The sequence below is a fragment of the Meles meles genome, chromosome 7, assembly GCF_922984935.1.
Source record: "Meles meles chromosome 7, mMelMel3.1 paternal haplotype, whole genome shotgun sequence".
Taxonomy (NCBI): domain Eukaryota; kingdom Metazoa; phylum Chordata; class Mammalia; order Carnivora; family Mustelidae; genus Meles; species Meles meles.
The window spans coordinates 120,920,237-121,200,069 of record NC_060072.1 but is presented as its reverse complement, the minus strand read 5'-3'; the positions used below and the strand labels follow the sequence as shown (position 1 = coordinate 121,200,069).

The 279,833-nt window shown below is 40.7% G+C and overlaps 3 protein-coding genes and 1 non-coding gene across 5 annotated transcripts; 1 reads left to right on the top strand and 3 right to left on the bottom strand.

Annotated features, from left to right (window-relative positions):
- Nucleotides 1–3,104: 3,104 nt before the first annotated feature.
- On the bottom strand, nucleotides 3,105–57,348 carry DHTKD1 (dehydrogenase E1 and transketolase domain containing 1). Its single transcript, XM_046012908.1, has 17 exons — nucleotides 57,116–57,348; nucleotides 42,335–42,490; nucleotides 37,246–37,457; nucleotides 36,238–36,432; nucleotides 33,654–33,923; nucleotides 29,854–30,025; nucleotides 28,735–28,933; nucleotides 26,804–27,116; nucleotides 25,516–25,600; nucleotides 24,894–25,033; nucleotides 18,445–18,595; nucleotides 16,893–16,999; nucleotides 15,667–15,831; nucleotides 7,802–7,884; nucleotides 7,299–7,468; nucleotides 5,862–5,947; nucleotides 3,105–5,056 (listed from the first exon to the last, which is right to left on the bottom strand). Exons 1-17 carry the CDS (start codon nucleotides 57,270–57,272, stop codon nucleotides 4,955–4,957), a joined length of 2,763 nt encoding a protein of 920 aa, XP_045868864.1. The 5' UTR covers nucleotides 57,273–57,348; the 3' UTR covers nucleotides 3,105–4,954.
- Nucleotides 41,297–41,399, bottom strand: LOC123947783. Its single transcript, XR_006819822.1, has one exon. It is a non-coding gene; the product is annotated as a U6 spliceosomal RNA (small nuclear RNA).
- Nucleotides 57,349–83,673: 26,325 nt separating the features above from the next.
- Nucleotides 83,674–194,527, top strand: UPF2 (UPF2 regulator of nonsense mediated mRNA decay). Of its 2 annotated transcripts, XM_046012479.1 has the most exons (22): nucleotides 83,674–83,766; nucleotides 89,215–89,594; nucleotides 92,909–93,688; nucleotides 103,086–103,246; nucleotides 109,354–109,551; nucleotides 118,495–118,644; nucleotides 120,416–120,519; nucleotides 125,016–125,101; nucleotides 142,306–142,414; nucleotides 150,243–150,356; nucleotides 152,599–152,715; nucleotides 154,334–154,519; nucleotides 156,586–156,789; nucleotides 157,484–157,759; nucleotides 159,847–160,030; nucleotides 165,394–165,533; nucleotides 168,785–168,889; nucleotides 169,178–169,276; nucleotides 175,796–175,963; nucleotides 185,171–185,312; nucleotides 186,486–186,606; nucleotides 193,239–194,527. In XM_046012479.1, exons 2-22 carry the CDS (start codon nucleotides 89,233–89,235, stop codon nucleotides 193,246–193,248), a joined length of 3,816 nt encoding a protein of 1,271 aa, XP_045868435.1. In that variant the 5' UTR covers nucleotides 83,674–83,766; nucleotides 89,215–89,232; the 3' UTR covers nucleotides 193,249–194,527. The 2 variants fall into 2 exon arrangements, with proteins under 2 accessions (XP_045868435.1, XP_045868436.1); XM_046012480.1 differs by lacking the exon at nucleotides 193,239–194,527 and having other exon boundaries at nucleotides 186,486–186,610.
- A 37,245-nt stretch (nucleotides 194,528–231,772) lies between these two features.
- Nucleotides 231,773–275,363, bottom strand: PROSER2 (proline and serine rich 2). Its single transcript, XM_046010569.1, has 4 exons — nucleotides 275,228–275,363; nucleotides 255,278–255,482; nucleotides 236,669–236,909; nucleotides 231,773–234,998 (listed from the first exon to the last, which is right to left on the bottom strand). Exons 2-4 carry the CDS (start codon nucleotides 255,413–255,415, stop codon nucleotides 233,992–233,994), a joined length of 1,386 nt encoding a protein of 461 aa, XP_045866525.1. The 5' UTR covers nucleotides 255,416–255,482; nucleotides 275,228–275,363; the 3' UTR covers nucleotides 231,773–233,991.
- Nucleotides 275,364–279,833: the final 4,470 nt, after the last annotated feature.

Genomic DNA, 279,833 nt, shown 5'->3' with positions numbered 1-279,833 from the left:
CCTCGACCTCCTAGTCCCGTCCAGGCCTCCCGGGTCAGGACCCGGCCAAAGCGGCCGCCCGAGGGTCGCGGGCCAGGGTTGCATCCCTGAGTGTGACCCTAACAGCCCTTTTATTTTGCTCCCGCCTTATCGGAACTTCGTGGAAGTTTTCAAAAATCTTGTGATAGGGGCGCCTGGGTGGCTCAGTGGGTTAAAGCCTCTGCCTTCCGCTCAGGTCATGATCCCAGGGTCCTGGGATCGAGCCCCACATCGGGCTCTCTGCTCGGCAGGGAGCCTGCTTCCCTTCCTTTCTGTCTGCCTCTCTGCCTACTTGTGATCTCTGTCTGTCAAGTAAATAAAAAATTTGAAAAAAAAAATCTTGTGATAACCTGTCTATAGTTAATAGCTTATGAACTCCTCACTATTACGTGTGCTCCTTCTTCAGCTTCTCTGATAGACGAAGATGGGCATTTTGTCCCCCGTTATCCTTTCTTGGACAGCGTGGCATAAGGGAAATCAGTCTTAGAAATCAGCCTGCAACCTGTACCCCTGAAGCAAATAATACATTGTATGTTTATTTAAAAAAGAAAGAAAGAAAAAAGAAATCAGCCTGCATTTTAATCTCTTCTTCTGAATGGCTTTGGGCAATTAACCTTTCTGAGATACATCAGTAAATAAGGATAATAGCCACGTGCTACAGGTGTGAAAATTAGAGGACGAGACTGACACACAGAAGGCCCTCAAATGTATTCTCCTAAGTCAATTTTAAACCCCTACTGTAACTTCTGCTCTAATTTCTAATGAAATAAGCTATTTCAAAGTTCACTAATGACCCATAACCACCAAATCCAATGATCTGTTCTAAGACTGCCATCTGCACCCAAGAAGGAAACCAATGATTCATGGGTATGTGAGAGAGACAGAGAAAAGTTGATTTTTTCCTTGACCAAACTCTAGCCAGGCTCCTGTGAGCCCTTTCTCTACTAAGCTTTACCCAGTCCTATAAAGACTTAAACAGAGATTAACAGCTCCATCCCGAAAGTGACCCTAGCCCTCCCTTGAAGAATCTGCCTGTGAAAACTGAAAACTGCCGGAAGAATTTACCATTTGTTCCAACACCTGAAGATACTGTTTGTCTTCTAGCCTCTGTGGAAGGTAGGAGCCTAACTTTCATAAGCACCAATTAACAAACCCAGATTGGTGTCACATGGACCAATCCCTCTTCCTTCAAGTTTTTTGTCATTTTTTCACTTCCTGACTCTGAGCCCCACCCACCTGCTCCTTGTTCTGTCGTGTCCACTTTAGATTCCCAGTTCCCTCTGTACAAATCAAAGTTGAATTCAGTTCATGCTGGACTCTTTTCTACTGCAATAATATTCCGATGATTAAAATCTGTCCTTGACCACTTTACCTGGTGTGGGGCATTGTTTATCTTTGAAAACACACACACACACACACACACACACACAGGCTGGGCATGCACAGAACTCTGCTCCACTTGGGGTCATCTGGGACAGCTCCAAGACTGGAGACTTGAATGAGCAGAAGGCTCTCTCACTCACAGGCCCAGCATTTGCAGCTGCCTGTCGGCTTCAACATCTCCACAGGGCTCCTTCATTTTGCCTGGGCTTCCTCAAAACATGGCCGCTGGGTACCAAGGAAATGTTCTTGTTAATAACCCAGCATCACTTTCAGTGCATTATATTGGTAGAGGCAGCCACAAATGCCTGTTCAATCTCAAGAGAGAAGGAAAACAAACTCTGCCTCTAGGTGAAGTTGTGGCAAGGTTCTGGAAGGGCCGGTGAAGCAAAATACTGCTCTAGCCGCTTTGGGAAAACACAGTTTGCCAGAGTTATAACCTCCCATCCTATGACTTCATTCTTATCTCACTCTACTCTGTATTAGTCATTTTTATACTTCTCTAAGCTCCCCTACTATCCATAAACTTCTAAATGGCAGAAACATAATTTTTGTATCATCTATGGTGACTGGCTCTTGGCCCTACACTGTGAGCTAATTTCACACATATCATATCCTTTCAATAAAGATGCACTAAAATGAAAGCCTAATTGACAGAAGAAGAGTTGCCTCCATTTCTCTTTACTTCCTCTTTCTGGGACAGCTCCATGTTTCAAGTAAAAGAACCTGGGGAAAAGCTCTGACATGTTAGATAACTGCTGTGAATTATCCTTCCAACATTCTTCAGTCTTTCTGCTACTACATGCTATCCAGGACTTGTCCTTGTGTGACTACAATATGCCAATTAATCTACATCTATCAGCAGTATCACTCTCCCCTGACCTCCCACGCTGTTTTAGCACACCCAACAAGAACATATCTCTCTATGTGTAAAATGCGTTGTCATCTCAAATAGATAGTCCACTGAAGACAAATAGCAACCCATTTTCCATTTTCTTCTCATGTATTTCTAATGTCCCGAACAATACCATATATGCAGTAAGTGTCCAATAAACTACTGGGGAAATACTATCCTACTCTTAGAAGGTCATTTCTCACTTTTGTTCAATTGTAGTTGATTCTCCACATGACTCAGAGAAGACACAGGGAAGTAACACTAAAGGAACATACTTTTATTAAAAGTTTTCTAAGATTAACTGATTTTGCAAATGGCAATGGGGAAATTACAGTCTGCTTTAGACTGCTTTATCAGATTTAAATACAAGCATGACAAGGAGTTACTACTCCCACTGAGTAATTTAGGATTTGTTTATTTGAATTAATAGTAGGTTGTAAATATTGAGGATTTAAAAACATTTTGTCCAAATTTCCCCCAAATGTGAGGGTTTAACATGAACCTTAGAAGCTGAAGGTGAAAAGCAAATATCCAAGTATATCCAAGGGAAATGGAGGTGAAGCTTTTGGAACCTCAAGATTCAAGTCTTGATTCTCATCTCTAACCTCCTTCCTGTGGAACCCCTAATTTCTTTAAACTGCATTTCCTCGCTTTTGTAAAATGGACACTATTTCTATTGTCAGTCAAGGAATTTAAAAAAAAAACTTCAGAGGTAATACAGTCAGGCTAAAAGAAGTTACACTTTAGAATATTTTCTAAATAATATGCATATAGAAAAATGGAGCAAATGGTTCTTAAAGAAGAAAATTTTATTTTACTAAGAATATGTCACTTTAGACAAAATCAACATTTTTTTCATGGTTGTTAATCTTCTCTTCAATGAATACCCAATTTGAGCTCTATTCTTCATTGAATATGAAATCAACATAGATATAAATGGGATACAAATATCACATTATCAAATTTCCCAGAGGAATACAATAAAGGTTTTTTTAATTAATTTTGCTATGATATTTTTATCCGATACTTTATTATGGGAGTATTTGATTTGGTCCTTTCCTACAAGGTAATTAAAAATGCTGACCCGTGTTGCAACAGTGATTGAGAGTAAGAAGGTTAAGATACAGAAGACACATTTTTTTTTAGAAGACATTTCATGGCTCATGGTGGTGAAGACATAATAAGATACCAGAGAAATTAGGAGAAATCTAAACTTTTTAAAAAACAAACAAAAAACCCTAGTTTTCCATTTCATTTTGTGCTTCAACTTTGGAATTTTTAACTCAAGAAAGCAAGAGATCTGAAAAAAATGACAGGGCTTTCATGTTTTTCTAGTTTAGTATACAACACTGATAACCGTTTTCATTAGATAGACTTTGTAATTGTACCAATTTACATGCGTGGCACCGAGTTACACGATTTATAAGGCTTGGCACAGGAAGGAAGCATTAAGGTGCACAGGAATAAAAGGACTGTGAATATTACAGAAATATTAAATCAACACACTAATGCATACACTGAAGATATGAATTGCAAATCTACTCCTGTGGCCCAAACAACCTACATGTTGATTATGAAAGACTTTACCAGTCGCCAAAAAAGGGAGAGGCCGTTCCAGTGCCCCAGCACTTCCTCCATTATTTCAAAGAAAAACTGTCATAGCACCAGAATGGAAGATGGCAGAGCCCCTGCAGCACCAAGTGACATTAAGCTACACAGCTTGCTGCTCTGTAGTTAAGCTTCCATGAAGTTTCAGAGGTAATGCAATGGGCTGGTGATCTCCGTAAACCCCTAAGAACCTGGTGCTTGGAAGTTTTCAGTGTTGAAGTTAAAATGCTCCTTAAACACCACAAACGAACATCACTTCATCATACCCTTTTAGCAACAAGACTGACTAACCAGGAGCGGAAATCCCCATATCAGACACCGAAAGTCAATCAAAAATATTAAGATATCACTGCAATAAGAATTTAGGGGGAAAAAAGATATGATGACCAATCAATTTCATTGTAGCTAAAACTCCTTAATAATACTGTGCAAAAAGATGATACATCCCGAGTCCTTTGTAATGGGATGGATATTTAAGGTCAGTGGGTGAAAACAGCTCTTCTGAAGAACATCCATCAGGACTAGCATAGCTTTGCTCCAGCGTTGGGTGAAACATTTTTCACCGTGGCTGGAAAGCAGCCCCTGAGATCACATAAAATGAAAATACTGGTAGTCACAGGACTCTGAATAAAGAATGGCGAAATTAATGAAAATGACACGCACCAAGCAAATTGAGAAGACATGTCTAGGTGATCTGCATGTCAATTCTGTAAATTCAAATTAAAGAGCCTTTCCTGGGCACATACAGTTAATGAAAAAAACATGGTCTGAAAAAGTCTGGGTAATGCACTGGTTCTACAACTCACTCAGATCTAACAAAAACAGAACACTGCTGTACCTTCAAGGATTAAGGTGACTCATCAGGTTCATGGATTGATGGATAATTCCCTTGGTTACTCTGTGTATTCCGATTAAATGTTCCTCATCAATCCCAAGGTCTTAGAGGAACACAGATTTTTCATGTTGCCTAATGGAAGAAGAGAGCAAAGGAGCCGGCTTTTCTTTTCATGCTTGTTTTCTTAAAAGGAAGTAACACTGTTTCAAAGGACACCATCAAGCAAAGGTCTTGGTGAGGACATCTTCATGCTGCTGCAGGTGAAGGGTGCCAATTCCTACAGCAGGGGCTGGCAAAGGGGGTCGACTCACAAGACGGAGCTATGATGAGAGCAGAAAAGAAATAAAATGACCTGTTGACCTGATCAGAGCCCAGCTTTATTCTCCCGAGGCAGGGCATGCATTTCTCTTAGCTTGTTTAACCACAAATCACCTTTTTGGAAAAATAATGGGTCACCTAGAATAGACAGGAAAGAGATATAGGCCACAACTAAAAACTAAATCCCAGGCACCATCAGGGGAGATCAATTCTTGAATTTGTCTTATTCTTCAGTAACTATTAGTTGGTTTTAGCAGTAGAGTTTCCTAAATTAGAACAATGACAATGATTTGACCCCACAAACTAGTAACAAATGTGTGAAGTGAGTTCTAATTGAAGCAGAATAGGAAGAGAAACAGAAGCCCATTTGCTCTTCTCGTTGTTCTTCCCTCCCCACGGTCTAAGCAGTAAGAACTTGGCCTTTGATGGACCCCCAGCTATGTGGAAGAGCCTAGAACAAGCATTAGTGGGCATCTCTTCTCCATTACTGTAATACAAGCCCACTCATCACCCTGATCATCCAGGGCCTGGATTGTGACCTTAGGACAAGACTAGTGGGAAAGGTAGCTGACAGGTAAGGGCTTTTACTTTAAGTATAATCACTTTTTCTTACATCATACTAGCACGTAGGCATTTATATCTTGATAAACATTCAGCATTTCATTCCAAAAAAAAAATCTAAGTTAGGTTTTATAGTTTAGTTTCTCTTTAAAAGAACTGGACCCGTAATGGGGGATAAACCCATTTACTGGCACTCCAGAGAAGTAACACACATACACAAAACACTGTAAGAGAGAAAGCTATTACCTTGCAGGCCAGCTGCTTTTCAAACCTTGGAGAAACAAAGCACCATGGTCCCATGTTCTGAGGCTCCTCCTGACTCCAAATAAAATCTATAGCAGAAGAAAGTTCATTGCAATACTCCAGGAAAACCTACAGTACACACACACACACACACACACACTATATATATATATACACACACACACACACACACACACACACAGTGTATATGTACATACATAGACACCTTATAGCCATATACTTACACATATATACATATACAGTGTGTATGTATGTATAGCTAGTTCTCTTCAAGTAAATATATGCCTTTCCAATATGGTGTGGTATGGGTTTTTGTTTGTTTGTTTGTTTGTTTTTTGATAAATGATAGTCACGTATCAAGCACCTCACTCATGATACAGAACAATTCTATCAACCCCCAAAATTCCCTCATCCTGCCCTTTGAAGGCAACTCCTCCTATGGCCCCAGCCTCTGGCAACCACTGAGGTTCTCTCTCTCCCTATAGTTCTGCCTTTACCAGAACATCAGATAAATGGAATTATACCATATGGAAGCTTTGGTTCTGGCTCCCTTGAACTAGCAAAATCCCAAAGCCATAGTTCACTCTCTTTTATTGTTGAGTAGTATGATATTGCAAGGATGTACCTTACATCCTTGTTTATTCATCCACAGGTTCAAGGACATCCTGGTGGTTTCTAGTTTGGGGAAATTATGAATGAAGCTGTGGTAGACATTCTTCTGTGAACACACTGTCATTTCTCTTGGGCAAATACCTCGGAGTGGACTGGCAACTGTGTGTTGGAACTAACTGACTGTTTTCCAGAGTGGCTGTACCACTTTCCATTCCTCATCAGCTCTCGATATCGCCAACTTACTGTTTTGTTTTCATTTTAGCTATTCTGATAGGGGTGCAGGCGTATCTCGTTTGAGTTTCATTTGCATTTCCCTTATCACTAATTATGTCAAGCATCATTTTATGTAATTATTCGTCATCCCATTCTTTGGTTCACATCTTTTGCCTAACCAAAGGTCATGGAGATTTTCTCCTAGAAGTTTTAGAGTTTTATGTTTTACATTTAGATCTGTGATCCTGAGTTAATGTCCATACCCAATACATACAGATGTCTAATTACTGAAGCCCCACTTGTTGTAAAGGCTTGCCTTTTACAGCTACATCAATTTATCCTAAGCAATAGTATAGCACTGATTACCTCCACGCTGTCAAGAAACAACACATCTTAAAGTGAGAGAAGGTGGGGGGAGGGTTACTGAAAGGGACACCAGAAAAGACAAGGAAACATTGGCTCTAGCAGGGTTTTTTCCCCCATATTTCCAGATTCCAAAAGATTCAATCCTCTAAGGACTCTCACTGCCCCGGAATCCCTTTCCATATGAGACGTTGGAATAGGTTTCAGAACCCCACCAAGATAATGCTGTACCTTTAACATGTTTGTATTTGCTCATCTCTTGCTGTAATGAATCCAGTGGGAAAGGGCAGAGTTCCTCTAATCGGATGATGGCAAAGTCATGCTTCTTGGCCTCTAAGGATTCTCTTTGCTTCAGCAGGGCATAGAAATGTTTGCCACAGCAGAACACTAGCCTCTTGACCCTATTGGGTAGAATGGGGTAGAGGAGAAACAGCTGAAAGAATTGTATCTAAAGAAAGAGGAGACTGCGTTGATGAAAATGCTTCGTTATGGAAGCAGTAGGGGGCTCTGTAGTTGGGTTCAGTGACACACTGTGCCCTGTGGCCTTCCTCAGCAACACACGTCTCTGAAGCTCCATGTTCCATGCAAACTCTGACTCCCGCCCCATGGGGGCAGAGGACTTCTATCAGGATAGAGGAAATTTGGGTCACTCTGGGTTCCCTAAGGTGAACTAGTTTTCCCATTAATTAAAATTCTACTGCAGAGTATGAAAACAGAGATACACAGCAAATTACCTTTTGGGATCCACAGATGAATCGCCAATGACCGGCTTGAATGTTGTTCCTGGCGCCATTTCTTGAAGGGTTGACACAGCGGCCTAAGGAGGGTATAAAGCCACACAACTGTCAACCAAAGAAAGGAGCTGAAGATGCCTGCACTTTCAAGGGATCTTTACCAAGAGATAACATCAAACTTTCCTCCTAGGACTCATATATGTAAACATATGCCCTAGTAAACACAGTATCTTTCAAAAAAATACCAATTGTGTATATTTCAGAATAAAATCACTTTTTCAAGGTTACATAAGATTGCCTTTTGTGTGATACTGGAACAAGACTTTCAGAATCAAAATTTCAGTTTGATCCCACTTTTTGTCTCAGTAAAAATACACTTTGGTTTGTTGGAATCAGAAATGACATTTGTGAACAAAAACAACTAAACTAGGACAAGGATTTCTGTCTTTAGGATTTTGACTATAATTTATACGTGAAACCTAATGAGTCAGAACAAGCAGGAACAATACATGAATATTTCTGTGATGAAAAGAAATTTTATTAATGAGCTCAATTTAAATAAGTACCTGTTGCAAAGAACTTAGCACAGAGACAACTCTAGTTCACTGCCCTATAATCTATTCTCAAATGGGAATACATCTGATTGGTTCACCGATAGGCAGCCATGCTGATGGGGGATACTGTGGTATACTCTAAAAAATTAATATTAACTAAGAGAATGAAATAAATATATACTTTATATACAAATATATAAGTATATAAGTATATATAAGTATATAAATATATATTTATATTATATATTATATATAAGTATATAAATATATACTTTATATATTATACATTATCTGTGTCTACCTAATATATATTACCTATTATATATAGATATATATATATTTTTTAAATATTTTATTTATGTGACAGACAGAGATCACAAGTAGGCAGAGAAGCAGGCAGAGAGAGAGGAGGAAGCAGGCTCCCTGCGGAGCAGAGAGCCCGATTCGGGGCTCCATCCCAGGACCCTGGGATTATGACCTGAGCCGAAGGCAGAGGCTTTAACCCACTGAGCCACCCAGGCGCCCCTATATAGATATATATTTTATTATATATCACATATATTTATTTTATTCTTATTTTTTATTTATTCTTATTGCCAAATAATGTATGATAGAAGCCATCTTTCTCCACCCTGAACCCTTAGTCAGCTCCCACTTCCTAGGGTAGGAATCCAAAGGAGCTGGAGGGGCGCCTGGCTAGCTCAGTTAGTGGGGTAAGTGACTCTTGATCTTGATCTTGATCTTGGTGGCAGTTCAAGCCCCACATGGAGGTGTAGAACTCACTAAGGCAAAAAAAAAGGAACTGGAATTCAGAGCTGGGTGGGAAATTTGGGTAGAATTTAGGTACCACTTGTCAGGCAAACTTCTTAAAGCCCTGAGTCATATTTGTCATATGGCAGGTCATCTGTGAATACACCATGGAAAGAAAGGGTGGACTTCTGTTCTGCTAGATCACTTGTACCAATAATCTAATTTTCAGGAAGAAATCAGACTTCAGTAATGGTGGAACTCACTTTCAGTTAATAGAAGGACTTACATGTTTAATGAAGATATTTAGCAACTTAATAAGAGTAGTTTTTCACTTAAAAATCTATAGGATAGGGGCGCCTGGGTGGCTCAGTGGGTTAAAGCCTCTGCCTTTGGCTCAGGTCCTAATCCCAGGGTCCTGGGATCAAGCCCCACATCAGGATCTCTGCTCCGCGGGGAGCCTGCTTACCCTCTGCCTACTTGTGATCTCGTTCTCTCTGTCAAATAAGTAAATAAATAAATAAAATCTTTTAAAAAATCTATAGGATAGCTGTTGAAATTACATATATATATATATATATTTTTTTTTTTTTTTTTGAGAGAGAGAGAAAGAGTGTGTGAGCAGAGAGACAGAGCGAGAGAGAGAATCTTAAGCTCTCAGGGCTTCATCTCATGACCCTGAGATCTTGACCTAACCCAAAATTAAGAGTGGGACACCTACCCATCACAGCCACCCAGGTGCCCCTAGCTGTTGATATTTTCAAGGTACCAGAGCAAGGCCTCACTAATTTGGTAAGTTATATATTAGATGTGAGAGAGGAGTGGACGATTGGGGCCAGAATGTGAACTCTCTTTCTCATTAGAAACAGCAAAAAAAATTCTCAATAAAATTTCTAATTGTTCACTCAATACTTAGTAATATACATATATTGTATTTAATATGATTACATGCCATTATAGTAATGATTGAGGGAGCAGGTGACACCCTTAGGAGTATAATGAAAACTGGGTCAAGAATCCCAGACATACCTATTTCTTAGAAATAAATTATAGTAATCTGCATTATGACTCAGCCCCTTTAACACTGCTGCTTCAAAACATCTGTGTCGGGGCGCCTGGGTGGCTCAGTGGGTTAAAGCCTCTGCCTTTGGCTCAGGTCCTAATCCCAGAGTCCTGGGATCGAGCCCAGCATTGGGCTCTCTGCTCGGCAGGGAGCCTGCTTCCTCCTCTCTCTCTGGCTACTTGTGATCTGTGTCTGTCAAATAAATAAATAAAAATCTTAAAAAAAAAAAAATCTGTGTCCAAAGACCCCCATCAGAAACACGTGTTAAAGGGATTGCATTCATTATTCCTGAATGTCCTGTGATGCTGCGAGACTGAGGAAGCCATCTCACAATGTGCAAGGTTGTTCAAGGCACAGTCAGGGGAGCAAGTGAGAATGAGGGGATCAAACACACGAACCACGCCATCGGTGTAAGAACGGGAAGTACATTTCCACAGTACTGACCCTCAGGGTCAGCACCAGGGAGAGGCAGTGGAGGGGCACAGAGGGCGGAATTTGAGGCGGCACCCACTCTGGGCTCGTGTGGGTGCTGACCTCCACTAGAGGCAAATCACTCACTGCTTTCCTCAACACTCCTCAATTCCGAATATACATTCTCGAACCTTCGTGAGAAGCACAGGTAGTCTTGAAGAGCCAAATCCTAAATGACTTCCTTTACCTCCTTTGCCTAGCATCCGCATAAGTGCCAAGGTTTTTGAACGTTAATCCTAATTAAGACTCTCATATAAAACCAGAAAAAATGCTCGCAAATGGGATAAATAGATGCTTAGCAATATTTATTATCTTGAACTCTGCATATTTTTGTGATTTAAAAAATATATTATGGGGGGCGCCTGGGTGGCTCAGTCGGTTAAGCATCTGACTCTTGATTTCGGCTCAGGTCATGACCTCAGGGTGGTAAGTTCGAGCCCCTTGTCCCGCTCTGCGGTGAGCGTGGAGCCGGCTTAGGATTCTCTCCCTTTCCCTCTGCTCTTCCCCCTCCAGCTCACACGTGCAACCTCTTTCCCTCCCTCTCTCTCACACACAAAAAAATAAAAATAAAAATAAATTTAAAATAAAATACAAAACATATTGTGTGCTTAATACTCAGTTCAGGTGAACCCAGACAAAATGTACCTTTTCTTCTTTTTTAAAGATTTTCTTTCTTTATTTATTTGAAAGAGAAGAGGAGAGAGAGAGAATATATGTACCCTTTTAAATGTTATAGCAATAAGCTATATTGTTGTAATGTTTGAAACAGGAGTCTACCCACTGGTAAATCATTTAAAGAAAAAAAATCTCAGTAAAAGTCAATGAATATCACCACTGGTTTTCATCAAAATACTTGGCATTCCCAACTTGGTACTCTCAATATAGTACATTAGACCTGGTTTTCTCCGGTTTTGCTTTCAATGGTTTGTGTTCCATGCAGTCAACCTAGGTCTACAAGCAGATGATCTTCCTCCTGACATGTGGTCAGAAGGTCACAAGTGGCATCATGCTGTCACCATGCCTACGTCATTCACCTACTTCCTCTCATTACATATGCATTTTATCATCTCGCTCCATCACAAGAAGGGTGAGTACAGCACAACAAGGTAGTTTAAAAAAAGAAGGCCATATTCACATAACTTCTTTTATAATAAATAATCATGATTGTTATATTTTATTTAGTTCTTGTTAAGCTAATACTGTGTCTAATTTATAAATTAAAATTTATTATAGGTACGTGTGTATAGGAAAAGGCATAGTGAGTGCGGGGTTTAGTACTATCTGCAACCTCAGGCATCCAATGGGAGTCTTGGAATGTATACCCCACAGATAAAAGAAGAATACTGGTACTTAGAACTACTTGCACTTCAAATAAAACTTTTTCTAAAAAATTATTTTTGCTCACAGTGAGATGGAGTGCTCCCTAGAGTCCAAGTTATTCCAGAAAGATTTTTTTTTTTTTAAAGAGAGAAAGCAGGGCGCCTGGGTGGCTCAGTGGGTTAAGCTGCTGCCTACGGCCCAGGTCATGATCTCAGGGTCCTAGGATCGAGTCCCACATCGGGCTCTCTGCTCAGCAGGGAGCCTGCTTTCCCCTCTCTCTCTGCCTGCCTCTCTGTCTACTTGTGATCTCTCTGTCAAATAAATAAATAAAATCTTTAAAAAAAAAAAAAGAGAGAGAGAAAGCAGTTAGGCTAACTAAAACCAAAAAGATGTTTCTTTTTAAATATAATTAGACACAAGGGGATGTGTGGGTTTGCAGAGTGTAGGGGGCGGGGTGGGGGTGGGAAACAGGTGAAACAGGTAAAGGGGATTAAGGAGTGCTCTTGTTGTGATGAGAACCAAGTGATGTATGGAAGTGTTGAAGCACCATATTGTACACCTGAAACTCACATAACACTGCATGTTAACTGGAATTAAAATTTCAATTTAAAAAGCCAAAAAAGGGGTGCCTGGGTGGTTCAGAGGTTAAGCCTCTGCCTTCAGCTCGGGTCATGGTCTCATAAAATAAATAAATAAAGGCCCTAAATAAATAAATAAATAAGATACAGAAAATAGAAGAAAGTATGTACAAAAATGATAAAAGGACATTGCAGACCAATACCCTTGATGAACATGGATGCAAAAATTCTCAACAAGATACTAGCTAATTGGATCCAATATTAAAAGGATTATTTACCACACCCAGGTGTGATTTATTACTGGGATGCAGGGACAGTGGTTCAATATCTGCAAATACATCGATGTAATATTCTACATTAATGAAAGAAAGGTAAGAACTAGACAATCTTCTCAATAGATGCAGAGAAAGCATTGGGCAAAATACAGCACCCCTTTTTGATTAAAAACCCTCAACAAAGTAGGAATAGAGAGAACATACCTCAACATGATAAAGGCCATATAGGGAAGACCCGCAGCAAATATCATTCTCAACAGGGAAAACCTGAGAGCTTTTCCTCTAATGTCAGGAACGCAACAGGGATGCCCACTCTCACACCGTTATTCAACATAGTACTAGAAGCCCCTGCCTCAGCAATCAGACAACAAAAAGAAAGAAAAGGCATCTGAACTGGCAAAGAAGAATTCAAACTCTCCTCTTCACAGATGACATGATACTCTATGTAGAAAACCCAGAAGATTCCACAAAAAAATTGCTAGAATTGATACAGAAATTCAGCTAAGTCATAGTATATAAAATCAACACACAGAAGTCTGTTGCATTTCTATACAACAACAATGAAGCAGTAGAAAGAGAAATCAAGGAATCAGTCCCATTTACAATTGCACCAAAAACCACAAGATACCTAAGAATAAACCTAACCAAAAGTAGTTTTACTTTTACTTTTACTTTACTTTTACCAAAAGGTAAAAGATTTGTACTCTGAAAACCATAGAACACTTATGAAAGAAATTGAGAAAGACACAAAGAAATGGGAAAACATTCCATGCTCATGGATTAGAAGAACAAATATTGCTAAAATGTCTACACTACCTGGGGTAGTGTGGCTCAGTCAGTTAAGCATCTGCCTTTGGTTCAGGTCATGATCCCAGGGTCCTGGGATCAAGCCCCATGTTGGGCTACCTACTCAGCAGGGAGTCTGCTTCTCCTGCTCCTTCCCCCCCTACCCAAGCTGCCCAAGCTCTTGCTCTCTCTCTCTCACTCTCTCTGTGTCTCAAATAAATAAAATCTTTTTTTAAAAAATGTCTATACTACCCATAGCAATTTAGACATCCAATGCAATCCCTATCAAAATACCACCAGCATTTTTCACAGAGCTAGAACAAACAATTCTGAAATTTGTATGGAATCAGAAAAGACCCCCAAAATCCAAAGTAATGTTGAAAAAAAGCCAAAGCTGGGAGCTCACAATTCTGGACTTTAAGCTTTATTATGAAGCTATAATCAGCAAGACAGTATGGTACTGACACAAAAACAACAAACAGATCAATGGAACAGAATAGAGAACCAGAAATGGACCCTCAACTATATGGTCAACTCATCTTCAACAAAGCAGGAAAGAATATCCAATGGATGGGACGCCTGGGTGGCGGAGTCAGTTAAGTGTCTGCCTTTGGCTCAGATCATGATCCCAGTGTCCTGGGACCGAGTCCCACATGGGGCTCCTTGCTCATCAAGGAGCCTGCTTCTATCTCTGTCTACCACTCCCCCTGCATGTGCTTTCTCTGTCTCTGACAAATAAATCTTAAAAAAAAAAAAAAAAAAAAAAAAGAATATCCACCAGAAAAAATTCTCTTCAACAAATGGTGCTGGGAAAATTGGACAACAACATTCAGAAGAATGAAACTGGACCACTTTGTTACATCATACACAAAAATAAATTCAAAACAGATGAAAGACCTATATGTGAGGTAGAAATCCATCAAAATCCTTTGACCTCAGCAGCAGCAAATTCTTACTAGACATGTCTCCAGAGGCAAGGGAAATAAAATCAAAAATAATTATTGGGACTTCATCAAGATAAAAAGGAAAGGAAACAATCAACAAAACTAAAAGGCAACTTATGGAATGGAAGTAGATTATCAGACAAATGTCTAGTACCCAAAATCTATAAAGAGGTTATCAACACAATACCCAAAAAAACAAAAAATCCAGTCAAGAAATGGACAAAAGACAAGAACAGACATTTCCCCAAAGAAGACATACAAATGGCCAACAAACACATGAAAACACGCTCAACGTCACTTATCATAGGGAAGCACAAATCAAAACCACAATGAGATACTACCTCACACTCGCCAGAATGGCTAAAATTAACCACTCAAGAAACAAGACGTGTTGGTGACGATGTGGAAAAGGGGGAACCTTTTTCAACTGTTGGTGGGAATGCAAACTGTGGAAAACAGTTTCCTCAAAAAGTTAAAAATAGAACTGCCCTCAGATCCAGCACTATTAGGTATTCATCGAAAAGATACAAAAATAGTGATTCGAAGGGGCACATACACCCAAATGTTTAGAGCAGTAATGTCTACAATAGCCAAACTGTGCAAAGAGCCCAGATGTCCATCGACCAATGAATGGATAAAGATGCAGTATATTTATACACAATGGAATGTTACTCGGCCATCAAAAAGAAAGAAATCTTGCCATTTGCAACAATGTGGACAGAACTAGAGGGTATTGTGCTAAGTGAAATAAGTCAGTCAGAGAAAGACAAATACCATATGATTTCACTCATATGTGGAATTTAAGAATCAAAACAGATGGAACATAGGAGAAGGGAAGGAAAAATAAGATGAAAACAAGAGAGGGAGGCCAACCATAAGAAACTCTTAACTGTAGGAAACAAACTGAGGGTTGTCGGAGGAGAGATGGGTTGAGGGGCTGGGGTAACTGGGTGATAGGCATTAACGAGGGCACGTGATGTGATGAGCACTGGGTGTTAGACACAACTGATAAGTCACTGAATTCTACCCCTGAAACTAATAATACACTCTATGTTAACAAGCTTGACTTTAAAATTTTTTTTAATGACAAAAGGAAAAACGCTTCCTAACTAGTTTTTTCTACTTACAGGGAACCTGAGTAACATCTTCGGAGAAGCAACGATGAGGGGTTTTCGGAAGTTCCGAACCATCTGTCTCCTGAGCAGGTGGAAATACTGTGCAGGGGTGGTCGGGTGTGTCACGAACATGTTCACCGTGTCTCCATCTACCCCCTCTTCGACACTGTCACACATCTGAGGGAAAAAATGGAAAAAAGGAGCAAATGTTCAGATCATCTCATTCAATCACAAGGACCTCAGGCTGTCCTAAGGGAAACATGTCTATATCTGACAACTTCCAAACTGTATCTTCCACACAGGTGTGTACATATCCTGTAATTTCTTCCCCAAAATGTACTTTTCTCTTTGCGTCACGCACCATCTTTAATTTACCTGCCATTTATTTCTGTATCCTAATTTTTATAAAATCATTTTTCTGCATTTTCATCTACCAATATAACTATGCATCTATCTACTGTTCTGTCTACCTTCTACTGACCTGTCATCTAGTTGTGTATTTTATTGGCGCATATGCCAAAATGACTAATGATATTCCCATACTAAGTGGATGTATACAGGTGTCTCCATTTACTCTGAAATGCATAAGATAATAAAGGTTTAGAGACAGAAGGATGATAATGAGTAGTTGTGATAAACCAGTACTGTAGAATAAAATATTAATGGTACACTCTAAGGGGTCGGCCTATGAACGTTCACTGGAAAATCTTCTAACTTCTGTGTGTTCGAAAATTTTCCTGCCTATTCTGCCATATGCAGAAAAAGATGCAGGTAATGCTCCTTACCAATGAATAACAGTGGTTATTTCTGGGTGGTTATTTAAAATTTTTTTGGTGATCATGAATCATTTTATAAAAATACGATCATTACTTGAAAAAAAAAGTTTTTTAAGTAAAAATACAGATTCCTAGGCCTCACTCCGAAGAATCTGATGTGGTGTTGGTCCCTGTATCTCTATTTACAAAATGCTCCCTAGGTGATTCTGACAATCAGCCTGGTTTGGGAGACCCTGACCTCTGCCATACAAGAACCACTTTAATGGCTATACAACCATGATGCTGGTATACCCAGGCATCAGGCTGATAAGGAATACTGACATTGCATGAAATCTGTGTCATTCAAATCTTCCAAGTCCTCTCGTTTGAGGTGTGCGTGAAGTATCTACAGGAGGCAACTCTATTTCAAACCATCTAGGAAGCAGGAAGCATTTCTTGGAATCCAGAAGGCATGAGACGTACCTGCAGGAAACGCTCTATGCGGCAAGAGGAGTGGTCGGGTCCAGCACCGTCATACCCGTGGGGAAGGAGAATAACAATGCCACTCTGTAGGAGCCACTTGGCCTCCCCTGGAAAAGCACATGACAGGGAGTAAGACCTCTCTGAGGCAGGAACAGAACGGCCTGAGGTGACCTGGGTAGTGCCACAAATTTAGTTTGCTGTCTGACCCCCTAAAATCATTTCCATTCTACGCACTTTCCAGCAGTGTTCCAGGCTTCGGAGGAAGATATCCATCCTGCTGGCTGAAACCCTACAGGACATGTTCACTGAATAGGCTCTAGCAGATGGAACACAAATTAAAAGGGGAATGACCCAGGTTCAAGGACAGCATGTATCTCTGATTCCAGGTATATCTTGTGTTTCCTCACATACCACTTGCAACACGGGCCACTGTCCTCAGCCGAGGGAGCAGACACGCCAGGATGGCTTCTGTACATGTCAAAGTCCAGTGAGTTCCCTCAAGGCACTTTTCTTCCTTCCTTTTTTTTTTTTTTTAAAGAATTTATTTATCGGGGCGCCTGGGTGGCTCAGTGGGTTAAAGCCTCTGCCTTCAGCTCAGGTCATGATCTCAAGGTCCTGGGATGGAGTCCCGCATAGGGCTCTCTGCTCCGCAGGGAGCCTGCTTCCTCCTCTCTCTCTCTGCCTGCCTCTCTGCCTAGTTGTGATTTCTCTCTGTCAAATAAATAAAATATTAAAAAAAAAAAAAGTATTTATCTCTTGCAAGCGCGTGCGCACACGCGCGAGAGAGAGCACACAAGCAGGGGGAGCAGCAGGCAGAGGAAGAAGCAGGCTCCCCACTAAGCAAGGAGCCTGATGTGGGGCTGGATCCCGGGACCCTGGGATCATGACCTGAGCTGAAGGTAAATGCTTAACCGACTGAGACACCCAGGTGTCCCAGCACTTTTCTTCCTCACAACTATAAAGTTGCAGAGAAACACAGCAAAGGGAGGCCTGAAGTGTGCAAATTCCAAGAGTGGTTCCCCCCAGAAAATGGGGTAACAGGAACTCACACTTGTCCTTTACTATGTACCTTTGAATTTTGCAATAAGCAGGTTCTGCTTTTGTAAATGGTGATTAAATACAATAAAGATGCACAAGTACCAGCTTTCAGATACTTAAATATCCCTGGGTCAGGGAAGTGGGTTTTCAAGGCTGCCATTTGCTCTGAGCACAAATCCTCCCTGTGTCACCATTGCCTGCATGTCACAGCTCCTCAACACGTCCCAAGCACAGACCCAAAAGTCCATTGCCTAGGAGCTGGCAGGTACATGCCCTGTTCCCTACAGCTAAGCACCCTCCCCTGGAGAAGGTGCTGCCTATGGTCAGAGTGGCCCCCAGCCCTCTGGCGGCTTTCATTACCATCCAATAGCTGCCAGGCCCCAGCAGAGAGCAAGGTAGCCTCCCAACTCTCCTGAGGAGCTGTGCTACAGCACCTCATAGGCAGCTATGCCCCTTTCCATTCATTTGTCCCCAAAGGGCTGGGGCCATGCCACACGCATATGCCAACACCAACCTCCAGAGATGAACGTGTCAAAAATGATCTGAGCACCATTGAAGAAATCACCAAACTGAGCCTCCCAGAGGGGCAGTAACTTGGGGCTTTCAATGCTCATTCCATATTCAAATCCCAGGACAGCCTCTTCTGACAACGGGCTGTTGCTGACCTAATACAAAGGAAGAGAACAGAAACACCCTCATGCCAGGACAGGGGACACAAAGTCAGTCAAGCATCATAAACCTCTCAAAAGGGAGGAGGGGCCCAGAGGGGAACTTTCTTTCCAGTCATCTCCCATTTCTTTAAGAAAGGAGATCTATTGCTCTCTGTGAATGACGCATTTGGGGAAAGCTGGCATGAAGAGAGAAGGAGGAAAAGAATGGAATATGGGCATTAAAGATTTTCTTTATGGATAAGCAAAATAAGGGGCGCCTGGGTAGCTCAGTCAGTTAAGCATCCAACTCTTGATTTCAGCTCAGGTCTTTAGTTCAGGTTCATGATTTTGAGCCCCATGTTAAAAAATAATAATAATAATTTAAAAATCTTTAAAAAGGATAAGCAAAATTAACTTCTCAGATAACCTATTTTTATTACTGAGAGTAAAACAAACTTTTAAATAGACATCACAAAACAAAGGAGGGGAAGTTACCAAACGAAGGCCTACCTTTGGTTAGAATCCATTATTCTAACATCCTATCTGCACAACAAAGCAAAAGAACCATCATGACATGTTCAGATAAAAAAGAAAAACAGGGGGCGCCTGGGTGGCTCAATGGGTTAAGCCGCTGCCTTCGGCTCAGGTCATGATCTCAGCGTCCTGGGATCGAGTCCCGCATCTGGCTCTCTGCTCAGCAGAGAGCCTGCTTCCCTTCCTCTCTCTCTGCCTGCCTCTCTTGTGATTTCTCTCTGTCAAATAAATAAATAAAATCTTTAAAAAAAAAAAAAAAGAAAAACAGAATATAAAATTAGATCTCTAAGGCGGCAAAAAAGACAGGACAGTTAAAGGCAATATGATTCTACTCAGTCACGGGATAACAGGGGTAGATCTAGAGGGTACGATGCTAAGCGAAATAAGTCACACAGAGTAAGATAAATACTGAATGATTTCGCTTATATGTGGAATCTAAAAAACAGGAGAAACGAGAAAACAAACAAAAGCAGAGAGAGACCTATAAACACAAGAGAACTAATTGGTGATTGCTTGAGGGGAGTGGGGAATGGGGAATGGGCAAAATGGGTGGGAGAGAGTAGAAAGCCCAGGCTTCCAGGGATGGAATGAATAAGTCACAGGGTGAAAGGTAAAGCACAGGGAGTATTGTCAATGATATTGGAAGAGCATAAGGGGATAGATGGTAGCTACTCTTGTGAGCACCACGTAACATACAGACTTGTCACATCGGCATGTTGTACACCTATACTAATACAACATTGTGTGTCAATAGTATTTCAACTAAAAGAATTAAAAAATAAAAAATAAATAGAAATATGGGGGCGCCTGGGTGGCTCAGTGGGTTAAGCCTCTGCCTTCAACTCAGGTCATGATCTCAGGGTCCTGGGATCGAGCCCCACGTCGGGCTCTCTGCTCAGCGGGGAGCCTGCTTCCTCCTCTCTCTCTCTGCCTGCCTCTCTGCCTACTTGTGATCTCTGTCTGTCAAATAAATAAATAAAATATTAAAAAAATAAATAAATAAATAGAAATAAATGCAACATGATTCTCAACGGGGTTGGAGGATGAGATGGTAGTCATGTTTTGACATTCATTTCCCGACGTGGATGGTCGTACTGCCGTGGTGGCGGCTAAGGTCTTTGTTTGCAGGAAATATACATTCACGGCAGGAGGTGAGCAACCTGGTATTTCCAACTTGAGGTCTCAAATATTTCAGAAGGAGAAAAAGTTCCTTTTGTATTGTACATTAAACTCTTTTGTAATTTTGTCTTCGTTTGAAATTGTTTCTCAAAGGTATCTGTAAGAGTCATGTATTTATAGAATATTAGTTGGCAATAAAAAGGAATGAGGTAGTGACACAGACTACCGCATGGATGAACCCTGGAAACATGACGCTAAGAGACAGAAGCCAGTCACAAAAGGCCACTTCATTGTAGGATTCTATTTATATGAAAAGTCCAAAACGGGCAAATCAATAGAGACAGAAAGTAGATAAATGGTTGTCAGCGGCAAAGTGGAGGAAGGAATGGGGAGACTCTTACTGGGTGTATGGGTTTCTTCTGGGGGTGATGAAAGCATTATGAAACTAGATAGTGGTGATGTTTGCACCACTCTGTGAATATATTAAAAACCACTGAATTGTATACATTGAGAGACTAAATTCAAAAAGTTTTATCTCAATAAATCTTTTATTAAAAAAAAAACCACCTCTGGAGGGGCCTACGAGGCTCAGTCAGTTAAGTGTCCGACTCCTGGTTTCAGCTCAGGTCATGATCTCAGGGTTGTGAGATCAAGCCCTGTGTCAGGCTCCATGCTCAAAGGAAATCCGGTCTCAACCAGAAGTCTCTCTCCCTCTCCCTCTGCCCCTCACCCTGAGAGGGAACACTCTTTCTCTCAAAAACACAAAAACAAAACATACAAACAAAAACAACTCTGGGAAAAAAAATTGTGACTAAAAGTATAAAAATGGGTGATTTATATGTTTAAGCACTCAGTGACAACACAGAAAAATAAAAATAGATGATTTATAAGCATGGTAGGATTATATATAATAATATGTATAATAATCTTATCTTTTCTGATTTCTCTTTTGATTTCAGTTATAATCTATATGTTAACTTAATTTTTAAAAGACAACTACATTTCTCAGATTTATGAGTGCATTGTAAACAGGGTTTAGACTGACCACTTTACCCTTACCTTCTGTCTGTCCTCACCTTCTCATCTGTCTTCCTACTCAACGCTGACATACCCACCAATGTTCTAAATCCATTCTTCCTTTCTGCTTCTTCACTGGCTTCATCACCTAATGCCTGTTTTCTGAACCTCTCCTCAATGACTTTCCCTTCATAGCAGATAGAAATCAATACTCAAAAACGCAACAAGAAACAGTCCCCTGACCAGTGGTCTACAGCTGTAGCTTCCTTTCACCATTAAGCTTCTAGAAGAATTATCTAATCCACTTGCCTCCAGTTCTGTAACTCCTGTTTACTGCTCAGGCTAGTACAATCTAGCTTCTGTCTCACCGCTCCACAAAAACAGATCTATGTGAGGTCGACCCTTGACCTTCCAGTTGCTAAATCCAGCGGCCATGTTGTTCTTCCTCATATCTGACTTCTCCCTCCTTCAGTTCATGACACAGCGACTCCCAGTTGTCCTCCTATCTTTCTGGGTGCTCTCCTGGGAAAAACTTCTCCCTCTGCCAGCACCTTAAAAACTGTTTTTCCCAGGACCCTATCCCCCAGTCCTCTTCCTATTCTGCTCTCTCCCAGGGAGATAGTCCCACCCCTGTGGTTTCAAACATTTCTACACCCTGATGATGTCCGAATGTGTACCTCAAGACTAAATTCCTTTATTAACTCCAGACATACACATCTAATTGCCTTTCTGTAATGGACAGCAACTTCTACGTTCTTCAGCCACCTTGAAGGCAAATGTCCAAAACTAAATCCATCATCTTTCCTTACCAAACCCGTTCCCTCTCTTTACTCTATAGCTGGGTGAATGCCACCATCATATAGCAAATGTCTGAGTTAGGAAGCAAGAAGATAAGCAAGATTAGTTTTTCTTCTCCACTCCCTACATCTACAACTAAGTCCTATCGCTGTTCTCAAATCTGGCCCCATATTCCATCTGCACCACTTCTGCCCTAATTCAGGTCCCCACGATTTCCTGCCTAGAGCAACTGAGAACCCTCCTTAGAAACTGCCCTTACCTCAATAAAGCTGGGACAGGAAAAACTGCCCAAAATTCTCATCCACCTTCAGCTTCCAAAGTACCATCAGGAGGGCTCTGTCTGATATTAAGACCTGATCACCTGTTCAAAATTCCTCCAAGGTTTCCAGCTTCTATAACATTCCAAGTCTTTCACAATGTGCAGAGTCAGGCCAGGCTCCTCTTCCTTGCCCCTGTACCCACTTTGCAACTGAACCTCCAGTCACATGACGCTATTTGGAGTCCCTGTCCTCTCACCTCACAAGGTTTTGTGTGTACAGTTGTGCCCACCTGGAATGTTCTCCCTATGTGCTTCAGATTAGGCAACTCCTTGTGTCCTTCCAGCCCCAGCTCAAATCTGGCTTCCTCCCCCACGCTCTCCTGACTTCCCAAGTAGACTGGCTACACCTTCACCTCTGCATTCGGCATACTTTATACACTTGTATTCACACATCTACCTTCCTGTCTTGGATTTATTAATGGTTTTATTTATTCCCAAAAGCATCTGAGATGGATACATAATATACAGTGTGATAGTGTAAATGTAAGTAGAGAGAAGAAAGGTAAAAATTGAGATGCAGCACAGAGGGGACAGACAGCCTTGGTGGTCTACGGTCACCCAGGGTCCCATGGCCTCCACCCCTTCCTGGGAGCCCTTGCGGACTGGGAAAGGCCGAGCGGTCAAAGCACTTACAATGCATACACAGTAAAGACAAACCACTACTCAGTGAGCTGCAACCCCTCTCAGTACCACAAGCGAGCAGCAGGTCCTCCAGGGCCTTCATACAAAGGCACGGTATTAGATAACTAATGAAATCTTTGGATGGCGTCCTCATGAGAGATGCAAGGCATTAACTTGGGGCTTTCTAGATAGTAATATTCAAAATGAACTGATACTATATATCAAGGCACAATTCAAAGAAGGGCACTGGGGTGAGGGGCTACTTTACGTTTCAGTGTCTGGATCCCCAATCTGACTTGATCCAGGGGTAGATTTCAGACTCATGTATAGAAAAGATGAGCTTTGTGTCCTTTTAAGTAATGGTTCTGGCATCTTGCTTTTGACAAGTGAATTTTTTTAAATATTGAGTATCAGTAAGCTCGAGATTATACCCAAACAAATGTTAGAATAGGAAAAAAGATGACATGCCACTAAGCGTACCTTAAAGGATAATTTATTTTAATAAATATCATGTGGCCAGCACTATGCCAGCTGTTGGAGAGAGAAAAATAAAAAGACCCAGCCCCTGCCTTTAACTCTATTGTGACCACCACACAGAAATATATGGTAACAGATATATTTGTCAAGCCCACTAAGCCTTAGAAAATAAGGTAGCCTTGAGAATCTGGGCACTTTTTTTTTTTTTTTTAAGTAAGTTCTGTGCCTACTGTGGTGCTTGAACTCATAACCTGAAAATCAAGAGTTTCATGCTGTATGTACTAAGCCCACCATGTGCCCCATGGCTTTTTTGTTGTTGACTTGTTATCCACATCTTTGGCTTACTTTAATGAATTCAGCAACACCCAGATTATGATGTCAATTTTGTTTCATGTGTGTGTGTTTTTTTAAAGATTTTATTTATTTATTTATTTTTAAAGATTTTATTTATTTATTAGAGAGAGAGAGAGCACAGGCAGACAGAGTGGCAGGCAGAGGCAGAGGGTGAAGCAGGCTCCCTGCCGAGCAAGGAGCCCGAAGTGGGACTCGATCCCAGGATGCTAGGATCATGACCTGAGCCGAAGGCAGCCGCTTAACCAACTGAGCCAAGAGACAGTGAGAGAGGGAACACAAGCAGGGGGAGTGGGAGAGGCAGAAGCAGGCTTCCCGCTGAACAGAGAGCCCAATGCAGGGCTCAATCCCAGGACCCTGGGATCACGACCCAAGCCGAAGGTAGCTGCTTAACAACTGAGCCATCCAGGTGCCCCACAACATCAATTTTGGATTAACAAAATGAACAACCATTTGACATTTATAAGACTACAGATACGTAGCTGGAGTGAAACAGCTCTAGTCTGCTTGCTAGTATGCTCCTTCCATCCCAAGTGTATAGACCTCCATTCTCTACCCATTCAGAACCCTTTATTTCAAAAAGGATTAAACCCATGTTGTTGCAAATGGCAAGAATTCATTCTTTTTTATGGTTGAGTAGTCTCTAGAGGGTATAAAGCTTGGTGAAATAAGTCAGTCAGAGAAAGACAAATACCATATGACTTCACTCATGTGCAGAATCTAAGATCCGAATGAAATGAATGAAAAAAGAAGAAGAGACAAAAAACCAGACTCTTAGAGAACGAACTGGTCATTACCAGAAGGGAGATGGATAGGTGGATGAGGAGATGGGGGAATGGAGGAATGGGGGAAATAAATGAAGGGATTAGGAGTACATTTATCTAGATGAGCACTGGGCGATGTAGGAAGTATATCCAAAACTAATATAACAGCATGGTAATGATACTGGAATTTTTAAATAATTTTAAAAAAAGATTAAACTCAAAACAGCTAACATCTGTTTCTAATTGCTTTAAGAATCTTGTAACTATAATTATCGGCACCTGGGTTTTACAGCGGATTAATAAGACATCCTACCTCTAGAAACCCCTTTTGATTAGGATCCATATGGTTCAGAGGGATATAGGCATCATCGGTCTTCTGGCAAACAACCATTGCATGCCGCTGACTAAAAGTTCCACGACCAACATCTTGCCCACTCAGACGGACATTGAAACCTTAAGAAAACAGGCAGGGAAAAAAAAAAAATCCAGACTCTCATGAATAACCTAAGTATTGACAAGGACGGTGACCCTGAATTCTTAACACATCAGCTCATCCTGAGAATTTTCTGTAGCAAAGAGATTATCATGATTAAAATATACCTGTGCTATATTCAAAAGTCTGGGTAATGTGAGAATATACAAGAATGGAGAGTTATCATTTGCTCTATAATCTTTAGAGGAAAATACCTTTCCAATTCATCCAGCACAGAGCCTTGTTTCCCAGCAAGAAATGCTCTGTCATTTATTCCCTGATGAAGATTACCAACATGAGTTATACTAAGATTAAATATTGCCAAAGTAAGAAAAGTTTAGAGCCTCTCTAGTCAATGATAACGATGGGAGATAGCTCTAATTCAAAACCTCAGGGGTCACATATAACAAATGTCATACAAAGCACTCCCTACCAGCTGTGCAGCTAATCAGAAACTTCTTACCCTGAGCAAGTAATGAGCCCAAGGCAAGAGCTTCTGCTGTGGCCCAGTCTAACTTTGTTCCATCCATCACTTTCTCCAGCCTGGACTGCAAAAAATGGAAGGGCGGGAAAAAAAACAAAAAAGACACTTTTAAGAGTCTACCCCCTTTTTCACACTGAGTCTAAAAACTGTAATGCAACAACAGTAAATATCAAAATCATAATATTAAGTAAAAGAGAAATTGCAGAAGGAAACAGAACAGGATAGCAGTTCTAGGTTTTCAAACAGGCAAAACAAGCAGGCACTCAAGTTAGTGGCTAACCTCTGCATGGAAGACAGGAGATGGAGCCAGGGAGGGCGTGAGGGGGACCATCCTTCTAATATTCTAGTTCTTCAGCTGGATGGCAAGTACATAGACTGTTTTAAGAGTCTCAGCGCCTGGGGTGCCTGGGTGACTCAGTTAGTTAAGCATCTGACGCTTGGATTTGGCTCAGGTCACGATCTCATGGGTTGTAAGATCAAGGAGCTCCCCAATCAGTGGGAGTCTACTAAGACATTCTCTCCCTCTGCCCCTTCTGCCTCCACACCTCGAATTAGTAAGTCTTAAAAAAATAAAGTCTCTTTACGTATAATAAAAAACCTAAAGATGAAGTTAGCGTTGTAACAGTCATCCAGAGGACAGTGTCTCTGTTCAAGTTTAAGTAAAGGCAAAGGCCTTTAGCTCCTTGATTCCCCCATCTCCGCACAGAGAGTCCCACATTCTAGGACTCCTGAGGCGCAGGACAACTAAAACTTCAATCTATATTTAACTTGAGACAATACATAAAACTGCGATGTGCATTAGCCTCTAAATGGTTGCCCTTGGGGTATACATGTTGAATTTCTTCATTTTTATTTCAGCTACCCCCTAAAATGAAAGTGTTTTTCTGTTCACTGGTCAGAAAAATCAAAGCAGGCATTCCTGTGCCACTGTACTTGAGCTAATGGGCACGCTGCCCATGTGCATGTGATATATTAACCATTTAATACATAAATAAACAGAGGGAAATGAGTAGTATTGACTCTCAGTACCAAACTGCATTGACTCTCAGTACTAAACCACATATGTGCACTGGAAGGGAAGAAGAAAGAAAAAAGAAGTGGACACATCAAAGCTCAGTGACTATCAGTACCAAAACATCACTAGGCGCAGCTCCTAGAACCTAGTGACCCACCATCAGTAACACTAATTCAAAAAGACCAGATCCACACTGATTTCTCTGTGACTCGAGACAAACAAACAGTAACCGGAAACTGTCAGGCTCCCTACCTGCACGTAGGTCTTCAGCAGATGATTATGCATCTGGAGTTCCTCCGGCACCTCCACCGACTTCACACCAATAAACCGTAGGAGGTCGAGGGCCACACCCGTGTTCCAGGAGCTAATGCAGGCTGGTGGCTGGACCAGACCCTTCCAGTGCGCCTGCAGGTTGGTGGCTGGGGGGCTGTAGTGCGCCATATTGGTTAAATGGTCATTTAACTTCGAGTAGTAGGAGGATTTGATTTCTGACACCTCTTCCCTGGTCATGAGTCCATTGGCAATCAGGTGCTCTGCATAGGTGTCTGGGATGCTCTTTCGGGCTCTGTGCAGCAAACAAGGGAGAAAAGTCAATCTGATTTGCAGCAGTGGAAGAGTGACAGACACAGTCATTGTCAAAGGTATCACAGAGCAACATCACTGTAAGAAGGCATGCAGGACATGTTCAGGAACTAGAGAGTGTGGGTGGTGGGACGACACGGTGAACATACTAGATGCCTCTGAATTGCTCACTTTGAAGTGATCCATTTTATGTTATGTAACCTTCACTCCAATATCTTATTTTTTCTAAAGGCAATGGGGAGTAAACAACCTCTTCCAAGTAAGCAAGAAAAAACAAATCCATCTTTATAAGTCTTTGTCTATATTAAGGTAGAAATAATTAGTAGAGTTTTTCTATGAACATTCCGGACAGTTATTTACAAGACTGACCTACATTGTCTACACCCTTATTTCAAAAAGTATTGAACTCAAAGTCACCAACATCCATTTTTGGTGGCTTTAATAATCCAGTAACCATAATAACCAGTACCTTGGTTTTACAATAATAATAATGATACTCTATGTTCACATAATACTTTAAACTACAAGTTTGTTCACATACTTTATTGTATCCAGTCCTGACAAAAGAGGTAGACCAGACAGATCTTTTTTTTTTTTTTTAAATGAGGCCCTGAGCCACTTCATGCCATACAGGAGCTAAATTCCAGATTTGTTCTTCCAAGAGCAATCTGCTCCATATGACCAGAATGACCTATAAAATGTCACTCAATTGGGGTGCCTGGGTGGCTCAGTGGATTAAGCCACTGCCTTTGGCTCAGGTCATGATCTCAGGGTCCTGGGATCAAGTCCCACATCAGCCTCTCTGCTCAGCAGGGAGCCTGCTTCCCCCTCTCTCTCTGCCTGCCTCTCTGCCTGCCTGTGATCTCTCTCTCTCTGTGAAATAAATAAATAAAATCTTTTAAAAAAAATGTAGCATGAGCCAATGTGTAATTAAAAATTTCTTACCAGTCACATTAGAAAGGGTTAAAAAAAAAGGTAGAATTAATTTTCATAACAAATTTATTTAACTCAATATGTGCAAAATATGGTCACTTCAACACTTCATCAACATAAAAATAAGTACTGAGATAGTTCACATTTTTCTTGACAGATGAAGTCTTTGGAACCTGGTGTGTATATCACACTTACAGCCCCTCTCCAGCAGGACCAGCCATATTTCAAGTGTTCAAGAGCCACATACGATAGTGGCCTCCATATTGGACAGCACAGTTCCCAAGATACCTTACAACTGTCATGTTACCTCTTGCTGAGGCACCAAGTGAATCACAGTGGACCAGTTTCTGGTCCTGTCGATGGCATACTATGGGCTCTGCCCAAGTCCTCCTACTTGTTTCCCATCTGCCAAGTGATGTTGGTAAATTGCCTTTGTTTATTCATCAAGCAAATGAGTAGAGTTTGAAGAATATGGGGACCTTTCCTGGGACCCACAGAATGACCACCCCAGTTTGCTCAGGACTGTCCCAGTTTTAGCACCGAAAGTTGTGTGCATCAGGCAACCCATGGAGCTGGTCACCCTACTTCAGAGCATCTAATAAAAATAGTAAAAATAATGTGAGCCCTATGGGGGCAAGGGGATCTTCAACAAAGGTTTATAATTGTACCTGATGATCTTGTACATGACCGGGTTGGTGAAGAAGGGCTCATCCAGCTCGTTGTGGCCCCACTGCCTGTAGCATAACAAATCAACAATCACATCCTTCCGGAAATGGCGCTGGTATTCAAAAGCCAGTTGTGCGGCACGGACCACTTCCTCTGGACTATCTCCATTGATGTGGATGATGGCGCAGCCCACAAGCTTTCCTGAGGCAGAGAAGACAGATGAAACCAGCCAGCTATCCCCATATGACATTAGCCCACCTCCAACTCCTGTTGCCTGTGTGGGGAGGCAGCCCACATACTCAGAGGTAGCTTGGCTGGGTGGTTAAGAACCCATACTTTGGAGCCTAGCTGAGAGGAAAGAGATCATGTCCCAGCTCTGTGACTTACTCTGTGAGTAAAATTCACATAGAAAAAATTCACGTAGATAGGGATCTCTGGCTGGCTCAGTCACAGCAGCAAGAGACTCGATCTTGGGGTCGTGAGTTCAAGCTTCACATCAGGTTTAGAGATTACTTAAAAATAAATGATCTTTAAAAGAAAATTCACACAGATAGCCCCAAAAGGCATCCAGGCCAGGACCTAGGTGCAAAAACGGAAGAGTTCCTACCACCTAACAGTTTATTACTCTGTGAACTGGGTGATGGGTTTAAAAAAACAAACAAAACAAACAACAACAACAAAAAACGCCCTTTCTCTTCATACTGCCCGATTTCTGGGATAAAATGAGTCAACTTGGCTTCCTCACATCTGACTTCTAACCAAGACCACTTAGCCAAATTCACTGGTTGAACCTATTTTTCTTGACAAGGGCTTTGGGTACCCCAGGTCTGAATCCCCTAAAGACAAGTACCCTGGTGTTGTGCCAAATGCACTGATCCCTGGTTTTCACCACATCATTCAACTGGATTCTTGGACAATTTGAGATGGCAGCCTCTCAGTTCCGCTCTTGTCTTACTTCCCTGGATTCAAAGATCACACTCAGACTTTTCAAGGAATGTTAGTAGCACTGTTGGTGACTACTGAGCCCATCTGATCCAAAATTTAAAATGGGATAACCAGAAAGGCTCACTCTTCTAAGTGAACTAGATGTTTCTCTAGGGCTGCCTCCCTGTGTCACATACCGATGTCACTGCAGTATAAGGAAGATCTTCCTCTTTCTGCAGGAGTGGTGTAACCCAGCTGGTTATTGACAATCAGATGGACACTCCCACCTATTCTGAAATGTGGGAGACTAGACAACGTAAATGTTTCAGGAACAATCCCCTGACCACAGAAAGATGCATCACCGTGAACCTAAATCATGGAGAAAATGAGAAAATGAATATAAGGGGTGTAGAAATTTGTGTTTCCAATTTGGAATAAATTGTTTTCAAATAATAAGAGGAATAAAAACAACAATGCTCTCTCTCACTGCTCCCCTGCCTTCCCAAAACTCTGCTGGTTCTGTACAGGATTTTCTAGAAGGGTTGCCTGATCTCAAGCAGGTTTCAAAGCCCTTTTCTTCTTGTGACCACAACCGGTGAACCCATTCTACCCACCACCACATTACACTCACACTCATCATTTCTAATATAACCATCAACATTCTAGAACAAACAACAGCACCACAGAAGGAAGGGCTATTGGAGGTATGGAAGGAAAATCAGCTCAGCACAGTTTTCAGGAAAAAAGACTGCAAGACATGAGGAACAGTGCATAGTTTTGAACCCTCTCTCCTCCTCAATCATCCACATCTAAAGAGAGTCTGTGTGCACCTTGCATCTCCTGGTCCCCAATGGGTGTACTGGCCACCCCTGGGAACATAAAGAAGAGTGATGTGACTGCAAAGACAGGAGGCAGCGGGGGACAGTCTCTCACAGGTGAGTGAAAGGATGCTTTAAGGAACCAACAAAATACTACCACACAACATCTGAAATGTGCTATTCTTCCAAACCATTTGAAGTCTGTTAGATCACAACATCACCACAAAACCTGATGGATGGAAAGCGGTAGAGGAAAAGAGAAATCTCTTTTAGAGAAAGTTGAATGCAAATAATAAGGGAACTGTAGATCTTAGAAGATCTTAGAAGATATGAATTCTACTGACTTCAGGCTAAAAGGAGATTACCTGTCAAATCAACATGTTATACCCCTTAAATTTATGTAATGTTATTATCAAATATATTGCAGTAAAAAATAAACAAAAGGCTAATACTGAAATGATGGACTAACGAATAAAATGATCTCAGATGCCCTAAGAACATGACCATTGCAATTCTAACAATAACAGAAGTAAAAGACCTAAAAATGTGTGAAGGAAGAATACTTGGAAGTAGATTTTTTTTTAAAGGACATTGAAAATGTCCTTAAAATAGTCATTTTTTAAAAATGTAAATAGAATATTCTGGCTAAGAAAGGAAGTACTGCTTTGCAGAAGTGACATTTCCAGGCTACACCTTCCCTTGACTAGGGACTATATGGATGACCTCCATTTTGGAGCATCTATACCTAGTAATAACAAACCCTTACATTATCTCCACAGCATTAACCCATTCGAGTTGGGGGGGAGGGTTGCAGATAAGAAAGTCACTACTGTCCTTTTTATACATGAATAAACCAAGGTTCACCAAGAGTGTATATTTCACATTGGAGTAGACACTGGGCCTTCTATGGTACCTCTGGGTTTTTTTCTATGTATTTCTCCACCCTTCCAAGCCTTTCTCCTGGATCAAGGAACTTAACTATGTACATGGTCTCATTTAATTCTCAGAACACTATGAAGAATGTAGTATACTCCCATTTAGCTATCAGATTCAAAGACCCTAAGTAACAGAATCAAGCACACCAAGCCAGAAAGCAGAAAAGGCAGGATCTGAACTTGTCTTCTTGATTCCACATTCTTTGTCTTTTCTGTACCACATTACACTGTAAAGTCCGACTCTTAGCCACCAGATCCAAGGGCTCTGGGCATCTGAACACTCTTCCTTGATGATGGAATTTCTGGGGGATATCAGTGTAAGTGGAGTTCAGTAAAGCAAGGAAAAGGGAGGGATGTGTGCTTCTTCTGCTCCTTTACAAAAATGTTACAGGAGAGGCATTGTTAAGAACATACCATCTGGGGGGTGGCCCAGTAGGTTAAGCATCTAACTCTTGATTTCAGCTCAGGTCATGATCTCAGGGTTGTGGAACGAAGCCCTGCATCAGGCTCCATGCCCAGTGCTGAGGGTGGGGCCTGCTTCCGATCTTCTCTCTCGCCTCCCTTTCTGTTCCTTCCTGCCCCCCACCTCTCTCTCCCTCTCTAAAAGAACATAACATCTGGTGTCAACCATTCTCAAACAAAAATTTCTCAGAAAAAGAACATAACATCTGCTCATAACTTGCATCGTTTTTATCATGGTCTTTGGATTCTTGGTACTAAAGCACACATGTGCCATTTGCTAATTTTATTTTCTTCTTAAATCAGAAGAGAACCCACTCCACTATGCCCCATAAAGCTTTTTGGGAGTAAGGGTCCATAAGTACAAACAAATGCTGGGTGAGGCGGGAGCTGCCCAGGCCAGGGGGTTAGACTCACAGCCAGGGGGTTAGACACACGGCTGAGGGTTAGACACATGGCCAAGGGGTTAGAAACATGGTCAGGGGTTAGACACACAGCCATCATAAAGGACAATCTACCTTCACCAGGTTCAGGACCCAGATAAAAAGAAGACAGGCAGAAAAAGTAGCATCCAGAATCTCACCTACCAGGATTTTATAGGATCCAAATTTAGAGTTCTCAGAAGAAGTTAGAATTGTGTCCTTGAACAAGGCAAGACAAGTACAGACACAGCAGGGCAAAATAATTTTGGAACACAAAATAGACAAAAGAGGGCAGTCAGTTGCTCAGCACTTTAAAGAATATGCCACTTTCACCTCTTACTTTGGAAGTCCATGCGAAGACCTGCTTCACGCACTGGGTAAACATGAATGACAGAAATACTTTAGAGTATTGTGAATTAAGTCAAGTGACAGGTAAAGAGAATGATTAACAATGTAACATTTCCATTTCAAAATACCATACTGTAGTCAAATGCAATGCTGCCTACCCCCAATTTACTTACTACAAGTTTCTGGCTCATGAAAAATAATATGAGATAATAAGATACAGTTGGTATTCATTTATGTAGCCAAATATTCTCCTGCCTTATAGATTTACCTATACCTTTATTTTATTTTATTAGTATTTTTTTAAGCAGGCTCCACACCCAGCATGTAGCCCAATGTAGGGCTTGAACTTAACAACTCTGAGATCAAGACCTGATAGGGTGCTTCATTGACTGAGCCACCTAGGTGCCCCAAGACCTTTATTGTGAAACAAGCAAGCCTTGTTAGATATATGGAGACCACGTAGTTTCCTAAAAGTAATAAAATCTGTCCTCCAAAAAGCATCAGGGATACCACTGAATACTCCCTTAAATAACACACACAACTCAAGAAAGGAAAACACAAGACATACCATAAGAGACTCTTAAGCATAGGAAAGAAACTGAGGGTTGCTGGGGGGATGCGGGAACTGGGTGATGGACATTCAGGAGGGCATGAGATGTGATGAGCACTGGGTATTATATGAGACTGATGAATCACAGACCTATACCTCTGAAACCAATAATACATCATATATTAATTAAATGAATTTAACTTTTAAAAATGTTTAAAGTGGTTCTTCAAAAACAAACAAACAAACAACAACAACAAAACAAAACCCACAGAGTGAAACCTGAGTCTAAAGTCAGTTGCCTTGAGACTGGACCTCATATCTGCTATTAATTTTAAAAACAAGCCCCCCAATCTTCTTTTCCCAAAATTTCATCTTTTCTCAATTTCATCTTGAATATCTACCATCTCCCTTTCCTTCCTCCTGGTCTCCCCAGCCTCCTGCCTCACTTCCTGAAGCTACAAGTACCTGTAAGCAAATGACTTTGTCCCCTGGCTGAGCAGAACTATCTGGAGAGTAGTCCCCATCCTGTCTAGACTGCTGCCTTCCACGAGTCTTCCCCACCGCCACGGGGTTGACGGCTTCCAGGTGCGAGGGGTTAGGCAGCATGGTCACGTGGAGGGGATGGTGCGCGCCGAAATCCAGATCAACCGAGGAGGTCAAGTGAGACAGGACATCTCCAGTGGCTGAAACATTTTCCGGAAATTCACTTAAGCCTCTCATTTTACGGAACATCAGCTGTTATGAAAAAATACACAAGAAAAAAATGTCTTTTATCACAATGGAGACCAGAGAAGAAGTGGTTAGTTTAAATCATACAATTGAAAAAACTTTATACCTATGTTTGTATAACTATGATCACCATGCATTCTTTTTTTTTTAATTTTTTAAAGATTTTATTTATTTGACAGACAGAGATCACAAGTAGGCAGAGAGAGGGGAAGGGAAGCAGGCTCCCTGCCAAGCAGAGAGCCCAATGCGGGACTCGATCCCAGGACCCTGACATCATGACCTGAGCGGAAGGCAGAGGCTTTAACCCACTGAGCCACCCAGGCACCCCAGATCACCATGCATTGTTAAAAAAGAAAGGCACAAACTCCTAACTGCTCAAATGCCCAGAATTATTTGGAGATCTTCACCATCACGTGAAATACCAACACTTTGAGAGGAGTCTAACATGACTATTTAGACATGTAGATAGTAAAGTAGTAAACTGTTAGTTATCTCTGCCTTGCAATATGCAAAATAATTTTTCTTAAATACACCTGTTAGAATATATTCTCTGAAAGAACTTTTTATGACTTGTTAAAGGTAGACAGGAAAGGGTACCTGGGTGACTCAGTCAGTTAAGCATCTGCCTTCGGCTTAGGTCACGATCCCAGAGTCCTGGGATGGAGCCCCATGTCAGGCTCCCTGCTCAAATGGAGAGCCTGCTTCTCCCTATCCCTCTGCCTCCGCTCCTCCCCACCATTCATGCTCTCTTTCTCTCTCTCTCTCAATTAAATACATAAAATCTTTTTAAAAAGGGGGGGTAGATGGGAAAATGATAGGACAGAACTTAATCCCATTTAGACACAAGATGACATCCATGATTAGCTCAAGTCGTGCCTAAAAAGTTCTACTGTCCAATTCTCAAAGGACTTCACTTCATTTTCCCAGTCTACCTCGAAATAAACATTACTACCCACTTGAAAAATGCACAAGAGAAACTTACTAATTTAAAGGTCTTTAGCTAGTAAGTAAGAAAAATCAGGTCTCAAACCACGGTAGTTACCAAAGACAGCATGTTGTCCTCATTTACCCAAATGGTTTGAATGACCCCAAAGCTTCTTACTGACCTATGGACAAACAGGAGCACACACCCTTACACAGTATGGGTACATCCATGTTTCTCACAAATATGATCACATATAATTCAGCACTTTTCAGTTGTGTTTTTTTCTGTGATACTTTAAGAACATAATTTCTCATTTAGGGATTTCTGCCTGTGTTTCAGCACATGCCTCCATCTGTCAATCACTTTATTTTTTTTTAATATTTTATTTATTTATTTGACAGATCACAAGTAGGCAGGGAGGCAGGCAGGGAGAGAGAGAGAGGGGGAAGCAGGCTCCCTGCTGAGCAGAGAGCCCAATTCGGGGCTTGATCCCAGGACCCTGAGATCATGACCTGAGCTGAAGGCAGAGGCTTTAACCCTCTGAGCCACCCAGGTGCCCCTGTCAATCACTTTATTCTGTTTAGTCTGCCTTTCAAAAGTATTTGTCTTTTAAGAGCTGACTATCAATCTCTTGGCATCAGAAAACCTGAGGTACGAGTAGTAGTGGTAAAGCTTAGCCCCAGACATACCGTCACGTGTACCTTCTAGTGGTTTAAGGGTAACGTATCCTTCCATAGGCTCTATTCACTCCATTAACTCTCACAGTTAATGGTAACACAATTACTTTTAATCTCCTGGCCAAGATCAGTAGTGAGGTTTACCCACACACAGCAGCCATGATCTGGTTAAATTCCAAGTCACCCTGATGTTCTTGGACCTAAAATCTACAGCCCTAACTCTCCAGTCTTTTGAGAGATGAACAGAGCCGCTGAGTCGGACAGAACGGGAACACCAAGATCCAATTACCTATAAAACCTCTCAGGTGGTGGTCTCTGAGGATAACAATGTATTATTAGTTTTATAGAGGATGTTCAGTATAAACTCTGCACATCAATGGAAAGTAAAACGGACTTCTTGGAAGGTAAAATTATAAGCAATCACAAGATCTTAATGTTTGTTTGAACGATTTCTATTACATTAGGAGAGCATGCTTCCAAGAACAGAAATTATCTATTCATGTCATCCTTGAGAAAACAAACTAACCTTTACCTTCCCTGAGAGAGAAAGAATCCATATAAGAAGACACAGAAAATCAACTCAAATACCAGATCTATCCATCAACTCATTAAGCTATCCCCCGGGCCAACGGCGCAGAGCTTTACTGGGTTTCTAAGGAATGATTATTGTCGGCTCTATTCTGTTACAATCAGTTGTATACCATAGAAAGTATCTTACCTCTGGAGGAAACTGCAGAAGGCCTGTTAATAAGTTAAGCCTCCCTCTGTGGGGCATGCCAATAATCACATCCGTGATCCCACTGTAGGCTGCCATTTTCAGCAACTCATGGAAAAAGCCCATCATGCTTTCGGCTCCTTCGCCCCCATACCGCTTCACTGTGGCAAACTTGGTGGCCAAAAAGTGGTCAAACTCCTGTGGAACATCACATCAAACACATTTGTTGTTGGAAGAGAGCCAGCTACTCAGGTCCAAGTCAGACACCTTTCAGTGTGTTGTGAGGAGACCCTACGCTAGTTTAACAAGGTGCAGCAATGCCCCTTCATGATGTACTCCAGAGACAGACGTGACTAGTTCAGGGCATGGCAAGAACGCCTCGCCAAGGACACCAGGCAGCAGTGGGAAGGCAGAGAAAATAACATGAGTGGTAGAATAACTTAGCCCCAGAGGAAGCCTCTTAGAATGTATTCTTCTGGGGGAAAAAAAAAGAATGTTCTTCTGAAGCAAGGGCTGGGCCTTTCATTCTGCCCCTCCCAGCCCCTGAGCTTTACTAGAGGCCTCTACAGTACTCTTTCCTCAAGGCTGCAAACCATCCAACTATCCAAATTACTGTGAACAGTTTTCTTGTCGTCTTGATATACCAGAGCCTGATCCAAGCCCTGACAGATTCAATTTCATTAATTTGTACCAAGAGCTTTCGTGCATAGCTTTCTTTGATTGCTTGAGGTAATAAGAAGAGAAGAGCTTAAGGATTTTGCAGTCTTTTCGAGAGTGAACAGGCAAATATATAAAAAGCATTTTGACTCTGAAGAGAACCAACAGCTCTGGTGTTCGGCGATCTAGCTTTTTCTACTTAGAATTAAGTAGCACATGTTATACTGTCTGTTGTGTCGAGGCAATGGGATTAGTGGGGTAAATACATGCTTTAATTCCCTTTCTTCAATATTTATGCATCTTTGTAGAAAATGAGCCACCCTATTCCATTGATATTCACAGGCACTTTTATACCTGGGATTCTAGCATTAGTTTTGACAGATGTTTTCGCTCTTCTGTGCTAAAGGTCTCTTTCTTCAGTTCCTCAAATCGCTTGGCAAACCAGTCTTTCTCCTCCTGGCTCTGAAGTTGGGAGGTTTCAATAGAAATTTGCCCACAGTAGATTTGGTTGAGATAGGCCAGTACTTCCTCAAGAGAGGCCTCCTCCTTCCCCATGTTCAATAATCCTACAAAATGGAATCAAAGGGATCATTTTAAAAAGCAATCAACCGTGTAATTACAGAATATACAAAATATTTCAGTTCAGAGTATTTTGTTCAGATAACTCAGCTCATCATCAATGGCTATCTAGATTTTTCTAAAGGCAAAACTAAAACTATGACCAAAGGCCATGAAGTAGTCATACTAGGAGAGGGAATATAAAACTTTGCTTTATGCTAAATTTTGATTGTATGATAACTTCAAACTAAAAATTGAAACCTGACATTCATCTGCTTTATAGCTACAAATCAATGTCCTACCTTTATCTAAAATATCTTCCCAAATGTTCAAGTCTTATTAATACCTATAAAGTAGTGTCTACCATTGAGCAGCTGGCCTTAATGTGAATTAATATTGATAGCAAAGCAGTATTTTAAGGTCAAGGGAAATCTAGCCAACTCTCAGTCCAAAAAAGGGAAGGTCTGTGATATATTAATACTCAGCACAAATCAATTATCCATCATTTGCCTGAACCTACAACTTGAGTTTAACAAACCAACACTTACTTTATTATTGCTTATGGTTTCTTACAATAAACTTTGATACCGACTGATCATTCAACTTACAGAAATTGCTTTGTGTTGCTTAGCTTCTCTGCCTCACATTTTAACCTATAAAATGGGAGCAGTCAAAGCACGTCAGGGAGGAGTTGTTAAGATTAAATGAGATAGGAAATAACACAATGTCCACTGATGGGAAAAACCAAATGTGATGTAGCCATTCGATGGAGTATTATTCAGCCACATAAAGGAATGAAGTACTACGTTACAACATGGATGAAACTTGGAAACATTGTGCTACAGGGGGGAAAAGCCAGACACAAAAGGCCACATAGTGTGACTTTATTTATACAGAATGTCAAGAATAGGCAAATCTATAGAAACAGAAAGTAGAGTAGTGGTTGCTAGGGACTGGGGGGAGGGCAAAATGGGGAGTAACTGCTAACTAGGCACAAGATTTCTTTTTGGGTTGATAAAAATGTTCTGGAACTATCTTGATGGTTGCGCAACATTGTGGATGTACCAAGTGTTGTTGAATTGTATACTTTAAAATGGCTCAAGTGGTGGGGCACTTGGCTTGCTCAGTGGGTAGAGCATGACTCTTGATCTTGGGGTTGTAAATTTGAGTCCCTGTAGAAATTGACTTAAAATAAGTCAATAATAAGAAAGTTGACTGTAGAAATTACTTAAAATAAAATTTTTCAAAATGGTTAAAGTGGCAAGGGTTATGTGTACCTTACCCCAATAAAAATTTTAAAAAACTAGAATCATTAGGGGCGCCTGGGTGGCTCAGTGGGTTAAAGCCTCTGCCTTTGGCTCAGGTCATGATCCCAGGGTCCTGGGATGAGCCCTGCATCGGGCTCTCTGCTCAGCAGGGACCCTGCTTCCCCCTCTCTCTCTGCCTACTTGTGATCTCTGTCAAATAAATAAATAAAATCTATTTTAGAATCATAAAATGTGATAATGCAGAAAAGCATGCAGCTTAAAAAATTGCTTTGGGTTTCTCACATCTTCTGCTCTTCTTATTAACTACGTGTATTTCAAATATGCAGACCCATATCTCTAAAAGAAGAGATATAAAAATATGTGGCTATAGATAAACATAGATTCATCCATCCGATGAGCGAGTTTGGAGAACCTACTATATACCAGAAGCCATACTGGCACTGAGTGTTCAAATATGGCTGAGAAATGGTCTTTTTCAGGGAGCCTGGCTAGCTTGGGCAGGAGAACATGGAACTCTTGATCTCAAGAGGGTGGGTTCAAGCCCCACAATGGGCCTGGAGCTTACTTAGGAAGGGGAAAAAGGGTTTTTTCCTAAATGAAATTTAAGTCTTATAGAGTAAAATTTATAAATAAGTAATGATAATACTATGTTATATCAACAAGTGGTTTTTCCTAGTAACAAGACTGTACTTTCTCTTAAGTAACTTCATATTTCTGGTTACTGCTGAATGGAGGGCTCGAGAATATTTCTTAGGGGCTTTGTTCTAAAGTCAGATAAAGTTTTTTTTACCAGTTTTGGTAATTGTGCTATTGTTGAGAGTTGCCCACAGTACTATGAGAGCACAGGTGAGGGAATACTGAACACTACCTTGGCAAGTTCTGGGCAGCTCTGCCTCACAGAGCAGGCAGTGCTTGCTGAATGCTTAAAAATTAACAGGAATGTCCTAGGTTGATGAGGTAGAGACCTATGGGAACTCCATGCAAAGTCATGGACATATGAGTGGACACAGTATCGGGCACCCGTAAGAAGACTCAGCAAGAATAAGATACTAAAACAGTTAGCTTTTCCACTCCTGAAGGGCCATTTACATTATGATAGGAGCATGGATATTGTCTCAGAGACCCCCCAACTGAGAATTACCTAGCTGAGTCTAGTCAAATTCTAGAACTACATGATAATGAAATTGTTGTGCCCTAAAAGTCACTACATTTTGGAGGGGTTTATTACCAGAACATTACTAACTGAAGCATATGCCAGAATTTGACATTGGCCAAGATTAACTTTAAAAAATGAGAGGGCACCTGGGTGGCTCAGTGGTTTAAGCCGCTGCCTTCGGCTCAGGTCATGATCTCAGGGTCCTGGGATTGAGTCCCACATCGGGCTCTCTGCTCGGCAGGGAGCCTGCTTCCCTCTCACTCTCTCTGCCTGCCTTTCTGCCTACTTATGATCTCTCTCTGTCAAATAAATAGATAAAATCTTAAAAAAAAATGACATGAGAGTGTGTGACTCTCATTCTTGGGGTTGGGAGTTCGAGCCCCACATTGGGTGTAGAGATAACTTAAAAATAAAATCTTTAAATATAACAGATAAAGCAACGACATGGATGGAACTAGAGGGTATTATACTAAGCGAAATAAGTCCATCAGAGAAAGACAATTATCATATGATCTCCTTGACATGTGGAATTTGAAAAACAAGGCAGAGGATCATGGGGGAAGAGAGGAAAAACTGAAATGGGACAAAACCAGAGAGGGAGACAAACCGTAAGAAACTTTTAATCTCGGGAAACAGACTGAGGGTTGCTGGAGTGGAGGCGGGTGGGAGGGATGGGGTGGCTGGGTGATGGACACTGGGGAGGGTATGTGCTACGGTAAGTGCTATATATTGTGTAAGACTGATGAATCACAGACCTGCGCCCTGAAACAAACAATATATTATATGTTAATAAATATATATCTAATAATAATAAAAATATAAATATAAAATATAAAATAAAATAAAAATATGACATGAGATGTGCCCAGGATCCTGACGGGTTATCCATTCCCAACTGGACAAGAAAAAAGGCAGAAAAAGTTCAGGCTACAGAAATGGCAGGTGACGTGGGTTGTCACCTTACCTCCACCATTTTTTCACTGCTAGCTACTTAAGTTCTCTGAGTGTCTCTTTTCCTAACCATAAAGTAAAGATGGCAGTAACTTCTTTAGAGAGCAAGTATGGGAATTAATTGACATAATGGATATAAAGTGTCTGGCACATAATGCCAAAAAAACTTTTTTTTTTTTTTTTTTAATTTCAGGGCTTGCAATTTTTTATTCATTTTTAAAGTAATCTGTTTTCTTTTCTGGAAAGAGCACTGACCATAAGATCTGTTTTCTTACCAAAGTTTTAAGTATACAATACAGTATTGTTAACTATAGGCCCTGTGTTGTATAGAAGATCTCCAGAACTTATTTATTTTTCATAACTGAAACTTTGTACCTTCTAACCCACACCTTCCCTTTTCCACCTCTCCCCAGACCCTGGGAACCATCATTCTAACTGGTTCTAGGAGTCTATTTTATTTCGTTATTTTCCTTAAATATTGGAAGGCTTCATTAATTTGCATGCTCTCCTTGTGCAGGGACCCAGTTAATCCTCTCTGTTTCATTCCAATTTAAATATCTGCTGCTGAAGCTAGCACGAGTTTGGCTATTTTAGATTCCGCATACAGTGGGATCGTGTAGTATCTGTCCTTCGGCGACTTGTTTTATTCCACTTAGTATAATGCCCTCAAGGTTCATCCATGTTGTCATAAATGGCAGGATTTCCTTCTTTTTTAAGGCTGAATAATCCTCCATTTTGTACATATACTGCACTTTTTTTTTCTTTTTAAAGTTGGCTCTACACCCAACGTGGGGCTCAAACTCACATCTCCAAGAGAAGAGTTGTATGCTCTGCCAACTGAGCCAGCCAGGTGCTCCTCCGCTGCATTTCTTTATTCATTCATCCACTGATGGACATTTCAGTGGTTTCCATATTTTGGCTGTTCTAATAATGCCGCAATAAACATGAGAATACAGATAACTCTTCAAGATCCTGATTTCAAGTCCTCTGGATAAATACTCAGAAGTGGGATTATCAAATCATAGAGTAACTCTATTTTTGGTTTTTCAAGGCACCTTTACATTGTTTTCCACAGTAGCTGTACCTACCTGCATTCCCACCAACAGTACCCAAGAGTTCCCTTTTCTCCACATCCTTACGAACACTTATTATTGTGTGTCTTTTTAAAAATTCATTCTAATAGTTGTGAGCTGATACCATCTCATTGTGGTTTTGATTTGCATTTCCCCGATGATGACTGATGCTGAATACCTTTCCATCTACCTGTTGGCTATTTATATGTCTTCTTTGGTGAGTATGTTTTTAAACTCAGAGGAAATGGGCCCTATGGAAGACTATTCTAGAACCTCAAGAGAGGTTCTCATGGACAGTGCTTGAACGTGCCCCTCACTGTCATCTTGGAAGCCGCAGCTCCAGGGGGCATGTGAATTCTTCAAGAACCGAGAAAGGAGCCCTCCCACCTGTTGGCAGTGAGCTGTCACATGGACAGTCTAGTGTCAGTGGGCTTTACCTGTGGTATTAAAGGGTCCCTGAAGGGTCTGTATAAGAGCTTGGATTTCAGGCACATTCTCCTGCAAGGCTTGTCCACTGAAGAGGGGGTTGATTTTGGCAGCTTTATGACCATGTTCACAGTATACTGTCACCAATCTGGCAAGACCATGATCAACTGATTCAAGGGGGAAAGAAAACAGTACAAACAATTTACAAAATGCCCACAAACCAAAAAAAAAAAAAAAAAAAAAAAAAAAAAATCAGTTTTTTTTCAAAGAAGTCCTTGCTGGCTTAGACTTTTTAAATGCATTGCTCCTACCACTACATCTCAGGATTAAAGACTACAGAATCCAGGAAAACACACTTATTTCCTTAAATTTATCTCGTGAGCACTAAAGCTACTAGTGGAAAAAAAGGAGACAGAACTGAGAGCACATATGTACAAACAACTATGCCTGTTGACAGATCATAAAAGGAAATACCCCCCAAATTGAAAAGAATTGTTAAAATGCTGAGATTCTGGATAATTATAATTCTCTTACTTATTATTTGAGATTTTTAAATATTTGGCATACGGCGCCTGGGTGGCTCAGTTATTAAGTATCTGCCTTCAGCTCAGGTCATGATTCTGGGGGGTCCTGGGATTGAGTCCCACATCAGGCTCCCTGCTCAGCAGGAAGCCTACTTCTCCCTCTTCCACTCCCCCTGCTTGTATTCCCTCTTGCTGTGTCTCTGTCAAATAAATAAATAAAAATCTTAAAAAAATTCTTTTGACATAAAAAGGGACACCTGGGTGGCTCAGTCAGTTAAGCATCTGCCTTCAGCTCAGACAGTGATCTCAGGGTCCTGGGATGAGTCCAGCATCAGGCTCTCTGCTCAGCGGGGAACCTGCTTCTCCCTCTCCCTCCACCTGCCACCTCCCTCCACCTGTGCACTCAGGCTCTCTCACTCTCTCTCTCTTGTTCTCTCTCTGGCAAATAAATGAACAAAATCTTTAAAACTATGTATTTTACATTAAAAAAAAGAAATGGAACTACAAAATCAATGTTACATTTCCTTCTCTATTTCTTAAAGGCTCCTGGTACAGTTATTTCATAGACGCATGAAATCTTACACTAGAAAAAGATCTTAAAAATTATCCTGTCACTCACATAATTAAAAAAAAAAGAAAGAAAGAAAGAAGGAAAGAAAAAATCCCTTTTATAAAGCCCTAAATGAGTGGTTCTTTAGTCTCTGCTTGGAGGAGAGGCATTATCTCTCAATGAATCCAATTGGTGATTTTCTATTGAGCCAGAAACTGCTTTTCTCCCCTTTTCCACATGAAAGTTCTTCCCAAATTTGAAGTAAAAAAAATATCCTACATGCCCACACTCAGTTCACCTTCAGTTCATCAAGGCAGCCTTATAAACTGAGCGCAAATCCCTAAAGACAAGCAGATCTCTCTTAAGGGCACACATTTTCTGAACATTTTTTTCAGTTTGTGTTTTTCTTCTTAGAACCCAGAGAAAGTTGTTAGCATATTTTGAAACATCACATGAACCTTTATGGCCATGCAGTGAGCTACACATGTGCTTGGGTTTGTAGTCAGAGAACTGCAAAATGTACCTCTTGCTGTAGGCTCACAGTAAAGAACAGAGATGAAATGAACATGTAAAAGACATGTTTGCACTAATACAACAGTCAGGAGGTTCCATACTACGTCTAATAAACTAGTAAACGAATCAAACAATCCCAGAAATGAATTGATTTCAGTCTGGAGGGTAGTCACATGAATTGCTGTAAGGCTCTACTCTGAACCCTACTGAAGTTCTCAATTGCTGTTATGAAGTAGGAAACCTTCAGATCTGTGGCTAAAATCCAGATAGACCATGTATAAAACATTGTCCCCATTGGCCACTCCTTAAAAACACATTCTTGGGGCACCTGGGTGGCTCAGTGGGTTAAGCCTCTGCCTTCAGGTCAGGTCATGATGTCAAGGTCCTAGGATCGAGGCCCACCTCGGGCTCTCTGCTCAGCAGGGAGCCTGCTTCCCCCTCTCTCTCTGCCTGCTTCTCTGCCTACTTGTGATCTGTCAAATAAACAAATAAAATCTTAAAAAAAAAAAAAAGAAAAATTCTTCCTCCTTGTCCAAAAATACAAAGCAAAAAAGCCCACATTCTTCCCTGGGCTTCTGTGGCATTGCAAGATCCCAGCTTTCCTCCTAGCTCACTGACTACTCAACCTCATTCATTTTGGGGGAGCTCCTTCTTTGCCCATCTCTAAAATATTAGTACTCTGCAAGTCTGCTCAGAGCCTTTTTCTCAATCTGTTTTCTCCTGCAGGGTGATCTCCTGCACTTTCTGTAGCTTCTAGTAACGTGCAAAAAACTGTATCTCTATCGGGACAAGTCCAGTAGTAAATATGTGGAGGTATCATCACCAGTCTCAAATTAGTAGCCGCGTTGAAAACATTCTCTTAGTGAACCTGTGTCACCTGACAGAGGTCAATGCTCCAATTTCTAACAGCTTGCCAGGCTTTTCATGCTACTCTACACCTGGGGCATGGTGTTGGCACAAAAACATGCAGCCACTATGTTTCTGGCAGAGCCAAAGAGATGCCCTTCCCTCCACACCTCTATGCATATCCTACATCTCTCAGACCTTCCTCCCATTGTTCTGTTTCGTCTGGGGACCCAATCCCTTATCCCTTCCCTCTGCCTCCCAGATCTTTCCATTGTGACCTCCGGAATTCTGCTCCAGGATTAACAAAACTCTCTGCATTCTTACCCTCTTCTTTAAACATTCCTTATATCCCTGTCCTAACTGGAACCTGCTTCCCCCCACCAGAGGACAGGGGGAGGTGAAGCTACTCATCCCACACCCACCCCTCAGGTATTGAAAGTGGGAGTCAGAGCCTCCTTGTGCCTCAAGGACTATCCCTTATCCTTATTCACATTCCCAAATTGTTAGGGTTCTAACTCTGCAAACCCCCAGTCCTTTGAGGGACACACCATAGCCATAGTACTGTCAACTAATCTCCATTTGCTAATAGCCATTACAAAACAATGTTACAGGAGAAGCTTAAGGGGAAAGTGTCAGTACATGTAGATAAAAAAGACTATAAACAGTATATATAGCATGAGCCTGCTCTTCGTTAAAATGTATGTGTATAGTACATAATGCATATTTTAGCACGTAGTCTATAGTCTATATAGCATAATATTAGTATCATATACTTCACATATATGTATGTGTGTCTATATATTTCATATATGTCAAGGAAATAGACCAAAAACTTAGGGACTATCCTATATTAAAATTCCTGATTTTTGGTTTTTCCTTATCATATTTACTGAGTTTTCCACAATGAACATGTATAGAGCTCTTTGAATTGTATCCATTTAACTGACTTGTTGCCTCTTGTACTCTGAAAGCTTTTTTTTTTTTTAAGGCTTTATTTCTTTATTTTGACAGAGAGAGAGCGAGCGAGCACAAACAGGGGAAAGCAGCAGGCAGAGAGAGGAGAAGCAGGCTCTCCACTGAGCAGGGAGCTGGATGTGGGACTCGACCCAGGACCCTGAGACCATAACCAGAGCCAAAGGCAGACGCTTAACTGACCTAGCCAGCCAGGTGCCCTGAAAGCTTTTGATTAGCAGGTTTTCTCCAGTGCACCTGGCACACCTGTCCCCACCAGTGGACTTGATAAGCTTGTAAGAATAGGTTGTATTTGTTCCAATGGCTGTTGCTTTGGGAAAAAGTAAAATATTAGGGGGAAAATCATAAAAATCTAGACAGACGTTGTATTCAGATTACTTCCATAAGTGCTCTTAATTTTAAAGATTTGCAAATATAAAAACAAATATAAACATACTTGTTAAAATACTTAAAACATCTCTCCTTTATCATACTCCTTGCATTAATAACCTTTTTTGAAATTAACTCACATGAAATTAACAGGTTCTAGCTTCAAATGCACTGGATAAAAGTGTTTCACCTGTATTATTTTTGTAGCAAATGAGAGCATGGCAACTGAATACATATATTTCTCATAAAAATAACTTCCTAGCACTGTATAAATAAACCAAAAGACTACTGTAAAGAAATAAATATATTTATGTTAGGCATAATACCACCCAAACAACTTAGTCCTCAGGATATCTATAGAAGTTCAGAAGAATGTAATTTGATGTTTAAATCCTCAAAAAGCCAGAGAGAAGAGGGGAAACAAGAGCACAAATACACAACTCCTCTTCAAAACAAAAGAGAGATATTGAAGGCAGGTTTCTGGCTCAAGAGACTGGCACACAATAGATATTCAAAAAACATTTGTTATGAACTGAATGAAGTCCTGAGAGTCAGCATATCGTAAAAGTCACAGAACCCTCGTAATGGAAGTTTTCCAGAGCCCTCAACCTTGCAGTGCTAAATCTGCTGTGGATCCTTACTTCAAGCCCCTCTTTTCTGAGAACTGGATCCCCCCATTCCAGGGAGTGGGTTCCTGAGGCCAAGTCTACCTCATGCCCTTCTGCTTCCCTCCCAATTAACAGATTCCCAAGACACCAGAGTTGGGTGGGTCTGATTTAATCTTTCCAGGATTTATGCTTTGGGATTGGGAGATAAGGGTGGTTCACTACGCCTGTTTGTGCAAACAACATGGTTTATGCTGAATATTTGCTTTCCTTCTGGAAGTCTGGAATTTGGGCACATGCAGAGGATGCTTACATGAACATCTGCCAATAAAAACCCTGGATGCCGAGTTTCTGATGGACTTCCAGGTTAGCTACATCACACGTCTATTACTGTGTGGTGCTGCTCAAAGAGGAGTGCATTCTGCATCACCCCTCATGGGGGAGAGAGCATCAGAAAGCCTACACAAAGTTGCCTCCAGAAATGTCTTTACCTGTGTTTTTTCCCATTATGATCCCACTGTGTATCCTTATTACATCACTGTGATAAATCTGAGCCGAGAGTAGAACTATTAGGCTGAATGCAATAAGTCTTTCTGGTGAATCTCTAAATGTGGGGGTGGTCTCAGATGTGCCTTGTAGGCCCACCCACAGCCTTTGCCAATATTCCCAGAGTTAGTTCTGGTCTTCTTCCCTGCCTCCCCCAACAGTTTTGGTTGCCACACATACCCTTTGGTTCTGGGAGATACCCTTGTATCTTTCAAACAAAGTCCCCTCTTTGAGATAGATAGCCACAACTGGTTTCTGTTGATTGGGACCAAAAGAACCTAACAGGGGTTAGGAAACAGGGGAGTGAAAAAAAGAATAATGACAGGGATATCTACATCAATGACTTTATTCTCTCCATAAGCAAGCACAGTGGGGGCGCTAAAGAGTTTGATTTTCAGGAAGAAAGGGTTCATACTAACCATCATGAAGTACACAGGCAGATAAAGTAAACTTAGTCCTTAACCTTAAAGTCAGTAGAGTTCTTTCTCATCATCTGGTCATAAATAGCCTCCCCCAAAATATCTAGATCAGATCCAATAATCTTCCACTCAAGGCAGCATAAGCTTATAGCAAGTGGGAATGTTGGATAAAATGACTAAAGACTCCAAGAAAGAGAATTTCGTAATTGGAGTCCCTCTGAGCCCCAGGAAAATGTGACGGCTGCCTCCCAGCTTCAGCTCAGGAATGTTGTAAATAGCCACATTAAAACCGTAAGTACCAGAATTCTGTACAGCAAACTGCATTCTGTACAGCAAACTCAGACCTAGGCTGTGCAACTGAGTTCATTTTATACCATACTCTCTCATTCCATTTCAAACACAATCTGTTTATTAGATAAATTTATTTTGCCATATATTTCTTTCTTTAAAAAAAAAAAAAAGACAAAACAGATTAAACAAAAAACCCTTTTTCTGGTCCTTTCTGTTTTTCTCCCAATCCTTTCCTAAAGTAAGTGTCACTGATTGATAGTAAATGGTAGTAAAAACTAACTTTAAAAAAAAAGATTTTATTTATTTATTTCATAGCGCACGCACATGTACATACAGGGGTGTTCACATGTGTGCACAGGTGGGGGGAGGGGCAGAAGAGGAAGAGAAGGAGATTCCTTGCCTACCAGGGAAGTCTGATGTGGGGCTTAATCCCAGGACCCTGGGTTCATGACCTGAGCTGAAGGCAGAGGCTTAACCCATTGAGCCACATAGGCACCCCAAGAACTAACTTTTGCTACACATCATGCTCAGTGTTTCACACACAGCATCTTACCTAACTCTTACAACCCTGAAATAGGTATCCTTAGCTGCAGAAGAGTAAACTGAGGCTCAAAGAGGTTAAGTGACTTGCAAAATGTCACACAAAAAGTAGAATTTGAACTCAAGCATATTTGACTTCCACACAGTCTTTTATCCATTATACTACAACAAAAAGTGAAAAGGGAAGTCCAAAACCTACAGCAAGAGGGATGAGAGAACTGGACATCAATGAGACATTAAAAAAAAAAAAAGTACAAGAGCTAATGTCATTAGCTTTTATTGGTCTGCATTTGTACTCCAGAATTATGGAGAATTTTAAAACTCTCTAATGCAATAAGATTTTCTTCAACTGCTTTTCCCATAACTCCAGTAAAGCCTCCCATTATTTCTAATATGCAACATACTCACAACCTCACTCCAACTATTAAAGCTCAATGCCAAAGTCAGTAACCACTCAATGCTGTTTGGAATCCTAGGGCTCCCATCTTCTGCTGGTTCCTAAATTCCACCATTTTTTGTAATCCAAACCCTCCATCATTAAATTTATACTCATGAATCAGCACTCTTCCATTTTCGACTGAGACTGTTGATAAATAAATTCAAGCTTACCCAAACTGAGGTTTACAGAGGTTAAAGTACAAGCTGTTACTAATAGCCAGCTACAAAGAACACTCACCACAGGTCAAATTTTAACTGGTGAAACCACTGCCATCTAAGAGGTTACTAGAAGCAAATTCAATACCTCCTTAAAGCCTCCATGTAATAGAAGTCTTAGCAAAAGATGCAGTCATCCTACGCAGGCACGGATTTTCAGCCAGGATAAATATTTGAAGAAAGAAGGCTGATGACGGAAAGGCAAAGAGGAAAAAGGAGGCGCCCTAACTTTGATCATACCTCCTCCCATTTCACGACGTCACCTTTGACTTCAGGAGGGCCTGTCCCTTTGATTAAGTCTGTCAACACCAAAAAGTTGTGTACATGATCCACAACACCAACTCAATCCTTCCTCTCAACCAAGATGGTACCTTTTAAGACAACTGGCAGGCATTAATTAAACTATGCACTCCTGTTCTAATTCATAGAACTGACCATGAGCACACACTTAAATGGAACTTAAGAAAAAAACACAGCAAGTCTTCATTGTGTTGATCAGTAAAAAAGAAATTATTACTTTTTCTAAAACATAGTAATACAGACTATTACCCAATGTATACAGTGCTTCCTTTCTTGATACTTGGTGTGATGGGGGTAAGTGCAAAATTCAGATGCACTAAATGTTATAAATAAATTGCACATACAGAATCATATTTCCATTTCTTCATAGGATTGTATCATTTAATAAGTATTCAGTGAACTGTGGAGCTGAGACAAGGTAAGATAAGGTCTTCACCAGGCAGGATCTTACAATGTGAGAAGATGGTCCCTACACAAATACATACGGTCATAAAACATTCTGTAGAGTTCAAGAGGTCCCATACTGAGAGTTGAAGGAGCTCAGATTAGGACAGGCTGGAGTTGTCTGGACAGATGTCACAGAGGAGATGGGAATGGAGATGGTAAGAAGTGGAAAGGCAAACAGGATAAGGGCTAGAACACGGGGCAATTCATGTTGGAGAAAGGTAAGAAAGAAGGGAGAATGGGTCACAAAACATGAAGGGCACTGAGTATCTAGTAAAAGAATCTGTATTTTACTCTGAGAGGCAAAGCAGAGCCTTTGGACATCTGAGTTAAGAAAATGACTTGGGTGCCTGCGTGGCTCAGTCATGGGGTGTCTACCTTCGGCTCAGATCATGATCCCAGGGTCCTGGGATGGAGCCCTGCATGGGGCTCCCTGGTCAGTGGGAAGCCTCACCCTCTCCCACTCCCCTCTGCTTGTGTTCCCTCTCTCACTGTGTCTCTCTCTAACAAATAAATAAATAAAACCTTTTTTAAAAAAGAAAAGAAAATGTCTCAATGAAACCAACGTTTCAGAAAGATTGGACTAAGCCAGACAGGAACTAGGCTATACATTTTAATACCAGTGAGACTTACCAGTTTTATCTATTTGAAGTCATGTATCTCTTTGAGAATTCAATGAAAGCTACAGGCTCTTTGCCTAAAAATAGACACACACAGAGCTGTGCAAAGTCTACAGACCCTCTGAAACTCACGGACCTTGGATAAGATGACCTGAATTAACTACTTTTGCGCAGCAGATGTGAATTAAAGGCCTGGACTAGGATCCCAATCGTAAAAATAGAAAGAAGGCAAGGTTTTAAGAAACACAGTGCTCAAAATCTGATATTAAGTATGAGTTGCAAAAGTTGAAGGTGGGTTGCTTGCCCTGGATTTTTACAATTCGTCTGTAGCAGAGACTCCCACAATTCCCAATATCCATTTTCCCTTCTCTTTCATAGTAATACATAATTGAACATATGGCTTGCCAGAGCAAAGATGTATGTCCCGGCCTCCAAGGCAGCCAGCTGGCCACGTAACTAAGTTCTAACGAGCGAGAAGGTAGGAGCAGCGATGGTTGCACCTTCTGGGTCTTGTCCTTAAAGGGAGAGGTGTTCTCTTCCCCTTCTCCCGTTCCTCCACCCTGCTGGCCAGATTGTGGATGCAATGGTGACCCATCCTGGATCAGAGTAGAGAGCAGTATCCATGGGATGATGAAGAAACAACACAGAAGGAGCCTAAACCCCCTAGGGCTTTACAGACCCAAACTGTCATACCAGCTCGGACCTCTACTCATCTTAAGTCACTGTTATTCCAGGTCTCTGACATAGCCCCTGAACTTACCTTATCTAATGCACAATCTGGTACCCAAGGAGAGTTGCCACCATAATAGAGCCTAAAATACATATGGCATTGGCTTAGTGGTCTGGCAGTGGGTGCTAAGGACTAGATCTTTCAGAGTAGAAAGCTAATGGGCACTGTGTTATGCTGCCTGAAAAAACACGTGGTAAAACTGTCACCTGTGATATCCTGCAGGCAGACTTTATGTCCACAGGGCTGAGCTTAGTAGTGTGTAATCACTGTTTCTTTTCACTTTCAGGAAAGCCCTGGGAGAAAGATGAGGTCAGGCGGGATCAAACAAGAAGAGATGGGAGGGCTGGGCGCCTGGGTGGCTCAGTGGGTTAAAGCCTCTGCCTTTGGCTCAGGTCACGGTCTCAGGGTCTTGGGATCGAGCCCCGCATCGGGCTCTCTGCTTGTCAGGGAGCCTGCTTCCTCTCTCTCTGCCTGTGTCTCTGCCTACTTGTGATCTCTGTCCGTCAAATAAATAAATAAATAAATAAATAAAATATTAAAAAAAAAAAAAATAAAGAAGAGATGGGGGGAAATTCAGCTCTGCTAACCAGAGGACTCTATACCTGGAGGGCAGATCCTGGCAAGTTTGGAGAATTAGAAGCACTTAGAAAAGGTGGTTCAGGGTGGGGCACCTGAGTGGCTCAGTCAGTTAACCAAGGGTCTGCCTTTGGTTCAGGTCATGATCCTGGGGTCTTTGGATGGAGCCCCAGGTGGGGCTCCCTGCTAAGCGGGAAGTCTGCCTTTCCCTCTGCTCCTCCTCCCACCCCTCCACCCCTTGTTCTCTCTCTCTCAAATAAACAAATAAGAATCTTAAAAAAAAAAAAAAAAAAAAAAAAAAAAAAACCAGAAAGAAAGAAAAGGAAAGGGAAGAAAAGGTGCTTTAGAAGAGGCTGCCTTAGCAGGAGGTAAGAAAACAGACAAACCCTCCATCAAGTACCTTCTAGAAAGCATTCATTGTTAGACAATGGAAGTCAGCTAAGTCTACAAGGTCCAATAAAGGGTGTTGCCTTCTGCTATTATTTTTACATGGTCTCAAGGTAAGCACCATTAAGTTTAGGGGCTAAGTGGGTAGGGCTCAGAAGCAGTAAATAAAAAACCATAGGTTTCAGGCTTTAAAAAATAGGTCTAGATAAGATCTTTAACTGAAGGCAATTTGCTCATGGAATGACCACAGGCGAAAAGACTGCAGACCTATGACTCTTCTAAGAAAACTGTACTGCTGGGTGCCTGGGTGGCTCATGAGCAACTGGCTCTTGATCTCAGCTCAGGTCACGATCTCAGGGTCCTGGGAGGGAATCCTGCAAAGGCTCCTCCTCTCCCTCTGACCCTCTCCCCTCACATAAACAAATGAACTTGAAAAAAAGAAAAAGAAAACCGTACTGCCAATAAATCCTGGTTCTGGTCATAAAAAACACCTGTAATTGATGACCCGCTAAAGTAATTCTCAGGCTCCTAACCTTACCAAAATAAAGTAGGCTGTGGAAGGTATGCAGCCCCCAAGGAGGGCACACTCCCCACGCCCATGTCAGAGACTTCCACAGAAGACAATGGGTGAAAAAGACAGAGAAGGCGAAGCCAGGGGAATGTAGTGAACTTACTACACAGCCACATCCCGGAGCTTTTATCATTCCTCTCCGACAGGGTTTGATAACTGGTTTGAATAGGGCCCTCTTTTGTGCCTCATTCTTTCCTTTTCCAGATGAGAGTTTTCTTTGTATACTGGATGTGTCAGTATGGGGTGTGTGGCAGTTCATAAAACTCCAGAGCAGAAGACACCGTCAGCCCTTACAGGGAGGGCTGTACATTCTCCGGAGATAAGGGACTTTGAGATGGATTCAAGGACAAAATGGAGGAGAAAGGAGGTGGATACATTCTTTGTATGGGAAGAAAAGCTTAGGTTATTTGAGTAGCCAGAGGGGTGGAGTGCAGTGATTACTAAGTATTTTTCAATATTTTCCCCACAGAATTTTTAGCTGGTACTTGGCCACCCTGAATAAAAATTATGCTTTCCAGGAATGCCTGGGTGGCTCAGCCGGTTGAGTGTCTGTGTTCTCTCAGGTCATGATCCCATGGTTCTGGGACTGAGTCCTGCACGTGTAATCTTGCTCAGCAGGGAGCCTTCTTTTCCCTCTACCTGCTGCTCCCTTGCTTGCCTGCTTGTGTTTTCTCTCTCTCTCTCTCTCTGACAAATAAATAAATAAAATCTAAAAACAACAACAAAATCGGGGCGGGGGGGAACAGGATGCCTCAGACGCTCAGTCGGTTAAGCATCTGCCTTTGGCTCAGGTCATGATCCTAGGGTCCTGGGATCAAGTCCCACTTCAGACTCCTTGTTCAGCGGAGAGCCTGTTTCTCCCTCTGCCTGTTCTGCCTGCTGCTCCCCCTGGTTGTGCTCACTCTCGCTCTTTCTCTCTCTGACAAATAATTTTTTTTAATTATGCTTTCCAAAAAAAATGATGTTTTCCAGTCTCCTTTGCAGATATATGCGGACCAAGTTCTGGCCAGAGAGATGCTACTCCAAGTGACAGACCCAAACTCTCCCCCCCCTTTCTCCTACCCAGCCTAGTAGGAGACAGTGATCTATAAACCGAGTCACTGCAAAATAATAGAGTAAGTTCTGAAACACAGAGAAGAAAAGCCTGTCAAAGATCTGAGTGCAATGGCAAGTTTGAAGAAAGGTACAGGATGGCCTATTTGCCTTTCAATTTTATTCAGAGTAGTTAAAACATAAGAAGAATGAAATTATTGCCCTTAGCAACAAAATTCCTTAAGCTAGATCTTGTAACTGTGCAACAATTGTTTCCAGGCACTGATTTCACTCTTGCCTCCCAGTACCACAAGAGGCACCCTTGGCCTGCAGTTCTAACTCAATACCGACCTTTCAAAGGTCACCAAGCACCTCAAAGCACAACAAATTCACGGGGGCGGTTGGCAATTTGGTTATGAGGGGGGAGGAAAGGGATTGTATATAAAAATCAACCCCAGAGGGCGCCTGGGTGGCTCAGTGGATTAAAGCCTCTGCCTTCTGCTCAGGTCAAGATCCTAGGGTTCTGGGCCGGCTCTCTGCTCAGCAGGGAGCCTGCTTCCCTTCCTCTCTCTCTGCCTGCCTCTCTGCCTACTTGTGATCTCTGTCTGTCAAATAAATAAATAAAATCTTAAAAAAAAAAAAAATCAACCCCAGAGATATTTTTCAAACACCAGCCCAAAGCTCCCAAGAAAATTTGGGTAGTCTTCTAGTTAAAAACCACTGGCCCATGGGGCACCTGGGTGGCTCAGTCGGTTAAGCATTTGCCTTCCGCTCGGGTCATAATCCCAGGGTTCTGGGACTGAGCTCCACATTGGGCTCCCTGCTCAGCAGGAGCCTGCTTCTCCCTCTCCTCCCTGCTTGTGCTCTCTCTTGCTATCTCGGTCACTATCTGCCTGTCTCTCTCAAATAAGTAAATAAAAATAAAATCTTAAAACAAAACAAAACAAACAAAAAAAAACACTGGCCCAGGTTTTTCCAAGGCAAGTTTTCAGTTGTCAGGCTGTTATTAAGAATTGAACAGAGGGGTGCCTGGCTGGCTCAGTCCATGAGGCATGCAACTCTTGATCATGGGGTTTTAGGTTCGAACCCCACGTTGCATGTGGAGATTACTTAAAAGTAAAATGCTAAAACAAACAAAAAACAAATAGAGACCATTGTGAGAGAAAATCTTAAACAAGATCACAATAATTGTGCATGGAGCACACACTAATATGATTTTAAATGAAGAAGAGATTGTCAAACATGTCCTACACATACATCCTTTGAGACTATAACAGTATTTGGCCATAGTTGGTTGTGGACCTTCTGCTAGAGAATCACCTGGAATGCCTGATTAAAAAATCTATATTTTTGAACCAGATCTCAGACCACTGAGTTAGAACCCTGGGGCAGGAGGATACTTGGGAACTGGCTTTTTTTTTTTTTTTTTTTTTTTTAGCATTTATTAATTTATTTGAGAGAGAGAGCGCGCGCGTGCGCGCATGCCAGGGTAAGGGTAGAGGAAGTGGGACAGAAACTGACTCCTTGCTGAACTTGGAGTTCCATGCTGGACTCCATCTCGTGACCCTGAGTTCCCGACCTAAGCCAAAATCAAGAGTCAGATGCTCAACTGACTGACCCACCCAGGCTCCGCAGGAACTGGCCTTTTAAAAATCAATTCAAAGTGATTTGAATACACATACACGTTTGAGAATAACTGACATATAAACTTCTTGACATTTGGGCACCTGGGTGGCTCAGTCTGTTGGGCGTCTGCCTTCCGCTCAGGTCATGATCCCAGGTTCCCCGGATCAAGTCCTGCATGGGGGGCTCTCCTCCACCGAGAGCCTGCTTCTCCCTCTCCCCCTGCCTGCTGCTCTACCTGCTTGTGCTCTCTCTCTGTCAAATAAATAAATAAAATCTTTTTTAAAAATTAAAAAAAATAAAATTCTTGACTTTTTTTTTTTAATTTATTTATTTGACAGAGAGAGATCACAAGTAGGCAGAGAGGCAGGCAGAAAGAGCGGGGAAGCAGGCTTGTGGGGCTGATCCCAGGACTCTGAGATCATGACCTGAGCTGAAGGCAGAGGCTTAACCCACTGAGCCATCCAGGTGCCCCTAAAATTCTTGACATTTGATTTGCAAAGTGAAATAAGACAACAGTCTTACCCTCAAGGGATTAACAATCTCGTTGGCCAAATGCTTTCCCTAAAGAAATCTCATTGCATCCAAGAGACAGAAATCAGGTTCACTCTGAGGTCAAGAGCAAAATATCAAGGTTCCAATGTAAACGTAAGAGTCAAAGTATGGGTACTTATATGATGAAGAGGATCCTCATTGTTAACCTGATAAGTGGACTGAAGATGCCAAATGATCTTCCTCTAATAATCAGTCTGTATTCATCTTCTACTCAGTGAGGATTAAATGTAGACAACTTTGGGACACCTGGGTGGCTCACTCATGATCTCATGGGTCATGGAGCCCCGGGAGGCGGGCTCACACTCTGGAGGAGATTGCTAGAAGATTCTCTCCCTCAGCTCCTCCCCTCACTCACCGCGGCCAGTGGTGTTTTCTCTCTCTCTCTCAGATAAATCAATATATTTTAAAAAATAAAACAGACAATTTTTCAGCATAAACTAAACACTCAAAATAGTCTCTTGCACATGAGCATGCAAAGAGAGATCCAAAGAACTGATATTCATGTCTCCTAACCCACTAAAAGCACGAGTAACATACTTCTAAATTCAGAAAGGAGTTTAAAACTGCAATTAAGGTAAGAGGCTAGTTAGGTCAGGGAGACAGATAATTAATACCATGCTGTGATCCAGACCACCAACTAACTGCCCTCTTCAACCCTCGCTATACAGTTGTGATCCCCACACATTCTGCTCACCCGAGCCTTAGAGATGGCTCTGGAAATGTATCCTTGAGTAAACTCAAGCAGCTGGGAGATCTCAGAACTCTTCTATTCCTGCAACCCCGCCTTCGAAAAGAGCTAAGTTTTCAGAAGTTTACATCTAAGGAATAGAAAGGCCAAGACCTCACAAAACCAGTCAGAACACGAACTCTGGTAAGATCACCCAAGCGTGGATCCAATTACGAGACCTCGACCTCAAGATTCCCCAGCTACCAGGCTGGACAATGATCCTGACAACACCCACGCCTGCCTTCCTTGGCCTCCTCACCTCCCCTTACTCCCCACCCGCCCGAGCACACTTTGCAGACCCCAGAAGCCCGACCTCCCCCCCAACAGTACCCCACTTCAGGCCTGTCGGGGAGGCCCTTTTTTCCCCCTGCATCTACGATCCCGGCCCTATTCCAGACCTGGAGGGCGCGCCAGGCCGCCCCGGGGCTCCCGGCTCTGGGGCTTCCTCGGCCGGTAGCCATAGACGCCCTTCTCCGTCTGGTAACCGCGCCGGAGGAGGAGCGGAGGGGCTCGGCAGAAGCCTCGTGTTGCTGCTGCCACAGTGGCCGTGGCCATGTCCCGCCCGGACCCCTGAGTCGCAAGATGAGGGGCAGCAGCCGCGGGGAGAACGAACGGTCGCTCCTGGGCCGCCTGGAACCGGTGCAGTGGCCCAGCGGGGAGCGGGAGGCTGGAGCCCCACCCCGGGACAACGCCCCCGCACCTGATTGGCCAGAGGCCGGCCCCTGGCAGCCAATCCAGGTCAGCGGTCGGCGGGGCGGAGCCTCGCCCGGGGATCCGGCGGGACTCGTGAGGTCCTGGAGGCTGAGCGAAGCTGGCAGTGCGGAGCCGAGCGTCGTCTGCTTTCCCGTACAAAACTCGTTCTCTTTGTATGTTCTAAGGACTCCCGCCGGGAGTATTCACCCACCGCCCCTCTGCTGGAAGCCCCAGACCACAACCGCACAGATGCGAAATAGGTTTTCATACCGAAGGGGAAAAACAGCTACAGGATGCAAAAAAAAAAAAAAAAAAAAAAGTAGTGGGACGGGGACCAAGGGACGCAAGAAGGAAAGGTCATATGAAGAAGCCAGAAAATCAATATTGTTCCTTTTTTTCTTAAGGAACATTTTGGAAGAAAGTGGAAAATAGGAGAGAAGGAGCCTGTAAGAAGGGGATAAAATAAAAGTGAAAAGAAATTGGACACGGGAGATTCCAGGCATCGTGGAGATACTGAGATTCTCCGTTGGTTTATCTCTGACAGAATTTCCCAAACTAGGGGCGCCTGGGTGGCTCAGTGGGTTAAAGCCTCTGCCTTTGGCTCAGGTCATGATCTCAGGGTCCTGGGATCAAGCCCCGCATCGGGCTCTCTGCTCAGCAGGGAGCCTGCTTCCTCTGCTCTCTCTCTCTGCCTACTTGTGATCTCTGTCTGTCAAATAAATAAATAAAATCTTAAAAAAAAAAAAAGAATTTCCCAAACTACTTTATTCTACGACTCACCCTTAACTTTGCCAATGGGGTGAGAGATGGGAAGGGTCTGAATCCCTCCCTCGTCAGTCATCCCATCGTTCCAGTCTGCCATGCAGCTGTACCCCATACTCCTAAGAGCGTTACACGTATGGGCCCAAGAGATAGCTCTCCACCTCACTCCCTCAAGCCCCGCGCCCACAGAGCACTTTGCTAGGTTCCAAGGATTAGTAAGATACAGTGTCTGCCCTTAATCAGTTCCCAGTCCAGTTGCAGACTGAACTTAACACACAGTATGAGACATGCTTGGACAGAGGCGTCTGCCCTGCAAACATAGGTGATGGGGGTAGAGTACGAAAAGGTGTGTCAGGGGAACCTCCAAGTGGAAAGGACGCTAGAACAGAATCTTCAGGGATGAAGTGGGTTATGGTGATTATGATTTTTTTTCTTTGTAATTTTAACACAAAAGAGTCCAGAACACGTTTGAAAGATGTTCCAAAGTACTAAATCAAGAGTACGGAAGGGAGGAATAAGCCAAGAGTATGAAGTCCCTGCAGAGATGGGAAGCCATGGGCTCTAAGCACAGATGATGCTAGAAAGAAGAGATGTGTCTTCCATTGTTTTAGGTGAAAATAAGAGAAGATTGTTGCCAAAGCAATCAGAGTTGTAGATTCAATGGTAGAATTTTGAGGGAATTTCTTCTGTGTGAAGTATGAGGCTATAATTTGCCCCCAAAAGAATTATCTGAGAAGGTGCTGGGGAGTGGGGAGGTGAGTCAGAGTTCAAAAGGTGGGGCAGTAGGAAACTGTCACTGAGGAAAGTAGTAAAATGTAAAAGATTGTCCTAAAGTTTTGCGTGCCACCCAGTTGAGGTTGGTGACCATGAATAGAGAGAGATACCAATTTCTGCTCTTTTGTGATTTTCTTCGTAGTGCTCAGCTGGCTTGGCACAGAGAAGGTGGGAAGGATGATGACTGGATCCATTCATGGCTGTAATTTTTCCAGGCAGATGTGATATAATGGCCAAGACACAAAGCCATTCGAGATACTAGTTGGCAAACAATTGAAATTAAAAACAAACAAACAAAAAAACATGGACTCCATGCTGGGGAAAAAAGGCTAAAGATATAAGAATGAACTCATAAAAGAAGGGAAGTGCCAGTGGGTTGTCAGTTCCAATGAGGCTGAAGAATGGGTAAACTCGGGGTGCCTGAGAAGATGAGCTAAAAAAAAGATCCTGGAAAGACAATGGGGTATTCGAAGCAGCTCTTTCTGCCACTGGTCCTGTCCCTGTGCTTTAATAAAAACACCTTTTCGTGCTGGAAAAAAAAGAAAGAAGGAAAGACAATGGGGTGTTTGATGTGATGATTGCAGAAGTGATGCAAGTTTTGATAATGATAAGGAAAGTTGGTTGGCTAAAGTGAAGTGATGAAGAATGTTATCAGGTAATGTCTCAGGTAAGAACTGAGAGGTCAGATTTTTAGATGAGGTGCCATAGAAACACTCATATCACCTTGGCAGTGCCAGGAATTAAAGTAGAGGAAGACTCTTAGCTACATGTTGAACCCTCTGGTGAAGGAAGAGGAACAGCTAGAAGTTGGCCGATGATGCTGTGGAAGGGGAAAAGGTGCGGCATATCCTTAATGCATGGCTTCACATCGGCAGGGAAATGGGAAAAAATGTAGTCAGCAACTGGGAATAAAGATGATACAGGTCCCATCCCTGGACCAGGTACAGTCTATCCAAAATAGCTCTCAAATCTGTCCGTTGTCCACCATTACCGCCTAGTCCGGGCCATCAGCATTTCTCCCCAGGAGGACCACAGTAGCTTCCTAAATGGTCTTCTGGTCTTGGGTCATTCCTTGCCTTGCCATACTTCTTCCACATTGAGTCAGACTTATTTCCTAAAATTAATATCTGATTCACAGGGCTGTTGCCTGAATTAGAATAGGAGCGTTCAATCAAAACTATACATAGCAGACTGTGGGGAAAGAACTATTATAATCATTACAATATTATTGACGCTGTTTTAAAACTACTGTTTATATAGTTTAATCGTTTTATTATTCCTGGAAAACTTAAATGTTTTGTTCTCTTTTCTACTATTATCTTATTTCTGCATAGAACATGGAAGTAGATAGAGATGGTTCTATATATAGTTCTATATAGATTTCTAGAATTGAAATGTAATGCTGTGGTAATTTCATGAGTGCTGTGCTGAATATCAGGCTACAGATTTTAGTATATGTGCTGCCGAAGCGAGCACAGGCTACAGATTTTAATTCCACTTTTTCCATTGATTGGCTATGTGTCCTTGGGAGGACACAACCTCTCTATTTCCTCATGGTCTACATGTTCTTTAAAGTTCATTCAAGTTCTAAATGGTTTTGATTCAAAAGCTTAATGTAAAAAATAAGAGGATATGTATTGGACCACTAGAGGAGAAAGGGAGAGTGTAGGCCTTACTTATTTATACAATGGAATGTTTTACAGAAATTAAAAAGGAATGAACTAGGTGTACGTGTAGAACATAAATAGTTTCCCAGTATATAAAGTGGAGAAGAGAAAATGACAGAAATGATATTCACATAAATTTTTAAAATACACCAAGTTAGTCTATGTGTTTTTAATGAATCTGTACATATATAATAAAAATGTAAATATATACTTAGGTAAGATGCATATCAATTTCAGTAAATTGTTTGGGGGGCATGGAGAGGAAAAGAATGGGTGGGGCAGGAGCTTTTATGAGTTCTACAGTGCTATAGTTCTTCTGAAAATTCTGATACACATATTTCAAAATGTTAGTCTCTGTTAGTATTTCAAAAATATTTGAAAGTATTTGTCAAATTGTGGGTGATGAGAATATGGTTATTTGGTTTATGTGACATGTGACTCTTGATTTCAAGGTCATGACCTTGAACCCCACACTGGGTGTCGAGAGTACTCAAAAATAAAATCTTTGGGCACCTGGATGGCTCATTTGGATAAGCCTCTGCCTTCAGCTCAGGTCATGATCCCAGAGTCCTGGGATCAAGTCCCATATCGAGCTTCCCCTGCTCTGCAAGGAGACTGCTTCTCCCTCTCCCTCTGTCTGCCACACCCCCTGCTTGTGCTGAATCTCTCTGTCAAATAAATAAATAAAGTCTTTAAAAACAAAGTAAAATAAAATAAAACCTTTAAAATAAAAAAATAAACTTTATATAAGTATTACCTGCTTTGGGAAAAAATAAAATATTTTAAATTTTAAACATTTATAAAATATTTTTAAATTATAACCGAAAATTAGAAAGGTCTTCCCTGATGTCCTTCTTAAAATTGCAACTAACCTCATCACCTCTCATACTTCTGCTCCCCCTTACTCTACTCTTCTTATTTTTTATCATTACATATATCATTTCCTAATGTACCGTAAAATCTGCTTATCATTTTTTCTCTATCTTCTTTAACTAACATGTAAGCTCCACAAGGACAAAGATCTATATAGGTTTTCCTCACAGATAAGAAGAGTGCCTAACACCAAATAGGTATCCCAGAAATATTTGCTCAGTGATTGCATGGATTTTAGAGGCTGACAGCCTGTGTTGAAATTCTTTTATATATTTATTTATTTGACAGAGAGAGAGAGGGATCATAAGTAGGCAGAGAGGCAGGCAGTGGGGGAGGAGGTGAAGCAGGTTCCCCCATGAGCAGAGAGCTGGATCCAATGTGGGGCTCAATCCCAGGACCCTGAGATCATGACCTGAGCCAAAGGCAGAGGCTTAACCCACTGAGCCACCCAGGTGCCCACGGTGTTGAAATAATAGTGCTACCACTTTCCAGCTGTGGGATTGTGACCAAGTTATTAACATGATCTTATTTACATTCCCTATCTGTAAAATGGTACTTGTAATAGTACTTACCTAATAGGGTTGGTGTAACTACCTATCAAACACTTTAGAACAATGAGTGGCATAATGTAAATACTCAATACATATTAGAAATAATAATGATAATAATAATAATTATTATTATTATGTTGTTATTGTTATTACAAGGTCTTAATCATGGTAAGTAACCCTCAACATGATTCCTGGGATGTGATGGTCTTGAGCCTGCAGGAGGCCTGATAAGTAAGTCTGTGTGTCAGGGTTCAAGACAATTAGCAATGACTCAGTATGAGAATAGGAATATTCTAGGTATCAACTGAAGGAGCTTAGAGTATGCCACCCCCAAATATGCCACTCTGGCACAAGGATCATTTTTTTTTTTTAATATTCTCTCCATTTTATTTATTTTTTCAGCGTAACAGTATTCATTCTTTTTGCACAACACCCAGTGCTCCATGCAAAACGTGCCCTCCCCATTACCCACCACCTGTTCCCCCAACCTCCCACCCCTGACCCTTCAAAACCCTCAGGTTGTTTTTCAGAGTCCATAGTCTCTTATGGTTCGCCTCCCCTCCCCAATGTCCATAGCCCGCTCCCCCTCTCCCAATCCCACCTCCCCCCAGCAACCCCCAGTTTGTTTTGTGAGATTAAGAGTCATTTATGGTTTGTCTCCCTCCCAATCCCATCTTGTTTCATTTATTCTTCTCCTATCCCCCTACCCCCCCATGTTGCTTCTCCATGTCCTCATATCAGGGAGATCATATGATAGTTGTCTTTCTCCGATTGACTTATTTCACTAAGCATGATACGCTCTAGTTCCATCCACATCGTCGCAAATGGCAAGATTTCATTTCTTTTGATGGCTGCATAGTATTCCATTGTGTATATATACCACATCTTCTTGATCCATTCATCTGTTGATGGACATCTAGGTTCTTTCCATAGTCTGGCTATTGTAGACATTGCTGCTATAAACATTCGGGTACACGTGCCCCTTCGGATCACTATGTTTGTATCTTTAGGGTAAATACCCAGTAGTGCAATTGCTGGGTCATAGGGTAGTTCTATTTTCAACATTTTGAGGAACCTCCATGCTGTTTTCCAGAGTGGTTGCACCAGCTTGCATTCCCACCAACAGTGGAGGAGGGTTCCCCTTTCTCCACATCCTCTCCAGCATCTGTCATTTCCTGACTTGTTAATTTTAGCCATTCTGACTGGTGTGAGGTGATATCTCATTGTGGTTTTGATTTGTATTTCCCTGATGCCGAGTGACGTGGAGCACTTTTTCATGTGTCTGTTGGCCATCTGGATGTCTTCTTTGCAGAAATGTCTGTTCATGTCCTCTGCCCATTTCTTGATTGGATTGTTTGTTCTTTGGGTGTTGAGTTTGCTAAGTTCCTTATAGATTTTGGATACTAGCCCTTTATCTGATATGTCGTTTGCAAATATCTTCTCCCATTCTGTCAGCTGTCTTTTGGTTTTGTTAACTGTTTCCTTTGCTGTGCAAAAGCTTTTGATCTTGATGAAATCCCAATAGTTCATTTTTGCCCTTGCTTCCCTTGCCTTTGCCGTTGTTCCTAGGAAGATGTTGCTACGGCTGAGGTCGAAGAGGTTGCTGCCTGCATTCTCCTCAAGGATTTTGATGGATTCCTTTCTCACATTGAGGTCCTTCATCCATTTGGAGTCTATTTTCGTGTGTGGTGTAAGGAAGTGGTCCAATTTCATTTTTCTGCATGTGGCTGTCCAATTTTCCCAGCACCATTTATTGAAGAGGCTGTCTTTTTTCCATTGGACATTCTTTCCTGCTTTGTCGAAGATGAGTTGGCCATAGAGTTGAGGGTCGATTTCTGGGCTCTCTATTCTGTTCCACTGATCTATGTGTCTGTTTTGTGCCAGTACCATGCTGTCTTGATGATGACAGCTTTGTAATAGAGCTTGAAGTCCGGAATTGTGATGCCACCAACTTTGGCTTTGTTCTTCAATATTCCTTTAGCTATTCGAGGTCTTTTCTGGTTCCATATAAATTTTAGGATTATTTGTTCCATTTCTTTGAAAAAAATGGATGGTATTTTGATAGGGATTGCATTAAATGTGTAGATTGCTTTAGGTGGCATAGACATTTTCACAATATTTATTCTTCCAATCCAGGAGCATGGAACATTTTTCCATTTTTTTGTGTCTTCCTCAATTTCTTTCATGAGTACTTTATAATTTTCTGTGTATAGATTCTTAGTCTCTTTGGTTAGGTTTATTCCTAGGTATCTTATAGTTTTGGGTACAATTGTGAATGGGATTGACTCCTTAATTTCTCTTTCTTCAGTCTTGTTGTTAGTGTACAGAAATGCAACTGATTTCTGTGCATTGATTTTATATCCTGACACTTTACTGAATTCCTGTACAAGTTCTAGCAGTTTTGGAGTGGAGTCTTTTGGGTTTTCCACATATAGTATCATATCATCTGCGAAGAGTGATAGTTTGACTTCTTCTTTACCGATTTGGATGACTTTAATTTCTTTTTGTTGTCTGATTGCTGAGGCTAGGACTTCTAATACTATGTTGAATAGCAGTGGTGATAATGGACATCCCTGCCGTGTTCCTGACCTTAATGGAAAAGCTTTCAGTTTTTCTCCATTGAGAATGATATTTGCGGTGGGTTTTTCATAGATGGCTTTGATAATATTGAGGTATGTGCCCTCTATCCCTACACTTTGAAGAGTTTTGATCAGGAAGGGATGCTGTACTTTGTCAAATGCTTTTTCAGCATCTATTGAGAGTATCATATGGTTCTTGTTCTTTCTTTTATTAATGTGTTCTATCACATTGATTGATTTGCGGATGTTGAACCAACCCTGCAGCCCTGGAATAAATCCCACTTGATCGTGGTGAATAATCCTTTTAATGTACTGTTGAATCCTATTGGCTAGTATTTTGGCGAGAATTTTTGCGTCTGTGTTCATCAAGGATATTGGTCTGTAGTTCTCTTTTTTGGTGGGATCCTTGTCTGGTTTTGGGATCAAGGTGATGCTGGCCTCATAGAATGAGTTTGGAAGTTTTCCTTCCATTCCTATTTTTTGGAACAGTTTCAGGAGAATAGGAATGAGTTCTTCTTTAAATGTTTGGTAGAATTCCCCTGGGAAGCCGTCTGGCCCTGGGCTTTTGTTTGTTTGGAGATTTTTGATGACTGTTTCAATCTCCTTACTGGTTATGGGCCTGTTCAGGTTTTCTATTTCTTCCTGGTTCAGTTGTGGTAGTTTATATGTCTCTAGGAATGCATCCATTTCTTCCAGATTGTCCAATTTGTTGGCGTAGAGTTGCTCATAGTATGTTCTTATAATTGTCTGTATTTCTTTGGTGTTAGTTGTGATCTCTCCTCTTTCATTCATGATTTTATTGATTTGGGTCCTTTCTCTTTTCTTTTTGATGAGTCTGGCCAGGGGTTTATCAATCCTATTGATTCTTTCAAAGAACCAGCTCCTAGTTTCATTGATTTTTTCTATTTTTTTTTGGTTTCTATTTCATTGATTTCTGCTCTGATCTTTATGATTTCTCTTCTCCTGCTGGGTTTAGGGTTTCTTTCTTGTTCTTTCTCCAGCTCCTTTACGCGTAGGGTTAGGTTGTGGGTTGTGTACTTGAGACCTTTCTTGTTTCTTGAGAAAGGCTTGTACCGCTATATATTTTCCTCTCAGGACTGCCTTTGCTGTGTCCCACAGATTTTGAACTGTTGTGTTTTCATTATCATTTGTTTCCATGAATTTTTTCAATTCTTCTTTAATTTCCTGGTTAGCCCATTCATTCTTTAGAAGGATGCTGTTTAGTCTCCATGTATTTGGGTTCTTTCCAGCTTTCGTCTTGTGATTGAGTTCTAGCATCAGAGCATTGTGGTCTGAAAATATGCAGGGAATAATCCTAATCTTTTGATACCGGTTGAGACCTGATTTGTGACCCAGGATGTGATCTATTCTGGAGAAGGTTCCATGTGCACTAGAGAAGAATGTGTATTCTGTTGCTTTGGGATGAAATGTTCTGAATATATCTGTGATGTCCATCTGGTCCAGTGTGTCATTTAAGGCCTTTATTTCCTTGTTGATCTTTTGCTTGGATGATCTGTCCATTTCAGTGAGGGGAGTGTTCAAGTCCCCTACTATTATTGTATTATTATTGATGTGTTTCTTTGATTTTGTTATTAATTGGTTGATATAGTTGGCTGCTCCCACGTTAGGGGCATAGATATTTAAAATTGTTAGATCTTCTTGTTGGACAGACCCTTTGAGTAGGATATAGTGGCACAAGGATCATTTTGAACTGAAAGCAATTGAAAAGAAACAAATATAAGAAGGGCAAGATTTTTTTTTAATTTTTAAATTTTTTATAAACATATAATGTATTATTAGCCCCAGGATCATTTTGAACTGAAAGCAATTGAAAAGAAACAAATATAAGAAGGGCAAGATTTTTTTTTAATTTTTAAATTTTTTTATAAACATATAATGTATTATTAGCCCCAGGATCATTTTGAACTGAAAGCAATTGAAAAGAAACAAATATAAGAAGGGCAAGATTTTTTTTTAATTTTTAAATTTTTTATAAACATATAATGTATTATTAGCCCCAGGATCATTTTGAACTGAAAGCAATTGAAAAGAAACAAATATAAGAAGGGCAAGATTTTTTTTTAATTTTTAAATTTTTTTATAAACATATAATGTATTATTAGCCCCAGGATCACTTTGAACTGAAAGCAATTGAAAAGAAACAAATATAAGAAGGGCAAGATTTTTTTTTTAATTTTTAAATTTTTTTTTAAATTTTTTTTTCTTTTTTTACAGATTGAGAGAGAGAGAGATTACAAGTAGGCAGAGCAGCAGCCAGAGAGGGGAGGAAGCAGGCTCCCTGCCAAGCAGAGAGCCCGATACGGGGCTCGATCCCAGGACCCTGAGATCATGACCTGAGCTGAAGGCAGAGGCTTAACCCACTGAGCCACCCAGGTGCCCCTAATTTTTAAATTTTTTATAAACATATAATGTATTATTAGCCCCAGGATCATTTTGAACTGAAAGCAATTGAAAAGAAACAAATATAAGAAGGGCAAGATTTTTTTTTTAATTTTTAAATTTTTTAATAAACATATAATGTATTATTAGTACCAGGGGTACAGGTCTGTGAATCGCCAGGTTTACACACTTCACAGCATTCACCATATCACATACCGTCCCCAATGTCCATAACTTCACCACCCTCTCCCTGTCCCCCTCCCCGCCGCCACCCTCAGTTTGTTTTGTGACATTAAGAGTCGCTTACAGTTTGTCCCCCTCCCAATCCCATCTTGTTTCTTTTATTCTTTTCCTACCCCCAAACCCCCCATGTTGCATCTCTACTTCCTCATATCAGGGAGGTCATATGATAGTTGTCTTTCTCCAATTGACTTATTTCACTAAGCATAATACCCTGTAGTTCCACCCATGTCATCGCAAATGGCAAGATTTCATTTCTTTTGATGGCTGCATAGTATTCCTTGTAGATATATACCACATCTTCTTTATCCATTCATCTGTTGATGGACACCTAGGTTCTTTCCATAGTTTGGCTATTGTGGACATTGCTGCTATAAACATTCGGGTGCATGTGCCCCTTCGGAACATTACATTTGTATCTTTAGGGTAAATGCCCAGTAGTGCAATTGCTGGGTCATAAGGTAGCTCTATTTTCAACTTTTTGAGGAAACTCCATGCTGTTTCCCAGAGTGGTTGCACCAGCTTGCATTCCCACCAACAGTGGAGGAGGATTCCCCTTTCTCCGCATCCTCGCCAGCATCTGTCATTTCCTGACTTGTTAATTTTAGTCATTCTGACTGGTGTTAGGTGATATCTCATTGTGGTTTCAATTTGTATTTCCCTGATGCCGAGTGATGTGGAGCACTTTTTCATGTGTCTGTTGGCCATCTGGATGTCTTCTTTGCAGAAATGTCGTTCATGTCCTTTGCCCATTTCTTGATCAGATTATTTGTTTCTTTGGGTGTTGAGTTTACTAAGCTCTTTATAGATTTTGGATACTAGCCCTTTATCTGATATGTCATTTGCAAATATCTTCTCCCATTCTGTCAGCTGTCTTTTGGTTTTGTTAACTGTTTCCTTTGCTGTGCAAAAGCTTTTGATCTTGATGAAGTCCCAATAGTTCATTTTTGCCCTTGCTTCCCTGGCCTTTGGCGATGTTCCTAGGAAGAGGTTGCTGCGGCTGAGGTCGAAGAGGTTACTGCCTGCGTTCTCCTCAAGGATTTTGATGGATTCCTTTCTCACATTGAGTTCCTTCATCCATTTTGAGTCTATTTTTGTGTGTGGTATAAGGAAATGGTCCAATTTCATTTTTCTGCATGTGGCTGTCCAATTGTCCCAACACCATTTGTTGAAGAGACTGTCTTTTTTCCATTGAACATTCTTTCCTGCTTTGTTGAAGATTAGTTGACCATAGCGTTGAGGGTTTATATCTGGGCTCTCTATTCTGTTCCATTGATCTATGTGTCTGTTTTGTGCCAGTATCATACTGTCTTGATGATGACAACTTTGTAATAGAGCTTGAAGTCCGGAATTGTGATGCCACCAAGTTTGACTTTCTTTTTCGATATTCTTTTGGCTATTTGAGGTCTTTTCTGGTTCCATATAAATTTTAGGATTATTGTTCCATTTCTTCAGAAAAAAATGGATGGGATTTTGATAGGGATTGCATTAAATGTGTAGATTGCTTTAGGTAGCATAGACATTTTCACAATATTTGTTCTTCCAATCCATGAGCATGGAACATTTTTCCATTTCTTTGTGTCTTCCTCAATTTCTTTCTTGAGTACTTTATAGTTTTCTGAGTATAGATTCTTTGCCTCGTTGGTTAGGTTTATTCCTAGGTATTTTATGGTTTGGGGTGCAATTGTAAATGGGATGGACTCCTTAATTTCTCTTTCTTCTGTCGTTGTTGTGTGTAAGAATTGTTGTTGGTGTAAAGAAATGCAACTGATTTCTGTGCATTGATTTTATATCCTGACACTTTCCTGAATTCCTGTACAAGTTCTAGCCGACTTGGAGTGGAGTCTTCTGGGTTTTCCACATACAGTATCATATCATTGGGCAGGATGATTCTTAACCACTGGAGACAACTATAGACTCTAATCAGCCCAGAGAAGGCACCAGAGGAATCTACATAACAAACTCATTAAAACAAACCTTATCTTCCATTGATGCCTCTGTATATCTACCTTCTCACAATCTGCAACCCCTAAAAACTTAAACCTTGTTTCCTTTCTCTCATCTTTTCTGCAAATTCATTTTTCTTTTGTTAAGATGCTATATAAGCCCAAGTTCTAACCACTGCCTTTGTGTAATTCATCACTGAATTTCTCCCCTGTGTGCATACAGGTAGTGCATGTGTTGATAAACTCTGGTTTTCTCTTGTTAATCTGTCTTTTGTCCATCTAATTAGCAGGACCCCAGGCAGAGAGTCTAGAAGAGTAGAGTGATAAAGTTTTTCTTTCTTTGTATAGCTAATTCTGTCTCATTAATACAATGTTCAAATACGGGTATGGTCAATTCACCAGGCTAGAAACAGAACAATTTTATTTTATTTTATTTTTGAGAGAAAGAGTAAGTGTGGGGGAGGGGGCAAGCGGGCTCCACACCTAGCCCAGTGGCAATGAGACCACACTCTGAGACCATGAGCTGAGCTAAAATCAAGAGTCAGATGCTTAGGGGCGCCTGGGTGGCTCAGTGGGTTAAAGCCTCTGCCTTTGGCTCAGGTCATGATCCCAGGGTCCTGGGATTGAGCCCCACATCGGGCTCTCTGCTCCGCGGGGAGTCTGCTTCCTCCTCTCTCTCTGCCTGAGTCTCTGCCTAGTTGTGATTTCTCTCTGTCAAATAAAAAATAAATAAATAAATAAATAAATAATAAAATGGGTTGTTTAAAAAAAAAAAGAGTCAGATGCTTAACCAACTAAGTCACTCAGGGCCCCAGGCCTATTTTATTTTTGAAGAAAGGTCTTTCCTTGAGTTCTTTGCCCTATTATTTTGAAGCACTGTGCATGCTCGAATTTATACTTTTGAAAGTAGACTAATTTCTTGCAGCAGCAATTTTCTGTTGAAAGAAATTCTCAAATTATCTTGATAATAGGGCACATAAACACATTGTTCCTTTTTATATATACCCCAAAATGTATTTATTGCCAAAAGTAACAAATTTCATTTTCTTTCTTTACCCTGCCCACTTTATTAGAGATGTTAAGAGTAAGGTACACATAACCAACTATTCTGACCCTGGAAAGTCAGGAGCAAAAAGTGAAATTAAAAAAGAAAGGTAAAATTTACTCGAATGAATCCTTTAGACTAAAAAATAACTCTTTTTTCTCTATTGCTGTTACTTAATCTCATTTCTTCCCTGATTAATAGAAATTCCTTAAAAAATGACTACTTCTTAATATCTTTTTTTCCCTCTGGCTAATAGCAAAGATCATTTCTTTGTTCTCATGAGTTTCCCCCTACATCGTGAAATATATGTAACTTATAAAATATATTTATAAAGTATATGTACATAACATATAACATTAAAAATAATTTCAGTAATTATCGCACCTGCCTGGCTCAGTTGGTGGAGCATGTGACTCTTGGTCTTGGGGTTGTGAGTTCGAGCCCGATGTTGAGTGTAGAGATCCCTTAAAAATAAAATCTTAAAAAATAATAATAACAATAATTTTTATTACCATCATATTAGTTGTCTGTTGCTGTACAAATAATTACCCCATAATGTAGTAGCTTGAAACAACAAGCATATTATCTCACAGTTTTTGTAGGTCAGTAATCCAGACAAAGCTTAGCTCAGTACCTGGGGCTCAACACCTCTCACAAAGTTGTGTTTGTACTTCAGGTTGGGATTGTGATTTCATCTGAAAGCTCACCTGGGCAAGAATCAACTTAACATTTCACCCATGGTGGTTGTTGGCAGGATTGAATTCCTCATTGGCTATTTGCCGGAAGCCTCTCTCAGTTCTTTGCTGTGTGGACCTTTACAAAGAGTAGGTCAAAACATGGCAGCTGGCTGCACTCAGGGAGAGAGGAAGAGAGAGAAAGTTCCAAGATTTTGTAAACTAGCATTAATACCAACACACCATCACTTCTGTATTATACTCGCTAGAAATTAGTCGCTAAACCCAGCCTATGCTCAAGGGAAGGGGATTACATGAGGGTGTGAAGATCAGGAAGTGGCCATCCTTGAGTGCTGTCATAGAGGCCATCTACCACATCCTGTGACCACATGACCATTTCTAGAAGTGTATGACTGAAGGGTGCACCGCACTCAACTTTTTGGCCTGTCACCCATGCATTCTCTCATGTAATTCTTTCACTGGCTACAACACTCTGCCTTGTTAGTCCTCTATCTTTTCTGTTTCTATTCTGAATCCTTTTTTAGTCATTTTCCTTTTCCAACTTCTTTTGTTTTGTTTTGTTTTGTTTTTAAAGATTTATTTGTTTATTTGAGAGAAATAGCTCACATGAATGAGGGTAGGGGCAGAAGGAGAGGGAGAGAGATTCTCAAGCAGACTCCGTACTGAGCATGGTGCCAGACATGGGGTTTGATCTCACAACCTAAGCCAAAACCAAGAGTCAGATGCTTAACTGACTGAGCCACCCAAGCACTCCCTTTTCCAACTTCTGACTTTCATCTCTACACTCTTGCAGAAAGTCCATCTGTCACCATTGAGACTTCCAACCCAGCTCTCCACATGATGTTCTGCAAAACTACTAACTGATATGCCAATTCCTCTCCTGAATTCCTGTAACACACAGAGGCAGTGTCTTCAGTTGAACATTTTTTTTCTCTGCTTATCTTATCTCCCAAAATAAAATATTTGAGTGGGGATAATGATTTTTTTTAACTGTTTGCTTGTATATCTTGAGTGCTCTGTGAGAGTACTTCCAATTCTAACCTTCTATAACTCAAGGACTCCCTTCTTCTACCTAACACAGTAGAAGAATGACATTGTTTTACTTTATTGGAAATCAATCTGGCGTATATTCATCCAATGGAAAGTAGTAGGCATTTACTTACTGAATTAATACTTATCAATTGTGCCTACTATATGCATTGTGCTAGGTGTTTTGTGCTAGGTGCTTTGGAATATAAAAGTGAAGAAGTCAGACATGGTTCCTACATTCAGGAGCTTACAATGTCAGATAGAAGTACAGTAATCACACAAATAATTACTTATAAGTATAAAAGAACCATGAAGGATGGGTATAAGATGCTATGAAACTAAATAACTGAGGGGAATATTATCTAGTCTGGAAGATTATATAAACTGAAACCTTGAAAATGAAACAGGAGTTAGGCAAAAAGAAGTGTCAAGGATGGATAACTCAAGGTCAACGTCAAGTTCTAATAAGCTCCTTATACTCTCCTACTGCTTAGTGAAGTGTATTTTTAAAGTACCCTTTTTAAAAAATCATATTCTCTACTTGTGTCATGGTGTTACTTTCACTTTCCTTCCTTTTCCATCATTTCATCAGAGTTGTACCAACTGTCATATCAATATACTGTCTTTAAAAAGTATTTGTGAACGTGGCTCCTTCAGAAAATGTCTACAAGGTAAGCGACCCATCCACTGCCCCCTTCTTTGTTTTGCTTCTGGAGTAACTGAGTTGATGTTGATGCCATTGACTGAGATAAGGAAGAGTGGAAAGGGAACAAACTTGTCAAAGTTCACTTGGGACATTTGAGTTTTACCGGGGATACTAAGTAGCTCTGTCAACTGGGCAGATGGATGCACCTATCAGAATTCAGAAGAAAAGCAGGGACTAAAAAAAACACATTAGACAGTTTTCAATGTACGGATGGTATTGAGAACCTGGATATGATGAGAAAGCTTAGGTTTAGAATTCTGAAGAACTCAAAAGTTTAAAGTTGGGATGAGAAGGAGGAGTTGCCACAAAGAAAACAAGATATAGCAAGAGAATTGTGAGGAAACAGGGCTTTTGAAGGGACACATGTAGGTTCAAATTCTAGCTTTGCCCGTTATTAACTGTGTGACTGCATAGCTAATATTGGTCACATCTCGTGGTGGAACACATCTCACTTTCCCCCTGGAAATAGAGATAATTATGCCTATCTTAGAGTAAGCTAGTCTAGGCTCATGGCTAAATAACTTCATCTAAACTGCCTGACTCCTAATCCTGGCTCTATCACTGACCAGCTGGGAGCGTGGGCAGGTTCCCTAATTTCTCTATCCCTCATTTTTCCCATTAGTAAAATGAGCTTAATAGTACTTATCACATTGGATTATTGTGAGGATTAAATAATTAGAGCATGTAAAATGTTTAGAACAATGCCTGACACATAGTAAGTAAGGTCAGCTGTATTATGATTGCACTGTTTAAAAATTTAAAAGAGAATAGTTGTAGAGAACTTGCAAAATAGAAAGTACAAAAAGATGATAGCTGTTATTATTAGTTTATCATCATGATCATTATTTTGAGAGAGAGAGTGCATGCATGCAAGGGTAGAGGAAGAGGCAGAGGGAGAGAAAGAGAGAATCCTAAACAGGCTCCACACTGGGTATGGAGATGCAGAGCTCGATCCCACAACCCTGAGATCATGACCTGAGCCAAAAATCAGTATTTGGACCCCTAAATGACTGAGATACCCAGGCACCCCTTGCTTATTATTGTTATTATTAAACTGATATTGAGGGTGCCTGGGTGGCTCAGTGGGTTAAGCCGCTGCCTTCGGCTCAGGTCGTGATCTCAGGGTCCTGGGATCGAGTCCCGCATCGGGCTCTCTGCTCAGCAGAAGCCTGCTTCCCTCTCTTTCTCTCTGCCTGTCTCTCTATCTACTTGTGATCTCTCTCTGTCAAATAAATAAATAAATAAAATCTAAAAAAAAAGATAATGATTTAAACTGATACTGAATGTTGCATATGAAAAATTTAATCCAAAGTGTTTAGATGAGTCTTTCATGAAGATAGAAGAAAGAAGGCAAAACACAATGGAATGGCTATTTATACAGCTTTTTGGGGGAAAACTTAGGGAAATATAATGTATATGCAGTATGTCTGCAGTATAGAATCTTCCCAAAGAAAAATAAGTTGGAAACTACACCCATTCTTTTACCCTTAGCAACTGACACAAGAAATGAAGTAATGTCAGACTCTTTGGGCAATAATTTTTTCCCCCAGTTCTATTTCTCATTGTGACAATATCATCTGGGTTATGAAGGCAACCACTTCTCATTTGGATTCTTAAACACTTGGAAGCAGTGACAAGAGGTGTTGCCAAAATTAAATTAAAATAATGAAGTTAGGGATCATAAAACCTAATCTACTGATTTTTAAAGTAAAGCATCTGAGTCACAGGTTACAAGTGACTTGCCCTAGTTTCATTGTGTTACACGTACAGTAGCCAGGCTCCAAGACCAGACACCCGGTGATTGATTTCCAGCCCTTCCTCTTACCTTTGTGTCATTGTGGGTATAGATTTAGCCATACACTGGTCTGACCCAGGCAGACATTCTTGTTTTATTATATGTACTGGTCGGCCTTGTTAGAACTAGATTATAAAATCATGTCTGTTCTTATTCTATATTCTGTGTAACTGTGTAAAAACAGATATCGATATTATTACATGTGTGGAACTCAGGTATATAAAGTGGGGAAATCCAATAAAAATGGAATTCTAGGAATGGAAAGAAATACTGCATAAGAGCATGAGCATCCAGACAAGAATGGAGATTCTATTTAGCAGCTATGTCATCCTGTGTATGTTATCTAACTACATTACACCCTAATTTTTCCATCTCTAAAAACAAGGAAAATAACCAAATAGAATCATTGGGTGGATTAATGTGTAAGACACACTAAGAAAGAGGCATCTGTTTATTTCTCTCCATTTATCCACTGAATCACTCAGTATTAAAAACTTGAATTAGTTTTAATGCAAATCATGAAGAGGAGTATAGGGGCCTATATTTGGGCTGCTAAGCATTGGTATGTTGCTTGGTAAATAAAAATGAAACTGCAGTCTATGACTGGTTAATCTAAAATAATGCGTTCTTTTCACTCTAGTTTAATCCTACATTCCTACCTCAGTATACAGATTTTTCTCCCTCTTCCATGAGAGCATTTGTAGAAGAGGAAAGTTTTTCCTCTACTCTCTTAGGTGTTGTAGCTGAGGAATGTGAATTAAACTGACAGAAGACAGATTAAAGGGGGGAAATAGCATACAACTTCAATGGATATTTTTTATTTTTTCAAAGATTTTCTTTATTTATTTGATAGACAGAGATCACAAGCAGGCAGAGAGGCAAGCAGGGAGAGAGGAGGAAGCAGGCTCCCTGCTGAGCAGAGAGCCAGATGTGGGGCTTGACCCCAGGACCCTGAGACCATGACCTGAGCCAAAGGCAGAGGCCTTAACCCACTGAGCCACCCAGGCGCCCCTCAATGGATGTTTTTAATTTTACATGCAAGGAAGCTACACAGAAAAGAATTGAAAACCTAAAGAAGTAGATTTAGATGCTTACATTCCACTTAAAGGGTGATAAATTATGGAAAAGTGACTGGACAAGGGGAGTTTGGACTTATAGGGGTGGTAAGTTGTGGAAAGGTAGATATATGTGGAAACTAACGGGACATAAGACTTGTTTTTGTAAGGTTTGTTTGTCCAGACTCATCTTGGTGTCAACTTTCCATCTTCTTCATAGTTACAAATCTCTGAGAGAGAGGATCAGTGGAAGTCCTCATTTCATAGAAGTTTATACTTTCAATCAGATAATGGAAAGTCTGAGAAGCCTTCTTTGTGTATCCGTTAATTCTGCCTTAATAACTGCCTTCAGCTCAAAATAATCCATATGCTGGTGTTGTGCAAAAACAATGAATACTGTTATGCTGAAAAAATAAATAAAATGGAAAAAAAAATACTGAGGCCATAGACATCCCTGAGAGGTTTTTTTTTTCCTTCAAGTCTTTATTTAAATTCCAGTTGGTTAACACACAGTATAATATTAGTTTTAGGTGTAGAAGTCAATGATTCATCACTTAACAACACCCAGTGCTCATCACAAGTGCCCTCCTTGATCCCCATCACCCATTTCACCCATCCCGTGCCCACCTCCCCTCCAGGAACCCTCAATATGTCCTCAGTAGATAAGAGTCAACATGGATGGGACTGGAAGAGATTATGCTGAGCGAAATAAGTCAAGCAGAGAGAGTCAAGTATCATATGGTCTCACTTATTTGTGGAGCATAACAAAGAACACGAAGGACATGGGGAGATGGAGAGGAGAGGGAGTTGAGGGAAACTGGAAGGGGAGATGAACCATGAGAGACTACGGACTCTGAAAAACAACCAGAGGGTTTTGAAGGGGCAGGGGGGTGGGAGGTTGAGGAACCAGGTGGTGGGTAATAGGGAGGGCATGTACTGCATGGAGCACTGGGTGTCGTGCAAAAACAATGAACACTGTTAGGCTGAAAATAAACAAATTAAAAAAAAATAATCCATATGCCAAAGTGGCATATTTTGGAGTAGAATATTCTAATCCCTTCATATTCATTCACTTAATAATTCCTTCTATCAAAATATTATTAAGTGTCTTCTATGGCTCCAGGACACAAAGATTAATAATCTACAAATCATATCTTCAAGGAGCTCACAGTTTTAATGAGAAAACAAATATAAACAAATCATTTCAATATAACATAATGAATGTTATAATAGAGATGTTCAGAAGCTGCTATGGGAAGCCAGAGAGGGGCAGGGACCTAATCGGATAGATATGGAGTGGTGGTGATAAAGAATGGGTTCCTTAGGGAAATAATCCTTGAGCTCCTAGCTAGGAAACATTCATGGGAGAAAGGGCATTCTAGACGGAAGTGTAGTATGTGCACTAAGGAAAGAGGAAGTCCAGTCTATGCAGGTCACTGTTGTAACTAGAACTTAGACTTGTGGCAGAAGTAGCATGAAGTGAGACTAGACATATAAATAAGAGCTATGCATTATTAAGGTCGCCTGCTAAAGAGTCAGAAGTTTACCCTGTAAGTCAGTGACTTCCAAAGTGGATTGGTATAAAGGGGTATGTAAAATTATTTCCTTAGACACAAATACTGGAACTTCTATTTTTTCAGTGTTTTTTTTTTTTGTTGTTGTTGTTGTTGTTTGTTTTTTTAATTCTTACCTTTTCTATTTGGGGGAAGGTACTCTTATGTATATATTTGTGTAGTACACAGTTTGTATCTTAGTAAATATACATGGGTTGGGAGGATGACCTCCACCCCTCCCCATATGATTGTATGATCAAGGAGGTTTGGGGACAATTACCACTGAAGGGGGTTAAATGATCTAATACTCTCCCAGGTCTGTAGAGGGCAAGAGTAGAAGTAATTAGGAAGGAGAACTAGGAGATGGTTGTCTGCAGTGTGGGTTTGAGTTATGTTATGGACTAAGACTGTGGGAGTGGGGATATTGATGAGGACCAGGGCAAGATCTTTCTGAGATATATCAGTTGCATTTGGACAAGGGATGAGGAGTGAGGACTACCTAAGTACTGGAGAGGAAATACCTTTCCTTGCCACTCTTATATTCTTCATTTGGAAGCATGTGAATTACACTAACAAAGGGCAGATCAACAGGAGAGAAGGCACCCTGTTTTTATTAATATTTACATGCATAAGAGTTCACTAAAAAGAAGCGAAACACAAAGAAGCAGTTAGACTCAGTGTTTACACACCATTTTAACAAAGGAGAAGGGACAGTGGTCTTTAATGACAACTAAATATGGGAGTGACTTGGAAATACATGGGGAAGTGAAGGAAGATAAGTCCGATCTGTGTATGCAAACCTTCCTGGGTGTTGACTGTCTATCACCAGGGATTTCTTCCTCCTGACACTGGGGTTGGGGTGGGGGGGGGGTAGACACCTTCACAAAGGGAGATTCAGGCACTGCTTTTAGGCAGATAAGGAGAGATTTAGAGAATTCTTCCTGCATCTGTTGATTCTCCATTGTCTTCAGCCCAAAATAATCATTGTGCCGAAGTGCCATATTTTGGGGTGACATATCCTCATCCCCTTTAGCACCATTAACTGAAAGAAGAAAAATAAAAGAAGTAGGTGGATTTGGAGACCAACATGAAGTTCCATTTTGGACATTTTAGGTTTGAGGTGTATGTGGAATATTTCATCACAGTTGTTCCACTGCAAAGACTTAGAAATATGGGTTGGGAATTAAATTAAGACAATAAGACATAGGGTTACCTTTCTCACACCCCCCCCCCAATATTGAGATTGGTGATTCTCCAGGACAGACTGACATGAAACCAGAATTAGAAATGTGATTTATAAACCTCTGCCTTTATTGGTTACAATAGCTGAGAAATCCCATCATTTCCCCCCTCCCCCTGCCAGTTTTATTGGGGTATAATTAAAAAATAAAATTGTAAAATATTTAAAGTATACATTGTGGTGATTTGATTTTTTTCCCCCTTTTTAAGTTTCATTTTCAAATCATGTTCTCAGCACAGATTTCCAGTGCTTGGAGTAAAGGTTTCAAGCACACTGGTATCATACCAGAGTTAAGGACTACTGAAGCACTATTTACTTGGACTGCAAAGCCATTTAGATGACTGTATTTCCTATTTCTGAGATGGCTTAGTACCAGCTAACACAGAGCATACACTGTGAGCGCTGTGCTAAGTGCTTTTTTTGGAATCACCTCATTTACTGTTCACAAAGCCCTATGAAAAAGTACTGTTACTATCAAATTTTTAAAATACTTTATGTATGTATGTATGCATGTATGTATGTATTTAAGGGATGGGTGGCATGTGAGCAGGAGTTGGGGCAGAGGGAGAGGGAGAGAGAGAATCCCAAGCTGACTCCATGCCCAGCATTGTGTCAACATGGGCCTCAATCTCACGACCATGAGATCACAACCTGAGCCGAAATAGTTGGTTGCTTAACCAACTGAGTCACCCAGATGCCCCTATTATCAAGATTTTTTAAGAATGAAGAGCTGTGATCTAAATTGGTTAAAGAATTAGCCCACACTCAAATAGCTGGCATATTTTGGAACGAGAATTTGAATTCATGTAGTCTGACTTCAGAGATGCATGCATCTTGCTTTCCATGGACCAGTTCTCTTTCATCCTCTTTCAAAAGCCTCAGCTCCTCTGGATTTGTTCATTCTGTCTATAGTCCCAGTTACTGCAGCTCTCCAGAACAACATTCTGATGTCCTCACTTGCCCCCTTTAATTCACTAAAGTTCTTGGCTTTGTTAAGAAAAAAAAGCAAGGCCCCAAATGGAGTTGCTTAGGTTAAAGGCCTCCTTTCAGCAAACCAAGACTTAATACTAAACCTAATTGCAGTTTCAATCCCCACAGGAACATAACCTTTAACCAGTCAACATGGAATTTCCTGGTCAGTACTAGAAAATATACTGATGGACCACTTCTTCCCCTCAGGAGGGTTAACTTGTCTAAAGCAATGAATTCTTTGCTAATAATTTCCTTTATTCCCCTCTTTGCTTTAAAAACTGTCCCTTTTCTACAGCTTGATGGAGCTTTTTTCTGTTTGCTAGATGGGATGCTTCCCGATTCATGAATCATTTAACAAGGCCAATTAGATGTTCAAATTGACTCAGTTAAATTTTTGTTATTAAACAGCTCTTTCATCACCATTTTCTTGGCAATTTCCACTCCTGTTAATCCATTAACTCCAACCACACATATACCTCATTCTCCTTAACTTCCCTCCAAACCCAGCTAAGATTCCATGATCCTTCATGACTATCATCTTCTTGCATACACACAATCCCCCTACTTTTCATTTTCTTTGTCATCACTCTCGGGGGGTGGGGGGAAGCCACAGACTTGACTAAAACTAACTGTTCATCTCTTCTGGAGAAATTGGCATATGTAGGCTGCATGGTTTTAAAATTCATGATCAGAAACACCAAGTAGTGTCAGCAGCAATCCTTAATATGTATCTCCATTGCTTTCATGCTCTTCAAGCTGTCTCTTTTCTATTTTCCCCCCTCTTTTCAAACCTCCCCCAATCTCTCCCTTACCCCACTCTTAGCTGATGACCTTGCTTCCAATTTCATGATCTAGGAGGAAGTCCTTTACAATCCCCCTTCCAAGTCTATAAGCCTATCTGTCCATGAATTCATCTTTGTTTTCTCTCTTGTCTTGTGGAAATGCCATTGCTTCTATCAAAAGCACTCTTTCTTCTCCTTACCCTTCTTTTTTTCCCTTAAGATTTATATATTTAGGGTGCCTGGATGGCTCAGTCAGTTAAGCATCAGCCTTCAGCTCGTGCTGCTTGTGCTCTTTCTCAAATAATTAAATCTTTTAAAAAAAGATTTTATTGGGGCGCCTGGGTGGCTCAGTGGATTAAGCCGCTGCCTTCGGCTCAGGTCATGATCTCAGGGTCCTGGAATTGAGCCCCGCATCAGGCTCTCTGCTCCGCAGGGAGCCTGCTTCCTCCTCCCTCTCTGCCTACTTGTGATCTCTCTCTCTGTCAAATAAATAAAATCTTTAAAAAAAAAAAGATTTTATTATCTTTAAATCTTAAAAAAGATTTTATTATCTTTAAATCTTTAAAAAAAGATTTTATTATCTTTAATAAAATTTAAGAGAGAGAGAGAGAGGGAGAGTGGAGGCAGGTGGGGGACAGGGACAGCAGGAGATGAAGAGAATCTCAAGTAGACTCCAAGCTCCCCATGGAGCCCAACACATGGGCTCCATCTCACAATCCTGAGATCAGGACCTGAGCCGAAACCAAGAGCTGGATGCTTCACCGACTAAGCCACCCAGGTGCCCCTCAAAGGCACTCTTTCTGCTTGTACTTCAGATTATATTCCTTCTCACCACCGCAAGGATTTTGCTCATTGATACCTTTTTTTTCTCCCTGCATCATTAATATTTACCCCCTACTGGATTATGCCCAGGAGTATACTTCCTCTATATCTCTCATTAAAAATACAAAAAGATACAAACATAAAAGACACAAATCTAGCTTAAATTAGTCAAACTAGACATCAGCTTCTAAAAGATAGAGGTAGATTTATTTAAGATACAGTGCACATTCAGCAGGGCACCAGGCAGTTCATATCACATGAGCCGTTTTTTTTTTTTTAATTTAGGATTTATCCTGCCCTGAAATTGTAATTGCTTTCTCTTGCCTTTGCTTTCTAATGTGAAGCAGCATTGTAACTGGGTTTTAAATAGAAAATAGTATCATGTAAATTATATGTATATCTATATACATATCTATATACATATAAATTATATGTATATGTATATACATATAAATTATATGTATATGTATATACATAAATTATATGTATATCTGTTTTTTCAGACGGTGTAGTTCTGTCAACTGAAGCAGGCAAAGAGGAAAAGGCATTTTTTAGAATTTTCTCAAATAATGAAATATCTACATAGACACTTAAAAACTAAATATAATGTAGTTACAGAAAATAGTGAAGTTTGAATTATCAGAATGCAAAAATGATGACTTCTTCAGAGAAGTGTATTTCTTTCAGTTAGACATTGCAAATGGTATCCTCACATCAGAAAGCGTTGGTGGCTTTTGACATTTTTCTTTGGAAGGAAGACAACGGGGAACGTTTTCAGTCTATGAAAAAGTCTAGGCATTAAGGCAGTGGGATACATCAGAAAAAGCTTGGGTTTTTGGAGTTAGACTTGTGTGTAATAGTATGTTTACTAGTTTTGTGATATTGAATTAATCTTTCTGTGACTCAGTTTCTATAAAATGGGGATTGTAATACCTATAGGATTATTGATTATTAATAACAAATTTAAAATAAGCAGAAGGTCAATAAAAATGTTCTCCTTTTGATCCCTGTATTCACATGACTCCTTTTAATACCTCATGAAAGGTAAAGACCGACTTGGATAGGCATATTTATTCATTAACAGCATAGAGGTAAATTTTCTTAAGGTAGGCAGAGAAAATGAGAAAAACTTTTCAAAAGAACAGCAATGGTCATTTCCAGTATGGTGGTTTGGGACAGTTCTCTTCTAACTGTTTTGAAGTAGGCTCCACGCCTAGCATGGAGCTTTAATGCAGGACTTGAATTCACAATAGTGAAATCCAGACCCGAGTTGATATCAAGAAAGAAATGCTTAACGGACTGGGCCACCCAGGTGCCTCCTTCCTACTCGGTAATCAGTGGCATAGAATAGCAGCATATCTTTCTCTTTCACTACCCTTTAAATGATTGCCCTATTAGCAATGCTTTGGAAAAAAAAAATCTAAGTACAGTAAACATCAACATTCAATTTGCGAAGGCGATTTGCCTGCTACTAATAACTGTAAAGCGAACCAGTGAATAGAGGCAAATGGGCAAAAGCTGAATGCAAATGAATCTAGACCCGGCTCATGTATTTGAGGTTGGTAGCAGCTTATTTTGCCGGCTTGTGTATCAGGTGAGGCGCCACATGTCAAGCAAGAATCAAGACCAGTTTTGCACCCTTGTTCTTTGGCTCCCGACCAGTCAAAACCAACCAGTATGAACACCCTGTGAGATCATGTTAGCAGATTCAAGCACTGTTTTGATAAAAATCGGAGGCCAGATACACAGAGGAGATACACAATTTAAGAGCAGTTAAGTTGTGTGGATAAACGAACACCCATTTTAAAAAGTTGACTTGGTTTCGCACTTGGAAGAAATGACAAGACCAGCCAATTTTTTAGACGAGTGATTACATTCAGTAACTCAGATCATTCCATTTGAATTTTTAAAAATTTGCTTGCTAGGACAGGGTACTTTCTAAAACAGGTTGAGAAAAACCTCTGTTCTTCACTCTGGGTTGTTTTTATGTCGAACACCCCAAAAAGTGCTTCTGGAAATTCCCCCACGGGACTGTCGTAGTCTCTCTAGGGCACTCTTAAATCTAGACCTATTCCTAACCAACTTTTACTTTTCCCACCAGCCACACTCTTTAGCTTCTCCGGTTTCCAACTTCCTAAATCTTCAACCTCACCCCTCAAATTAGTCCAATCAAACTTTCCCTTCTTAGACCTCTTCCTTACGTTCGCTCCAGGAAACTCCCCTGATAATCACGTGGCCAAATTTGTCCTTAATGGCGCTCCGTAATTCTCTTACTGTTCCACCGCCCTTCCTTACCTCCTGTTAGCTCCGCCCCATCCCATTCTAGCCCCCCCGCCAAGTGCCTGCGCCTGCGCATCTACAATTCAGGCGCTTTCCCTTTCCTGGCGACCAATCCACTTCCTGCCTCCGGTCCTTGGAACACTCCTCCCCTCCGCTGGGGACCTGACTTGATATGCTGGTTGTGGCTGCCCTGTTCATTGCCTGTCTGAAAAACTGGCTCCTCTTCTCCGGTGGACAATTTGAACAAGTCTCTATCTGTATCGCACCTGTCTGAGCCTTTGCTCGCGATCCGCCACTTCGGGGTTAAACTAAGGGCATCGATATGCCGGGGGCAGAGAGACCCGGACAGTTTTCGATCAGGCAAGCGCCTGAACATCTTCCTTCTTTCCTCCTCCCTCCGCCCCGCCCCCACTCGCAGCCCGGCCGCGCTGGTGAGTGGCGGGCGGGAGGGCCGGCGGGCGGAGGGAGGAGGGGGAGCTGAGGGAAGGCGGGCCCTCGGCTGCGAGATAGGTGGGGGGAGGGGAGGGGAGAGCCCAAGCGCTGGAGTTGGTGCTGGGAAACCCGGGGCTAATGTTGACAACAGGCTCGAGGTGAGTCCCGGGGAACCTCCTTCCTCTCCGCTCCAACGATCGGGAGGAAGCGGGGCTGGGGGGCACTGGCCTGGACTCTTACTCCCTGAGGGACCCAAGAGGCGACTCCGCACCCCAGCGCTCCGGGGGCGGCGAGCAGTAGACGGACCGCAGCTCCGGCGTCGTCCTCCTCAGACCCCTCTCCCGGAGACTCCCATCAACGGGGGCGCCCACGGCCCGGGGCAGACATGAGGGGCGGTCGAGGGGGTGTCTGCCCCACATGCCCGGGCTGGGCCTCGGAGCTGAAGGCGGGCAGCCTGCTGTGGCGGGGTGAAGGTGTTTGGGGGTGTGGAGTTGAGCGAAGGGAGGTTGGGGAAAGCTCTTCTGGAGCCGGGAGGGAAGCGAGGGCGAGGAAGTGGGGAGGGTGCGTTGAGTGGGAGGATGTGGAGTAGGGAGACCAGCCGGAGAATCTCGGTCTCGGGTGGTGAGGGAGTGTGGGGTGAGAAGTTAGGGTTGGGGCGAGGATGGTCAACGAAGGTGACCGTAGGTACCCGTAAGAAGGGGAGTTGTGGCGGGGAAGCGTGTGGGGTATGGGAATGTGCAGCAGGAGCAGGGGTTTGTGGGAGATACGTGTGGAGGGGAAAGGGTTTCGGTGTTGGGGAAGGGTGGGCATGGGTTATTTGGTTTACTTCTTTTTAGTCCCATAGGCTGAGGGTTCTTTGCTTTGCCTTCGCCTTCATCCCAGAGCTCCTAGTATTTACTCTCGTTGGTACTTTTGAACTGAGGAGATCATCGCAGGGTATTTGGTTGTCAGGTTGACCAGACAGAGCCAGCTTACGAGTTTGGGGTACACACTGAGCCGGGCCATCAGCTCTCCTGCTCTTTTAGGACTTGCATGTTGTAATGCATCAGACCAAAGTAAAATGATCACTCACCCTTATCGTTTATCGTAGTTTTTAGGTGTTTATAAAAATTGTACAACTCATCAAGAAAACCAGTTTTGAACTCTGGTGAAATTTATGAAAACTTTGAACGAGTCCTTGATAATAAGTACTTTTTATAAAGCCAGACACTGGGAGATAAAGCCCTCGTGCAGTTAGGGCTTAGGACATTTTGAATAACACAGAATTAAAAGGTGAAACAGCATTGTCTTTCTCTGGACTATTTTCAGAGCAGTCTGATTGTGATTTCATACATAGTCCATATGGTACTTTGCTAGAGGACTGTCTCTAAAAGGGAAACACCCTTACTCTGCCCTCTGTCCCCTGGTACACTCCGTGGGTACCTGTTTTGCTAATAAAGTAGTTCTGCTTTCTTTTGGACATTCAGAGTATGTTTAGAAAACCAAATAAAAGATACATCCCAAAGGCCAGGGCACTACTTGGGGAGCTAGGAAGGTGCTTTTAAAACATGGCTTCCTTTTAAGGACTGGCTGTAATTGAATTGAGTAATTTGTAAGAACTAAAAAAGATACTAATATTAATCTTGATTATTTTGAGATGAAATCTATTTATAATTTAAGTTTTTACTTGAAAAACATTTTGAAATAGTTCAGTTAAAACATTGGGTGTTTATTAAAGCATGGATTATCAAAATAATTTAAAGAAATACTAGCATTTCACTAAATACAGTTTAATTGACAGTACAAATGCATTCGGATCTAAATTAGGTTGTTGGTATATTTTGTTTGGCTTTTAAAATCTTGAGTCAGGGTATATAGTGGAGAAAAACACTGGACAGTGAGTCTTGACCCAGCCATTAAACTAGTGTAATTGGGCAGGTCACGCCTCTGCTGCCATGTCAATGTAAAAATTGAGAATTGGAGTAAAGTCTAGTGGTCCTAATTCTAAAAAAATAATCTCATCTTCTAATGAACTTTTCAGTGCTCTGTGTGAAAGAATAAACATTTATTGAATGCCTTTTTTATACTACCTTCCATGTTAGTAGATTAAGAATTCTGTAGGAGAGGTAGAAGTACCTCCATTTTATCAATGAATAGACTCAGAAGTAAAGTTTCCCAGTTCCCATAGCTAGCAGGTTGCAGAGTTCGGATGCAAACTTTAAGTCTGACTTCAGAGCCTATACTGTTTTCACATGTTGCATTGCTGGTGTTTACATGGGTCTTTACATTTCTGTCACATTTTTTGTTCACTGAAATTTAGTTCAAAGTGTACTTTGGGTACGGATATGCTTTTAATACAAGGATGAAGTGATTCAAAGAAGTTATCGGTACAAAGATTTAAGGGTCTTACTGAGATTCTGTTTTTTTATGTTCTAGAGCAGGATCAATTCGTGAGTATCTACTACAGTTTGATACAGTAGGCACTTAAACATTTATTTTTTTTTTTGAAAGATTTTTTATTTATTTGACAGAGAAATCACAAGTAGGCAGAGAGGCAGGCGGGGGGTGGGGGGTGGGGAAGCAGGCTCCTGAGATCATGACCTGAGCTGAAGGCAGAGGCTTAACCCACTGAGCCACCCGGGTGCCCCTAAACATATTTATTGAATGAATAAATACTGTAGAGAGTCACAAAAGTTTAGGAGACTCAGTAAAGCTAATATATGATCCTTTATGAATTTGTTAGATTCCAAGTGAATTTATTGTTTTTACAGAACTTAATATCTAAATTATCGTCATAAATGAAACATTACTTGTAATTTTTAGGCCATTCTTTTTATTTTCTGTAGTTCTTGTATCATTGAAGTATCGCTTGTTGATAAACTTCACTTCAGAAAATACCAACTCTGTATATAAAGAGTATTATTTTTTTGCACATAATGACAAATATCCCTAAGTAAGATTGTATTGTTAACATTAGGAATTATCTTCTCCTGTATGTTTTAGCTAGGGTCTAACAAAAGTTAAAAAAGTGTTGTAAAAACTGCTTAGCCATTATTAGGGACTCTTTCAATTCAGATGCATAATTCTATGATTCGTCAATATCTATGATCAAGTCTTCCACCTCACAGTTTGGTACTCTCAAGGTTCTTAATAACTTTAGCTGAGAGTATGGGTTCCAATTCCAGCTCTGTCACCAGCTGTGGAGGCCTTAGTCAAGTTACTTGGTCAAGTCTCAGTTAACTCATTTATAAAATAGGGAAAATAATACCCACCTCATAAAGATTTTAGTATTAAATGAGATAATGTATGTAAGATGTTTACTGTGGGGTCAGTGAGTGGTAGCTATGAGTATTTTCTTTAAAGTTTGCCTGGTTTAGGGCATGGTTTTTTCACATTTAAGGTGGTTATTTGAAGCTGCTACTCTTCCCAGATGATACAAACTGCCTTGCCACGCAAGTAAGTAATTATGCTGTTTGGTGTTTTAATGATTGCTTCAACAGGATTAAGAGCTTTTTTTTCTTGAGTTCCACCGCTGAGGTTAACTGAAGCCTTTGGGTGTCATTGTTAAAATAAATGCACAGAAGGTACAATGTAGGGGCATCTGGGTGGCTCGGTCAGTTAAGTGTTTGCCTTCAGCTCAGGTCATGATCCTAGAGTTCTGGGATCAGGCCCCACAAGAGCTCCCTGCTCAGCGGGGAGCCTGCTTCTCCCTCTCCTCCCCACTCACTCTCTCTCTCTTAAATAAGTAAATAAAATCTTAAAAAAGAAAAAAATAAATGCGTAGAATGTGGACCTGGAGGAGAGTCAGAGTAAAGGAGAAAAAGGGAAAGGAAGAGGTGGTTGAGAGAAAATAAAGTGTTGCTTGCGCCTCCAAAAATTACTTAAAGGGCTTCTATTGGCCTGGGTTTTCTTTCTGTGATAACATCCTATTGGACTGCTGAAATAAATGTATTGTGTTAATAAAATATTTATTATTGCAAATGTTTTGTTTGCTAACCTAGTTTTTATTGCTATAACTTAAAATCTGTATTTGAAAATGATTAAGAATACTGTATATATTTTTAGCTCTTAATAAAATTAGGAACTTTAAATAGTTTAATTCTGTATTAAATAGAAAGTATTTTGATTTTCTCATATACAATTTTCAGATGATGTAGGACTTAAAACATGAAGCACTGTTCATTAAAGAAATTACATTAGAACACTAGTTCTAAGTAGAGAAATTTTTTAGGAAAGAAAAATACTGAATTTTGCTGGGAATTATAGTTCTTTATTCCCCAGTTTATTTCCAGTTAACCGTATAGAGCCTGACCTATCGACCAGTGTTATCCAGTAGAACTTTCTGTGATAATTAAAATGTTGCGTTTCTGCACTGTCTGATGTGGTAGCTGACAGTCATGTGAAATTGAGCTCTTGAAATATGGGTAGTGACTGAAGAACAAAATTTCAAACTCTTAATTAATTTTCATGTAAGTAGCCACGTGTGGCTAGTGCACTATTTTTCAGCTGGTGGTGATTTTGTCCCCAGGCAACATTTGGCAATGTCTGGAGTAGTTTTTTGTGTCAGAAGTGGGGAGATAACTGCTGGCACCTCCTCAGTAGAGAAGGCAGGGATGCTGCAAACATATAGTGCACAAAATAGTGTCAATATCCTCCCTTCCCCCATCAAAACTCCCAAAGAATTAGCTTGCGTGAAATGGTAGTAGTGCCAAGCCTGAGAAATCCTGAGCTGGTGGATACTGTATTGGCAGATGTAGACAGAATATACAGATTTTGTAAACATCATTATGTTTATTTATAGATTAATTTTGACTAGTACTAATGAAAAGATTAAAAGTCTAGTATAATTTGAGATAGTTGATGGTTTCTGTATTTGAAAGTTTGATAAGGTTAGAATGATAACGTGAAATCTGTCTTCTGTCGTCTATTTTGTCAGTTCATTTATAGGAGGCAAGAGCTTATGTTCCAACTTAAAAACTTCTGTTCCATGCTGTGTGAAAAATGTCACCAGCATCTCCTAACAGATGTGAAATGTTGGGATTAAAACCTACTGAAAATATTCTCAGATACATTCTGAAGTATTTAATTGAATGATATGTTTTGTAGTTGCTAATGGTTGAATTTGGGCAGTGAGTATATGGAGATTGGTTATATTGTGCTCTATACTTTTGTTTGTGTTTCAGTTTTTCCTTAATAAAAAGTAAAAAAAATGGGGTGCCTGGGTGACTAAGTGGGTTGAGCCTCTGCCTTCGGCTCAGGCCGTGATCTCAGGGTCCTGGGATCGAGCCCCACATTGGGCTCTCTGCTCCGTGGAGAGCCTGCTTCCCCCATCTCTCTCTGCCTGCCTCTCTGCCTACTTGTGATCTCTGTTAGTCAAATAAATAAATAAAATCTTTAAAAAAAAAAAGTAAAAAAATACTTAGATGAGGTGTAACTAATAATGATAGAATGTGCAGTGTGACCAAGAAATTATTTTATCACAGAAATAGTGTTCATTTTGCAGGCATGTATTTAATCTTCCACAACAATTTCATTAATATGTTCTGTTTAGAAAACAGTGTCACATTACTAAAAGTCACTGCATCTACAATAGTACAAAGAATACTGACATTCTTTTACTCTTACAGATTGTTTTGGGTAACATAATGCCAGCTGAGCGTAAAAAGCCAGCAAGTATGGAAGAAAAAGAAACTTTACTAAACAACAAGGAAAAAGACTGCAGTGAAAGGCGGCCAGTGAGCAGCAGGGAGAAACCAAAAGATGAGATCAAGCTTACTGCCAAGAAGGAGGTTATTAAGGTCCCTGAAGATAAAAAGAAGAAACTGGAAGAAGATAAGAGAAAAAAAGAAGACAAGGACCGAAAGAAAAAAGAAGAAGAAAAGGTGAAGGCAGAGGAAGAATTAAAGAAAAAAGAGGAAGAAGAAAAAAAGAAACATGAAGAGGAAGAGAAAAAGAAGCAAGAAGAGCAGGCAAAACGTCAGCAAGAAGAAGAAGCTGCCCAGTTGAAGTAAGAGCAGTTATTTTATTATTGATATGAAGGAATGGGAAGATTGAAATAGTAGGAAAGCAGTGATTATTTGGAATCTGACTTCTGGGGTGCACTTCAATGAGCGTATCTTCGGTTACGATCTGTTATTTTCAGTGACTAGAGGCATGCTTATGATGTATTTAATTATTTGTATTTTTTTTTAAGATTTTATTTATTTATTTGACAGACAGAGATCACAAGCAGGCAGAGAGGCCAGCAGAGGGAGAGGGGGAAGCAGGCTCCCTGCCGAGCAGAGAGCCCCACGTGGGGCTCGATCCCAGAACCCTGAGATCATGACCTGAGCTGAAGGCAGAGGCTTAACCCACTGAGCCACCCAGGTGCCCCTAATTATTTTTATTAAATAATAGGAATTTTAACATATTTTTTGAGGTGTGGAGTAATCTGGATTGTTTCTGAATTTTTTGGAAGCTTTTTTTTTCTGGTCTCTGTCGTATGTTGAAAATCTTTAGTTCTTAATGGATCTTATTTGCTGAATTCTTAATATGTGCCAGGCACTACAAAATATATCAGCACATATCCTAAAGGCAGCCATGATGATCCTCATTTGTAAGATTAATAAAATGAAGTTTGAGGAGATTACAGTAAATAGTGGAGTTGCTGGGTTTTTTGAACCTAAGTGACTTTAAAAACTTGTCCCTAAAAAGAATTCCATAATGCTTCCCATTCTTATTTTCATCTAAATCTGTTTTTAGGGACACCTAGCTTAGTTGGTTAAGTGTCTGCCTTTGGCACAGGTCATGGTCCCAGGGTTCTGGGATCGAGCCCCACATCTGGCTCCCTGCTCAGCCAGGTGTCTGCTTCTCCCTCTGCTTCTCCTCCTGTTCATGCTTGTTGTACTAATGCACGTGTGTGCGCTCTCTCTCTCTCTCTGTCCCTGAAATAAAATCTTTAAAAAAAAAAAAATCTATTTTTAACCTTGGAAATCTACACAGGTAGCATAATGACCCCGTGAAAAACAAGGTAGTTCTCAGGAAAACTACTAGGATGTAGCATGAGTGACAGCTGTTGAGTAGCATGGGCTGTCCGCTTCGTGTGTGTGTGTGTGTGTCTGTGAGAGATTTAAAGAAATTGCAAATAGGAATTTTCATGGATCTCTAGAACAGCTCAACCATCTATTCTCCTACCAAAGTTCTTTAGCCGTTCTATTTTTAGTGAGGTACTGGAGCCTTATGTATGGAAGGCAGTAGTAGAGGCCAGTTTGGGAATATTCAGAGCCATGATTCTTGAGAGTTTCTTGCTTATAATTTACTTAAAAAAAAAAAAACAAAACCAAAAACTTGCAAGGAGCTGTGGACCCACATAGAATGAGGTGGGTACAAAATGAGATTGATGGAAATGTGAGTGTTAACACTGGATTTTAAGGCTTACGACAAAAAAGAACATAATGTATTTCACTGCTTATTTTATTTTAATTACATGTTAAAATTAAACTATTTTAAATTTGTGCTAAAAATGTATTCAAATTAATTATAAAATATTCAGAAGGATATTTAATTTCATTGTGACTTTTTGTCTTCCCTCTACCCTAGTATAGAAAGAGCGAAAAAAAAAACCCCACACACACAAAAAAACCCAAAAACCCCACAAACAAACAAACGAAAAAAACCCAAACCACCAGACTCCCAACTTATTATGAAAAATCCAGATATGCAAAAAACAGAGTAGAATAACGAACCGGTCCTCCCAGCCCCCCCAACCATCTATCTACCCAGCATCAACAATTATCCCCTTTTTTCTTGGAGTACTTTAAAGCATTATTATTTCAGTGGTAAATATTTCATTTATGTATCTTAAAGTATTTCTATTGCAGATGAAAATGGACTTACTTGGGGCGCCTGGGCTGGGTGGCTCAGTGGGTTAAAGCCTTCCGCTCAGGTCATGATCCCAGGGTCCTGGGATCGAGCCCCGCATCGGGCTCTCTGCTCCACAGGGAGCCAGCTTCCTCCTCTCTCTCTGTCTGCCTCTCTGCCTAGTTGTGATTTCTCTCTGTCAAATAAATAAAATATTAAAAAAAAAAAAAGAAAATGGACTTACTTAAGGCATATATACATGATGAGTTATTCTTTCTTAAAGTGTGCTCTCACTGTTAATCCTTTATTTTGTGTGTAGCTGGGAGACTCCGAGAGATACTCACATGTCCTGTGTTCCCAGTGATGGATGCAACTTCTTGTTAACTTACTGTGGCTTTTAGTTGAAAAGTCATAGAAGGGTAGCTCAGGGATGGTTATCTCTGAAAGGTACAAATCTTTTTTTTAGAAATTTATATTTCAAAGTTACATATTTTGGTATCTAAAGTAGCCTCAAAGTCAGATTGTCTGTACCTTCCTGCTCCTGCTCAAGTTATTTTACTACTTTTGTGATTTAAACATGTTCCATCTTTTAATTTTTTTTTTTCCAGGATAAACTGTTAGCCTTTTTTAAAATTAAAGGAGTTGTGTCTTATAATTATCTTCTGGTTCCTTTTCAGATTTTCTTAATTACCCTTGAAATTTAAGACCCAAACTGAGAAAGGTACTTTTAGAGGTTTGGTTTAGCCTGAAAAATATGGAAAAGTGGTACTTAACATATCAAAACATTTTTAATGCATTTTAAAATAAACATTGTTCTTTAAAATATCCTTAGTGGACATTTTTCTTTTTCCCTATCTTCCCAGTGCTTTTATCTGTTTTAGGTCTTAATATCCTTCCCAGGCATATTATTTTATATTTTTCATTTAGTGCATCATGTGTTTAATCCATTAATTTTTGTAGCTTTATTGAGTTAGAATTGACAAAAGTATTTTATCCATTTAGTTTGCCAGTTGACAGAATGATTTTGCTCTAGTTATTCAGAATCATCCACTCTGCAACATTTGGTATTTTCAGTATACTGGGTTCTTACCATCCTAAGTCATTAATAAAATGTCTTTAGAAGTTGGAAAAGGGATGCCTGGCTGGCTCAGCTGGTATAGCGTGCAACTTTTGATCTCAGGATTGTGAGTTTGAACCCCATCTGGATGCAGAGATTACTTAAAAACATAATATTAAAGTAAGGGTACCTGGGTGGCTCAGTCGGTTAAGTGTCCGACTCTTGTTCAGGTCTTGATTTCAGGGTTGTGAGTTGAAAAAAAAATCTTTAAAAAAGGTAGGCAAAGGGCTTTTTGCGTGTTTTGTTTCTTTAGAATGCTAATCCTTATATGAGTATGTTTTCATTGTCTTTCACTCTTATGACATTTGTCAGTGATTCTTCAAAATATACGAGGTATTTTATTTACATGTTTGTTTTTTATGTAGAGAGAAAGAGGAATCCCTTCAGCTTCATCAGGAAGCCTGGGAACGACATCAGTTAAGGAAGGAACTTCGTAGCAAAAACCAAAATGCTCCAGACAACCGACCAGAGGAAAATTTCTTTAGCCGACTAGACTCAAGTTTGAAGAAAAATACTGCTTTTGTCAAGAAACTAAAAACTATTACGGAACAACAGAGAGACTCCTTGTCCCATGATTTTAATGGCCTAAATTTAAGCAAATACATTGCAGAAGCTGTAGCTTCTATTGTGGAAGCAAAGCTAAAAATATCTGATGTGAACTGTGCTGTGCACTTGTGCTCTCTCTTTCACCAGCGTTATGCCGACTTCGCTCCATCACTTCTTCAGGTTTGGAAAAAACATTTTGAAGCGAGGAAAGAAGAGAAAACGCCTAACATTACCAAGTTAAGAACTGATTTGCGTTTCATTGCAGAATTGACAATAGTTGGGATTTTCACTGACAAGGAAGGTCTTTCCTTAATCTATGAACAACTAAAAAATATTATTAATGCTGATCGGGAATCCCATACTCATGTTTCTGTGGTGATTAGTTTTTGTCGACATTGTGGAGATGATATAGCTGGACTTGTGCCACGGAAAGTGAAGAGTGCTGCAGAGAAGTTTAATTTGAGTTTTCCTCCTAGTGAGATAATTAGTCCAGAGAAACAACAACCTTTCCAGAATCTTTTAAAAGAATACTTTACATCTTTGACCAAACACCTGAAAAGGGACCACAGGGAGCTTCAGAATACTGAGAGACAAAACAGGTGATTTTCAAATATTTCTCAGAATTGAGAATTTATTTTGGAGCTCATACTTAAAAATTTCCAAAGTCTTCATTCAATGCCACTGAAAGAACTTGTGGAAAGGGCTCATTGCAGGTGATTTCTTAACATTTCCAGGAGAATTTCAAAGTCCCAGTCTAAGTACTCATGTTTAAATGGGAGTCTGTGATAGATTTTATTTATAAATTTGAAAGAAACCTGGCAAGTATATGGTTGGTGGTTTTTACTTTGTGGATGTGTTTTCTTCCTGTGACTTAAAAAAAACTCCTTGATGTTGAGGGATAAATTTTCTTTTTCTGCCGCTTTAACTTAACCTGCTGTTATTTTGTGTGTTTTGTTGTGCCCTCTCTATAATAGTTTTGCTTTCATTGTTTTGTATCCTTCTTATTGATGTCACTGTTGATACTATTACTACTTGGAAGATGAGTCATTAGAGCAGAAATGAGAAAAAGTACAAGTTAGATGTGAAAAAAAATTTCTTAAATGCTACTATGTAAAGTGCATTTATAGGAGTCTTTCTCCTGGGAACATCCATTTAAAGTTTCAGGGAATAATGTGGAATAATGTATGTGCCTGTGGTAATTAGTGAAGATACCTGATTGAGTGGCCACCTTTGACTACTGTGTAGCCTCTGTACCTGGAAGGCATCAACAGGTTAGAAGCTGGGAGGTGTCAACAAGTTAGAAGCTGATGTAGTTGGTGGGCAGTAGATCAGTTTTTATGGAGGGTGGATTTGGAGGAGGGCTGAGGAGTACAGAAAGGAGGCAGTAGCAGTAGCGTTTAGCTGAGTACTTTGCACCTATTTAAAGTGCATGGTTAAGAGTCTGAAATTGCTGTTTTTCAAGAAGTAGTATGGGAGGGTACACTTTATTTCTGTAAATCTCCAGTTGGGAAGGACGTGCTGGTTTATTCAGAAGGTGATTGACTTAACTAGAAGCGAAGACTGTAGCAGCGTGGTTAGGTCTGCGTCAAGATAGGTCCACAGACCGTATGACTAAACCATGATGGTAGAGGGTCACTCAGGACGGGAGAGGTTAAGATGGCAATGGTGTTCCTCAGGGTTTCTTTAAAAAAAAAAAAAAAAAGAAAAAAAAAGATCTTTGTTTTGTGCTTTTGAATAGTGAGATCTGTTTTAAACTTCGAATAGGCAACTTCAGGGTGTATTTATGTAGTCACTAGTTTAAAAAGAAAATAGTGGCCCTCTAATTCTCACATTTTTAAGGTATCTTAGTTACAGTTTACATAGTGTTTTGTAATTTTCTTAGTTCTTTTTTCCCCCCATATGTTCTACCTAATACCTCATGGCTGATTTTATAGTATGCTTTGCTTACTTTTTATTGGCTACTTTAGGGATTTCATGTGTGTATTTACTTCTGATTGGCCTCAAGGAAGCTTAGAGGATAGAGTCTACAATGAATCCAATCACCTTTCCAGTGCAGGAGTCCATTTTACAGATTATCCGACAGATTTCTTTAAAAGTGCCATTCCAGTGTTGGCACACCTACTTACTGGGAATTCAAGCAGCAATTTAACTTCCCATAAAATGGTTCCCTTTGATTTAACTTGTGGTAAATCTGAATTTTGATTTCTGGTACCAATGAAATAAAGCTGCTTAAAATGGGGGTTCATGAACTGTTTACCTATTTGTAATGAATTAAGTATAGGAACAGACTAAGCATTTAGACATCTTTATAGCAGTTTTCCATTAGTCCTTATATTGTTACTGTATTTTATAAAAGCATCTGCAGTGATGAGGAAAAAAACTAATTCCTTTACCATAGATAGTTTGAGAAACACTGATGTGGGACATGTCTCCTCTTTCATACCCATGATAATACCTCAAATATTTGCAGACTGCTAGGATGTTTCCCTTTCATCTTCTCAAGGCTGAACACCTCTTGTTCCTTCAGCTTGTTGCATGATTTCTACATGCCTATCCTTAGGACGTTTGTTTTGGATGCATTTTTTCCTGCCTGTGACCTCAGACTCCATTGCTTTTTATAGCTGCCTTGTCATTCTTTTGACTGTGAACTTGTATATACCTGAAGATTAATTTCTCAAATGAACTGCTGCCAGACCAGTTCTTCACCTTGAACTAGTGGAAATCATCTCTTAAACCTGAATGCATTTATCTCTTTCAACTTTATATAGATGTTTTTGGCATATTACTTTATCCTCATGATAATTTTGAATATTGATTATGTTATTATCTGCTGTATATATTATTATGTACTTACATGCTGGTCACATTCACCTTTGATAATTAGACCTGTTCTTTTATATTATTCAAGTCGTCATGAAAATTTTGTACAGGATGTAGTGTTAAGAGCATGGTTTTGTGGACTTTACCTAGAAATTTTTACTCATTTAAAGAGAACTGTTAATGTGTGGTTATTAGAGGAGGTTATTTACCTAGTATAAATTGACCTTAGCATTGTAGCAGTCATTTTATCATGGGATACTGTCTACTTAGATGTAATAATTTGGGAGATGGGAAATTTTTTTTTTTAAGATTTTATTTATTTGACAGAGAGAGTGAGAGCACAAGCCAGGAGGCAGAGGAAGAGGGAGAAGCAGGTCCTCTGCTGAGCAGGGAGCCCAGTGTGGGGCTTGATCCTGGTACCCTGGCATCATGACCTGAGTCGAAGGCAGCTGCTTAACTGACTGAGCCACTCAGGCACCCAGGGAGATGGGAAAATCTGAATCACAGTATAGAAAATAATTGGCATATGGCTTAATAAATAACTCATGCCTTAGGATAACGTTAAATCGAGCAGCCTCTGTAGTGTAGATTTGAATACCTGACTGACCAAGAGAACATGAGGAATGGATTAGTGGAGTCCCTTGGCCTGGTATTAGTTCATTACAGTGTACTGTTAAAATGACCAGTTTCGCAAGGTTTCCCCTTCCTAGTCATTACCCAGTAGGTGTTTTGAGATTATTCTATATCATGGGAACAATTGTGGACAATAGTCTTTACCCAGTAAGGTTTCTTTTAGGCATGGTAATGCTGGAAATCTCAGTGCTGAGCTAGCGGATATTTAAGACTCATGTAGTTAAATTACTTTAAGCCTTTATTCAATATCTTAATAATGACAGTTAAAAAAAATGCTTTCTATTTTCAGTCTGTGAGTCCTAAATGTTTTGGGTCATTTTAATTAATTTGGGAGATGGCACTGTTCATAGAGGTTGTGAAGTCTTTGTCTATACTCATTAAAGTCTATACTTAAGAATTCTTTCAACAAAATTAAAAAAATAGAATAATAAAATCTCTGGTATTTTCTGAAAGACACTAATGAGTGAATGAAGACAGTGAGTGTATAAGACCTGTTGAGCCTTAGCTGTTCTTTTCTGGTGTTACCTGGGCTGATATTACAGGTATTAGATAGCTAGTTCTGTTTCAAAGCCCCTATAAGCAAGTAATACAACTGACCCTAGGATTTGGTGATTTCTCATAAATTTGACCTTGTTAGCTTTTTGTACCTCAAAGAACTTTTAAAATACATTGTGATTAAGTGATTGATCCTGGGGAGTATAATTAATACTTACACATTTGAAAATATCTGGTAACATCTGCCAGTTTAGAGTTAATAGCTTTACCTGGTAGATTTTGCTTTTTATAATGTTCAGTGCTCTTACTTTACACTTAAAATGCTTTGTGCTATGAGATATTATCCTCATGGAGGTAATATGACCTACTATTTTTTGGCATTTAATAAAAATTGAAGAAATTATTTAATTTTATTAGATTTAATTTAATTATGTAACAGTTTGTTTTTGCGGAATTGAAATCATGAATTCATACATTAAGTCAGTTCTTCCTTGAATCCTTGAATAATTTTGAAATGTCTTAATTCTTTTCTTTCTCCCTAACTCGTGGGAATGGTGGCAAAAGTTTCTTTTTTGGGTAGTGAATAGGACCTTCATGATTGCTTGTTCAGACACCACTAAGTGATTTGATTGAAAGTATAGGAGAAAGATAAGTAGAATGTAGGCTTTCCCTGTTCTTAATAAAATTGGAGATTTATTTCATTTATTGCAAATTCATGCAGTATTACTTTGCCAGTGTTAAAACTTAAAAACATATTAATGTAAAATTAAGTAGTGTTGCTTTTACCTTCCACTTTCCTTCCAGGTAAGTTGTACCTTGCCTTTACAGGTGGAATGTTTGATAAATTGTATAGCATTTAAGCACTATTAAGATGTTCTTTCACTGTACTTAAGACTCAGTGAGGCTTTAACAATTTTATAAGTACTCTAAAATTGTTACGTTTCCTGAAATTCTCTCTCATTCAATGGCTTTGACAGTTATTTAATAAATATTTGATTGAGTAGTTATGCTTATTATGCTGTAGTGTCTTTTCATACAGGATTTTAAGACACCCATAACCAAATTCCTTTTTTTTTAAATTTTATTTATTTATTTGACAGAGAGCAAGCACAACCAGGTTGGAGTAGCAGGCAGAGGAAGAGGGAGAAGCAGGCTCCCTGCTGAGCAAGGAGTCTGACACAGGGCTCGATCCCAGGACCCTGGGATCATGACCTGAGCTAAAGGCAGTTGCTTAACCAGCTGAGCCACCTAGGCACCCCATAACCAAATTCTAAAATGAAACCAAAAGAAAATTTAATTGGCTTGAAAATTTGACTAATTGCTAAAGGAGACAAGTGAAACCTAGTTGTTTTTCATAGTCTGCTTTATGATTATTTTTTTCAAGATTTTGGCCATGTGTTCTGTGTTATTTTGCATGACTGTATTAGCTCAAAGCTAAAATGGATTTTCTGTGTTCTTGCCAAGATTTCTTTTCTTTTTTAATTTGGCTAATACAAGATCAAATAATATTTGGCATTGAAGTTCTTAACCTTTTTTATAGTGGGCTGTGGCATTTTTTTTTCTCATTAAAATACTGTTGTACATTGATAAAGTGCATCACGTTTGATTTTAATTGACCTTCATAGTACCTTTGAAAGAAATACTTCTATTTCGAAGGTGATCAGATCTAGGGATTAAAGAGCTTTCCCATTGTGATTTGTATAGCAAGTGACAGATATAGTTCTTTCATACCTCTTCATACTATATTTTTCACAATTTCCATATTACTCATCTTCATCTCCATTTAGTACTTGTACTTGATTTTAAAGTGTCTGGTAAACACAGTAGCCTCTTGGTACTTACCAAGTGAGATCCAAACAGAAGGACCCGAAGGAATATAAAATAAACACCCCAGTGTGAGAAGGCTTGCCGTTGATATATGCATTTGAGAGACATTCTGATTTCAGTATGTCTCTTTCAGGTACCAAGTGCATAATTTTAATTTGGGAGGCAGTATAGTCTAATAGTTGTAAGCATGGACTCTGGAGCCAGTCTCCTTGGGTTCAAATCTTAGATCTGTTATTTACTCAGTTCTGTAATTCTTGGCAAGTTATCTCACACTCTGTGCTTCAGTTTTCTCTTTTGTCAGATGGAATAATAGCAGTCTTCTTCTGAGATAAATGTGAGTGATGCAGTGAATTCACATGTAAAAGCACTTTTAATAATAGTATCTGGCTCATTGTAAGTATAAATGTGAGTTTATTATTTGTAATATATTGCCTGCTTAATCCTTCAGAAAGACTTGATGAGAATTTCTTTTGTGGCTTTTGATGATTTTGAAAATGTGTATTTTTAAAACAATGCAAAACAGCAGTAAACAGTATATAAAATAAAAGAGCAAGAGTGTCAAGCAATAAGAAAAATTTAAAAAAGGTAAACAATAAAAATATGTATCTTAATAGAATTTTTTTGAGGCATTTATGGCTTATGAGATAGAATGCTCCATTCAGGAATGGACTATTTGATATTTTCTGTCAGCTTTACAGTGTTGAATTAGTAATATAAAAAACACTAGAAATCAAAGATTGATGTACCTTAGGATTGCTTCCAGATAGTGATTAACTCATCATCTGGTGGAGGTCTACTATCTTGTATTTTTATTATAATGAATAAGATTTGGAATTAATTTTGTTTTCATTGGTTTTTTTTTTTTTTTTTGTATCTTTAAAATGCTCCCAGTAACTCTCTGTTTTACAGTGATGTCATGAGAGAATGTACTCACTTGCAATACATTTAACAGATAATGATTCACTAAACTCTAATTATGGCATGGATTGGCAAACTATGGCCCACAGGCTAGATAGACCCACCACTATTTTTTTATGCAGCTGGTGAGCTAAAAATAAGAATGGTTTTAACTTTTTTGGATGGTTAGAAAAAAATCAAGAGGAATATTTTGTGAAATACGAAAATTATATGAGTTCAAATTTCAGTGTCCATAGATAAAGTTTTATTGGAACATAGTCATGCTCATTTGTTTATGTATTATCTATGGCTGCTTTTGTGCCATATCAGCGGAGTTGAGTAGTCGCAACAAAGGATGGGTCTGCAAAGCCTAAAATACTTATATCTGGACACTTTGCAGAAATAGTTTGCTAACCTCTAATTTATGACCATCTCAAAAAGAATGGTTTCTATTCAACTTTCTGAATATATGTCCTTCTGAAGAGATTGTAATTAAAATGATATATGATAAATCATGTATTCAGCTTGATTTTGCATAATGATATAGTCCAATGGAATTCTCATAAGAAAATTTAGTGAGAGAGTAGGTACTTTGGTCAAATGTGCTACATAATGTTTAGTTCCCTCATACAGGTCTTCTAAAAAAGTTAATCAAACTGAAAATCTTTTCCAGGGGGTTTCATAAACATAAAAAACTGCCATGTATGGTACAGTTATTAAAAAATGTTTCATTTTAATTTGATGAGCACTTCTAAATGACTCTAGGGATTTTGAATGTTCAGGTACCTATGATGCATTTATATCTCTGCTTGAAATTTATAGTCTTACTAGGTGTTGTGTGTTTAGTCTGATGTTTAGTAAATATATTAAATAAATGGTAAAGGAAAATATGTAGGACTAGGTAAATGTTGTGTATAACAGAACTCTTCCAATGCCATTTCATTGATATCTTGTGCTGCTTGCTAAGTTTTCAGTGTAAGATATGATTAGAAAATACATCTACCAAAACCTAAGCTTTTGTCCTGAGGACTGTTCTTGACCTAAACACATGTAAGTTAAGCAGTTAGGTAAAATAGTACTGTTAAAAAATTTGATCATGGGATTGAGCTTTGGGTGAGTGTGGGAGTTACCTCTGGAGCTTCAGAATTTCTAATTTGTTTTAGGGTGATTGGAAAGGAACTGGAATGTGTACAAAGGGAACTATCATAGAATTAAATCACTCGCTGTTAATTGATCGAATGCGAAGTCACAGGCAGATGTTTGAAAATGAGATTGATATTGGAGAAAGTGTCAGTCTTTTTCGTTGTGATAAAATAGTCATCACTTTATTACTGCTTATATATTATAAATGTTTGGTGAATGTTGTATAACGTAAAACTGCATGTATGTTCTTCAGATTACTAGAATGTCAGAACTTGTTAGAGAAAGTTCCAGGTTCTGTTATTTTGAGATGTTTTCCAATTTCTTTTCAAGTACTGAAATAATTTGCATCTTAATTGTCAGATGTTTTGAAATCTCTCAGGACTGTACTATCACTCTGAACATAATCTTACAGTTAATCTTACAGTAAATCTTACAGCATAAACTTAAGTTTTTATTGACTAACATTTTTTCTGATCGTATACTGCAGAACATTTTAGAATAGCCTACTTTTGAGTATTAATTTAAACAATTTACTTAATTTTAGTGTCTTTTTTATCTTCAAAAATGATACAATTTTTTTTTAAATAACTTTTTTTTTAAAGATTTTATTTATTTATTTGACAGAGAGAGATCACAAGTAGATAAAGAGGCAGGTAGAGAGAGGGAGAGAGGAGGAAGCAGGTTCCCTGCTGAGCAGAGAGCCCGATGCGGGACTCGATCCCAGGACCCTGAGATCATGACCTGAGCCAAAGGCAGCGGCTTAACCCACTGAGCCACCCAGGCGCCCAAAAATGATACAATTTCTAATTAAAAGTTCTAACAAGCTTCCTCATTCAGAGTAATAGTCAGTGCTTTCATGAGTTCAGCATTTTTGAATGTTTTGGGTTTAGAATTCATTCATAAAACTTAACTGAAAGAATTTTTTCCTGTAAAATTAGTTTGAAATAAGTAGTTAAAGAGAGAAACTCTATTCTTGTTCGTCAGATGATACTAGTGTACTTTTAAATAGTAAGAAAATGAGTGAAAATTATTCGTTTTAGATTCCTAATAGGCTGGATTTGAAAACAGAAGATTGGATTTAATGAATAGTATCCTATGCATTGATCTACCCTGTGCTTATAATGAGAGCTGATAATCCCAACTTAGAAAATGTTGGCTGGAATGTTACAGCATTTAAACAAAAGTTTATGTGGGTAGAAATTGGGTAAGATAGGAAAATTAGGAAGTTGTTCTAGGTAAGCTGGGATGAGTAAATTTAGGCATGGTTTTTCACTTATTTTCTGTAACTCTTAATAAGATAACATCACCAAAAAAACACCTCATTTTCTTCCTTGTTCATAAGAAAACTCAAATGACAAGTAATAAAAAACTTGTATATTTTGAAAATGACTTAATTTACATTTATAATTGGCTTTTTGAAACCTATATTGTATTTGCATTAAGGTTTTACATTTCACATGTTATTATGTATGTACTTAGTCATAAATAGATGCAGGTATAGACATCTCAGCTACCTGTTTATATAGTAAGATTTTTATTTCACTGTTCATTTTGAAAATTTTCAGTAGTTCTGTATTTCTTATTATGGGTGGCTTATTAGTGATTTGTTTATAGAGTGGAAGACTGGTTGTATTCTCTGTTCCTGAGATGGCCTGGCCTTGCTTAAGCGTGTTACTCCATTAATATTCATTAAATGGATAAATAACCAGTACTTGTACAGTAAACTGAGAATTAGCTGTTTGGGAGATGTGGGCTTTTTCAAAAAATCTTGATTCAAATCATTGTAAAAAAAATTTAAGGACACTGATTTTATAACCTGTTGTTTTGAATAGTAACTTTTTTAGGCCTGTTAAGTATTTTTGATTATCTGAAGGGAGTATTTTTAACAAAATGCTTTAAAAATAATTTTTAATTAGTGGCATTGTCAAATTTTACATTTCTGCAGGCATAGTTAATCACAATCGCCTTTGAAGAATTAATGTTGAAATTTAATTGCTTAGGTGAATTTGATTATACCAGTTTTAATTTTCAGATACATCTTTAAAATGTTAATAAAAATAAATTGAAGAAAATATGCAAAAAGCTTATGTGATAAAATTTTATGGAACATTCCCAGTGTAATAATACATGATTGCGTGTATTTTGATGAGATTATCAGATTATTTCATCGTTTGTTTATAGGCGTATTCTCCATTCTAAAGGGGAGCTAAGTGAAGATAGACATAAACAGTATGAGGAATTTGCTATGTCATATCAGAAGCTGCTGGCAAATTCTCAATCCTTAGCAGACCTCTTGGATGAAAATATGCCAGATCTTCCTCAAGACAAACCAACACCAGAAGGTAAGATAGCCCTAAAAACATTGTGATTTTTCAGTAAGCACTATCACTTGTCTTTACTTTGTCCGGTGTATAGTATTGAAAATTTAAGTTTTAAACATGCCTTTAAGATGTTTTAAATGAAGAAGACAGTATTAAGACCTAATAAGGACTTTGAAAAGCTGCTATTTGAAACACTCCTATGAATGGAAAAGGCTTTGCACTCAGAGAACAATAATTAACTCATATGATTTTATGATGCAGTCCTTCGGGTTCTTTTATATTAGGTATCTTTGAATTATATCCAACAGGGGCCTCTTTTTTTTTTTTTTAAAGATTTTATTTATTAGAGCAAGCACATTGCAGGGGGCAGGGAGGAAAAGAGCGGGAGGGAGAGAAAGAGGGAAAGAATCTAAGAATCTCAAGCAGACTCTGTGCTGAGCATGGAGCGGGTCACTGCACTAGATCTCACAACCCTGAGATCATGACCTGAGCGAAAACCAAGAGTTGGATGCTTAGCCAGCTGAGCCACCCAGGTGCCTCCAGCGGGGGCCTGTCTTAAACCATAGTTGGGGTTATAAAAGGATTCACTTTATTTTTCATAAGGTGGAATGGATTTTTGGGATTCTAATATTTTTTATATTTATTTTTAATCTGTTTTGAATGATACAGTATCTTAAATTGTTATTTAGAATTAAAAGTTACCTTACAGTTTTGTGAGATAAATTGTTTATCATTTTGTGAGATGAGTTGTTTTCCATACTATTTCAAAGATGTTTTAAAGTTCCATTTTGATTGCCTTAGGTTGGTAAGGCTCTTAATACATTAATCTGTCATATCAGCTACTTTATATAATAATTATTTTTACGTTAGTAGGTGTGTTAATGTGTTATTAATCTTCAAGCTATCTGGCAATCCTGTTCACTTAAAAATTTTAAGAGTAACGTATTTGTAAGATAGCCTTTTATAATACCAAAAGATATTTTGTATTTTACATCTCAATAAGAAACACCTATTGTATAGTGTGAATGTGTTTATTTTATTAAATTTGTATATAATCATGTGTATAATGCCTACTTATTTTTATATCCCTTCATCAGTGAACCTCAAAATTTTTGGTTTTTAAAAGAAGTTCCACGGTATAATTTGTGTTTATTTTAATCTGGCAGGCTTCTTGAAACTTTTCAGTATATTTATTATATTTTAGAACTAAAATCTTTGATATTGTTTGGCACTGATTTGGTATTGATTTATTTCTACTGAAATTTAAGGTAGTTTTTCTTTTAATGTTAAATGACTTGAAAAGTATTTTTAGGCCTTTTCCAGAGATAACAGGCCAACACAAAATTCTGTCCTCATTTAAAAAGATATTTTAACCAGGTATAGAATTTTAGGATGACATTTTTTTCTTTCAGTACTTTTTTTTTTTTTTTTAACATATTGTGTATTTTTCCACTGGCTGCTTTAAAATTTCTTAATTATGATGTGGCTAGGTGTGGTTTTCTTTACGTTTCTTGTGCTTGGGTTCATTGGATTTCCTGAATCTTTGAGTTTATAATTTTCATCAAATTCGGAGACTCCTGACCCTTTTTCTTCCAGTATATTTTCTGTTACTCTTCCACCTGCTACAGAGATATCATTATAACTATGTTAGGTCGTTTGAAGTTGTCCTTTTTATTCTCTAATACTTTTTTCTCTGCATTTTGTATTGGATAGTTTCTATTGCTGTGTCTTCAAATTCACTAGTCTTTTATTTTACAGTGTCTAATATACAATTAATCTTAAAAAAAAAAAGATTTATTTAAGAGGGAGAGAAAGCACAAATGGAAGGGGCAGAGGAGGAGAGGGAGAGGGAGAGAGAATCTCAAGCAGACTCTGTGCCGATCACAGAGCCTGACATGGTGCTTGATCTCATAACCCTGAGATCATTACCCGAGCTGAAACCTAGAGTCTGATGATCAACTGACTATGCCACCCAGGCGTTCCATATTATTAATATTATATAGAGATATAATTTTTATTTCTGGAAGCTTGTTATATTTTCCATGGTCTCAAACATGCTTAGTCTATCTCCTAGCTTATTGAGTATATGAAATACAGTTAGAATATCTGTTTTAATGTCCTTGTCTACTAATTTTATCATATATGTCATTTCTGTGTTGGTTTTTAATTAAGTGATTGATCTTCTCTACAGCTCTTGTATTTTCTTACATTTTGCCTTTTCGTCATGTTTAAATTGGGTAACTGCTGGATAGTTTTGTATTCTTAGAAATATCATTGACCTTCATTCTGGGGCACAGTTAAGCTACTTTGAAACAGTTTTACCCTTTTCAGGTTGTCTTTGTTAGTTGGGATCAGAGCAGCCTTTAGTCTAGGGCTAATTTTCCCTATTATAGAAGCAATATCCTTCTGTACTCTATTTGATTTCCCATGAATTAGAAGATTCATAGTAGTTATTTTCCCAATCTCAACAAGTTCCCTCAGACATAGGGGCAGATCAGTATTCCGCTGAACGTTCAGGAGGAGCTCTCTACTGATCTTTAAGGTCTGTCTCTGTGTTTTTCTTCTCTGTGGTACTCTGTCCTGCAGTATCTGGCCACATGGGCTAGAGTCTTGCCACACTCAGCTTCTGTTGTTTTCATCTCACGGAGACTTCTGGGGTCTGCTTTACTTCTCCCTTACTTGGCTATAGCCTGGAAAATCTTATCAGGCAATAAGCTATAGGAGTTAATTGTAGGGCTCAGGCTTTTTGTTTCCTCTCTCTAGGAATCACTTTCCTGTGCTATCTTATATTCTGTTCAAAGGCATATGTATGTATTGTCTGGTTGGTTTTTTTTTTTTAGTCGTTTTAGAACACTGGTACCTCATCTTGGTCTGAAGAGGCCTGAACTTTTAAGTGATCAGAATGCTGGTTCCTGCCCTGCTGAAATGAGATTGTATTATATATACTGTTCTGCAGCTACTCTCTTTTTTACATTTTATTTTTATTGTTTAAGTTTTTAAAAAATTCTAGTCAGTTAACATATAGTATAATATTAGTTTCAGGTGTACAGTATAGTGATTCAGTACTTCCCTAGGGTCTATGCATTTTAAGTTTAAATATGTAAAGTTAAATATTCTTCCAAAGAAATTTACATGCTACTATCTATGTGAGAATGAGTTTTTCCTTATGTTCTTACTGTATTGTAGTTCTTGACTTTATCTTCTGAGTGAGGTTGAGCATCTTTTCTTTAAATTCATTGGCTGTTTTATATATATATGTTTGTTTCTCTGTGACATACTGGTTTGAATCCTTTACCCCTGCCTTTTCTTTTTAATCAAATATTAACCTATTTTTAATTAAAGTATAAAAGCACTTTGCATATTTAAGAAATTATTCTTTGTCATATGCATTGCAAATAGTTTCCTGTGATTATCTACTGCTTTTCGACTTTGTAGCATGTTTTTGCTTCTTAGAAGTTGATTTTTTCATAATTTATAATTACTGTGCAAATACATTTTTCATATATGTAAAATATTTGTGGATATTATAGAGTAGAAAGTGAAAGTCTCCTGTCTTATGCATTCTATTTTCCAAGTTATCCATGGTTAATAGTTTAATATGCTTCTATCCAGACTTTTTAGTATAAAATACATATGTAAAATACATAATCAGATATTGATACATAGCTTTCTTGTTAATTTATATAGTATGTTATTTTGTATTAACTTTTCTATTTCAATAACATTTTTGAGAAATTACTGAATTCAGAAAATATGCTTCATTCTTTTAGTGTCTCATTAATATTACAGAGTATATAAATACATTTTGTCAGCCCTTATTGGTAGATATTTAGATTCTGTTTAGTTTTGCTCTGTTACAAACAGTGCTGCAGTGAATATCCTTGTAAATCTTACTTCACATTTTCTTTTATTTGTTTGGTATAGATTCCTGGAGGGAATCCTACAGGATCAAAGATTATACTTTTTCTTTTTAAAGATTTTATTTATTTATTTGATAGACAGAGATCACAAGTAGGCAGAGAGGCAGGCAGAGAGGGAAGAGGAAGCAGGCTCCCTGCTGAGCAGAGAACCCGATGCGGGGCTTGATCCCAGGATGCTGGGATCATGACCCGAGCCCAAGGCAGAGGCTTCAACCCACTGAGCCACCCAGGCGCTCCAGATTGTACTTATTTTATATATTGATAGATACTGGGGCGCCTGGGTGGCTCAGATGGTTCAGCACCTGCCTTTAGCTCAGGTCATGATTCCAGAGTCTGGTATTGAGCCCCATGTGAGCCCCATGTTGGGCTCTGCACAGAGGCCAGCCTGATTCTCCGTCTCCCTCTGCTTGCTGCTCACTTGCTTGTGCTCTTTATCTCTCTGTCAAATAAGTAAATAAAATGTTAAAAAATAAAATAAAATAAATATTGATAGATACTGACAGATGACATCTCCTTAATGCTGTGTTAATTTATACTCTAGATAAAAGAGTGCTTATTTCCCTGTGGTCTTGTCAACATTTGCTTATATCAGTCTTTTAAATATAATCTAATGTGTTGCAGTGATAAATGTTAGTTTTATTTAACATTATCCTTTTTAGTATTGAGGTTAAGGTTCTTTTCATATGGTCTTTTACTTAAGCTGTTCAGGGGCTTTATCCATTTTCTATTGGGATTTTGGTCTTCGGTTGTAGGGCTCTTTATGTTATGAATATTAATTTCTTTGTATGAATATTGCCAGTATTGTCTTCTAGTTTGTCTTTGCTTTTGTTTATATTTTTCATTGCACAAAAGTTATGAATTTATCAGTCGACTCTATGGGTTTGGTGCCCTGTGTTTAAATACATGTGCTGTAAGGCATATAAGGAGTGTGCTAGGGAGCCAGTGTTGTGTTGATTTTTGCACTTGGTCTTGTTTTTGCTATGAAATGAATCATTTTCTTACGGGTTTTTAAAAAAGATTTTAGGTATTTATTTGAGAGAGAGAGAAAGAGCATGAGAAGGGGGATGGTCTGAGGGAGAAGCAGACTCCCTGCTGAGCAGGGAGCCTGATGTGGGACTCCATCCTGGGACCATGACCTGAGCTGAAGGTAGTTGCTTAACCAACTGAGCCCAGGCTTTCCTCTTATGGTTATTTTTAATCTATATGATCATTCTCCTACTTACAGTTCTAGTTAGGAGAGAAGCACAGTGAGAATAGATAAATTCACGAGTGATCTCATGATCATGAAGTTGGATATTAATTTTATTCTTCTGATTTTAAGAAGTTATAGTTGTATGTAAAAGGTAGACTCTGTGTGTGTGTGTGTGTGTGTGTGCATGTACATGTGCAAATATTTGCGTGATTTTCTACCGCCTACTGAAATATCTTCGTATTTTTTCTTCTTTCCTTCTGTTCTTTTTCAGTTATTTATCACTTGACACTTTATAGCAACCTGCCTTATACCAGGGATTACATCAAAGAATCATACCAAAACTTAATTAAAAGCTTATGGTTTACTTCTGGGGCACCTGACTGGCATAGTTGGCAGAGCATTGACTCTTTTTTTTTTTTTTTTTTTAGAGAGGGGAAGAACGCACGCACACACACACACAAGTGCGGTGGAGGCAGAGGGAGAGGCAGACTCCCCATGAGCAGGGGAGCCTGACACAGGGCTCTATCTCAGGAACCTGAGCTCAAGGCAGATGCTTAACCCCCCGGAGTAACCCAGGCACCCCAGAGAGCATGTGACTCTTGATCTCAGTGTTACGACTTTGAGCCCCACATTGGGTACAGGGATTGCTTAAAAAAAAAAGTCTTAAATATTTTTTGGTTTACTTAAGAAGATAATTGTGATGTAAGTGGTACAGAGGGTTGGAAGTCATAAAAAAAAATGCTTTATGGGAGATGTGAATATTTTAGGAATGGCCAGGCTTATATATTTCTTATATAAGAGAAAAGGCATCTTTCACATATGTTGTCCTCTAGTCTGTCCTGATTTGATATTAAAGATCACTACATGAACAGTCCAGAGTGTTTGTTGATTGAAGAATCTTCTATTAATTGAAACACTCCGGATTCATCAGTTGTAAAATTGAAAATATCTTGTTACATGGTTTTGTATACTATACCTGAAATGGTTTTAATTTCCTCTGGCTTATTTTATTGTAGAGCATGGGCCTGGAATTGATATTTTTACACCTGGTAAGCCTGGAGAATATGACTTGGAAGGTGGTATATGGGAAGATGAAGATGCTCGGAATTTTTATGAGAACCTCATTGATTTGAAAGCTTTTGTTCCAGCCATCTTGTTTAAAGATAATGAGAAAAGTTGTCAGAATAAAGATTCCAACAAAGATGATTCCAAAGGTAAATTCTAGAGGATAAATTTTTACATTAAGTGCTGTAAAAATTAATTTCAAATTAGTATATATAAAAGTATTTTTTTAGTTACTAGTTTTGCAGTATGAACATTGAGTCATTAGACTAAATGACAGGATAACATGGAATGGAGCATGAACGGGTGATAGATGACATAATTTCAACAGTACCAAAACATTTATGTTAATGTGAAATAATTTGAAAATGTTTTGTTTATAATGTAATGAGTTCATGTGAGATCTTGGTAAGAGCTGAAATTCTCCCAGTTAGGAGAAGTGTCAGTTCTGTGGTGCTCTTTACCTATAAGACTCTTTGTAGGCCAGATAACCCTAGCTCTTTGTGAAGGAGAGTTAATTTAGAGAAATCACAAGCTTTGAGATCATTAACATGGGGAAGATCCTGAATACCAGTCACATCATGTTCTCTAAAGGGAATTCTGGCAAACTAGAGATGGAGGGGAGATGGGAGGGAATGGTGGCAGGGATTTGTAGAGAAAGCAGATAATTTTTTTAAAATATACTTTTATAATCTGATATATTTATTAGGGAACTCATGTAAAAAAGTAATAGCTAGTAATTTTTATTTAATAATCACTTCATGCCAAACATCATTTTAGTACTTTATAAGTAAAACATTGTTTAATTCTCTTAATAACCCTGTGAAGTGCAGCTACTGTTATTGTCCCTGTTGTCAGATGAGGAAACTGGCACGAAAGAATTGAGTAACTACCCAGGATTAAGTAACTTACACAGCTAGTAAGTGGTGGATATGAAATTTCAGCCTTGTTAATGAATGACTTGGGCCCTAAATTCCTGTGTTAACACTGCTTTTTGAGTTACGTTAAGATTAGTAAACCAGGTGGTGGGTAATAGGGAGGGCACGTACTGCATGGAGCACTGGGTGTGATGCCAAAACAGTGAACACTGTTATGCTGTAAATAAACAAATAAAAATAAATAAATTAAAAAAAAAGATTAGTAATTTACGTGCCTTATACTAGAAACTAGAAAGTAATATTCTTTGCTTTTGATGCAGGTATGATAACACATACTTCTAAAACAGTCCATCATTCTTATACCCATGAAACAGTTTCTCTCCATTCCTCCCTTCCTCTAACCCCTGGCAAATACCAATTTGCATTCTGTGTCTGTGGATTTATTTTTAGTGTGTCATATAATTGGAGTCACAAGTCTTTTTCTTAGCATCATGTTTTGGAGGTATATTCACATTGTACTTTTGTCAGTACTCCATTCCTATTTATGGTTGAACTATATTTCATTTTGTGTGTGTATCACATCAGTGGGCTTTGAGCTTTTTATTTTTTTAGTTGAAGTATAGTTGACATATTATATTTAGTTTCAGGTGTACAACATTGTGATTAGACAGTTCTGTATTCTGTATGGTACTCACCACTGTAAGTGTAGTTGCCATCTGTCACCATACAAAGCTATTATAATAACGACAGAATAGGAGAAGATACTTGCAAATGCTATTTCTGATAAGGGGTTAATATCCAAAATATATAAAGAACTCCTCCAACTCAACACCAAAAAACCACATAATTTGATTAAAACATGGGCAGAGGATCTGAATATACTTTTTTTGAAGAAGACATTTAGATGGCCAATAGACCATGAAAAGATGCTCAACACCACTACTCACCAAGGAAATCAAATCAAAACCACAGTGAGATATCACCTCCCACCAGTCTGAATCACTAGTATCAAAAAGACAAAAAATCAGAGGTGTTGGTGAGAATGTGGAGAAAAAGCGATCTTCATTATTGTTGGTGGGAATATAAATTGGTACTACAAATAGAAAGCAGTATGGAATTTCCTCAAAAAATTAAAAGTAGAAATATCATACAATCCACTAATTCTACTATTGGGTATTTACCCAAGGAGAACAAAAACAGTAATTTGAAAGGATATATGCACCCCTATGTTTATTGCAGCACCATTTACAGTAGTCAGAATGCAGAAGCAAACTAAGTGCCTGTTGATAGATGTGAATGGATAAGAGGATATGGCATATATATAAAATGAAATGTTAGTCATAAGAAAGAATAAAACCTTGGGTGCCTGGTAACTTGGTCAGTTAAGCGTTTGCCTTCTTCTCAGATCATGATCTCAAGGTCCTAGGATGGAGCCCTGCATCTGGACTCCCTGCTCAGCAGGGGGGTCTGCTTCTCCCTTTGCCCCTGCCTGCCTCACTCCCCTGCCCCCCCCAACTTGTGTTTTCTCGTTCACTCTCAAATAAATAAAATCTTTAAAAAAAACTAGAACAAGATCTTATTATTTGCAACAACTGGGATGTTGTTGGATCGACCTAGAGAATATTACACTAAGTAAAACAAGTCTGACAAAGACAAATACCATATGATTTCACTTATATGTGGAATCTGAAAAACAAATGAAAAGAAAAAAAAAAACTAGAAACATATTTATTAATACACCTGACAAACTGGCGTTTGCCAGAGGGGAGGGATGCAGACGGATGGATGAAATAGGTGAAGGGGATTAAGAAATACAACGTTTATGTTTAACTTTTAGATACATGTGTATGTATCAATACAGTACTATATACAGTATCAAATACAATGTCTGTGTTTAACTTTTAGAACTCTCAAACTGTTTTACAGTGGCTGGACCATGTTAACATTCCTACATTTCTCTGCATCCTTACCAACACTTGTTTTATGATTTTCTTTTTCCTACAGCCATCCTAGTGGGTGTAAAGGTGGTATTGTAGTTTCGATTATGTTTTCCTAATGACTAGTGATGTTGCATATCTTTTCATGTGGTTGGTGACCATTTGCATATCTCTTTTTAAGTCCTTTGTCTATTTTTTAAGTCATCTTATTGTAAGAATTTTTAAAATATTCTGGATATTAGACCCTTATCAGATTTGCAGATGTTTTTCCCACTCCAAAGATTGTCTTTTTACTTTCTTGATAATGTCCTTTGACACACACAAACTTTTTTTTTTTAATATTAGACTTCATTTTTTAGAGCTAAAGCTTTAGGTTCACAGCAAAATTAAGCTTGAAAGTATACAGTTCCCGTATCTTCCGTCCCTCCACACACACACAGCATCCCCCACTGTCAATATCCTGACCACAGTGGTGCATGTGTTATAGGTAACATATGTAGTAACATATCACCCAAACACCTAAAGGTTTTAACTGAAAGCTTTTTTTTTTTTTTTTAAGATTTTATTTATTTATTTGACAGACAGAGATCTCAAGTAGGCAGAGAGGCAGGCAGAGAGAGAGGAGGAAGCAGGCTCCCTGCTGAGCAGAGAGCCCAATGTGGTGCCCGATCCCAGGACCCTGGGATCATGACCCGAGCCGAAGGCAGAGGATTTAACCCACTCAGCCACCCCGGCGCCCCAACTGAAAGCTTTTTTTTAAAGGATCAGTTTTGTTTTCCTTTTTCATATATAACATATATTTTAAATGGGGGATAGGGTGGTGCTGCGTACTAATTGAAAGAAGAGTAATAAAATAATTTCTTTTTATGACATTCTTATTTAGAATATACTGAATGTGAAATGAAAAGCAGGCTATTTTTAAAAATTTTATTTTTATTTAAATTTAGTTAACGTATAATGTATTAATGGTTTCAGAAGTAGAGGTCAGCAGTGCATCAGTCTTACATAATACCCGGTGCTCAGTACATCACGTGTCCTCCTTAATGTCCATCCCCCAGTTACCCCACCCTCCACCCCACTCCCTTCAGCAACCCTAATGTTTTCTATGCTTAAGAGTCTCTTGTGGTTTGTCTCCCTGATTTTATCTTTTATTTTTTTTCTTCTCTTCCCCTATGATCCCCTGTTTTGTTTCTTAAATTCCACAGTCAGTGAGATCATATCATAGTTGTCTCTCTCAGACTGACTTATTTTGCTTAGCCTAACACCCTCTAGTTCTATCCATGTTATTGCAAATGGCAAGATCTTTTTATTTTTTGATGGCTGAGAAGTATTCCAAAAATTAGGCTTTTTTGGTGTACACGATAGTTGAGGTCATCCTATGGTAAGAACGCTGTAGGATGGTGGTACCATAAAAATATGTGGTACTATATTGTGGTACTGTAAAAATATAAAAACCTCTTGGTTAATCTCAAAGATGTTCTTACCTTAAGATAAATTTTACTTTATATTTTATGGACAGTAGTATTGAAATATTTGAAATGTTTCAGGAAGTATAAGGAAAAAATATATAAAATGCTCATTTCAGATACCCGCTGCTCAGTTTTGTCAGTTAAAGTTTCTCAGAAGCATTTCCTCATATATACAACTGAAGCACTGAGGAGTAGTTTCTAAAACATTAGTTATCTCAGTATTTCTTTCTGCCATGGTAGGTTTTTCGTAGCATCTTTCAAGTTTGACTTACTTGAAGGGTTCCAATATTTGTTTTTCTTTGAGGTAGTGGGATTAGGGTATCAACCTCTCTTGTGAGATAACGTACTGAGGGACATGGATGAGACAAATATGAGCAAGTCTGCGGACTTACAGTCCCATTATTGGGGGGCAGCCTGGGCCTCAAAGAATTAGAATATGAAGGAAAATAGGAGTGGAGCCATAGGAAAAGTACAAGAACTGTGGCAGTTGAGACAGTGGGGCTGGGGGCACCTGGGTGGCTCAGTCAGTTAAGCTTCTGACTCTTGATTTCAGGTCATGATCTCAGGGTTGTGAGATTGAGCCCTGAGCATGCGGCTCCTTGTTCAGAGTGAGTCAGCTTGGGATTCTCTCTGTTCCTCTCCCTTGTCTCCTCCCCCCCATACACCATGCACTCTCTCAAATCTTTAAAAAACAAAACCAAAAAAACCCATGGGGTCAGTAACCATGGTTGGAGATCAGATAAAACTCTGTGGCAGAAATGGACCTTTGTGACAGACTTTTTGAAGCTTAACTTGAATTTTGACAAAAGATATTGGGGTGGACCTTCCAAGTAGAGAGAATGGCATGAAAAAAACGATACAGAAGCTGGAAATTATCTAGTACATTTGGAGAGGAAATAAGGATCACACGAAACTAAGAATAAAAATAAAAAAATAGAATATAAAATAATATATAAAACAGTATTTTAAGATAATAAAATAATATTAAAAATAAAATAAAAAATTCATTCTGCCTTTTTAGAAGGTATAATAAATTAGGAGGGTAGTGAAAAATTCATTTGAACTATCTCACTACAGACCATGAGTATCATTTATTTGAAGTTTAAATAACATAGATCCATAGATGTGATTGATACACAGCTTTTTGTTACTTTTTTGTTACTTTCTGTTAAAAGGTTACTCTGTCGGGGCACCTGGGTGGCTCAGTGGGTTAAGCCGCTGCCTTCAGCTCAGGTCATGATCTCAAGGTCCTGGGATCGAGTCCCGCATCGGGCTCTCTGCTCAGCAGGGAGCCTGCTTCCCTCTTTCTCTCTGTGCCTGCCTCTCTGCCTACTTGTGATCTCTCTCTGTAAAATAAATAAATAAAAATCTTTAAAAAAAAAAAAGTTTACTCTGTCAGTGGTATAGGATAAATTAGAAATATGGTGTGGACCAGCAAGTCTCTGTTTTAGTAATATAAGAGATCAATCCTGTAAACAGTATTATGAAAGGAGAAAGGGGGATATGGTCTTATATACAGAAATATACCCAAGAATGAATAGATCAAAATTGTGACTGACTAAGCAGTTGAACTTATTAAAAGAAAGAAAATGCTATTTTATTTGGTAGAGGTATTCTGTGGATAAAAAATTATAGGACAGTTTCCACTAGTAACTGGTTTGAACTTAAGGCATCTCTCTTTATCCTTCATTCTTACCAGTATGATAGAAATTAATCTTCCCAAACTGCACCAGCCCTGAAATGACCTCAAACCACTAACGTAAATACCTCTGTATCCTTGTACCTTACCTTCTCACGTACCCTCACTGCCCTCTTCTGCCTCTTTTGAGACGTCTAGTCCCTTGCTTGGCTTCCTCAGTTTTTAAAAATTTTTAAATTTGTATTTATTTTTTATTTTTTTTTGACCTTCCAGTAGTTTCCCGCTGCCTTCACTTACCTTCTTTTCTAGATTGCATGCTGCTATACATTTCTCTTACACATTCTTTTTCCTTCTGTCTTTCATTCATACATGCCTGTCAAGTTCAGCCCTGGATGAACTCAGTCATCCGCCATATATTGATTTCTGTATCCAAAATATTGAGTTCTCTTAGAGATAATCATTTAGATAGCTCAATAGCTGGATAAATTCATGGTCACCAATCTCAACTAGATTCTCAACACTACATGGAAACTTGACAGCATCTCTGTCCTTAGTTCCCTCTCCCATACTCCGTAACACATTTTCATTCTCTCTCCAGTTTTCGTTCTGCTTCCTCCTTAGCAGAAGATGATGTGCAATATAGAGAAGATGGAGCCTTCAGATATAATTCCCTCAACAGTGTACCCCTTCTAATTTATAAATCTGCCTGTTTTAGGGCTTATACAATGTTTCTTCCCTGGGTGATAAGGTGAAATTCTACACCTTCTGTATAAGACCAGGTCATCTTCTTGCTCTGAATCTTGTTTCCCTCTTTCTCCTGAACCCTGTTGCAGTCCATTATCCCTTTTTATCTCTTTGATACCGAATTCTCTGTCTCTCTTTCCCTCTCTTTACTGGATCCTTAATCTCAGCATTCAAACATATTCTCATCTTTAAAAACAAAACACATCAGGGGCGCCTGGGTGTCTCAGTGGGTTAAAGCCTCTGCCTTCGGCTCAGGTCATGATCCCAGGGTCCTGGGATCGAGTCCCGCATTGGGCTCTCTGCTCAGCAGGGAGCCTGCTTCCCTCCTCTTTCTCTGCCTGCCTCTCTGCCTCCTTGTGATCTCTGTCTGTCAAATAAATAAATAAAATCTTTAAAAAAAAAACAACACATCAAAGCAAATTGTGAATACTCTGAAACCTCCTGGGTCTCCAGGAGTCCTGTCTCTTTTTTATGTAGTCCTTTTGAAACACACAGATTGTTCACTATCTTACTTCCTTATTAGTCTACTCCAGTCTGGCTCCAGCCTCACCTCTATGCTGAAACTGAAAATTACCAGTCACCTTCATGTTGCTGTATCTCATGGGCAGGTTCCAGTCTCTGTCTCATTTGATCTCTCAAACCATTCAACACAGTTTACTATTTCCTTTGTGGAGCATTTCCATTCCATGGCTTCTGTGGCACTAAACCTTCCTGTCTTCTCCACTTATCTTCAGTTTCCACTTTCATTGGACCTTTTAAATGTCAGTGTTTTTCAGGGTCCTATAGAAGAGGATGGGGCAGTCACTGTAGTAATCAAGTCTGCTTATTTCAACCTTTTACATGTATCCAAGATTGGTTTTGTTCTTACTGCTTCTATTCTAATCTAAGGAACTATCGTCTTTTAACCTGACCACCGTGTGATTCTTCCTCCCGGGCTGCCCTGGATTTGCTCTTGCTGCCTTCTGTACATTCTAAAAATTAATTTTACTCTCCTGTCTTTTAATGGCTTTACATTTATTTGGAAGATAATGTAAACTTGTTAACCTTGTCTCTTGGACCCTGCACAATTTGGTGTAGGTCTTCCTCTCCAATATCTGATACCACATTACCCTTACTTTTTTCTCCTTTTTAGCATCGTCAGCAGGATAGTCCTCTTGCTTCATGGCCTTCCCTCGTCATGTTTTCTGCTTGGAATCCTCTCTTCACCATACTCCTCTGACTCACTTGTGTATATTAATTTAATTTCCTTGGATAGATTATACATTTCTTGAGAGCAAGAGTCACATTTATGCTTTTTGTGAATGTTCAGTTTAGCATAGTTTTGAATACATAGTAGCTGGTAGTAAATGTTGGTTTTTTGATAGCCAGACATCAGAGAATACTGGGAAATGTATGGACAGGGTTTTAAATCTCGTGCAAAGTGGTATCCTTGTTGTTTAGAACAGTAGTTAGCATGTAAGAATTTAAGTGTTAGTTGAATGGAAGGGTAAATGAATGAGAAAACTGTCTCCAGTAGAGGTAGCAGAACCAATCCATATTAGAGTTTTGATTCTTCCAGATAAGGGATGGGATCATGTATCAGTAAAACATTTCTGCTTTTACTGCAGAAATTATGAGATTAGAGACTCTAAGAGAAGATGAGGCTGAGAAATATAATTTCAGTGGACACCCTAAGGCTACTACTCTTTAAAGCATAAAGTCTTGAACTCAGGCTTTTTTGTTTTTTTCATTTATGAAAATTTTCTAACACAAAAGTAAGGCTAAGCCATTGAACATTATGGCAATATTGTTGAAATTGAGTTTACTTCTGCTTTCATTTTTATCCTTTCTGTTGAGCCCTATTACCAACTCCTGGCCATTTTCCTTGGTTTTGTTGCATTTTTTAATTTCCTCTAACCCCTGACATCTGAATTATAAGGATGTTTCCCCAATTGGTCTTTTTGTATCTGGTCTTTCTGATTTATCTTGTGTATTGTTGCTAAGTCAGTTTTCACATCACCTCACATTTAAATGTTATCTCCTGCTCGTGACCCAACAAAGCTCACACTGTATAAAAGAGAAAGTCTGAACTTGTCATCATGGAGTTTGAGATCCACCTTAATCTGAGTCCGCTTTATCTAATCAACTTTATTTTCCTCTCTTTACCACAGATCCTCATGCCATGTATGCCTCCATCCATCTACCCACCCACCCATTCCTTCAGTTAATAGATGACTTATAGAATCAAAGAAGTTATGGTTTGTTCTCAATGAGTGTACTATATTTTATAAAATCTGAGAATATTAAATATATACTCAAGTTTATTGCCAGGTATATATGTAGATTCTAAGACAAATGATGCAGATTTTATGAATTCTTACCTATTTTTGTGACAGGATTTCAATGTGACTTTTAATTCAGAGATAACTGGTTCTTTGTTTTCAAATAGAGACAAAAGAACCTAAAGATAATAAGGAAGTATCAAATCCTGATGATTTGGAACTTGAGTTGGAGAACCTAGAAATTAATGATGATACCTTGGAGTTAGAGGGTGGAGATGAAGCTGAGGATCTCACAAAGAAACTTCTTGACGAGCAAGGTGAGTGTTATTTTGCTAACAATTTAATTCTTGATTAATTTTTATATACAGAGCTCCTGCTTTATTCTTTAGTTCTGTATTTTCCTATTCTTTCCAGGCCATCACTTTTTTGGAATTTGATTTGGAATAGAAACATAACATGTCCCATATAATGGGAATAAACGCTTTAATGATCATCCAAATTCTCAATATCTTAAGAGATATTTCTTCTGCATCTTTACTTACTAGTTTGTCCTGAATTTACTTTAATTTATGGTATGATCTTTACAGTCTTAGCATAAAAGTATTTGAAAGTTATTCTAAAATGGTTGAGAGATAAAAAGACAACTAGTAGATCAGTTTGTTATAATTTTCGTTATCTTTATAATTGGGTAATATTTTATATTTAGTAAAAAAAAGTTATATTGTTAATTATTCCCTAAATACTTCCTGTTAGGTTTTTTTTAGTTAGGACTTTTTATTGAAGTACAGTTAACATACAGTATGTTATATTAGCGGCAGGTGTACAATATGATGATTCAGTGATTCTGTACCTTATCGGTAAAATCATGATGTCTACTCCTGATCCCCTTTATCTATTTTATCTGCCTGTCCACCTGCCTCCCCTCTGGCAACCACCAGTTCTCTGTATTTGAGAGTCTTTTATGTTTTTCTCTTTTTCCTTTGTTCACTTGTTTGTTTCTTAAATTCCACATATGAGTGAAATCCTATGTTACTTGTTTTTCTCTGACTTACTTCACTTAGCATTATACCCTTTAGGTCCATCCATGTTGTTGCAAATGGCAATATGTCATTCTTTTTATGGCTATTAGTAGTATTTCATATACACACACACACACACACACACACACACACACACCCCTCCCCACATCTTTATCCACTTATTAGCTGGGGTTTTTTTTATTAGAAGGATACCTTTTGTCAGTATTGCTTACTTCTCTATTGTCTTCATTGTTTCCTACTGCAGATTTTCCTTTTTTTTTTTTTAAAGATTTTATTTATTTATTTGTCAGAGAGATAGAGTACAGGCAGGCAGAGGCAGAGGGAGAAGCAGGCTCCCTGCGGAGCAAGGTGTCCGATGTGGGACTTGATCCCAGGGCGCTGGGATCATGACCTGAGCCGAAGGCAGCCGGTTAACCGACTGAGCCACCCAGGCATCCCTACTGCAGATTTTCTTTTCTCCATGTCATGAAGGGAGGGTGGGCATGGTTGGAGACTGCCCTAGGCCCAGGTCCTATCAGCTGTTAACATCAAAGGACAAGAGAGTCTCTCTCAGTGTCTAGACATAAGTGTCATGGAAGGATTTGGCTAGTGGTTGCCTGTGCCTAAGAGGAAGGCAATGTGCTGTGCTTTGGCTGTGCCCTTCCCTATCAGAATCCGATGGGTTGCCTTCAAAGGCAAGTAAGTGATGGGAGAGCTGTTAATACTTGAAGACATGGGGGCAGGATGCTCAGCAGATAAAAATAACAAATTTACTATAAAACTACATGCAATTTATGTTTGAGTTTTTGTGTCTAATGCAAAAGTTTGCCTTTTCATATTTGATACCTGAAAGCCTATAGTGTCTTTGGGTTCTGATTCTAGATATACCCACATACTAGGGCAATAGCTTCCATTTTTCATAAAAATGTTTTCATAAAAGGGCTTCCATTTTTTCATAAAAACTCCAGATTATCTATTTGCCAAATAACTTATAATTGAGTGTTTCTATTCTTGTCTGTATTGTCTCTTTGTATTTTTTTAACCTATTTAAAAAATAATTTTATGTTAGAACAAGAGGATGAAGAAGCCAGCACTGGATCTCATCTCAAGCTCATAGTAGATGCTTTCCTCCAGCAGTTGCCCAACTGTGTCAACCGAGATCTGATAGACAAGGTATAATTGTCATGGTTTAACTTTATGCAAGCACATAGACCTTGTGGGATAGCTCTAATTAGGAATGCCTGTGGGTTTTGGACAGTTTTAGCCATAGGATGAGCTATGTCTTCAAGTGGACTCTTATATGGGAATCCAAAATAGACATAGAAAATTGGAGCCAATTTGTAGATGTTATCTTTTAGTGTGAAACTGTGTCTAGAATTGGCTTGATGCTTCTTCCCTTCATATAAGGACCCCACAGTTTGGAAAATATGGTTTTAGACCCGAAATTCTTAAAGTATGCTTTATCAGTTCCTGGAGTCTTCTGAGGCTCTTTCATGAGGTCTGTAAAGTTAAAACTCTTTTCATACCAAAACTAGGGTTCCCCCCCCCACTAGCCTTGCCTTTGCATTGTTTTTGACATTTGAAAAAGCAACTGGGAATTTAGCATGAGTGGGTGAAAACTGTGCTAGTAGCCTTTGTATTCTTCACTGCCATGATTTGCAATTAAAAAGAGGGTGCTACTTTCACTTAAGAATCTCCTTGATGACTATAAAAATTTGTGATCTTATTTCATTTCGATCTTTGAATGCACATCCTTTTAATCTGAAAAAATGGGACTTCCATATAAGGCACTTCTGCTTTCTCAAGGTTATCTTGGGAAAATCCAGTTGTGTGATTAAGTTTCAAGCTAAACTAGTTGCTTTTTTCGTAGAATACCATTTTTACTTGAAAGAAGTGATGGACAAACTGTTTATTCAGACTTGGGTATTTAGCAGACAGTTTTCCAACATGAACAGGGTGATCCTGTCACTTCAAGGACAGTAACAAAGTATTTATTACCAATGAATGAATTAGAGTTTTCAACAAAAGTTAGAATTTTGGGAAACTCAGGTCTACCACGACAAGCTTGATACCTTCCCAATTGTTTTCTGAAGAGATTCATTGATGAGACTTTCCTGATGAGATTGGCAATAATATTAAATAATGTAATTTTAAATATATAAAATTATGTTTCTGGAAGACCTGCATCACTCAGTGAACCATTGTTCTAAATGACCACGAGACAGTGTTCACAGAATCTTGCTTGGATGTTAAAGATTCACTCAAAAGTGTAAGTTAGACTAGTGGATTTTAATGTAGCATGAAAAATTGATTTATATGGTTTTGGTTCCACATTGCAACTAACCGTTAGGAAACTACTATTTGTCAAGTTTTGGGGTAGTATCAGAGAATATCTACAATTAGTGGAAAGTATACTAAAGTACACCTCCCTTTTCTAGCTATGTATATATGTGAAGTTGGATTTTCTTTATTTACTTCATCCTAAAAAACAAAACACATCATGACAGACTGAATGTATAAGTAGATATGAAAATCTAGCTGTTATCTAAAAAGGTACCACTTTGGCACTAAATTTTTTTCATCTTGAAAAGTATATAGTTACTTCCAAAAACAAGTAACAACTAATAGATTTATTGGTATTTTTGAGTGAAATGATATTTTAAAAGTCTCTCAATTTTAATTTCTAATACAGTAAATGATGATAAATGTAACCCATGTAAACAAAGTTCTTTCAGGTAAAGGGCTTCTGAGACCCAAAGTTTGAAAACTTGCTTTAAGCCATTTTTTTTTTTTTTTTTTTTGGTCAAAGTATAATATAATCATTTTTTTCCCATAATGCTTTGACAGTCTCCTGTGGAGAACCACAGAAGTTAAGTTATTTTTCAACTTTGAGCTCGTTTAGTCCTCCTTTAAATAATTTAGATGTATTTCACATGTATTCATGTAATCAAGTAGGCTTGAAACTGTTTCCAAATTGGCTTCTTGGAGTGATTAGGTCATTGTACAGTTTTCAAAAACTTACTAGCAAGTTTGAAATATGACTGAATATTTCCTCTGCCAAATTTTCATGTATTTATTCATGTGACATAAACAGAGGATGATAGAGAGATACCTTGACACTCCTGCTTCATCCCCATACCGCATTTTGAGTTGTATCATGAAACTTGAAGGTGAGAAGGAACTCATCAGTTTTGTATATAGTAGCATTATTGTAATGAGTCTGCATTGGAAGGTATCCTCTAGTGTGCTGTTCAGTATTAAGAGTTATTGCCAGTAATGACTGTATAGTAAATTCTGAGTTGCCCTCTGAGGGTCACATGGGCCACTCCTCCCTATTGGACCCCAGTTTGTTCCTCTGGGGAGTTAGTGTCCTCATGAAAAGAATTTCTTCCATATACACTCACAGATGTCCAAGTGGCTTAAAGAGAAAAGTATTTGGGAAACAGAAAAATCCAAGAATTCTTTGAATTCAGTAATTATGTAGCACTATAGAAACCAGAGTGAAGATTTCTTCTGGGTAACTTCTGTGAGTAATGTCTTTCATGGTGATGTTTGTTTATTATTTTTTATTAATGTTTATTTCTACATACTTTTGATGATCCTAAGAATTTATTTTTACTTAATAAAATAAGAAATGATTATTGAACTTTCATTGACCCAAAATGTTTTGAAACATGTTTTCAGAATACTCCTTACTGAGTTGCCAATCAGCAGTTGTTCCTCAGGCAGGTAGATGCCGCCAGAGAGACTCTCTGCTTCCATTTCTCCCAAAAGGACAGGACTGGTTAAATCTAAGAATAATATACATATGAAACTTTTCTCTTTTTAATTTTCTGAAGTTTAATAATTCTAACAACTTTCTACTCATCTTGTCTTTTATTTATTCTATATACTTACAGTAGTAGAACCCCTACTGTGTGTTAGGCATTGGCATGCTTTATAAGGACTCCTGATCTGTGGAGAGTTTTGAATATTGTAGGTTTTTTTTCCCCCCACCTAACTGGCCTTTGATTCTTGTACTAGGTGAAGTGATTATTGCTTTTTCTGTCTTTCTAAAATTTATTTAGGTAGAACATGCAAAGTATTTACATATTTTAAAGGACAGTGTTCTAAAGTAATCACTGAAATATATTTTATTTTTCATGTTTTCTAATTTGTAGTGAAACATAAGCCATTATTGGCCTTTTAAAATGTTTCTTAATATTTTCAAAAATGTTGATTTGGGAGTGTGTGCATGTCTGTATGCGAACTTTCCCAGTTGTTAACCTCTTTTATTTTCTGAGTGCCTGACTTTAGGGTTTCTATTTATTAGGTCCAGAATTTTTCAATGTTGAAAATGGGTGAATTGATTATAGGAAATTTATTGTATTTTCTCTTTGTTATTTTAATTTGCTATGAGAAGCTTTAATGTTATAAAATGTAAGCTTTAATAACATTAATTATACTCAGTGTATCAATTATACATTGATATATTGATTTAGAAAATTCTAAATTGATTTTACTGTCTTGACTAATGTTGATGTACAGTTTTGATCTTGGTGAATACTTGGAATATGAGTTAGTGTCCCAGGTTTGAATCTAATCAGTGTTAGTTGTGCCATTTCCTCAAAAGATTTAACCAAATGAGAGATATTTCAGTGCGTTTTGTCAATAGTGAAGCGTAGAAATCCTTAATAGATCTGGAACCTGTGGATCCTTTATGTGCATCTGTTAATCAAGAAACTAAGGATTGGGATTAATGATAAAATAATCATTATATTACATGTGAACCTATGGAAGGACAATATTTGAAATCCTCAGAAGTATATTTAAAGGTAGTTTATTCCTTTTAAAAGTGTAACTTCTTATTTTTCTTAAACCAAATATACTGAAAATCTTTAACATTTTAAAATATACATGCCTATGTTTAAAAAATACAGTTACTCATGTTTTTGCTTTCCACTGGCTTCCTAGAACACATACCTCTCTCAGCTTTTCTTTTATGCTTAATTGTCAGATATAGTGATGAAATACTGAACACTTCTTTTGTTCTTGCTGTATGGAATGGTAGATTGCTGCACTAGATAACAGGTGTGGGTATTTATTGCAATCCTGTGATGTTTTTTCTTTAAGTTGTCAAATCTGACTGTTGACGCTAAACTAAACCTTTTTAGTCAATGCTTAGGCACTTATTTTTACATGTTCCTGAGAATAATATATACCTTTCTCTCATTTCTAGTTTATCTCTGTTCTTTTTTGATTATCCTGATTAGTGGCAATAATTTTCTTGGTTTCTGGTAACTTTTCTTGCTACTTTCTAATTCTGTCAGAATATTTTTCCAATATTAATGTTGATTTACTTGACTTCAGTGAGCTCAGAGGCATTAATTGCCATTTCATATAAATATTTGCCAAACAATTCATGGCAGGTCTTCAGTCTACTCACTTGGGTTTCTGTTTGTAACACGAGGTTGCAATTAAAAAGTTTATGAGACATGTATTTTAAGATCTAAAAAGAAAGAAGACTTTAAGCTTCAGTGATCTTTTAGTTTGGCATATGCTTACAATGCTAGTGTTCTAAAACTATTTTGAAATGCTTAGGAACAAGTAGAAGTCCTTTGTAGCATGCATGGTTTCTGCTTTCATTAGCTAAATTGAAAAAAAAAAAAAGTTTGCTTTTTCTCCTTTAGGCAGCAATGGATTTTTGCATGAACATGAATACAAAAGCGAATAGGAAGAAGTTGGTACGGGCACTCTTTATAGTTCCCAGACAAAGGTAGGTACTAAAAACCTAAAAGTAATTTGTTAGTGTTTTTACGCTGTAGTGTTGATTGTAAGATAAATGTTCTTACTCAGCTATCTCTTTAAAAACATCTCTTGTCAATAGACATTATTAGTTTTAGCATATTTTCTAGAACTTTTTTCTCGTTGATTTCTGTTCTTTTGTTCATTAGTTTTAGTGGAAGTATTTCTTCTGATGCTTATCTGTTATTTGAAGAGAAAATGTTTGAGAATAATAGCAACCTAAAAGTAGTAATAACTTAATCATTTCTAGAAGCAGTTGGTTTACATTTTTGCCTCTGAGAAGAAGAAAATAACAAAAGGTATATAAGTTTTTTGGAGAGTTTTTATTTTGTATAAGGATCAGACTAATTTAATGTTTCTAATTTTTGCAGTTGATCTAAATGAAAAGTTCCATATTTTTGTAATTATGATAGTTTAGAATTGAAAGTTATATTCGTGATTATGTTGCTGGTAATTCAAGCAGCATATTTAGTTGCATAATGCTTTTAGAGAATAATAATGCTGTAAATTGCACTAACTTAACCCGAAATACGGAGGACCACTCAGTCTATTGACCTAAGAACCTGGAGGAGATGTTTTTCTGTTTATTCAACAGTGAGTAATTAAGTAATTTTGTTCACTGTTATGATGATTACATACCACATAGCTAATGTAGATACTTCCCCAGAAAGTAAGGGTTCTGAGGAATTTCACTAAAGGTTTCTTAAGCAAAGTTTTCATTAGGTCCATTTGTTGGTGGAGGCCCATAATCTGTTGATACAAGGTTTTTCAGTGAAACCAAATCGCTACTTCTTTTTCTTTCATACTGGTTTTTGCCTCTTGCCAGCATCATTAGTATGAGCATTTGATTTTTCATCTTAGTGGGATAAGAGAGATGGAATGTATTAATAATAATAATTAAGCATTCTGTAGTTGAGAAAGTCATGTACATGAATATTTTTATAATATGCATTTGATTTCATCAAATCTAAGGTGCCATCAGTTAGGAAGTGCACCATTTTTCTATGTAAAACTAAGAAAAAATATTGCCGTTATTGTTAAGCCCTTAATTTTGAGACACATCCCACTTTCATGTATTTGTAAGTGGGAAAAAGAGTATGCCTCTTATTGATGAAAATTCAGATACTTCTTCCTCAGTATCTTGGACTGATTTTTTTTAAGTGGTTCTCTTCTTATACAATGGAAATTTATTTTCAGATTTTTTTCAACTCTATTTGAATGAAGAAATAGGTATTAACAATTATTTGAACTTAATATAACACAGAATAATCCAAAGTTAGCAAAATAAAAGGCTTTGTTTACAAAAGAAATCATGCAGTGATGATTAAATAGTTTGCTTATAAAAGAGCATCCTTTCTCCCTTCATCCCTACTCTGTCCTGTTCCACCACACCCTTCCCCTCCTCTGACAGCCCACTCCCCAAGAAGGCCCTCAAAAACTGCATATTATTATTTGGTCTTTGCTGGTTGTATCCTTTATAACTCAGTTTATCTGCTTAGCTCATCAAATACCTGCAAATTAGATGTACTTGGAATCTGCTGGAAATGTAGACTTAAGGTAGTAGGAAGTGACAATTTACGGTTTGAGAGGAGAGGGAAAAAGTAAAGAGACAAGCGTATAGTACGCTAGAGCCATGAGGAAGAGACCTATATGTAGTCTTATATACCTGAAATGTATAAATTCAGTCCTTCAGGTTTTTTTTTTTTATAATATACCTGAGTGATCAGGAAAGATTAAATTATGTTCTAAAATTTATTTATTTATTAACTACTCATTAAGAATCTCCTATATTCTGTGCTGGATTAGTGTTAGAGATACAGTGGTAAACAGACAGATTAGGCTCTTGTATTCACAAAGCTTACAGTTTAGAAAGAAGAAAGACAAAGACTTCTAAGTGCATTTACCAAGAAGAATCAAAACAGCATGGTTTGAAGTATATAGCAAGTGGAATTGATTGATTTAGTCTGGGGAGTCTGAGAAGACTGCCTGGAACAAAGGTCATTTAATGTAAGTCTTGAGAAGGGAATTAGCTAGGCAGGGATGGCTGGGGAAGAGGAGTGTAGAGAGAGCATTCTTGTGGAGGCAGCTGAGTATGTGCAAAGAGCTAGAGACGGGAAAAGTGTTGCAAAAACTGCTTTCTTGTTTCTCTGGACGTTGTCCTCTAGACTAAATAAGCTGCAGGGAGGAGGCCATGTTTACTTCTTTATCTCCAGCACTCAGCATAATATCCAACAGGTAGAAGGTGATAAAATTACATACCATGGTATTTAATGCCTTATCTTATCTAGCCCCCTTTCAGCTTTAGACAGAATTCTGTCCACTCTTCTCTTGCAAAATCCTGATTTCTTCAATACCCTTTCCTCTCTCTGCTTCCAAGCCTCTGTCTTCTAATCTGTCTGGGATAATCTTTATTTTTCCACAGAAAATTTCGGGCTCACCCTTTAAATCTTAGGCTAAGAGCTATCTTCTCTGAACAGCCATCTTCATTGCCATTATGTACATATAGATGCTCTCATAGCACTTTTAACATAACGTCTTTGTATGAAGAATCAGGCACATTTCCCAATATTGCTTTGCCACCTGTATCCTTACCAAACTGTATAAACTACAGGCTCTTTAAAAGGGAGTTCTTCCCCAATGTCTATAACCCATTGGGGAGGGTATGTGCTGTGGTGAGTGCTGGGAATTGTGTAAGATTGATGATTCCACAGACCTGTATTCCTGAAGCAAATAATACATTATATGTTAATAAAAAAGATAAAAAATAAAAGGGTAAGATGTGGAAGGAAAAAAAGGGGGAGTTTTTGGGAGTTCTTGCAGCACCTGGTTGGCTCAGTGGTAGAGCATGCAACCCTTGATCTTGGATTGTAAATTTGAGCCCCACATTAGGTGTGGAGATTACTTAAAAAATAAAAAAGAGAGTTCTGGATCTTTTCATTTTTTATATTTTCAACACGTATAGTTCTGGTAAGTGCTTGAAAATATTTGATGAATTAATATTGGTCATTGCAAATCTAAAATTTCATTTTAAAAAATAAGTGTGGCATTTATAGGCTCAAAATGCAGAAGTATCGAACACTGTGCTGAAAAGTATCCTTTCCATCCTTGTCTCCTTATACTTAGTTTCCACTTTTTCCATTTGGAAACCCCTGTCTTGATTCTTGTATATCCTTCTTAGTTTCTTTTTCATGTACAAGAAAATGTAATTAGAAATTCTTGTATTTCTTGTTTTTTATACAAGGGCAACTTACTGTACCTGTCATTTTGAACATTACTATTTTCATTAATAATATATCTTGGAGAGCTTTCATATCCATATATAAAGATTTCCCTTGTTCTTTTAAAGCTGCAGTGTTTCTATTTATGGGTGTACTATATTTAACCATTTTGGACATTCCAGTCTGTCATTACAGACAACGCTGTGTTTGTACTTCCCTTTTCTTTTTTCTCCTCTTAAGCATGTCAGCGAGAGGTTTATCCATTTTTGTTTTTCCTACCAAAAAACCAGCTTCCAAATTATAATTTTTTCTACTGTTTTACTATTTTTTTGACTTACTATTTTTGGCTTTTGATCTTTACCAATTCCTTCTCTCTTGTTTTCGTTCATTCATTTTGTTACTTTTTTGGCATTTAACATATTGTCTTGAGAATGGTCTTAGCTGTATATTGTAGTTCTGACATGTGGTGATTTCTATTTTTGTTTTTTAGAAATTCTCCAATTTTAGTTTTAAGTTTCATTTTGTTCCCTAAGGAGGTATCTGAGAGAGATTTAAAACTTCCAGATAGTGGGACTTTTTTTATTCTGTTTTCTTATCTGACTTGGGTAATAATTCATATTTTTACTACATTATGATTAAAAAATACAGCCTAGACTTTTTGGATTTTTTGGAAATTTTCTTTATGACCTATTATGCAGTCAGTCTTCGTGAATATTCCACAAGCATTTTTTTTTTAAGATTTATTTATTTATTAAGATTTATTTATTTATTTTAGAGGGAGAGCATGTAGGGGTGGGGCGGGACAGGACAGAGAAGGAGAATCTTCAAGCAGACTCTGTACTGAGCTGGGAACCCAATGCTGGGCTCCATCCCATGACCCATGAGATCATGGCCTGAGCCAAAACCAAGAGTTAGACACTTAATTGACTAAGCCACCCAGGTGGGGGATGCCCCTCCCCCCCAAGCATTTTTTTTTTTTTTTTAAAGGTTACATTCTTTGTTTTTATGGTACAGAGTTAAATGTATTGATCAGGGAAATTTACAGTATTAAATAACATTTATTAAGTTTGTCCATTTTCTTGATGTTTTTTTTCCTCTACCCAGGGGTTCTGGACTAAGGTGAATTAAAGACTGCTGTTGATGTGTGGTGTTTTCCTAATAACTGCTATGATTTCAGCTTTTTGAATGTTACTGTTGTTATTTAGTATGAAGATAAAACTTACACCTCACTGTGGATTGAGCCTTTTATCACTATAAAGTGTCATTCTTTGTCTTAATGCTTTTTTGGCCTGATACTACCTTATCTGGTATTAATTTCTTTTTCTCATATGCTTTTGACCTTCTATACAGACCTTCTATATTCAGTATTTCAGAATCACTTTATTTTAGTTGAGTCTCTCATATATTCTGAAATTGAGTTTTACTTTGATGTCTTTTCTGAAAAATATGTTTCTTATCATTAAGTTAGGCTATTTACATTTTTTTTTTTTTTATTAGATCATGAGCCAGAAGTGGAGGTAGGGGGGAGGAACAAAGGGAGAAGCAAACCCCTGGCTGAGCAGGGAGCCTGACGTGGGGCTCAATACAGGACCCCGGGATCATGACCTGAGCTGAAGGCAGATGCTTAACGACTGAGCCACCTGGGCACCCTGTTTACTTTTTGATAAGATAGATATGATTGGTCCAAGTTCTGTTATATTATTTGTCTTTTTGGTTTTATTTTTTAAAAGTCTTTCATTATGTAATCTGTATTGTTTTATTTGCCTTACATATATGGGTATTTGTATTTTCTGATTTGAGGAAGGTTTGTATTTTTATTTTAGTAGTTACCTTCATAATTGTAGGTTTACTTCATGGTCATTTATTTAGATAATCTTTGTTTTTCCTGCCAGAAGTGATGATGAAATTAGCTTGTGTTCTCTTCCTTTCTTTCTCTCCTTACCCACCTGGTGTCAGTCTGTAATGTTACCTTCCTTAACATTTTCCTTTTTCAGTGTTAAGTGTGCTCAGACTTGTGTCATTTGGTATGTCAGCTTTCAGTGTTAATTCTCTTGCAGCACTATGGGCAGGCAAGCAGCAAACTTACCAGACTTCCCCTTTTCTCTTCTCTTCCTTCCGCCCTCCCTGTTTTGTCTCCATGTTGATAACGCATCCTCATTTGTCACTCTAACCCCCTGGTTTGTTTTGTCTTAGTTCTACAGTTTAAAATATTCCATGTTCCTGGCCAGCCCTGTTTCTCTGGTTTTCTTAGTTACCTCTTGGTTTGCTGAAGTTCATCTTCCAATAATTTTCTCAAGAAGAGTTCTTGGGAAAAAATAACCCTTGAGCTCTTGTACATTCAGTGATGTGTCTATGGATTTCTTTCTTGAAGGACAGCTTAACTAGTTGTAGGATTCATGGCTCATACTTTTTCCCTTAAATACCTTATTGGAGTTACCCCAGTGTCATCAGACATTTGGTGTTACTGTGGAGAAGCTGTAGGCCAGCCTGCCTTTTTCTTTTTCTCCTGTGTGATTGACTTGGTCATTCATATGGCTGCCCGAAACTCTTTCTCTAGTAAATCCAGTGGAGATCCAGGATGGAGATGCTTCGATGTTGTTGACCATTCTCCATGCTCTTTCAGTGTTCATATTGAATACTTCAGGGAAGTTTTCCTGATTTTCATCTTTAAGTATAAATAGATAATTGTTCTGTTCTCTTGTTTTGGTTTTCTTTTTTAGGTACTCCTAACATCTCCTTTGCTTATTTCCAGCTACCGTATTCTCACTAATCACTTTTTTCAGTGTCTTCTTTTAATCTTCTGCCTCTTAGTGTTCTCAGAGTATGTTCTCCCCTATGCTCCCTTCTTCATTTCTTGTTTTGGGTTCATTTTGTATTTTTATTATTTTTTTTTAAAAGATTTTATTTATTTATTTGACACAGAGATCACAGAGAGGCAGAGAGGCAGGGGGTGGGGGAAGCAGGCTCCCCACCAAGCAGAGAGCCCGATGCAGGGCTTGATCCCAGGACCCTGAGATCATGACCTGAGCTGAAGGCAGAGGCTCAACCCACAGAACCACCTAGGCGCCCCTCATTTCTTAATTTTTTTTTTAAGATTTTATTTATTTATTTAACAGAGACACAATGAGAGAGGGAACATAAGCAGGGGAGTGAGAGAGGGAGAAGCAGGCTTCCTGCTGAGCAGGGAGCCTGATGTGGGGCTTGATCCCAGGACTCTGGGATCATGACCTGAGCTGAAGGTAGACACGCAACGACTGAGGCACCCAGGTGCCCTCTCATTTCATATTTTTAAAATCACAGCAAAATGGCCAAAATTTTAATTTGTGGCAATATTTTTCTGGTAAATTTTGATATGTTTTAAGGAATTTTTCCTTTTCTTCTTCTTCTTTCTTTATTTTTATTTTTGTAAATGCCCAGTGTGGGACTTGAACTCATGGCCCTGAGACCAAGAGTGTTCTGAGTCAGCCAGGCACCCCTCTGTATTTTTAAAATAAATTGTGGTTAATAATATTAATAAATAGATTTTGAAAATTTTCCCTGTTTGGATTAGCTCTCTGTTTACTTTTCACTTGTGGCTTCTGCTGTAATTTACCTTGCATCAAATCTGGATTGATTTTGGTAGCTCCATTCGAACCTTATGCAACATTGGCATTTACTCTGAAAAATGAAGTTTACAGACTTCATCTTATGTCATTGCCATTACTTCCAGAATTGCCATGGCATGAAAGGACAGTGTGTGACCTCAGCTCATTCCTGGGTACCTTGGACAAAAAGTTACACATCGTTTTCACTCAGCCCAAAGCCCAGGATGACAACGATGACATTTGGAAAATGTAGGGAAGCACATGGAGCACTTGGCTAGCGCTGTTGCCGTTGCTTCAGATACACTCATAGGGATTTGTTTGAGGCCATTAAATTTTTATTTCTCTAGTAAGTTTTCTCACTGAAAACGATAAAAGAGATATTAAGTATGGTTTGGCTGATAGAGGGCAGTCTGTTCAGCAGTGGAGTTTACAAGTAGCATGGACTGTTAACTCTTTACTGGCATTTCCATATTTCATACACATTTCAGATGAGCTGAGTTTTAGAAAAATCTCTAATTTATGTAAGAACAGATGTCTCATCTGTCTACTTTTCTAGTGTAAATAGTACTCTAATCTCCTCTAACGATTTCAGTGTTTAGCTAAAACTTGTCTTGTTTATGTTCCCGAGTGACTTGGAAAGGCAAGGACTCTGTTTACACATCTTTAAAATGGTGAATTAGAGTCTCAGACGAGGTTGATGCTTCCTGGTAAACGGTATATTTTTATTGATTAGGATAGCCTTTAATTTTGAAGGGCTTTTGTTGTTGTCCTTAACCCCGAGGAATCTTTCTACCTTACCTGCGCTATTTGGGTTGTCCTGAGGATTATAGCTTGGTCCCTAAGGAGGCCAGAGTAAAAATAATAGTCAAGGGCCATTAAGTCTTCTCTCGTTCCATTTTTCGTTCTCTTTTTTTCCTTATTTCTTCTCTTCCCTTTTCTCATAGGCTCACAAACCCATCTCCATCTTTTATTCATTTTATTCATTGCATCTTGAATAAAAGAGATGACTGATCGCCGTAAGGGGAATGGGAGGAAGAGGGAACAAAGCAGGTTGGGTCTAGAGTGAGCATGCTAGAATGTTCTCTCAGGTAGCCAGTTATTAGTGTATTAGGAGTAGCAGTTATTTGAGCCCTCTTGACTTGGGGACAAACTGCGACACTTTGGGAGAGAGGGCCAAGGAGATTCTTTACACGTTTTAGTTCTTGCTCTTATCTACCCCTGCTGTTTGCTATGTCCACATAGAATCTGTGGGACCCCTTTGATAAGGTGCATCTTTCTGGGTGGCATTTTCTCTCCCCCACCCTCCTCAAAGGACATGAATCCTTTTGAGCGTCTGTGTGACTAAGATTCTTTACTATGGCCAGGATTCCCTCCTTCATCCAGCCTATCCTGCCTGAGCTGACCAAATAATGTGCTACCAAAATCAGAATAAACTATTTGTTGTTTGAGTGCCTATGGCTGTGAGGGCCCAAAGGTTTTATATATACAGTGGACTCTTGAACAACATGGGGGTTAGGAGCACCAACCTTCTGCACATAAATTAATGTATAACTCTTGACTCCCCCAGAACTTAACTAAGGGCCTACTGTTGACCAGAAGCCTTACTGCTAACATAAACAGTTGATTAACATGTATTTTGTGTGTTACATGTGTTATATACTATATTCTTACAGTTAAGTAGGGTAGAGAAAAAAAAAGGTTATTAGGAAAATCATAAGGGAGGGGCACCTGTGGCTTAGTGGGTTAAAGCCTCTGCCTTCTGGTCAGGTCATGATCCCATGGTCCTGGGGTGGAGCCCCGCATCGAGCTCTCCACTCAGCAGGGAGTCTGCTTCCTCCTGCCCGCCTCTCTCTGACTGCCTTTCTGCCTACTTGTGATCTCTCTCTCTCTTTCTCAAATAAATTAAAAAAAAAAAATCACAAGGGAGAGAAAAATAATATTTACAGTGTTGTACTGTATTTATTGGGGGAAAAAATCCATATTTAAGTGGATGTGCACAGTTCAGTCTTGTGTTCAGGGGTCGACTGTATACAGGTTCCCCCACCACTCAAAAGTAGAATGTTCCTATGAAATATTTCTTAAGTTGAAATGATGTAAAAAAGTAATTACCAGGGGCGCCTGGGTGGCTCAGTGGGTTAAGCCGCTGCCCTTGGCTCAGGTCATGATCTCAGGGTCCTGGGATCGAGTCCCACATCGGGCTCTCTGCTCAGCGGCGAGCCTGCTTCCCTCTCTCTCTCTCTGCCTGCCTCTCTGTCTACTTGTGATCTCTCTCTGTCAAATAAATAAATTAAAAAAAAATTAAAAAAAAAGTAATTACCATAAATTTATATGGAAGTCTTTGAATGTACCCAGACCTTTCCCACCACCAAGAAGAAACCTTTCTTAGACTTTTCTGATAACTTGGAACACATCTTAGTAACAGAATCCAGAAATAAATCTAGCTAAGACATGGATGCTCACAGACACAGTTGAAAGCTCCGGTGATTTGATGTCAATCTGTGGAGTGTAGTTCTTGGGGATGGAGCCGCTCTGGCTGCTCCCAGTGTGCACCGCCTCTGCAGCTGCCTCGCTGCAAAACCAACACTGAACCTGATACTTGCTTTTCACCTTTTTTGTGCAAGTGAAAAATCCTCTCTGGATTCCTTCCAGGTAGCAAAACCAGGTATAGCTGTAGGTCTTAAGCAAAAGCAGAGTGGTATATAATGTGAACTTTTGAAAGGCAAAGGATCCCTATATGTTTGTAGAGCTAGTGTCTGGTAGAGAATTTGGCTGTCTTACCTAATCTGTATATTTTAGTTTAGGAAGCACTAAACTAGATAATTCTTAAGGTTCTTTATGGATCTTTTCTTAAAAAAAAAAAAAGGCTTTATTGAGCTATAATTCACATACTGTACAATTCACACCTTTGAAGTGAGTGATACATTCAGTGTTCTAAATATCTATCACTATGATAAAATTTTAAAACATTTTGTCTTGCCCAAAGAAACCTTCTATTAGTAGTCAGTCCCATACTTTCTCTGCCCACCTTTTCTCCCGCCCTAAGAAACCACCAGCCTTGGGGTGCCTGGGTGCCTCAGTGGGTTAAGCCTCTGCCTTCGGCTCAGGTCATGATCCTGGGATCCAGCCCCACATCGGGCTCTCTGGCTCAGCAGGGAGCCTGCTTCCCTTCCTCTCTCTCTGCCTGCCTCTCTGCCTACTTGTGATCTCTGTCTGTCAAATAAATAAATAAAATCTTTAAAAAAAAAAAACCAAACAAACCACCAGCCTATGTTTAGTTGCTATGGGTCTGTCTATTCTGAGTGTTTCATATAAATAAAATAAAACATATGCCCTTTGTACCTAACTTCTTTTACTTAGTATCATGTTTTCAAAACTCATCCATGTTATAGCATGTATTAGAATTTCTTCCTTATTAAGGCCGAATAATATTTCACGCAACATTTTGTTACTCATTTATTAGTTGAGGGACAATAGGATTGTTTCCACTTTTTAGCTACTAGGAGTAATGTTGACATGACTGCTTGTGTACAGGTTTTTGTGTGGGCATTGTTTTCATTTCTCTCGGTGTATGTCTAGGAGTGAAATTGCTATGTCCTGTGGTAACTTTTTAGCATTTTCAGTGATTGCCAGACTTTTTCACAGTGGCTGCACTATTTTAGATTCCCATGAGCCATGTATGAGGGCTCCAATTTCTCAGTATCCTCAAAACACTTGTTATTGTCCCTTTTTTGCTTATAGCCATCCTAGTCTGAAGTGGTATCTTTTGGTGATTTTGATTTACATTTTCCTAATGGTTGATGGTTTTAAGCATGTTTTCATGTGCTTATTGGCATTTGTATGTCTTCTTTGGAGAAATGTCTGTTTAAATCCTTTACCCACTTTTAAACATGTTATTTATTACTGAGTTATAGGAGTTCTTTATGTGTTCTTTGTATGTGTGTCTTATCAAATATAATTTGCAAGTATCTTCTTCCATTTTGTGAGTTGTCTTTTCACTTTCTTGGTGTCATTTGTAGCATAAAAGTTTTAAAATTTAATGTCCATCTGTATAATTTTTTTAAGCCTGTACAGTTTTTAAAGGTTCAGTCCGAAACAGTGTTTTTACTGTTAATATGTTTTTCCTTCATTAAATAAATAGTTGGTCAAAAAAAATCTTAGAAGCCTGGCATTTTATCTCAGCCTATTGAAGGGCTCCATGGAAATGAAATCTACTAGAAATTCCCTTTGATGTTTCATATCATTTTATAGTGAATTTGTAATTTAACTATAACACTTACAATTGAAATTTTGTACAAAGTATTCACATCTTAGGTATACCTATGTATCCACCACTTAGGTCAAGTTAGAGATTGGGCTTAGTGTCTCAGAAAGGCCCCCTCCCCTAAACTAACTTTGAGTGTAAAGTACCTAGAAACGGCTTACTTGTTCATTGTTCTGGTACAATCGAACCCAGTATTGTTTTTTTGGTTTTTTGCTTTTTATTTGACAGAGAGAGATCACAAGTAGGCAGAGAGGCAGGCAGAGAGAGAGGGGGAAGCAGGCTCCCTGCTGAGCAGAGAGCCCGATGTGGGGCTCCATCCTAGGACCCTGGGATCATGACCTGAGCTAAAGGCAGAGGCTTTAACCCCACTGAACCACCCAAGTGCCCCCAAACCCAGTATTGTTTTTAATGACTTGGAAGTTGTATGAATTTCCAAGTAAAAACTTGGATGATCAGAATCTCTTTAGATTTAGATTAATATTAACAAACTTTAGAGAATGAAGTGTTTCCCTTGATTCATTTAACAGCTTTTCCGTAGTCTTTGAAGCGTGTTAGCATGTTATATCACTTGATGGCGCTGTTGCACTAGGAGCGGAACATTGTGAAAAAGTCTCTAGGGCATTTGGTTGTTGATTTCAGAGTAACTGACTCCAACCTTTTGTTATGTTTCATATGTTTTGAATCATCTGCTTCATTGTTTTAATAAAGAAAATCCTTTGTATTTTTTTAATTGAATGGTAGCAGTATTCTTTCACATTCCTCCTTTTTCTAGGCATTTTTGAACAAGGTAAAACTAATACCTTCCAACACTTAAATTCTTTAGATTTTAAAGAGAAAAAAAAAAAAGCTGGACATTTCTTTTAGAAAGCTGATTGATTATGACATAAAAACCTTTAAGAATTTCTTTTCTTTCCCCTCAGTAACAAAATGTGTTTCTGCATTCTTTATTGCTTATAGTTAATGACTGGATGTTTACTAACTTGATGATCATTAACTGCTAGTAAGATACTTAAATGTGTGATTTAAGAGATCTTAAAATGTAAGCAAGGTTTTATTGTTTAAGAAAAAAACGTTTGTTTTTTTTTTTTTTTCAAATGGTTCACTCATTAACGGTTGGTAAAAATAATCCTCACTCTCGAAGACAAAAATTGTTTTCAGAGGGAGGATCTAAGTTTATTTTCTAGTTGACTTTCAGAAAAGTCTAAAAATACATATCTAGCCTAAATTTTAATATAAATTTTATTCTTTAGTTTCATTAAAATGTTTTATTTTGTGGTTAATACCTTTAATGTGGTTGGCATAGCATTTAACACTCCATTCCCTTGCAGCCTTGCATGCATAGAGGGGGTAGAACAGACAGAAAAGCATACTTAAGCTGGATTAACATTGAAGAAATATATAATTTATTGCCTTATTTATAACATAAGGGGTTTTATTTTGCGAAATAATGGATGAACAGTCAAGAAATTGAAGATTTAAATAGGGCAGGGTAGCATTTACTTTCAGCCATCCTTTTAATTGTGATAGGTATAATGGAAAAGAAATTCTATTTATTTATTTATGTATCTTATTTATTTATTTATTTACTTATTTGACAGAGAGAAAGAGGGAACACAAGCAGGAGGGAGGGGGAGAAGCAGGCCTCCTGCTGAGCCGGGAGCCTGATGTGGAACTCCATCCCAGGACCTGGGATTGAGACCTGAGCTGAAGGCAGACATTTAATAACTGAGCCACCCAGGAGCCCCAAAAGAGGAATTTTAGAAAAGTGTTAACTTGAGAAGAACTTGGTGAGCTTTATATGAGTAGAGGATTCCGAGAAAATAGAATATCTAACTTCACTTTCATGTGGCCAGAACAAATCCCAGGATTTCTAACTATCTGGAAAGGCATAAAAGAGTTAAGATCTTCCAGGGAATCCTTAAACTATTTTTTTAAAATCGCTTTGGAAACTGAAAGCACTTACCTATTTGTTAGTTCACTGATAACCCAAATGGATAGCACAGACTGGTTTCTTCTAGAAAGGTTAACTATCTCTAACTTTGTTTTGGGACTAGAAAAAAGCTTTGCTGTAGATTGGGCTGATTTTGTAGAAGAAGAAAATAATGAAATAAAGTATAAGTAACTTGTCCAGGAAAAGAAGAAAAAGGAAATGATACAGTTAGGTTAAAATTTTTGTGCTAAGTGAATATAATCTTAAATTGTATTGAAAGATACATTGAGAAAGACAACCGAAATTAAAATTAATTTTAAAAACTCAAGAGCTAGTTCTTAAAATCCAAATAGAGAAGCATTTAGAAAATTTAAACAAAAAGAACATTTAAAAGTTTAAGAAATGAACCCGATGATATGCTAGAAATATTTTTAAAAGCACTTGAAAGAATCACAGTGAAATTGAATTTTTGGGGGAAAAGATACATTTCCAAATTATTTCAAGATAAAGTAGACCAGTGAAGTTATCAGTTAATTTCATCATAAATAGAGTAAGACTGGATAGTTTTTTGTTTTTTGTTTTTTTGTTTTTTTTTTTTTAGAAGAAGCCACCTAAAGACAGGGAAAGTGAGGTCAGAAGGCTTTTTTTTTTTTTTAAGATTTTATTTATTTATTTGACAGAGAGAGATCACAAGTAGACAGAGAGGCAGGCAGAGAGAGAGGGGAAAGCAGGCTCCCTGCCGAGCAGAGAGCCCGATGCGGGACTCGATCCCAGGACCCTGAGGTCATGACCTGAACCGTAGGCAGCGGCTTAACCCACTGAGCCACCCAGGCACCCTGGATAGTTTTTTGGAGTTCTTTCAGTCTTTTATGGAAAAGTGATTTTTCTGCTTTCTTGTTTGTTCTAGAGCATAGAAAAGCAAACTCTCCGTTTCCTACTATGAATGAGCAGAATGTAAGAAAGAGCAAGGAAGTTTGAAGGATTGGCCAGTCTCACTTTTGAATGTCCATATAAAAATTCCAAGTAAAAAACTAGCAAATCATATTTAATAGTATAATAAATAAAAATCCAGCAGGATCAGAGGATTAATCTTAGGATTAAAAAGATATTTTAAATAGGAAACCTATATATAAAATAAGAAAATATATGATTATTCTATTAAGTACATAAAATATTTGATAAGCTAGCTTTGATAAAATGTAAAACTTGATGAAGTTTAATATTATTTTTATAAAAATCAGATGATCCTTCCTCAGAGTGGTGAAGAATATTTTTGACTAAAAGTTAACAGTAAACCTGGGGGAGCCTGGGTGGCTCAGTTGATTAAGTGTCCAGCTCTTGGTCTCGTCTCATTTCTCAATCTCAGAAGTTGTAAGTTCAAGCCCTGCATTGATCTCTGCACTGGGCATGGAGCCTGCTTCAAAAAAGAAAATAATTAGTAAATAAACCTAATTGTGAGATACCAGTAACATTTATTTATCTAACAAATGTTTACTGAGCACCCACTGTATTGTTGGCACTGTGTTGAGTACTAGTTAATTGTTTCCCGTGGAGTTTACTTATGTTCTGGTGGGGAAGGGTGACAAGATAATAAACATAATAAGTAAGTGGATTATATAATATGTTAGAAGGTGAAAATGTTACTTTAAAAAAATAGTGCTGGGTAGAGGACTGGGGCATGGGGCCCAGTGGATTTGTGGTTTCAGGGGAGTATTTGGAAGAAGTCTCATTGAGCAGGTGAATTATTAGCCAAATAAGATTTGGCCTTTGTTAGGGTATACGTGTAGATATTTGGGGAGAGAGAAAAGCATCTTCCAGCTGAAAAAAGAGCCAGTGAGGAAGTTCTGAGGTGAGCTTCCCAGCCATGGGAGGGTTAGCCAGGGCAGCTGAGACTAGAGGTTACAGAAGTACTATTTGAGAGAGTTAGAACTTGAGTCTCCTAACTCAGAGCACATTCCTCTTTGTTGTCTTATGACCTCAGCTCTTGTATTCATTTAATGTATTCTTCATTTTTCTGATTGGAAATTGTAGCAGTTGTGGGTGGTAGAACCCCGGCATAGGTGTAAGTAGTTTATTTGTATTTGGCAATTGGTTATGAACGGAAACAAAAAAGTATTTGTTGCTCAAGTGGGTTTGAAAAACAAATGAAAAACGTGATAATATATTCTAACTAAAATGTATTACAATTATATTAAAATACAATATTCCAACCAAAGTTTAAAAATTTATGAAGTAAATTTGCTATTAGCGTCAATCCATCTGTTATGCAAGAAAGTTGAAGGCTTGCTTTTTACGCTAATAGACATGAAGAAAATTGCTATTTACTTATGAGAATATATCAAGGGGAACACTTCATTTTTATAATATCGAGGAGTAATGTGTCCCACATGTGCATATTTTCTGTATGACAGGTGGTTAACCTTCAGTTGATAAAACTTCTTAAGTAATTCAAAGAAACATTTAAAGTAACATTTAACATTAAATATTTTGCGTTAGACCTTTATATAATGGATTAAACTTCTCATTGTTTCAGTAAAGAAAGGTGTGATGCCTTTAATAAAATTTACTGAGTCACTAATACAAAGCTACTATTCTCCTGATTTCTCTCAGCATCTGTTTCCTTATTTCTGAAGTGGTAGTTAAAATATCCACCTTATAGGATGGTTATTAGTATCAACAAGTTCAATGAAGTATATTATTAGGTGCTTAGGACAGAGCCTGGCACTTAAGAACGAACTAAATGATAATTTTAAAAAGAAATTATAGGGGCGCCTGGGTGGCTCAGTGGATTAAGCCGCTGCCTTCGGCTCAGGTCATGATCTCAGGGTCCTAGGATCGAGCCCCGCATCGGGCTCTCTGCTCTGCAGGGAGCCTGCTTCCTCCTCTCTCTCTGCCTGCCTCTCTGCCTACTTGGGACCTCTCTCTCTGTCAAATAAATAAATAAAATCTTAAAAAAAAAAAGAAAGAAATTATAATGGTCAAAGAGGAATGCAAAGGTTTTTAGGCTCTTAGGTATGAATTTGAGCACTTCTCTCCACCTTTCAGATTAACCTCCATTCTTTCTTTCTTTGCTGTGTTTCTTTTTCCAGCTGAGCCTTAATCTGTCCATGCTTTGAGTTTTCCAGATCTAATCCTAAGCCTTGCATGGTGTGCATACTTTTTCCTCTGATGACAAAACTATTTTCATCACTATTCTGTAGTGATGTATTCAGGGATAACCTGTAGGATTTTTGTGTTTCTGCTCTCCATGGCTGTGGGCTGCTTAGTTTTTTGAGCTTTTGTGTTGAATTTTTATAATTTTTAACTTCCTTTCTCACTGTTAGCTCCCTATGACTTGATGCAGTCACCGCAGCTGCTTTTGTTAATTCCTCACTGCTGCTAATCTGCAGCGTCTGCTGAGTATTGGCATCATTTGGTAATCAAATTCTATAAAATAATGGCTGTGGCAGGAATGGAAAGTAATTTTAGCTTGTGTATTCATTCTGATTAGTAGTGGCTGCCTGGAGTGCTGGGTTAAGCAGGACTCTGGGGCTGCATTCAGGTTTGATGAGAAAGTGCTCTAATAATGAAAGGGGGTGGCAGCATGAATAACCACATATTTGCCAGTTATATTCTAGAGTAAGAGAGGATAGGCACTGTGGGTGAATCTGAGTAGGTTCTGTAATGAATACGATGCAGAAGTTAGTGTGTGGGTTTTGGATAATATTTTCACTTCTTAGATGCCATCTTGGCTATTGGTTACCCTTTCACTTTAGACATTAAAGTTTCCAAATAACTTACCTGTGGATAAAGAAGGAAATAGTTTAAAAGGATTCTGTTTTGCACTATTTAAGTTACCATTAGATTTGTTTACTTAGTAATTATGTGATCAAAAATTCAGGCCATGTCAAAACTTGATGTTTTCTGCACTTGGTATTTCATATATTATCAAAATTGTGTACTCAGTGAAATTGCATTTGTGCGGTAAATGCACTGAATAGCAAATGCCAGATTACTAGTAAGCTTTCACAAAGCAGGTTGAATTTCCATATGCTTCATTATGATGGCAATAAATAGGCACGTCTGTACGATTATTAGTTTTTATCATGTAATGTGTGAATATATCTGAGAAAGTTTAAATTTTAAGATTAATTACTTCTGGTATGTCTTTCCTTTTACATATATCACATATAACTTTTGCAGGTTGGATTTGCTACCATTTTATGCAAGATTGGTTGCTACATTGCATCCCTGCATGTCTGATGTAGCAGAGGATCTTTGTTCCATGCTGAGGGGGGATTTCAGATTTCATGTATGTATTTAAGCATTTATTTTGTTATATATGTATACACACATATTTATATACTTATAAGTTGAGTGAGGATTCTTTAAGAATATAATTTTGTATTGGTAAGCATATTTCTGAAATTTGATAGTGGTTAAGGGTTCAGAATTAATGGGCTTCTGAGATTTTAAAATGTAATTTTCTCAAGAAAGCTTGAAATTGATAATAGTATATTCCAGTTTGGAGATGAGCTGTTGCTGCTACCTTATTTCCTACAGATACTGTACTTTTTTGCTTTTGTAAATTAAAAATCATTCTCTAAGGTCTAGAGAGCCAGCAGGTCTCATTGGTGTTCTCAGAAGAAACATAGGACTGGCTGTGCAAGTCAGGGCACAGTGCCTGGAGGATGTCCGTTGGGGTGTCGGGAGTCCAAATGTCTGGGGTACCCGAGGTTGTATAATTTAACTGAGCAGTGAATGGTGTGATAGCCCATGTTTTTATTGATTCTTGCCTTAACAGTCTTTATCTTGTATAGCGGTAAGTTCTTAAAGAGTACCCTGGTAAGTACCAGGGACCGGTTTCCAAACAGCTTCTCTCCCTTTCTGGTTCTAGGAGTCTTAAATTGGCTGTTAGTTGTTCTCCAAATCCACACTACCCACCACCTTGTAAGGGGATATAAATAAAGCCTTGAAAGGAGTAAAATGTTTCCTTAAACGTGACTGAAAGTGAATATTGTAGACTGAAAACGCATGAAATTCAAGTGGTTATGTTAGCCACTGGGAAAAAATTGACAAACTTAGCTTTATAGCAAGTTGCTTGTGATGCAAATAAATGTTTGCTGTGCCCAGTATGTACTTTATTGCACTCATTATACAGAAATTGGTATTGCTGAGTGCTCAGAGAACAGAAATAATTCCTGAGAACAGGAATCTCACAACCTAGTTGTGAAGAAAAGGCATAAATACAAAAATGAGAGTGAAATAAACATTTAAACCCTGAATATATTCAATATTATAAGAAATTGCATGTTTAATTGCCAAATGAATTGTTCAGGAGTAAGAACCTTGAGTTTAGAGAAGGAAAAAGTCTTCAGTGAAGAGTGGGATGACTTCTAAAGGCCTCTTGCCATAGGAATTAGTTTATATGAGATTTGTGGTTAAGATTTTTCTGGGGCAGGTTTTGCTGAAGTATGTTCTGGATTTTCATACGTAGTATTAAGCAAGGACCGGTTTCTGTGTTTTAAAAGCAGTTTGGAAACAGTGAGATCAAGAGAGTTAAATGATTTTGTTTTGTTCTCTTTTAAGAATTCTCAAAGCTTTAATAGTGTAATGTGTACTTTGAACCTCCTGGAAGGGGTCAAAGAACACACTTTGATAAATGCTGCCAGCTCAGGGATTGATGCATCAAGAATTATGATATTCTTTTTGATTTATTTAATCCCATTATGCAAAACACGAAACTTTTCCTGGCAGACAGTATGACTCTATTATATGAGTCACACATATACCCCTCAACCAAATCCAAAAACAACATACATGCTGGACCAAGCATAATTAATGCTTTTGGTGAGAAATTTAACATTAAGAATATTCTATTCATGTATCTGTCGCTTACCACCTTTGATAATTGGGGTGAGAGTTGCGGGACTTGGAAGTTTCGTTCCTGATGTAATGCTTTGTTACAACTCAGAGACTTAGCGGAATTCTAGGAGAATACTGTGGGAACCACTGCTTTCAGGGGAGAGAAGAGTAACTTGAAGTCACTTGATCAAATAACTTGATCACTTCTGCCTCCTCCAGGATCTATCTTTTCTCACCCCGACGTCTGCAGACTTTGCCAGTGACTTGCTTTTTGTCTCTATATGTGCCTAAAGTTTACCATCCTTAAGTGAAACTAAAATAGCAACAAGAAAATGTCTTCAACCTCACCTCCCACCCTCTTTCATTTGCTTTTTGTTCGAGTTGTTTTAGAGTATACTTGTCTCTTTTGCTTCTGACATTTACCCTTTGTTTCATCATAGCGCCCTGGCAGAGACCACCAGCATCCTCTTAATCACTTTAAGTTAGTTGATGTCCCTACAGATTCTAAACTGCTGGAATGTTCTTTTTTTCTGCCCTTCTGTCTGCCCCACTTGCTAGCATTGTTAACGCTGGTCGAGTTACTTCAGTGGGGATAATACTGGTATCTTTTCAGATGGGATTGTTCTTATGTATTACGCAAAATAATGGATATAAAGTTCATCACGCAGTACTCATAGATATTATTACAATAATAATTATCCCTTTTCTCCCACCACACTCTCCTGGTTCTTACTTGACTGCTTTTCTCAGTATCTTTTATCAAGAGTAAAATATCTTCTACTTTTTTCCAGCTGAGTCTGTATTTTTGCATTCCCCAGACCTTCTTCTTCACCCTCCTTTTTGACAGAGCACATTTTACCTGGGCTTTAGTTGACTTTTATTTCTCAGCAACCTCAAATACATGTCTCTTGCCAGAACCTTGGTGCTTAGAAAGCTCTCATGTAGTTCTAGGTAAATATGTTTATAAAATAAACTCATGAATTCTCACAAAAATCTTTAGCCTTCACTTCCTCATATCAACCTTTATTCTGTCTGTAAGTTTGCAATATTTTTTCTCTAGTCCCTAAGAGAAGTACTTCTACTTTTGCTCCTTGGACATTCCGGAGCCAGCCTTCACGAAATTCTGTTGGTGCTATTGTCTAAAACACTTCTTCAAATATAGCATCTCCTCTTCATAGCTTGAATTATGAGAATAGTGTTTTACTTAGGCTTCCCTGTCTCTGTCTTCTAATTCCAGCATATTATCACAATCATACCCTTTGCTTAAGAATCTCACCTGAGAAATAAAACTGGTTAACAGAACTATATGAAATCTCAACTAGTAGTCAAAGAAATTCTAGTTAAAACAACAATTAATCTACTAATTTGACCAACAGATTAGTAAAGATAATAGAAATGAGAAACCACATGCACTTGAGGTCAGAATTTGGAGGAGGAATTAAGTAATATGTTTCAAGATTCTTACAGGCATTTTTACATTGGACAACTTTGACAATCTGTCCTAAGTAAATAATCCTATATACTCAAAAAAGCTTTATTCACATCATGAATTGTGGGGAAAAAATGGAAAGTAAGCTAGAAGCCCAACAGTGAATTAAGAAAATGGTCAGGTAGTTGCAGTGCTGAAATGATATAGAGCCATCGAAAGTAATACTTACTAAAAATTTTTCGTAGCATACAGAAAGTGCTTCTTCTGGTGGAAAAAAAAAAGCAAGCCTGTAAAATCTTACACAGAATAAATTTATAGTTATGTTAAAATGTTTGGAACGTAAAGAAAGAAAAGAATTACGTGTCAATATGTTAGCAGTGGCTGTCTTTGAATAGTGGGGCAATAAGAAATATTTATTTCCTTTCTAATTTTCCATGCTTTCCAAATTTTCAGCAGAGCCTACTTTACGGCAGAGGGACAGCTTTTATTTAAATATAAACATATCAGACTGACCTTTTTTTTAAAAAAGATTTTATTTATTTATTTGGCAAAGATCACAAGTAGGCAGAGAGGCAGGCAGAGAGAGAAAGAGGAGGAAGCAGGCTCCCTGCAAAGCAGAGAGCCTGATGCGGGACTCGATCCCAGGATCCTGAGATCATGACTTGAGCCGAAAGCAGAGGCTTAACCCACTGAGCCACCCAGGTGCCCCTGACTGACATTTTTAAAATTAGCAGTCTTTCAGCTTTTTAAATCAAATCTCTCTAGTGGTAGAATAAATTGACCACATATCCCAGTTTGGCATACTTATATATAAATTGTATATATTTGCAGTTGTATGAAATATTTTATGTAAATTTATAAAATAAAAGTAAATTGAAAAGTGTGAGATCAAAACATAAATAGATGTTCCAAGACTTTTTTTCTGACACTCTAGTAGATCAAGAGTCTTACCTACTTCACCCTGGAGATCAGTGGTCCACAGCACAAAATAAACTTTGAGGGAAAGTTTACTTGTTTATAGACTTAGTGCCTTCTTAGTATCTAGTGTCTAGTAGATTTTCCAAAAAATTAGAATGATTAAATGAATAAAGTTTATGTAGAACAAAATGAGCAAATTATAGAGGACAGCGTATCATGTTTATTTGGGTGAAGTTATAGAAGGACCAGTTTGGGGAGGAGGGTCTTCCTAGATAGGCCTTGGAAAGCCTTAATTTTTATATGTTGGTGTATCCAAAGAGTTTTTATTAATGCTTATGAATTTAGTTATTCAGTTGATCTCAGCTTTAGCTGTCATTAATAAATGAGTTGTAAGCAACATTTTTGCTAAGATTGATTATGTGAGTAAAATTCTGTAAGAGACATTGAACTAGAAATATATAGAAAACATTTTTTTAAAGTTTATTTATTTGACGCAGAGAGAGAGAGGAAAGAGGGAACATAAGCAGGGGGAGTGGGAGAAGGAGAGGCAGGCTTCTTGCTGAGTAGGGAGCCTGATGTGGGGCTTGATCTCAGGACCCCTGGGATGTGAACTGAGCCGAAGGCAGACACTTAACGACTGAGCCACCCAGGCGCCCCAATATATAGAAAATTTTACATTGTTTAATTACTTCTGCAGAAATGTTTGGACATACCTTTTTGATCATAAGGAGTCAACAGATGAGACTAGAAAATAATGAATAGTCAGAATAAGTCAGTCTTTTTTATAAGTTATAGCCTTTTAAAAAGCCTTCATTTTTTTCATCTGAAAATGAGGGAATGAGGCAAAATTTATTTTTCATAATTCATTTAAAAATTCTACAATTTTGTCATGTTACTTAGATTGTACCTCCTTACCCTCAATAATATTTAAGAATAATTGTAGATGGTACACTATGTTACTTGTGTTGAAAGTTATAATGCTCAGTAATACCTAAAATTGTATAATGTTCCACAGCAGTTACTAAGAGCTTGTACATGCAGAGTCACCCAAAGAGATCTTTAAAGCCATGTTTGTGTATTTCTCAGCCCCAGTCCCTCTCAAGATTCAGCTTTGGTATATTATTTTTTGAGTGGCTTCTTACACATTTTTGGTTTCACTGTTTCTTCAGCTGTAGAAGAAAGACATGCTCAGCATGGGTTCTTTAGAAAATATAAGATACATAATTTAGAAAGAAGAGGGGAAACCTCATAATTTCATCACTTTAAAGCAAACTTATTACTTTTTTTATTTTAAGATTTTTTTATTATTATTTATTTATTTGACAGAGATCACAAGTAGGCAGAGAGGCAGGCAGAGAGAGAGAGAGAGAGAGAGGAGGAGAAAGCAGGCTTCCTGCTGAGCAGAGAGCCCGATGTGGGGCCAGATCGCAGGACTCTGGGATCATGACCTGAGCCGAAGGCAGAGGCTCTAACCCATTGAGCCACCTAAACGCCCCAAAAGCAAACCTATTAATCTTTTTGTATATTTTCTTTACCTTTTTTTCCTCTGTAGTTTTTTCGGGGCGGGGGGGATGAATTTATAGTATATAATTTTCCATTATTTATTTCTCACTGAAGCATTTTGCCATCATTTAAAACATCTCTTATACCATTTTGAAGGGAGTATAATATTTTGTTCTGTAAACCAGTTGCTTAGAAATCAAGTGAAGCGTAGCTATTGTTAATACCACCACTGCCTCTGTCATCATCTCCATCCTTATTTTTATCTATATTTTACTAGGCAAGCCAGTGGTTGAGGAAGTTCGTGTGAATTACCCACGATTATATATCCCCAGAATGGTGTAGAATGACTGAAAGGGGCTCAGATTTCTGACTATAGATTATTTGCTCTTTTTTGTCCCTGCGATAATCTATAAACATTAAGCATTTTCATTTATTTGTTCACTCCATAAACAATTATTTCGTGTCCACATAATAGTGATACAAATATACAAAGATGAATAAAATTAGTAGTAGCTAATATTTATTGAACTCTTCCTAGCGCCAGGCACTATTGTGTGTGCTTTACATGTATCAGTTGACTTAAGACACAACTTTGAGGTAGGTTACTTTTATTAGTTCCATTTTAAAGACGAGGAGATCGAGGCAGAGTAAGTAACAGCTAGTAAATGATAGAGCTGGGATTTAAACCCAGCAAGTCTGGTCCAGAATCCATATTCTTAGTGTATCCTAAGAGTTCATAAAATAAGATAAATCAGGGGCACCTGGGTGGCTCAGTGGGTTAAGCTAGTTAAGCCTTCAGCTCAGGTCATGATCTCAGGGTCCTGGGATCGAGTCCTGCATTGGGCTCTCTGCTCAGCAGGGAGCCTGTCCCCCCAACCCCTGCCTGCCTCTGCCCACTTGTGATCTCTGTCTGTCAAATAAAATCTTAAAAAAAAAAAAAGAAAAGAAAAAAAGGATAAATCAGTACGAGGAGCTTTTCATACGTAGTACTTAACAAACATTTATTTGTGAAAGGATACTTATGAAAGCTGTGCTCTTTTCTGAATTGCTGAAACAGTCAAGGTTAAAGTTCTATAAGTTGAATTCTGTGATTTTATTTTTAATCGATGCAGTTTTATTGATGCTTTAATAAATGCTTATAGTGAGCTTCTAGTTTGCTCTGATGTTTTAAATGAGTAAACTTAGTTTTATTTAAAAATTATCCCTGAAGAGCTAAAAAATCTTAACACCTATCTGTGCTTGCTATAGAAAGTAGGTCCTTAAAAATGAAGATGATAAATTCAATCCAAGTGTTAGCTCCTTGAGTATGTAGAAGTTTAGTATTTATATAAATGACTGTCATTAATCATCTAGCTGCTGGTGAGGTTAGGCCTTATTTTAAAACCCAGCACATACTAAGGTAGTGGAATTTTCAAGTAATAGGAAACTGGGATTTTAGTACTGATCTTTCATCAAGCCATTTGAGAGCTTTGTGTTGTTTTGCTGTTAAATTATTAAATCAGATTATAACCTGTTGTTCCTTTCTCAGAATGTTGTTACGTGGAGCAAATAAGATAGGATACTAATCTGGAAAAGAAAACACTAAACTGGTTCAAAGCACCACCATTTTGAACAACTGAATAAGACAGGAGAGGATTCTGAAAAAGTACATTAAACTATTTGAGACACCACTATGTTGTTGTCACTGTTGTTCACATAAAAGATTTTTAGAGTGTTTGCTGTTAGTCTGTTTGCTGATGAAATTGTAATCCATTTACATTTATCTTGACATACGTTTGCTTTGTACTATTGTAATAGGATTTTGTTATGCCGAATATTTTTTGAAACATGCGCCTAAGTTAGAAGGCTTATATTTGTAAAGGGTTTGAAATTTGATACACAACCATGACTGATGATTAAAAAAAAATAGTGATTATATAAAAAATTTCACTGTAATGAATTTATGATAGAAAATGCATACTGTAGTTCATAAGTATAATACACTAAGCCTTGCTAATATTTTTGCCTAAATAAGCTCTTGGTACTTACTATTTTTAAAGCAGCATTTCGTAAAGTGTGTTCCTTATAATATTATTGAGATGTTAACTCGTAGTTGCTAACATCTCAAAAGGAGCTTTATGTTGTTAAATAAATGAATTAAATTAGGTTAAGCAGGCTTCTTTACTTGAGAACCTATTTAAGTCCAATAAAGTATATCGTTTCCCAAAATTATTTGACCATGGAACTGTTTGCAAATCATATCCCAGCACTCGTGTTCCACAGAGCTTACTTTGCCTTAACTTAAAGTAATTTGAATAGCAAGAAATTTATGCAGATTCATTTAAAATATTTGGGGTGAATGCAATCTTATTAAAATTACATTTCTTATCCGAGATTTCAAAATGTTAATTCTCTAAACTAATGTCTCTTTTCTTTTAATTTGTAGGTACGAAAAAAGGACCAGATCAATATTGAAACAAAGAACAAAACTGTTCGTTTTATTGGAGAATTAACTAAATTTAAGATGTTCACAAAAAATGATACATTACATTGTTTAAAGGTTAGTGCTGCATTATTTGAGTTGTTTTTAGTAGACAAAGTTTTAGTTATAAATGCTGGGAAAAAAATGAAATAAGTAAGGAATATTTGTTTAATATGGAGGACAAGAAAAGAGTAAAAGAGAACTTTAAATAGATGAGCAGAGCCAAAAATAAATAATAGTATGGTAGATAGAAATACAGCTATAACAGTAATTACATGAAATGTAATGGGGCAAAATACATGAAGTAAAAGCCTGAAGAATGTAAGACTTTTATTAAAACAACACTGTAAAATAAATAAAGAAAGAAAGAAAAGAAAGCACTGTAGGCTGCCTGCAAGAAAGACAAATATGAAGGCCAGAAAGGCTAACATAAAAAAGTGGGGGGAGTATACCGTGGAAGAACTGACTAAAAATCACTTGGTTTTGGGGTGCCTGTATGGTGCAGTTGGTTGAGCATCCAACTTTTGGTTTCACCTCAGGTGGTGATCTCAGGGTCATGAAATCGAGCCCCATGCTCAGTACAAAGTCTGACATCCTCTCTCCCTGTCACTCATGCTCACTTGCTCACTCACTCTCTATCTGAAATAAAGAAATAAATCTTAGAAAATATACCTGTTTTCATTATCATCAAGCAATTAAGGTACAAAGCATTTATTGTAAATAAAGAAGGACAATTCATAATGACGAAGAGCTAATTTTAGCAGGAAACTGTTACCTTCCTGAATCAGTATGAATCCAGTAAAGGACCTTCAAAATATATAAAGCAAAAGTCAAAAAGGAAAGAAGTAAACAAATCCACGGTCATGGTGAGAGACTTTGAAACACTTTCACTAACTGAAAGAAAAGGCAGACGAAATTTGTACGTGTATACAGAACTGAACAATACAGTTAACAACCTGGATCTAATGGACACTATACCCAGCAGCATCAGAACTTAAAATCTCTTCAGGTGCACGTGGATCATTTACCATAACTAACAACAACAAAAATCACAGCAAATTAGAAAAGACTGAAATTACGTGATTATGTTTTCTGTCCACAATGGAATTAAGCTAGAAATTAGTAAGTAATTATATGTGGTAAAGCTGATGCAGCAGAGATGAAATAATTCTAAATTTGAATTGATCATGACTGACAAATTTTGTATCAAATTGATTTCCTTAGGTTGTTAGGTATATTACACAAAGTGGGTCTCGTGAATTCACGTACATTTGGAAAACCCCAAGTTAAACAAATTTACCAAGTTTCTTTATTGCTTGATTTCTTAAGAGTGTTTAAAATATTAATAGTCATTGTAAATATTTAAGGGGTTAAGTTTCCTAAATCTACTTGGAGCATCTCAGAAGACAGCAGAGTACATTTAGGGAATCTCTGGACAGCATTTTAAAAACGACTGTGAAAGATTTCTCAATGCTGTATTTGAAGGGAATCATACCATGGAACAATTTAAACGTTAGTATTTCTTTATAGTAATTATTACAGATACATAGGAAGGGTATACATTTCCTTGACCTAGAAATTCCATTTCTATATGTTTGCTTTAAGGAAATAATAAATGTACAAATTTATCTGCAAGGATATTTGTCCCATAGTTTAAGTAGTAAGAAATCGTAAACAATTTCAATATCCAATGAGTAAGAATCACTTAGGTTTTAGTGTAGTTCATATTATGCAGTAATATGCCTCTTTTAAATCATGCCATAGAAGGATAAATAAGGACACAGCAAAATAGTCATATTAGCTAAAAAACGCCAAGTTATTAAATAATGTGATATGTTTGAATCTGTTTTGGTTTAGAAAATGTGCATAGAAAAAGATTAGGAGGATAAATACTGAAATGTTATGGTAATGTGTTATGTTTCTAATCTTCATACAGAACGCCTATTGTGGTCAGAATTTTACAAGTGAATGTCCCATAAACCAAAAACAACAAAGCAATTTAGAAGATGTTAGTTGTGTTGTGTATGTCACAGGTGTTTAAATACATAGCATCTAATAGTCATTATATACAAAAGGCTTTGATATTAGTTTTTGTGTATTTTTCTGAAAGAAAAGGCATTAAGTATATTGAAGATTTTATATAAAATTTTTGTGACTGAACACAAGATACTCATCAGTGAAGCTTGTTAAGACAAAGTAGACTAGCTTTTGTTTTTCACACTTGGCATTTCTGAAGTTGTTATACACATTAGATCTGTATTTTCTTTAACAGGATCGAAGTGTTATCTTTTGTGTTTTCTCATCATCATTGTTATTACAGATGCTTCTTTCAGACTTTTCCCATCACCATATTGAAATGGCATGTACTCTACTAGAAACCTGTGGAAGATTTCTTTTCAGATCACCAGAATCACACCTGAGGACCAGTGTACTTTTGGTAAGGGCTTGAGGATCCTAGCAAGACCTTGAGGTTCTTGACTTACTTCAGGGGTTAGAAATACTGACCAGTGCCTATGATCTTGGTCTGTTATATAAAAAGAAACATTTCTGCCTAAACTACAACCTCCCATATTTATGTGCTGTGGCCATTCCAGGAGAGTTGTAGGATTTTCCTCACTTGTCTGCCAGTGAGTTCACTGTATGGTAAAGGAGGATTAAGTTCAGCCCCAAATATCTTTTGATAAATGATGCAAATGAGCGAGTAGTGGTGATACTGTTGTGTTAGAGCCGTTTTTTATGGATGTTCTTGAATGTTTAAAGAAGCCGTTGTTTATGTGCCATAAGCATATAAATTATAAGCTTAAAAATATAAAATTTAATTTAAAAATTAAAAACTATAAGCTTGAAAAATTAACTTGGGGTTGAAGCTATTTCTTAAGCTACTTAGGATGCTGAAATGGCCATCAAGTTTATTAAGCAATTAAGTTCTTATGCTTATTGATAATACCCATGCATTCCCTTGCAGACTTGGAAGGATGGGAAGTGTCATGGCAGAGGGAATATTGGTGTTAGTGTTAAAAAGAGCTCAGGTTTAGGAATCCCTGGGCATAGCATTAGTGTTACTATTACAAAAGTCTTGATTGTATCACTTTCTTTAGATAACTTAGTTTTTTTAGAATCCAGTTGTGAGCTTGAATACTCTCTGCCAATAATATTTAATATGAAGAAACAGAATTTCTTTTTTTTTTTAAAGATTTTATTTATTTGACAGACAGAGATCACAAGTAGGCAGAGAGACAGGCAGAGAGAGAGAGAGGAGAAAGTAGGCTCCCTGCAGAGCAGAGAGCCCGATGTGGGTCTCCTGAGATCATGACCTGAGCCAAAGGCAGAGGCTTTAACCCACTGAGCCACCCAGGCGCCCCCAGAATTTATTTCTAATAAGCAAAAATATTAATCTGGAGGCCATCAAATAAATTGATTTTCAAATTTTCTGTAGGCTTGTATCACATTAACGACTTAAACGTCACTCCGAGTTCAAATTTTTATCCTAACAAGGAAAAAGCTCTTGTTCTTTTGGCTCAGACCAAAGCCAGCCATAAAAGAGACTGTGTATATAAAAATGTGATAGAGCTAGCTTTTAATGTCTTGTCTTTATTTATAATATTTGAATCCTCTATTTTTGCTAGGAAAAACATTTACTAGTCATGGTGGTATGGGCGATATCAGATTGGCTCTGTGGATCTTTTCCCCTCTTAACAGCAAAAGCAACGAGCTTTTATCACTGGTTGACTAGATCTGTTTTGAATCACCCCTCTTGGGTTGATGCTCAGAGCTGTGGACAAGTTTATAAACCTGGGGTGCTTTTAGTTTTCTTGTTCGTAGAGCTATGTCCAGAGCCTAAGGCCTAACACCAAGTAGTCATGGACTAATTTGTTCTAAAAACATGATTTTTGTATAATAGTTTGCTAGTACATTCTTAGAAATACCTAGTGATTGGGTTGTTTTTTTTTTTCTTTTCTAGTCCTTTATCCTGAAATCCTATCACTGAGAATAGAAATTTGGTTAGGAATAAACATTAGAATGAAAGTATTTTGACTTAGACATTTTTATTTTAGGAGCAAATGATGAGAAAGAAACAAGCAATGCACCTCGATGCAAGATACGTTACAATGGTGGAGAATGCATATTACTACTGCAACCCACCTCCAGCTGAAAAAACAGTGAAAAAGAAACGTCCTCCTCTCCAGGAATATGTCCGGAAACTTTTGTACAAGGATCTCTCCAAAGTTACCACTGAGAAGGTAAATTTGAGATTTGTAGTAGTGCTAAGATGATATAATATTCAACAGAATTAATTCTTTTTCATTCTAGTGATTGTAGTATTAAGAACAGTGCAGTTGGCTTCTAGCCTGTGCACTAAAATGTTTTGGTCCAGGACATATATTTCAATTTCTCTAGGTCAGCTTGTTTATAAATTGCTTCAGTATTCAACAAAGTACTGATAAGGAATGTAAGCAGCTTGCATTATTCATATTCTGTAACTGGAGAAATTGAAGCAGAGCTGTTAAAGTTTCAGCAGTGAAGTTTAGGAGAGTTAAGATTAGATCACAAGTTGAATTGTGACTGCTTCTATACAAGTCATCAAATCATCCTAAAGTGAAAGTCATATGATGAATATAAGATACGGGACAGATGTTTTGTTTTCCTTTTATGACTCTGAAGTAATTATTTTAATTTTATTCTAATTTTTCTGATTTTAATTTTGGTACTATTTATATTTGAAATTACTACTTTGTCTCTGATATTCTATAATGAATTTGACTTTTAATATTCTGGTTCAGTACAGGGGATCCTAACCTTGAGTGGGCTTTAGTAGGTCCATGTCCCTCTGAAATTTCATAATTTTGGTCATTTTCCAGAAAAGGTTAAGAAATGCTCACCTGTTTCATAATTATTGCAGTTACCTTGTTAGAAACTTCACTTTCAAGTAGGATATGTTGAACAGAACATTTCATGGTTAGCTCTTGAAGTTGAAACAACACATTGTAGAACTTTTTTCCTCTTTAGGAAAAAAAAAGTAAAACAGATTAGCTGTTGCACAGAGAAAACCTGTGGGGAGAAGAAAAGGTGTGCAGTAATACATGCATTATACACGGGTAATGAGCCATGATCATGTGACTTTGGAAATTGGACTCAACTTTCAGAGAATCACAGATAGTAGTTGTTTCAAACAACAAGCAATTTGAAAGCTATTTTAGAATTAGCTATAAGTTTAAAAATATAGGCTGCTCTGTGGTTGAGACAACATTAATATTTCCACTGAAGCTGATTTGAGAACATACTAAGTGCTTGAAAGATGGATGGTGGCTACAGTGCCTGAATGGCTCAGTTGGTTAAGCATCTGCCTTCAGCTCAGGTCATGATCCCAGAATTCTGGGATCAAGTCCCACATTGTGCTCCCCGCTCAGTGGAGAGTCTGCTTCTCTTTCTCCCTCTGCTTCTTTTTTCTCCCTCTTTCTCCCTCTACCTCTCCCTGCTTCTGCTTCTCTTTCTCTCTCAAATAAATAAATAAAATCTTAAAAAAAAAAAAAAAAGATGGGTGGTGGCTATAGAGATGAAAAGAGTGCTTTGCAATCTACCAGTAGTATCTTTTTTTTACTTTTTCTTTTTTTTTTCTCCCAGAATAAAAATGGGAGGAACTTGATTATAGGTAGAGCTCTACTCACCATCTCATTACCAGTAGAGTTTTTGAAATAGTAATGGCTGACTTTTCTGTCGTGCTTATAATGAGTCAGACAGTTCTATGTGCCTCACATATTTTAACTTGTCTAATCCTTAACAATAGACTGTGGAGTAAGTGCTGTTACTATCCCTCTTTACACTTGAGGAAACAGGATGCTGTATAATGTTAGTTTTGTATAATGTTGTATCCTCCATATCAAGTGATCTTTTAACCCACTGATCTTGGGTTTATTTATTTACTGGAAATTTTTGATTTACAAAAAGTACCTGAGATTATTTACATTAGTGATATGCAAAAGAAAATACTATTTTTGGTAAACCTTGGGTATGTGTTTTTAGTGACTGGTATTATGGGTATATACTATTAGCCTGATTGAAGATCTGGAAACTCTAGGAAGTTTAGGGGCATCATGAAGAGATGTAGGTTAAATGTGAATAAATTTTGCCAATAATTAGAAGTATTTCACTTTTCCTGTCTCTAAAGTTAAGAAGCTGGTAGAGGATCTCTAAAGTATTTTTTATTTCAAAAGGTAAATGACTGCAGAATCAAAATATTTGTATTATTGGGTATATTGGAGTATTATGTACTTATCTTAGTAACTGAAACAAAATTTTCTCCGTGTAGGTTTTGAGACAGATGCGAAAGTTGCCCTGGCAGGACCAAGAAGTGAAAGACTATGTTATTTGTTGTATGATAAATATCTGGAATGTGAAATATAATAGTATTCATTGTGTAGCCAACCTCTTAGCAGGATTGGTCCTCTACCAAGAAGATGTTGGAATCCATGTTGTGGATGGAGTTTTAGAAGATATTCGATTAGGAATGGAGGTAATAAGGACTTTCCTTGAAGTCATCAAATTGGAGTTTGTGGAGAATTTAAACAACTTTTAAATCCGATTATTAAAAAGAGTAATTTGGAAACCTTTCTTTTCCCTTGTGATGTCAATTTACTGTTTCTTTAAAGTTACTGTTGTCTCAGATTTCCTAGTCATCTTTCAGGCTAGTGCCCGAGAGTTTTTTGCTTCTTTTTCTCAAGTTCAGTTAGGCTTATTTTGGAAGAGTATAATAGATTTTAATTATTTCTAGGGCACTAGAACTCAGGTCATAGGAATCTATAAATCTTTTAATTAGGTGAATTGGTAATCTTTGGTAAGAATTTCTGCAGACTGTTTCCTCTTTCTATTGGCTTGTCATTAATTCATGGATTACAGAAAAATAAGTTCTGGGGGGGCTGATAGGGAGAATTACATCTTAACTGTATCATCAACTTAGTTAATGATAACTTAATACTAAATTTTAATATTTAACTTGTTCTTTTTAGTAAACCATTTTAAAGATAGCCATTTCTTAAAAAGGATATGCAGAAGTGATCACTTTACTAGAAAATAAGGAAAGGACCCATTTTTTCCCCCTCTGTTTAGTGTTCTTTCAGTAATTGGTATTATCAAGTGACAGAGGAGAATTTTACCTCTTCAGCACATTACTGTTCTTTAATGGAAATCTGTGTTTTTTTTCCCTTTAGGTTAACCAGCCTAAATTTAATCAGAGACGTATCAGCAGTGCCAAGTTCTTAGGGGAACTTTATAATTATCGAATGGTGGAATCAGCTGTTATTTTTAGAACTCTTTATTCTTTTACTTCATTTGGTGTTAACCCAGATGGCTCTCCAAGTTCGCTAGATCCTCCTGAACACCTTTTCAGAATTAGACTAGTGTGCACTATTTTGGATACCTGTGGCCAGTACTTTGACAGAGGTTCCAGTAAACGAAAACTTGATTGCTTCCTTGTATACTTTCAGGTATGTCAACTAAATATGCAGTTTGGCATCATTTAATGCGTTGCTTGTGTTACAGAAATATTAGAGAAGAAACACAGCATTCATATATCACATACAAGATGTGTTCATCATTAGATTAGATTTTTTTTCTTCCTGCAAGGATGTTTTAGAGATTAAACATATATGATGAAAAGAATTCTACTATATAAACATTCTATTTGCATTGTCACTTTTATGATTAACAATGATCATTGGGGAATTATTTTGGTATGGTTTATAAATTTGGTATAATTTATGGATTATTGTTTTAGTATGGTAATTTATGAATTTTTGTACATCTGATAACATTTTCAACTCATCTGTGTTCTGATTTTACATCTAAAATTCTTGTTTCTAAATGATTTCACTTTTTTCTATCATTTTTGGGAAAATATGCTCTTCTCAACACAGGAAAAATATTTGTTCATTCATGGTAAATTCTTGGGTTGTGCTTCTCTATCTTAATATCAGTTAATTATATAATTATATAAACTTAAAAGTATGGAGACAGTTCTACAACTTTTATAAGGTTGGTGTTCCAAAAGTTAACTTAGGTTAGGTTTAACTGCTCACTATTGAATTTTCCAAGTGTTACTAAAATAAAGTAACAAAAGCACCATTCAGTTATATATGATCATTCTAATGTATATAATCTCTTGTTAGTGTTGAAGAAAATAAATTTAAAATTACGACTTTTAAAGTATCAGAAATATTTTCACATAGTGGCTGCTGTTAAATGGAGGCAAATGCTCTGGGGGAAGAGCAGATAACTTTGTTCTGTCACCGTACACATGCAGTAGAGGACAACTTGGTAACTTGCTTGTTTTCTGACTTGATAAGCAAAAAATGGGGAGGGAAATTCTACAGATTTGAGAGTCAGATTGCTGGTTGTATGCAAGGACTATCTTACGTTGGAGACTGTATCGAAACCAAACGTTTGTGACAAAATGTCAGTTTTAACTCTCAGCATCAAAAGTAAACTCTCTTTCAGAAGAGTGTCCTTATTTGCATTCACTCTGAAATCCCAGACTGAGAGGAAAAAGCCACTCAGAACTATCCAGGAGCAGAAAGAGACAAAAGTAGTTTTTGAGTAACAAGCAGAAATGTGTAGCAGGATATACTTAGGGAATTGGGAGTAAGGAGTGAGTGAGGCCTGGGGGATGAGGGCAGTGTGTTCTAGGTCAGAGAATGTACATGTACAGTTAAGTATGGGAAGGCCAGATGGAAAGGACCTTCGCAGCGGTGCTTCTAAACTTTAATGTACATATGCGCCACCTGGAGATATTGTTAAAATGCAGATTGTGATTCATTTGGTCTAGGGTGGGGGCCCAAGAGTCTGCATTTCTAACAAGCTCACAGTTGAAGTCCACATGTCAGTAGCAAGGACCTAGAACAAATTGGAGAGGAGAAAGCACCCAAAAGGATACCCTTTTATATATAAGCAAATTCTTGGGTTGTGCTTTTCAGTTAAACTTAGGAATTGCATAGTAGAAGATAGAATGAAGGAATCAGGCTAGGAGAAGCAAGGGAAGATCTCTGAACAGCACCATATATGACACAGTAGCTGTCCAATAAATGCGTGTGGATTAGTGGTTTTTATATATTTCAAAAACTGTATCTTCAGATACTTTTTTTTTTGTATCTTCAGATATTTTAATTGACCTGTTTAAAAATCAAAGCAAGTAGCATAGAGAAAATAATAAAAACGCATCAAAACTATGGCTTTGAATTTGGTTTTATTGTTTTGTAAAATAAATATTTAAACCCTGTTTGGGGTTTGGGAATGGGGTTTCTGCCTTGTTTTAGTACCTAGAAATTTATTTGATATTTATGATTTTTCCTTGCCTTTAAAAAGGATTTTTGATAGTTGTAATAAAAAAATTAAAATCACCAAATGGCTTAGAAACTGGATTAGGTTATTACTGTTGACCATTAATAAAAATGTTAGCTGTTTTGTACAACTCTTGTTAGTTATTTTAACTAGGTAATATCACAATATAGATTATTATTTTAAAATATTTTTGTTCTTTAATTTCCTATAGCTAAACTTATTTTTCATTTGTTATCAGCGTTATGTTTGGTGGAAGAAAAGTTTGGAGGTTTGGACAAAAGACCATCCATTTCCTATTGACATAGATTACATGATCAGTGATACACTAGAACTGCTAAGACCAAAGATCAAACTCTGTAACTCTCTGGAAGAATCCATCAGGCAGGTACATGACTTGGAACGAGAATTCTTAATAAAACTAGGTAAGCAATTAATTACAGAGGGAAAATGAAGATGATGTTTGGCAGATTGTTTCTAGAATTTGCTTTATATTGTTAGCAGTGTTTGCTTTTGTATACTTTGTTTTCGATGTTGAGTGTTGTATAATAGTGTTAGGTAAGACCTGGGTGACATACTTCTTGATTTCATTAAATAATCCCAATTTGGAGGAGAATAGTCATGTAAGGAAAGGATAGTGATAGAAAAACACTTCCTGTCAGCCTCTCTTAATTAGTAAATTTTTGCTGCTAATACAAAACACTTTTGATGAAATCATCTCTTACGTATACAGTATATATTTTCAACATGCATTATCTTCTAACAGTGCAGGCAGACACTGTAGGGGGAGTATCAGAAGTTTTGGAACTACCTTGTGGAATTTTAGACCTTACTTGGGAGAGTAATCTCTATTTTTTAGGACTAGAGAAAATGTGAGAACTATGCGCTATAGGACAATTGGTCTGTTTACTTTCTCAACATTCTTCTGAGACTGTTCTTGGAGAAGAGTTAGCTCTTGAACAGCTCCCACAAGGGACTAGGAGCTGACTAACTTTGTCAGTGGAAATAACTGGAATGAGGTGCAGCCTTACCAATCCGGTTTGCTTGCTAATAGTTCTTAGCATGTTAGCATGTTTTATTGTAGTCATTTCAAAGTGACACGTTTTTAGGCTGTTAAGCTAATGTTTTATTTCCTGCCAGCACTTGGTACCCATATGTCTGTCATTAGGGGATCCTTAAGCTTCACCATTTATGCTAACTGCATAAATTTACTATGTTGCATATCTAAAGTACTTCCTTTCATGGCAAAGGTATTTGTGACTTTTTTCCTCTAGAACTGTTTTTTCATATTATATCCAGCATTTTAATTTCTTTCTCCAAGGGTCCATCCTCTGGAGAATATGATTGCTGTTATCTATTTGAGCGGTATTTTTAAAGGTGCTACTGATTGTGCAGCTGTTCACTTTTCTACCACTCCACCCAGAAAGGGCATATGTGATTCTTTTGTTCTTTGAACTTTGTCCCCAGTTAACTACTTTTTTTTTCCTTTTCAGATTTCCAGTTGTATAATATGATCATTTCAGGCAGAGTACTCACTTCTCTTGATTATTTCATTTACTTCAAATGCTTTTTAAGAATTTTTTATTTTAAAGATTTTATTTATTTATTTGAGAGAGAGCACGAGAAGGGTGGGGGAGGGCAGAACGAGAGGGAGAAGCAAACCCCCTGCTGAGCAGGGAGCCCAACACAGGGCTCAGTCCCAGGACCCTGAGATTAAGGACAGAGGCTTAACAGACTGAGCTACCCAGGTGCCCCTACTTCAAATGCTTTGATAAATTTAAGTCTTAGCCTTATTTCCCAAAAACTTTTACAGATGGTACATTCTGTGTAGTGGGCATCAGGTAACACTAGTTTGACACCTAGTTTGGTAGCAGTAAAGGGTATGGTGTACTTTATCCTTTTTATAGAGCAAAGGGTTAAGTTAAAGGACCTCAGACTTCTTTTGAGGGGTCTGTTCTTGTTTAGAATATGGGAAAGAAAACACAGGCCACCATTTGTGGATCAAAATCCAAAGGTGATGGCAACTAGAATCAGTATGCTCCCAAGTTGTCCCATTTCCTCCTCTTTTAGAATCTTAAGTATCAGGAAGAAGAAGTACAGGAACAGTTTATATTACCCTATTTCCATATCTTGCCTTTGGTAGTTTTTCTTGTTTTCAAGCACTTTGTAAATTCATTATTATTTTAATTTTATAAGAGCCCAATGCTAAAGAGCTACAAAGTTCCTTTTCATTTTGAAAGTCATTTTTATATTATTCAAAGTAGTACTTGTTTGGAGCACCTGGGTGGCTCCATCATTTAAATGGCTGACTCGATTTTTGGCTCAGGTCGTACTCTCAGGGTTGTGGGATTGTGCCTCACATCAGGCTCTGCACTCAGCACAGAGTCTGCTTGAGGATTCACTCTCTCTCCCTCTGCCCCTCCACTCTCTCTTTCTCTAAAATAAACAAATACATCTTAAAAAAAAAAAAAAGTAGTACTTCTTTGTGGCAAAAAATGAGAAAAATACCAAGAAAACAAAAATCATGTTCCACACACAAGAATAATCACGTTAACAATTTTTGGTATGTTCTCGTCCTTTAAAATTTTTTCACGTTTGCAGTTTTATAACTAGATTTTTTCTATCTAATATATTACGAAATTTCTTCCTGATATGAAATATTTTTCTAATTCTTAATTGGCTGTATTCCTTTGTATGAATGTGCCATAATTTATTTAATCCTATTGCTTGGCACTTAGGTTATTTCCAGTTTTATATTACTATAAATAACATTTTTGTATATCTTGGTTTTCTCAGTATAGACTTAGAATTATTGGCTAAAACATTCTCTTTAAATTTAAGAACAAAACCAAAGTGGTTATAAGCAATGTAATTTAATCTCATTTTGGAACTTCTAGATTGTATCGTGTATAAGGAACAGAAATGAGGGAAATGGAAGTGAGAAAGAAAGAAGCCACATGAATAAATTATAAAGCCAACAGTGTATTTCACGAATTAGTAATAAAATCAGTAGAACAGAATAAAAGACCTAGAAGCACTCCCCAATTAAATACAAAATAATTATATATAATGAACTAGGAATCTTAAAAATAGGATAAGGGCAGCAGGTCAGCATTTTGGAGGAAAACTGATACAGAGCCACATCCTATCAAACTGCAGATGGATTAAGGAGTTAAATATTTTTAGGGACACCTTGGTGGCTCAATTAAGCATCTGCCTTTGACTCAGGTCATGGTCCTAGGATTGAGTCCCGCATTGGGCTCCTTGCTTGAGTCCCACATTGGGCTCCTTGCTTAGCAGGGAGTCTGCTTCTCCCTCTACCTGCTGCTCCCCCTGCTTGTGCGTGCTCTCTTCTCTCTTACTCTCTGACAAATAAAATCTTCTTTTTTTTTAACTACTAATAAATAGTTTACAAATAAGTAGTTTATAATAAATATATATATAATATAATAAAATAGTTTATAAATAAAAACTTTTTAAACTATTAATTTTTAAAAATAGATCTGATTATCAAATATTTGAAGAGGCCTTAATTTTCCCAAATTCTAAAACAGTAGGAAACATATACATGGCAACAGATTGGGGTGTTTAAAGCTCTTATACAGTACAAAAATAAAATTAAAGTGAAAATAGTCTCCATGCCAGGTTACTTTCACTTACAAAAAGAGCAAAGGCAAATTGGTAATAAAATAGAATACCCTGACACATAAATGAACATGACATAATCACATGGTTGGGGGGGGATTGGTGTTTTTATTGAGTACTGTCTGATGCCAGAGTGACACAGGAAGGTAATATTAGTTATATTTGACAAATCAAAACACTGGGTTAACCTGCCAAGCCAGAATTCAAAGACTGCTTTCTCTGACATATTAAGTATGGGAGGAAATGCTCAACATCTCTTGTAAGCAGAAAAATAAAATTTAAAGCAGTCTGAATGGAAGTATTATTACCCTCTCTGTTAGGAGCAGGAGAACTGAGGCACCAAGAAGCATTTTGTTGTTTGTATTTTGTTAACCCTATATCCTGTGGGTGTACATTTTTATCTCCATTGTTTAAGATTGACAGTGTTCTAGGGATCAGCAGCTAGATAGTTATTATACTGTTTAGCAAATGCAAAATATATTTATAAATTGTTTTTGAAAGTATCCTGCAATGCAAATGAAAATGTGTTAGAAATAGTATGTATTTTTCTTACAAATTAGAAGTATGACTGTCAAAGCAACTTCTACATTATAGTTCTTCCCACTATGCATGTTTTAGGTGGATAGAAAAAAGGTGTAAGGACAGCTTATGCTATGTGAGTTTATTAGCACTGTGATATTTTTTACTCAGAATGTTTAGATTTAGACAGTTGTGACTAAATTTTTTGGCTTTGATAGCTTAAATAACAGTCCAGTATTCTGCTGTTAAAGTGCCTATATATAAATAAGTAAATAAATAAAATGTTTCTGTATAAAATCTATAATTGTGTTTGAAAACTAATAAGTGATAGAAATTTTAAGTTAATGGATTCTCATTCTGAAGCAACAACTTCTTTTCTCAGTATTAATTTTTTAAATTTTCAAACTTCAGTTACCTACTTTAATCACCTTGTACTTTCATATTTTTGTTACTTCTTGGTTAATTTCTTGAACTTAAGACACTGGAATAATTTTTTACTCCTATTGGATAGGTTATTCAAAGTCTTCAGACTTCAGTATTCCTCATAAAATGAAAGTGTTAAATCATTATATGATTGGTAAAGTTTCTTTCTGCTCTAATCATCTAAGAGTCTGAATAAAAACAAGTGTTTACTAAACACCTAGTGTGTATTTATCAATATATGGCCTATGATAAGTTTTGAATATATAAAACAATTCTTTGTCTTCAAGTGCTTTATAATCTGATATTATGGTTATGAAATCATTAGAAAAAAAACCAACATTGTAATGGTGTATCCTTAAATGTAAAGTGCTATGAGAAATTCTCCAAGTGCTTTAGGAGCAAGTAGGAAGAGTAATAGGTTGAGGTACTCATTGAATTTATGCAGAAAGTAAAATTTAGACTGAACTTAGGGAATGTACGGGAAGGACTTGAAAGTGTATTTTGAAGGATATTCTCTATTGAGAAGATATCAAATGAGCAGGAGTCCAGGATAGTATGCTTGAGCAGCAGAAAGTCAGATCAGATGAGGCATCTTGCAAGTAGAGAGAGTGGTTTGGAATTCAAATGTTAATTAAGAATTGACTAGGCCTTGAGCTGTGGAAGCAAATTCAAGCCAGGATTCTCTGAGGAGGAGAATGCCAATACTGAAGAAAAAAATTAAGCCCTTTGGTGACACAACTTTGCCTCCTTCCCTTAGTTTTAATGTGCAGACATTCAGATTGATAGCCAAATGATTTCTCTATGAAGGCAACTTAATTTTATATCTTTGATGTTGGAGGTATTCTAAAATGTCACTTGATAAAAAGTGTGGCTGAGGCTTCACTTACATGGTTAAGGCTGCATTTTATATGCTGGTATGTTTTGTGTTCTTTTGAGATGGAGATAAACAGAAGCTGAAAGAAAAAATATGTATGTGTTTATATATGCATATAGATATACATATATATATAATGTGTTAATGCTTTTTTGTTGAAATGAAGGTCTCTGTAGTTTGTAAAATGTTTCTCAAATAATTTTAAATTGTATTCTTACTATTCTGAGAAAATGGCTGTTAAATTATCTCACTTAAAAATTAAGTGGTATAATATTGAAAATTTACTCCTTTTTATGTTTTTTTATTCCACTTTCTCCTCATTTCAAGGCCTAGTAAATGACAAAGATTCAAAAGATTCCATGACAGAAGGAGAAAACCTTGAAGAGGATGAAGAAGAAGAAGAAGGAGGAGCTGAAACAGAAGAGCAATCTGGAAATGAAAGTGAAGTAAATGAACCAGAAGAAGAGGTGATGACTTTTGTTTATAGCCAATAGGTACATCTGTACAAGAGTATCTTGATTATTTGAGCTAAAATTTTCTTTAATTTGTAAAATAAGATCTCCTCCTTAGTTTTATTATAGGAACTGTAACTAGTAGTATATGTCTGTTATAAAACCCCTGGAATTAAGGTGTTTTTGTTTTTTTTAAAGTAAGAAAATCATAGTATTGGCCAGAAGATCATAAGACATTTTTTTAGTAGGAACATTTTTTTGGAGTAGATTTTGCTGCTGCACTAATTAGATAAACAGAATCTAATAAATTAAACATCCTTAGTAGGTGTGTCATTGAAAAGTGACTCATTTTCCTGTATTTCTCATCTGAAGAGTTGGGATATATTTCCTCTTTTTAAAAAGTAAACTATAACTTTGAAAGTTGTATAATTTTTCACCATTGTTTACTTTTCCAATTGCAGTTGTAAATATCATACATGATATATGTGTGTTTGCTAAGTAGAAAATCTCAGTGTTTAGTTGGCATTGCATGAGCCTTGTCTCCTTCTCAAGACCACCCTTTCCCATGGCTGCTCTCCAAGGATAGGGAAAACATTTTATTTTATTTTATTTTATTTTATAAGATTTTATTTATTTGAGAGAGTGAGAGTGAGAGTATGAAAGGGGAGAAGGTCAGAGAGAGAAGCAGACTCCCCGTGGAGCTGGGAGCCCCATTCAGGACTCAATCCCAGACTCCAGGACAAGGACCTGAGCCAAAGGCAGTAGATTAACCAACTGAGCCCCCCAGTTGCCCAGGGAAAACATTTTAAAGAGAGAAAATAGGTTGATTCATAAGAGCAGTGTGAGATATTCTACAACTTCAGCTGAGAAAGGGCTACAGTGTACTCTTCAGATAAATTGTGCTCTTTTATTCTTCTTGGTCCTCAACTTGGTCCTTGGCTCCATATGGCCTTTCAGAGTTATTCCTAGCACCGAATAGCCCGAATATTTCCTCCTGAATATCAGCTGTGTAAATTAAAGATAACAGTAAAGATGAAGTAAATGTTCTGCTAAAATTCTAATTTTCTGTAGTGTAGCATTTTTATAATTTAGCAGTAAGTACAAGATTTAATTTGTCATCATAGTAGTAATAATATTTATATTACCATTTCTCATACCATGCTATGAGGTAGGTGAGAAGATAAGGCACAGGTAGTTTAATTTGCACAAGCTCTTACTAAGTGCTGAGCCAGTATTTGAATTCAGACAGTGTGACTTGTCCTCTGCTGCCCCTCCTGCTTTCCTTAGCCAACTTTTGTGTCCATTCACTTCCAGATCCCACAGATTATTATGTATAATAGGGATTAGGATAGTGGAATTCTAGTTCAGCATTTCAGTTTCAAAAGTTAATCTATTTTATTTTGACTGAGTAATGGAAAAATAAAGAGTAAGGAGGAAAAGTTTATGCAGTTTTACTTAGTTTAGCTTAATTTTTGAATAGGAAACTTTTTTTTTTTTAAAGATTTTATTTATTTATTTGACAGACAGAGATCACAAGCAGGCAGAGAGGCAGACAGAGAGGAGGAAGCAGGCTCCCTGCCAAGCAGAGAGCCCGATGTGGGGCTCGAACCCAGGATCCTGGGACCATGACCTGAGCTGAAGGCAGAGGCTTTAACCCACTGAGCCATCCAGGTGCCCCTAGGAAACATTTTTTAAGTGTTAAGAAATGATAACTTTTTTCAAGCAAATTTAAGAACATCTCTTGCAAATTTGATTTTGAATTACAGACTTATGTTTAAAAAAGTTAATGCATTTCGGGCACCTGGGTGGCTCATTCCGTTGGGTGTCTGCCTGTGGCCCAGGTCATGGTCCTAGGGTGCTGGGATCAAGCCCCACCATGTTGGTCTCCCTGCTCAGCAGAGAGCCTGCTTCTCCCTCTCTCTCTGCCCCTCCCTCTGTCCCAGCTCATGCTCGTTCTCTCACTCGCTTTCTCTCAAAAAAAAAAAAAAAAAAGTTAATACATTTGAAAAAAGTAAATGCATTTCTTACATTCCCAGAATATTTCCATTTTAGAAGCACTAAAAACCTCTATCTATATAGTAAATTATAATACATTCTTTGGATTTTTGAAATTAATTGTTATGTATACTAAAAAGTTTGTGACAATTTAAAGAATTCATTTTTTTCTTAGGTATTATTTCTCATTCACATTATTTCTCAGCATAATGAGAAGAAGCTGGATTTAGTGTAGTCTTTTTTTTTAAACCTACAGAACTGAGTGAGACTGAATTAGGTTTGGGAATGGAAGAATACACAGATATGGTGCAACTGTGTGCTTTTTTGTGTGTGTCCTTGTGCAAAATCACTAAGGTTATTTCCAGTCTTCTGTTTGAAAAGGAAATTTGGCTGATAGAAGAGGAGGTGGGGACATTGACAGGAGAGGATGGGGAGAAGTGTGGGGATCAGAATGTCCACCTCCTCTGCTTAATAAGCAAGTGTATCCTTGGGCAGTTCGATTAACTTACCCAAGTGTTGTTTTTGTCCTGTATAAAAATGGGGACATGGGACGCCTGGGTGGCTCAGTTGGTTAAGCAGCTCCCTTCTGCTCAGGTCATGATCCCAGCGTCCTGGAATTGAGTCCCGCATCAGGCTCTTTGCTCAGTGGGGAGCCTGCTTCTCCCTCTGCCTCTGCCTGCCACTCTGTCTGCCTGTGCTCACTCTCTCTGACAAATAAATAAATAAAATCTATAAAAAAATAAAAATGGGGACATGAAAGCTTATCCTGCCTTCTTCAGAATTTAATAGAGCAAACAGAATGGTGTATGTCCGTACACCTTCCAAGCTGAGGTGCTTTATACACTGTAGTGCTTTATAAATTTAGTGTTCTTGATTTCAACTGCTAACGGTGTTAAATTTGAACTACTTATTGACTTTCAGAGTTAGATGGGTATTAAAGAACTACTGTGAGAAGTTCAGTCTCAAAATAGGGAGGAGAAATATATAAAAGGTTCAGGAAGCTCATTCCTTCTGCAATGCAAGGAAGAATTTCTACAAAGGATCTTTGTGTTACTAAATCAGTAGAAGATCGTGAGATGGGTTTTTAGCTACTGGTGTGCATTAGTTTTCAGCTAATGCCAGCTGACTTTGCTCTGAGTTGTAGGCAGACTACATAAAAGGCTGGAACTTGAGAATAATGAACAATTACATAGGAATTTTTAAATCTTAAGGCATTTAAAATAGAAATCCTTTTCAAAATATTTTAATCTTCTAATGTTAAATAATTTCAGGAGGGTTCTGATAATGATGATGATGAAGGTGAGGAGGAAGAGGAAGAGAATACCGATTACCTTACAGACTCCAATAAAGAAAATGAAACCGATGAAGAAAATACTGTATGTATGGCTGAAAATTGGCTTTTGAAATCATGCCACATTCTCTTTGTTATTTCAGTTTTAGCCACTGACGTATTTCTTGTGATTATTGAAAAATATTCCTTTGGAAAATCATTTTCAGTTTGTTTTCCTAAATACTTTATTAACACTTTTTTTTTTTTAATGTTAAGTAATGTTACATGCTTTACTCACTCATTCTTTGAGTTATGTTGAACCATACAAAAGACTCTGCCATCCAAAACATGATCTTAAAATTTGTGGTCTGGTTTCTTATTTTGTTTTAATAAGGAGGTAATGATTAAGGGAGGTGGACTTAAGCACGTACCTTGTGTGGAAGATGAGGACTTCATTCAAGCTCTGGATAAAATGATGCTGGAAAATCTTCAGGTATGAACGGTTCCTCTACCAGAGTGTCTTCTCACTTTAGGATAGTGAGGCATGTTCTTTTCTGGTTGACACGAGGATCTCCACATCTAAACAAACATTTGCCTGCGCAGCAGCTGCTTCCTCACGTATACAGCTTGCACTTGCCAGTGCTTCTCGCATCCCACATCCCAATTTGAACATTTTTTTGAGATACACTGGGGGAAATGTAGTAAATATTACACTTAAGAGTAATTTCATCGTACCAGTCACTCTTTTCTCTCTGTTTCTAAGACCTCTTTACTTAGAGTTTGCTTAGGATTCAAACTTGGCCAAACAGAAATATTTGGGGAAATTTAATATACCAAATTCTTAAGTTCAATTTAAAATTTGAATAACTTGTTTGTAAATATGTAGAGGAATATTGGTCATTTGGTGTTTAAAGAATGTTTAACAGATTCTTGACATTAATACACTGGACTTATAAAAAGCTCCATTTCCCAGTAATTTAGATTATGTTTTTCTATAATTAGAGGTCACATCCTGTGGACTGTTTCCTTCCACCCTCTTTATGTTGTTAAATCTTTTAGTGATTTGAGGAGAGTCGTCCTGGGATAGGGTACGCGGGCCCCATGCTGTAGGCTCATTGGAAAACAGGAAGGGAGAAAATGAAAATACTAGATACAGAGACAAGCGACCCTAGAGGAGTTTTACTAGAAAGGGAGGAGAAATGGAGAGGTGACTAGAGGTATAAGGGTTATTTTTGAGATGGAAGGTTTTGTAGTCTTTCTGTGCTGGTGGAGTAAATCCTTAGGGAAGAAATACTGGATTTTACTTTTTTTTTTTTTTAAAGGTTTATTTTTATTTATTTGACAGATAGAGATCACAAGTAGGCAGAGAGAGAAAGAGAGGAGGAAGCAGGATCCCTGCAGAGCAGAGAGCCCGATGTGGGGCTCGATCCCAGGACCCTGAGATCATGACCTGAACCAGAGGCAGAGGCTTTAGCCCACTGAGCCACCCAGGCACCCCTGGATTTTACTTTTGTGGATGCTACTAAGTCCAAAAGCTCTGATAAAGTACAAATTAGTGCTGTAGATTTTTAGGCCAGTTTGCTTCTTCCTGTGTTATTAAAGCTTCTTCATATATCTAGAAATATGAAGTCTTAAATTTATCTCATTTAGGAGTATAAGTCATCAGATAATCATACTCCCTTTGAAGAGACAGATAATAAACAGTTTATTTCTTTAAAAAGAAGATTTTTATTTATTCATTTGAGAGAGAGAGATTGAGCACAAGCAGGGGAGAGAGGCAGAAGGAGAAGCAGACTTCCAGCTGAATTGGGACCCGATGTGGGGCTCAATCCCAGGACCTGGAGATCATGACCTGAGCTAAAGGTCAGATGCCATGCAGGCGCCCCAACAATTTATTTCTTAAAAAAACTTTTCCTGTCTTACGTAAGTTTCCTGTCATACATAAATCAATAGCTGTTGAGTCTGTTGTTTATTTGTTTAAGTATTTATTGAGTATGTCTGTGTGCCTAGCACTGTGCAGTGGGCTTTTAGAAAGTAGTAAATAAAAACAGACCTAGTTCCTGCCCTCAGAGACGTTTTGGGGGAAGATACAAGTTTAACAACTAGACAAATACATAATTTCAAACTGCCCAGTGCTGAGGAACTGAAAGAACAGAATGCTTTTGTTGAGATAGGATAATCAAAGATCATGAATTTTAGACAAGACAGGCAGAAATGGAGCCATCTAGGTGAAAAATTGGGAGACTATGGGAACAGTGTGTCAGAGGTCCTGAGGCAGAAGATGATGTGTAATGTTTGAAAAACTAAAAGGAAGCCAGTATTACCAGAGCGTAGTCAGGTCTGTGGGGAGGGTAGCCTGGTATGTGAATGGATATTTATGATGGGTTTTCTTTGGATGGCACAGTCGTGTATGAACCATAGGTTCATATGAAGGTTTAGGCTGGGATAAGACAAAAAGCAAGGAGAGTGTTAGGAAGACTGATTAGAAGGCTGGTGATCCTGGTGACAGATGATGATCATCTGTCTAGAATAGTGGCGGGGCACAGAGAATGAAGTCTGGATTCAAAAGCTGTTTAGGAAGAAGAATGAACCAGACTTATTTGGCACTTGATTAGATAGCAGTGGGGTCAAGGAGTCCAGGACAGCACATGTTTTTTAGCTTAGGCCACTGGCTAGTTATCTCTGGTTGGAAATAAGGGGAAAGTGAGCAAGAGTTCCATTTGGCTATGTTAAGTTTGAGAAGCCTGTGAAATGCCAAAACGGAATTGTCAGATATCAGAAGAGAAACATAAGTGGAGTGGTTGTTAGAGCATACTTAAAGATGGAGCAATAAATGAATCACCCACATACAAAGTTTGGAGAGAGGGGGTGCTTGGGTGGCTGTCAGTTCAGTGTCCAATTTTTGATCTCAGTTCAGGTCTTGATCTCAAGGTCATGAGTTCGAGCCCCACACTGGACTCCAACTGGGCATGGAATCTACTTTATTATTTATTTATTTATTTTAAAAGATTTTATTTATTTATTTATTTGACAGAAAGAGAGAGCAAGAGACACCACAAGGAGGCAGGGAGACAGGCAGAGAGGGGGGCAGGGAAGCAGGCTCCCTGCTGAACAGAGAGCCTGATGGGCTCGATTCCAGGATCCTGAGATCATGACCTGAGCCGAAAGGTAGAGGCTTTAACTCACTGAGCCACCCAGGCGCGCCTGGAACCTACTTTAAAAAAAAAGTTTGGAGAGAGAGGAGGAGCAGATTCCAGGTTGAGTCCTGAGGAGCCCCTAACATTTAGAAATAGAAAAGCTGATGGAGTCAAGATACAGTCTTTTGATAGGGTCCAATAATCACTGGTTATTGAGAGTTCTTGAAGAAGAAAGCTAGAAGGATGGGAAGATGTGATCAGAGAGGAGGGAAGCTTGAATTCACCTTTATGCATATGTGTTTAGCCTACTGGAGAAAATTTAATCCCAAATTAAGCACTAATTTTCAAACACCATCAAATACCCAAAGCAAACAGCCACAAGGAGTTTTTTTCTTTTGATAAACTTGTCACAGAAAAACACAGTAGCCTAAAAGATACTGATTCTCCATAAATCAGGTCCTTAGAGTTTGTGTAGTCATAATTCTGTACCACTGGAAAGATTGGCAGGGGATGGGAACGATGGATTGGGGGAGAAGGTAGTTGGAGAAGAACAGGGAGATAGAGGCAGAATGAAATTAACAAAATTCTTTTTTTTTTTTTTAATATTTTATCTGGGGCGCCTGGGTGGCTCAGTGGGTTAAAAATATTTTATCTGTTTGAGAGAAAGTTTTTTTTTAAGATTTTATTTATTAGAGAGGGCTTGTTTTTAAGATTTAACAAAATTATTCTTAAACGTATCTGTAAGAATAAAATAGCTAGGAAACTTCTGGAAAGTAGAGGAAGATACTCTATAAGAAAATAAAACATTTTAAAGACACAATAATTGGCACAGCAGTAAATAGATTAATGAAATAGAGTCCAAAATAGACCTAAAATATGGCAACTTAGACTGTAATGATAACATTGCAGATCAGTTGAGGGAAATGGATTATTCAGTGAATGGTCAATAAAAATAAAACTGAATTTCTATTTTATTTCCACAACAGAATTAATTGCAAATTTATCAGGAATCTCAAAAAATGTTCAGACTATTGAGTACTGCATTCAGACTTCACATTTTTTCTTCATACAGTGTTGTCAGATACTGTTAATATTGCCAGGCCACAGTTAAGGCCATAAGCCTCATAAGTGGTGTAGTCTGTTCTCAGCCACCTGCTATTTTGCTTTCCATCTCAGAATGCCGTAAGAAATGACAAACCGGGGGTGCCTGGGTGGCTCAGTGGGTTAAGCCGCTGCCTTCGGCTCGGGTCATGATCTCAGGGTCCTGGGATCGAGTCCCGCGTGGGGCTCTCTGCTCAGCGGGGAGCCTGCTTCCCTCTCTCTCTCTCTGCCTGCCTCTCTGCCTACTTGTGATCTCTCTCTGTCAAATAAATAAATAAAATATTTAAAAAAAAAAGAAAAAAGAAAAAAAAAAGAAATGACAAACCGGGTGGGGGGTGGGGGAAGGGAGGGTGTGTGGGGTGTGTGTGTGTGTGTAATATAAATATAAAATTATGTGTATATGTGTATATATATGGTCTATATAATGCAGGGTTAATAGCTGTACTATAGCAGCAGATCCTGCAAACCAATGGGGGAAAAAAAATGAATGACCTGGGGTCTTTTTGTTGATTGAAAAAAATAAGTGAAATCATGTTAAAGCTCATGATAATCAAAAGATAAGCAAATTAAGGGTGCCTGGGTGGCTCAGTTGGTTAAGCATCTGCCTTTGGCTCAGTTCATGATCCCAGAGTCCTGCAGTTGAGCCCCTCATCGGGCTCCCTGCCCAGCAGAGAGTCTGCTTCTCCCTCTCTGTCTGCCTGTTGCCTCCCCTGCTTGTGATCTCTCTTTCACAAATAAATAAATAAAATCTTTAAAAAAAAAAGATAAGTAAATTAGGATGAGCCTTTTTATCAGATCACCAGATATTAAGATTTAAAAAGTAATAATACCCATTGTGGTTAAGTGTTGGTAAACATCTACATTTGGAATGTGTAAATCAGTCCAGCCTTTTTAGAGAGAAATTTAGTAAACCTATCAAATGGGGATGCCATTTGATATAAAAATTTACCCTTACTAATTGTCTCTCAAATGCATGAAGTTAAATATGCAACGATGTCATATTGTAATAGAACAAGAGTCTAGGAGCCCCTGGATGGCTCAGTTGGTTAAGTGGCTGCCTTCGGTTCAGGTCATGATCTCAGGGTTCTGCTATCAGGCGTTCTGTAGGTTGAGCTTCCTGCTCAGCTGGGAGTCTGCTTCTCTTCCCTCTTCCCCAGCTTGTGTGCATGCTCGCTCACTCTCAAATAAATAAAATCTTTAAAGAAAAAAAAAAGGAAAGGAAAAAAGGACCAGTTACATAAATAAGGGCATAGCCATGTAATTAGCTCTATATATAATCAACTAGAAAGATGCCCATGGAATCAAAAAGAAGAAAAACTCGTATAGAACAGTATGCACAATTTGCACCTTGTAAATTTTTATGTTTATATTAGTATTTTCAAGGAAAATCTGAAAGAACATGCCCCATTGATACTGGTTTTTGCACCTTGGAGCAGGTAGAGGTGGTCGGTTGAGGGAGAGGTTGGTATGGATGGACACACTATCTGATACATTTCTGTATCTAAATAATTTACAAAGAGTTAATTTTGTAATTAGAAAATGGTTAATTTATAAATCAAGGGCGATCTAACCTGATCCTTTCAAGTTTTAAGTAAAAAGTCTTTGTAAATCTTACAGACCTGGGAGAACTTCAGATTCTAACAAAGTGGAACTTAGAAATAACAAAATTTCACACCTTATTACCATTTTATTTGATTTGAAATCTCTTGGAAATAAGGAGCCTATATCGAAAGATCATTTAAATTGTAGTAAAGCAATTTCAAAACCTTCATGGCCTTTTCAGCATTACCTGCTTAGCTTTGAAGAATCATGTTCAGCTCTTTACTCATTTGTGCTCCATTCAGCAAATACAAAAAATTGTGCGCAGGTCCCTCAGTGCACTGTGTTTCATGTCTTTGCTTTGCACCTATTCTTCCCCTTCCTAAATTCCTTCCAAATCCTCAGACTGCTCTGCTACCGTCAGCTTATAAGAAATCATATGAAGCCTTAAAGATATTTTCAAGTGTCCCATTTTTATTGTCTTTTATGAAATCTCAGCATCCACCCACTCCCAACTGGGCCTATATATAGCCACTCTACACCCAACACAGGTTATATATGACTTGGATGAATTGTAATTAATTGATTTCTCTCTCTTAACAAGTTATGAGCGCTCTGAGGATAGAGACTATATTTTTGGTATTAGTACCTCAAAGCCTAATGCACAGTAAATCATCAGTGAAGGTTTTTTTGAATAATTGGTTGATGAATCTGGTGTAAATGTTAAAGACTTGGATGTTAACAAACATAAAGCTACTCTGAACATTAATAGATTTCATTCATTCTTAAACATTAATTGAGCACCTGTGGCCTGTAAAATGCTGCTTGAGGACACCAGGGAAAGGGTGTCCAGTGCTGAACCCCACCAGTCTGGTGGAGGATTCTCACAGGGGAGCAGGCACTTGTGACACATGGTAATTATGTAGGAAGATGTGTGGTGTGGCTGTGCCTTTCAGGAGCAGGTAAAGTTAGGAGAACCTACAGCATTGTGTGTTTTGGCCTCAGGGGAGAGTGATAAACAGGAGCTGGTTACAGAGGTCTGCCAAGCCGGCTGTAAGAGCAGGGGCAGGGGAGGGGCCAACTCAGTTTCAGTTACCTTTCAGAAAGATTACTTTGGCTCCAGTGATTGGTGTGTTTTAGGAACTATGGCACTGAATGAATTGTTCACAATTATATTTACATATATCCATGTGTACCTTGGAGAACTTACATAGTTTTTCATTTTCGTCTTTAAGCAACGAAGTGGCGAATCTGTTAAAGTGCACCAACTAGATGTTGCTATTCCCTTGCATCTCAAAAGCCAGCTGAGGAAAGGACCTCCACTCGGTGGTGGGGAAGGAGAGGCAGAGTCTGCAGACACAATGCCATTTGTCATGTTAACAAGAAAAGGCAATAAACAGCAGGTAAGAAACTGTCCTCTGTGCATTCACAATTGATTGTTAGTTACTGAGTTTAACTAATAACTGTTTTGTAGGTTCTAAGTTATCTTTTGCCTATGAAGGGAAAGAGTTGGAAACATTTAAAGTATTCAGAGGTAGAAATAATTTTATTTTTTATATGGGTGGAAGACACATCTGACTTCTAGTGAATGGATATGTTTTAAAAGAAAGGACATTTAAATCTTAAATTCATATATATTTGTTAGAATATATAAATACCTTGACTTTCAGGAGAAAGGTTTCATAAGTAAGCTCAGTGGGAAAGGAAAGGAGGATGATGACAGAGAGCCCAAGAAAATGTTCAGTTGTTAAGATTTCTCTTGAAGGGGCGCCTGGGTGGCTCAGTGGGTTAAAGCCTCTGCTTTCAGCTCAGGTTATGATCCCAGAGTCCTTGGATGGAGCCCCGTATCAGGCTCTCTGCTCAGCAGGGAGCCTGCTTCCTCCTCTTTCTCTGCCTGCCTCTCTGCCTACTTGTGATCTCTGTCAAATAAATAAATTAAATCTTTAAAAAAAAAAAAGATTTCTCTTGAAAATCATTGTTTTCTGACCTCTAATCCTTCTCCATTCTCCTTATACTGCTTCCTCCTTCTTTCCATTATCTTATAGATGGTCCTCAAAATCATTTCCCTGACTGCTGAACTATTACTTAAGGGATACATACACTGATTCATAGTTCATCCATCAAATATTTATTGGTTATTGAGCATTGGCTACATGCCAAATACCAAGTACTGAGGCTCTGGTGATCTATAAGATAAAGTCCCTGCCCTCGTGAGTTTACATCCTGCCAAGGTTGATAGACAAATGTATTTGCAGAGAGTGCAGTGTGCTATGAAGAAAAAAAAGCTCAGCTCTCAGATACAACTCTAGGATATATCACCCATTACCAATTCTGTAAAAATTTTCTCACATTTTAACATTTCTGAAATCAAGCTGCCTCCTAGCATTGATTGTATCTTGTGATAATTGGCAGCATTTTTTCCTCTTTTAGTGGAGGAATTAAAGGATAAAATTAAAGGAACATTAGGTTCTATGAAATATGGTACCTACAACAACTTACTATAGATAAGTCTATAATATAGACTTACAGACTCTGTAATAAGTCTGTTATAGATAAGTCTAATAACTGGTTTCTGTGTTCATTCAAACAGTCATGTAACAGGTAATTTGTTGTTCGCTCTGTATGCAGTAGGCACTGTCCCAGGTGCAGAATGTACAGCAGTCACCAGAGTGTCCTCTGGGCAGGAGCGGGTAGGAGAGTGGGGTGGGGCTGTGGGGGGGTTGAGGAGAGAGGAATTTTCATTCCAGTGCTGGGAGGCAGACAGTGAAGAAACACACAAGGTGAGGTTGAGGGAAATCTTATGAAGGAAAATAAAGCAAGATAGAGGCTAGAGAGAGACAGGTGGGGAGAGAGGGAGGGAGCCTACTGTGCTGAAGTGGATGGTCTGCAAGATCTCTAATGAGATGTCATCTGTGACGGAAGGGATAGTCTATTCCCTCCTCACCAGTGCAGCCACCAAGAGATGGTGCCCAAATTAATTTTTTATCTTTGCTTTTGTCGGGTAATCTTATATACTCAGAGGATCAGAGTTGTCCAGTATTTTGCTATACTGCAGGTAATTCTTGAGATACAAAACTTGTACACCAATTAGAACCCTGGAAAGGAGGGCCAGAGAAGGCTTCACATCATGTTGTATGTCAGCAGTTAACTTTGGCTCAGGCTCAGAGCACTGCTGTGTCTTCCAAACACTGCCTTCATAATTCTTTTCCAGTCATGGCCTTTGCTCCATCCTGGCCTCTGGGGTTGTTGTGCATTTAGGGGAGCTCTGCATTCACCCACCCTCAGGCCAGGTTTGAACTCTGGCAATTCCCCCACTCCCCCTTCCTCCACTCAGTCCCTAGAAAAATAAGGGTTTTTTCTAATCAAGACCCTAAACTTGGTGTTGAATGAAGTTCTTTGCAAAACTGCTCTCAGAGCACCTGAAACTGCTAGTTCATCACGGTTCCTAGGATTCTCAAAGCCCAGAGTTTCTGCTTTCCTTTCCCAGGGACTACTGCGTTCTCTGAGGCTCGCTATTCTATTTTAGTCATTACATTTTAGGTCTGCTTCATTCTCTGTTTTCTTTAAAAGCTCTTAGCTCCTCCCCTACCCCATACCAGATTTTCTGGGCCCAAAAGAGAGGGTTTTTTGGTTGTTTTTTTTTTTTTTTATTGTGAAGGGCAGTATGTGGCGCACCTTGGTTCCCATTCCAGTGCAGCTACTGAACATTTGTTCAGTACTTCATACTTCTTAAAACGTTTTTCTTAATCTTTTTTTTTTTTTTTTTTTTTTTAAGATTTATTTGGGAGAGAGTATGAGCTGAGGGTTGGAGGCAGAGGGACAAGCAGACTCCCCATTGAGTGGGGAGCCCCACCACATGGGGCTCTCTGGGATCGTAACCTGAGCTGAAATAGGATGCCTAATCCACTGAGCCACCCAGGTGGCCCAAACCATTTTTCTTATCTAAAAGGGGGTTTAGGAACATCTTTCTGTGAAGATCAAATTGCACAAAATTTAAATAATCCATTTTCTTCACTTGTCCCTCCCTTTTTTGAGGCACATGTGGAAATTTCTTTTAACTTTGTCAATTCATAGACACCATTTGACCTTTTTAGGACATAGAGGCATAAATTAAACCACAGCCAAGAAACTTCTGAGCTTTGAAAAATAAATTCTTTTCAGCAGTCCTAAATTCTAAATAGTATCGATGGAAGTAAAACTTGTTTATTTTTTAGATGGGATATTTTTGGTTTAAAGTAGATAGATTATATACTGTATAACCCATATAACTTTATACAAAATGAGGAGTGGAAATTCTTATTTCTTAAAATGTGAAATTTTAATTTTTAAGGAAACATTTTTATTGAACTTTACTAAAAATATATTGGCAAGATGAAGTGAGAGCTCAGAATACTTGGTTAATAAGTAAATTTTCAACTCATAAACTTTATTTGGAATTTTGGAAAATGTTCAGTTTTAGGAACATTATTTGAAGAAACATCACTGGTATTTTGTGGTCTGAAAAAGAAAGTTACTTTGTTCTGATTTTTATTTCTTTATTTAACTTTTGGGTGTTGGCCCTTCTTGTGTAACTGTTTTTCTAGAAATGTGAAACATTTTGCCTTATAGGAATCTTTAGTTCTTAAGTGAATGATCTCTTTGTGTACCAGATTTCTGCTGAGAAATAACTCTTCTGTAGTCATTAGGAAAATAAAACTAGGTGCTGAGGAAATGATTAGTTGAAAAGAAAAGAGGATAATGCTATTCATAATTTATTTTTCTAGATTTAAATATTTATAAGTTAGATTTAAATATTTATAAATTAGAATTGAAATATGTTTTGGCTATTAAAATAGAAGTTTTAATAGAATCATTATATAATGTTTTAAAGAACCTTTTTGACTGCTCTAAACAAATGTACAGTATATTTTTAAGATATAATATTCGTAAACAACCCATTTTTTTGCAGTTAATATTTATAAGGAGTCATCATTTATTTTATATATCTTTTGACTATAGTGATTGATACTTGGGATTATGTGTGTATATTTCAATTTCAGCTGCAGTTATGAAATAGCTTTAAAATATAGCCTAAATCACCTTTATTGCAATTATTGCATTCCAGAAAATCTAGTTTAATCTTTAATGACTTTCTTCTTTTTGTCATCTAGTTTGCGATAAAGTAGTAACTCTCTTTTAAAAATGTTTTGGCAGCTTTACAGTAAAGTCAGTTGGTGAGGGTGGCATCAGGAAATTGGTCTCTTGTGCTCTCTGTATTTATTACTCTCTTTTATAACCTTTTTACGGACTTCAGAACATTTTCTGTTGTAGAACTTATCTCAAGTCAGTCTTATAAATGAATAGAAGCCTATATTTTTCATATTTTTTTATCAAATCATTATGAAATTTCTTTTATGTTTTATACTGTTTTATTAGTGTGGTAAGTACCATCATTATTCATCTCTTTAGTACTGAATTATGAAGGACAGTTCAAACGTTATTATCAGAAACCCAGAAAGGGGAAAAAAACGGCCACCCTGTTTTCTCTCTGAGTATGTTAATGTGGTAACAGATAGAAGCGTCTTTGAATTGCAGCTTGTGATTTCAAAAAATTATCTGTCTGCCTTTCTTATTGGGCTGCTTTGCCCTGAGTATTTTGTGAAACAGTAGTATGTCACTCTGTGTTTGCGTATATCTACACATGTTTAAAACCAGTTTGTAAAGCTATTAAGGAAAAGCAGCTAGCTGAATAAGTAAGAGCATTGTAATATTGGAGTCTGTAATTTACTTTGAGAAACTCAGATTTTCACTTTTCTTTATCCTTATCTCAAATAAGGCATCTTACTTGATACTAGGAACAGAGAGTGACTTAAAATTTAGTTGTGATTCTTGAAACCTAATAGGTATCTTGTATTTCACTGCGACAGTACTCAGCATTGCCCAGATTTCTTACTTATGATAAAAATAAGAAAGTAATTGTGGTGATAACAGTAACAGCTAAAATATACTGAATTCCTACTTTATTTCAGACATTGTTCTTTTATGGGTAATTATATCTTTAAAAGTAATTATATCTTTAAAACTAATGTATTAATTTACGTAGCTCTGTCTTTACTGATTTATACTGGCAGGTTAAATTTTATTTAGAGTATTTGTATCTCTGATATATCTGCTAATCAGATTTCACAATTGTTCTGTTAAGAGAAGATTGGAAAATTGCTTTAAGTCATCATTCTGGAAATAGTCCTCATTCTTGTGGTCTTCCTGGAATTTGACATATCTGCTTCTGCTGTCATAATAATTTGGCCCACCTCTGTTTGCAGTGTCTGGATTGTTTTGTTGTTGTTATTTTGTTTTGGGTTTTGTTTGTTCGTTTTTACACTTTATTTTTTTAAGGTTTTATTTATTTGAGAGAGAGAATGAGCAGGTAAGAGAGAGAGAGAGGACACAAGCAAGGGGAGAGAGTCAGGAAGACTCATCACTGAGCAGGGAGCCTGATGCTGGGCTCTATCCCAGGATCCTGGGATCATGACCTGAGCGAAAGGCAGACACTTAACGAACTGAGCCAACCTGGCGCCCCTGTAGTTTCTGTTTTAATCAGCTTTGCTCTACCAGTAGTTTATAGTTTATAGTATAGTATAGTAGTTTATAGTAGTTTATAGTTTATAGTATATAGTATAGTATATAGTAGTATAGTATAGTATATAGTACCTGGATTTGGGAATGTAGGTGAAACAGAATGCTTTCTTCACGCATAGTGCTGGAAATTTAAAATTTCATTATGAATTAATGCAACATCTCAGTAATTCTGCTTAGGAAGAGTAAATTTATTATGAAGTTTTTGTTTCACCTATTAAATAACATGTAAAGAGTCTGGCAGAAAGGTTATTTTGAGCTCAACTTTTTCATTAACTTATTTTTTGTGCGTCTCCTTGATTTGTGAAAAGTACAAGATTTATTAGCAGGAATGATGACCATTTTATTTTAACTTTGTTTCAGTTGTTTTTGTTAGTGGAAATAAGACACAGTTGAGGCAAGTCCCATCTGATGCAGACACATTCCTGATGTAGACTACTACACAGGCCTCAGGGCAGTAGACAGAAGTAGTTAAGGTCTTCAGTTTCTACTTGGTGGTTGTCAGTGTCATTCTGCTAAGAAAGTGATGTTTTTAGTTGACTTGTGATTTTATTTTTCTGCAGTTTTGGTTTCAGCATAGTAACTAATGAGGGTGAGTATGATTCTGAACTTTGATGCATTATTAATAGGTAATATTTATGGAGACCCTACTGTGTCCTAGGCACTGTACATATTTATCTTACTTAATTCTTACAGCACCCTAAAATATAGTCTTGATATCATTGTATAGCTGAGAGAAAGAGCGTTCTTAAGTGATTTGCCGAATTGTACTAACATATAGGAGGCCTGAGCTGTGAACCTCATCTGTTTGACCACAAAAATCCGTGGTCGTCTTTGCAGCACTGCCTGGCAAGTGTATATTTCATGAAAGCACTGATTGTAATGTGGAACTGAAAGGAAGTTTGGGGGAGGGGCAGGAAAAACACAGAATTCATAATTGTGGATGAAGGAGAAAATGGACTATCGTCAGACCGTAAACAGTCCACAGCTAGCAGTTTTTAAAGGAGATGTAGAGGATTTGTAAATGCTTTTTCTTTTAATTGAAGTATAGTTGACAAGAGGAAGTACTTTTTAAAATGCTATATTCAGGATCATAAGAACAAGGAAAGGCAATCCCACCGTTTGTGGAGAGATTTTGGGCCAGGCAGGCAGGGCGGGAACGAACCAACCATTTACTTTTGCTTTTATCAACAAGGAAGATTTCATCCTGGCAGTTGGTAAGTTGGTAAGTTGAGGATTGGGTAAAATTAGATAGTGTCTAAAGGGATAATTTATCTACTTTAAATGAGTCCCAGTCTTTAGTTAAAAACCAATTATATCCTCAAAGACTGAAATAACTTCTATAAGTAATTGTAGAGCAGTTGTTGTTAAACTTAGAAAGTCTTTCAGATTGAGGTAATAGTTGAAAGGTTCCTAATGGACAAATAATTTCCTTGTTCAAAGAGCAAGGGAAAAATACATTCTGAAAACTGTACAATCCAGTAAACTTATATCAACTTTTAGCATAATTCTAGATTGAATTTTGAAACAGATGATTTTAGTCATGAGGAAAATGAAAATTAAAACCAAAGTAAAAATACCACTGTATACTCACTAGGATGGCTAAAATTAAAAAGATAGGCCATCCCAAGTATTGGCAAGGGTGTGGAGGAACCAGAACTCTCTTACACTGCTAGTGGAATGTAAAGTGGTACAAATACTTCGGAAAATATTTTGTAGTTTCTTAAAAAGTAAAACATACCATGGGGTGCCTAGCTGGCTCAGTTAGTAAAGCATCTGACTCTTGATTTCAGGGTCATGAGTTCAAGCCCCACTTTGGGCATAGAGTTTACTTGAAAAAAACAAAAAATACACCAGCTAGTCCCAGCTTTTCTTTACTAGCATTTTTTATTTAAGAAAACTGGAGACCTGTGTCCACACAAACATTTGTAAATGTGTTTGTAATAACCCAAAATAGGAAGCTCAGGTGCTGTCAACAAGTAAGCAGATAAGCAGATTGCAGTACATTCATATAAAGAAGTACTGCTCTTCGATAAAAAGGAACAAACTATTCATGCATGCAGCAACATGGATGCATCTCAGAATCATTGTGGGAATTAAAAGAGGTTGGACAAAATGAAATACATGTTGTATGATTCAACTTACATAAAATTTTAAAAAGTTCAAACTAATCAGTAGTGACAGAAATCAAGTTAGCAGTTGCCTGGTGTTGGGGCGGAGGAAAAGATGGGTTACAGAGGGACAGAGGAGTCTTTGGAGGTAATGGACCTGCTCATTATCTTGATTGCAGTGAGGTTTTCTTGATTGAATGTGTATGTGTTTTTTTCTTTAAAAGATGGTTTTGAACTCATAAAATAGAAAGGGGTAGTTTCAGGAAGTCTGTCCTTGACCACTAAGAGCAATTAAGTCAAACTAATCTCATTGGGGAGAATGGGTAAAGTCTGCTAGGCTGGTAGTCAAATGGACTACCTTAAATATATTTGTATTTTGAAATAGGAGATACTTAGTTATCTACTGTGATAAAAATGAAATGTAGTTAGTTGGGTTTGTAGATGTTTCCTACCCCCACTTAATATTTTTCACCTTAGTATATCTGGCCTGGTACATTTAGTGTTCTGGGTATTACATTTTAAGAGGAATATTAACTGACTAAAGTGCATCATATAAAAGTGAGTATCAAGAGAGGACATCTGAGATAATATGAAGAACCACATTGTCTGATCAGATTCACATGAGTCAGAGACTTAAAGAGTGTTAAGCTTTAATAATTCAAGGATACAAGCATTCAAAATGGCATAGATCGGGCGCCTGGGTGGCTCAGTGGGTCAAGCTGCTGCCTTCGGCTCAGGTCATGATCTCGGGGTCCTGGAATCGAGTCCCGCATTGGGCTCTCTGCTCAGCAGGGAGCCTGCTTCCCTCTCTCTCTCTCTCTGCCTGCCCCTCTATCTACTTGTGATCTCTCTCTGTCAAATAAATAAATAAAATCTTAAAAAAAAAAAATGGCATAGATCCACCAGAGAGAGGATCCTGAGCACGGGTCTTTATGTCCTTTCTTTCCTCGTCAGGCATGCCATTGATCCAGAGTATTTGAGAAGTTCTCTTAACTAAGGTGTGCACATTATCCACAGTAGAGAGAATTTCCTTTTTGTGTTCAGATAGTTATGTAGCTTACTCAATGATTTCCAGGAAGCTCTTAAACTCATAGCTTCTGTCTAGGTTTGTGTATGTTGCACAATCCTAACCAGAGACATCCTGCTAAAAACAAAAACATTTCATAGATAAGGACTCTCCTGTAACAGAGAAATAGATCTTACAGAGTAGTTTCTTTCTTTTTTTTTTTTAATATTTTATTTATTTGACAGAGAAAAGTCACCACTAGTCAGAGAGACAGGCAGAGAGAGAGGAGGAAGCAGGCTCCCCGCGGAGCAGAGAGCCCGATGTGGGGCTCCATCCCAGGACCCTGAGATCATGACTACAGGGTAGTTTCTTAACTCTTCCTGTATTCATTCTGTCTTTAGAAGTAAGAAGGTGTGTCAATACTAAAGATGGCGTAGATTTGTTTGTGCTATGATCCGGGAGGCCAGAACTGGTTCCAGAAGATAGAAATAAAAAGGATGCAGGTTACAGCTTGCTGCATAAAAAGCCTTTTTGACAATTACCCATACATAATAAGGTCTTTTTGATGGTCTTTTTGATGGACATTGATACCCTGTTGCTAGATGAGTGTTTCTAAACAATGCAGGCAAGAGGAGCTTCTACTTTTCTTGAGGTTGAACTTGATAATCTTCCACTTCCTAGCCAACCTGAGTGGGTTTGTCTCTAGAAGATTAAGACTATTAATCTGTTTTATGTTCTTGGATGATACTGTCTTTATTGATTTAGAGGAAAGACATTATTTTTTCTAAATTTGTTTAATTCTACTTAGCATTTTATTTGAAATCGTTTTTCTTCGATTTTCTCAAGCCATTTGTTATTTCTTTGTTATTTTTTCTCAGTTTAAGATCCTTAATGTACCCATGTCTTCCCAACTTGCTGCAAATCACTGGAACCAGCAACAGGCAGAACAAGAAGAGAGGATGAGAATGAAAAAGCTCACTTTAGATATCAATGAGCGGCAAGAGCAAGAAGATTATCAAGGTAAATAATCCTTTATAGGACAGAAGTGGAAGAGTTTTATGCTTTTTGGACTTTTAACTTTTAGAATAGAAATATAGAATATCAGGGTTTTTTTTACACTCTCCTTTTCATGTCATCTTTGTAAATATTAAGCTTAAGAAATTGCTTTTATATTCCCTTCTGTCTTCACTTACTTACAAAATAACAATGTCATTTTCATCATATTCTGCAAGCTCCATAATTCAGGTTAGATTCTGTACTCTTTAGAGCTATGTTTGCAACTGAGATGATAATCAGTTTTTAATTGTCTCATGTTGCCAGTCATCTGTGAGCAATTAATTCAGTACATATTTATTATCTCATTTGTCTGTCTGGGAATTCTGTCTCGAGGACCCCATGCTTCTTCATTCTTCAGATTTGAAGGTGTACTCAAATTAAGATTCTAGTTTTGCGCAGATGTACCCAACACTCTTCAACTAACTGGAACCTCATGTATAGAGTCCATGAACCTCATTAGCCAGCCTCTTGGCATTTCTCTGGCACCCAGATTTTAGAGCCATAACGTGACTGTTATGTAGCACTGTATTGACAGACTGCTTTCTGTACTAGAGAGATTGTTAAGTAAATAAATATTTGGTTTTCTGTCTTCAAATCGTTCTAGAATCTCTTCTGGTAGATACCCAACATTTTTAACAGTCAGTAGTAATGGCTAACATTCAGCGTAAGTGCCTATTACGGGCTGGGCACTGACTTCTGTACTTTTACAAGGCACGCAAGCCTCACCACAATTCCAGGAGATAAGTGCTTATTATTACCTGCATTGACATTTAGGGAAATGAACCGGAAATCTCATAGCTAGTAAGTACCAGAGCTGGGATTTGAACCAGTATTGTCTGGCTCCAGATGCTGTGTTTGTAGCTATTGAACTAGACTGCTTCTCATACTGTTTTACTGCCTCACACTTATGTAGTGGCCAGATTGACAGTATGGGGAATATTGGATAGTAAATGTCGCCTCTCTTGGTGTGCTCTTTCAGAACTTCTTAATCATTGTAGTCTGTGTGATGGTTATTTTTCTTTAATCACCTACCTGACAGAACTAAAAAACTTGATCTCACTCGGGTTTTATTTGCTTCATGGAGGGGAGTGCATTTACCACAGTTAACCACTTTTTCTGTTTTTCTCCTATATACAGAAATGCTGCAGTCTCTTGCCCAGCGCCCAGCTCCAGCAAACACCAATCGGGAGCGGCGGCCTCGGTACCAACATCCAAAGGGAGCACCTAATGCGGATCTAATCTTTAAGACTGGTGGGAGGTAAGACGGTCTCTCTTTTTTTTCCTCCTTTAGTTACTTGTTTTTCATGATGTCTGTATGAATAAATTAGATAGTTTTGGATTATACTTAATGATAGAGGGCTAAGTTTTAGCAAAATAGAAAAGTCTTTGAGTTGTAGATATTTGAGAAAAGAAAACATTTATGAAATAATTACAGTTTTTTTGTTTTTTAATTTCAGCCACATTGATCTTGGCTTTCACTCTGTGAGTGGACTTTTTGGATTCTTTAATTTTCACTTCTGCATTCACAGAGGTGACTAGTTATAGATGAGTTTGAGAGAAATCACACTTCTCTGTTAGGATTTTTCAGGTCAGTGTTGGATAATATTTACAAAAACTCAAAACCTATTTCCTAGACTTTTAAGCCTGCAGGTTGAGTTTGTTTTGAGGTATTTGTTTGTTTGTTTTTAATTATAGAATGTCCTGCCAGGATCCATGCCAGTTCTGCTTAAGCTTGAGTTGCTTAAAGTGAAATAATCACAATTACATAAGGAATTTCACATAGAAGGTTGCCAATAAGACCTTATTCATCTTCTTTTAAGGGAGAAAATTACTTTAAGTTTTTCTGGGATCTGATCTAAGGACCCATACCATTAACTCAATTTTTTGTCTTGTGGTCAGGTTATAATCAAAGATAACATTGGCCATGCTGCTCTTACTAATCTCCTTCAGGGTATTGGTGTTTAGCCTAAGGACAGACAATAGGCCCAGGATGTCACCTTGCTGTCCGCGGCAGGCAAGGTGGGTATATACGGGAGGGAGTGTGCTAGGGATAGGGAGCAGAATAGTTCATTACTGTGACAGCAGTGCTGGGGAAGTGTAAGTCTCTCTGTCTTGTACGCACTCTATGTTTGTGTGTACCTGGTAACGTTTCTCTTTGACCTATATGCTGAGACAGCTCTAGTCAGATTGTGGGTTAGCACATTGGTTTGTCATGACAGTTTAGGGGTCTGTTTTTTAGCATCTAGTGAGTGTAATGTTTTTAGAAATCCAGGCTAGGACTGATGTACAAATCCATCTAATGAGGTGCAAGATATTAGGTTATTTTAAATTATCCAAGCTTCATTAAAGTCCTTTAGTAAAACCTTTTATTGCCACTAAAACGTAGAAGCTAGGTAGTTTTAACAAGCCACGAAAATTTTCGTTTTCTGCATTTTACCTTTTCTTACAGAGCTTTGAATATATATCAGTGTTCTTGATACTGCCTGTTTCTCTTGTCTCCTGGTTGGCAAACAGATCTATTAGAATATTTTTATCTTGATGTTTTCCACCAACTTCACCTTTACATATTACAGCTTCACATCTCTGAACGGCATGATTTCTATTAATACCTAATCCCTTCTTGAATCACGTAATGCAAGTATAGTGCATTTTCCTAGTTTTTCCCAATTTTTAAATGTTTGGGTGGATTTAAGAATCAGTAACTGTGACATTTGATACATATTTGATACTTGCGGTACGATTTGCCCCCCCTCAGCTTTCACTCATTCCACACTTACCATGGGTTCAGTCCTACACTATGGCAAATTAAAAAGTACGAAAAGACAAAGTCTTTATGCTCAAGCTTATAGTCCAGTGGGAAAACTAAGTATAAGTATTTGAAAGAGCTGATTTTGTCCAAGTCATATAATTATTTAAACATTCATTGAAAGTTTATTAAGTACCAGGCATTTCTTAAGCAATAGGAAAAAAAAATACGGGAAAACAGATGTGTAAATTTATATATACTAATAGATATGTAATAGGTGAACACAAAGGTGTGCCTTTTAGCTACCAGTTACTCAGTTGTTTATCAGAATTTTCTTTGGCTCTTTCTTCCTCACCTCTCACTGGTCTGGCTGACTGTAGTCTACTGCCCCCCTCACCCCAGGCCCCAGCCACCTCCCAGTGTTTCATTCTGTTTCTTTCAGGCTGCCTCAGCAGCACTCAGCACATGGGCTCTCTTTTTCTTGACATACTCTCTTCCCTGGGCTTACATAGCTGTCCAGTCTTCTGGTCTTTCTCTTCCCTCCTTGACTGCTTTTTCCTGTCTCCTGATTCCTTTATGGGCTTGCTTCTGCCTGGAGACGCTCATGTCACTCAGGGTCACTCCTAGACCCTCCTCTTTTATCCCTGTACTCTCCGTGGGAGGTGTCCTTCCCTCCTGTGGCAAAGTTTCCATCCATAGCTCTGGCTCAGGTCACAGGTTTTAGTTTCTGACTGTATGTCTACCTGTCTTCTAAACAACCACCTAGGAGGTGTGTCCCTTGCCCCCACGTCTCTTTCCTCTGTTTTCTGGCTCAGTGAGCAGAGGCACTGCTGGGCCACTTGTCCACACTAGAAAAGGAGGTTTAAGTTTGGACTATTCTCCATATCTAATTAATTAACAGATCCTTTGATTCTACTACTGAATACCTCTCACACTTGCCTATTTTATTCTACCTCTGCTTTAGACACCCTAGATCAGGCTGCTGTCACTACTTCTTCTTTTTTCTTTTTTTTTTAAAGATTTATTTATTTATTTGACAGAGAGACATCACAGGAAGGCAGAGGGGCAGGCAGAGAGAGAGGGGGAAACAGGCCCCCCGCCGAGCAGAAAGCCTGATGCAGGACTCGATCCCAGGACCCTGAGATCATGATCTGAGCTGAAGGCAGAGGCTTAACCCTCTGAGCCATCTAGGCGCCCGGGCTGCTATCACTTCTTACTGGATTGCTGCCAGCAGCCCCCTGATTACTTCTCAGTCTCCAATATCAACCCCTTCTAATTCATTCTCTTTGCTGTACTCACTTTGTTCTTTCTAAATTTGCCCATCTGCTGTCTGAGTTGGTGAACTCTTCTACTTAAAACCTTTAGTGGCTCCTCATGGCTTGTAGGATAAAGTCCAAACTCCTAAACTTAGTAACCAAGGCCCCACATTATTGGGGGAGGGGGGTGGCGTTTGTCCTTACCTTATTGGCTTTATCTCTTTCTCTTCTACTCCTAACCAAGCTGGCCTTTTAAGTCCTTCTAGTTATGTTTTCTGTTTGGAACTTTCTCATGTTTCCTCTGGAAATCTCCTGTTCTTCCTTCACATCTTACCTGATAGTCTCAAGTCTGACGTAAGTTGGTGCATATATGCTGCCCTGTATTTCCACAGACTTTGTCCTGTGTAATCACCTACTAACCTGTCTTTATATTCCCTGTGAGACTGAAGATTGAGGACAGAAATGAAGCCTTATCTTGTGTTCTGTTATAAATCCTCCATGACTCTTGGGCCTAGCACAGAGTAGGTGCTCAGTTCATATTTGTTGAATGGACAGAGAAACTTTGAAAAACCTGTATTTAGTCATTTAATAAACTTTTTCCCTAAGCTCTGTCCCCTAGCTCTTTCCTCATTTCCTGATTTTGTGAAAGTCCAATTCTTGAGTTACCATCTCTTCCTGTTTTAAATCTCTTCTTAAAGGATAACTCAATAAAAAATGCTAACTTGTCCATCATTCTTAAAAATGGCTTTCTGTAAAATATTACGGTGGTCTTATAATACACTGGTCTTATAATACAGGCACGAGTGAACATGGGAGAGGAACAAGCAATCATGCAAACATAAGTTTTTGACCCGTTCAAGCACCAAATATTCTTTGCCATTTTTTTAAACATAAGTTTTAAGTGAAGAAATGTCGTCATTTGAAGGAACATAACTGGTGGGGTGGAGTCTGCTGGTGGTTTGGCACCTCTTTATTTATTTTCTATTTTTAACACTGGGCCAGACAGTAGAAAGATGTGTATCTAGAGCAGTGGTTCATCAGATCCCTTAGGAAGAATGTGCTGTGAGATGAATTCCTAAACAGAGGAGGGGAAGAAAACTTGAGTCAGGTCTGAGAAACTGTTTTCAACTTGTCTCTTAACTTGGCTACCATTTATTAAAAAAAAAAAATTATTAATATTGTCCATGTTATATGGCAGATAAGGAGAAATTCATTTGGACACTGGTTGTTAAGGCAGATTTTGATAGGTTCCCAGGCATTAATTATAATGATTTAAAATTTTTCTAATCACAAATGATCCTTAAAATAGGCTTGAATTAAAATTGCAGCCCTTCTCACTGGGCAGTGATACCCTAACAAAGGATAGGCATTTGCTTATAATGCATTAAAATTGTAATAACGTTCTAGTAAAACAATTAACCAGTGCAGAAAATGTTGTTTTCCACTCTGCCAGTGTTGAAAATACTGTGAAACTTCACATCTTTGGCAAGTGTTAGTGCTGATACAGTTTCTGTGCTAAAATTCATATGAATTAAACCAGTGCTCCTTAAACTTTAAAATACATATACATATAATTATATACATATGGTTTTATTTTTTGTTTTTTTGTGTTTTTTGGCTTTTTTTAGAGAGAGTGCCCACACGAGCAGGGGTGGGGGTGGGAGAGAGACTCCCAAGCGGGCTCCACATCCAGCATGGAGCCCAGTGCAGGGTTGGTCTCACGGCTCTGAGATTCTGACCTGAGCGAAAATCAAAAGTCAGTTACTCTGCCAACTGAGCCACCCAGGTGCCTCTAAATACGTATTTTAATTTTCGTGGCTTTTATTAAACTGTTAGTTTTCACTCATTTCTAACATCTCTCAGGTGATGTCAAAGCTGCTGAAATACAAATGACACTCCAAGTAGAGTGTTATACTTTAGAACTTCTTTTAACCCATCTTAAGGAGATGTGTTTTTTTTTTTGTTTTTTTTTTTTAAGATTTTATTTATTTGCGAGAGAGAGCAAGCGAGTACAAGCAGGGTGACTCAAGCCCAGAGGGAGAAGCAGACTTCCCACTGAGCAGGGAGCCTGGTGTGGGACTCCTATCCCAGGACCCTGGGATCATGACCTGAGCTGAAGACAGATGCTTAACCAATTAAGTGACTCCAGCACCCTGAGATGTGCATTTTTTATTAGAAATTTTCTTTATGTCCTTATTATAAAATTAAATAAATGATACTTTTGTTGTAAAATAGAGTCCCTTATAGAATAGTTTAATCCAAAATGTATATTGTATTTTTTGAGCTCTTAAATTTTTAAATCTTTCAAAATGATTATTTGCCTATAAAGCAGTCAAATGATAGTCTGTACTATATTCAGGGATATATTTATCTTATCAAAGACTGGGCATTTGGGGGGGCACCTAAGTGACTCAGTGGGTTAAGCCTCTGCCTTTGGGCTCAGGTCATGATCCCAGGGTCCTGGGATCGAGCACCACATCGGGCTCTCTGCTCAGCGGGGAGCCTGCTTCCTCCTCTCTCTCTCTCTGCCTGCCTCTCTGCCTACTTGATCTCTCTCTGTCAAATAAATAAATAGTCTTAAAAAAAAAAAAAGACTGGACATTTTTTCCCATCATTTATTGTATTTATTTAAAATATTCTATTTTAAACCATTTGACTTGACTTCAGGAGAGACACTCTCTCAGGGAATACTTGTGTTAATTGACCTTGTTCCATTCAATTCAGTCCTGTTATAGATACATCGAGCCGAAGATACACTTCACCATATTCGCATCTTATTCTTTGAAATCTGTTTCTTGCTCATATAAGCTTCTCTTACGAGCAGTGAACTGTTAGTGCTGCCAGAGGACGCAGTGCCCACTGGGTGATGGCGGCCAACTCCTTGTCTCGGTGCCAGGCGTCTGCAGGCTTGCCTCCTCCTGACACCTGTGAGGGGGAGTCTGTTCAGGGTCCTCCCTCAGCTCCCGCAGCACTGCCGATCCCTGCACCTCCATCTTCACCTGGCATTCCCCCCTGAGTGTATCTGTATCCAAATTTCCCCTCCTAGAAAGTCACATTGGATTATGGGCCTGTCCTACTACAATATGGCCTCATCTTAACTAATTACATCTGCACTGACCCTTTGCAAATCAGGTTGCATCCTGAGGTCCTGGCATTAGACTTCAACATGTGGATTTGGGGGGTGGGGTGGACACAGTTCAACTATTAAACAAACCCTAAGCACTCAGCACCTTAGAAAGTAGTTACAGGCAAGATTCCAGGACCACCTGTCTGATCTCCGTCAGAATTGCTCGTTTTAGTGCCCCTCTGCTCCTGTTGTTTCTTAGTCCAGTAGGAGTTTGTGTGCTCTTTAAGAAGCACCGATTTGGGGGCACCTGGGTGGCTCAGTGGGTTAAAGCCTCTGCCTTCAGCTCAGGTCATGGTCTCAGGGTCCTGGGATCGAGCCCCACATCGGGCTCTCTGCTCTGCAGGGAGCCTGCTTCCTCCTCTCTCTCTGCCTGCCTCTCTGCCTGGTTGTGATTTCTCTCTGTCAAATAAATTAAAAAAAAAAAAAAAAGCACCGATTTGGGGGCACCTGGGTGGCTCAGTGGGTTAAAGCCTCTGCCTTCGGCTCAGGTCATGATCCCGGGGTCCTGGGATCGAGCTTCTCACTGGACTCTCTGCTCAGCGGAAAGCCTGCTTCCTCCTCTCTCTCTCTCTCTGCCTGCCTTTCTGCCTACTTGTGATCTCTGTCAAATAAATAAATAAAATCTTAAAAAAAAAAAAAAGCACCGATTTGCCTGGGACACCTCAGGAAACAGCGGTTGGTGGTGTTGAGGGGGCCTTTTCTTGCCAGAAGTTTGCCCTCAGCGCTAGTTCTTTTTAACGTTGCCCTGTTTGTGCCTCCAGGAGACGTTGATCCAGCAGCACGTGTCATTTCATTAGGTCCTGTATCTGATGTTGTGGATAGTGGAGTCCTCCAGCAATTGAATGAGAGCAGTGGACACATCTCAGCATGTCGGTCTAGAGAGTTGCGAATCTAAACCTGGGACAGGCTGGGGCCGTGAGGCGGGAACAGCAGCCTCTGCCAACACCGGAACAAGCCGAAGCTTCCAGATAAGGCGTAAAGGCCTTTTGTAATGGAAATCACGTGAGGGTTAATCTTCTCTTGAGAATGGCGGTCAAGAAATGAGATGGTTAACTTGACTACTGAGCAGTTACACCAAGAAGAGCGTCAATGAGATGACTGAGCCAGAGAAGAAACGGTTGTGATGGTAATGGTATGGGGGAAATGAACTTGAGTTTTAAATTTGATTTGAGTTACAGTGTCTCTGAATTGAACATCCCATGTTGGAAGAAGATACATTTGGGGGCTCCAGGACTGCAGTAGAAAAGTATAGAGCAAGCAGTAAAACCTTCTAGTAAAAACTTACATGCAGGACAACAAAATGATGAAAGATAACCAAATACCAGATAATCCACCAGGAAGGCTTTTGTTTAGGAATTTGTTTCAAGAGGAACAAGGGATGAGGGAGAAAAATCAGTTTTATCCATCAGAGTCAGTAATACAAAATTGCCTACTAGGGTAAAAGAAAAATGTGAAGACTTCTACTACACAAAGAGCAGGAGTTCAGATGGCTTAGAGGAATCTGACACCAGCCCAAGAACAGGGAGAGTTGAGCCCATTGTAAGTATCATAGAAAACAAACAGCGTACCAGTCAGCATGTCACAGAAAATGGACGAAGGACAACAAGGAAAGGGGATCAGAAGATTTTGTTGACCTTCATGGGTTTACAGCCTCTGTCTTTAAAGAAAGTATGGAAACAGTAGAGCTTTTATTTTGCGTTTGTTTTTGTTTTGTTTTGTTTTGTTCCCCCCCCACACTAAATAGAAATGAGGGTTCTTAGTCTGTTTCTGGCAATCTGTTAATTTATTAGGATAGTTGTCTTTCGTTTGCTTTCCGATAGGCATAGTAAATTTAGTTAAAGAGCACATCTGTATGCTACAACTTGATTACATCTTTTTTTTTCTAGCTATTTTGCATTTTTTTCTTTTACCATGTTTCAGTTTCTGCATGTAGAATTAAATAAGAACAAAACTTGTAAAGTTGTAACATTTCACATGGAAATGCTGCCCGATCTTCACCAGCTTCAGAAATCTGACCTTTGCCGATGCTGCAATAAAGTGTTGTAATTTAGATTTGCCATGGTTGTGTTTTATTTGGTTTGGGTTTTGGAAATTTTATTAAGTGGGTAGATCTTTGTCTTCAAAGGTCATCCTTGTCCTTTCTGAAACAGTCTCAGAGACGGTTTCTTGGGCATATCAGTGGTAGTGCTACTCTCCCTCTAGCATTCTGGGTTTGTGTGGTTTTCCTGGGTTCCTGAGTTACCACACCTGAGGGTCTGTGCACAGATTAGCCAGCCCATGGAGACCAGTAGGGCAAGCATTTTTAGAATGGGCTTAAAGCTGGTTAGGTGGAAAAGGTTGACATGGTCTGGCCTAGCGTGAGGCAGCATTTCTGGTTTTACCCATGTATGTGCAACAAGATTGACAGACGCCTCTGAAGGAATCACAAGATTCCACTCAGGAATCACAAGAGCCACTCTTTGCAGTTTCTTTCCAGGTGTTCATTTCAAGGCAGCCTTACACAATCCAGAAGACATGATTGTGATCGCTATTTCTAAAATGCATCTGAGGGTCATTAGAATTTGAAAAGAAACAAGCTTTTAATTAAAAAAGGAAGTTTCAAAACTCTTCTTAATTCTATTAATCCCGTTTTCCCACCCTCATTGCCATCTTTGTCGTGGTTTGGTATGCCATTACTTGTAATCCTACATTGGGGAGAATGGTTTACAATTGTTATTATTTTTACATTCTTTCTGAGTTTTAAATTGTTAGAGGAAGCCAGAGATAATTCAAATGTGTATCATACACAAGGCAAAGAATATCTGAAAATCAGCTATGATAATTCACCTTCAATCTTTCATCTGGAAAGAATAAAGGTGTCCCATGTTTGGGGAACTGTAAAGAAAGTGGACCAAATAAGGTGGTATGCAACATTGGTACTTGACTCAGCTTACTGAAACAAAGATAGATTACTGGTGACCAAAAGATCAGTGCTATGTAAGATAGGTTATGTTTAACCACCAATAAGCTTGCGTCTATTAAAAATAAATAAGGGGGGAGAGTCTCCTGACTTTCGGGAAACATTGTGGTTCTCATAATTTTGTCAGTCTTCGGGGCCTCTTTTTCCTCTTATGGTCCATTAAAGGTAAGCAGATGTTAACAAATCTGATACCAGGCTTTCAGCTCTTGATTCCTTCTGGGAACTAATGAGCCAAAAAGGCCTCTGGGCAGCCTAAAGTTCCCTCCTCAGGTGAGTCCCTGGGGTTCGCTGTGGGAGTCACCCATACCTCGAATGTTCTCCGTAGAGTCATCACCAACATGCCCATGTAAACCTCAGCCAAGGAAAAGGAAGAAGGAAGGACAGTGGTAGCATCCAGCTGGAAGAGTGGAGAAGGAGCAAGACCAAAAAGCTAACAGCCACATGAGCAAGACACAGACACACAGAAGATAAGAGAACATGGTGCAGAGCCAGGCCCCGTGGGGTGGTGGTAGTCGAGGAGTGTGTGGGATGTTTGTACTGGAAGAAATAGTCTACAGATGGTATATCATCCTGGAAAGTGTGGCCGTTTCACCCCACTTAATGCGATGAGGTCAGTCATTGGTGATATCAGAATTTTTGTAAGCAGAATTTTTATAGGAAGGAAATGGGTCCAGAGTGGTGAGGCCAATAACAAAGAGAGGCGAACCTCAGATTTCCTAATAATCTCCCACTGTAGTATATAATATCTTGATAATACTCATAATGGAAAACCTGACATTTAAAAAAAATACAAAAACCTCATAAAAGGCAGAGGTGAAACATTTTGTGCTTCCTTCTGAAATGGTTTTAAGGTTTTTTACATTTATGGATGACCTTCCAGCTACCTAGAAGCCCAGTGTGCTATGTTGTCACAAATGAAAGATACCCAATTTGAATTTGCTTAAACCCATGGGAGACTAAGGATCCTAATGTTTGAAGCCCCCACAGGGGACTAAGGATCCTAATGTTTGAAGCCAACACGGGAGTATTATTGAGCTTTGGAAGGAACGAAATGCAGTCCAGATTCACGCTGTGCTTTCTGTTCCTCCGCTTTGTTCTTCCTCAACTGTCTCAAGTCTCCTCAGGCTGCCCTCACAGAGCACCACAGACTGGGCAGCTTAAACAGCATTTCTCACAGTTGTGGAGGTTGGAAGCCCAGGGTCAAGGTGCTGGCGTGGTCAGGTTCTGGTGAGGCCTCTCTCCCTAGCTTGCAGCTGGTGGCCTTCTCACAGTGTCCTCACTCTTTGTCCCTCTCTGCATCCTCCACGTCTTCCTCTTGTAAGGACACCACTCCTATCACATTAAGGCCCCACCCCAGGACCTCATTTAACCTTAGGTACTTCTTTTAGAGACCCCTTCCAAGTTACAGTTGCCCTGGGGGTTGGGAGTTCAACCTAAGAAATTTGGGGGACAGGATTCAGTTCATAGCATTCATTGTAAACTTGGCTGCCAACATCTCCTGAGTCTTCTCTCTCTAGCTACAGAGATGACCTGATGGTCTGTGGCCACATCTGCATGTTACTCAACTGCAGGCCGTGTTTGGCGCAGGCGTCTGACCTTGGGCTAGTGAGCTGTGCTCAAGGGGAGGGCCCTGCAGTACTATGGCTGTCCTGGGAGGGGCCTTACCAATTATCCAGGGAAGGGCCAATTCCTGTACTCGCTTTTCCAAAATTGGGTTTCTCTCAGATTTTATTTATTTATTTGTTTGTTTAAAGATTTTATTTATTTATTTGACAGAGAGATCACAAGTAGGCAGAGATGCAGGCAGAGAGAGGAGGAAGCAGGCTCCCCACTGAGCAGAGAGCCTGACGTGGGGCTCAGTCCCAGGACCCTGGGATCATGACCCTAGCCGAAGACAGAGGCCTAACCCACTGAGCCACCCAGGCGCCCTCTCTCAGATTTTAAATGAGAGGTTTCCCACACTGCTACCTCTCAAGTTTGGTTTTTAAAGAACCCCAAGTGTTTTTATCTATACAACCTCTTGTTATAGCATCCCTTTTACTTTGTGTGGCTGCATCGAGGTGTAGCTGTCCAGCTTGCCATCTGATGCTTGTCCTTATTCTTGTTTTGGATGAAAATAAAATGAAGGTGGGATCCATTTAAAACAAATTTTAAAATACCTAACATCCTATAGTAAAATCACATTTTTTACATTTACATTTATTGAAAAAGTTTTATTCTCTTTAACCTTTGGAAATCCGAAAGGCACTCAGCTACCTGTTATCTCAATAGATAAGCTTTCTGGAGGAGTAACTTAGAAAATTGTTGGATTATTACTCAAATGTTTGTTTCCTTGGAAGTCATTCTAATTTTTTAGTTTTTGAGAAAAGTATTTCAAATTCTGTAGAGTGTGTATGTGTGTGTACAAATACTCATATTTTTATGTCATTCTGGTTCTATGAACTGTTTGCTTTGTGATCTAAGAGGTAAACTTTTTGTAATCTAAGAGCTGGGTTTAATGTGTCTCCCCACCAAGAGCTGTGTGCACCTGTATACACTTGCCATTAGGGGGTGCTCGGGTCTGGAACATACTTTCAGTAACACCCAAAGGCAAGAAATGCCTGCTACGTTCAGAGGGGCAGTGAAGGGGCCAGGCTGACCCCTGATCCCTCACTCATTAGTTGTAGATTGAGCACCACCTCCGACACTTCCTTCCTATACGACCTTAGGTAGTTACTAACCTCTAGACCTCAGTTTTCTCATCTATAAAATGGAGTAACTTTTTAGGGTTGAATGAGGAAATAATGGGATAATGGACATGAAGATCTTAACACAGCGGCTACTGTGTAGTTAGTGCTCAGTAAAGGTTAACTAGTAGGGGTGGTGGCAGTAGTCGTAGTAACCACGGCTTCTATGTGCCATACACAGTGTCGGTTGCAAAGTTGACTGACACACTCTTAGCCCTCGAAGAACTCCTAAATCCTTTAGGTATTCAGACAGTAAATATGAAATTCAGACATGGGTGGCCAAAATCACACGCATGACCTCCAACCAACTGTATACGTTATCATCCACAAACAGATGTCCCCCAAAAGCAGTGGGAATGCCACCCTTCAAGTGACTCTGGCCTGGACTAAGTCCTCTTTCCTTGCCAAGTAGAAAAATAATGTCCCCATTTCCCAAGAGAATACTGGCCACGTAAATTCAGTCATAAACCTTTTACTTTCTCATTGATTTTTTTTCCCTGTCTCTAACTTCCTCAATACCAGAGGGTTGCTGGTTGACTTGACTATTAAGGCAAACTACGTGTGGTCCTACTTCATATGACTTCAAAAGTAGGGTAGCTTCTGAGTCCTCCTAACATTCCTGAACAAGATAGAACTGGCTATTGGGTCAGGCCATGCCCGGTGTTTTCCCAAAGTATATTATGGATGGGGTCAGACCGACCAAATGCCTGGGTGCTCTTTGGAAGAGATGGGTTCCTTGAAACTCCACAGGCTGGCGACGTCTTCCAGCAGGCAGGATGGGCCAGGAGAATACTTGAGAGTCATGTTGAGATGCAGGTGGTGTTTTTGCTGGGCTTTGAGAGGGTATTGACAAAGAATGAGAAGTGAAGAGGACAAAACAGGAAGCAGCTTTGAAATGATAAAATGGAGTTGTTCCTTGGTTTAACCAGTTGACTCCCTGCTTATGTGTGTAGCACCAGGCCATGTGGGGCTTGGCCTTCGAGCCAGTGAGTCCATGCTTGCTACGACTTCTGTGTGCACAGAGGCCATTGATGAAGCCTTGAGAATATGAGGAATTGTAAGGAATGGCCCAAATGCTTCAGAAATGTATAACCTTGATCAAAGCTGCACTCAGAATGTGTACCCTTCCACATCAATGCAGGACCAACTACTGCACGGCCCCCCCTTCCATGACCCTGGTGTGGCAGAGGGATGCTGGACAGCGCCAGCTGGAATTCCGGTCCTGCCCCTTGTTTGGTAAGTGTCATAACCTAAGCCTCATTTAACTCATTTGGACAATGAGAAATGATGAATTTTCCAAGTTGGTTCTGAAAATTGAATATACAGTTTTAATCAACACTTGGTATGTGCTAGGCAGGGGTGACAGGGACGCACAAGGCAAAATCCTGCTTCTACGGAGCTTACAGTCTAGAAGGGAGAAATGTAATAAAAAAAAAAAATTAAGGGTCAGAGAAGCCTCGAGGGATGGCTCCTGTGGTGTGTCTCCCAGGCCTCGTTCCAGGAGTGCTACTGGCTGGCAGCCTTCACTCCTTCTAGAACTTCTGGGCTATAGGTGTTGCTGGGTGTGCCCTGGGGATGTCCACACATGGAGACTGGTCAGTGCAGGAGTATGGAGGCCTGACCATCCTCAGGCCTGGTCAGGATAATTCCAGGGCCTTTCCAACGGCAGAGCTCCCCATGGGAGTGTTGTTGGGCTTGCATCCCAGCTGACTTGCCCCTCTACCCATGCATTCTGCTCACGCTTCCACAGAGGTTGATCCCAAGAGTCCTTCCTGATAAACATTCTGTCTCTGAACTCCTCCTCAGAGTCTGTTTTCCTGAGACTACACTGTAAAGCAGGTACGGTGCTGGCTGGGGCACTGTGGTCAGCCGGCTCCTTGAGACTGGGCCCGTAGAGAAGGGGTGCTCCCTGCAAGGAAAGTGGGCTCAGTCACGATGTGAATGACAAGGACACCCCCTTGGAGATGAGGGACACACATTCCACAGGAGACTGGAGAAAAAGCAAAGAGCGTGGCACATAGAGGGACTAAGGGAAAAGCCAACAGGAGGCAGGGCGCATACCTAAGAGGATTTGTAAGTCAGAGTGAGAAATTTGGATTTCCTTCTAGGTATAACAACATTGATTTGATCTGATTTTCATGGGTCACTCACTGCTGAGTTGAGAGTAAGAGACTTATAAGGCAGGAGCCCAGAGGAGAGGATGAGAGACAATGGGGGTGATGGTGGCAAGAAGGATCAGGTTTCAGACCTATTTCCTGAGGCCCAGCTGGTGGGTTCCATGGAGGAGGGTGGGGGAAAGAACCTGAGCAGTTGGGTGGTGGGGTGCTGCAAGAGACAGTGTCCAGGGGGTGTCACTCCTGGGAAAGGGAGCTACATGGAGGCTCCTGCTTCCTCTGCTCAACTTGCCTGCAGGGCCTGGCCCCACACCTCGTGTTTTTGCAGGCTACCAGTGAAAATGGCTACTGCCAAATGGACCTGGTTTCTGGAGACTTCCTAGTCTGTGGGTAGGTGGGCAAAGGTCTTGGCCAGAGAGCTGAGATCACATAGCCCTGGAAAGGGAAAGGAGGCACCAGGGGCCTCTTCTCCAGAACTGCTCCACATAAAACTTTAAGAGCTCAGGCTCTCCTTGTCCTCTGGGACCCATGGGCCCCGGAGCTGGGCCCGAGGGTTGGTGAGTGAGGGAATGCTCCCTGCAGGGCTGAGCAAACCTGTGAGAACAGGGTTGACTGCAAATTGATCTCTGGCTCTCTGTTCTGTGTGACCTGGATTTTCCTTTCCTTTTAATTTGACTTTTGTTTGTTTGCTTTGCATGGTCTCTGAGCGACTCAGGAGACACAAGAGGCAACCAGGCTGGCAGTGTCGTTGCACACCTGGCTCAGGCCAGAGGTCCTCCAGCCACAGCCTGCAGGTGGCCCTCTCTGAGGCCAGTGCTCAGCAGCAAAGCCCTGGGCTTCCTAAAGTTTCGGGCACCAGGCAAACCACACCTACCTGGAGCCTTTGTCCTCTCCCTCCTCCTCCCTTGCCCACTGCAATAGGAACAGGGGAAGATGCCATTGGACCGGCAGGCACAGCCCCCATGGGAGAAAGGCTTCTGCTTACTCAGAGCCTGTCAGGAGAGAGGTGGAAGGTGAAAAAGAAGATCTGTGGCTGGCAGAAGTGTTTAGGTTTCTAGTGCCAGCCCTGTGTGACTCTGCCCCCCCCCCCCCCCCCCCAGTCAACCAGTGTTTCTGCCCTTTCAGTTCCCGCTGGCTCCAGCTGGAGAACAAATGTGGAGATCAAATGCATGAGAGGAGGTCAACCCCCTCGCGTTACTAGGGACAAAACCTAAAATATGCACAGGATCCCTAATTCCATTTGACTTTTTAAACTTTTTAGCTGGAAATAATCATAAACCCTGGAAAGGTTGCAAAAAACAGTACAGGGTCCTGCAAACACTTCATCCAGCGGTGGCTTCTTAGATGACAGTAGTACGGTATCAAAACCAGGAAACCGACATTAGGTAAATACTGATAGACTACATACTGTCCAGTTCCCACTGGTTTTTTATATACGCGTTCATATAGGTGGTTCTGTACAATGTGATTCCATATATAGATTCATGTAACCCCTCCACAATCAAGACACAGTTCCATCGCCACAAAGGAACTCATGAGCTAGCCGTTGTCGCTCGGTAGAGTAGAGTTTGAAGGCCCAACATCTACCATCCCTTGTGTCTGAGGGCAGGAGAAGACAGATGTCCCAGGACGAGCAAGGAGAGCACATTTGCCCTTCCTCTACCTGTTGTTTTATTCAGGCTCTCAGTGAATTGGATGATGCCCACTGACATTGGGAAGGGTGATAGTCTTTACTCATTGTCTGATTCAATGACTAATGTCTTCCAGAAACACTCTTCTACACAGACCCAGAAATAATGTTTGCTGCTGATCTGGGCATCTCTAAGCCCAGTCAAGTTGACACATATAATTAACCATCATGTTTAGAAACTACTAATCTGGCTTCGTCTCTATTGTTTTGCCATTTTGAAAATGTTATGTACACTGTGGACCTATGTTTCCCTAGAAATCCATCCAAGTTGGTGCATGTGTCAATAGTTCATTTCTTTTTTATTGCCGAGCAGTATCCTGTTGTGTGGGCGTACCAGAGTTTGTCTAACCATTTACCCACTGAAGGACATTTAGACTATTCCCCTCTGGGGGCTGTTCTAGATAAAACTGCTATGAATATTTGTGTACAAGTTCTTTTTCTGCTATGGCAAAATATTTGCACAAAATTTACCATTTTAACCACTTTTAAGTGTACAGCTTCCTATATGCTGAGGTTTTTGTGTGAATGTAAGTTTTGGTTTCTCTGATTTAGATGTTCGAGAATGCACTTGCTGGATCCTATGGTAAATGCATGTTTGAGTTCATAAGAAATGAGTGATGGTACCAGGAATGTAAGAGAGCTCGAATTTCTCCATGTCTTTGCCAGCATCTGGTCTCAACCACTGTTTTTTTGTTTTAGCTACTATTATAGGTGTGGAGTGCTAGCTATCACCTTAGTTCTAATTTGCACTTCCCCAGAGGCTAATGGTGTTAAATATCTTTCTATGTGTCCATTTACTAATCATTTCTCTTCTTTGGTGAAATGTCTATTCATGCCTTTGGCCTTTCTAATTTGATTATAGGCAGGCTTGCATTGGTGTTTTTACTGCATTTGTGTATTTGAGTTTTGAGAATTTTTTCTATAGATTGTGGATACCAAGCCCAATACATAGTTTTCAAATATTTTTCCCAAACTGTAGCTTGTCTTTCATCTTCCTAATGGAGTTTTCTTGTCAGCAAAAGTTTTAATTTTCATGAAGTTCAACGTACCTTTTTTCCCCCATAAATTATTTCATGCCCAAGAACTCCAGTCTTTGCCCAGCCCTAGTTCTCAAAGGTTTTCTCCACCCTTCCCTCCTAAAATAGCTTTGTGGTTTTTACATTTTACATTTAAGTCTGTAATCCATTTTGAGATTATTTTGGTGTAAGATGTGAGATTTAGGGCAAGGATTTTTTTGCTTAAGGATGTTCTGTTACATCTTACAATGAAGAGGCTATCATTCTTCCATTGGATTGCTTTTGCATCTTTGTCAGATAAAAACAAAAACAAAACAAAAAGCAACCAGAGAACATACTGTGTGGGTCTGTTTTGGTTTCTTTTTTTTTTTTTTTTTTTTGTTCCTTTGATCTCTGTGTCTCTCCCTCTGTGAACACCACACTGTCCTGATTATGATAGCTCTGTAGTAAGCTTCCATATCAGGTAGAATGGGTCCTCCCATTTGATTTTCTTTGTCAAGATTGTTTTAGCTCATCTAGTTCCTTTGTCTTTCCACACAAATGTTAAAGCTTATCTATGTCTATAAAATATTTTGCCGAGATTTTTATAAGAATTGCATAATGATTTTTTAGCTATTGTGAAGGAATTATTTTCTTAACTTCATTTTCAGATTGTTCATTGCTCATATCTAAATGCAGTTAATTTTTTTTTTTTACATTGGTCTTGTATCTTGTGACATTGTCTGACCCTTTAATTAGCTCTAGTGGTTGTTTTGCGAATTCCTTAGGATCTTCATCATACAGGATTATGTCATTCTGCAAAAACAATTTTACTTGTTGCTTTCCATTATGAGTGTGTTTTATTTCCCTCTGTTACCTGATTGTGTTGGCTAGAATCTCCAGTACCATAGTCAGTAGAAATGTTGACTGTGGGCATCCTTGCCTTGCTCTTGATCTTAGAAGGAAGCATTCTATTTTCCCCATGCTGTCTAATGCAGAGAAAACCATGTACTGACTAAGAACTAGCCTCTTGACAAAGGGGGTGGGTGGGTTGGGTGAGAGCATCCGGAAAAGATTCCCAAGATGAGTTGGGAGGATGAGCTCACCGAGGTCAGGAAGTCTGTGAGTTTGTCCTGACTTTCTGAAGCTGGTTGGACTCAGGACCTTCTGAAGAGGTTGGACTCAGGACCGCCAATGCTATGTCGGGCTTCACTGTGCTTCTCTAACAAGGTAGATCTCTCCCTCCCACCATACTCATGGAGGAGACAGCCAGAGAGCCTCCAGAGGGGCCTGTGCCACCACAGGGGACAGTCTCATTTCCCATCACTCCAGGGGATGGAGCAGAGTTGGGGCTGGGTGGGCAAACTGAGATGCTCCCCACTGTTGCAGGGAAGAAAGCCAGAAGCCAGCCCGTGGAACTCTTGTCCTGGGGGTGCTGCCAACAGTGGACACCCATGAACCTTCTTCCTGTAGTAGGAAACTGACCTTCACTTGTTCCTTCCTCCAATAATCCCTGCCCTTACTGAACACATTTGTCCTGCACTGACTAGATACAAGGCATATTTTGAGACATAGCATGGGTTGAAATAGACTAACAAGGTTGTTATTCACCAGACATTTGTCATTTACAACAGAGACATGAGTCTCAAACACACCTCAGGAACAATGTGAGTTCTGACAAGGGAGGCATGAAACAACTGTTGTGGTCATTCTGAGAAAGCAAATAACATGTCTGTGTTGTATGTGTATGTGTGTGTGTGTGTGTAGGGGGAGTGGGTTAGGGTGGGTTAGGGTGGGTGGGAGCAGGGGAGTTCCATGTAGGAAGGCACAGGTGAGGCCTTAAAAGATACACGGGATTTTGACGGATAACTGGCAGGAGCGTGGAGTAGATCATCAAATACTCACATGGGTGTGACCCACTTGAGATCTTGTTAAAATGCAGATTCTAATTTGGTGGGGCTTGGAGAGGGCTTGAGAGTTCTGAGAAGCTCCCAGGTGAAGCTGATGCTGCAGGTCAGAGGGTGGCTCTGAGTAGCCAGGGTGCAGAGAACACCTGCTATGATTTGGCTGGAGACTAGTGGGAGAGAAGGACAGAACTGGACAAATAGGAAGGGCCAGATTCTAGCCTGAGGAGTTTACACTGTGTTTGGCAGGCAATGCACAACCTCTGAAGGTATTTGGGTCATGAAGAGAGCCATTTCAGACATTAGGAAGATTGGCCTCTCACTCAACAGAGAGACAGAGCCAGGCAACTAGAGGCAAAGTGATTTTTCTATTCATCTATCACCCAAACTACCCACCCATTCAGCTGCCCATCCATCCACCCACCCATTCACCCATTCAGCCACCCATTCACCCATCCATTCCCCACCCACCCACTCAGCCACCCATTCACCCATCCACCCACCCACCCACCCACCCATTCAGCCGTCCATTCACCCATCCATCCACACGCCCACTTACCCATCTATCTTCTGTCTGCCATCCACTTACATTTTTTAGATGCCTATTATGCTCTAGGCCCTGGGGGAGGATGAAGAAGACCCAGGCTTTCCTCCCACAGATCCCAGAATCTAGTGTGATTAATGAACCCATATTATGTGTGCACGTTCCACGTGAGCACAGAAGGGGGTGGACCAGGGGCTTCCTGAAGGAAGGGACCCTTGACAACTTTCAAAGAGCAGTGGGAGATACTTGGATAAAGAAGAGTCCAACTAGAGGGCACTGCCTGGGCCAAAGTCAGCCACAGCAGTGTGATGCATGTAGATTGCTGCTGCACGTTTGGGTTGACAAGGGCTCAAGAGGTATAGTTGGTCCCTGGTCACAAACAGTAGGGACACACTCGCATGTGCACACACACACACACACACACACACACACAGAGTCTCTTCTCTCTCCTTCTCTTTCTGGTCCTCTGTGCCTTCAGTTCCTTACAGGCTCTGGGTCAAGGGCCCTTTGCCAGTGAGGAGAATGGGGTAGTGTGTGGCGGACCAGTGAAGGATGATCTATATCTGAAAGAATTCTGCAGAAGCAGACATTTCCTGCCAGAGAGGGTATCAGAAACAGATCCCCTGCTAAGAATATTTGGAGAGCCGGGGGGTGGCTGGTTTTCCACCAGGGTTCAGGCCATCTTCATCTTAATGTCTCTCAAAGGTGAGAGTGGCAGCAGACCTGGCTTAGGTTTCATTCCAACCGAACTCTGCAGCACAGAAGAGCAGATCCACTCAGAGACCCAGGATGACATAGGGAAAGAGCCTTCCATGGGCTGCCATGACCAAGTCCCAGGGACATTTAGTTCTCACAGCTCTGGAAGTTGAAGTCCAGATCAAAGTATCAGCAGGGCTGGGCCCTGGGGAGGGCTCTCTCCTTGGCTTGCAGAAGGCCACCTTCTTGCTGTGTCCTCACATGGCCTTTCCTCTGTCATTTACAGGAGAGGGAGTTGGGGAGGAGGGAGAGGGGGAGGAAGCATGCATGCTCTCTGGTCTCTTTTCTTATAAGGACTCCACCCCTATTGGGTTAGGGCCCCACCCTTACACCCTCATTTAACCTTAATTAGAAGCCCTTAGAGCCCTATCTCCATTTTTTAAAAATTTAAATTCAGGGGCGCCTGGGTGGCTCAGTGGTTTAAGCCGCTGCCTTCGGCTCAGGTCATGATCTCAGGGGCCTGGGATCGAGTCCCGCATCGGGCTCTCTGCTCCACAGGGAGCCTGCTTCCCTCTCACTCTCTCTCTGCCTGCCTCTCTGCCTACTTGTGATCTCTCTCTGTCAAATACATAAATAAAAAAAAAAAAATCTTAAAAAAAAATTTAAATTCAATTAATTAACATAGAGTGCATTATTAGTTTCAGAGGTAGAGTTTAGTGATTCATCACTTGTATGTAATACCCATTACATCATTACATCACCTGCCCTCTTAATGTCCATCACCCACTTACTCCATCCCTCTACCTCCCTTCCCTCCAGTAACCCTCAGTTTATTTCCTGTGATTAAGAAAGAGTCTCTTCTGGTTTGTCTCCCTCTCTGATTTCATCTTGTTTTATTTTTTCCTCTCTTCCCCTATGATTCTCTGTTTTGTTTCTTAAATTCCACATATAAGTGAAATCATTTGATAATTATATTTCTCTGATTGACTTATTTCACTTGGCATAACACCCTCTAGTTCCATCTACGTCGTTGCAAATGGTTAGAGCCCCGTTCTTCAAATGCAGTCCCATTGAGCGTTAGGACCTCAACATATGAATTTGGGAGGGGATGTGATTCAGTCCATAGCAGCAACTAAGAGACTGTCTAGTCCAGCCCCCTTATTTCCTGATGAGGAAATTGAGGCTCAGAGAAGTTGAGCAGTTTGCTGAAGGTCTCACAGCTAGCTACCATTGCACCCAGAATCAGAAGCTGGGTCTGACATCTCCCAGACGCGTGGTACAAAGAACAGTGTCTTCTGGCTGATGTGGCTGCGTGTGGCAAGGCCTGCCATAGGCACCGTCACCAGCAATTCTTTGTTTACGTGAGAGACAAGAGCAGAAGGGAACAGGCCCAGCCCGAAACCTAAAGGGTTTAGTTCAGACCTCAGGAAGACTTTCTGTTTGAAACAGTTGAGTCACTGCCAAGTATGTCCAATGGCAATTATGTTTTTTTTTTCTTTCCTTCTCAGAAAATGGCAGAAAGTTTGGCAAAGGGCTGGGGTACAGACTTCATAACTGTGAAGATCCTTCTAGACTTAGGTTTCTACACTGAATAGGAAATTATTCCATTGAAACTTCCTGAATCCAGAAGTCTTGCCAGCAGGAAATAGTCCTGAAAAAATTTCCCCAAGCAAACCTTTGGCCCAGCAGCCTGACCTTGGGGGGTGGGGGGCAGGGACCAGGCCTATGTGGGGATGTTTACCTTGGTTAGGCAATGCAGATAAGTCTCCCTGTTTGTGTTTGCAGGCGGAGGCCAATGTTTGGGTGGGCAAGGTCAGGTCAGAGCAGGCAGGAGAAGCTGTGGGCAGCTGGCTCCCCAGGGCCGGAGCCCTATAGGGGCTAGGGGTGGGGAGGCCAGGCAACTGCAGCCCAGCTGAGAGGCCTCTGCTCCCCTGAAGGTATCCCTCTGTGCTCTGCTGAACTTCTTCTGTTCCTTCTCTCTCTCTCTCCTCTGTCTCTGTCTCCCTCCCCACCACACACCCTTGGTAGCAAAATTCTGCACTGACCCAGGCCCAAAAGGCTTTTTTAATTTTTAATTTTTAATTTTTTTAAAAAGAAAATGACGTTTCCATTGAAACATGAATTTTTGCAATCCCTTAAAGACCCACAAATGCCATCTTCAGGAAAATAGGAACATTCTGAGATCTGCCCAGTTGGGTCATATGAGCGACTGGCATTCTGAGCAGAATCACTCACGTTGGCAGTGGGAGAGCATGGTCTTTGGAGAGACTGCATGAAGGTACAAGAGTGAATCAGTCTATTCTTACCAGAGCCTGATTATTACCTGTGCTCAGTGTTTTCTGGCTCAGAGTAATGAAGCCATTGCCCCCTCTTCAGAAGACCAGGAAAGAAAGGAAGAGGCAGGAAGGACATCTCTGGGTGGCTGTCAGCTGCTGAGGTCCCCACCTACCCCAGAGCCTGGGAGGCCACAGCTAACAGAAATAGCATTCTCTCCTTATAAAGAGATTCCGAAAGACTATACAGAACACAGATCCCGTTTCTCGGACCCCACCTTTGGGCTGGGACAAAGTCACACTCTGTGGGACCCCATGCCCAGCCCCTCTCCACAACTGTGCTGGATGCTTCCCTCCCACCAGGCTGAAAGAGGAAATGCCCAGCCGGCAGTTTGCTCCATGTCTTATGGCTGTGCCCGCCTGCCTTGGTGGGCATGCGGAGGTGCGTGGGCAAAAGAGGGAGGCAGAATGTCCAGTGGCCACAGGACCCAGTTTTGGTTCAATCCTGGTTTCAAACACTTGGCCCCACTGTCCCTAGAGGTGGCTCTGGGGGAGACTAGTGATTTGGGAAATGTGGTCAGTGGGCACATAGCCTTCATTCCAGTGTTTGGTTTACTAAAAAAATGAGTGCATTTAAGACTCAAAAGCCTCTGCCAAGGAAGACAAGATTTCCTGCTGATGTGGCAGAATCTGTTTCCGTTCTTATCACTCGCCTTGTTGACCTGGGGTCAGCGTGAGTCTTTAGGTGGGTTGTCGCTGGCCCCTGCGAGTGTGGGTGTGAGCTGCCCTGCCTCTAGATCCTGTCCTGTGTGTGACTGAGATCTCAGGGCTGTAGGGGTGGAGAACATCACCTCCTCTGATGAGCTCTTGAGTGCCCTTGACCAACATCCTACCCAGCTGACAGGATATTTGGACGGTGCCCCTGACCCAGCCACTTGAGCTCAGATGTGTGGATGTGGCCTCACCAGCCTGTTGTATCCCCTGCAGTAATCTCATCCCACACACAGGATGCTGGGTGGGGTAGGGCAGCTGGCGTCAGACAACTGGTGTGGTGCCCAGTCTCTTTGGTCAATTGCTGGACCTGTGACCTTGGAGCTTGGTCTCTCTTTCAGCTTCCTCATCCTTCAGTAGAAGTTAAAAGGGAAGCTCCTCACGGGTTCGTCATGAGGAGGCATCCTGGCAATCCACATAGAGCCCTTAGCACAGCACCTGGCCCAGAAACACACATGGCCTGTGTAGCCCCCAGGGGCCGCCGGTCATGAGCACCCCCAGTTGAGGGGATCAGGACTGAGTTCGAGATGTCTGCTGTAGGAGAACAGTGAGCCAGGGGTCATTTGGATGTGAGAGAGTCCTCGGGGCTTCATCAAACTGAGTGCTGGACACTTGGCTTTGAAACAGCCTTACCTCAGACAGGCTTTTTTGGTCCTAATATACAAACTCAGCCTAAATATGTGAACCCCATGCCGACCCCTTTGAGCACACTGAGGCCCAGGGGCATTTGTAAGACCCGATAGGTCTAAAGTCATCCTAAGCTGAGAGGGCTCCTGGGGCCCAGCGACTCACTGGACAGGCTGCAGTAACCCAGATGAGTCAGACTCAAAACCCTTCCCAAGACCCCTGAGGAAAGGATATGCAGCTGGCAGCCAGTATGAAGACATTCCAGCAAACCATCCTCTGGGTCCTGGGGACGGGGTGGGGGTTGGGGGAAGCATAGTGTCATTTCTGGTCTGGCCTGTTAATCACCTTCACGTGGGCCTGGCCACACCATTCGGGGCTTCCTCCTCCACAAGGGTGGGGCCGGGCAGCCCAGGAGCCAAGAGGGAATGAAGAGCTGAATGAGAAGCTGAAAAAGGATCTCCCGAGGAAGCTGCCCAGCTTGATAATTATAGTGGCCTGAACTTCCAACCAGGTCCCAGCCAGGTTCTGCTCTCCCTGGGGCTTGCACACAGCCATCTCTTGGCAAGGAGCCTCAGAATGGAATGTTCTGGGACCAGCAAGTGTGTTACGCATGCTACAAATGCCTGGTCCGTGATGTCAGAGGATCAGGACTGACCCAGATGCAGGGAGGTGAAGGCTGACTTTGCTAATCCTAGCTTCCCTCCTCCTTCTCCACCCCTTTGTCTGCCCCTTTGCATCCCTGTCCTCTTTCTTTCTCTCCTCTCCCGACTTGAAAACTTCTCCTCAGGAAAAACTAGACTATAGCATTTAGACTATAGTGTAAATGACTAACAGCACTCTGCCATCCCCCTGTCTCCATCTTTTTAACAGGCTTCACATGGCCATAAGTCTTGGCTTCTGAACCATGAATCTCTGGGGATACCTGGTTTACCCCTGTATGCAAGACATAAATCCTTTTCTGAAGATTTACAAAATGTTTTTGACATTAAGGTTAGACTTTTCTATCAGCATAAACCCAGGTTATCCATTCTGAACCTAACACAGAGCTTAAAGGGAATTCACAAGAATGTTCTGGTTTTCTGAGCCTGTGTTTACTTAAAGGCTTGCATGTTTTCAGAAGGGCAAACATGATTGAACTAGCTGTAAAACTGCAAAATTACAGGAGAAAACTTTTAATGAAACCTTGGCAGAGAGCACAGGCTCCAAGGACAGCTGATGCTTGGAGAGCAGCGGGGAGGGGTAGCACCAGACCCTCAAACAGGAGCTGGACAGAGTTGGGAAGCCGTAATCAAGGCCATGAGGAGCAACCCGGGACCCTGTCCTCCTTCTACACCCACATCCAGCACGCCTTGCATCTTTCCAGGGAGAAAGTTCCTTAGTGTCTAGCTAGCTCACAGTCAAAGCCACAGGGACTGACTTGTGACACTATCTGCCTCTATTTCCTCATGCTTATATTCACTGTCTGATGACGTTTGCTCCCATGGTGCTATTCTTGAGGCTTTCAGTATCGTAATGAGTAAACGTATGTTGGGAAGAATGAGATTAGTTGCCTTTATGGTGAGGCAGGTGAAAAAATAAGCAAAATGCATTGTTTCCAAGATCCCTGGGTGGCCTGGCGCGCCTCAATCCAGGCACCCCTCAGCCCCTGTGGGCTCCAGGACTGATGGGGAAGATGTTTCCCGAGACTCCAGAAGGCTTCCCGGGCCACTGGTCCCAGCATGCACCCGGGCTCCCTGCCCGCCTCCCTCTGTCCTCTGGTGGTGGTAGCACTCTGGCAGTCATGGGACTCATGGGTTGGCCAGAACACAGCACAAAGTGCAGGAAAGCCACACAGATGAACAACACACTTGCAGAACCCCCTCTCCGGATTGAGCACCAGTATGAATGCTCTGTGGGGGAGGAGTGGATAATCGTTTTCTTTCTGCTCTTTATAGAGAAGCCAGATCCAGGAAAGCAGAGAAGGAAATATATACATGAAAAACCTTCTAGAGATGCAAGACATTTTCACCCTGAATGTCCCACTCTGAGTGTAGAAATAGTTTCCTTATTTATGTGCAAGGGGAAACTGCGGTTCATGGAGATTAAGACCTAGGAATGGCTGATGGTCATCGAAGGCTTACTACAGGCCAGGCACCAATACGAGTTACCCATTTATTACTCACCGACCTGACCATGCACAAAGATCCCCATTTTACATATGGGAAACCAGACCTAGATTCACCAGGCGTCTTACCCATAGTTCCAAGGTAATAAACTCTGGAGCCAGGACCAGAGTCTAGAAATTCTGGTTCCAAAGCCTGTGTATTTCCCCACCATGCTGCACTGCTCTTCAGGTCACAGAGTTGCTAAACACAGGACTCTGAGTTGCCATATCTCCATGCTCTGCAGAAGCCATCCCGAATGCCCAGTGTTTGAGGCCAAATGTCACCTCTCTCAGTACACAAGGATGCTCCAAAATGGCTCAGTTGCAAAAGAAATGCGGGATGTAGCTGCCAGTCATGTGTGCAGCTGGGCCCTCACCCTGTGGTTCTTGGGCATATCTACCACTGACACAGGGCACACATGCAGGGGACGGTGATTTGTTCCCTTTCCCTAGGTGCCGGCAGGGTTGGCTCTGACTCCTGCCCACAGCACAGGCTGCACGGGGGTGCTGCTGGATGAGCTGGAAAAGTCCCTCTTGGCCAAGGGAGGCTTGTTTCTCCTGGGGCAGTGGGGGTGAGGGGAGGGGATTTGGGGAGTTGGACTTGGGATCACCTCTCCCTGGCCAGATGAAGGCAGGTGAAGTCTTGCCCAGCAGCTTCCCTGATGACAGAGCAGGAGGCCCAAGCTGAGTCCAAAGCAGAAAGCATGTAAATAAGATGAGAGAGAGAGTGTGGAATGTTAGGACAGATTCCTGAGAGAGGCGAGGCACACACACAGGTCTAGTCTGGCTCAGATCCAAGCGTGCACTTCTGAGCAGAGAAAATTGGGTCTAGCTTAGGCCTGAAAGAGTGAGCACTGGAGAAAAAGACTTCTCCATTCTGAACCGCTAAAGTGTATTACCCATGTGGCAGAATTATTAGTCAGTGCTCAGTATGCATTTATTACATAGCACTATATTGCATGATACTATTATTACATAGTACGCAGTACTAGAGTTGCTAGGTTCTTAGCTTTGCCTTTAGCTGCGTGTGACCGTGGGACAAAGTTCTGGCAAATGCAGTGTGCTTGGGAATGAGGTGTGTGCAACTTCGGGGTCATGTCCTTAAAAGGAAGTGGTGTGCCCTTGCTTTTTGCCAAGCCACCTTCCTCATGGCTGGAATGCAAACTTGATGGCAGGAACTGGAGCAGCGATTTTGGGCCACAAGATGGAAGCACACGTTGAGGACGGCAGAGCGGATAGTTAAAGGATCCTGGATCCGGACAGTTGTGCAGCTACTGTACCAGCTCTGCCTGCTCATTTGGTCTTTCACATGACAGAGGTATAGATTTCTGTCTCAAGCCAATATTATTTGGGTCTCTTTGTTACAGCAGGGAAGCTGATGTCCTACTCATGCAGCTCAAAGCTCAGATAGGCTCCCCAGGTGTCCTTTGGGCCAGATGGTTTTGTCATTTCTCCTGTGTATGAAGCACCATGCCAGAAGGGCTCCACACATGCCAGACCTTATCTACCTGGTCTCAAAGGGAGAGAATTTTGGAATGAGTTTGTAGGAAGATGGAAGAGAAGACCATACAAGCAGCCTCCTTCCCTGCAAGCCAGTGACCACTTTCAGGCAGGCTGTCAGTGCTCTTAGAAAAGTGGGACCAGGGGCGCCTGGGTGGCTCAGTGGGTTAAAGCCTCTGCCTTCGGCTCGGGTCATGATCTCAGGGTCCTGGGATTGAGCCCCGCGTCGGGCTCTCTGCTCTCTCTCTGTCTGCCTCTCTGTCTACTTGTGATCTCTCTCAAATAAATAAAATCTTTAAAAAAAAAAAAAGTGGGACCAGACCTGGTTCTGTTTCATTCAAACTGAGGTTATTTTTAGTGTTGTTATCATTTCTCTAGAGAAAGAGAGAGAGTACAAGGTGGGGGTGAGAGGCAGCAGGACAGAGAGAATCTCAAGCAGGCTCCACGCACGGTGCAGAGCCCGAGGCGGGGCTCCATGTCAAGACCCTGAGATCATGACCTGAGTGGAAATCAAGAGTTGGAAGTTTTACTGACTCAGCCACCCAGGTGCCCCTCAAACTGAAGTTATGTTGGTGAAAAGAGCTGGTAGAGGAAGAAAAACCCCAAGGGCAGGGGATGGATTGCGTTCTGGTCCTGACCAGGTTGCTGAGTGGCCCTGGACCAGTTTCTTTATATGTAAAAACACGAATGACAGCAGCCGCTCTTCATAGGGCCTTGACACCCTGTGTGTCACCCATCAGGAGACTGGGAGCACTCTTTCTATCCAAGTCTATGGCACGTTGCATTTTTTAAAAGATGACTGCCAAAAAAAAAAAAAAAATGACTGCCATCTTTGATTTGATGTCTCAAGGAGTCTGACTTAAAGGGAAAGCCCCTCCACCTTTTGATGTAAGGATTTCCAGCCCGGTGCCCCTCCTGCATCCCCAGAGCCATCCCACCTGTCACACAGCAGCCACGGGACCTCAGCAACTTCTGTGTTCCATTTTGTTTTTGACTTATTTATTTTTTTAAAGATTTTATTTTTTTATTTGACAGACAGAGATCACAAGTAGGCAGAGAGTCAGGCAGAGAGAGAGGAGGAAGCGGGCTCCCTGCTGAGCAGAGAGCCCGATGCGGGGCTCGATCCCAGGACCCCGAGATCATGACCCAAGCTGAAGGCAGAGGCCCAACCCACTGAGCCACCCACACACCCCACTGTGTTCCATTTTAAATCATGAACTTGACATTGCATCTTCTGACTTTGTGGTCTTATGGGGCTTGGTTGGCACAGAGGAGACCATCTCATGGTCAAGGGCCAGAGCAGCGCAGGCAGCCTCCCTGGGTCTCCTGTTGCTTTCCACCGAACCCATGGCCTCATCTTCTAGCTCTTCCCTGCCCTAAAGTACACATCCTTGTCTCCCCTAAAATCAGTGTCTTTTCACGAGCGATCTCTACCTCTCTCCTGGAGAAGGCTTCTCCTGAACTCCTTCTCCACCCAACCCCCTTGCACCCATGGGCCCCCGGCACTTAAATGGGCCACAGAGGCAGCTTCTTTTCTTGAGAGGAACTTAAAGATCGACGGAAGGTCCCCAACCATCTGGGTTTAGCCCTGATTGTCAAGTCCACACTTAATTCTGTTACGTTTTCCTCTTCTGATTTTAGTGTGGAGACTCCCTGACCAGGAAAGGACCCCATGGTGTAATGCAGGGTCGCAGTGGAGGGGCGCCCCTTGAAAATGTATAGGGGCAGCCTGTGCTGTTTTATGTCTGCTGCCATCCCCTCCTTTAGCCCCATTTACGAAAAAGGGGCCAAAGTCTCACTATGCTTCCTGCTCTGTCTCAACTATCTCTTCTGTGAAATGGGGTAATAAAACCCATCTAGGCCCCAGGACAGGGGGCCCGACTAGCCAATCTGTCGAGCTCCCTGCCATCCCCGGAAACCATACTTTTATGGAAGACTGATTGGTGCATTTCGAAATGACCTCAAACTTTTACAGAAAAGTTGCAAACACGGTATAAATATTTGTCCAGGTCCACGTGGGGATAAATGGCTGACATGGTGCCTCGTTCGCCTCTGGACGTTTGGGCGTTGTCATCTCCACACACAAGGACATTCTGCTACATGATCACAAAGCACCCATCAAATCGGGAGATGTGTCCACTCCATTCCTACTGCCCAGGCATCCTGGCCCCTTCAGATCCCCCCACTGTTTCCAGCAATGGCCTCTGACCAGACGTATCCAGCAGAGAATCATTTGGCTGTGAGCTCTCTTCTGTCTCCTGCCGTCCGTATGGGTCTCGTGCGCTTGCCTGGTGTCTAGATTTCAAACACCGCAGACTCCGTTGTGTGTGGAGTGTCCCTCAGGGATTCGGGTCACCGCGTTGGATTCAGCGCCACGTGGTCTCCCCTTGCTCTATCACACCTGGAACGTTGGTTCCCTGATTAGGGTCCATCTGCCAGGTCCTCATGAGAAGCCAGTTTGCGTTTGTGATTATTCAGTATTTTTGTGGGGAGGCACTTTGAAACCATGGAAATATCCATTTACTCCTCAAATAGAATTAATTAATTCTAAATATGATTATGATAACTAATTGATGTAATTAACTAATTGGCATATGTGTGGACTTGTGGTTTCCGAGTCCGTCCTGTGGGTTCTGACTCATTATTATTATCATGTGTCTTGACGCTCTGGTTGTCCCCAGTGTGGTCAGCGGGAGCCCATTCCAGATGGCTTCTGTGTCTTTCTGAGATGTCCCTGTCATTCGCTGAGCACTTCCAGATGCTCTGGCACAAAAGTACGTTTTAGGCTGATCTTGCAGTTTCCTGTCCCAAGATCTGGAGCAGCCATTCCTCTCAAAAGCCCCAAGTTTTTCCAGGTGACAGCGGATGGTGACAGAGACTCCCCTTGATATAACTTTACTTGGGCTCCTCTGAACTCTGTGCTGCTGGGCCCAGTGCGGGCTCCCTCTCTGTCATTGTGTCCTTGTGGAATCCACTTTGAGCAAGAACCATGCTAAGTCAGTTTATCACCACCCATCTGGCCCACACCAACCACCCTGGCTGTCTGGTCAAATTCCTCATCCCCAACCTGGACCCCTTAGCCCCCTGGTCTGCACTCAGCAAGAGTTCTGTGGGGTCGTTGGGCGGGAATGGTCCTTACCCCGACTTCCCTGTGTTGGAGTGGGGTCCAGTCTCATCAGTCTCCCCCACCACAGACCCCCGAGTCACCTGCCATCCCATCCTTAATATGTGTCACAGACCAGTCTCCTCTTATAGTGGTATTCAGAAGTTTGCGTCTGGGCGCCACGCGTGGCTGCGGATACTACAGTGTTGTTCCTGGGACACACACGCTTACGGCCAGTCTATTTCTACTTCTCTTGATGTCGACTGGAAACATCCAGCATCTCTGATTCCAGCCCAACACCGCAGGGTTCCCCCTAGTTTTCTCCTTTCTGTGTGGGTAGCCCTCTTCTCAGACGTGGACAAAGCTGGCTCTCATTGTCCTTAACATTTCGATTTCTGCTGTGTGTGACTCACCTGCTGTCACCTGCTGTCCTCTCCTCCACAAGGATGCCATTCCCTGACCCTCCCTGGCTCTGGGACCCTCTGCTGGACTACCTACACTCAACAGCCCTCTCCCGCCCAATGCCCCCGGCAACCCCTCTGCCCTGGCCTCCCCTGCAGTGTGGCCCCTCCCCCATGGAGCCTCACCTTCCCCTCCCCACGTCACCTTCCCCTCCCCACATCACCTTCCCCTCCCCACCTTCATGGTTTTTGCCTGTCCTTGCTGTTAGGGAAGGCAGAGGGAGGAAGAGCCTATGAGAACCTTTGATGATGGAATATTCCAGTCAGCGGTGAAGGTCTCTAAAGCTTAGGAACCAAAGACAACCTGTGGCCATGATCACACAGACCATTCCCTAGAGACTGAGGCTTTCTGACTTGGGTCATCTGTGACCCTGTCTGCATCTCTTAAAAAGAAGAGCCATTGGTGGCAGTCAAGAGAGAACAGATCTTTTTTTTCCTTCTGTGCTTCCACATGAGCTTCAGGCCACATGAGTGACCTTGGATGGGTTACATTTTAATGATCCCATCAGCTTCGGGGCTGGTCAGAAAATTTTCCACGTCTCCCTCCTGGCTGTTCATGCTTTCGGGAAGCAGGTCCGGTGCCCACAGCTTCCGGTCTGCCTCTCTCTCAGCACCACCCAGGGCTCCCAGCCTCCGGTGCTCCCCCCAGCTGAGCTGAGAGGGGTACAGGCTATTTTGGGATTTCCCTCAAACCCCTTGCAGATTCCCCTCTGAGATGGGGGGAGACAGACAAGCTGCCGGTGGACAGAAAAGACTTCAGGAAGCCTTAGCATAGCTCACAGGGGACTAACAGCCCCAGAGCTGTAGGGCAGGGCCCATCCACCACGTCGCTGACAATGCAGGGACCTCCCCTGCTCAGCCTCTTCCACAGCCTGCATGATTTGCCGTCACACTTCTGACATCTTTGTCTTCAAGGAGGACCCCCCAAATTGTCTAAGCTGTGGGACCCACAACCTGGGCCTACCCTGGGTCTAATGCTACAAGGGATGTGACTCTGAGCTCCTGTGTGTCCCAGAGGGGTGGGAAAGGTCCAGTGATGGGACATCCCCCTCCCACCCCGGCTCCGGGGCATGGGAAAGTGGCTTAGTATCACAGTCAAGAGCAACAGTGCCTGGGTTCAAATCTCAGCTCTGACGTTTGCCAGCTAGCTGTGGGATTCTGGTAGTCATCTCTGAGGACTGATGTGAGGTTCAGTACATTCATCTGTGCGTGTGAACTTTATCATCTATCTACCTACCTACGTACCTGTCCTCTGAAACACACAGACACAGAAGGAGTCCCCAGAAGAGCGCTTAGACGTGTCATCCCTCCGTTCAGTTTTTTATGAAATGCAGCCGTGAAAACTACATGGCGACATGGCTCACAGCTTGGAGAGCCCTCAGTCTTCCTCTCATTCTTCACGGCCAAGAATGTTCCTTCACTTCTTTGCCTTATTTATGGAATGTTTGAAAGACTCAAAGGTTTCAGGACATTTAGAGTTTGGGAGTGTGTTCCTGGGCGGCTTTGCCAGAGATAGCGTGGACTCGCCCTGACACGTGGGATCGTGTGCGCAACTCGGCTGCCGGGAAGCAGAGGGCTAACAGCTGGGCTTTGCCGCCTCCCGGCTCTGTCCCCCAGGGAAGGGCCTGTTGTCCTCTGTCTCGAAGAGGGAGAAAATGAAAGGACTGGGTTGCTCAGGAAGGATTAGACTTCGGGACATTCAGGAGGGGTTGCTGGCTGTGAAAGTGAGGAGGATATGAACCAGTTTTGTGGGGGAAAACCCCAGTACTAGCCTCAGAGGATACTCTTAACTGGGGGTACTCTTGCTTTGTCCTGGGAGTTTCTTCTTTTTATTTTATTATTTTATTTTATTTTTTATTTGTCTGAGAGAGAACACAAGCAGGGAGAGCAGCAGGTAGGGGGAGAAGCAGCCGCCTGCCGAGCAAGGAGCCCGATGCAGGACTTGATGCCAGGACCCCCAGGATCGCTTAACTGACTGAGCCACCCAGGTGCCCCTGTCCTGGGAATTTCAAGCCTCCCGCAGTAGATGGACCATGAAGGGAATTGTGATCCCACTTGCCACCATCCTGCCCACCTCCTCCCTCATTGTCAGGAAGCCAGGTGCTAGACACTGGAATTTCATGTGCATTTCTTGCTTCTCCCCTGGCCAGCTGTGTGAGGCTACAGTGAGCAGCCGACAGCACGGCCACTGGTTCTAGATGAGGCCGGCCTGCCTGGGCCCTGGCTGAGCCTTGGAGATCGGCTCCTCCCATAAAGAAACCCTCTCTAGGCACCTGCCTGCCATCCCAGAGCCTTCCCTTTCTATCCTGACTTCCCAGAATGCGACCTCCCTGGCTCCCACCACTATTTCCGTCCCTGCTCCTCTTCCCCACCCTGCTACCTGTCCTCCCTGCCCACCAACCAGCCTTTCCTCCCCTCCTCCCATGCATACTGAGATCCTGGGGTCCCAGAAGGGCTGCAGCTCTTCACTTAGTAGAGGGAAGCTGTATCATTTTTGTCCCAAACCAAACACTTCTGAAAATAAAAGGGGACTCTGGGACAAATGAGCACAGGCAGAGACCGTCCCAGTCAAGCTAGGCTAGGTGGTCACCCTGTTCCAACTCTAGTCATTCCATCCTTCTCTGGCTCAGCTGATGCTCCCACCAACCTGCATTTTCCTCCTTCTTTCTTCTTCTGGAATAAGCCCCATGCTTGCCTCCACTCAGCTCAGGCAGAGCTCCTGCCTCCTCGGACCTGCCTCTGGGTGTCAGCAATGGCCAGGTTGCCTGGCTGGACAGACTGTGAAGTTTTCAGGACTTTTACAGGCCAACTGTTCAATGCAGCCATCACCCCAAATTAAATGATATGAACCCACCATTCAGTAAGGCAATAAATACCCTAAATTCATCTCTTCTTAATTACATTGTTATGTCCTAGACTCTTGATATGATTTATGTCCTCTCTCTCTGTCCAGTGGAAATACCCTGGGCTGGCTTCCTGCCGCACTTTGCTTTCCGACTCTGTCTTCAACGATGTCAGCTCTGTAGCTGGGAAGTGGCCACAGTGGGAGTGGTCACACCATGGAAATGGCACATTCTAGAAACCAGGTCTTGATTTGTGGATTGTCCATACTTCAGAAAGTGATGCAAGAAAGAAAATGTTGGTAATGCAGGTTAAACTCAAAAGCACATTTGGAGTCCCTAGCCATTATGTGATGAATAATACAAAAAAACAGAGGGCATATTTCTCAGCATTTGAAAATTTAACTGATTTAGCAAAGAAGTTGCTCATATTAAAAGAGGTTTCTGTTTAGGGGTGCCTGGGTGGCACAGTCAGTGAAGCCTCCGGCTCCATTAGGCTCAGGTTGTGATCTCAGGGTCGTGAGACTGAGCCCTGCATCGGGCTCTATGCTCAGTGTGGATCTGCTTGGGGTTTGCTCTCCCTCTGCCTTTCCCACTTGTTGTCTCTCTCTCTCTCTCTCTAATAGATAATAAATCTTTTTCTAAAAACATGTTTTGGTTTAATAGATATAATTAGCATGAAAGGGAGAGATAGCTTATGAGCAGACCACACATCAGACTGAAGGACAATAAATTTCTTGGGGAGAGAGCTGATTGGAATGCAAGGCCGCTTGTCAATCCAGGGCTGAATGCAAGGGTTTGGCAAAAATCAATGAAGGCATTCTATGAGAATCAGTTGGCAATGCACAGTGTAGAATATTGTGCATTTCAGCAATGTTTATAAATTGCATGCTGCATGTCCTTGACATCAGGAAAGTTCATGATACACACGTGTACATCTCCATAGGCATACACGGCTCTTCTTATGCACGCGCTGTGGCTCACCCCTTGGCCCAGGCTGGGCTGCATGCCTCTTTTTGCTGCTCCCACAATAAACCGTGCAGTCTGTCTCATCCACTGAACTTCTTCAGGACGAGGACATCTCTGTAGCTCTAACACTTAATTCCATGGTACATATTAGGTACCCCTCCCAAAACGTAATTAAGTAGTTTCTGGATTTAATAGTTGAGTGAGTGAAGGCGACGCTGTGCACTCTCCATGCATTTTTCTCTTCCTGGGGAGGGACCGTGTTCCGGGCCCTCTTACACCAGGGTGTGGCTGTGGGATGTGTGTCGGTAGAAGGGATGCCAGCCCCTTTTAGACAAAACCTTCCAGAAGCCTCTTCCTTCTCTGCTAAGGGGACCCTGGAGGCCAAGTCTTCCGGATCAGGTAGGACATGACAGAGGAGAGCTGCTTGGCCCACAAGGTGACTCAGTAAAAGAAACTTTTATTTGTTCAGTCTCTAAGATCCTGGGGTTCACTTGTTACCACAGCAGAACCTAACCTATCCTGACTAACACAGGCAGGTGGACTGGGACCATGTGGACTGGGACCAGGCAGCCGAGATGTGGCAGGTGGCCTGGGACCAGCTTGTATAACATGTTAGCGGCGGGGCCAGGCCAAGAGCCCATCTTCATTTTCCCTATGCGGACTGCCTCCCGACACTTTTCTGGAAGTATAGAATAAAGTCTGAATCCAAGGTGCCTTTTGTTCCAAGCCCCATTTTAGAGGATAACTGGTTAGGACCCACTCATGGTGAGGTCTTCTGAGGCCACCAGCCCAGCAGGCACGCCCACCAAACACCCTCCTTCATCAGAGGATCAACAGGTATGACTGGGGTGTGGGATTCAGTCTCCCATTAACTGTCATTAGCCTGGCTGATGTTTCAGCCACAAGCACCCTCCCTGCTCCCGTCATTTACCGCTTCCCTCCAAGCGTATCCAAACAGGTCTGAGACTTGAAGGGAGGGAGAGGCAATTTTAGAAGTGATACTTTCAGGGTGTAGAACTTGAGTCCCAAAGGCAAACAGAAAAAAAGAGGACCTCCTTCCCAAATATCAGGTAGAGAAGCCTTAGCTCAGTCTTACAAACATTTATGAAGCATGGATTATGTGTCAGGCGTTAGGCTATACTATAGTATAGTATGAATAGTATGGGCTTAATATAGCATAGTATAGTATGTGTAGTTTAACAGGTATAGTGCAATTTTAGCATAGTATGTATAGTATATGTATAGCATAGCATAACATTAGTGTAGCATAGTTTGGTCTTTATGGTATAATGGCATGGTATAGTATAGTACAGTGTATCAGTATATTATTAGTAGTATAGCATATTGTATATTAGTATATTAATATAGTCTATTGTATATGGTATAGTATAGTCTTGTATGTATGCAATAGTAGGTATAGTATATATATAGCACAGTATAGCTTTGTGTACTACATAGAGTACAATATGCTATATTATATAACTATACTATGCTATAGCACTAGTATAGCATAGTAAACTATGTAAAGTATGATATATGTAGTGTAATCTATAGTAAACTATGCTATATTATACATGCTATACTATGCTATACTATACTATATACAATTTACTATATACTAAAGTATGTGTAGTATAATATGTGTAACATAGTATGGTATGCATAGCATTAATATAGCATTGTGTAGTATATATGGTATAGTATGTACAAAATGTATATTATTGCTATAGCACAGCACGGCATACTACTCTCTTTTTTAAAAAAAGATTTTATTTATTTATTTGAGAGAAAGTGAGAGAAAGCAATAGAGAAGGAGCAAGAGAGAGAGAATGAGCAGTGGGGGTGGGGCACAGGGAGAGGGGAAGCAGACTCCCCACTGAGCAGGGAGCCCGATGTGGGGATTGAGCCCAGGACCCTGAGAACATGACATGAGCCGGAGGCAGACACTTAACGGATCGAGCCACCCAGGCGACCCGCATTGTACTCTTTTTGTCTTTTTTTCCAGTCTCCCCTGAAAGCCTGGCAATTTTTCCTTTCTTTGATTGTAAACCAGCATTCTGGAGCCACCTGGTTGAAATCGCAGAGCCCTGAGTGGTGGGGTAATGTGAGAGGGGAGCTGACATGTTCCTGACTCCACCTACCTGCCATGACGCCACCGTCACCCTCCTGGGCCCGACCCTTTCTCCCTCCACCTGCATTCCCTCCAGGACTTCTTACCCTTTGCCCTGAAGCACAGCTCTTGGCCTTATGGTTTGTTTCTGTCTCGGCCACTAGGATGTAAGCCCCCAAGGGTCTTGGTCTTATTTTGGGCTCTGTCTCTGTTCTGCTGTCTCTCCAGCATTTGGAGAGTGTTTTGTTGAATGGCAGGGACTGCAGCCCTGCCTCACACCATATTTTATGCCAGGACCAGGGGACGGACAGCACCTCAAATGTGCCCTCCACTCTGGCTGCTTTTGTCCTCACTTGCCTCTGACCTTTGTACCGGTTGTGCCCTCTGCCTGGAACGCTCTACTTGTTGTAGTCCCATTAACTCCTGCATGCCCTTCAAGTCAGTCCGGTCACCTTCCCCAAGCAGAGTCCTTCCCTGCCCGCTGCCCCATCCTCTGTCCCCTAGTCCCCATACTTTCCCTCTCCCTTTCTACCTTCTTGCAATGACTGTGTTTATTTGCCTGTCTTCTCCCTGGACTGCCAGCTTGGGAACATGGGACTGTGTGTGCCCTGCTCACCACACTATCCTTAGCCCCTAGGATGGCGCATCATAGCTGCTCAAATACTCAGAGGATGAACCAATGGATGCCGATCACAGCCAACGTGTGATCTCTTGGTCCATTCCAGGGAGACCCAGAGATGCAGTGAGGGAGTGTAGGCCCTTTTTCTAGATGAAGTTTCCCAATGATCCTCTCCCCCGTAGCCATCATAGGCAGGCCAAAGATAATAGCCCTTGTCTACTATTTTTTCTGTCTCCCCTCACTCCCCTCTCTTTCTCAAATGAGGTTATCTGCTTTCTCAGTAATAAAACAACATACATTCATTGTAATACTTCTGAGTTAGTCCTATCTTTCAGTGTTCACACACCTATTCTGTGTAAGAGCTATTAAATGAACACCTGCCATGTGCCAGCTGCCATACCCAGCAGTGGGGAGGCACATGGAAGGACCATCCAGGAGCTAACAAAGTGCCTGATGGTGTTCATTCTGCTGGCCAGGGGAAACACAGTTGGAGAACCACTGCCCAACACTACAGCACTAGCAGTTTTCCGAAGTTAGGCGTATCTGTTATCTTGTTCCGTCTTTCAGAATCTCTCACCTGAGTACGTTAAGGGCATATGGCTGGTGAGCACTGTAGTGGACCCTCAAGCCCAGGTCTTCCTGGAACGCTCACCTCTCTTCATGGCACCAGGGTCACCTGCCATTCCCATTGCCACCGGAGTGCTGAGAAAGCTATGATGGGTCCATTAGGAGGGAGGGGGTGTTGAGTCGCAGAAGAAAATTCCAGGAGGATATTTATTGGAGGGAGGGATGCAGGGTCTAGCGCTGCGCTCTGGAAGGAGACCTGGCTTGGGTCACAGTGGGCTGAACAACTGTGACTTGGTGCAAGAGCTAGTGCACAGCAAGGCAGAGGGAGTGCAACAAGGGAAAGGAACTGGCCCAGGGCCTCCTGACTTGAGGCAGGTGAGACTGGGCCTGGATCACTCCACCTGCTTCCCGGTGGCCCCACCCCGGAGGCTTTGGCTGAAGAGGCACCCCTCCTTGCATTCTGCCCTAGCACCTCCCTCTGCCAGGACTGGCTGGGAGTGTGCTGTGTAGGGTGGAAATTCTGACCGCCACAGTCTGGCCAGCCCAGGAGCTCAAAATAAGCATTTCCTCCTGGGCAGTGAGGCGGCCAAGGGGCTCTGACTGGACAATCCCCCAGTGTTCCCTGGAGCCTTTTGGGCGCGAGGCTGGGCTGGGCACTTCCTCATCTGGGAGGAGGCCCTGGGAGGTGGCGGGAGAGCCCAGCTCCGAGAGGAGCTCTGTGAGTTCCATGGGGAAAGGAAAGGAGACATGGAAAAGTGTGAACTTGGAAGAGGGTGTCCTCTGATGTTGTGTATCTAAGCAGGAAGCCAGACCTACCCAGTTCTGGGGAAGGAAAATAAACTCTGGAGACTTATTTTTAGAAAGTCGCAAAATTCTGTTTCTCAGTAGGCAGTGGAACTTAAATCTAAAACTTGTTTCATTGCTGAAGTCACCACCAGACTACATGTAGGAATGGGACCGTGGTGAGCAGTGGTATCTGAATGAGGCTGTTAGGCTGGTGCCTGCTCACCCTTCCTGCTGCTAGACTTGCCCAGGGCCATTCCAGAAGACTCTATAGGCATTCTGACACAGACTTAGCGGTGGTAATGATGGTGGAAGTGGAGATGGTACGGATGATGGTGATCAAGATAATGGTAATGGTGATGATGGTAGTGATGGTGGTAATGGTGATGGTTGTGATGGTGACGATGTTGGTGGTGATGGTGGTGATGATGGTGGCGGTGGTGATGCTGATGGTGGTTGTGGTAATGATGATGGTGCTCATGGTGATGGTTGTGATGGCGACAATGGGTGCTGATGCTGGTAATGGTGGTGATACTGATGGTGGTGGCAATGGTGGTAATGATAGTGATGGTGGTGATGGTGATTGTGTGTGCCAGGCTTACACTTAGCATATGTGATTTTATTCAGTCCCACAACAACCTTATGAGGGGAGTATGGGTCACCCGCGTTTTGTCAGGTGAAGAAAGTGAGGCACAGAGAAGTCAAGTCATACAGCCAACAGTCACAGGGCTGGGATTCAAAGTCAGGTCAGAGTAGCAACAAAGCCTGCTCTATATGAACACATCACGAGATCTCAGATTAGGAAGGGGCGACACCGAGTGCAATTCCTGGCACCTTCCTGTCCCAGAGTGCTTGCACGGTCCCTGCTCACACACCTCCACGGAGATGGGCCTCACACTCCCATGAACAGTTCTCTCCCTTTCACTCAGCTCAAAGCCCCTAACATTTCCTGTCTGGAGCTGAAATCTGCCTCGTGTAATCTCTGTGGCTGCCTCAGATTCCCTGTTCTGACTGCCCTGTAAGCCTCTGGAGGTGGCGCTCATTGCTTCTCAAGTCTTCTCTCTGAGGTTGGGATGCGCTTGGTCCTGTCAGTGGTCTCTGCTCCTCATGAAGCCCTTTGGGTTTCAGCGTGGAGTCTGGAATCAGGCAGAGTGCACTTAGCGCAAAATATACCTTTGAAGGTGGATCTGATTTCTAGAAACAGCAAGTGGTTGTTTGGAATCACTGTGCCTGTGGATGATTCAGCTGAGAAGAAAAGCTGGTTTAAAGATAAAATTGAGTGATTTTTGAATCTGGCCCAAACTAGCACTGAAAGAAGTTACTCCTGGAAGAAATGTACCAAAACACAATTGAAACACCAATAAGAGGGCATCTGGGTGGCTCAGTCCATTAAGCAGCTCAGGTCATGATCTCAGGGTCCTGGGATGGAGCCCCATGTGGGGCTCCCTGCTCAGTGGGGAGCCTGCTTCTCCCTCTCCCTCTTCTCTGCCTGCTTGTTCTCTCTCTCTCTCTCTCTCAAATAAATAAATAAAATCTTAAAAATAATTTAAAAAATAAACACCAGCAACAGTCATTATTAGAAGAAATGTAGAGTCTTTCAAGGTGAGGAGATGCCCAGTTCTCTGAGAGCTGGTGCATCCCAATAAAAGGTGGACAAAATTTCAATGTCACCTACAAATGTTGGCAGACGTGCAATAATTCCTGACACCATCGGGGAAGGACCACCAGTTTGTGCTGCAGTTGTGTCCTTGTCCTGAGTGGAGTGCGGCTAGAGATTTAGAATGGTGAAGCCAAGTCTAGCCCCTGCGGCCTCCAGAGGGGTTCCCACCCAGAGCTGGGTGGCCTCGGGCAGGGGGAGAGGCTGAGGCCGGGTGTGGGCCTCTGCAGGGCCTTGCCCTGCTTTGAGCTCTGATGCTTGGGGCAGCTGAGTCCCAGACTTTCCACTGAAGCCTGGCTGCCTTTCCAGTACCAACCACAACTTCAAAGGACTGCCAAGGAGCAGCCTGGGCAATGTCCCCAGCGAACTTGGCTAGCTGGGTGTACAGTGTGTGCGTGGGAGGCTTGTACACGGGGATGTTGGAAACCACGACTGGCAATTCTGGATTCCAGGAGCAAGCCCTGAAGGAGGGAGTGGAGGCATGGAGCCAAAGGATCTGCTTTGAACTGGATCCCCCCAGGCAGAGGTCACATGCAGCAGCAGGTTCATGCAACCCCCGCCCCGCGGAAGGGCCCTTCTCAGGCCCAGGAACACAACCCGCTTCCCTTTCCTCTTTCCATCTCTGTTCTGCCCACTGGAACGCTCTTTCAACCAAGCCAGACTGTGGAAATGACAGTCCTCACCTGCCTTCCCTTCCTTCCCTAGCGATGCCCCACCCTCCAGTCCCTGTAAGCTGAGGCATGGCTGTAAACTGGGGATGGGCCCTAGCGAGTCAGGGACAGAAAGCACACCACGGGAAATGGCTGCATGGGAGACAAGAAGGGCTCTGGAGAGGAGACACAAGATGGTGGCCTCTCTTGGTGACAATGAAGAGGGTCAGCCCTCTCCACACTTGGGAGAAGGGATACCTGGAAGGCATCAGCCTGGAGAGGCTCAGGCAGCTTCACAGAAGGTGTGGGAAGCAGGGAGTTTGCACGCCATGCCACCAGGGTATGGACCCACTAATCCCCCACCCCCACCCCCACCCAGCATCCCCTGTGAAGGAGTCCGCATTTTCTCATCTGTGAATGCTGTCCTCACACCCACCTGACAGGCGGTGACATTTAGCACCACTCACAGTGTGGGGCACAGGGAGGGACACGAAGACTTGCTGGACGAATCGGTAAACACGGTCCTATTTAGCACCACTTGGTTCTCCTCCTAAGCTGCATGAATTACTAGTTTCGCACAACTGCTGTCCATGACTAACACTTCAGCTGAGTTCCTTTGGTTTTTACGATTGGGCTGGAGAATAAAGGGCCTTACAAGATATATCACAAACCCAGGGATGGTGAGCTGGGAAGAGCCTGGCCGAGGTACCCCAGGCTGGGTTTGGAAAGCAAGCCCCAGGGAGGTGAGACTCCCCGGCCGGCATGGCAAGTCCGGCTGGGGAGGCCCTTCCTAAACCTTCTTCCTCTTTGACATTGTCTTCACAAAGCAAAGGTTATCTCCCCCCAACTTCAAAATGCATAGACACCAAAAGATGTCTAAGTGACAGGATAGATTCTGTCCTATCGCATGGACTGGAAAGCCATGTACCACGGGAAGACCCGTTGAAAGCAGGAGAGAACCTTCTATCGTTACCACCCCAATAACGTCGGGGTGTGGGTTCCATGAGGTGTGACGTGATGTACAAAAACCACGGAGACTGGAACGCATCTCTAGTAACAAGGGCCAGCCTCCCGCTGCATGTCCCCCACTTGAGGGGCGCACACCACTCAGCGGCAGTCAGAGAATCCCATGGACGGATCTCACCCATCGCCTAGAAGCGCATGTGCACGCTCATGCCAGCACACACACGTGTGTGCACACAGGCCCCCTGTGCTTGGGAGCCTCTCTGCCTGACACATGGATTCCTTGCTCACTCACCCCACCCCTTAAAGATTATTTCCAGAACTTCTGTTGTTACCCTTGGCAGCTGTGCTTGACCCACAAACCGAGAGGCTGGTTTATGAAGTGTGACATGTTTATCAAGGACTAAGTTCCATTAACCTCTGCTTCTGAATGTGAATTCCTACCTCTGGCCCTCCAGGCCAGAGCGGCCCAGCCCCCACCTTGAGTGCAGACAGGGGGTGTTGGGCGGGGGTGACCGCTGAATCCCGAACCTAAGTGGCCACACTAGGAGCTCCAGTGCCCAGAAAGTAGACCCCCAAGGTCCTCCACAAAACAAGGGTGGATTTCCCCTTTGGAATTATTCTCTGAACTTCAGAAACATGGTCAGCTGGGGAAATGGCTGGCTTAAGCGTTTTGAAGAAGCGGTGGGAATCAGGAAAACCTACATTGAACTCAGCCATGGAGGCAGGGAGATTGCTTCAGACTCAGCTTTGCTCTAGATCCTGACATGCCCCCAAAGCAGAAGGGCCCTTGGGGGCCCCTGGCAGACAGGTCTGGGCACTGGGGGAATCGGAAGGCAGAAAGCAACACTAGGAGGCGCCCCAGGATCGCACCGTTCTCCGAGTGGGGGAGGGTAGTTGGTGGACCCTGCTCCTACCTCAGGGCCATTTTTGGTTTGCCCCGCCCAGCTTAGCGAACACGTGTTTGCCATTTTGGCTTTCTGGGCCATTTCTGAAAATCACCCTGTTTCCCCGCTCATTGTTTATAGCTTTAGCTATACTTTAGCTCATTGTTGAATAGAAAGTTCCTGCGGTTCAGATGATAAGCAGGCCTAAAGGAGATCCTTACAGAGCTGTGCTAGTCCGGTTGGTGCGCCGATGCTATTGCATGGGGCTGGCACCGCCTGGCTTCTGGGGTCGTCAGTGACCTCCCTAGAAGGACAGTAGCCAGGACAGCGAGTGAGCCCGCTGGTGACGGCAGCGGTTGGCATTTCTTAAGTCTCATGAATTTGGAATATGCAGGGAAGAGTTTTATTATCTGTTTTTAAATAAAGAGACATTTTAGAAGGACCACAAACCTCACACACACAGGTTGGCCATTTTTATGCTGAAAGCGTGGGCTGGGAAGTGCCTTGAGGTCATTATCCTGCCTTTTCTCATGTAGACAGAGAGATTTTCCCCCTAGCCCCACTGCTGCTCTTAGGGAAGAGGGAGAACCTGGCAAGGGGTAGGGAGGCAGGGGCTGCACTGGACTGGTCAGCTGAGGCAGCAGGTGGCTGCTTTCCTGGCTCAGCCACTCCCCCTCCCCCACCTCTCCAATGCAATTCCAGTCCCCATCTTCCCAGGACTCGGTGGCTTAGAGCCCTGCCTTCTCTTTTCTCAGGTATCTGAAAGCAGGGCTTGTCCAGCGAGTAGATTAGAAAAGGATATGCCAACTTGTTCCCATACTTGAAAGCCCAAGAAAGCCTTGCTGTGAAGAGAACAAACAGAACCTGTTTGGTGGCTTGTCATTTCAATGACAACACGAACCTTTCACAGGTGAGCGTTCCCCACACACCTCCCCTTCCTCCTACCCCTCCCCCACCAGGCAGGCAGCGGGGGTCACAGGCCAGAGCAGAGGAAAAACACAGCAAACCAGCTCCGAGCCTTCAGGGAACACCAGGGTTTGATGACAAACATTTAAGATCTCAAGGGACAGCTGAGGGAGAGAAATGTATTAAGCCTTTTCCAGGTGGTCAAAAACACTCCTAGGGAAACAATGCCTCATTCTGCTGCCTCCATTAGGGACCCTGCCCAGCAGGGACGCCTTTCTTGATAAGAGTGTATTGTTTTCATATTTATCTTATTTCTCTCCCTACGTTCCTCTTGCATAAATATCAAGAACTGATTTCTTAGATCACCTGTATCAAAAATATCACCACCAAATCCTCTGAAGGGTCAAAGGCCTCATAGCCAGAGCTGTGGGAATTTAAGGAAGAGAATAACTTTCTGATTTCTTTACATGTAAAAAGGCCAATCCTGAGGGTCTCCTGAGGCCTCACTTATCAACTCCACTAACCTCTTCATGAAAATGGGGAGCTGACCTTAGGAGCCCCTCACGAGGAATTTTGTGTGAAGAATCCTATACCGCCCAAGACTGTGTGTGCTGCTCGGGGAAGGGAGAGCAGGAGCAGGCTCAGGCCAGAACTCCGCCGCGTGTACCTCAACAGACTCAGGACACCCCTTCTTTCTCCTCAATGGGTCTTGAAAGAGAACAATGCCAGCTGGGGGACAAGAGCAGAGATCAGACTTTCTCTCAGTTTGTGCAGATTAGGGAGCACAGACGAGCCACACAGTGGTGCAGGGAGGAGGAGGGACAGGAACAGACATGGTTGCTCTAGTATCTGCGAAGTACTGCTGTGTGTGCGTGTTACTCTGGAATCCACAAAGCAGTACTGTGTGCGGATTATTACTCTGGTATCTGGGAAATAGCACTGTGTGCAGATTGTTACTCTGGTATCTGCAAAGCAGTACTGTGTTGGATTGTTTCTCTGGAATCCACAAGTAGTACTGTGTGCAGATTGTTGTTCCGGTATCCACGAAGTAGTGCTGTGTGCAGATTGTTACTCTGGAATCTGGGAAGTAGTGCTGTGTGCAGCTTCTTACTCTGGCATCCATGAAGTAGTACTGTGTGTGGATTGTTACTCTGGAATCCACGAAGTAGTGCTGTGTGCAGATTGTTACTCTGGAATCTGGGAAGTAGTGCTGTGTGCAGCTTCTTACTCTGGCATCCATGAAGTAGTACTGTGTGTGGATTGTTACTCTGGAATCCACGAAGTAGTGCTGTGTGCAGATTGTTTCTCTGGAATCTGTGAAGTAGTACTATGTGTGGATTGTTACTCTGGAATCCACAAAGTAGTACTGTGTGTGGATTGTTGCTGTGGTATCTGCAAAGTAGTACTGTGTGCGGAGGAGACTTCAGTGGCATGTGTACATACCTTCCTAAAAGCAGGACTTCTTTCCCCCCAATTTAAAATATTAAGATAAAGAGTTTCATAAAAACGGAATGTGATTTACAGGTATCACTTTGAAAAGAAAAAAAAAAAAACCTGGGCACTTGAGACTAATCTTTTCTTTTCATTACAGTTTTGCTTTGAAATGTGATCCTTAACATTCCCTTGAAGATGAGCCTTTGTGAATGTCCTATCACATAGTTATGAAAAGGGAACTAATGCCTCACTGCAAACTAGAGGTTAATTTAATTTATTTATTTATTAGAGAGAAAGCACGGGCAGGGTGAGGGGCAGAAGGAGAAACAGACTCCCCGCTAAGCAGGGAGACTGATGTCCATCCCAGAACCTCAGGATCATGACCTGAGCTGAAGGCAGGTGCTTAACCAACTGAGCGACCCAGGGCCCCCCAAACTAGATGATTTTATTAACATGATACGTATACAGGTTACAGCATTAATAGCTATCATTTGAATCTTGTACAAAACACATGCCTTTAATTACTAGGGTTTTGGGCACAAGAAATGGCCAGAGTAACAGCCAGTATAATTATAAATAAATACAAGGGAAGGATATAACCATTTAAAAGAAAATAATTGGGTGCAAGTATAAAATGCAAAAACAAAGCTGTTTATACTTAAGACAAATCTCTAAATTTATTTTTCAAAACTGTCATCATGAGAACAAATATACTAATACATAGTCATGTTGACCTTAATCACAGTGAAGTCATAGGATAGCATACAAGAGATAATTCTCATATTTAAAGGATATTTAAAATGTTAGCCATATCAAGACCCTCTTTTAAACACTGTATATGGCATCTCACTTTATGAAAGGGTAATACAGCCCTCAAGAATTCTTCAAACAAAATCCAACATAAATAGGAATACAATAAAAACTATTTTGAAAACCTGTAAAATCAAAGCACCTATGTAAATTAAGACCATCGCGAATCTATAAGATTATTTTAGGAGGACATGGGCTGGATGAGACACTAAATACTGTAGTTCTAAGGAAAAATTGACAATCATTTTATGTAACTTACAAGGCAAATTGAATACTATGAAAGATGTGCTTTAAGGCACGTTTAAAAGTTTTAATTTAAATAATACTCAACAGGAGGCAACCAAGTCTGTGATACTCACTGAGACATAGTAACAAAAGGGCATGACTTGCAGTTGGGGCCCTTCCCAGTCTATTTTTAGAGGCTTAAGACTCCAGCCTTAAATAGTTTTAATAATAACATGCTTGTGGCTACAACTCAGCATGTAACACACAGTCTGGGAGAAAAGCAGTACTCAGAACTGTGGAACCTAGCTTGCTGGGGTTTTGTTCCCCTTTAAAACGAATCCTGAGATCTTGCTCACAGAACATGAGGGATCTCAAGAATGTTTTTGTTTCCTTCTGTTCACTAGCTACCTTGCAACATGCACAAGTCAAATTGGGTGGTAAATTGAGGTTTAAAATTAGGTTAAAATTAGGGGATACATCCTTAAAAATGTTCTTCCCTTAAAAAAAAAAGAACTATCTTGCTTCTCTGGAAGCCTACTTTGAAATATTACCTTCCCTGGGTACAGAGCGACCCATGGGTGAGTAAGAAGCACTCTGGAGATGATGGAGATGTGTCCTTAAAGGTTCCAGTCTCTATGTCTCCCATTGTAGCTGGGATAGCTGTGTCCATCGAGAGAGTAGGAAGGGCTTACATCCTGTAGTTACTTGATAGGGTCTTGAAACGTTTGTGGATGTGGACTCACGAAGGTATGTGCGTGTGAACACAAGTTTCCATAAACACACATTACAGATAGGTATATACACCATACGTGCTCACCCACATATCTCCCAGTGACAAAGCCCCCATAGTCTGATGGGACTTGCTTATTGAAAATTACCACCTTTTCCAAATCCAGCCTTCCCATTCCATTCCTGTAACTCAAAATTACAGTAAATTATACTCTGAAGGGTTCATTTCAATATTCAACTTAAAAAAAAACCCAAAGCAACACATGGGTAAACCAAATTATATCCAGAAACAAAGGCACATCTAGGGCCAACACACCAACCTTTACCCCTGAGAAACAAATAGAAAAACCAAGGGAGATGCTCTGAGATGTTATAAAAATTGAACGGGAATTTCTGTTTTATTTTCTCAGAAAAGGAAGAGGCAATCCCTTTCATGGATAACTAAGTGTAAGAGATCTAAATGCCTTGGGTGTCCCCTCCTTGGGATAAGAGTCTAGATGAGAGACTGAAGAATAACAGATCAGATCCAATCCCCTTCCTTCTAAATCCAAAAAAAAAAAAAAAAAGATATGGCATTTAGGGTTTTCAGGGCTCTTCTCTGAGCTCCAGGAAAAAGGAAGACAAGATAGGAGGCCGGACTCTCCCAGAAGGATCGCCCTGCTCGGACTTGGCAGAGGAGTCGGGCACACTTCCTTTCCCCACTCCCTCGCCCCGGACCGTGGAGTCCTGGCACCTGTCATCTCTTGTCCTCCACAGGGCACAGCCCTGGGACCGTGGCCACTGCTCCTCACGCAGGCACATCTGTGTTAGGCCACATGGGCCTGGCCATCCTGCCTCTCCAGCCCCGCCCCACCCTCTATCACAAGTTCTCCTTCAGAAGGCCGAGCTTGCGCAGGGCCTCCCGGCGGGCCTCCTCCGTGGAGCCGCGGCCAGAGAACTGGACAGTGATACCCTGGGGCCTGAACCCAACAGCCCTGGGCAGCGACCCCGACCGCTTCCTCGCATCCTGGCTGCAGTCTGGCTGCCGGTGCTCGTAAAGGCTCCTGCTGGCATTCTGCCGTGCAAGTTTGCCGGCCAGTGCCGGGTCTGGACGGAAGGTGACAGTTTTCCCCATCGAGACGAAGGCACTGGGCTCACTCTTCAGGACGTCGTGGATGCTCTGGAAGCCATTGGCCAATGGCGGGCACTGTTCCGTCTGCACGCCTCTGGACTGCAGAGTGCCGGTGTGGATGCCCACCCGCATGGACATGGCATCGTGGATGGGGCCTGGCTTGCTCTGGCCACGCGTCCCTAGCTCGGCAACCTCAGCCCTGGGGGCCCGGTCTTCTGCCTCCCCCGCAGCCAGGAAAGAGACGCCATTGATGTTGGCCAAGACCCGGGCCTTCCGCTCCTGCACGTTGACGGCTGCTTTGGAGATGGTCTTGTTGAACTCCTTCCCTGCGCTGTTGGTCACGCTGATGTTGCTTGGGAAGCGGTGGATCTTGGGCGCGGGTTGGGCTGTGTGTTTGTGCCACAGGAAAGGGTCCCCATGCCGAGGGCTCCCCGAAGGCGGTGTCCTCCAGTCCCCTGGCTTGCTCTCCTTGGAGGGGGACACAGGCAGAAGCCCTTCATTCCCTGCCACCTTCTCAGACATTTTCTGAGCGATTACCAGGGGAGTGGGAATGGAGCGGGGCAGTTTGGGGTGCTCTGAGGGGGGAGTGGGGGTCAGCAGCTCTTTCCTAGGGGGCGTGGCTGCTGTGGCCACAGGCTGGGAGGGCGGCACAGGAGGGGCCTCTGGAGCTGCTGGGTCTGGCGAGGGAGGATCCCCGGCTTCTGGTTTCCTGCCCTCAAGGACAGGAATGTCTTCCTTCCCAACAGGACCAGTCCCTGAAAAGGAGGCAGAATCCTCATCAGGTACCACGTTAGGTAAAAACAAATGCATCCCACTGCCTTCCCACTGGATTCACGAGGGCCTCCAAGGGACATAAAGCCAACATCAGCAGCAATGTCAGCATCCTGTCAGCTAACCTCCCTGGCCCAGCCAAGGAGAACCTCCCCTGTGAGTCTCACCACCACGTGATGAGAAGGCATGATGGGTCAGGGATGGTGGAAGATGCCAGTCTGAAGGCTCAGCCCCTGGGATGTACACGGAGCATGTGTGCTTCTAAGGAGGTGTGGACCAGGACAGAGTAACAACCCACCTCAGGAGGGGGTGTTGCTGAGGGGAAAATGGAGGCGGGAAGGTTGGGGGACACCCCCACATCAGGTTTTTCTAGATGAAGACTAGCTGGTTGTGTCAGATGCCCTGGGTCAACTCAATACATCTCTGAGCCTTTACAATATCCTTAACAGATATGGATCACAGGCCACCCAACACCGTGGGCACCCATATCCACACACCCATCCCTCGCGGCAGAACTGCGCGCCGCATCTCAGACATCCCTAGTCTCAGACTCTCACACAGCGCCTGCCAGAGAAGGCAACTGCCACTGCCCTGAAAATGTCAAGGTAGAGACGGGTGGGCAGGGCGGCTTTCTCTCGGTGAGTGTTTCCCTTGGCACTAGAATACAATCTGGCCTTTTTAAAGGATCAGCAGGTTCAAGTTAACGTTAGGAAGTACACTTCAAAGAAGTGTGATAAAAACGGGAAATTCTTATCCAGTCTCTTCTTTGCTGACATGGCTACAGGCAAAGCTCCACACTAGAGCCGAGAACCCCAGTCTGTGAAATCTGGTGTAACACCCAGCCTTGTGCACGTAGCTCGCACGCACACACACGTGCACGCATGAAAGAAAATATATTTCTAGAGGTTTGTGGCAAATGGCAGTATTTTGCTGTAACAGCCAAAACACTTTCCCTTCTGTTTCTCCCTCATCCTTCCAATCTTCATCTCCTTGCCGAAGTTTATTTCGAGGATCTTTAACAATCAGGAAAAACAGTGCCAGACAATCCCACTTCATCCATCCTGTCTGGTCTTCTCGCAGGATTCAAAAGACAAAATTCATGCCTCTTCTTGGAGGCCGCCCGGAATCAAGCAAACCTACAAACCCACAACCTACTAGATGCTGAGCCAAACTCTTGTCTGCTCTTTTCCTGTTTTCCTGCACCAGCAGACTTCTCAGTTCAAATACTCCTACTTTGAAAAGTCATGCTAGAGAAACAGGGGTATAAGATTGCTCAGAGATCAAACCTAAGGGCTAAAATAAAAGTACTTTGTCTGCTTTCTTTGTAAAATGAATTGTTACACCTGGAATTCATTTCCAGTTTTCTTTCTCGCCCTTTCCCCTCCCCCTCCCTCCCTTTCTTTCTTTCTTTCTCTCTCCTTTCCTTTTTCCTTCCTTTCTTCCTTCCTTCACATAAGAATTGATTCGTGTGGCCAGCTAGTGTCATTCTTTATCCTGGCCCTTTCGGAAACTCCCTTCAGAGGCTGTCTCCTAATACACTACGAAAGCATCTGCTTGGCTGGACACTCAAACTAGCGAGACCATGTTTCTACCTTGCAAAAACCTGATGAGCCCCACAGCATCATTTCTGGCCACACACAGGGGACGTCCTCACCTGCTGTTGCTGTCCCAGCCAGGAGGCACTCTGGTTCTCCTATCTCTGGTGCTGGCTGCACTAAATCGATCACCTCTCCCGGCTCTGAGTGACCGGAAGCATGCTCTTCCAGAGACCCGGGAGAGTGGCCATCACACAGGACTTGCTCCTCAAAGTCGTCTTCCAGGGAATCGATGGTCTCTTCGAAAAACAGGATGACATCCTTTTCCTCGTGTGTCAGGTACTTCAGACTCTCGTCATCCTGTACGATAGGTTTGGGGATTGGGAATAGAAGGGGAAAAAACAAACAGTCATTTCGCTCAAGCGAGAAAACAAGACAAAGTTGGGATCTGCACCCAGCGCCCAAGAGGATCCACAGCCCCCTCGCAGTTCCTGTTGGGGAGAGTCTGCCATTCGGGAGGCCCCATGGACCAACGTGTCCCTCCCCATTTTACCTGCATGAAAAAGAACGCTGCCAAGAAGCTATAGCCAAGAAAGCATCTTAGAACCTATTATGAGCTCTAGCCTTATGGTTCCTGATGAGTCAATGACAAGAAAAATAATAATTCTTCAAACCTCCTTGGACCAGTGTTCTCAACTGACTGCTCTCAGATGTCTTCCCCAAGAGCAGCAGGGGATATCTCTGGTCAAAAAGAGTGACGGGGGGGGGGGGGGGCGCCTGGGTGGCTCAGTGGGTTAAACCTCTGCCTTCGGCTCAGGTCATGATCTCAGGGTCCTGGGATCGAGCCCCACATCGGTCTCTCTGCTCAGCAGGGAGCCTGCTTCCCCCTCTCTCTCTACTTGCCTCTCTATCTACTTGTGATCTCTCTCTATATAGCAAATAAATAAAATCTTAAAAAAAAAAAGAGTGACAGGAGTGGACATATTTATGTCCTCTTCCACCGGAAACCTCTCTAAAACAATGGGATTTATTATTTGTTTTAAAGGCGCAAATCACAAAGACAAAAATAATAGGAAAGGAGACGGCAGCCACAAAATGTGGGAAGTTAGGCAGCAGCAGGACAGGTGTAACCAACTCTGAAGATCCAGGGAAGCTGAGTTTCTGCCAGCAGCTGCGGGAAGCCAGGGACCAGCCTGCTGAGAACAGGGGACTCTCCCTTCAGGCCCCCTCCACCCCGCTCAGGCACTAGGGGTGCAGAGCAGTTCTGGGATGGGGGGCGGCAAGAGGACAATGGGAAGAGCAGAATTGGTTCAGCAGGAATGAGGCACCCTGGCAGAAAACTAGATGTTTCTTCTTAAAGAAGGTAAGAGAGGGATTTGAAGCAGAGCTGGTTGAGATGGAAACAGAGAGTAAATGAAGCCGAACAGATGCTCTAGGGACAGAAGCTGGAAATCTTCCCGGGGGCATCTGAATGTCCAAGGCCCCAAAGGGGTCGGCCCCACGGGTTCCCCAACAGAACAGCTCAGCACGATCCCCCTATAGATGAAGACCACAGTCAACAAACCCCACACAGAATTTCTAATCAGCTTCTCAACCTCCTCTCTTAAATACGTGCACACTTAGAAGGATCAGTGAGCAGCTGAGAAAAACCTTTATCATGAAAGACATACCTGAACAAACAAAAAAGAAAAGAAAGCACTTAACAAAAATAAAACTATGGAGAACTGATGACAGTTTCTAAAAAAATGACTATGAAAGCCCTCAGAGAGATGAGGAGACACTGAATCCATCAAAAATACGATGCTCCTAAAAAACAAACAAAGCAACCAACCAACCAACCAGAGGACCAAAAGCAGCTCTTATAAATTAACACCAGGACAGCAGAACTGAAAAATGAAATCAAAGCCTACAAGAGAAAATAGAGAAATGAGTAAAGTAAAACAAATAGACATTAAAAAAAAAAAGAAGAAGAAAAAGTAAGACAAAAGAAAATTAGAGGATAAGTATGGGAGGGCCAACATCCGATAATGAGGCTCCCAAAAGATAAATCAGAAAAGTAGAGGGGAAAGTATCAAAATAAATAAGTAAAAGAATTCAAGGAAAGGTCACTGAACTGAAGGCTCTGAGTTTCCAGAGTTTGCATGGTGGAAAGTCACCATGAGGACAACCTAATGAACAAGAATGAAACAGGATGCCACTGACCAAGATCCCAAAAGCTTCCCAGAGTGAAAATCAGGCCACAAAACAAAAGACCAAGAATTGAAATAGCAACAGACTTCTTAGCAGTGATATCACTGGAAGCAAGAAGAAAACGTCAGGATTCCTTCAAAATTCTGAGTGAACTGAGGACTAGAATTTTATGCCTAACTAAATTATGGTGATGATAAAATAAAGAGGCTTTTAAGACACGTGAGGACTATACAATGGATCTCCCACGTATGCCTTTCTCAGGGTGGTGGTGTAGTGTGGCTGCTCCCCTGGACAAGGGAGGAAACCAAGAAAAGACACGGGAGCTGGGGCCCAGGAGAGCATGAGAGAAAGCCAAAGGGAATCCCAGGAGGCCAGTGACATTCCCAGGATGTTGGCAGTGCAGTGAACAACCAGTCTAGTTCAGAGCACACCAGAGGGGGAAGAACACGAAGCAAGCAAATAAAACTCAGACAGAAAACTGAAGTTATGAGAAAAGGCGTATGTCTACGAATCCATTTGTCCATAGTAATGAGCATCCATACACACAGATATATGAATTATATTTGTATTCACAGTAGCAAGAAAACAAGCAAAACAAGAAACCACAAAATGTCCAACAATAAGGGTGTAGTTAAACACATTGAGGCATGTTCACAGATGGAACGTTATAAACGGTGTTTTCAAAAGAATATAAAGCTAAGTGAAAAAGATGCAGCTAGAAAGATGGAGCTGTCTCAATTTGACTTAGATATATGCATATTTAATATTTACCCCACCCAGGAAATACTGATGGGACATATAGTAAAAGGCAGATAGTGGCAGTGGAAGGAGGATAAAGGTAAGTAACAAAGAAACAGGGTGTGTTAAAGGTTGTGTCCTCTAGGGGCGCCTGGGTGGCTCAGTGGGTTAAGGGGCTGCCTTTGGCTCAGATAATGATCTCAGGGTCCTAGGGTGGAGTCCAGCCTCTGTTCCCCGCTCAGTGGGGAGTCTTCTTCTCCCTCTGCCCCTCCCCCACTTGTGCTCATGCACTCTCTCTCTCTCTCTGGCTTGCTCCCTCTCTCAAGTCAATAAATCTTAAAGAAAAAAGTCACGTCTTCTAGTGAGTAGGAAATGGGAGGAGGGTGTTTTCATAACCCTATGAAACTGCTTGACCCTCTATGAGTGCAAACTTTGATAAAACAACAGAAAAAGTGGTAGAAGCAAATGTGATTAAGAGCTGACCAGGGTGGGGTGGCTGTGTGGCTCCACTGGTTAAGCATCTGACTCTTGCTCTCAGCTCAGGTCTTGGTATCAGGGTTTTGAGTTCAAGCCCCATGTTGGGCTTAAAAGAAAAGAAAAAAGAAAAAAAAATTGTTGACCCCGGTGGCGCAGGAGAATGCTTTTCACACTGGGATCTGAGAGGTAATGACAAATGCTCGCCCACCCAAAGCCCCTGACTCCTGGGCCGCCCATGGAAGGGCCTGCGGGCTTCACAAATTTAGAGACCGTTTAAGGCATCTGTTTGTTTTTGGTATGATTAAACCAAGAAGACATGCAAATTTCTCAAGCTGCCTTGGCTACGTTAGTTTAATCCTGAAGACAGGAGGATTCCGGGCAAGGGGACTGTCTGCGGCCGGGTTCAGTGGGCAGACAGACAGAATGGCATGGGCTGGGTCACAGACATGCGTCTGCTTTTGTAGACACAGACAGCTGTCTCACATGCTCGTCCCTGGTGGGCTCCGGCCTCTGACTCTCCCTCCCTGGCAGGCGTGGGCCAGCATCCCATTATGATTTTTCATCCGTTCCCAAGAAGACAGTGTTGCGTTTTTGTTTTTGTTTTTCCCCATAATACTTCACTGGCTGTTTGGAGATTCTCTTATGAAGTGCCGCCTGTTCCGGTTTCTATCAAGTTGTCTTTTTAAAAAATACAGTACCAGCCAGACATCATTTGTTGGATATATTCATTGCAAGTATCTTCTGCTATTCACTGGCTGTTCCCTGCTATTCATTAGCAATTAGACGGGCATTCTGGTTGGCAAGGCTTCTGCGATTCAGTGCTACAATGAGTCTGGAATGAACCTCTGTGTATGGTGTGGTCAAGATTCATTGTTTTCTAAATTGATACCCAATTGTTTCAGCACCAGGCCTTGGAAAGATCGTGCTTTCTCCCGTACAGGTCCTCCCGATTGTATGTCAGGTGACAGTCCACGTGTTGGGTCTGTTTATCAATTCTCTTACCTGTCTACTTGTCTATTCATATACCAATTACACAGTTCTATTTTTTTAAGGATTTTATTTATTTGAGAGAGAGAGGGAGCAAGAGACAGCATGAGCAGGGATAGGGTGGGGCTGAGGGGCAGAGGCAGAGGGAGAAGCAGGCCTGACGTGGGGCTATTCCAGGACCCTGGGATCATGACCTGAACCGAAGGCAGACACTTAACCTCACCGAGCAACCCAGGAACCCATGTTGCTTCCATATCTTGACTATTGTAAATAATATTGCAACAATTACATGCTCACCCAAAGTGCATGAGGGCTCCCTTTTCTCCACATCCTCGCCAACACTTGTTATCTCTTATCTTTTTGGTACTAATTCTGGCAGGGGTGAGGCGATACCTCACTGTGGTTCTGATCTGCATTTCCCTGATGATGACTGATGTTGAGCATTGTTTCGTGTCTGCTGGCCATCTGGATACTATTCAATCCACTGTCCATTTTTAAATTTTTATTTATTTGCTTTTAAGATGTATTTATTTATTTTAGGGAGAAAGAGAGCAGGGGTGGGGCAGAGGGAGAGAATCTCAAGCAGACTCCGTGCGAGTGTGCGGCCCAACACAGGGCTCGATCACATGATGCCGAGATCATGTACTGAGCTGAAACCAAGAGTCAGATGCTTAACCGACTGAGGTACCCAGATGTGACTTAAACACTTTTTTAATTATAAGTCCCACTATCTGGTAGTTTAAAAGCCTTCCAGGTTTGGTGTTCTTCTCTAAGTCTGTGCTAGCTCTTTTGGCCCTTTTTATGTCCATGTAAATTTTAGATTCAGCTTGTCAGTTTCCCATACACCCAGATACACACACACCTCTGCTGGGATTTGGGAACTATACAGAAGTTCCTCAAATGAGAACTGAATTTTCCAACGTTTTTTGAATCCTCAAATATGGTATACATCATCCCTTGTTTAATTAGCGGCTCTTGAGCTGTGGGCCTTTACCAGCAACTGTAGGAACTCAGCACAGCACTTAGACCTACAAATTCTTGGGCCCTACCTTGGGCTGCATCTAAAGCATTAAGGGCCTCGGGTCTGTGCGTTAACATACGCTCTGGGAAATACTGATGCACTAATATTGACTAGGCACTGATTTGGTTCTTCATCTTTCCTCAAGAATGTCTTGGGGTTTCCAGTCTGAGATTTTATGCAGTTGTCATTATATGTCTTCTTAGGTATTTGATGTTTTTTTGATGTTAATATAAATGCTGTCACTTAAATTTTTTTTTTTTTAATTTTTAGGTCTTTTTTATTTTTTTATTTTTTAAGTAAATGTTACATCCAACGTGGGGCTCAAACTTATGACCTGGAGATCAAGAGCTGAATGCTCCCTTGACTGAGTCAGCCAGGCGCCCCTAAATGGCATCATTCAAAATTTTTTCTAATTGCTGTTGGTATATAGAAATATAAAGTACACTGATCTTGTAATAAATAAATTCAACCAATTTGTTGTGTATTCCTGGCAACTTATTTGTAGATTCTTTCCAATTTTCTACACACACAATGGTGTCTGCAAATGAGAGATTTTTATTTCCTCCTTCCATTCTGCTCACGTCCTGTTCATTTTTTTCATTTGCCTTATCATGCTGGCTGGGTTCTCAAGTCGGCGGAATACAAGTGGCATCTTTGTCTTGGTCCCAGTATCAGAGAGAAAGCTTTCAATATTTCTCCATTGAGTATAATGTTTGACATAGGGTTTTCTTTTTCTTTTTTTTAATTTTGTTTGTATGTTTACTTATTTTTAAGTAAAGTTGACCCTCAAAGTGGGGCTCAAACTCACAACCCTGAGATCAAGAGTCCCACACTCTACCAACTGAGCATCAGGCACCCCGCTGTAGATTTAAAAAAAAAAATGCTTTTCATCAGTGGTGCCTGGGTGGCTCAGTGGGTTAAAGCCTCTGCCTTTGGCTCAGGTCATGATCCCAGGGTCCTGGGATTGGGCACCACATCGGGCTCTCTGCTCAGCGGGGAGCCTGCTTCCTCCTCTCTCTCTCTCTGCCTGCCTCTCTGCCTACTTGTGATCTGTCTGTCAAATAAATAAATAAAATCTTTTAAAAAAATGCTTTTCATCAGATTAAGAAAGTTTTCTTCTATTCTTAATTTGCTAAGCATGTTGGTTTTAATATAATGAATGGGTTTTGAATTTTGTCAAATCATTTTCTTTACATATTAGAGTGATACTCAGCTGGGGGTGATGTTACCCTTCACAGGGCACTTGGCAATGTGTGGAGACACTTTTGGTTATCACGACTGGGTGGGTGTCACTGGCCTCTAGCGGGTAGAGGGCTCAATAGCCCACAGGGCACCAGACAGCTCCCCACAGAAAGAATGATCTGGCTGAGGAGGCTGAGGACACAGGATCGTATGTTTTTCTCTTTTATTCTGCTAATGAACTGAATACAACAACTGATTTTCAAGTATTAAACTAACCCCGCATTCTTGGAACAAGTCCAGTCTGGTTGTGATGTTATCTTTCTTATACATCACTAAATCTTATTTGCTAATACTTTGTTTAGAATTTCAGCATCTGTGTATTCACAAGACAGACTGGCTTGTCATTTTCCTTTCTTTGTGATCATGTTTTGTATACCCTTCTTTTTAAAATGTCAACTTATAAAACAATGTGCCTGCCCTAAGATTTTAATTTTAGTTCCTAGCTTATCTTTTTGCTCCACCTTTCCTGAGATTTTTTTGGGGGGCGGGGGGAGACAGAATTTCAGAATAATTTTTTTCCAGCTGAAATGAGAGCAGGTTCATTTTAACTAGGTCTGTTAATTTTATCAGTCTGCATACCTAGCAGTAGACACTCCCTGAAAGCTTCAATATTTCCTTTAAGAACATGGTCAGGGTAAGGGGCATTAGAAGAGGGGCAGGGTACCATGAGGGAAAACGTGCACCAGGTATTCCCGACTGAGTACTTTCTATTGAGCACTGGACCAAGGGAAAGAGAAATGGGTTTTTAAATACCCAGCACAGGGATGCCTGGATGGCTCAGTCAGTTAAGCATCTGCCTTTGGCTCAGGTCATGATCCCAGGGCTCTGGGATCGAGTCCTACATTGGGCTTCTTGCTTGGTGGGGAACCTGCATATCCCTCTGCCTGCCATTCCCCCTGCTTGTGCGCACTCTCTCTCTCTGTCTGACAAATAAATAAAATCTTTTAAAAAAATAAAAATAAAACCCCCCAATATGATCATCTACATAACATGTGACTAAAGAATTTACACTTTATTCTGAGAATTTCAGGACCTGGCCCTACCTACTTTTCACATTTCATCTCCTACCACTCTGCCCTTTCTACTCTATTTAGGGGCGGTAAACTTTTTCTGTAAGGACAGGGAGTAAATATTTTGAGCTTTGCAGGCATTATGGTGACAACTACTCAACTCTGTCCATGTAGTGTGTAAGTTATAGGCAGTGTGTTAATGAAAAAGCCTACCTTGTTACAATAAATCTTTATTTACAAAAACAAGTGGGGGGCCAGAGTTGGCCTGTAGGCTGTGGTCTGCCAAGTCTTGCTGTGTACACATCAAACCACCTGCCATCTCCTATGCCTGTTTTCATGTCAGCAGTGCCTGTCTCTGCATAGTCACATCTTACCTATCCTCCATGGTGACCACACCTCCAATGCCACCACACCTCCAGCCTTCTCCATAACATCCACTGAATCATACATTCAAATATTTGAGCATCTAGTAAGCATCAGGCAATGTAAATATAACCAAAGTCTACCTGACCATCTAATGAGGGCTTTAGATAAGAAAAGAGGTAGTTACTTCAGAGTCTGGAAATTGTTCCAATGAGGTGACTTTCCTCTTAGGGAAATGGGTGTCAATTCACACGTTTGGGGAAGTGATCTGACCTGGAACACTTTGGCAAAGAAATAATATCTGCTAATAATGTGAAAGAACTGGGTGAGATTCAAACACAAAGGGACACGGGGTAGGTAGATCTGTTTCAGAGATCATGTTGGCTAACATGCAGGAAATACTGGATGTGGGAAGCAATCTGGATGAGACTTCAAGGTCACCTAAACTACAGCAAGTGTGATGGGAAGAGAAAGGAGGAGGTGGGATTTCAGAGAGATATAAAATGTAGAATCAGCTCCTCGTTTAAATTCTCTACTATAGTTCTCTATAATTCTCTACTATAGTTGTTCCTACATCCAGCTTTCCAGCTTTACTAGATGTCACACTTAAAGAGGAGCCTCATATATCTGATGCCCACCCCCCGGACCACCCACAGAGTTTACAGTGTCACTGTGAACAAAGGGTCAGCTGTCTCTTTACCACATCTGGCTACTTTGTCCCTCTGGCAACCAGAACAGGAAAGCTTCATATGAAATCAGCGACACTGTTCATTTTGTGATTTTTCTAGAGTTTTTCGAAGACTGGTGGGATCATCTGGAGGGTCACCATGGATGGTGTAGGGCATTCCTGTCTCATCTTTTCTCTACACACCTTATTCCTGCCAGACCAACCTGTCCCCCAACCATTCAGCACACACGCTCTTAACTCTCCTCCTTTCCCAGACTCACCAGAAGACATTTCAAAGGTCTCTCCTATCCATGCAGAGTGGTTTAGCTCAGTAATTGGAGGGAAAAAAAAAATTCCAAGTCTAAAAATCATTAGAGCTCTTAGCATAACAAAGGTCCCCGTAGTTAATAATTACAACCATCACGGATATTGTTAGGATGACGAGATGATGATAACAGCCATAACCAAACAAAATGTCTACGGAAATAAATTAATGTTCTCTACCCTCCTCTTCCTACGTCTCCTTTCCCAACTCAGTGTTTCAGGAGGGCTATGCACAAGAATTTTAGATAATCTATCTTGGTTAGGCATACAGACAGCAGAATTAAATGGGCAGCTGGCCTACAATTACACCTTCAGCTTAAGACACATGCCAACTTCCCACACTGAGCGAGGGGTGGAAACTATGACCAGAGTATATAACCCCCAAGAGTCTTTTTTTTTTTTTAAATATTTTATTTATTTATTTGACAGAGAGAGAGAGAAAGAGAGACAAGAGAGAGAAGCAGGCAGAGGGAGGGGGAGACGAAGGCTGCCTGCTGAGCAAGGGATCCCCATGCAGGGCTCGATCCCAGGACCCTGGGACCATGACCTGAACTGAAGGCAGAAACTTAATGACTGAGCCACTCAGGTGCCCCAGTAACCCCCATGGGTCTAATCCAACCTCAGAACAAGAAATCCCAGTGTAAGTTTTCATTTGAAAAATGGGCTTAGAAAGGGCAGCTCCTACACAACCATTCTGTGTTCTAGGACAGATTGTGGGACCCACAGGCTGAAAGACACAACACACAGATCAATCAGCCCACCTCCCTCACTGAAAGATGTGAACACTGGGCTCAGGGCCAATGAAGTGACCCCAAGGGTCATACGACTACTCAGTAGAGAGGCTAAGACAAGACCTAGTCTGTTCTTGCTTTTTTGTTTTATCCTATTCATTTCTGTTTTTAGTCACATACTTATTCAAGATCAGAAGCCTGGGTCCTGGAAGACTCAGATTTTTGCATCCCCAACCCATCCAACGTCTCTCCCCAGAGTTAGAGGCTGGAGTACGTATAGGCTGGCAGGGAGGCTGGTGTGGATTCCCATGCAGTCTCTGAGCTCAGCCTGGCTTTGAGCGCTGACCTCAGGGGCAGAGCTAAAAACAGCTATGGGCTCGTTCTGCTGCCTAATTCCCCAAATAAGAAGCTGCCCTCCATATGAAGCCCCCTCTGCCTACACGTGGGAGAGGAAAGAAGGCAGAAACTGAGAAAAGCCCCAGTGCCATGGGCAGGGGAACGGTATTCAGGGCCAGAAAAGGGGCACATGGCCTTGTGCAAGAGGGTTTCTATCTACTCCTCCCATTCCAGGAGATGCTTGCACTGCCTCCCTCAGACAGGGATGTGAGAGGAAGACTCGGGCCTTGGGGAAGAGGCAGAGCTTAGAAAGCAGGGGGCACAGGCAAATCCACAAAGCCAGGGAGTAGGTGAGCATTTGCTCAGGGCTGCGGGAGCTGGGGGAAAGGGAAATGACTGCTTATTGGCATGGGGTTTCTTCTTTGGGGGCAGTGAAATGTTCTAAATGTGACTGTGAGGATGGCTGCCCGACTCTGGCAATCTACTAAAAACCACTGACGGTCATACTGTAAATGGCTGGACTGTCTGGTATGTGACTATCTCAACAGAGCTGTCATGTAGTGAAAACAACAAGGAAGGCAGGGGCCTCGTGGGCCCCGTGGAGGAGGGAGGGAGCCCTGGCGGTGGTGGCCCCGCTTTGCTGGTGGGGTTTTGGAAGTGGCATTTGCTAACTTAGTTCCAAAGAACTAAGTAGATAGGAAATGAAGATAAATGAAAACAGCAGCTTTCCTCAGGGAACTGAGGAATTGTATTAGTATTTGCAAGGAAGTTGGCTGACAGCAGAACATTTTTTTAAAATCCCCTTTCTATAAATGGTGTTTCTATTTTATTTTATTTTTTAAGATTTTATTTATTTATATGACAGACAGAGATCACAAGTAGGCAGAGAGGCAGGCAGAGAGAGAGGAAGGGAAGCAGGCTCCCTGCTGAGCAGAGAGCCCGATGTGGGGCTCGATCCCAGGACCCCAGGATCACGACCCGAGCCAAAGGCAGAGGCCCTAACCCACTGAGCCACCCAGGTGCCCCTCTATAAATGGTGTTTTTAATGTACCAATTTGGGCTACCAATCTCCAGATCTACAAGAACTCTCTAGAAAACCATACCCCCCCCCACCCGATTCTACCCTGCCATGCTGACTCCAGGTAATGTCTATAAGTCTCCAAGGGAAATATCACGTTGTTTCAAGAATGTGAGAGTACATACATTTCTATCCTAATACGTATATTATAATTGTGCAGAAATAGTTTCTATTATATTCGAACCAGAAAATTCAAATGCTAAATCTACTGTAGTAATCACAACGGATACTACTATATATGTCTCCCATAAAGAGGACAAAGTCCTGGTCTTGCGGATGTCCATCCACTCCTACACGAAGATGACAGAAGAAATGTCTACCTAGTCCCATCAGAGCTCTGAGAGGAATATCCTGATAAGTTGGAGGACAGACTTGTAAGATTTTATTTTTAAAAACATTTTATCTGTTTATTTGAGAGAGAGAGAGAGAGAGCATGAGTGGGGGGAGGTGCAGAAGGAAAAAGAGAGAGAAAATCTCAAGCAAACTCTACATTGAGCTTGGAGCTTGACATGGGGCTCAAACTCACAACACCAAGACCATGACCTGAGCCCAAACACTGAGCCATCCCCAGGTGCCCCTGGATGACAGACTTTTATAGCAAATGTTACCAACAGTTGACTATTGTCAGCAGTCCTAGATATGCCTATAGGAGTGCAAATTTGGGACAGGATTTTCCCTTCAAGGGAAAATGTAGAGAGGACAAAAAAATGTGTTTGATTAGATAACAAAGTCAAGGAAGCCTAAAATACTCATGCTAAACACCTACCTAAAAAGTACTGAATTGGGCGCCTGGGTGGCTCAGTGGGTTAAGCCGCTGCCTTTGGCTCAGGTCATGATCTCAGGGTCCTGGGGTCGAGTCCCGCATCGGGCTCTCTGCTCAGCAGGAAGCCTGCTTCCCTCTCTCTCTCTCTCTGCCTGCCTCTCTATCTACTTGTGATCTCTCTCTGTCAAATAAATAAATAAAATCTTTAAAAAAAAAAAAGTACTGAATTAGTTAAGTTTTGAAGCTTTTTTTTTTTTTTTTTAAAGATTTATTATTTTAGAGAGAAAGAGTGCAAGCAGTGGGTGGGGAGAGGGACAGAGGAAGAGAGAGAATATCAGGCTGGTTCCATGTTCAGCACGGAGGCCGATTTGGGGCTCGATCTCAGGACCCTGAGATCATGACCTTAGCTAAAACCAAGAGTTGGAAGCTTAACTGACTGAGCCACCCAGGCACCCCTTGTTTTGTTTCTTGTTTAAACAAAGAAATTGGGGTTGTGGGGCACCTGGGTGGCTCAGTTGATTAAGCGTCTGCCTTCAACTCAGGTCATGATATCAGGGTCCTGGGATCAAGCCTCGCATTGGGCTTCCTGCTCAGTGGGGCGCCTGCTTCTCCCTCTATCCCCCAACCTGCTCATGCTGTCTCTCTTATGTGCTCTCTTACTCTCTCTGACAAATAAGTAAAGAAAATCTAAAAAAAAAAAAAAAAGCAAATATGAACATCAAATCACACTCTGCCAAAACAAATACTACAGGCTGCCTACCTAAGAGACTGGCAGTTGAGAACTTCTCAAGAATATTTTTAGACATCATAATCTTATTTATGATTTTTTTTTGGCTAGAACAGATATGAGTTCTATAGGGTTTTTTTTCTCCCTCACATGGAGTTGCTACATTATCTTAACATGCAGTAAAGTCAAATTTCTTTGTTTCATTTAAAAAAAAATTATTTGTTTATTTAAGAGAGAGAGAGCACGACTGGGTGCAGGGGGTGGGGGAAGGGAAGCAGGAGGAGAGAGAAGCAGACCTTGTGCTGAGCATAGAGCCTGACTCGGGGCTCTATCTCAGGACCCTGAGATCATGACCAGAACAGAAACCAAGATTAGTCGCTCGACTGACTGAGCCACCCAGGCACCCCAATCCCAATTTCTTTTTTTATTTTTAAAAAGATTTTATTTATTTATTTGACACAGAGAGAGAGACATTGAGAGAGGAACACAAGCAGGGGGAATGGGAGAGGGAGAAGCAACCTTCCCACTGAGGGGAGTGGCCCAATGCGGGGGATCCCAGGACCCTGTGATCCTGACCTGATCCGAAGGCAGACGTCTAACAAACTGAGCCTTGCATTTGCTTGCACACACCAAAATGACCTTCCAGACACTTGAGCAGGCCTTCACTGATCTAAGCTGAGGAGCAATGCCCCTATCCCCGCAGCTGAAGGGAAACGGTGGCAGAGAGAAGCACACCAACCTCGGCCTCCGTGCAGTTCTCCACGCGGCTGTGCGTGCTGTGCTGACCTTGGCCCACCACCCCCACCCCAAGAGCAGAGGTGCACACGGCGTGCCCCACAGCCTGGGGTAAGGGCTTCATTATGGTCTAGGCGTCCCTGCGGTGAGGTTTCCCCAGCGCTAAGGAACCCTATACTTCTGGCCGGAAAGAGACACAAACCGACCAGTGGGCGACCAGATGTGCACCCAGTTTTGATTATAGATCTGAAGATTCAAGGCTTCCCAGGATCACCGCTGGGCTCCCTGGGGCCTGTAACTTCCCTCTGCCAGCAGTATCAGGAAGGAGTCCTGGCGAAGTTGGAGCACCCCTACCAGGCGTGGGCCAGCCGTTGAACCCCCCACCCCCACCCCAGACCCCTCCGGAGCCAGCCGTGCTGACCCAGGTCCTCCCATGCCACCCAATTGCGAGTTCCTGCAAGGAGGAAAACCGCCTTGTGCTCATCATCTACCATAGCGGTAGTTTGGCTTTGGTGTTTACTGAATTGAACTTTTACAAAAGCTATTTGTGCTTTGTCATAAAATGGCTGCTTTGACCGGCAAGTGGAGCCAGTATAGAAAGGAAGATGGGTTCATTGTTGACCAGTCTTTTTAAAGATTTATTTATTTGAGAGAGAGTACGCACATGAGCAAGGGAAGGGACAAAGGAGAAGCAGACTCCCACTGAGCAGGGAGCACGATGAGGGGCTCCATCCCAGGACCCTGATTCATGACCCAAGCGGAAGGTAGATGCTTAGCTGACTGAGCCAGCCAGGCGCCCTTGCTTCTTCTTTCCATCCTAGGTTCTGTTTCCTCTCCTTGCAATCACCCGGCCTCTTCTGTGTCCCCTTGCCATCTATGACCCGGACTTCACCTAACCCAGCCACGCAGACAGAGCTCACCACTGCTTGCTCTACCTTCTTATTCCATGACAAACGGGTGAGGCCAAAAGGCAATCAAAGGCTTTGGTGAAGGAAGGGGGTAATCAGGAACTGACAACTGCTGCCTGACCACAGGCTTGTTATGTGACTGCAGGGCCCTGACGTTTGTTAGCTCGGGGTGGCGGGAGGGTTGCAGGACCGTGCACTGAATAGAAGATCTCTACACACGTGGTAATGACTCTGGATCATTGTTTGGCCCCAAGTTAGAGATAAAAATGAATAGGAAGTATGCCTGGGGATTCGAGGTGCTTCTAATCCGCCCTCAAAGAAGCATGTGCATTACCACGTCCCTTCAGAGCTAGAGTTTCCAACTCTTTCCAAGCAGGTGATCACTTTCTCTTCTAGAAGAAGCCCCAGGAGGCCTGCAGGCTGCAGGGCCGCACACAGAAATGGCACCCAAGCATACCAGCAGGGGGCAGCCATCTTTCCCTGGGCATTTCGTGAGATGGGTGCTCCAGATCCCAGCTTGAAGGGGTTAAGGATATAGGGAACCCTACACCCAAAGCTCCCTTTGCCCCTTAAACAGCTATCATGTATGAATGTCTCCAGATTCTTTTCGAAACTTTTATCTTGAATCCGCATCACGGACTGAGGATACATTTCTAGAACCACCCTTCCAGCTTCGTGAATGTGTGCTGCCTTGCGTTGCATTTAGCCATCCTTCTCAAGTTCCAGAGGAGGAGAAAAAACACGTTCAAAAGGTATCTTCTTACTCAAGTATTTCAAGATTTGGCTAATCTGTTCTCATTCTAGCTCTGCCTTTCATAAACGTGTTCAGAGACAGAATTCCTTGCAAGAGAAATAAAGTACATATCCAAATACAACCAGCCTCTTGGTGATAAAGACCACATCCTCTGCCCTCCTGGAACAGCCCCGGTCATGGTGGCCATGTGGGCAGCCAGACAAGCCTACTGAAGCATCTATTTTCATTTTTAGCTTGCACTGGCTCAGGAGAAAAGTTTCCATTGTGTAGAGATCTGTTACAACCCAGGCAACCCTTCCACCAGTGTTTGAGAACATTAGGATACTCTCATTTAACACCAGGCATTTGTATTTTATCTTCTTATAAAAAATAACCTTGTTTAAAAAATGTTTCCCTAAAGCGGAACTAGGTGATCTCTTATTTAAAGAGCCTTCCAAGAGGTGCACCGAATACAAAACAGTGTAGAGGCCTGAAAGCACAGTCCCTGACTAGTCTTTCATGAGGCTGGGGGTTCAGGGAGGCAAGGGTTTGCAAAACTATTATGGTTCAGTCTCATTCCAAAAAGACGAGTCATAAAAAGACCTGATGATGTAGAATCAAAACATAAAGAGCTCCTCTCCACATTCAGACTCCCTGAAAGTTCACATGTTTTTGTAATGGTGTGGCTAGTTCACTGGTGAAAGGGGCTGGCTGCCAAGGCAGTGCTTCATTAAAGTTAAGTCCTAATCAAAATGCCAAATTTTCTCACCATGCTGCTCCTCTCTAAGGAGAACACACAACTGTGAGATGACACAGATGGTAGCTCAAGTCGGCTTGAGAATCTTCCAGAAAGGAAAACACTTGCAAACAAGCAGAGGTCTGCATAGAAGGTGCTGGAATAAGACTGGGATGTGTCCTCCTACAGACAGCGAGAAACAGGGAGCCAAGTGGGGCACGTGGCAGGATTACGCGGTCACACCCACCCACACAGTCACACCCACCCACGCAGGCATCCTGAGCATACAATTTCATTGTGCACTTCTTGAAAGCAGAATCTGCCATGCTGTTCCCACAATTATGCTCCACTGGGTACCGTGCTGGGCGCTGCCAGGGAACGGAAGAGTCAGGCATGTCGCAGTCCCACTGCAGGACGGTACCAGAGAGGAAAGAACCATGGAGGATAGGCATTCGGACGTTCACTCCAAAGTGATGCTCCAGAGTGAGATCGCCGGAATTAGGAAGTGTGTGAGATGCTGGGTGCAGGGAGAGGGTTCGCTCTTTCCCATCTCATCATTAGTGGCCGAAGGAAAAACTCAGAAGACTGCTGGTAAGACAGAGACATGACACAGAGAGCATGGATCCCACTAGAAGCTGGGGCGGGATGAGGCAGAATCACACACGCCTGGAAGCTAAGAGGGCACTCATCAAGGAGGCTGCCATCAGGAAGGGCGGACTATGTGCTGGCCAGCGCATCCTCACAGTCACACTGGGGAAGAACTCTTATCCCAGCACTCCTGTTGGTAACTCAGGAAGAAAACAACTAAGGAACACAGTGACTGATTAACTTTCCCAGGTTCCAAAGGCGATGAATTTGAATTTGAACTCAGGCCTGTCACTAATATGCTGTGTTTATTACTATGCTGAGCTGTTTCTTAGGATACAGACTGCTTAGTAAAAAGGAAGTAACTTGAAACATGCATAATGTGGGGTTTTTTGGATTTTAGAGAAATTATAAGTATATTGGGGGAATGTCCTGCTGATACCTATTCAAACCCACTGTAAAACCTATGAGGACCAACACTGATGGCTCAAAAATCCTTCTCCAAAGACAGTTAATGCTGTTGTCACTCTACCCACTTTGACCTCCAGATATTTATAAATGTAAAAGATTTGTAATCTCTCCCACCTTTGAACCTAATATTTCCAAAGGCAGAGGCTTAACCCTCTGAGCCACCCAGGCACCCCTCATCTGTCTTTTCTACATATTTTTTTTAAGATTTTTTTTTTTTTAATTTGACAGAGAGGGAGAGATCACAAGTAGGCAAAGAGGCAGGCAGAGAGAGAGGGGGAAGCAGGCTCTCCACCGAGCAGAGAGCCCAATGTGGGACTGGACCCTGAGATCATGACCTGAGCTGAAAACAGAGGCTTAACCCACTGAGCCACCCAGGTGCCCCTCTACATATTCTTTTAATAGGTCCTTTGTATAAACTTAAATTTAAAAAGCAGCCCAGGGGCATCTGGGTGGCTCAGTTGCTAAGCATCGGCCTTTGGCTCAGGTCATGATCCCCACATCAGGCTCTCTGCTCAGTGGGAAGCCTGCTTCTCCCACTCCCCCCGCTTGTGTTTCCTCTCTCACTGTGTCTCTCTCTGTCAAATAATAAATAAAATCTTTAAAAAGATAAAAAAACAGCCCAAACTCCCCTTTATTAAGGCTTTCTAGATTCCCAGATATTCAGGGAGTAATTTGTAATATATGTTTTTTTTGGATGAATCAAATCGGATAGTATTTATTTCATACTACTGTGATGGTTTAAGAAAAGATCCAAGTGGAAGTCTATATAGCTCTATCATTACTATTAACTGCCCTCTTTACCATATATAGTTGTCTTAAGTTCAGCACAATTGGGGTTAATTTTAGGACTCAGTGTATCTGAAGGAAATTCTGCCCCCACTCCAAGGGACTGAGATGAACAACTGAAACAGTTCTCAGTGGGCCCAACGTTAACCTGTCTTTCCCTCTGTGAATATAAAGGTCTCTCTCCTGAAATATGAATATCTTGAGGGGCAAGGGGTGTAGAAAAGTCACCTTTAAAACTAAAGGCCCTTTCTGTAAATGTTGCCAAAGCTTTCTGATGCTGTGTAAGGGCCTGGATCCCGAGAGAAAAGGATACAATAGCACTTAATATTTGCAAAGGAGGTAAAAATTGGTTTCAAAGTGAATTTGGTTTTGCCCCATGAAGTGCTTCTCTCCTTTCAACATCCCCCCTCACTTTTTAAAAAGATTTTTATTTATTTATTTGAGAGAGAGACAGAGATAGGCATAGAGATAGTGAGAGAGAGATCAGGGAGGAGAGGGAGGGCTGAGCAGGGAGCCTGCCCCAGGGCTCAATCCCAGGACTCCTGGATCAGGACTTGAGCTGAAGGTAGATGCTTAATCAACTGAGCCACCCAGGTACCCCTCAACCCCTTTTATAAAAAAGATTTTATTTATTGATTGATTTAGAGAGAAAGAGAGAGCATAAGCAGGGGTGAGGGGCAGAGGGAGAGGGAGAGAGAATCTCAGGTGGACTCTGCACTGAGCTTGGAACCGGAGGTGGGCTTGATCTCATGACCCCGAGATCATGACCTGAGTCAAAATCAAGAGTCGGATGATCAAACCGATGGAGCCATCCAGGCACTCCTTCTTTCAGCCCTTTAAGCTGAAAGGCATGGGCCTTTGCTGAGTGGGTTACGGACTTCAGGCACTGTCCTCTTCGAGTCTCAGTAGCCGGATTACCGGCCACAGTGTGAGATTTGATTTGAGTGGAACGCTCTGCATTTGTGCAAATCTTAAGATGATTACAAACGAAATGCCACTCCACAAAGCAAGTATGTTGAGACGTCAAGCTCATGAACCCAAGATGGTAAGATATTCCTCAAAGAGGAGGGGGCTGTCACAAAACCAGGCAGCCAGAGCATTAAAGAAAGCAGTCACTCACCAAAGTCAAACTCCTGGAGCGGGAACTGCTGCTTCGACTGTCCAGGCTGCCCCCTCCGCTCAGGTCGCTGAGACCGCAGCTGGGGGACACATCCGAGTCCATCTCCGAAGAGTCTGACTGCTGGCGGTTCACAGGCATCCCCACACACACCTCGGCTGCTGGCTCGGTCACAGGAAGTGGTGAAGGGGCCAGGGTCCCATTCCCTCTGGAGAAACCAAGCACAGGGGGAAAGCGTTAGAGAGCCCACCCAATGAATACCTTAGACCCCCGAATGAAAGGCTCAGCGTGGGTCAGAATCATCTTGATTTGCAGCCTCGACCATCAAAACAAAGGGAATTAGGAGCCCTTAAGTCAATGTGTCTGCTCATTTTCTTTTCTCCTTTATATCTCTTTCCATCCTGAAGATGCGAATCATTTTTAAGGAAAAGATGAATGGACTAACAATTACTTTGTTGCTGAAAATTTAATAGGATAATGTTCTGGCTCCCTCCTTTGCACCGAGGACCTGTACTGTCATGCTCTTTCCCACGTGGATTCAGGACTTCCTTGTGGTCTTTATTGATTCTAGTCTCTTCTATTTCAGATACCACAACATTGTGGCTCCTTTTCCAGCTTCACTGCAGTTCAGAGTTCAGTGAAGTGAAAAGAGCTAGTAGATCACGAATTAAAGTCTGGTTGACATCTCTGAGATTCTAGGCTCTCTGGAGGCTGAGAGGCTTTTGCAATTTCTACATAAGATTCTAAGGTACGGTAAATTACCACTACAAGGAAGTTCATATTTTTTACTTTCTGGAACAAAGATAGCAAAATTTCCCCTACCAGCCCCTTAGTTTCATACTCTCTTTTAGCAGGAAATTCAACTCAGTCTCTGAACAATGGACAATGGAGTTCAACAAAACCTTCTAGAAGACCAAACAAGATTTAATAGGGAATAAGGGAATAAGCCTCTTGTGGAGGCTTAGGGCAAGTGGAGAGATACAAGCCCACGTCATTCATTCCTAAACTGAAAATACTGCCAGTTGGCCTTACGAACCCCTTTAAGAATACTGAGGGGCACGTGAGCTCAGATAACCATTGGCAGAGCGGTGTGTGTGCACACACGTGCACACTCATGTGTGCATTAATTTTTAATAGAAACATGACCATCTGTGGAGAAAACCCAATCAGTATGGAATACTTTTGGGTGGACTTTGTCATTTAAAACTTCTAAAATTACTGTAAGATCTTCTTAGGGAAATCCTGAAGGTGTGAGAACAGCTTAAAAAAGAAACTCTTCCTCACCTGGTTTCTCTTCATTTTTCAGGTAAGTCAGCTCATGTTAACTGGCAGTTTAAGAGCAAGGCTAGGGAGCAGAAGATTCTGAGCATATACATACTTTTTGGAAGTCGCCATTATTCCAAATGGAAAAAAAAATTTAAAAAAAGCTTAAAATGTTAAAGGTCTTTTTTTTTAAGATTTATTTATTTACTTATTTATTTTGAGAGAGAGAGAGCGAGAGAGCATGCACAAGCACAACCAGGGAGAAAGGGAGAGTGAGCTAAGCAGACTCCTTGCTGAGCAGGGAGCCTAGAGCGGCTTTGATCCCAGGACCATGGGATTACAACCTGAGCCAAAATCAAGAGTTGGACGCTTAAATGACTGAGCTACTCAGGCACCCCCCCCCCCAAAATGTTATAGGTTTTAAAATCTGTGTAATAGTAAGCAAGCCTAAACAGGGCACAGACGTCATCTAAATCATCTACGTAGCTAATAATATGCCCCATCCCTGGGATGGTGAGTAGCTGGGGACTGGTGAGGTGGACCCATGGACTCTAATTCATTCCTGAACTCAGTAAGGCACTGCTCCAGGGAAAGGAGGGAGATGCGGGGCAGTAAGTCTTCCCCCGACACAATAAGGAGGTGAAAGATGGGGAAGTGAGATGCTCATTAGCCCCACATGAAGAAGGAACCCAGCAGATGTGCCTTGTCTGTGGGAAAGGGCCCAGAATTTTGCAACAAGTCTGTGCAGTAGGAACAGAGCTCTGAGGCATCCCCAGTATGGCCAGAGGGCAGTAACCTACCACATCGTTCGAGAACACATCTTTTTCTTGTGCTACGACAATTTGAAAAGCTATTCTGACACTGTAAAACTATAACATTTAGATTTTTACAAATTACTATCTTGAAAGAATATGAGGAAGCTAACCATAATTCTCCAGAAGGCAGAAGTTGTCGGGGAGAAAGTGAACACCTTGGTTCAACATCCTTCACAAATTCAAGGTGCAACTCTTCTGTGATCTCTTAAGACCTCAAGAATGAGGGGCTCCCTCATCCCGGTTCCCTGGGAACTAAAAATATAGAATCCTAAGGTGGTCCACTGTGGCGAGAGCAAAGTTTTCTGAAGAGAAAGGGCAAAGAAGCAGCCTTCTTCTCTGGTCTGCCCTGGGAAGGGAATAGGGCAGACAGGTTTGACAGGAGTGAACTCCCACGTCCCATGAGTCTGGGAGGGTCATTACCACCCTGAAATAGTCTCCTTGTCCAATCATGGGTTCACTCTTTGGGTTTATAGTATAGTTTAGAACAAATGAGACTAAGAGAGCCCCATAGGTGAAGAAGCTTATTTCTACCAGAGGAGCAGAACCAGCCTTGCTGATGTCCCAGCAAGTCTGACACCACAGGAGCAGAAACTTGAGCCACTGTGCTAACTTCCTTTTTTTTTCTTCAATTTAATTTTTTTCTTTAACTTAATTAAAAAAAATTTTTTTTGAAGAGAGAGAGTGGGTGGAGGGGCAGAGGGAAAGAGAATCTCAAGCGGATTCCATGATCAGTGTGGAACCCAATGTGGGGCTCAATCTCATGACCCTGAGATCATGATCTGAGCCGAAATCAAGAGTCAGAACTTAACTGAGCCACCCAGGTGCCCCTGATGTGCTCACTTTCTGTTTATTTTCTTAGATGTCCTGTGTTTGTTTCTCATTATTTACTAGTAGTGTCCTTGTTCGGAAAGGTCTAGTTTATCAGTTGAGCCGACAGAACGAGGACAAGGCCACTACTGATCTACAGTCCTAGTAAATCTACATCTGCCAAGCATGGCAGGTGGGAAGGACAGCAGCTCTCCAGGCTGAAGCACCTGGTGGGTCTGTGGGAGTTGGGCAAGTGAGCGCCCTCAGGGGAGTGCACTGCAGCCAACGGAGGAAGACAGCTCCTTTTCTTCATCTTCCCCTACATTCCAGAAAGATATAGAAGGACCTAGATGCATCAAGCACAAAGCCCTCCTTCACCATCACCCTGCTCTGTCTTAGTTCCTACCAATCAGTACGTGCTTCAATCTGAGGCCTGTCTTCCCTTCTAGCCCCAGCATATTCTCCAGATATTTGCTGTTTTCCAACCTCACACTGAGCAGACTGCAGGTACCAGGCAATAACTGACAAGTAAAAACCACTTCTTCCACAGAGGAACTTGACGGAGGCCCTGGTTCTTAAGTCCATAAGGTATCAGACAGAATGAATGTGCGTACAGGAGTCAAGCCTGAACGCATGTATTTTTTAAAAGTGCTGCAGCACCAAATCCCACAGAAGACGGAAGTGTAGGCTATGCTCAGCGCCATTGCGGGGAAAATGGGAGCACAGGGCAAGGGGTGCCACTAAGCCCAGTGGGGTTCAGAGACTTCACAGAACTGTGACAACAAGGCCAAACCCTAAGAGATGTTTCAGATGTAAGAGACTATTGGTTATACACACTGTGATGGGCATTCCAAGCAGAGAGAAGGACTTGGCAAAGGCCTGGCCCCACTCGGGGTCTGTAGAAGTGGTGGTCACTGGGGTGAAGCACTGAGCTTGGCGAGAGCATAGGACAAAATAAGCTGGGAAAGGCAGACAGAAGTGCAGACAGAGGGAAAGTGACCAGAGGGAAAGTGGCTCTGACTTTTGAAGTGACTTGCTCACAGGTGGAGGAGGGGGAGCAAGGAGGCTTATGCCCCAGCAGAGTGCCATGATCCCATGCATAACACACAGGTAACTCAGGTGATATCCTGAAGGGCAGACATCCCAGGAGAGGAACTTAAAGGTAATGAGGATAATGGAATATCAAACACTGTTTAAAAAAGGGGGGGGGGGTGAAGGGGGCCTGGGTGGCTCAGCCAGTTAAGTTTTGACTTCAGCTCAGGTCATGATCTCAGGGTCCTGAGTTCGAGCCCTACATCCTTTGGGCTCCCTGATCAGCAGGGAATCTGCTTCCCTCTCTCTCTCTGTCTCACTCCTTCTCTCAAATGAATAAATAATATCTTTGGCGGGGAAAAAGAGGGGGCAGCTGAGTGGTTTCCAGGACACATTTTGTGTGTGGAAAGAGCAAGGGAAAGAACAGACCTGGCGTATACTTCCACTAGAATAGGGAAATCAGTGAGAAAATATATTTATGCAGAAACTTCCTCTAGAAGGATAGACAGAAAGATGCTCAGGGGAACTGTCTGCAAGGAGGGAGAAAGGGATGGCCAGGAGGCGAGAGTAGAGATGACGCTTTCACCAAATGATCTTTTCTGTCTTTCGAATGCTGCACATACTCACTCTCCAATAAATAATCTATCTCTGGGGCAATCAAAGCCATTATCAAGTTATTTTACCAGTTCACATAAGAAATGATAAAAACCTGGAAACTACCATGGCCGTAAGTTTAGAAGGAAAAAACGTTAGAGGTTAAGGATATGAAATTTTCATGACTAACAGGCAGGGCAGGAGTGTATTTTCAGGACAAAAGAGAAGGGGACTCTGGCTGCCAAAGGGTGCAACAGAGTAAGGACTAAAAACTGCTCAACGAACTCACTGACCTTATAAAGAGTGAGCAGTGCAGAGATGATCCAAAGCTCCCGAGAGTGGGCCAAGGCATGGATGGGAGAAGTGGGGTGTACATCGAGTCATTGGGGGTGTGCTCTCCAGCGGGGGGGGAATGGGTGACATGGGTAGTGGGGATGAAGGAGTGCACTTGTCGTGATTATGGAACAGCTGAATCACTAAATTGTATACCTGAAACTAACATAACACTGTATATTAACTATCTGGAATTAAAAGAAAAACTCAAGGGGCCCTGGGTGACTGAGTCAGTTAAGTGTCTGACTCTTGATCTCAGCTCAGGTCTTGAGTCCGTGTTGGGCTCCACACTGGGCATGCAGCCCACTTTAAAAAAATGAAATAAAATAAAAACTTGGAAAAAAAAAAGTTGAGATGTGGTGGGAAAGCAAAAAAGATTAAAAAATTAAAGACAGTAGCTACAGGGACAACTGGGTTGGAGAAAGGTTATTTTCAGTTACTGGTTTGGTTTATCTATTTTGTTTTGTTTTAAGGAAAGGAGAAGCCTACTGATGAGCTAAGGGGAAAAGAGAAGGTAAGAGCCCCATGGAGAAACCCTCATTTCCAGAGTCTGGTGGATAAGACAGCCTGGCTGGTATATCGGGACAGTTTTAGATGCAGAATGCTATATGAAAAATACTTCTGACAACTCTCTCTTCCTCACAGAAGGAAAACATCTCATCATAAAAAATGACCAGGGTAATTTGAAAAAGAACCAAATTGAACTTAAAAAAAAAAAAAAAGTTAATAGCAATTTAAAAACTCAAGTGGATGGGGTAAACTGAAGATTTAATATCTGAAGCACTGAGTAAATTTAATATTAGGCATAATTTTTTAAGAACTTCACAAAGTATAAAGGGAGAACTTCTAACCCAATAAAAGATATCCAAAAAAAATTACAGTAAACATCATACTTAGTGACAAAACATTAAAGCCATTCTCATTACCACCACTGCTATCCTCTATACTGTATTTTATTTAAGTCCTACCCCACATATAAGACAAGCAAAAAATAAGGATTGAAAAGGAAGAAACAAAAATGTCAGTATTTATAGATACTTATGATCTTTGTAGAAAACACCAAGAATCTCATAAATTATTAGAATCAACAAGTGTTTTCTGGGGCCCCTGGGTGGCTCAGTTGGTTAAGTGTCTGCCTTCAACTCAGGTCATGGTCTTGGGATCCTGGAATCAAGCCCTACATCGGGCTTCCTGCTCAGCTGGGAGCCTGCCTCTCCCTCTCTCTCTGCCTGCTGCTCCCCCTGTTTGCTCGCTCTCTCTCTTTCTCTGTCAAAAAATAAATAAAATCTTAAAAAAAAAAACAAGTGTTTTTTTATAAAGTCACTGGATATAAATCAATATATAAAAGAATCAATTTCTATAGGCTAGCCACAAACAATAACTAAGAAAAAATTTAAAATAGCATAAAATAAAAAATAAAATAGCATAACATATGTATGCAGATACATATATATATTAGAGTTGCACAAAAAATGTACAAAGTTTTTTGGAAAAAATAATAAAATGTTACTGAAAGTCAATAAAGAACTAATAAAGAGACCATATTCAGGTCTGGAAGAGTCAATTTCATTAAGATGAGTTAGTCTCCTACAATTGAATTGCTCTGAAGGAATAGACATCCAGTAAACTCTAGCCATGTGTGGTTACTTAAATTTAATTAAAATTAAATTAAAAGATTTGGTTCCTCAGCTGCACTAGCCACATTTTAAGCATTAATTAATGGAAATTTTCCATCATTCTAGAAAGTTCTGTTGGACAGTGCAGCCAACAGAGCCATCAAAATCACAACAGGGCTGTTTTTGGAAAAATCCAGTAGGTAGGTTTTTAAACTTATTAGGGGCTTAACAAAAGGAGAAAATTTATTGGGAAAAACAAAGAGACAAGAACAACCAGGAAGCTCCTAAAGAAGCTGGAGGAACTGGCCTCATCAAGCTTCCAGAGTCATTATAATGTAAGAGTAATCCAGACACAGGTACTGGTGCTAGATCAGTAAACACACCCATGGAACAGACTAGAAAACCCAGAAACTGCTTGACATAAATTGCAAAAATGTTTTCTTAACTTGTGCATTGACTTGGAGAATTTGTTTTTATATAGTTGACTTCATCAGTCTTTTGGTTTATAACTTATGGGTTTTGCAAACTTAGAAAGGCCTTTCCTGGGGCACCTAGGTGGCTGAGTCAGTTAAGCATCTTGCACTTGGTCTCAGCTTGGGTCTTGATCTCAGGGTCCTGAGTTCAAACCCCATGTTGAGACTTGAACTAAAAAAAAAAAAAAATTCTAAGGATATAAATAAAATACTTCTCATATTTTCTACTTAGCATTTTTATGGTTTTACTTTTCATATTTAAATATCTGACCCAACTTGAATTTGTCTTAGTGTGAAGTGTGAAGGAGAGATCTATTTCACCATCCCCAAGTTAAAATGGCTCTGCACTTACTCAAATGCCAAGTGTTGAAAACTCATCTTTTCCGCTGTCTTGAAGTACTAAATGTTATTTTATGCTAAATGGTTATGTGGTAGTTTCTATTTCTGAATTTCCTGTTCTGCTCCATTGATATTTCTGTTCATTAGGACTCAAAAAACCACAAGTCCTTTTTTTTTTTTTTTAAGATTTTATTTTATTTATTTGATAGATAGAGATCACAAGTAGGGAGAGAGGCAGGCAGAGAGAGAGAGAGAGGAGGAAGGAGGCTCCCTGCCAAGCAGAGAGCCCGATGCGGGGCTCGATCCCAGGACCCTGGGATCATGACCTGAGTGAAAGGCAGAGGCTTTAACCCACAGAGCCACCCAGGTGCCCCCAAAAAACCACAAGTCCTAAGGTGAAAATTGGAATGATTATATGTTAAAATGGAAGGCACTGTAGGCCACGTTAACAGAAAAGAGGCAGGCCAGTGGGAGATGTGCATGGTCTCATAAAAGGAACTGATCGCTAGAATATGCAAAAAATTCTTGTAAACCAACAGGAACAAGACAGGAAGCTCATGAGAAAAAAATTACAAACAAGGAATATGATTAAGCAGTTCACAGAGAGGAAACCCAAGTGACTAAGAGGTATGTGAGAGATGTTCAGTGTTACCGGGAAACAGAAGAAATACAAGCCTAGAACTACCATAAGACATTAGCTTATACCTACTGGATCGGCACAAATTAGACAACTGAAAAATAACAAACACCAGCAAGAATGTGGGGAAACAGGAAACTTCATGTACCATTCACTGTTGGGGGTGTGAAATTCATCTGACCTCTCCATGGAACAATGGGGCAGCATGGTGAAACTATGCCCCATGATCCAAAAATCCCGCTGCTCAGTCTACTCCATGGGAATTCTCCAGGAATACAGGGGAACTTTGCCTGTAGCAGAGTTGAGCTGGTGGGAATCTAGTTTCATCAACAACTACGAACTCCCAGAATAAGTCAAAACCTGGTAAATGCTTTTACTATGGAAAACTGTGCCTCAGTCCAAAGCAATCGACTGGACAACGGCATGCATAGGTCCTAAAATGTTTTGAGTGAGAAGTTATAGTCAGATTGTTAGCACAATTCCATTTATGTAAATATAACACACAACACTATGTTTTATCTCCATACCCAGAGGACAAGCCAGTGGCAGGTACAACATGGCCCCACCTGCTGGGCACCTACCTCCCACTGCTGGGGAAACAGAAAAGGAAGATGACCTGGAAGTTTGAAGAGTAACGATGTATCAGATCATTTTATCACCCCGGAGATGTCTGTAAGGTCCAGCATGGAAGGAGATGATGCAGGACAGACTGATGAGTTCGGACTTAATGAGGGAGGAAGAGAAGACATGTAATCTAGAAACCCCAGGGCAATGCAGGAGGGAAGTGCTTTCAAAGGAAGGAGAAACCACAAAGATAAACTCTTCTTGGATCGAGGTTTAGCCTGAAATTAACCAGGGAAAGGCTGATCTGACTCCGTTTGCTGCATCAAAGCTAGAACAAGTATATGAAGTTCCTTCACCTTCAACTATTGGGCTTTGTACCTACAAGGTGGGGGGCAGGGAATCATACCTTACAAGGCTTAGATACCCTACAGACAGGCTGAACAAAATCACAACGGTGATTACTGCCTTTGTTCATTCTGAACATGAATGGAAAAATTATCCACCTTAACCGAGTGATGTGGAACTAATTTTTGCTCAGCGTGCCTACAGGACACTTCAAAAAGAAAACTGCTCCAGCTCCTCGCCAAGGTAAACTCCTTATGAAAGAAAAGATCCAGGTTGGGTCCTAGGATTCTAAACCCCTGGACCTGTGATTTATAGACTTGCACACATTGTCCAGATACCACCGTTACCTGACAGTGCTAAGATGCAGTCAGCAGAAGCACAGCTAAGCTGGGAAAGGGGTACAAGTCATCTTAGAAATGGCCCTTTTCCCACGTCAGGCTGTGCAGGAGGGTCGGTGTGCGCACCTGTGAGTAACGGGGGCAGGATCCATCCCAACCCAAGTCCTACTGCTCCATCAACTCGGTCTCTCCTGCTTCCACGCACAGGAATTCTGGGAAGACTTTTTCCGAAACTTAGAAAAACAATCCTAGGAAAGCAATGATCTTTAAAGCTATAGCCTGAGAAATCCCAGTATGATGATTTAACAGCCAAGCTGCTTTCAAAGGTATGGGCTGTTGGTATTTTGGTTTTGTGTGTGTGTGTGGGGGGGGGTTGTTTTGTTTTGTTTTTGACCTTCAAGAACACTAAAAATGAAGCAGTTCACAGTGGGAATGGTTTCTAAGTCACCACAGCTCATTATCATGAATGGGCTTTTTCATATGGTTAAGCAGTGGGTGAGAATAAAGAGAACAGCCATTTTTACTGGAATGTACACACTCCTAGATGAAATTCGCAGTAAACACAAAATAGCCATTGTTGGCCTTAATGCTAGCAGCTCCTGACAACATTCATTCATGTGAACACCAACGGAAATGTGATAGGCACTTTGTGTTGATTTACTTGAACAAAAAAGGCAGGAGTCCTACTTTTATCATTTCTGTCTGGTTCTGTCTTGATTCCTATTTTTATGTAAAGAGTGTGTATTAAAAATGAGTTATGTATAACAAGAAATTAGAAGATGGAGTTATGAATGATACCAACTCTTATTCTTTTTCAAGATTTTATTTTTAAGGGGCACCTGGGTGGCTCAATGGGTTAAAGCCTCTGCCTTTAGCTTAGGTCACGATCTCAGTGTCCTGGGATTGAGCTCCACATCAGGCTGTCTGCTCAGCAGGGAGCCTGCTTCCTCCTCTCTCTCTGCCTACTTGTGATCTCTGTCAAATAAATAAATAAATAAAATCTTAAAAAAAAAAAAGATTTTATTTTTAAAGTCACTTCTACCCCCAATGTGGGGCTCAAACTCACAACCCCAAGATCAAGAGTCGCACATTCCCCTAACAGAGGCAGCTGGGTGCCCCTTCTATTGTTTTATATTAACCCAATCCGTATGTGAGAAGGAAACTGAATGCTGATATTCATATGATTTTTTATATTCATATTAATTCATAATTAATATTAATTAGGGATTTAACCAATTTCTTATGGGCAAAGAGCTCTCTTTGTTTTTTCAATACAGCCACAGGACTTCAGAAAACATGTGTCACCAAATGGAGACTTGCTATTCAGTACTTCACAATATTCATATTTTGAAACCATCTTATTATTATTTTTAAGCCCTATCCTTAAAACAGACCTTTGATCTAAGCGAAAGGCTTCCACACTTAGGAGTCCTTTCAAACATGGTAACTTCACTGGGATGACCATCCTTTATCCCTTTTTCATACTGAAAGACCAAAGCAGTCAGATTTAGATGAAATTACTCTCATTCACCCCATCTATTTCAATCCAAGACAAATGGAGAATACAGGGGAAGGGACTTTAAATTACAGCCATTGAGGAGACGTTTCACTTAGATTCACGAGAGATGATCTGTTAAAAAGTCAGCACCAAAAAAAAAAAAAAAAAAAAAGTCAGCACCAATAAATACACCAGGCGCAACAAACCAGTACCGCTCTCCAATATTAACATGTAATACGTATCAGTGTAAATGCAGGCATGTGTACAACTATAGGCGTTAATCTATACCCAAGATCAACTTAAAAAAATAAGACTCTGGGGCACCTGGATGGCTCAGTGTGTTAAAGCCTCTGCCTTCGGCTCAGGTCATGATCCCAGGGTTCTGGGATCGAGCCCCGCATCGGGCTCTCTGCTTCACGGGGAGCCTGCTTCCTCCTCTCTCTCTGCCTGCCTCTCTGCCTAGTTGTGATTTCTCTCTGTCAAATAAATAAAATATTAAAAAAAAAAATAAGACTCTAACAAATAAACAGCTGAAATAAAAGAAGTATGTAGTTACTATTCTTCGGCATGGGCTCTTTCTCAACGTCAAGAAAACAAAAACCTTGGAAAGACAAGAAAGTTTCCAAAAAAATATTCACTGAGTCAACTGGCAAACTATGACTAGCACCCAGCCCTGAAGATCAGAGGAAAGTCCTCTTCAGATGGAAGCTGGTTGGTGCTAGGAGTTAGAGATTTAGTTTTGTTCTGGAATTAAAAAAATTTTTTAAAAAAATATTTATTTATTTGAGAGAGAGAGAGAGAGAGAGAGAAAGCATGAGCAGGGAGAGGAGCAGAGGGAGAGGGGGAGAGGGAGAAGCAGATTCCCTGCTGAGCAGGGAGCTCTATGGGGGCTCCATCCCAGGACCCTGGGGATCAAGACCTGGGCTGAAGGCAGATGCTTAACTGACTAGGCCCCCCAAGGTGCCCCTGAAATTTTAAAATGTTAATGCGGCCAACGGTTTTAGCATCCCTTACATGTGATTTTTTGGCTTTTTCTCTGAGTTGGGTTTTTTCCCTTACTACTGAAATGTCTGCTGTAAGAATTTAGGACCTTAAACTCTAACTGGCACTCAAAGGTATTAAATACAATTACACATTTTAAAGGCTAGTAATTTTACTTCTTCAGAACAATTGTCGTGCTTTCATTTAGACTTTTTTCTTTCGAAAAGCTCTTTTTGAACAATGTTGAAAAGCAAGATTTATTTCAGACTGTCTCAACTGTGAACAGTTTCAGCTGTTTATAGGAGATGGTAATTTACTGAGGGCCTGGCAGCACCTGAGAGTAACTGATGTGCCTACACTTAAGCAAACAAGTTCAGGGTTGAGGCCTCACCTAGCTAGGCTAGGTTAACAGGCCCTAAGGGAAGAAACTTCCTGTTATCCTTTTCCTCTCACTGAACAGAAGGCGTGGAAATTAGATTTTCCTAAAGTGAAGCCTCACCTGAAAACAACCTTGAGTAGATTTCCGATGAGTTCCTTGTAACAAGAAGGAATGACAAAAACAAAAAAACATCTACAAGAGAAAATCCAGTTCTACCTGATGAAATACAAATTTTATTTGTATACAAGTGTATACAAAGATGGACATTTCGAATTTAATTCTTAGCTCATCAAAACGAAGAAAATTGACATTCTGTATGCCTACTGCCTATTTCTGGATTCTTATGGAAATTTTTTTAGAAGATAATCCCCATTTAACTTTTACTCTTGTTAAACAAGTTTGGGTGCTTTCTCTGAATGTATTCAGCAAATATTAACAGAGTATCCCCTACATGCTATAATGGTGAGATAAAATTCATACTTTTTACTTAGAAGAAATAGTCATGCCTTATTGTATAATACTGTTTCTTTCTGAGAAGCTCAAAGTTCTTAGCTGAGTGTTTCTTTCTTTCTTTTTTTTTTTTTTTTTAAAGATTTTATGTATTTATTTGATAGAGAGAGAGAGCAAGAGAAGGAACACAAGCAGGGGGAGTGGGAGAAGAAGCAGGCTTCCCGCGAACAGGGAGCCCATTGCAGGGCTGATCCCAGGACTGTTGGGATCATGACCTGAGCTGAAGGTTAATGACTGAGCCACCCAGGCATCCCCAGCTGAGTGTTTCTTTCATCCTCACAGTGAAAATAAAGCTGAGGTAGAGTATGTTCATCCAGTATTGGTATTTTAACACCTGGTTAGATTGGAAGTAGAGATCTGATTCACATATCTTATCTTAAGTTGAACAGATTTAATTCCAAGCCAGGGGGAAGCAAAGCTCACTCAAGACATCCCACTGGGTCAACCCACCGCACTGGACCTTTAACCCCACCTTCCAAGACTTCTTTTCTAGCCCTGCTGCTGTGGGTGTATATACAGAGGCTCCCTTCTTCTCCCCAGACTCTTCTTAGACACCTCCTGGGAATACTGTCAGTAAGAACTTTCATCCTGAAAAAATGGGAATTAGCTAAGAAACACAATATTTAAATACACTATGTTTTTCTGTGAATTTTCCAGTTCACTGACTACATTCTTACAATGGTTGAAAAGGGAAGGGTCTAACAACAGAGCCACTAATATTAGATTGAATCATATGAAGTTGCCATATGCATAGGCTGGAAATAGCAGAATATTGGTAATTATATATGGTTAACTTAATGTTCTTAGAATAGAATTGATAATTAGTCATAGCAAATATATATATATATACTCCTTAAAATGAAATTGTGGTTTAAGTATGATTTACTACATGTTGATACAAAAATGTTTTTCCTCATTAGACACCTCTAAAATCACAGTAGGAGGAGTGGGCGGCTCAGTCTGCTAAGCTTCCAAGTCTTGATTTTGGGTCAGGTTGTGATGTTAGGGTCCTGAGATTGAGCCCCGCGTCAGGCATGGAGTCTGCCGGAGATTCTCTCTCTCCCCCTCTGCCCCTCCCCCACCCTCCTGAAAAAACAAGGTAAAAAAAGATCAGTAAAATCACAATAGGAATCTGCAGAGAAAAAGTGTTGATTATACAACATATTCCCCTCAGATACACTGTAAGACAGCTGATTAATGACGTGAAGTTGCCTGCAGTATTAGCAGGACCTCAGTCACCAAAGTCGTTGGTTTATCTAGTGTATATGGAGGCCAGTTTAGCAGGTAAGGAAACTGAGGCCCAAAGCCCTTAAGTCAGTTTGGCAAGTCAGAAGGAGCTGGGTCTAGATCCTTAGTTCTCCACTCAGGAATAATGCTTTTTAAAACTCTTCTTGCACCGAAACATCTAATCAAGATTTGACATTTTCGTGCTCGCAGTGCCAACCCCCCAACCCCCTGGTTATACCATCTTATCTCATATTTCTCTCCTCCCTCCTCAACAATGAACCTCCCATCCCGTTCAACGTCAAGTTACTCCCTGGGTATACAAAAGTCTACTCCACAGTGAAGCCAGAAGATAAGACCTGCCATCTTCCATGGTTAATGCCCCCAGATACAAGACTAACCTCCTCCGCCTTCTAATCCAAGCCACCATTCTACCACTCTGATTTTCCAGTATTCTCCTATTGTTGGCCCAGCTTCAACATCACATTCTCCAAGAGATGTTCTGATGCCCTGAAGGAAAGAATATCTATGTCCTCTGCTCCCAAAAGAGAGCAGAGGGTCGCTGCTATTGACTCCTATGACATTTATCCTATCTCCTTTATTAGATCATGAATTTCTCAAAGGCAAGTTCCACCCCTTATCCATGTCTACATTCCCAGTTGTGCCTACCGTGGTAGGAACTTAAATGCTCACTGAAGCTCTTCAAACCCTCTGAATCTTTACAGAAAATACCAACTGCCCCATCTTGGAAGGAAGCAATTGACCAAACTCACCTGTGTCATCTAGTGGAAAGGAGCACAAGCATCTTTCCCCCCGACCCCACGCAAGATAGTTCCTTTAAGTATAATGTGCAACATAAACTATTTTTAGTACCCTCACAGAATTAGGTGTGCAAAAGAAAACTGTCATGAATCATGAATCATGAATCAGTTTCAAGGTCAGAGGGGTCTGAGAAGTCATACCCAAATTTCCTACCCCAAATTTCACAGACCAGGAAACTAAGGAAACCAGGAAACTAAGTTCCAGAAATGCAAGCTGATGAACCCAGCAAGACATGAGGCAGAGTCCCTCACCTCCAGCTGAGTGCTCTTCTTTTTCCCTATGCCAGGCTCTACTAATATGTTAAAAAAAAAAAAAAGATATCTACAGACATCAAAAAGAGAAGCCCATGAAGACTGGTATGTTTGTACACCCAGTGACTAGCTCAGTGCACAGGACAATGCTAGTGGCCAATCTTCAAATACTGCTGAATGAACAAAGGAACAACCCAGGCCTTTGGAACAATCAATACCTAAAACAGGCAGAATACGAAATATTTCAAAGCACTAGTCAGACAATTAGTCTCCTAGAAGGAGCAGCTGACGTCTGAAAAAGAAAGCAGGGGGAAAACCCCCTAAACAACAGAATGAAGGTTTGAGAAGGAACACAATAGACAAACCACGCCCTATAAAAATAACTACACTTGCTCACATGCAAGATTTTGGCAATACAAAAGCAAATACAAAAGAGAACTAAGTCCTTGAATTGTTATTTCTCCAAAGAAGACTTCTAAGTGGTTAACAAGCACATGAAAAGATGTTCAACACTATTAATCATTAGGGAACTGCAAATTAAAACCACAGTGAGATACCACTTCATGTCCACTAGGATGGCAATTTAAACACACACACACACGTGTTGACGGGATGTGGAGAAACTGGAGCCCTCATACATTGCTGGTGAGAAGGTGTAAAATGGTGCAGCTGCTGAGGAAAACAGTCTGGTGATTCCTTGATAGGTTACACACCACATTACTGTATTACTTAGGAATTCCACTCTTGGGAACAGACCCCAAAACATTTAAAACAAGTTTTCAAACAAAAACTTGTACATGGGTGCTCATAGCAGCACTACTCACAACAGCCAAAAGGTGGAAATGACCCAAACGTACATGAACTGATAAATGGATAAGCAAATTGTGGTCTATCCGAGGAAATATTCAGCCTTTCAAAAAGGGATGAAGTGGGGCGCCTGGGTGACTCAGTCAGTTAAGCGTCTGTCTTTGGCTCAGGTCATGATCTGGGGGTCCTGGGATCAGCCCTGGGTTGTGCTCCTTGCTCAGCAGGGAGTCTGCTTCTCCCTCTGTCTGCCCCTCTTCGCTGTTTGTGTGCTCTCTCATTTTCTCTTTCTCTCTCAAATAAATAAATAAAATCTTTTAAAATAAATAAATAATAAAAAAGGGATTAAGTACTGATGTACACTTTCACATTGGTGGCTCTCACATGGATGAATCTTGAAAGCATTGCTAAGTGGAAGAAGCCAGCTGCAAAGAACCACATGCTGTATGATTCCATTGACATGAAATAGCCAGAACAGGGAAATCCATAGAGAAAGAAAGCAGATTAGTGGTTGCCAGAGGCTGGAGTGGGAGGAAAAGGGGCGTGACTCTTTAACGGGAAAGGGGTTTCCCTTCAGGGTGATGAAAAAGTTCTGGAACTAGATAGTGGTGATGGTTGCACAATATGGTGAATGTACCTTTTTTTCTTTTTAAACACTTTTAATATGTGCAGTTTATTGAATGTCTATTATACCTCAGTAAAGACATTTAGAAGAAAATAAAAATGATGGGGAAAGATAACATCAAGCCAGTATTCACAACGGCAACAATGAGAGGATCCTTTCTGGCTGTATTACATAAGGCACAATAGATTTTAAGGCAAAAATCCTCATTAGTGATGAGAGCAACCATGTAATAATAAAAGCTTAATTCCTGTTAGATACGATGCATCTACCAATATAAACTTACAGATGCGTATTTTTAGGTATTCACATATAAAGATGTATGCACAAAGTCTGAGAATACTTTCTAGCTCAAAATACAAGGAGATAGTGACAAATCCCCCACTGCAGTGTTATCTTTCAATATACAGATCTTCCTTGACTTATGATAGGGTTATATCCCAATAAATCTATGTTAGGTTGAAAATGCATTTCATACACATAACCTACTGAACATCAAAGCTTAGTCTAGCCTACTTTCAATGTACTCAGAACACTCATATTAGCCTACGGTTGGGCAAAATCCTCTAACACAAAACCTATTTGATAATAAAGTGTTGATTATCCCATGTAATGTACTGAACGCCGGACCTGAAGACCAGAGTGGTGATGGGTGCAGAATGGTTGTCGGGATGGCCCACCTGCCCTCATGATCCCTGGCTGCCTGGGAGCTGCCCAGCTTCTGAGAGAGGACTGACAACACATTGCTGGCCCAGGACAAGATCCAACTTCAAAATCCTAAGTACTTTTTCTACTGAATCTATACTCTTTAGCACCATTATAAAGTTTAAAAGTCGTCAAGTGGAGGACCATCTGTACCTCTCTCAATTATGGACATCTTAAGCAGACACAAACTTAGTGAGGAATAATTCAATTTATAAGGTTCATTTCATGGATATCTGCAGACCTCTACAGAAAAAAAATTAAAGAAAACATTCCCAAACATGTAGAATGTGAATGTACTTAATGCTACTGATTTGTACACTTTAAAATGATAAATTTGATGTTATATACATTTAACTCCAATTTAAAAACAAATATGAACAGATTCAAGTCTTTGGAGTGCTAGGATCTTTGCAAAGATCCAGTCTGAAGCGCTGAATTCATAAAGCACTATCCCATCTCTCTCCAACAAAGTGGACTGTTCTGCCCTACAAGTTTCTTTGCCACCAATCCTGACCGCATGGATTATAAAACCAGCACTTACTTTCTTAAAATAGGTTTCAGCATGAATGCTGTGAGTCTAGAAGGGGTACAAGGGCATCACTGTGGCTCTTTGCAGACAGAGAGTACTACCAGGGATTCCATGCTGACCCTGCTGTGTCAGTGTGGACAGAGGCTTCTCTGCAATGGTCAGCAGATCATTCAAGATTCAAGAGGGACGGATGTGCTACAGTGTATCAGAGGGTGGCAGGATGCATCATTCCTTAGAGCACGCCATCAGCTCAGAAGCCACCAGCACTACCACCAGTGGAAACTGAAATGCAATGCTGCCCTTCAGCAAAGCAGAGAGCTCAAGTTCTGGGATGCTCCTAGGATTCCCTAGCACCTACCCCTGAATGGCCTCTGTGCCCTGGCGGCTGTCCCACAAACATGTAGATAAGATGCATCTGAACTTTTGTTCCAGAGGCTCCCTTGCTCTTAGCTCAGCTCCACCAAAACCTGTCACCTCTCTCCCTCTAGGCTTCTACTCGATGCAGTTAGTTACTTGAGATGATCTTTAGAATCAACACAGAGTGCCAACTCTAGACTCCTTAGGTGTCTGAGAACTTTGGAACGGCGGCCAGGTGTTATCTTCAGCTCCTGATGAAGGCTTACTTGATCTGATTTCAGTCAGTTTGGGCCATATGGCTGATATCTAGATATGCTTGTGTGCCCAAAGATGAACTCAGTACTCAGCGTGGTGTAGGTGGTCAATCCCCAAATATCGCTGCATGAATTAAAGAGCACTCAGTCTGTACCACTTAAGGACGTCATCCTACCTGACACACTCAAATCTTCTTAAAAGCATCTCTCATCTTTCCAATCTTCTTTAAATTATTACTAGCCTATGTTACTCTAATTTTTGGCTTCCTGATTTTTAGTAATGGAGAAAATGTGTTGCTTCTAAATCTAGAACCAGCGTCCAAAATTTTCAAAGAAAAGTTCACTTGAAATACTGTTACGAAGGAACCTATCCAGTCAGTTAAAAGTGGCTCTTATTGGTCTGGGCAAGAAAATACACAAGATTCCATACATACACTGTCAAGTTTGGCAAGAGAGATTTTAGGCAACTTCCGTCCTTCCCACCCAGTCCCAAGTAAACAGAGCATTTGTTTGTATTTCCACATTGGCCTCATGAACGAAATACCTCCTCCACCTAGAAAAACAATCTAACATTCAGGCATGGAACTTTGAGGACTAACTTTTTAGTGCATGCTAGAGCCCTAGGTATTCAGTGCTTAAAAAAAAAAAAGTAGAAAAGTATCTTTAATAAACATTTCTCTGGTGAACATCTTTCTCAAGTCTACACTTATAGCTGGCTTGATGTTTCTGTGTCTTTCAGAAATGCAGATTTTAAAAAAAAGTTTTCCATTAAAATTGGAGCCAGAATGAACTTTCTTCCTACAATCTCCTTGCAACAGATCTGAACTTTGTTTTACTTTCTTTGGGGAGGGTGGCCGGGAGTGGGCGAGGCACAAAAAACGACTCACTGTTTAAGTTTTCTGCTCTGTACCAACTATCCTGCCCCGCAAAGAGTTAAGAATTTTCTGAGGTTAGTTCCTGCGGTTAAAAAAAAAAAAAAAAAAAAAAAAAAAAAAAAAAAGCAGCTAGGTGCTTAAATTTAGACTCCGTAAAACAATACTGGGAAACTTTCAAAGCCTCGGAGAAATACTGGAGTTTATTGTATTGCCTTTTGTTAAATTGCATCACATCGGTCACATTTTCTTCTCTTTTTTAATCCTTCCCGGCCTCGATTCACTGCTGATCCTACACATTCCCACTTGATTCAGCTACCTGCCGGTGACTGGGGGTTGGGGAGCGGAGGTGGCATGGAAAATCTAGTGGTCACTTTGCACTAAGTTTAACAGGTGGCTTTGGCTACCTCCTGTCAATATGAACGTCTCCCACCCTCCTCTCCGTAGTGTGAGGCAGAGCTCCCGGGAGTTCCAGGGCCACAACAGCGAGTCAGGCGACGAGTCTAGAAGGACTCCGGGAAGGGCTGTGGGGATCACCCGTAACCGCTCTGAGCCCCCAAGTTAAACACGTGCCTCGGACCACCTCGCAGCCCCCAACAGGATAACCTCCGAGCCGAAAATCGCCGCGTTCTCCCTACCTCCCCGACCTGGGGCGCAGGCGTACCCCTGAAATCCCAAAGGAGGCACTGGGTTTCCCGTAGGTGAGGCCCCCAGGTTAACCACGGTCCCGCGGACTGCGCGTCTTTCCTAATTTCCAAGAGGCTGGGCGAGCGATGTGGAGGACACTGGCGAGCGAGAAGAGAGCCACGCAACCCGGGCGCCCGCAGGGAAGCGTGGGAGGCGCACACAGCCGGGCCACAAGAAAAGGGGGTCACCCTTGTCTATCCGAAACCCACCCGAGCCCAAGCCTCCCTCTAAACGCCGCCCCGCTCACGGACGTGCCCGCCCGCCGCCCTGACCCAGTCCGCGATCCCAAAGTCCAAACTCACCTGGAAGGAGCCCCCGCGCCCGGGACCGCAGGTGCCCACCCGGACGGCGACCCAGAGCCCTCTCGCCGCCTGTTCTCCAGTCAGCCCGCGCGCGCGCCTGGCGGACAGTCCCAGGCCGCTCCGCCGCGCGCTCCCCGCCGCGCGCTCCCACGGCTGCCGCTCACTCCTTGCCGCGCGCTCCCAGCCTGCCAGGCGCTCGCACCGCCGACGCGCGCTCCCCGCCTCGCGCTCGCAACCGCGCCGGCGTCCGCACCTCCAGCCCGCGCCCGCAACCCCGCCGCGCCCTCCCCCTTCACAGTCCCGCCGCGTGCTACCCGCCAGGGCACAGCCCCCCAAAACGCACAGCGCGCGCCCTGGGCATTTAAAGGGACAGCCCCCCCCGCCCCCCCACGCCGCTGCTGCCCGGAGGCCGCCTCTGGAGGAGGGTATCCTCGGTCTCCGCGCGAGGTCTGAGTTGGGACTCCATCGCGCCCTCACCGAGTTACAGCCGCGGAGAAGAGCAACAGGGGTTTGCGTCTGGAACTCTGAGGGAGACGGGGCTTGTTCCCCCTCACCGCCGCTTCGTCAGCTTTGAGAGGTTGTGTTATTTTTAGTGATAATAACTCCCAAACATAGGATTTTTATTACCCTCGGAAAAGAGATTGAACATACCCATTATTTCAGGTAACCCGTAGAACTAGCTGTGCCCCGTTTCTCACTGAGGGAAACCCGTGGTTCAGAGAGGCGACGAACCTTCTCCCGGAGCTCCTGACCCCACTGCTGGGTGCTGTTTTCTTCTTTTCCCCATCGCGGTGGAAATACCGACTGAGGTTAATAGCCGGTTGGGAAGGCTTTCATCAAGTTGTTGGAGCTAATGGGACCAGTGTTTCCACCGGGCGGCACAGGTCCTGAGGGAGGGAGAAAGCAAGAGTTACGGGCTTTATTAATTGTAGGGTTTGTTGGGGACTCCGCTGGCAGACATTACAAAACCTACATTCCAAAATGCTACGTGTGGCATATCCCCATTTTACAGAAAACTGAGGAAGGATGTGGTTGGAGGCACCGCAGGACTGAGTCACGGGCGGCGCTCAGGGCTGAGCCCCAATACCTTAGACCTTAGCTCATTTCTTTGCCCTCCCCAGGAAGACATACCTGATTAAAGGAGAGACCTTTTTCACTAATAACACACTGGCCTATCTAACTCCCTGCATCTTTAATTAATGTTTACAAAGCACTTTAATCTACCCAACATGCTAGTTAATTAGGCAAGTATTATTACCTCCCTCTTTCTGAACCAAATCCAGGAGAGAATCAATATTGTCAGTCCTTAATCCCTGATGAATAATAGGCCTAATCTTTCTGCTGTTTATGGTTTTTTCCCCAAATTGTGTCCCACATTGTGTTAAATACTAATTCATTTACCATGAATGGGCTTACTAAAAGAGACTATTAAACACCCACAGGTGAGAGGTAAAATAGACAACCCTTGTCTTTAAGGATTTCAGCATTTTCTTTAGCATTTCAGATAAAGCATTTTGTCAAGTGCTTTCCAGATTTTTTTTTCTTTTTGTTACTGTGCTATTTGCTTGGTTGGGTTTTCATGATGTATAAACATATGTTTGGCTTAATCTTTAAAGTTTATTTAAAATTTCTGATTTACACATTATCTTTACTTATTAGTAAGTAAGCATTAAATTTTACTATGTTTCTTTTCTTACAGGTGAAGAAGAGATAAGAAAGAAGAAATTGAAGGATGATGGGATTGGGAAGGAAGAAGGAGAAAAGAAAAAGGCAAAAAGAAAAAAAATCCCAAACAACACCACCACCATCAAAAGAACAGAGAAGGAACAGGGAAGAAGCTAAGACAGGTTTCAACCAGGTGGCTGTGGGGCCATGAAGCAGCCCCAGGTTAGCACACCCCAGAGCTCTGTGGGAATTACAAACAGGTGGACCTTCCTCTGGGCTGGTGAGGACCTAGCTAGGGCCCCAGAGTGACTACCTGAACACAGGCTGGCTTCCCGTCCCCACTGCACCCCTGTCGAGGGACTTTTGTGCTACTGATTAGCACAAAGGGACTAGAACAACAAGAAGGGAAGAAAACAGGAAATGGCTTAGAGGGGTAATTGAAAAATAGTTATTCATGAAAGTACTTACATGACGTCAAGGGAGGAAAAAAGAAACAAAGAAACATCTGGAGGGTCTTTGTATCTACCATTGTTATCTACCATTGTTATTCCTTTAAAACCCATGGAATTTACAAAATTTTACTTTATATTCACTTGAGTTTTTAATCAATGTCTTCCAAGGCTGCTCTTCGTTAAGAAAATCCTGGCACTACATGACCCCCAAACTGGAGACAAATAATATCATGAACTTTGTGTAAATTAATTTTAAAGTGAGTTTAAAAAATTAAGCTGAATGCACAGGAATGTTTTATAATTACTGTAGAACATTGGCTTGAGAAACTGCAATATCTGTTTTGGCCACTAGAGGAGGCACACAGGAAAGAAGAAGGGCTAATAATTTTCACTTTTCCTTTGCTAAAAAAACCATAGCATCGCGGAGCTGAAAGAGATGTCGAAAGAAATGATTTTATTTTATGCCTTCCATTCAGATGTGTGATTTTGAGCTGCTTATCCTTTTTGAGACTCAGTTCCTCATCTGTACAGTGAAGCTACTAACACCTACTCTTGGAGGCTAAAATGGAATTATTTTAACGTTTATCTGAATACATGGCAGATGAGAAGAGTTAAGAAAATTGTGAAAATGGAGAAAATATAGCAAATTGCACTGTTTTTAATTGAAACATAGTACAAGACTATAATAATTTAAAAGTATCATGATAGAACGGCAACGGATATTGAGTAATAGAGAAAATAGAATGGAATCGATAATCCAGATGACATAGTGTAGACTTTTAAGATGTGATGAAGAGAGTTATCTAAAATAAATGCAAAAGGGGCAGATTCTCGATAAATAGGCTTGAGAAAACTAGTAATTTGAAAAAAAACTCGATGTAAAACCCTTTCCTTCCATTATGTGCTTCACATTTCAGATACATTAAAAAATTTTAAAACTAGGAGAAAATTTAGGCATTTATGTGACCTCAAGATTAGGGAGGAAAAGAAGTGGAAAAATCATAGATGAAATGAACATTAGACTAGATTACATAAAAATTTTAAATCCTGAAAACTAAAAATATTCTGAACAAAATTTGAAAGGAAAAAAGACCCTACGGTACTGTGCAGAACAAATCTGGCAGTTAATTTTATCCTCAGTACAAGAATACCCTTAAGTTGATATGAAAACTCCAATAACTCAGTGGGAAAATTACCTCAAAAAATGGTAATTAGCTCTCTTGCTGAGTTTGTTATATTTTTAAGTGTTTGAACTACCTAGTAATGGGAAAGTAAAAATTTAAAATAATACCTAATATATCTAGTAGAAACTATTTTCTTAAATTCTAATATTCAATATTGACAGGAATGCAATGAAATGGGACATTTTATATACTATCAGTGGGAGCATAAAATGATATAACTTTACTGGAAAACAATTTTATAAGAATATTTCTCAGCTTTAAAAATGTTTATACACTTTGATCCTATAATTCATATCTGTGGATTCTATAGAAATAGTCAAAACAATCACAAAAATAATGCATAAAGATATATAGTGTCTCCTTTTTAAAATGTCAGAAAATTAGGACCAATCACACATCTAAAATTAGGGAGAAATAAGCTATCGTGCAGCTTTTTGAAATGAGGAATCTTTAGTGGCCACAAGAAAATATCTAAATATATGGTTGGGGGGGGACATTAAAAAATTGTATATAAATTATTATTTCATGGAAATATATTTCCACATACATAGAAAATACATGTATGTATGGAAAAGTTAGAAAAGGAAATCTGTCAAATTGATGGCAGTTTTTGTTTCCAGCTCTGATTATGTGATTCTTTTTTACAGTACTGTATATGTTCCAAATTTTCTGTTGTGACTTTCTCTGTGACATTTTTCTGTTATTACTTTATTACATCAATAAAAACTAGTAGATATTATATGTCTATATGAGACAGTAAATGCCAATGTGCATAGCATTGACCCTGGCTTCCACCAAGCATTCAATAAATATTTGCTGAACAGGAGGAAAAGAAGGACATTGTTGTAATTCAAGTATGATTTCCTAGTGAAGTTTCTTGATTCAAAAAAAAGAAATATTTTTTTAAAAAATGAATAATTACTTCTGCAGATGAAGAACTTATGACCTGGAGATTTTTTGGTGGCACATTTAGAGGAAGATTAGAAAAGATGTAGTGGAACGGTTTCACGTTTCCTGAAAGCAAGTAGATGATGTCCATATTCTAGGGCAGTATTTTGAAGGAGAAACATGTGAAAGAAACAATTATGGAAGCAAACAGTAAACAAGTTATTACTAAGCTTTAATGGTAAGCATTCTGAAAGAGAAGCAAGTCTCCAGAAGATGCCTGGTGAACAACAGTGCTGCTCAGGCAAGCGTTAGGACCTGCCAGTGAATGAGGTCCAAATATAGAAAGAGGATGTAAGACGCCCACCCATACTTCATCCGAAAATTCTCTGTGGTCTTTTCTGTGGCAAGCCCACAATG

What these genes read in the sequence shown, in the direction of transcription:
- DHTKD1 (XM_046012908.1), bottom strand. Translation starts at nt 57,272, where the DNA reads ATGGCCACGGCCACTGTGGCAGCAGCAACACGAGGCTTCTGCCGAGCC. An exon ending in GGGACCCTTTAATACCACAG is followed by an intron (nt 37,458 to 42,334) that starts GTAAAGCCCACT and finishes TCCATTTTGTAG; the next exon opens with GATTATTGAACATGGGGAAG. An exon ending in AACTAATGCTAGAATCCCAG is followed by an intron (nt 36,433 to 37,245) that starts GTATAAAAGTGC and finishes GATGTTCCACAG; the next exon opens with GAGTTTGACCACTTTTTGGC.
- UPF2 (XM_046012479.1), top strand. Translation starts at nt 89,233, where the DNA reads ATGCCAGCTGAGCGTAAAAAGCCAGCAAGTATGGAAGAAAAAGAAACT. An exon ending in ATACATTACATTGTTTAAAG is followed by an intron (nt 150,357 to 152,598) that starts GTTAGTGCTGCA and finishes TTGTTATTACAG; the next exon opens with ATGCTTCTTTCAGACTTTTC. An exon ending in AGAGCAAGAAGATTATCAAG is followed by an intron (nt 185,313 to 186,485) that starts GTAAATAATCCT and finishes TCCTATATACAG; the next exon opens with AAATGCTGCAGTCTCTTGCC.
- PROSER2 (XM_046010569.1), bottom strand. Translation starts at nt 255,415, where the DNA reads ATGCCTGTGAACCGCCAGCAGTCAGACTCTTCGGAGATGGACTCGGAT. An exon ending in GCTCCAGGAGTTTGACTTTG is followed by an intron (nt 236,910 to 255,277) that starts GTGAGTGACTGC and finishes CCTATCGTACAG; the next exon opens with GATGACGAGAGTCTGAAGTA. An exon ending in GGCTGGGACAGCAACAGCAG is followed by an intron (nt 234,999 to 236,668) that starts GTGAGGACGTCC and finishes CCTCCTTTTCAG; the next exon opens with GGACTGGTCCTGTTGGGAAG.